We start from the raw sequence: 266215 nt of genomic DNA on the forward strand, positions 1-266215 counted from the left end.
TGTTTTAAAGACCTATTTGGACCTCAGCCCAGACAAGGCTCTCTACACTGCTCTTAGCCTCACTCCAGCCTATGTCAAGTGACTGTGGAGTGTCGCAACAGCATCTCTGAGATATGGTCTTTCCTATCTCCTAGTTAACTTTGTTGTCCACACCGAATACTTGCCTGGTGTGCCATTGCTTTGCAGCAACATTTAGGACAGTCTACTTGACCAGGGCTTTGCTTATCAATTTGCTCCTCCTGGTGCATCATAAGACCACAGAAACTACTGTGTGAGACGTAGGGGTCAAACCAGCACAGGATCCTGGCCATGAAGGTGGCCAGTGGGGTGTGCTTACAGCAGATTGAAGACCAGTGTAGGCATAATGCTATGCTGCCTCTGCTACATGTCTCAAGCAATATTCACTTTAATCTTATTCTGACCAAAATGTCCTTCTGTCTAGCGAGCCTTGCTAGGTTGCTCTTCCATAAAAGCATCTGATTGCTTTTGATCCATTCTAGATTATTTTACCTCAATAGCAACTCTAGGCAATTAATTCCTCAGACTTAAGATGCATAATGAAGAAGTACTGATGTGTCATTATTTAATCACTATGCCCTTCTTTCTATACTATAAAACATCACAAGTAATCGTTTCTAAAACACCTCAGTCACTGCACATGATTTTATATACATCAATTGCTCTCAAAGCACCACAGCATCACCAGGGTTGGAAGGCACCTCTGGAGATCATCTAGCCCAGCCCCCTGCTAAAGCAGGATCTCATAGCGCAGGTTGCACAGAGTCGCATCCAGGCGGGTTTCGAATGTCTCCAGAGCAGGAGATGCCACAACCTCTCTGGGCAGCGTGTTCCAGGGCTCTGTCACCCTCAAGGTGAAGAAGTTCTTCCCCAGATTCAGATGGAGCTTCCTGTGCTGCAGTTTGTGCCCAATGCCCCTTGTCCTGTCGCTGGGCACCACTGAGAAGAGCCTGGCCCCGTCCTCTGGACATTTGTCCTTAAGATACTTGTAGACATTGGTAAGATCCCCTCTCAGCCTTCCCAGGCTAAAGAGGCCCAGCTCCCTCAGCCTTTCCTCACCAGGCAGATGCTCCAGTCCCCTGATGGTCTTTGCAGCCCCCACCGGACCCTCCCCAGCAGTTCCCAGTCCCCCCTGAACTGGGGAGCCCAGCACTGGGCACAGCACTGCAGGTGGGACCTCACCAGGGCAGAGCAGAGGGGGAGGATCCCCCCTCGACCTGCTGGCCCCGCTCCTCCTCATGCCCCCCAGGGTCCCACTGGCCTGCTTGGCCACCGGGGCACACAGCTGGCCCACGGGCAACTGGCTGCCCACCGGGGCACACAGCTGGCCCACGGGCAACTGGCTGCCCAGCAGCACTCCCAGGTCCTTCTCCGCAGAGCTGCCCCCCAGCAGGTCACCCCAGCCTGTGCTGGTGCCTGGGGCTGTCCCTCCCCAGGGGCAGGACCCTCCACTTGCCCCTGTTGAACTTCATGAGGTTCCTCTGCCCGACTCTCCAGCCCGTCCAGGTCTCTCTGAACGGCAGCGCAGCCTCCTGGTGTGTCAGCCGCTCCTCCCAGTTCTGCATCATCAGCAAACTTGCTGAGGGTGCGCTCAGTCCCTTCGTCCAGGTCAATGGTGAATGAGTTGAATGGGACCGGACCCAGCACCGACCCCTGGGAGCACCGCGAGCTACAGGCCTCCAGCTGGACTCTGCGCCGCTGATCACAACCCCTGAGCCCTGCTGTTCCGCCAGCTCTCGATCCACCTCACTGTCCACTCATCTAGTCCACACTGCCTGAGCTTATGTGTCAGGATCTTACGGGAGACAGTGTCAAAAGCCTTGCTGAGATCAAGGCAGACAACATCCACCACCACTCTCTCCTCATCTACCCAGCCAGTCATTCCATCAGAGAAGGCTATCGGGTTGGTCAGGCATGATTTCCCCGTGGTGGATCTGTGTTGACTTCCTGATGACCCCTTTTCCTGCACAGGCTTTGAGATGACCACCAGGATGAGCTGTTCCATCACCTCTCCAGGGATGGAGGCAAGGATGACCAGCCTGTAGTTTCCTGGATCCTCCTTCTTGCCCTTTTTGAAGGCTGGAGTGGCCCTGGTTTTCCTTCTGTCCTCAGGCACCTCTCCTGTCCTCCATGGCCTTTCAAAGACGATGGGGAGTGGCTTGGCAATAACATCTGCTCCTTCCCTTGGCCCTTGGAGGTGCATCCCATCAGGACCTACAGATCTGTGGGTGTCAAGTTTGCTCAAGTGATCTCTAACGTGATCCTCCTTGACTTTTCTTTCTTCCTTTCTCCAGACTTCTTCTCTTGGGTCGTCCAGGGTCTGGGAAACCGGAGGGCCGGCCTTGGAAGTAAAGACTGAAGGAAAGGCAGCATTCAGTAACTCCGCCTTCTCTGTATCCTTCATCACCAGGACACCCACCTCATTCAGCAGTGGGCCCACATTTTCGCTGGGTCATCCTTCTCCTCCTGATATACTTGAAGAAGTCCTTCTTGTCCTTGGCATCCCTTACCAGGTTAATTCCAAACAGCCCTTAGCCTTCCTCATTGTCTCCCTGCATGTCCTGACAGCATTCCTATATTCCTCCCAAGTGGCCTGTCCCTTTTTCCACATCCCTTAAACTTCCTTCTTCTCTTTGAGTTGTGCCAGAAGCTCCATGCTCTTCCATGCAGGTCTCCTGCCCCCTTTGCTTGTTTCCTTACTCTTGGGGGTGTACTTATGTTGAGCTTGAAGGAAGTGATGTTTGAATATTAGCCAGCTCTCTTGGATCCCTGACCTTCCAGAGCCCTAACCCATGGGATTTCTCCAAGTAGGTCCTTGAAGAAGCCAAGTTAGGTCTCCTGAGGTCCAGGCTTGCAGTCCTAATCGTTGCCCTGCTTCCTCCATGCAGGATCCTGGACTCCACCATCTCATGGTCACTGCAGCCAAGGCTGCCCCCAACCTTCACATCCTTAACTAGTTCTCTGTGTTTGTGGACAATGAGGTTTTGAGATATGACAAAAAATGTGTCATCTCTTCCCCTGTGTCTCATTTATCCTTTTGCATGTTAATTTGGTTCTTCAGAATTTGGAGTTCCTTGAAAACCCACTAGATTAACCACCATTCTATCACTCACAGCCAACTTTACACAAGAGCTTACACAATTCTTAAGTTTTCACCAGTTTCACCTTGAGCTCCTTTAGAGTCACTTTGGACGAAGTCAGGACGTGAAGCATCCAAAGGAGGTGCAGGACTAAAGCCCAGAGCAGCACTGTGGACCTGAGCCCAGCAGCAAAGCTGTGGCCAGTCTTCAGCCCCTTCTACAGTACATTCACACTTGGATGAGGCTCTGGCCAGTTACTGACCCCACTCTTACCGCGTTTTGGCTTGCTGCTGACTACAGGGGCACGTTTGCAGCAGGTTCCCTGGAGGAAGCACAGGGTTTCTGAGGCTCACAGCCACTCTGGGCAGGGCAGGCCAGGCTGGAGGGTTTTCAGCTTGCATTTTGGTCTGTGTATCAAGCTTGTCATTTCTGGGGTCAGCTCTTAACATCACAAATCCTGACAGTTAACAGCCAGGGGAAGCCCTGGTAAAACACAGATTTTGTTCCCAAAGCTGTGCTTGGCTTCCAGTCAAGCAAAAACATTTGGCAAATTAGGATGTTGAACAATTAAGAATTAAAACCACTTCACAGTGTCAGGAGACCTGGGAGAACACTTCAAAGGATCTCTCCTGCAGCTTTTGTGCCTTGGAGGTGTCTGCCAGCAACTGAGCCCTGCTGTGGCTGGTGCAGTGGGCATCAGCACAGCTGCTGGGGCTCTGCCAAAGGCATCATCTCACCCAAATATTGTCTGGACTGGAATGACAGTAACCACACAGCCGCAGCTGTGCCAGCCTCACCCTGCTGCGTACACTGTGCTGGGAGGAGAGCAGGGGGAGAGTGGCAGGTACCACAGGGGCTCTGCACAGCCCAAGGACAGTATGGTGGATGCCTGGAGGAGCTAAGGCCATGACACCACTCAGATCCCATTTAGGAGTAGGCAATTATCACTATTTTAAGGCTGTAAGAGATAATTTATGTATTTGCATGCCTGTGAGTTTGCCATTACACCATACCAAGAGTGAGGGGGAGCAGACTGCGATCCCAGTGCGTTAGGTAATGGCAAGTATGTGCCAGTGCAACGACACAGAAACGCTTCTGCAGAATCCAGACTGCATCCAGCATGGTCATCCCTGACCCAGGTCTACTAGGCCTGACACCAGCTGTTACCTGCAGAGCTGTTTTTATGTGCACACTGCTCTTCCTCATGGCAAAGCCGGCGGCTGGGAGCGGTTAGCATGGCTGCTGCTCCAGCCCCATGCCAGCTCTGCATCATGCTGCCTGCATCAGCCAGGAGCCTGGGGCAGCACATGGCCTCTGCACAGAGCTGCACCAGTGTCTTGGTGCACAATCCAGTCCCCAGTGTTTTGAGATTGAATTACATAGATATTTGCTTCAGCTCCTGTGAAAAAGCGGCTGAGCTTTTTCTAGCCTGGAAAGCAAACTATAAAGGTGTTTACTATGTCTTGGCTAAGGATGGAGCCACCTCTGCATCTTCACAGAATGGTTAATTTACAAACTGTCCTCAAACAAGGGAGAGTTGAGTTTCGGAGGGGACTTTGTATTTGAGATAGTGCTGCAAAACATGACCCTGTGCCATAGCCAACAACACTCAGTAATATTTGCCTTTGGCTTTCAGTTACTGTTCTGTTCTGTTTTCATCCAAACTGAGGTACTTCTGTTCTGGTTTTCAGTATCTAAACGCAGGCCTTTTAGCTCTATTTCCACTTTTCCATAAATCAGTTTTTCATTCCTCTGCAACCTGTACTAGAGAAAGAAGAAAGGAAGCTTCTCTAGGAGCATCTGATTTCTCTGAAGAAGCCTTTCAGGACATGAGGAGTGGCACGTTTGTATCAAGGGCTCCAAAAGAGGTGGCATTTCTTCTCAGTATCGGTGCCATCAGCCGGTCTACTGCATGCACACTCTGGCTTTGTAGTGCCAGTGACCTGCTGCAAACCCAGGCCATTCCCCCGGTTCTGGGGTGAAGGGAACTTGGCCACTTTACAGCCAGATGGCTAACGGCTGGGGCAGGGGACGGCGGCGCTAACCCTGCATGAAAGGCTTAACGAATTCCAAAATCATGTGCTCCACGTGACAGAACTAATGCTCCCCTTCAGCAGCTCATTTGGGATTCAGTTAAAAACACATTTGTCTGACAAGTTCCCAGAGCTCGTTACTGCTCTTTTGATCCTGTTATCCCCTCGTGGTTCTGCGGCAGCAAGAGCGAGAGGCCAGGGCTGGGTCTCCGCTGGGCTGAGCGCTGGATGGGCCCCACGGCTGTCCCCTGGCATTAGCCTGGCAGCGGGCAGCAGAGCAAGGAAAGCAGCACCGCCGGGGCTGCCGGGCTGGCAGGCAGCTCGCCCGGGGCACGGGGCTCCTGACGCTGCGGTGGGGCTTCCTCCTTGTTTGCCTGGGGGTTGCTGACTCCAGGTTTTCTCAGACAGGTTTTTATCCTCTGTAGAAGATACAGTTTAAGAAAGAGGCTGGTCTGCAGTCAGTAGTAAATGGCCTAGGCTTCTCTGCAGTGTGTGCAGATGACTTTGTGGTTACCCAGGTTGTGTACTTAAGACCTGGTGCATGCCACCCACACTGGCCAACCCCAGTTTGATGTATTTTACAGAGCCTTTCTGCTTCCTTTTCTCATATATGTACACATATATGTACATATGTAAAACACTCATGTAGTTCTGTGTTCTTTCAAAGTTTCAGTGACTCACATCTTTTTTCAATTTTACCTTCCCACTGCATTCACAGTGGTTTGTTATACTGTGTACAAGAGCAATGAGCACTTGGATGAGTCCCCCCCTGCCTTTCCCCAGTCCCAAACAGCCCAGTTGCTCTTCCTTTGCCCCCTTTGTGTAAACTGTATCCCTCTCTGCATGGAGTGCCGCCACAGGAGATGGTTGATAGCCGGACTTGAGTAGGAGCAGGGAATCTACTGCTTGCAGAGGGTTTTTCTTTGGCAGCTGGGTTTTTTGCCGTTATGCCATACTGAGAGTGAGAGGGAACAGACTGCGATCCCAGTGTGTTAGGTAATGGCAAGTATGTGCCAGTGCAACAGTACATTTCAGCCCAAGAGACATAAAGAAACTCTTTAGGTTTCAATTTGTAGCATGGGCTTTGGCTTGGCAGAGTCCTACCTCTGCTGTCCTGGTGGGAGCTGAAAGGTCTGGAGCTTCTTGGAAGGGACAATGTCAGTCCAGATCAAATGCAAAGGGTCTTCATTGCTTTCAAGTCTTGGATGCAGGTGTCCACCAGCAACAACGGGTGGGTATAGCACTGAGATGCTCTTCTGTAGGAGGAGCTGGATAAATTAGGGCAGTAAGTCTCAGCTGTGTGATCGCCTGCCTTAATGACGCTTAACTTGTTTTTGGTGTTTTGCTAACTCTTCCTCTCTAAGAAAACGGGATCTGATGTGTCAGACAAATAAAATGCTGGAAGACTCATTGTGGGAGAAGGGAATTACCGGCATTTGCTAGAACTAAACCTGTACTCCCTGCATTCCTGCTGTAATTATACCTGCTAGAGAAGAGTCTCTGCGTAACAAGAAGGTCTATTTAAACTGTCACCAGGACAGGACTTGTCAGTTCATGGTGTATTAATCCCACAAAGGACCACAGGATCACCTGGCCAAACCTCTCAGAAGCCCAGGGGAAGACTTTTGTGCATTCCTCACCACATCAGGCAAGGCGTCCTCCCAGGGCCCGGGAGGACCCAGGGTGCATGCCAGCTTTGCTCTTAACAGGTGGCTGATGCCAGCTCATTTTTTTGTCTTCTCAGACTGCCTACCTGAGGCTTTGGTGGTGCAGCAGCCTATGCCAAGTGCCCTGGGCCACCTCCCCACTGAGGGGCAGTCCCCTGGCTCGGTAGCTCTGGGCTGTTCTGGCATCACTTGTGCAGCAGTGGGAACTGGCTGCTCTTGTCTGCACTCTGCAGAGCTTGTGCCCTACTTCTGCTCCCTGGGCAGCTGTGTTCCTACCAGCTGTGGCTACCAGCTGATGCACTCAGACACCTCTGTCTCCTGGGAGCATATTGCTACAGTGTCTGCACAGACTTGTAGCCTGCCGTTTTGGGCTTTTCCACTTTCCTGGCAGGTCAGGGCAGATGGACACCAGCATTGTGCAGGCTGTGGGTCTTCTCATGCTGCACCTGATTCCCTCCATCTTGCATTCCTGCCTGGGGCAGCAGCATTGGTTACACTTAGCACAGTATGTTGCAGCATGCTGTGGGCCCCAACCCACACCAAGTCCACAGGAGTTCCTGTTGTCCTTGTCTGCAAGGAGATGCAGTCCTTCCAGCACTGACAAAGGATCCCAGAGGAGCCTGGTGCCTTCTGTTAGCATTTGAAGCAAGGGATGCCTGGTCTGTAGCACGTCGGCAACAGAACTGATGTTAAAAAAAGCCACAAGAGGTTATTAAGGGTTTCAGGTAAGAAAGTACTGGGAGAACACTGCGCAGTGAGCTGCATGGAGTCAGGTCCCCAGGTGCTATATGAGCATCCTGGGAGCACTCCTGCTGGATTTTGCCAGCAGCATCAGCTTCCTCAGGCATCGCATGTGCCAGGAGTCAACGTGACTGAAAAGGAAATCCAGGCACAACTGGGTCAGAGATCTGCAAGGGCCAGCTTTGTTGATAATACTGGTTTGGTGAGCTAAAGAGGCTGTAGGAGGATTCGTTAGGGAGTTCTCTGATTCTGCAGGAGGCAGAAATGTTGGCTGGTCTCTAACACCACAGTGGGGTATAGGTAGATGACCCCAAAAGTGAGCTGTGTGGCCCTGGGACACCCCAAAGCCCCTGCACTCTGGCAGTGCTTCCTGCAGCTCAGGGTCAGTGCTGCTGCATAACATCACTTCTGCCTTGCGCTGCTGCCAGCCAAAAGGCACGGATTAGGATAGCAAAGGAACCTGGTGCATGTGATACCAAGGTCCTGCCAAGAAACCTGGGAAACAAAATGATTTTGCCAGAGCACCTTGTTCGGGCAATGCTTCCTGTGTATGCCAGCACTAAATGCAGAGCCTAAGCTCAGCAAAATCAGGAGGAAGGCAGGCAGAGAAGGGCAGACCCAGCTAGGGAAAAGCAGCCATTTACTAATAGATGCTGTTGTGAATTGAGACATCCTCACCTCCTCTTCCCAGTGTCCTCCCAGGAGTCATCAGTGCCATTACTGTCGCATGGCTGTGAGTAGGAGTGACACAAGGCATGGCTAGGTCATGCACGTCACCACTGCCTTGTACCCCATCTCCTGCTCCAGCTGTCATCCAAATTCTGGGTGGCGGGCCCCTCCGCCCTCTTTCAGGAAGGAGCTATTCAGAGGTTATGCAAGGACCAACCCAGGAGCCGCTGCTGCCTTTGCCAGCAGCAGCACATTTCTATAGGCTTCCAGGCTTCCTCCCCTCCTCCCCAGCCTCTTCGCCATGTCAGCTCATACTGTGCTGCTGAGCACGTCCACCCCAACACCCTGCTGGCATAGTTATCTATGGGTTTTATCGCCCAACAATGCATGCAATGTTATTGTGTGAAAAAGAAAACAAAGCCTAATCCATTTTAAATTAAAACAGTGCCCCAGTGTCATGCAACTGATGCAGGCATGGTCTGGCTGTGCACTCCTGCCAGCTTCCCAAGGGTTTCACCCCAGAGGTGCTGGGCTGTCTGCTCTGCTCCCAGCAGACATCAGCCACAGCCTGCAGGCTGCAGGAGCTGGTTTGGGCAGGCCCCTCTGGACCAAAGGCTCTGGGCTCTCCTGTCTCCTAAAGGGCTGCATCACTTCAGGTGAAGGGTGAAGCACTGTCATGTGCCAGCAGTTAGCAGCAGACCAAAATCAGAAAAGAAAAACATCTGGGACCTTTCCATGGTGGTATAAGGCTGCCATAGAGCCTTGGCCAGGTCTGGCCTGGGGTTTATGAAGTCTCAATCCATCTGAAGAGGAGGTGAGCAAGAGCATGGTGTTTGCAGAGCAGGGCACTGGTCTTTTCAGCCCAAGAGACCATATTTTGGCTATACAGCTTGTATTCTAAGAAATTAGTGTCTATGATGGCTCCTTAAGTGACGTTACAGAACCCAACAGGAGGCGAGGCTGGCCCAGGGGGTGCTGCCAGGGAGCTCTTTCCCAGCCCTTTTCCAGGGTGACTCTGTTTCCAGCTGATGTGTGCATGGGCAGTGACCACCGGCGTGCAGGCCAAACCCCTGGTGCCCACACCGGGTTGCACGTAGAAAGTAATGCTTTGTGGTTGTGATGAGCAGGCTTACCTCCCCCTTCTCTCCACCCCCGATTCCAGCAAGATGAATAAAGTTTCATCCCATTGTGACGGGGATCATGCTGTGCCCGGCAGCATCACTGTGCTGGGCAGAGCTGTTTGGCTTGTTTGATCTATAGCTCTTTCATGTTTGCAGTGTTGTGCAGCAGTTGTGGGTGTGTAGCTGCAGTCAGCCTGGCTAGTGGCTGCAGATCCCTTCTGAGGTCCCTGCCTGCCTTCTCTTCTGCTGCTTGCCACCACATGCAGGAGGGCCTATCCCCCAGGCACGGGCTGCAGAGCATCCAGGCTAGCATGTGCTGATGGGACTTAAGACCGTTAGTTTTTTATAAGCCTGACTCAGGAAATTAAGCCAGGTAGCCATGACTAAAATCTCTTTTGTTTGTGTGCTGCATCCCTCTGCATCTGACCCGGTGCCTTTCTGTGAAAGATGCAGCCTCCGTCCTGTGGCTGTGAATCTGCAGCTGGCACTGAGGCATGGGGAGGATGGGTGCTGGCAGGCTGGAGCCCAGCACCCCGGGGGGCAAGCGCTGGGCTGTGCTGGGGTGCACTGCCTTGGGGAAGCCTGTTTGGCATATGCCAGAGCCTCGTGATTTCTGTGTGGCTTCCTGACGGCGCTCTTAGCTCCCCTCTCCTGTGTCACAACTCTGCAGGCGTCATTTGTGAAACTGACTTCCTTTTCTTCAGCTTACTTTGCCAACTCGTTTCTGAAGAGGATGATGATTAAGATCAGGGATGAAAGAGTGCACTGGATCTCCCTTGACCCTGCAGTACCCTGACCTGCTACATGTTAAAGAGACCTTTTATTTTCGGCATGCTAGCTTCCACACAAGCAGCACCAGAGATGCTCAGGGCACCAAAGCTCCAGAGCTCAGCTTCTGGAGATGTCTGAGAGCCAAACAGTTCCCTTCCCTTGTGAAATGTCCTGCTGGGATGGCTGACTATCAGGAGTTCTGCAGAAACTGGGTCTAGGTGGGGGTAATCTCTGTTTTGAGGTTAACACAAGGGCCCTCTGGTAAAACCTCAGCTCCGCTTAGAGGCTGGAAAAGCGAGGATTTACCGTGAGGCCTGAGTGCCCTGGATCTCTTTGAAAGCATGGCCCTTGAAAGCCAAGCATGAGGGCAGGGAGCAGGGCAGGCTTAGGAAATGAAGCTGTTCGTTCTGCCTGGAAATCCATATGCTAGAAAATGGTCTTGAGTCCTAGAGGCAGAATGGCGTGAATTCCTACCCAGATACTGTGCCAGGAGGAACTAATGCTTTTTCAGCCAAGGATCTTGGACCAGCGAGTGAGAAAATTGGAGAGGGCACAGGAAAAAATCACAGATTGCTCTAGGGCTGGGAAAGTGCCCTCCAGAGGGAAACTTAAAGGGCTTCATTTGACTAGTTCTTCAAGGTAGGTATTGGGAGGTTCAAGTAGGATATGGGAAAATACACACGGACTGCTCAGAATCCTGTACTAGCAGCACAGCAGGACGAGAACCAGCATGTGATGTTATGATCAGACTAATGAAAAACTGATACAAAGTGTATCATTTCAACATCCATGGGAGCAGATTCCTAAGGGAAATCCTAAGTGTCCCTAAATTCTTGGAGCTCCATCATTCAAATATTTCAGATCAAACCATGTGTTTCCCAGAAGTGGGGGTTGAATCACAAACAAGCTGCTGGGCTCAGTGCCACGGGTGACTGGATAAGGTGATGCATAGCCAGGCAGAATGGTCTAGTAAGCCTTTTCCCAGCTGCTAAGTCTATAACCACAAACTCCTCTGCGTGTTCTGCCATGGGGGTATCGTACCCCCATCCTCCCTCCCCAATACTTTCCATTTTAACTGCTTTAGGTCAATAAGACACTGTCACAGGAATTCAGAGTGGTCGTTCTGCAGTCTCACAAATTCCCCTTCCTCTAGATATCTGGCTTGTGGTCCTGTGGCCCCAACAGAGGCTTTGTTAGTCCATTTCCCCTTCTGGAGAAGTTCTTAAAGAGAAAGTCACCACACAGTACACCACGCAGTCATTCCTGATGCCAGCAAACTGCCTAAGTAGTTCTAACCAGCACCAAGTATCTTCTAAGTAGTGAAATATGTTTGGTTTCTAGGGTTATGAAGTTTGCAGTTACAGGGCAATTTTCACCAGAAAGCATTTCACAACTTTCTGTAAATTACAGGCAAGATCCTCAACTCTACTCATTTCTTATTCATTGAGACGTCGTTTCTCTTTCCTTAATGCCTCTTCACACTACAGCAACAGATGGGGGAGCAGCTTGGTAGTTTCCTGTGACTGTAACACAATTCAGAGTTTGCTAGTGGCTCCTACCAGAAGCCACTTCCACTAGCCACTGCTTGCTCAATTAGAACACCCAAGGCAGCTAGCCTGAGTTGATGGTCATTAACATCATTTCCTAGATGTGGGGAAATTACTGTATACAAGCTGGTTACAGAAAATAACTTTATATTGCGTGATAAAAGTTTAATTACATGAAGTAGAAGGTTAAAAATCATTACAATCACGATTCTTAATTTCAAGGACAGCAGTTAGAGAAATAAATTACAGAAGCTAGTTAATGATGTCACCTGGATTGGCATGGAACAGAGTGCCATGGAATTTTTTGTTCCCTCAGTAAAAAAGCCGTCTGAAACTTGTGTCCTGAATAATGTGTAAATATTTCAAGAGGCGACTCCAGCTCTCAGTAGTTGTGTAACTATGGTGAATGATAACCAAGAATGAACAAGGAATCTGTTAGCAGCAGTAAAAGCAGCCAATCAGCAAAGGATGCTGTGGCTTGGAGGAGAAGATGCAGAAGGAGAATCAGAGAGTTGTTCCCAGCTGAGACCCTGCAGAGGAAACTCTCATACTCCACAAGAGGGTCTTTAGTAGTATTTGAAGGAGACTGGGAGAACAGAAGGGAAGCAGGGCCCTATGTTGATTAAAAATTAAACATTAGGCGTGACTTCACAACTGAACAAGTATCTGCCTCCATGTTGCTAGATGTGGGAACAGAAGGAGAGGACCCAACAAAAAGCAAGTATTAATGACAGGCCACCCCCTCCAGAGTAAAGCTCAGAGATTAAGGTATTCAAACGGCTTGGACTTCACAGCCTGAGAGCTCCAAGAGACAACAACCAGCTTGCAGGTCTGGTGTCCAGCTGGAGGTGGTACCACACGAGAGACTAGTAAATGTACCTGACTTTCAGTGAAGGAAAGGGATCTGGATATCTTTAGCAGGGAAGTTATAGAATAAGCAGGAAGAAGGATAAAATGGAATATATATTTGCTATGGTGATTTTGTACCAAACTAATCTAGTATCTCTCTGGACAAAATAAATGTTCTGGGTTACTTCACCAGGATTTCAGTAAGTTACTTGAAGTAATGTCAGGTGTGAGTATTAATTGAAGTGAAGAGGATAAGGACTGTAAAGTAAAGATTCAATAAAACAGGGAAAAATAATAGGTCATCTCAGTGAAAGAGGCACTGAGCAGTAAAGATATTACTGAAACCCACTGAAGTGGGTTTTAGGACCCACTTTCATAAATATTGTCATTAGGAACCTTCATAAAGTACAAGAATGTGCCAATTACAGGAAGCTCGGAAACACTGCTGCCGCAGTTGAAAATCAAGCTCTTGCAGCAGGGTTGTGAAGACTGTAGTAGCACAAAACCTTGTATTCCTGAGTGCTGATGAGCTGCTAATGAGAACTCCTGGTACAAACTACTGTAGGAAAATCAAAAAGAAGAGTGGCCAAACCACCTGAATGTGTGCTTGCTATGAGCCATTTCACATGTAGCAGGAAAAGTATTTTCCATATAAGGTCAAAGTATAATTTAGCATGTGTACATTCAGAAAAGGTTAATTAAAAGTTGAAGAGATGCAGAGGGTTAATGCCATCAGTAGAAGAAGAGGCATTTATTTCCTGATAAGCTAAGTTCTTTTGGCCTTCTGTCTAACCTTTCAAAACACAGTCTGAAAAAGGATAGAGTTGCTGCCTATAAATACATCAGGGAACAAATGCTACCAAAAGGGCAGCCTTTGCATAGGAACAAATAAATACATTTTAATGGAAAAATCAAAGAAGATTCATAAACACTGAGATTTTATAATAAACCCAGGGAAGCACAGGACATGAGGAGGACCACTGCTATCCACATATACCTTGATCAAGTCATGTGAGTCCACATAGTTGTTTTTTAACAAAGGGGTATCAGACTCAGTGCCCAGGCAAGTACCGTCAGTCCTAATTTGCACACAGCTACAGATAATATCTTCGTTTGTTTGCTGTAATTAAAAAAATTGACTTATTAACTGCTTGAGAAAGATCGTAGCACAGCTTAGCACTCTTGGAAGTGTTTGCCAGCTCTGCGTCTCCACATTTTTATCCTGCTGGGACAACACTATAGCTGGTATTTGCCAGCAGCTGCTGGGGCGGTTGCTTGACTACCTGGAACCGACTGACACAGGGATCCAGAAGCTCCTATGAACATCTTGCCTGAAGTCAGACTTTCTCATTTCCAGAATTTTTTATATTTTGAAACTGAGCTGTGGACACAAATCTCTTAAAATTAAAATAAAATTCTATTTCTCATTACTCAAGATTTTTTTCTTAAGTTTTTACCAATAGGCAACAATGGATGTGTAAATATTGTACATTATAATTGCATATAGAAACACGAAGGTGTGTATTTTAAAACTACCCCTATCAGAGCTGCTGGAATTCATAGCTCAAAAGCAGCTGCCACACCATAGGGGTGGCCCTGGTCCAGGAGCCACCAGGCCAACTGGCTCCTCTGGCTACCTGCTTCCTACAGTTTGGCTACAGAGGAGGGAAGACCGGGATCTGGCCAGACTGGTTCTAGAGCCCCATAACACAGGTGCTGGGGTTACTCTGAAATTAGGAACTATTATCCTAGAAAATCAAGGGACAACAACAAGCTAGTTAACACTCGCATCAAAATATTCCTTGCCATCCAATCCTTAGGCACTGCAAGCTGGTTATTTGCTGGAGATAAGCTATGCACTTTGGTGGTGGAGGGCTTGGGTGGCTGATAGAACCAGCACAACAAATGTACAGCTATAGAGATAAAAACAAAAGCAATTGGTAGGAGGCATTTTATGCAACCTTTGCCATTGCAAAGCAGAGTCTAGTATCACTGAAGAAATTATATTATTTAGACAATTCTAACCAAATCTCAGTAACAAAATACGAACTGCAGGTGCCAGTGTCTGGGATTCCACTTTGGTGAATGGCATAGATCAGCCTGGTTTCATTTGGAAGTCATCCAGGGAACTTCTAAATTGTGAATAGGCACAACAACAGTACTGACAAACTAATGCCCGCTACTGTAACATTAAAAGTAATGGACAATAAGCCTGCAAAAGAGCTCAGGAATTCATTAGTTTATCCCATGGGAAAGGATTACTGGTACAAATCTGAATCAAGCCTGAAGTTCTTCTAGATGTCCAAGTCTTTCCTCAGCGTGAGTTAATTTTCCTAGGAATGACGTCTTTTTCCTAAGAATAAATCCTTTTACAAGCATTTAGAGGTCATCCCTCCCCACAACACTGAAGCTAAAACAAGACCAGCCAGTGTTTCCAGAAGTACATCCACTCTAGCTCAGCCCAGTGCATCTTACACTGGTACGTTGGTGCTTTGTGCCTCAGGCTGGATCCGAGCTGAGCTGAGCAGAGATTTGATGCTGTGCGTTTCGAGATACCTCATAGCACAGGGCACACAGCTGGGCTGCTTACAGGGGCCTGAATCCAGCTGACCAGATCTCCTCTGACATAAGTCTGCCAGAGAAGCCCAGGGGACACCTTTCAGTGAGGATATTACTTTGGTGTGAACCTTGTACATGAGGACAAATGTGCTCTTCCAGTTGGTCTGCAAGGCTTATGGGATGGGGCTGTGGTCCGCAACCCCTGGCGTTCCCAGAAGGCACATCCAGACAAAATTCCCTCATGATGGAGTCACCCTTCATTCTAGCAGTGCCCCCAGCTGCCAAGTATCATCTCTACAGAAAAGGTGACAAAGCGTAAGAGATCGTAGATGGAAAGAAGACACATGTGATCACAGCTTCTGTGATACGATACACTCAGCCTCCAAGAGCAATGAAGAGGCAGGATGATGAAACCTAAGAAAGACAGGGCAGCAAAGGTGACAGCTCCATGATTACTCCACTTGCACAGAGTCAAAGCAGGCAATGCAGGGTAAACTCTCTGGGGAAGTGAACAGAAGGGACATACTCAGGTGCAAGGTGGGAATCACGTGGGGTTTGTCCTGAAAAAGGGATCGATTGAGCCTGTCCTTTGTCTGCCACATCCAGCTGCCTTCTTCCTTTTCATTCAGGATAAAGACCGTTAATAAGGTAAACCACAGGAACGTGAGAAGGAAAGAGCATTGGAGTTATATTTTGTGATTTGTTTTCCCCCCACAGTCCTGTTTCCTTAAGCCTTGATAAACTAATGTTGTCTTATCTGATGGTTCAGTTTGTCTGGTGTTGGATGGAACAAATCAGGATGAACTCTGTAGTTTGGGAGTGCTTGGATCCTACCTGCAGGACCCCACCGGAGTCAGGGCTCTCCAGAGAGGCCAGGTGTGAAGGAACACCTCTAGCACAATGGAGGGCAGGAGCCCGTGGTGCCAGGTTGCCAAGGGTTAGTGGCTCGTGTTCCCAGCTGTCAACTTTTTGGGAGAGGTTCCTTCTGCTTGGCACAAAATACAGGCCCAGTCCAGCAGGATCTTCTGTACCACTTGATGGGTCTCGAGCCCTCTTGCAGTGATGGCAGGTCTGTGAATGCGGATGTATTCACACTTCACATTCATAAAGGAAGACGCTGGGAGACAAGTCATTTGGGCTAGGAAACAGCTGGGCAAACTGGTTTAGCAGAGGTGTGGAGCCCATATGGCACAGCACAGTGCTGGGACTGTGGCATCGCTGTGGAGCAAGGAGTCTTATTAACTTGTCTGAGATCTTCTGGCATGTGCACAAATTGTATGTTTGGGAAAACGTATTCTGCTGTTCCCTTCTATACCACACGAAAAAATATTTTTCTGTTCCAAGTATTTGGACTCAACTTGAGTTCATTTGACAACATTTGAGGACATCTTAAACTTCCTGCTTGGTGATTTTGGTTGATTGTACTGTAAATCTGCTATCCTGAGAGGGTAAGTACTCATTCCCTGCTCCCTGATCCCGTGTGAGCTGGGACACTATGGGCACAGACTTCAGTCCACCAGGCTGGGCAGCCGTGTTTGCTTTGCTCCTTCCTTGTGTGGAAACCACCCCTACCCCTGAACAGCCCTGGGGCCCCAGGCATGCTGTTTCTGATTCTGATGCTTTTGTGATGGGAGAAACAGAAGTGTGGGCAATAACTGAGAGGAGGTTTCACCCGAGATTTATACCACAGCAGGATGGGGTTTGGATTTTTTTTTCTTTGTTTCTTTCTTGATAATCCCGGATGCTTACTTCACTTTTTTCTTGACAAGCGGTGAGCTGACATCACCACGACTCTCTGATCTCTGCTGCAAGTTGCATTAGCTAATTTAAGTCCACCCTCGTGCCATGCATCCTTGACTACACCACCTGTGCACCACTTTGCATCTGCCAACACGGACTGCAATCTGCTGTTGATGTGCCCAGTCACTCAGCACCATTATTGCCTCCCTGAACTCTTCAAGGCAGCTTCAGTCCTTTACTACCCTAAATTAGCGTTGCAGCTAATTCTGTTCCATCACTGCTCATGTGCTTTTTCAGATGATTTATGAAGATGCTGAAAAGCACAAGCTTTGGTGCAGCTCCCAAGGAAGGCATCTCTGGTACCTCCCTCCCACTAGAAGACTGACATGCCATCCTACCTTCCGTTGCCTGTCTGCTTAACCATGGAGACCAGCATCTTATAGCATGAGATGGACTAAGGACATTTGATGCAGGACCATGTTCAGAGCTTTTTGGGATCCAGGTATATGATGTATGTACACACTGAGCTGCACCCACAAGCCACCTCTGAGGATCAGCAGAAAGGCAAGACTGCTGCCCGGAGCAGAGTTGTGTCATCCTCTAGCCTCAATGGAAAGAAGTGCTTTGCTTAACGGTACATCACTTAGAAGAGGGGATTCCCACCACTGAGGGGTCCCTCACCCACTGCTGAGAGTCCCTCACCCACCACTGAGGGGAAACCCACGGCTGAGGGGGTCCTTCACCCACTGCTGCAGAGAGGGGATACCCACAGCTGAGGGGGTCCCTCACCCCCCACTGAGGGGAAACCCACCACTGAGGGGGTCCCTCACCCACTGCTGCGGAGAGGGGACACCCACTGAGGTGTCCGAGGAACCGACAGGGCTCCCCCGCCCGCCGTGCAGGGGCCCCAGGCTTGTGCCGGCGGGGGGTGGGGTAGGGGGAGCCCCCGGGATGTCACCGGTTCGAGTCCCGGCTCCGGTGGATCACCTGGCCGGGCCGGGCAGCTCGGCGGCAGACTTTGCCTCCAGCCTCTATAAAAGGTAACGGCGGCGTGCGTGAGTCAGAGCCGCCGCCTCCTCCCCGCCCGCTCTCACGTACGCGGGGCCGGGCGGGCAGGCACGGAGCCGCCGCCGGCCGTCCCGCACCCGCGCACTTGCTGGAGATGAGCCGCACCGCGCTGCGGGTCTGCCTCCTGCTCCTGGCCGCCCTGGGCCGCGCCGGCAGCGAGCACGACCAGGACCAGGAGCACGGCGACGAGGACGTTCCGCACTCCTCGGAGAAAGGTGAGCAGGGGGTCCCCCCGTGCGCGCGGCGCCCCGATGCATGGGGCACTCCGCTGCTGGGTTTGGGGTCCCCTGAGCACGGAGCGCCCTGATGCACGGTGCACCCCGGTGCTGGGCTTGGGGTCCCTGGCGCCTGGGCACCCTGATGCATGGAGCACCCCAATACTGAGTTTGGGGTGCCTGATGCGTACGGTGCCCTGATGCGTGGGGTTCCCCCTCGCTGAGTTTGTGATCCTTGATGTGTAAGGCACCCCAGTGTATGGGGTGCTGGATTTGGGATGCCTAATGCTTTGGGGGGGTCCCAATGCTGGGGAACTCGCCCCTGCCTTGCTTTGGGGGGGCTGCTGTACCTCCTGCTGCGCCCCTGTTAGGGGCGCAGGTATACCTCAGCGTGGGGTACCCCTGTGGGGCTGTGCCCCGCCAGCATTGCCCAGCTGCAGGAGCTGCCCCCCCCTCCAACACGTCACTGCCTTTGTCCCTGCTCCCGCCAACTCTAGTGCAGCCCGACCCCTGCCCAGGGGCTGGGGGCTCCCACCTTGTGTGCAGTCTTTTCCTCCCACTAAGTCCTTTTTCCATCAGATTAGGGGGCTCACGGCAGCTAGTATGAAGGCAGCCGGGGCTGTGCAGCAATTAGTGCCTTGCTGGGACTGCACGGAGTGTCCAGTCCCAGACCCTGGCGTGGTGGGATGGTGGCCGGTCCCCTTTGTCCTGCAGCATGGCTTCTCCCCAGCAGGGCCCACTGTGCCTGGCCCTGCATCCACATTGACACACACACCCCCCCCCCCCCGCAGCCCAATGAGGATGGGGTCTGGTCCTGCTTCAGAGTTGGGGAGGGGTGGGGGTTGTCAGGCCCATGGCTGATGACGGGGAATGGGGGAAGTGCCTGAACTCAGGGCTGTGTGGTGGTGTGTGCCGCACCTCCCCCGCTCCCCCCCCCCCCAAGAGCTGTGGGGGCTTTGAGATTTCAGGGTCACTATTTTGGGGTAAAAGTTCTGGGTCTTTGGTGTTGGTCCGTTTTCTGACTGGAGGCTGTGGCACTGCCAGTGCCTAGCAGGGGTGTTGGGGCAGTGCCATGCATTTGCTCGTGTGGGGCTGAGCACTGCGCTGGGTTGTCCCTGTCCCTGGCAATGCTGTTCATCCCAGCTTTGCCCACAGGTTTGTTTCTCGGGCTCCGCATCATAGCATGTCCTTGGTTTTGCGTCTGGTAGGATCTGCCCTGACCTGTGCTAGAACAGCTGCCCTGTGGTACAGACCAGCAATTGTTTGGTGCCAGGAGCCGCTTTTGTTATTGCAATGAATCACATTTCTTACCAGAGCTGCTCTTGCTGGGCTGAGCACTGGACAGAGATGGGGATGTAGATGGTCCTTGCCACAGAGATGAAGTAACCCAGGCCACACGGTGGGAGGGTGTCAGGCATACAGCATACCAGTGTGGTGTGCTGGCAGCAAGCATTTGGGCACTGCGAGGGGTTTGGTGTGAGTGGGTGAGGAGACTGGGATGAAGATGGGAAAAGGAGGTGAGGGGTGGGAGGTGGCAAGGAGGTAGGTAGGGAACGGGCAGTCTGGCCCATGCTGTACTGGTGTTAGAGGCTGAAGATCTGGCTGGAGTCCCATGAGGGAGCATGTCTTGGCTGGCATGCACCAAGGCTTCTGCCAGGCACTTGAAGCTGCGTGTCTCAGCACCGCTGCCGGCTGATGTGCTGGTTACCTTTTCCTCAAGGCTTGCGCATGAGGTAGGGCTGGTGGCCCTCCAGCCCTGGGCACTCAGCACAAGCTGGGGCATTGTCACTGAGGCTTTGCATGGGGTTGCTCTCTGAGGACCCTCTGGCTTGCCCAGAGACCCAATTCCTGTGTTACTTTTTTCCAAGGACAGCCACAACGTTCCCACAACAGCTTGTTTCTTCTCTCCCTCCTATTCAAACCTGTCCTGCTCCCCATGTCCTCTTCTTGTTCATTTCCCAATGCCCTTTTCCTCCAGCTGAGCCCATTTCTCTTGCTTGATACCACCTGTTGCGACGGAGGGAAGACGCAGTCACTCAATATGAGTGATCAGCAGACTTCCTTTATTGTCTCTTACAGTCACCTTTTATGCCTTCTTATAATTAGCTCATAGATATTACAAAAGTTAAGCTCATTATTGGTTAGTTGCCTAAATACCAAGCCCACCCCTAGTTTCTCTTCTGTAGTTATCGGTTCCCACCTGCAACATTATTTTCCCACCAAAATCTTCCTGTTATTGTCTAACAAGAACAGCCAAGGACAGTGTATTTTGCTTTACTTCAGATAAGCTGAGAGCGATGTGCATTTTTGTCCAGCCAGCTGGACTATGTCTATGTGAACTTTTTCAGCTAGCCAGTTATCCACAACCACCAGCTCCAAGCACTGATCTGTCCTCTGGGATTTCCCCATTTTTATCCCTTCTGCTGGGATGGCACTTTCTCTACAGCACTCTGCAACTGTTTCCTCTTTCCCTTAGCACTTGCTTGGGCAGTTCAGTTCACAGAGAGCAGGAATGTGCCCTCGATAAAGCCTGCCTTATGCCTTCCTCTACCCAAACCCTTGCCCCTCTTGGGGGGAGCTGGCCCAGTCTTGGGCCCCACAGCCAGAGCAGTCCTCACCCAGGAGCACAAAGAACAATTCCTGTGGCGACTTGTGTCACCAGTGGCAGATTAAAGGCTGATCCCAAAGGCTTGCAATGGGTCATAGTTTACAAACACAAAGGGGTTTTAATGCAGCTGGGCTTGGGAGGGATCAGTGCCCCTGTGAGCAAAGCATGAGGTGGTTGTCCTGGGCTGAAAGGACATGGGTGCTGCAGAAGGTGTCTGGATGGATCGAGAAACCAGGGCTGTGCTGGAAGAGGTATGGCTGGGATGGCACAGTCTTCCCACAGAGAGGCCCGTCATGAGACTTGGTAGAAAGATGCTTGGGTTGTGCACCCTGCCGCCCAGACTCCACGCCTGTGCTGTGCTTGGCACAGACTGGCCTGGGGAGCAGGCTGTGGGCAGTGTGAGCACAGTGGCACAGCCTGGATACTGTGATGAAGTTATTGCTTTCAAGCAATGTGGTGCTTGGATGTGTTTTGTGGGCTGGGACGTGGCTGCTGTGCCTGGTCCCTGCTTTGGGACCTGTGCTCTGTGCATTTCTGCCTGTGCCGGTAACTCCTGGCTTACTGAGCATCCTGATTTCCCTCTCATCTGGGCTATGAGCTCCACTGGTCCCCACAGCCTGGGACTGGAGCAGACAGGGGCTTCTCCCTTAGGGGCACAGCAAGATGGTCTTGCCCTGGCTTCCAGGCTTGTGAACTGGCCTCATCCCACAGAGCTCTGAGCTGGGTCTGGCCCAGGGCTAGGTCCCAGCAGAGACAGGAGGCTCTGGCAGGATCCCAGTGCTCCCTGTGGCTGAGCCCAGGGCATCGTGTGCCCAACCGATGAGTGACCAGCATGTCCGAGCCCTGCCCACCACATACTAGCCATCCAATTTCTGCTGGAGTTCACAGAATCACATTACTTCCTAGTAGATCAGCAATACATTGTATTCTGCTGTTTGGCCCTATTCTACCCTAAAATTCTCCAGTAAAATACCCATCATTTCAGTTAAATGCACTAAGTTTATATTCACCTGTACCTCCTGATTGCCCTTTGGAACCTACAATATATTGCAACAGTGCTAGATATTCTGAAACATTTTTTGTAAAGATTTCAAGGCAAGCAGGCAGCACCGATGGCCACATTGCTGCCAGGCAGCATCCACATCCACGCTGTAAACAGCACATGTGTTTCAGTGTTGTCAGGTGCCCTGCAGCAGCTTCAGGCTGTGTACTCCCTAAAATGTGAAAAGCTGAGGATGGAGGGGGCAGACACACAGGGCAGATGCTTTGGTCTCCCTCATTGCCTGGTTCTGCTGAGGGGTGCCTCTTGCTCTGTGCAAATGATCCTGAGTCCCTCAGATCCGTGGTCCATCCCTGTGTCCCTGTGGTGAGGTCTCCTGGGAGCAGCTTGCTGTATCGGTATCTTTCCTATGAGGGATTAGCAGCAGCCCACGGTTGTGCTGGCTCCTCACCCTGCCAAGAGCTGCCCCTACCCTTCCTCCCAGGCTGCAGGACATGCCGAGGAGCACGCTGGTAATGGCAGCATCTGCCTGAACTCGGCAGGAAAGTGTTGTTGGATGGTGTTGTATGTCAAGGAGGGAAGGGAGCTGGCGCTTGCGGCAGCGCCAGAATCCCAAAATGGGAGGGCCGAGGAGGGAGCAACAGGGGAAGAAGGCACGAAGGGGGGAGTGAGTCAAAGAGGGAAACTCGGCTGGATCGCAGGCTGCTGGGGGAAGGGGGGCGGCGGCCAGCGCTCGGCTGGACCCGGGGGGCTCTGGTGGCTTGAGCACAGAGACTTTCTTGCCTGCAAGGGCAGGCAGCTCCTGTTGGTTCCCTGCAACATTTTCCTGCTGGGACCCCTGAAACGAGTCCTCTTCTTGCACGTTTTCTCCCAGTGGGCTTATCGCAGCAGCAAGGCTGTTTTCTCCCCATTTTTGGAAGCGCTTTGCAGTCTTTGATGAGGCCGTGGGTGCTCAGAGATATAGGTCAGGGCGTGCAAAGAGCTGTGGCACCCACTGCCGAGGTGCGGCCACCTCTGTTGTGGGGAGCGGCAGGAGTTCAGCAGAGGGGAGACCTGGCACCGCGCTGCTTTCCGAAGGAGAAGACGTGCTCCGGCGGGGAGTGTGGGTGGCAGCCTGAAATTATGCAAATCAACATTTGGGCAAGGCAGCGGGTTAATGGTCGTGGCAGAGGGCTGCGGGATTGCGAATGCCCCCCTGTGGAAGGGAGCGGAGTATCGCAGAGCTCCTGCGAGGCACGCCGAGACGGGGCCGGTGCCGGGAGCCAGACCCAGTGCCGGGGCTGGGCTCGTCGCGATGCTCCCTTACTGAGCCTGGTGCGTTGACAAGGGCGACCAACCCTGGACAGCTGGGCTCGTGAGGTGCCTTGCCCGAGTGGGTGGCCCGGCTGTGCCGTAGCTGCACCCAGATCCACGGGATGGGGAAACACACTCGGGTGGGTTCAGTGCTCGGGGGTCCTCATGGCTTTGCTGCCAAGAGACCCCGGGGAAGCCTGTTCTGTTGGGATGGATAGGACTGATTGCTGGGTGCAGCTGCAGCCCTCGGGGTGTTCAGAGGCGCTGAGCTGAGCTGTCCGGGAGGCTCTGAGGAGGGTCCGGAGCCCCCTTGGCTGTGGGAACGGATGGGCGTGGGGGGACGTGGGAGCCTGGGGTGGGTGGCACAGCGCTGACAAAGCAGGGCAGGTGCCAGCACAGTGCTGTTGCTCAATCTACAACATGATGTTTGAGTTGCTCTCTGTCGAGGCAGAGTCCCTGGAGGTGAGCAGAAAGCAGGGTGCTGGGGTGGGGTGGGGGCATGCCAGTTGAGGCATGCGCAGCAAGCCAAGGCACTGCCTGCCAACCCCGGGCTGCTGTGCTTTACCTGTGCCAGGACCGTCCCAGTGCAAGTGCCCCTTGGGGGATGCTCCCCATGTTGATAAGCTCCCCCCTGCTGCAGGAGGGGAATCCCACCCAGGAGGCAGCAAATGTGGCTTCTGTGTGCAAGCCTTGACCGCCTTATGCAGATAGTGCCAGGCGGGGCAGGAGAAGGGGGAGAGGGTAGGGGGAAGATACGGGATATTTCCAGAAGAGGGTTAGTGTGCTCTGGATTTTGGTGCATAATCAGTGTCGGGAGAGCAGGTAACCTTTGTGTGGGCAGGATGAATCTCAGCTTTCTGCAGCACAGCTGGTTGCATCCCAGGGCAGTGCCATGCAAGCAGGCATGGAGAGGGCACTACAGCCTGTCTCAGGGCACATGTGTTTCTGCCTGATGCAGGCAGCCATAGCTTGCCCAGGCCTCTGCTTGCTGCCCCTTCTTCATGTGCCTTTGGGAGTACCCCATGCCTGGGCAAGTAACTTCAGAGCATCGCTTCAGAGCATCAGCAGTGTTGCAGAGATGAATCACTGGCAATACTGAAGGGAGCCCCAAGGGTTGTCGCCATCTCTTCAGCTCCCAGAGCCCCTAAGCATATTCCAGCCCTTGCCAGCCCTGTTTTGCCATGGCAGTCTGCTCTCCAGGACAGCAGCTGCACCAAAGGCCCCCAGCAGCGCTCATGCCTGGATCCTCACTGAGTGGAGGGCAGGATCCCGCTGGGCTTGGGGCCTTGAACAGGACATCTGGGCCTGGGAAAGTGTGCCTTTTCCTTTCTCACCCCTGAGCTGGAATCTGCTCCTATTAATAGCAAATGGCTGTCAATAGCTGTTGTCAGCGGCAGGGATGGGGACTGGAGCAGCGCCTGCTGAGCCCCTCCTGCGTCCTGGGCAGGCTGGCTGGCAGTTGTTTGGCTCTGCCAAGGGACAGAGGTGGTATTGGGGTGGACTGCACATGCTAAATGCTATTCCATGTCCTTGCACCTTGGGGAGGTAATGGAAGCAGCTGTAGATGCTGCCCCTTGCTGGTGGGTGCATGCACCCCATCACCCCACACCTGTTCCAAGTTGGCATCCTCTGCTCTGTGGGGTTAGATGTGCCAACAGCTTGTCTGTAATGACGAGCATGTGGGTAAGGGCAAGCTAGAGGAAGAGTCCATGAATTGCCATTGTGCCAGTCCTGGCAAGGTCATATCCTTATGGGCCATGTCCCTCTGCTTGGGGCAAATCCAAGCCCCACATCCCTTTGCCTGGAGCTGGTTGCATGCAGAAGGGCTGGTGGCAGCCAAGGTGTTTGGTCGGAGGCATCTGAAGAGAGGCTCTGGGACACCTCTAAGGCCAGCTCCAGTGACATGCCAGGAGCCCAGGCTTTGCTGGCAGCTCTAGAGGACAGTGATGGTGCAAGGGCCAGTATGCAGGATGCTCATACCTTCAGGACCTGCCCCAGGAGGGCTTTGCTCCTTCTGCCTCTGCACACTGGGGATACCCCTAGCTGTGAGAGGCTCAGGACACACCAGGGCACATCCTACCCTGCCATGGCCACTGTGTGCCCCATGGGTGACACAGGACGTGCAGGGGTCCTGGCACAGGCTTCTCCATTCTCCCTCCTGCTTTTCCTAAGGAAAGGCTTTGCACAGGGCAGCACCCTTACACAGCCCTGCATGGGTGGTCGGGTGAGCTGGGGCAGGGGTCTGCCAGGACGGGAGCTGGGTGTTTGGGCTGTCATACTTTCCTGTGGCAGTCTGCCACCATGGTAGCGGCACTTGCTAATGGGGAAGACAAGATTTTTGGTGCTCGTTTGCCTCCTCTGCTGTGAGTCCCAGGACTGCTTTCCCCAATGGGAGGAGGGTGCATGCACAGTGCAATGCAGCTTGCTGCCCAAACTGCTCCTGGTGTGGGAGCTGCTCTTCCCCACATCCCCTCCAGCACTTCAGGATGGTAGGAGGGCCACCAGGACAGGTGCTTCTCTGGCTGCTCTTGCTTACAGAGCCTGAACAGGTAAGCTGCAGGCCTTCCTCGTTATGTGGTTTGTCTTGGGACAGTGGGAAGTCTTGGAGGCTCCAGAGTAGCTGCAAGACCACTGGTACACTGCTCAGTGACAGAAGCCAGTATCTCCGATTTTTCCATTATAAGGATGATAAAGTGTCAAGCCCTGGGGTTTTTGCTTTGGCTAGCAACTGCAGGAGACCTGGTTTTGCTCAGAGGAGGTGGTGCCCTCTGGGAGCATCCCCCTCACTTTGTGGAAGCACAAAGGCAGGGAGGAGGATTGAAGGCAGTGGGAGCCCAGAGACCTGCTGCCAAGACTGGGAGCGCTGCCTTGCAGAGGTGTGTTTGCTGCCAACCTTTCCCTTCCATTCATGTGTTTTTTTCTCTCTCTCTCTTCCCCCTGCTCCTTCTCAAGGTCCTGGCCACAGTCACTGGAGCTATGAAGGTAAATACCCTGCAGTTACTCCTGCTTTTTTCCTACCACCCAGCAGAGCCTGGGCCTGAGCCAGCTGCGGTTAATGATTACAGGGCTCCTGTGCGCACTCCACAGCTCACACTTCCCTCCTGCCTGACCCTAATGCTTCAGCAGTGCCCAAACCTGGGCACGGATGGCCTGAAGAGCCAGGGGTTGCTCTGATTTGAGTAGAAAGCAGTGCCCTGCTGAGGGTGTCCCCAGCCCCCTGGGTGTGGGGGATTGCCCCCTGGGGCAGGGCTCCTCCCTGAGCAGGAGTCCCCTGAACCTGTGCCAAGCAGAGAAGCAGGCTGGGCTTTCCAGGCTGGACTTGCAGCCCGTGCTGGGACTTCGACCTGCCCAGGGATTACCTTATGTCCTCACCTCTGTCCTCTGTCACCCTCCCTCCCCATCCTGCCTGGCCCTGCCCTCCCATCATGGTTTGGGGGGCTTCTCCACAGCACCTGTGATAGGCATCACTGCAGTGCTAGCACAAACGCAGCCCTTCCTGCTGTGGTGCTGGGCCTGGCCCCAGCACCATCACTGCTCAGGACCAGGGGCTGCCTTGGACCTGCTAATTCCCAGTTCCATCTTTATGGGGGTCCTGCAAGGGGCTGGGCTGGGGATGAGCATGGGTTTGCACTGACCCAAGATGTACTAGAAGCAGCCCACAGCAGTAGAAGGGGAGGTTTCTAGGGTGTTATCTCAGCTATGGATCTGGGGAAAGGTGGCGGTTTAAGCAGCCACCCCAGCCATGTGAGCTGTCCCTTTGCAGGGCTGTACTGATGCAATTGGCAGCCAGGAACCCTCCAGACCTGTGGCTGTGGGCTCATGATCCCAGCAGCACCGTGGTCCCTCACCCAAGTACCAAGGCAGGCAGAGTGGTAGGTCAATACCTGCCAGAGGCCAGGCTGTGCAAGTTTATGAAGAGCTGCAGAGCAGCAGCTCCTCAGCTTGCCAACTCCACTTGTAAATGATCTTCTTGCACTCTTCCCAAACACCCCAAAAATAGACCTCCCTGGCAGCTCACCACACTCTAAGACCTTTCCTGATACAGCTGCATGCAGTCACATGGTGACACAGAGCTGCTCCCAAGCTAACTTGATGGAAACTAAACTTACATGTGTGGCTTATTGCCTGTCCAGTGCATGTCCCTTTCCCTACCACCTACCAGACTCCCTTCTGGTGGGCTACTTACCCAGGAGGCCTCACTGGCACTCCCTCCCTTCCTCCTCATACCAGACCCGGAGCACTGGGGTGTGGGCTACCCAGACTGTGCAGGCACCATGCAGTCACCCATCAACATTGACACGGCCAAGACCATCTTCAGCCCTCAGCTGCGGCCAATCCAGCTCTCTGGCTACAGCCTGCCCGCCAGCGAGAAGCTCAAGCTGAGGAACAACGGGCACACAGGTGAGTGCAAAGGCAGAGGTGGTGGCTGGAGCACAAGCAGAGCCTGCCCAGCTTCTCCTGGCAGGACCAAGCTTCTCTGACAGCTTTTCCCTGGGCTCTGGGAAGGGGATTCTCTTGCAGGCTGCCACCACGTTGCCTTCAATGCCAAAATGGAAGCATCAGGCTGCTGAGTCTTTACAGGTCCATGCACTTTCCTGGCTGGAGGGCAGAAACAAGGAGATGGAGAATTCACCACTCACTGCCTTTGGGGCTGGCTCCAGTAATTTGTTAAAACCCGTGTTTCCTTTGAAAATGTGTCTCTGATATTTCTGATGTGGGTTTGCAGCCACTGGTTCCTCCTCTGCATTTCACTTTCAAAGGACTAGTCAGTCTCTGGTGTGACTTAACCTTTAAGGTACCTACCTCTCAGTCTTTTAGGACACAATTTTGGCCAGCTTCTTTAAGTCTGTGCTTTAGGATGCTATCTCAAGATCTTAAGAAATTTTTAGAGGTCTTTTGTTTCTCTTCTCCAATTTTAGAACGTATTTTGGAAAGTCTGGACGCAACATATTCATGTTATTTTAGTTTCGGTCTCACCATGCCAGCTATGGAGGAAAAACACAACTCCTTCCTGCTCATCACCCCACAGCTGGGGATGGTGGGTCCTGGCTGCTACCAGCTTTTTCTGGCAGCAGGCTGAGTTTTTAGTGCATGCTGGTGTCTGCCAGTACCCAACCTAAGAAAAAGAGGCAGAGAAAGGGACTTAAAAACCCACTGATGGTGTGATAAGGCACCTCCTTGCCCTGGTAGCTAGCAAGATGGAGCTGACCTGTGTATACAGCAAACTCAACAGGTCAGACTCGCTGTGCATGGTCAGATCAGCCGCACAGTGCATGCACAGAGCTTTATATTATGGCCTCTTGCCCTAGCATGCCTGCAGAGTTAAACTAGTTGAGCTCAGTAGCTGCTATTTTAGACACCCTGGCATCTGGTGTTGCTTGGTGTTTAGAAAAGCAGTCAGTGCTTTTTCATTTGGGTAGGAGGGGGGAAGCAGTTTCTCACATGCTTGTTAGATGCCTTTTTTTTATTCTGCCAACTACTGGTCTGCTTGATGAAAAGCCATAAATAAATAAAAAGTTGCAAGTCCAGTAAGATATTTGTACAGGTACTCCTTTTTGTAATATGAAGTGTATGCTGTGTAAGCTTTTTCAGGAGCCTGAAAGTGACTCAGGTAGCTGACAGAAGGAATGCAGTGATTTAGATATACAAAAGAAGTGTAAAAGCAGATAAATTCCCAGGGAGCAGTCTCCCACTTCCCTTGTTTGAGTTTTGTATCTCTGAACCCAGTGGCAGGGAACACAGGAGAGGACAAATGACTCATCACAGCCCTGTTATGTGGTTAATCCTGAATCTGTGCCCTAGCTTGGTGATGTGACTATGGGACACTTCACCTATAAAGAAGGAGGAAGAAAAAGAGTCAATATGAAAAATGAGGAAAAGGTGCTCAGAAAGATAGGACAACCTTTCTCAGGGTCCAGGGATGCTCATGATATTTTTGCCACATGTCCAGGTAACTCAGCTTTTAGATTTGTCATACTGCTGCATGAGTCCAAGCTAACTGGCTAAACCATGTTAAACAAGTACGTATTTACCATACCCAAAGAGGCAAAATTTTAGCTGTAAATGCTATCAAAAGATTTAACGCTTCTGTGCCACCAGCTCCAGTGCTCTCAGACACTCACAGGCTGCTTTATTTGAAGGGTCCCAGCTCACCAAGCGCTGTAGCTCTCTCTGTCCAACTGCCTGGCTCTTGTAGGTGTCCTCCACTCTGCCAGTATCTTTCTCCATGAATTTTATCTATGATCACTTTATATTATTGTCACTGAATAAATTGTTGGATAACATTTGGCTTGGAGCTGGCCCCCAGAAGTCTCTGCAGAGGAGCTCTTCACTTTCCGGCATTTTCTTAGTAGCTATTTCTGAAGTTGATGTAGTTACTGGAGTGTCCTACAACCTGAAGTCGAAAGTTGTACCATGCTGCATTGGCACAGCTCTGAGTATTGACTTGTCCCTAGCCTCTTGAAAGACGGAAAGCAAGTTTGTTCATTTTGACCAATGTCCAGAAGCCCAGGGTGACTCTTTCCCTTGAGATGTCTCCTCTGCATACCTGTGGGATGGACTGAGCTTTATGTTTTACCGGGTGACCTTTTCCTTCTGCCACTGCAGTTCTCCTTGAGCTGCCTGAGACACTGGCCATCACTGGTGGCTATGCCCAGCAGTACCGAGCCGTGCAACTGCACCTGCACTGGGGCTCCCCATCAGGACCTGGCTCAGAGCACACCGTCAACGGGCACCGCTTTGCTGCGGAGGTAAGGAGTCCTCATGGCAGTGGATGCATCTTCTCCTGGTACTGTGCAGGGAAGGTGTTGGAGTGCTGTCTTGCTCATAGCCCATGGCCCTGTTGCCACTGGATGAATGCTGTAACCCCTGGCCCAGCTCCCTGCTCTCCGGGCAGCTTTGCAGCTTTGGTGCTGAGGCAGACACACTGCAGCCTGTGGTGCAGAGGCAAGGGGGACGACAACCCCCCATGACACTGTGCCTGCAGGTGGGCTCAGGCTGGCTGCGTGGGGCTTGGGCTGGCTGCGTGCAGGTGGCGCAACCTGTGCCCGTGCTGCAGCCCGATCCTGGGCTGATGGAGCAGGAGCTGTGGCAGACCCTGGGCTGGGGCAGCCAGCTCCCCAGGAGGCAGTGAGCAGCCTGCTTCAGGAGCTGCAGGGACTGTTTACCCTGTACACACTGTCCTCTTGCTCTGCCAGCTCCCATCTGGTTTTACCCCTCCTTCTCTAGCTGCAGTCCTCCAGCTGAGCCTGGCTCTGCAGTATGACCCCCTGGTATCTGGGGCAGGGTGCTGGTTTGCTGTCCCTGACCAGGGAAGTTGCTGTGGGCAGACCTTCACACTTGCTGCTTAGCAGCAGCACATTTTCTCAGTCCCACCAGCACATTCCCCTCCTCAGAGGGGTGGTCATTATGGGTGCGCGTCTCTCCTGGCCCTTGCTCTGGCAGGCTGGAGCCCTGTGGGGGTGAGCACCTCTCGGTGGTGCCCATCCTGCATCAAGATTGCATGTTTCCCTTCCAGATCCATGTGGTCCACTACAACACCAAGTATGACAGCGTTACGGAGGCAATGGTCTACCCAGATGGCCTGGCCGTACTGGGAGCCTTCCTGGAGGCGAGTCACATAGATGAGGCCTGGGCAAGAAGGGGTGGGAGCAGGGGGAGAGTGGGACTGGTGTGGGCAGTCAGGCACAGCTGTGGGGACTAGCAAAGGTGCAAATGCTCCTGGGGAGGGAGAGGGCAGTCCAGAGGGCAGAGCAGCTCTGAGGGGAGGAAGGGGTCACCTGGATACGGTGCTTGTCGCAGGGAGCAATACCTCCTTGCTGGCACTGCCATCACTGGCTGGTCTCCGTTCGGCCCCTGCCCTTGTCATTACTCTGGTGTCTCTGTGTTGCAGGTTGGGCCAAGGGAGAACCCATACTATCAGGAAATACTTCAGCATCTGCACAAAATCCAAACAGAAGGTAAGGCCCTGTCCCACCTAGTACTTGTCTTGGGGGCTGCAGCCCAGCAGAGAAACCCGCCGCGCAGCAGAGAGAGGCTGCAGCAGGCGTTTGCTGTATGTCTGTGAGAAGGGGAGCACTGCGCAGCTTGTACAGAAGCACCTCTCCAAGGTGTCGTCTGCTTGCATGTGCTTTCCCCTGCCTCCAGGGCAAACCCACCACTCTTTCTCCAGTGGCCTGGTGGCAACAGTGTGGACCCTGGCACATGTAGTGCTAGGTTGGCCATGATTTCTATGTTGGTCCTGCCTGTTGTTCTCCAAGGGGTTGCCCTGGTCTCGCTCCAATGGTTTCTTCTCCCAGGCAAGGAAGTCTTGGTGCCCGGATTCAATATTGCAGGTCTGCTGCCTGCCAACATGAAATTCTACTTCCACTACAATGGCTCCCTGACCACCCCTCCCTGCTACCAGACAGTGAAGTGGACAGTCTTCAACCAGACCATGCAGCTCTCTCATAGCCAGGTCTGTCAGTGCGATGAGCTCCATGCTGGGTCTTGCCCAGCCTCTCCCTGCAAACACGCACTGTCCATGCCAGTCCCCTGGGGCTTGCCTGCCTCCTGAAGGTGGGATGCACCCTGCTCCGCTTACACTGTTCTCCTTCCAGATGTCAACGCTGCTGATGAACCTGAGAAATGATGATGGCAAACCTCTGCAGAACAATTACCGGCTGGTGCAGGACCTGCACAGGCGACAGGTGCTGGCGAGTTTCCAGACCACCCTCCTTTCACCAAAGCAGACGCCTTCTGGTAAGGAGCCATGTGAGCATGCTCAGGCTGCACCCAGCCACAGGGATGCAGAGACGGGATGAGGGGCAGGAGTCAGGGCTTTGTGTCTCTTACAAAAATGCAGCATTTGCATGGGTTAGCCTGACCTGGCAGGGGACTTACGCCAGCACTGGTCTTGGGGCCCTGCTGTCCCCCATTTTTGTGCTTGTCACCCTGCCTGGGGAAGACTTTTTAGGAACTATTTTATCCTTGGTCTTGTGGAAATAACAGTAGTGGGACGAGGGGATGCATGGTCAAGGGCAAACAGCCAGGTCCTAACATCCTAGCTAGCCTCTTCATCCCCAAACGTAATAGCTGAATTCAGTAGGAGGTGCAGAGATACGGGCTTGCAGCAAGCACCCCACCACCAAACCCCACCTACGGGCAGGGCAGGAGACCCCTCCTGACTGCTGTGTGCCAGCAGGGCCAGGCAGCCATCCTGGCTGGGCACATGGACCCCTGCCTGCCTGAGGCACTGCTGTCTGCCCATCCTCAACACATCCTTGAGGACCTTTCTTGGATTGGTGGTTTCCAGCTATAAGTAGAAATTCCTGTCAATCCTCCGGTGTGACTATCGCTCTGCATCACTGAATTCTTGCCCATTGCTGCTCTCAGAGGTCACTGGGGGTTTTCTGTCCAACATCCTGTTCCTCTTCTGTTTTGATGGCATTTCCTACACCTTGTGTCAAGGTGACTAATAGAAACAGCACACAGGCTTGGTCCCAAGCCTTTGGGCAATGCCTCGCCTCAGTAACCACACACCGTGGTGCAAGGCACTTCCCTTCACCATCCCACCTTCAGCCAGCTTGCTAACGGCTGCAGGATTTTAATCACTGTGGTCTTCAGCCTGGCTAGCTGTTTCCCATGTGGCACCGCATCAAATGCTTCACTGAAGTCGGCAGAGATAAAATCTACCGCATTTTCTTTGTCTAGAATATCACTTATCAAAGAAGGATATCGGGTTAGGCTGGCATGCTCTATCTTTGGTAAACCTGTTAGGTACTTTATCATATTTTCCATTTACCTCCAAGCCTTTCTTTTACTACTTTCATGCAGAAGCTGTTCCAAAGCCTCCAGCCACCAATGCGGGGGTGAGGGGGGGAGTTGCCCAGCTCACCTTGGGTTTTTTTCCTTTCCTTATTTGCTGTTTCTATCCAACAACCCCCACTTTCACAAAGCCACAAAGCCCTTGTTCCTGGAGTGCCAGGACACTGTTCCAGTACTCCCGGATGAGGTTACTGGTCCCCCGCCTTACGTGCACAGGGTTGTCAGGCTTTTCTCCCCACCTCAGTGCTGATAACTGCCTGCTTTAGCCCTGCGGCCACTGAGCACCAAGATGGAGTGCCATGGGGTCATGCCTCGCTTTGCTTGCAGCCGCACCTCCTGCGCCCACACTTGTTGATCTTTCCCCAGTCACCCCTAGTTCAGGAGAACCGCTCCTGCCCCTGGCTGCTGGGTGAAGATGGGAGCAGCCTCCCTGCAGCAGTCGCGCAGCTGGATATGGCCCGCGATAGTGCCACCCTGCACGCGATACCTGAGCTGTGTACAGACGATAATGCAACTCTTTAAAAGCCATGCTGTCATGCTGAGCAAATATTTGCCTGGCACCGCTCCCACCCAGCACGTAGGGCCACCAAGCCATCTCATGTGGGGTGCCCTGCCAGCAGCAGCCAGCTGCCTCGCCGCAGGGAGCTAGCTGCTCACCATCTTGCTGCAGGCAACTGTCCCCATGGTCACTGCCCACTGGGCTCACCCCATGCCCCTCTCTGGGGTCTCCTGCGGGGTTTGGTGCAGTTGTGGCGTGCTGCAGTGCTCAGCACCCTGCCTGCCTGCTCCTCAGGGGGTGGCAGGAGCCATGGAGTTTCTGGCTGGGCTCAGCAAGGTTTGTGCATGGGCTGTGGTTCAGGGATCCTTCTGTTTTCCTCCTTCCATCAATGATTCTGGTGGGGTGTCAGGGCTAGGCTTCCTGCAGCACGATGCTGTGAGCTGCTGGAGATCCAGCAGACAGCTCTCCCTTGCCTGATCATGGGTGATGGGGAGTCTTGCAAGCAGCCCTGCTTTGGCAGTGCAGCTTGAAGCCCCGCAGCCTTGACACTTGCCTCCCCAAACACCTCGGGCAGCCTCTTGACTGAACTGTCTCTTCCAGGTAGCGACGCCTCAGAAGCAGCAGGTAGGTGAAGGGCTGGTCTGAAGGAGGGGAAGGTGTCTGGGAGGTGTACCTACCTGGGAAAGGGGGGTCCCGGCAGCCATGGTGGGTTTGCAGGGCTGCCCTAGCATCTGTGCAGCCAGCTCTCATCCTCTTGTCTTTGTCGTCTTTGCAGAAGGACACTCTGGCTCTTCATTTCATGCAGGTAAGTGTGTTCAGCTGAGGCTGCTGCCTTTGTGCCCCTTCTGCTTTTGGGCTACCAGCCTTTTCCAGTTTTGCCCCAACTCCCTTGGCCACTAGCTGCAGGGACCATCCCCAGTGTAATGTGCCTGTGCTCGGATTACAGGGGATGTGCTGGCTGTGCTCTTTGGGGTGCTCTTTGCTGTCACGGCACTGGCATTCCTGCTGTACATCTACAAGCACCGCAGCCAGAACACACGGTGAGTGACAGGGAGCTGCAGGAGGTGGGAGCCCGGGGGTAGCATGGGTCTGGGGCATGAGAAGGAGGGGTTAAGGGTGGTCTCCCGTGCCTGCTCTAACACTCCCCACCTTGCTCCCCCACCAGGCTGGATTCGCCCACCAAATCCAAGGTCATCTACACAGCAGCCTCCACTGAGAACACCGCGTGAGCCTCGCACCCCTGTGGTGGTCCCAACCCCACCAGTTCAGCCTGCCACCCCACATCCCCTCACTCTTGCCTGGGTCGAGGGAGGGCCAGCACTCCAGCATCACCTCAGCTGCATCGGCTGCCCACAAGGACTGTCTGGCTGGGGCAGCACCTTGCCCCAGCAGATATTTTTGTTATAAAAAAAGGTAAAAAACATACCAAAAAAAAAAAAAGTAAAAGCCTCCCATGATCCTAGCCCTGTCCACTGTCCTTGTGCGCAGCTGTGGGGCAGAAAAGGACACCAGTGGAGCTGGACCCACAGCAGAGAGGGGTGTGCAGGGACCCCTTCCTGAGCAGCAGAGACAGCATCAGCCTCAGTGCCCCGGGCAGAGCTCCAGAGAAAGCAACACAGGGCTCCTTGCACAGCCTGGCCCTGCCCTCCATCGCTCTGGGACTTCTTCCTCCTCTTATTTGTGCAAAGTATTGGAAAAACATAGCCATGGCTTGGTAGGGCTGGAGAAAGGCAGAGCTGAAGGTGACAGAACCACCACTTCCTCACTGGACAACCCCCACCCAGCACAGCTCCAGCTCTACCACAGCTGGAGTGATCCCAGACCCATGGCTGTCTCCCACCTTTCCTGGTGGCTCCAGTGCAGCTGGAGCCAAGCCTCAGGGAGCTCTACAGCCATGCCAAAATCAAGAGAAACAGGCCAGGTCCAGGGGAGGGGAGGAACCTGCAGGTACCCAGCGCTTAGCAGCCTCTGTCCCAAAGCAGTAAAACTAAAACCCACCCCTGCTAAGATGGACAGAGCAGGAGCAAGACCTCCAGGCAACTGGGGTCTGCAACTGCCAGACTTCCCCCACCCAGTCACACCAGCAGAAGCCACTGCCACCACTGCTGCAGGGTGCTTGCACCCTGCCCACAACGGCAGCACTGCTAGCCACACACAACCCTTGTCTGTGGTATCTTTTTATTGGTATAAAAGCCCACTGTGGACAGAACTGCCTTCTCAGCCCTGAGCCTGATGGCAGTTTCTCCTTCCCAGCCCTGTAGCACAGCATCAGGGCTTATGCTTGCCTGAAAATGCCTCTCCAGGAGCAGGAGAGGGCACTGACCCACTGGAATGGCCCCTTGAACCCCCTCCCCAAGCTGCATGGGCAGCAGCTGCAGGGTTGCATCTCCTCCTCAGCCCTCCACCACCCTCCACAACCACTGGGCTCTTATGGTACTGGCTTTTCCCCATCCTCCTCCCACCCTGGGTGTTGTCTATCCCCTTTCACCCAGCAACATCCTCCCTGCACCAGGATGCTGGCTTACTGCTGCTACTGCAGTCCAGTGCCAGGACCATGACTCCCAGGGCAGTGAGGCTGGGCAGAGGTGGAGAAAGTAGCACCACAGCAATTATCCCCAGCCCAGAGCATAGCAGCACTTTACAAAGCTGTTTCCTCCATCCTGCAGTGAGGAGGTGATGTGGGGCAGCACCCCTTCCTGCCTCGCATCCCCCCTCCCCGCCTCCCCCCAGCACAGGGGATGGCACATCTGCAGAGGGGGGAGAAGCAATGGGTTTCTTTGGGCTCAGGCCTCTCCAGCAGTCCAAGGTAGCATCCCTCCCAGGCAGGCTAACCGGGGCTCTGCTTGTGGCGGGCCAGCAAAGCTGGGTCCCCCAAAACAGCTGTTCTCTGGGGGCTCCCTAAGGTGCATCAGAGCAAGCCAGCCCCAGCCACACCGGTCAGCTGGCTGCCACAGCCAGACCCCAGCACCTGCCTCGCTGGGACTGGCCAGGGTCCCTCAGTCCAGGAGAAAAGATATTGCAGAGAAGGTGACGGCTGCTATTGCTGCCAGAATGGAGGGGAGGGCAGGGGTGGCTGGGGACAGGAATGTCCTGTGGGGCCTCAGGATCCCGGCTGGGGACTGGCTCCACTCTGTAGACCTGCAGGAACCAAGAGGAGAAGGGGTCAGTGTTCAACAGACTCTTTACCCCATCTGCTTCCCCAAGGAGAGGCAACAACACGACCATGGCCCCGAGCCCCAGCTTCTCCTTCAGTCTGCCAGCCAAAGGGACAACACCCTTGTTCCTGCCCCAGGGGACACCCTCTCCCCATCCCAGCACTGGTCCTGGTACCCAGAGGGGCCAATAGCATCCCCCATCCACTTTATGCAGCTGGACTTACAAAGCAGGAAGCGCTGCAGGTTCTGGGCAGATCCCCCCGAAAGTAGGTAAGCCCAGGCAGCAGCAGTGGCCATCAGCAGGTAGGAGGGCACCAGGCTTCCCACGTACAGGGGGTTGCAAAATGTCTGCGGAGAGAGGTAGGAGAGGGGTGAACAGGGACAGGATGGGTGGCAGCATCACTGCCTCAGCAAGTGAAGTGGGACAGCGGACACCAGCTCCAGAATTTGGTTTGTGAAGGGCCAGATGCAAGTCCCCCAAACCCAACTGCTTCACTAGTGTGACAGGCTGTTGCCCCTGCCCTGGCACAGCGACCAGCACATACCGCAGCCACCCCTGAAAACCGGTCTTGGCACAGAGCTCTGCTCCCAGCTACTCACCGACCCCGAAACAGCAAGGTGCATGGCAATGACCGCTGTGATCTCCCACCAGCGCTGATGCTCACAGCCGTGGAAGAAGAGGATCCCCCAGAAGGTGTGAAGGAAAATCAGCACCATGGTCATAAAAGCTGCAAGGAGTGGCAGAGAGGTGTCACCAGGGAACCACCCGCCCTGACGCAGCCTGCAGGCTTGGGGAGGGATGGAGAGGAGCCAGGAAAGGGGAGTAGGGGCACTTCTGGGATGGACTGGGAGGTGCTGTGGCAGATACCAAGTGTGAGAGGGATGGGGGAGAGGAGGAAGGAGGGCCACAGGTGACAGAAAGAAGGGTTTGGCAAGCAGAGATGTAAGAGGGGACAGTAAGGGGTTCAGATGGGTAGAGGATGCAGCGTGGAGGGGACAGGATGGAAGGGAGAATCCAGACCCCCCCATGTTGCTGCCTCTGCGGCGAGGCAGAGACATGAGCAAAGGGTGCTGGTCACTCACCTGAGGTCAGGAAGTAAAGCTGTGAATCCCCATGGATGCCCACTGTGCCGGGCCCTAACGCGTCTGCCAGCAGATTGATCATGGAGAAGGCGCCACTCATGAGCCCGAAGCCCACGCCAGCCACTGCCAGGACAGGACAGGGACACCATCAGGCCTTGAGCCTCCCAGGGCCACCCCAGGCACCTCCCAGACAGTTTCAGTGTGAGAAACCTCCTGTTCCCCCCAGCACCATGTGCAGCCGTGCCAGGGCTCACCCCTGGCTCTGTGGTCTGGGTGCCCCGCTCTGTGCAGCACTCACCATATGCCATTTGCTGGATGGAAATGGGGGAGCAGCCGTCCTCACTGAGGGCCATCAATCCCTCGATGGCCTTCCTGTGGGGTGAGAGCATGCTGGAGCCCGGTACAGCCACCAGGATGGAGCAGATGGGACTGGGGTCTCAATCTGCACTATCCCACGCTCCTGGTAACCTCCCCACCCCCAAACTGCAACACCTACCACGGAAAGCACTCACATGATCACTTTAAACCACCAGACAAATGACGCATGTGAAATCCATGTGAAGCCACATAGAAAGATTTTCCAGAGAGGAATGTGAGTTCCAACCTGCAGGGCTGGGGCGAGCGGGCACTGGGTGCAAAGCAAGCAGCGTCCCCACATGGGAAGCAGCACCAGTGCAGGCGTGGGAGGCACATACCAGGAAGGTGCACCTGATCTCCACATTTATACCCTTAGAAGGCGTGGGGAAAAAATGGAGAGGGTGCAGGGCTCAAAGAGCTAGAAACATTCTTTGGGGAGAGAAACTGGGAGAGTGGGCTTCATAATTTTTATCAGGTAGAGGTGCGGTGGGTGAGGAGAACACCAGACAGCTTCTCAGCCCAGGGAGAACAGCAGTGCTTGCAACCAGAGATCCGCAGGGCAAAGGAAAGGCAGTGCTTGCGTTAGAGGCTGCTCCACTGAGCTCTGCTACCCTCTGCCTGCCCGGCTCCGGCAGCGCCCTGCCACAGGGAGCGGTACAAGCCCCTGTGTCCGGCCCCCTGGCCTTCCCCCAGTCCCTCACCAGTGTCCAGCCAGAAAGGCGGGGGGCTATGAGGGCTGCTGACCCCGGCGTCACGTCCCCTTGTGCAGCCCCAAGCCCTGGGCTGGCAGCACGAGAGGGGCTGGGGGCTCCTGAGATCCTGCGAGACTTTGCCCCAGGCTGGCCAGGGCAGAGAGCACAGGGATGGGGGCAATGTGCTGCCCCACAGATCCCCAAAACCACCTTCAGGCTGTCCCTGCCACACAAAACCGTCCCTAAGAAAGGAACAAGAGCTGTCACGAGATGAGGGCAGATCCCTAACCCTTCTCTGTCTCCCACACAGCAAAGTGGGCATTTCCCAGTGACTGGTGTCCCCCTAAGCCTCAGAAGCACTGCTGGTGCTAGCCACCATGTCCTGTGGCAGCCCAAACCCACAGCCTACCTGTCCCAAATTCAGGGAGACGTTACCAGCCACATCAGCCTAGGGTCCTCCAGGCCCTAGGGCTGCTCTGCTCCACCACCTGAAACCCACTCGAGGTCAACATACCGCCACTGGTGCCACCCATGTGCTGTCAGCGAGGGCTGAGGTGGCTTGGTGCCATGCTTGGCACCCCCCCAGCCCAGGAGCTCCCAGCTGAAACCTGGCACCTGCCAGTGGCTGGGAGGATGGGAGGACCACTGGGCAGCGCTGGAGCAGGGTGGGAGATGCTCTTACCTGAGAAGCTTGTAGTAGAGGAAGCGGAAGGCCTCCTGCAGCAGCACGGAGAACATCACCCCAAATATCAGAAGCCCCTTCTGCAACAGCTCATCCCGGGGGTCGCTGGCTTTAACTGCGATAAACCAGATGAGGGAGGACAGCAGCAGTGACACCAGCCAGAAGAAAGCCCTGCAAGAAAGCGAGCACACCTGCTGGCACCAGTGCTGTGTCAGGACAAGGGCCAGCACTGGTGCCACACCAGTGCCCACTGCCACTATGCCTGCACCCCTCTGTGGCGGTACCGGCACCATGACGGCAGCTGTGTTCCAGCCTCACTCACCCTTCTACCAGTGTCACTGCCATTCTGGTACCAGTGCAGTGCAGGTGGTGTCTGTACTGGTACTGCTGCTGTGCCTACTTTCCTTGTTTGCTGGTAACCAGAACTGGCACCAGCGCCCCCTTTGTGCTCACACCAGTATCAGCTCCAGGCTCACATCCAAGCCCATACCAGTTCCAGTACCAGATTCCACAGCAATACTGGTACAGTGCTCTGGCTGCACGCATGCACCAGCACCACAACCAAACCTGGACTGGTACTGGTACCACCGCTCCACCAATACCATGTCATTACTGATACCAGTGCCCTCCCCATTATGCCCACACCATGTGGTGACCACAATGGTACCAGTACAAGTACCAATAGTGGTGCCCCTGTCACGCCCACAACTGTACCAGCACAAGTACTGGTGCTCCTGCTGTGCCTGCAATGGTAGCAGCACAAGTACGGATACTGGTGCCCCATCACACTCACAAGGGTATGAGCACCAGTACTGGTGCTCCTCTCATGACCACAACCACCAGCATGAGGACTGGTGTCCCTAACATGTCCATGATACCAGTAAGAGAAACAATATTGGTGCCCCTGTCATGCAACCAACAGCACCAGCATGAGTACTGCTACTGGTGCCCTTGCTGTGCCCACAACAGCAGCGGTACTGGTCACCCTGTTGTGCCTCTGCCAGTACCAGTGACATCCCTGTCACACCCATATTGGTACCAGCGCCCCTGTGATGCCCATACTGGTACCAGCACCCCACCGCACCCATACTGGTACCAGAACAAGCACTGGTACCAGCACCCCAAAACACCCATACTGGAACCAGTACCAGCACTGGTAACAGCACCCCAAAATACTCATACTGGTACCGGTACCAGGACCAGCACTGGTAACAGCTCCCCCATGATGCCCATACTGGTACTAATGCCCCATCATACCCATACTAGTAACAGAACCAGCACTGGTAGCAGCACCCCAAAACACCCACACTGGAACCAGTGCCCCAAAACACCCATACTGGAACCAGTACCAGTACCCCAAAATACTCATACTGGTACCAGTACCAGCACCGGCACTGGTACCAGCAGACCAAAACACCCATACTGGAACCAGTACCAGCACTGGTAACAGCACCCCAAAAGACTCACACTGGTACCGGTACCAGGTCCAGCATTGGTACTAGCACCCCAAAACACCCATACTGGTACCAGCACCCCATTGCACCCATACTGGTACCAGCACCAGCACTGGTAGCAGTGCCCTATTGCACCCACACTGATACCAGCACTGGCACTGGTACCAGTGCCCCACAACCCGCATACTGATACCAGCACCCCAAAACATACACAATGCTACCAGCACTGGCTCTGGTACCAGCACCCCATCATACCCATACTGGTACCAGAACCAGCACTGGTGCTAGCGCCTCAAAACACCCACACTGGTACTAGCACCCCAGAACACCCATACTGGAACCAGCCTCCATCGCACCCATACCGGTACCAGAACCAGCGCTGGTACCAGCATCCCATCACACCCATACCGATACCCGCGCCGGCTCTGGTACCAGCACCCCATCACACCCATACCGGTACCCGCGCCGGCACTGGTACCAGCACCCCATCACACCCATACCGGTACCAGCGCCGGCGCTGGTACCAGCACCCCATCACACCCATACCGGTACCAGCGCCGGCGCTGGTACCAGCACCCCATCACACCCATACCGGTACCAGCGCCGGCGCTGGTACCAGCACCCCATCACACCCATACCGGTACCAGCGCCGGCGCTGGTACCAGCACCCCATCACACCCATACCGGTACCAGTACCGGCGCTGGTACCAGCACCCCATCACACCCATACCGGTACCAGTATCAGCGCTGGCACCGGCACCCCAAAACACCCCCCGCGGTACCAGCACTGGCACTGGTATCAGCGCCCCATCACACCCATACTGGTACCAGCACCAGCACTAGTACCAGCACCCCATCGCACCCACACTGGTACTAGCACTGGCACTGGTACCAGTGCCCCCATCACGCCCACACCGGTATGCACGGCGGCACCGGGTGCCCCTCCGGTGACGGTGACGGTGACGGTGACGGTGACGGTGCCGGACTGACCCGGCGATGAGGATGATGATGCGGAGCGGGTCGTGGGCGATGGTGAAGAGGAAGAGGCCGAGCGCCGGCCCGAAGGCGATGAAGGTGCACCCGAAGAACACGGCGAGCGTCATGGCGGCGGGACCCGGGACGCAGGACCGGGCTCAGACCCGAGGTCGGACCGGACCGGAACGGCCCCGCGGCCCCTTCCCCCTCCCCCGCCCTTCCGGGGCCACCTGATGTCACGCGCCGGCTGCGCGCGCCGCCTCCGCCGGAAGTGGCGCGCGGGGCTGGGGCGGGGCCGAGCGGGGGCGGGGCGGGGCCGCGGGCTATGATGGCGGGGCACGGCCGGCCGCGGGCCTGTGACGGGGTGGGCCTGGGCCTGCGGCGGGGGGCACAGGCGGGTGAGCGGGTACAGCCTGACACCAGCGCTCGGTCTTGCGGCGGGGGGGTACGGCCTGCCCCAGGGGAGCAGCCTGCAGGAGGGGGACACCGCCCGGTCGTGGAGTGACACGGCCTGTACCCAAGGGGCCTTGGCCTTGCCACCAGTGCCTTGGCAGGGGGCCCCCAGTGAGGTGACCCCTATGCTGCCCCCCAGCACCTGGGCTGCCAGGTGAGCTGCCTGTCCCCAAAGATCCCTAGCAGCCTGTCATCCTGTTACCAAAATCTCGGAATGAATAACTTATCGACACCAATGTGATGTAGATAAGCAGACACTTCTTTATTAACGGCCGGGTGTGTGAGCGAGTCCTCTCACGATCAACGCACGCCAGGTCTCAAAATCAAACACCATATATAGAACTTATTCATACATATTCATTAAGTATTCATGCATAACCATGATATTTCCCGTAAATCATTAACATATTCTCCTCCTATATCCGATTCTGCGCCGTAGAGCTTAGAAACGTCTAGAAATGGGTCTGGGGTACGATTTGGGTAGGTGGTATATGAGTCGGTGGTCGCGATCTCCCCCTGCCGGAATTACCTTTTACTAAAGTTCACGATTTCTTGGCAGGTAACCACAAGCTGTTCCAGTCGACTCTCCCCGGTTTCCATTAATCTCATATTCTGACATTTCAATACACCTCTGCATACAGAAGACTGGTCAAATACAAAGAAACCTTTCAAACCCTAAAGTTATTACCTAAGTTTTAACAATGGTTCCAGCCCCTTCTTCTAGCCTTGGTACAGGATGTACAGAAGATCTCATAGCAGCTTTTACTGTGCAACTATAAGTTTCATTAAAAATATTTCTTATCCTTCTATTTTTCAATGTTATAAAATGATTTTATAAAATCAATTAATCAGTCAAATAAAGTCGATCAATCTTAACTTATTAACAAATTGATAACATCTCCCCCCTTTGAAAGTGTTGAAAATCATTATTTCAATACTTTCACATTATTCATATACCTTTTGTTTCAACATATTTTGGTGATGGATCAAGTCTTGATAAAATAGTTGGTACTTCTCTCATAATCATACGATTGACTGCAATTCTATTGGTAAATTGTTTTTTCAAACATGCATATACTAGCATGCTCATCAAAAAGACAATTAGTAACAGAAACAGAGTTTTAATTATAGATTGTATCCAAGAGCTCAAATTCCATCCCAGTTTGTTAAAAATTTTCCCAAGCCAATCTTCTGACATATCCTTTTGAATTGTTTCAGTTTCTTTTTCAATTTTTACTAATAAGTCTAGATCATGTTCCACATCCTGAGTGACATTTGGAATGTGGATACAACAGTGGTCCAATTTATCCTTGAGATATCCATATACTCCATGTTCTTTAAGTAGGAGCATATCTAGTGCCATTCTATTTTGTAGAATTGGAAGTCGCCTGAAATTATATATTCAATTCCTTAAACCCCTTTTTGTTAATGTTTGCTAATTTTTCCACTTGACCAGTTAACTGATAGAGCCATGCTCTGTTTCTATATGAAGCTATAGGATTTAAAAGTGATTCAAGTGCCCAACCAGTTTTCACTCCTGTAAATGGTTCGTTCCAAATATCATCATTTATCTCAGATCTCTTTATTCGTTTCAATTCTAAATTCTCTAAGGATCCTTTAAATGGTGATTTCTTCCAAATTGGACACAATGTTGGCATGTCTAAAGTAATTTGTTTCACCTTACCATCTACTGGTAAATGTGTGGTCCAGGTTCCATCACTTAATGCCCAAACTAAATGTCCTGGACTTCAAATAGTAGTGTTACTACAACTAAACAAAGTTCCTTTTCTAACTGTAAAAGTGCCGGTTAAATTGAGAGTGTTCTTAAGACCTCGACAAAAACAACCATATTTTAAAACAGTGGCCTACGGAGGAATTCTTTGGATTACTAAGTCTGCATTACTGCAATCATACACTTTTTCACATTTCCACCACAGCACTATTTTATTTTCCTTCTCTCCCGATGAAATTGATCTATCATTGACCCAGGGTAATACTGAAACAAACTTTTCCATCCCAGGTAAAACACCAGGAAGTTCTTGCCATATACTGAAAATGGGAAAATATGGACATAGACCATATAGAGTCCCATTGTTCTACTAATTGGGTACCTTGGCCAGTTTTGTTACACTTCCATTTCATGATACTTCTGCTCACATTGGTTTTAAGTTGTTCATCATAAGAACACCATCCTAACTGGGGATTTGGACCCCCAGGAAGAAGAACTCAAGCTATGGCACTAGGTCGGGATCCTGTTATAAAATCATAATTCAATAGGGTTTTTTTACAATCTGTTTCTTTACCTGGCGACTTCCACTCTTTTCTAATAAACTTTACCTGTTCATACCGTTGAGTTACTGGCCTTTGTTCACAATAGGTGGTCTCATTTTTATATTCCAGATTGGTCAGATTCATGGTTAAAATTCCTCATGGAATAGATTCACCTGCTGCCCTTGGTATTGGCAAACAAGCAGTGATCTGCGTGACATTTTATAAATTGGCAAATTCTTTAATCAATCCTACCATCAAATTTTCCTCAGCCATTTGTTTGGGAATGTCAATTACTTGTTCTGTTTCTATTTGTCTTTTGTTCCTGTCCACCAAGTCAGCCCATGATCCCACCAACGCTACCGACCAAAATAAAATCCAAAGAACAATCATAACCTGATATGAAAAATTAGACATGTTTCAAAGTCAATTTTAAAGTCTCTGGGTCACGATTCACAATCTTCCACGGAGTAGGTGCTTTCTTCACTCGAGTATAATGTATCCAAGCATCCGATTCTGCAATTTTGATACCTGTAAAAGTGGTTAACAGTATCTGGAAAGGTCCTCTCCAGTGCTCCTGCAAAGGTTCGGAGGTCCAGGTCTTCACATAGACATAGTCTCCTGGTTGGAAATCATGCACTGAATTTTCCTGGAATAAAGGTCTATTCCAAATTACTGCACTCCAAATTGCAGCCAAAGTTTTCCTTAGAAAAAGCAAATAGTTATACACATCTTGTTTTCCTTTTGCATGTATGTTTAGATTTGGTTCTGGAGACTCATATGTTTTTCCATGTAATAATTCATAAGGACTGACTGAGGTTCCACTCTTTGGCTGTACCCTGATTCATAATAATGCCAATGGAAGCGCCTGAGGCCACTTTAGACTGGTTTCTGACAAATTTTACTTATTTGTCGTTTCAAAGTTTGATTCATCCTTTCCACTTTCCCACTAGATTGTGGTCTCCAAGACGCGTGCAAATCCCAATTAATACCCAATACTTTGCTAACAGTTTGGACTACTTCAGCAACAAAGTGTGGACCTCTGTCAGAGGAAATTCCAATAGGAACTCCAAATCTTGGAATTATTTCTTGTAATAACCACTTTACAACATTTTTGCTTGGGTGGTACGACAGGGAAGGGCTTCTGGCCATCCTGTAAAAGTATCAACACCTACCAAGATGTACCAGTACCCATTTTGTCTAGGCAGCTCTGAAAAATCTACTTGCCAATAATCTCCAGGTTCTGTACCAGACTTCAGCCTACCCATTTGAACCTTTTTCTTAATCGTTGGATTATTTTTCAAACATACCTCACATTTTGCAGTTACTATTTTAGCTATTCCCAAAATTTTAACTGATATTACTTGCTTTCGTAAAGATGTTACTAAGGCTTCTGCCCCCCAGTGACTTTCTTGGTGTCTCATTTGAATTATCTCTCTCATTACAAGAGGTGGAATTACTACTTGTCCGTTAGGAGTTACCCACCATCCCGCTAAGTTTTTCTTAGCATTTAATAACTGACCCAATTTGTCATCTTCCTCTGAATATCTCGGGTTTTCCCTAGGAAGGGTTACTGTTTTAGAAGGAATTATTGCCATTTGTAAAGCTTGTTTCTTTGCTACCTCTTTTTGCTGTTCTATCAGGTAAATTATTCCCAGCTATTATTTTTGTATTCCCAATGTGGTGTGCCTTACAGTGCATGATTGCTACTTGATCTGGTTTTTGAACTGCTTGCAATAATCGTAAAATTTCTGTTTGATGCTTAATGTTTGATCCTTGAGAGGACAATAACCCCCTCCCTTTCCACAAAGCTCCATGGACATGCACTACCCCAAAGACATATTTTGAATCAGTCCAGATATTTACTCTCTTGTCTTTGCTTAGTTCTAAGGCTCGAATTAAAGCGATGAGTTCCGCCTTTTGGGCTGATGTGGTACTCACCAATGCTCCTGCTTCTATAACTGTAGTCTCCGTTGTTACCGTATCCGGCATATCAAACTCCTTGTTCCATAAAGCTGCTTCCATCAGTATACAATTCCCAGTCTGGTCGCTCCAATGGCACATCCTTCAGATCTTCACGACTGGAATAAACATACTCGATGGTAGCCAAGCAATCATGTTCCAGTCGTCCTTCTTCCTGTATGGAACTTAAAAACACTGCAGGATTTACCAGGTTAGTTGTCTTTAGAATCACATCATCTTGTTCAGTCAATACCACCTGGTATTTCATCATTCGGCTGGGGGACAGCCAATGTCCCCCCTTCAGTTCTAGGACAGTTATCACCATGTGTGGAACATAGACTGTTATTGTTCTTCCCAAAGTCAATTTCCGAGTTTCTTGTATGAGCATCACTGTTGCGGCCACTGCTCGAAGGCAGTTTGGCCACCCTTTACTCACTGCGTCCAGTTGTTTAGAGAAATATCCAACTGGTCGTTTCCAGCTTCCTATCCTCTGGGTTAACACGCCCAGTGCAAGGTGTTGTCTTTCATGTACAAACAGCTGGAAATCTTTGGTTAGATCCGACAGTCCCAAGGCAGGTGCAGACATTAAGGCACGTTTCAACTCTACGAAAGCCTTTTGTTGTTGTGGGCCCCATACAAAGGGAGAGTTCTTTTGGGCCTCGTACAGCGGTTTAGCTATTAGCCCATAGTTCATGATCCAAAGGCGACACCACCCAGTCATTCCCAAAAATGCTCTGAGCTCATGAATATTTCTCGGCTCAGGTATACCACAAATAGCTTCTTTGCGATTTTTTCCTAATTGTCGTTGTCCTTTTGAAATCTCAAAGCCGAGATATATCACAGTCTGGCAGGCTATTTGGGCTTTCTTCCTGGATACCTTATACCCATTTAGTCCCAGGAAATTCAAAAGGTCAATAGTCGCCTGTATACAAATAAATCTTTCTTCTGTAGCAATCAATATATCATCCACATATTGTAAAAGTAAATGCCCAGGTCTTGATTTATCCTGTTTCCAGATTTCAAGTTCCTTTGCTAACTGATTTCCAAAAATAGTTGGACTGTTTTTAAATCCTTGGGGTAATCTAGTCCATGTCAACTGCTTCTTTCGCCCAGTTTGAGGATTTTCCCATTCAAAAGCAAACAGTTTTCTGCTTTCCTTTTCCAAAGGTATACAAAAGAAAGCATCTTTTAAATCAAGCACTGTAAACCACTGATAATTCTCCCTCAATGCTGTTAACAGTGTGTAAGGGTTTGCTACTACAGGATAAATATCCTTAACTATTTGATTTACTGCTCTCAAGTCTTGTACCAGTCTATGTTCACCCGAAGGTTTTCTGACTGGTAAAATAGGAGTATTATACTCAGATTCACATCCTTCCAAAATTTTATACTCCAAAAATTTATCAATCAATTTCTTCAATACCTGTCTCACTTCCGGTTTGATTGGATATTGTTTAATTCTCACTGTTCCTGCACCTTCCTTCATATCTATTTTAACAGGTTCTGCTAGTTTTGATTTACCAGGAATATTTGTTTCCCATACAGTAGGGATCACTGCCAAATCCACCTCCGGTGGAATTTCTTGTTCCTTTACTTTTTCTTATATCATCAGGATTTCTCCCGTTTTTGACTCAGGTATTTTCAAGAAAAGTTCTCCTTCGTCAAAAACAATTTGTGCATTTAATTTGGATAACAAATCTCTTCCTAAGAAGGGTATCAGACATTCTGGTACATACAAAAATTCATGTGTAAATATCTTATTTCCAAATTTCAATTCCAGGGGTTGCAGGAATGGCCTGTTTTTGTTCCAATTTTTCCTTTACAGGTATTTAATAAAAAAATGTCGCTCCTGTATCCACTCCCAATCTCACAATTTGAACAACATTTTTTTCCACTTTCTTATTATCAGAAGTTATAGCCATTACCAAATTATCTCTAATAGTTAGCTTACATTCATCCTGCCAATCCTTTCTTTGTCTTAAGTAAAAGAACAAATCCACATCTGGCATTTTATTCCATTTCCCTTCTCTTTTACAATACAGCATTAACTGCAAAATAGTGTTATAATTCAGTGTCCCATTCGTGGGCCACTTTTCCTGATCATCCAATATATACAAAGGCCACCAATTATTACAGTACTCAAATGATTACAATACTCAATCATCTGGCTCTTTTGCAGATCATCCTGTAAATTTCCCCAATGCGCCAATAAACATCCCAAGGAAGAATTTTTCGGGATTTTGTCATTTACAGCAAGATTACCCATGCTTTTACTTTTAAACAACCGAGTTAACTTAGTTGCCATGGTGTAATTACTCACAGTACAATACACAATTATTCAACTCTGTCACTCCGATCCGCGGATCCACACTCCACACTCGCTTCCGTTCTCAATTGCACGTCTCACCCTTACAGCCACACTCACACTTTCCCACAGTTACTTTAAACAAACATATAACACAATATTGTACCTCTTAATTTTCTTCTTAATACACAAACTCACAAAAAGAACAAAAAAACCAAAAACATCTTCTAACTTCTTGTTAGAGGCACTACCTTAGAGAACACTATAGCATATAGTTTCTCTTGTCTCCACTTTTGTCCAACCCTGCAATAGCTTTCACTTATGTCTTACGGGCAGACTCCTAGTCCTACCCTGTGCAGCTCTTTCACCGCGTCTGACAGGCAGACTTAGTCAGTGGGACTCCAACCCACTGCTGGGACCCCATCCCACTCCTTACCATACACTTATTATAGTGGGACTCCTACCCACTTCCTCTAGTGCACTTACACACTTACTTTAGTGGGACTCCAACCCACTTCTACAATTAAAAAAAAGAAGTGTCTTACGAAAAATCCAGGGAATGTCGCAAAGAGCCTTACGGATCGGGGATCGATGGGTATCCCCGAGAAATCCTCGGTGCCGGCTGGAACCGATGAGGTCCCCGACTCCTCCGGTCTCCTTCAGTGAGGTCCCATCTGGGTCGCCAAAACTGTTACCAAAATATCGGAATGAATAACTTATCGACACCAATGTGATGTAGATAAGCAGACACTTCTTTATTAACGGCCGGGTGTGTGAGCGAGTCCTCTCACGATCAACGCACGCCAGGTCTCAAAATCAAACACCATATATAGAACTTATTCATACATATTCATTAAGTATTCATGCATAACCATGATATTTCCCGTAAATCATTAACATATTCTCCTCCTATATCCGATTCTGCGCAGTAGAGCTTAGAAACGTCTAGAAATGGGTCTGGGGTACGATTTGGGTAGGTGGTGTATGAGTCGGTGGTCGCGATCTCCCCCTGCCGGAATTACCTTTTACTAAAGTTCACGATTTCTTGGCAGGTAACCACAAGCTGTTCCAGTCGACTCTCCCCGGTTTCCATTAATCTCATATTCTGACATTTCAATACACTTCTACATACAGAAGACTGGCCAAATACAAAGAAACCTTTCAAAACCTAAGTTTTAACAATGGTTCCAGCCCCTTCTTCTAGCCTTGGTACAGGATGTACAGAAGATCTCATAGCAGCTTTTACTGTGCAGCTATGTTTCATTAAAAATATTTCTTATCCTTCTATTTTTCAATGTTATAAAATGATTTTATAAAATCAATTAATCAATCAAATAAAGTCAATCAATCTTAACTTATTAACAAATCGATAACAATCCCACCACAGGCCTGCCTCACTGCAGGGCTCTCCAGGGCTGCTCCTGTACCCCCTGCAGCCTCTGAGTGTGTGGGGCAGGGCCCGTGCGCTCCTCTTGTGCTGCCCGCTGCACGCTCGCAGCTCGGGCAAGCACAGCCACAGTGTAGGGTGCCGCACCAAGCACTGCATATGGTGCGTACCTAACTTGCACAGAGAAGAGATGGCACCATGTGGTTACAGCTGTCTACGTTTTCCTCCAGCTACCTTGTCCTCTTCTGGGATTGACAAATTAATAACACCAGTTTGGAGCCTGGGAGTTTTGTGCCTAAAGCACTTGGTTTTAGGCAGCCTGACCTGTTCCGAAATCACCCAGAGCCCTGCAAAACCCACACAGCTCGGCAACACAGCTCTTTCTGCCCTCACCCAAATGTCTCAGGCTGTAAATGCAGTGAGGGACTGTGAGGTGGCGGTGGTCTGTGTTCAGCTCTGCATGGCCCAGCCTGTGTCATCAAAATGCCTCTGTGATGCTCTTGAACGGGAAAAGTTCAGAGAGAAGATGAGGCACCAGAGCAATGAGAAAACTGGGGAAGGGAGTGGAAGTGAGAGACTGCCAGAGGTTAATGTGGTAGTTAATCAATGGAGTGGCAGCCCACGCCAGGGCTGAAAGTTCTTCAGGGAGATCTTCTCTCTGTCCAGCCAAGATAAACAAATCCAAAGGTTGAAATCCAACGGAAGGGGTGCAAGGGAAGGGAAGGAGGAGGGTACAGGCACTGTGGTCCTCAGTATGGGTCTGAGTGATGCATGTGGGGAGACATGCCTCCAGGTCAAGCTCCGTTGCCAGCAGTTCCCAGAGCTTCCCCTGGCCTGCATCTTTCTGCAGGGCCATGTGGGGAAGGAGATGGGTGGAAAGATGGAGAAAATGCAAAGCTTCACTTGAACCATGGCTCATGGGGCAGAGCATCACATGGGAACACCAGCCAGGATCTCACTGCCAAACCACAGAAAGTCCAGAGGAAAAAAAGACCCTTGCAGCAGGTTATAAACAGTTAAGCTAAATGGACTGTCCAAACCGGGAGGCAACAGCAGCTAACGGGGAAAAACATTGGGTGTGAAAGGGCTCTTTGTCCCAGCAGGAAGGCAAAGGGCACCCAGACACCGGGTGCTGGGGACGCACCCTGATAGGAACGCAGGGCAGGCTTGTTTGCAGTGCAGAGTGCAGGCTTCCAGAGAAGACGTGGTTTTACACTCTTGTTCCTTTCTCAGCCAGACAAGCCCCTGCCTGGAAGATGCTTTGACCAAACAATGGAATGGCTCAGCTGGTGTGCTGCAGAAAAGCACAGCAGACCCAAGAAGAAGCTCCAGCCCTTATGCAGGGCCAGCTTGGTAGGCCAGGAAACCGTACACTGTTCTTCCCTCCAAGTTCAGGTCCAGGGCGGGAGGCTGCAGCTCATGGCAGATCTCGCACCCTGGGAGGACAACCAGAAAATGAGCATCCCATGCAAGGGGAGCCCTTTTCCCTGTAGGAGAAGGTCTGAGAGCCACAAACTAGAGGTACCAGGCTAGGGGGAGGGCAGGAGGCCAGCAGCACCTGGGCAGGAAAGCCATGCGATCTCACCACCCTCCTTTCCTGAGCTGAGAGGCGCAGCAAGTAAAGGAAAGCAGATAATGAAAGCTATCCGATCGGCCACTCACTGGGGCAATGGCCCAGCTCAGCAAGGGGTCAGCATGAATTATGTTTCCTGGCAGCCTGAGGCTGTGCTTTTAGAGGGATATCCGCTGGGTAGCGTGGGACAACAGGGCTCGGTGCATGTCACAGCAGGGCCTGAAGTCGAGGGCAGGACTAGATCATGACTTTGGGCATCCCCAGGAAATCCAGCCCGTTTCGGTCATGGCAATGAGACACATCGTGCTGCTCTTTTCTTTGTGTTGGAGAAAACACAGCAACCCAGGAGGAAACTTCCTGAATGCTTTGGGAAGTAGTTGCCTACTGCATTAATATTTGCTAGTTTATACAGCTGTCCCTCAGGCAGGCATTCAGCAACAGTAATAGAAAATGCAACTAGTACACAGGGTAAACAGCTTAACCTGGAGAAGACCCTGATAACTAATAAAGTGCATGCATGGTCACACGCTTGTATGCATTCTCAGATGGCATCATGAGCATGAACCATGAAGTAGACTCCAGGGAGGGGTCAAAGACCTTGTGGATTCCCCAGGTGCCAAGCAGGTAACATGCTGGCTGTGGAAGGGGACATGCCACTGACATTTGTCTATCACTGTGCACTTGAAGAGGATGGCGAGTTTGAACTGAGCTTGAGACACTGAAGTTTCCTGTGCATCTGAAGGAAGTGATGGAGATGAAGGAACGCAGCCCAAACTATGTGTGTTGCCACTGCCAGCCCTCCAAGGCTACAGAGGACATCCCCAGGCTGGCCATACCCGCCCTGCACCCAAGCCCCTGCAGAGCCACCTTGTGTGAACTGGGCAAGGAGACGCCCACCACCTCTCCCAGTGCCTACACCTGCCCACAAGGACCAAACACACCCATCCATCTTGTCAAACGGCTTTAATATTTGGACATGAAGACAGGACAGAGCCAGTCAGGCTGTGCACAGACAAGATGCCCCCGACACACGGTGTAAGGCTGCAGGGCTTCCCTTCTCAATGGATGTGTGGATTTGGCCAAGAGGAAGTTCAGCTGATGACATCCTGAGCATGCCAGTAGGGTGCATGTGTTGGGTAGGGAAAAGGGATGGGGGCTTCCCAAGGAGGCTTAGAGGTTGTTTAGCTCCAGCAAGGTCTGATCCAGGACCTGGTGGATGCCCACATTCTCCTCTTTGGCACTGGCCAGACTCTCTGTGAATACAAGGGGGACACAGCCACACACACACAGACACAGCCCAAGTATATCCAGGTGCAGCCAGACCCACCCACACCACACCAAGCACAGACACACACACACAAATGGACATTTCAGTACAGCAACAGCCTCCAGCTGAGTGGGGGCCCCCTGTGGAGCAGGGTCCATGCAAGCAGCCCCATCACCAGCAGTGATCAGTCCAGCCACTCCAGGACCTGCTGGGGCGGCCAGACCACCCAGGCTGATCACTAGGGACAGGCAGTCCCCACTCTTCAGCTTTTCCATCCTCCCATGGTGCCCCACTGCCCGTGGCCAGTCCCTCTGCAATGCAGTTGCTGCAGACAGGTACCATTCCTTGGCCAGCCACTAGCGCATCCAGCCCCAGGGCATCACCACTACATGCTGTGTATGCCCTTAGCCAGTGAAAGAGAAGAACCAGCGCCTGCTGCATGATCCAGTGGTGCTCCATGAAGGAGTGAGGCAGCCCCAGAGGGCAGGCAGAGAGAACAGCAGAGAGAGAAGGAGCAGAGCTAACAAGACTTCAGGGAGGAGCTCTGCCAGGCAGCCCACTGCTGAGGCAGCTTCCAGGGTTCACTTTCAAATGGCATCCTCTTTCCCTCTAGAGACAGGGATTGTATAAGAGCTCTGCCCACCCAGCCCCATCTTCCATTACTGGGCTCTTCCCTGTCCCCTGCCCCAGACTTGAGGCAGGAAGTGCTGTCAAGTCCCCAGGTCCTATCCCAGCCCTCCCAGCACCATGCAGGGACCTCACTCCAAGGGGATCCTCCCTGCACAGTTTGGGGTGACCACAGTGAGGAGGAAGAGGCTGCTGGCTCCTGGGACAAGGGGATGAAGGCAGCAACAGAAATCACTGTGTCCCTCCCCCAGCAGGGCCAGCCTGATGATGGGGGACAGCCATCACCACATGAGTGTCCCAGGACATCACAAAAACCCTCATTCCTCTCCCAGGAAAAACCGATCAGCTCCAGAGGGGCTCCCTGTCCCCCTCAAGCAGGGTGGCTACACCCATGGGGACAAGCCAAGGCTCCACATGCCACGTAACCCTGGCAGGGAGCAAGTAAGGGCTCCCAGCCCAGAGCCAGCCTGGCCAGAACAAGGCAGGGAGGCTGGGCTGGGGTCAGGAGTTCTGGGCAGCTCAGTTGTTAAGTTCGGTAAGGATGACCCGCAGCTCATTAGTGAGAACGCGGTTTTTCTCAGCCTCCTGCTGGGACCGGTCTAGAGAACAAAGAGACATCAGCGCAGCAGAGGGAAAAAGAGAGAGAAAGGCAAGTTAGTGAAAAGAGACAGCATTCCCCAAAACCGTTGCTGGAGATCCCACAGCCAGCAGCAGAGACAAGCTGGAGTGGCAGGAGGAGGCAGGCAGTCCTGACACAGGGACAGGGTTGTGGGTCCATCAGTTTGGGAACAGGGTTCTGGGGCAGGGTACGATGCTGAGAAAGGAGGAGGAGGAGGACCAGGGACCCAATTAGGGAATCACTGCTGAAGGGAAGGGTCAGCCCCTTCCTACGGGAAAGGCGATACAGGGGAGATGCCAGGGCTGATGTAGCTGCTTGCAGGCAATGTCTGGGAGTGAGGACAAGGGCTGTTTCAGGCCAAAAGAGTCATAGAGAAGATGGCACAAAATGAGAAAAGATGTGTATGAGAGCCAGGGGATGGCAGAGGTCACTTCCCTGGCTGAGGCATGAAAAGCCCCGTCCCACTCAGCCTGGCAGTGCAGGAACTGCTCAGGGCTTAGCCACAGCCATCCTGGGGGTCCCATGGCCGCGAGCCGTCTGCAGCCACCTGCTACCACCCCACTGCAAGCGGCTGCATGAGACAAACAGGAAATGAGGGACAGAGTAGTATGAAGAAAACAAAGGAGAAACCAAGGAAAGAAAATGCTTTATTGAGACCAACTCGTAATCCAGAAGGACAGAACATAAAAGAAGTCATGAGATGCAAACTGAAGAGTGATGCGCAAAGGACAGAAGGGAGGAGGTCAGGGTTTGAGGACTGCCTGCCCGCCTGCCTGCCTGGGAAATGTCTGCCTCCACAGCTAGACCCAAACTTCCACTCCCCAGCCCTGAGCTTTGGCAGCAGAGGTGGTATCAGAGGTGCTGCTTTCCCCTGTGTCGGTCCTTCCCACCCTGGAACCAGCAAGCAACACTAGGGCCTTTGCTAGGGGTTTGAGGCAAGTGACCCCCCAGCCCTGCAGCTGCAGAGTCTCTGATGCTCCTGCTGCTCAGCAGCCAAGGCAAGGAGCTGTCGGAGCACAGCCCTGTTCCCCACTGCCAACACTGTAGCACAGACCTGTAACCACATGGGCACATGGGGGTCCCAGAGGCTGTTCCCCTCTACTGCAGACATGCCTAAGCACCTAAATTTTGTCTTCCCACAGACGGGGGTATTGCAGCAACACCTCAGACTGGTTCCTGTTCCAAAGGAGCCAATGAACAGGCACAGGCCTGGAAGAACAGAGCAGGACAGAGTGGGCTGGGAGAGCAGTGGGATGGCCAGGCAGGCAAGTGGCTGAGCTGGGAAGGGGACAGACAGTGAGGGGGATGCAGTGCTGGTGCCTGGTGAGGGGCTTAGAGGGAGGTGATGTCATTAAGTGCATTGTCGAGCTCCTCACTGATGGCTTTGTACTTCATCTTCTGCGCATATACTTCATCTGCAGGCAGGGGGCAAGCAGGGGCAGATGGTGGAGCAGGGTCGGCAGTAGGCAGCAGAGAGAGAGAGTGACTGTGAGCAGGGAGCCGAGGCAGCAGGAGTGTGGGTGCACAGGCAGCGTGCATACAGCCCTATTGCCCACCCGAGAGCAGAACCCAGACCCCAGCAGCTCTGCACTCCCACAGCAGACACGATGTCATCCAGCCTCCCCATTGCTGGGATCCCTGCTCACCTCCTCACCTTGCACAAGCCACCCTGCGGCCAGTGCTCCCCAGGAAGGAGGGTCAGGGTCAGCAGGGACATTTTACCTTCTAGATCATCGATGGTTTTCTCCAGCTTCGCAACAGACCTCTCTGCAAACTCTGCCCGTGTCTCAGCCTGGGGGAGCAAAGCAGGTAGAGGGTGAGCTGTGGGGCTCGACAGGGACAGTGTAGGTTGCACCAGACCCCATATCTGCCCCGTGTGCACCTCTGGTACCCTTCTCCATGAGCCCTCCCCTAGGAAAGGCAAGGAACAAGGGCCCCATGAACCCTCACACCCTAAACCAGAGCAGACCGATGGGGGGCATCCTAGACCCAGGCACCCGACATGCTTGCTGCAGGGCTGCAGTTTGGCGAATGATGAGAGGATGCAGGCACAACAGGGTCAAAACCCACATGGGATGGCAAACTTGTGCCAGTGCTGAGGCAGTACCAGCCTCGCATGCCTTACCTCCTTCAGTTTTTCCCCTAGAAGCTTGATTTCCTCCTCGTACTTGTCCTCCTTGGTGGAATACTGCAGAGACAGAGACAGGCACCCATGAGCCCCATGGAATGCCTCTGGCTATACTTCACCCCAGCAGGAGACCCCAGGACCCCCAGACCCCATGCAGTCTGTCCAGCCCCAGCAGCCCTGCCGGGTCCTACCTTGTCAGCCTGGGCCTCCAGGGACTTCAAGTTGTTGGTGACAATTTTCAGCTCCTCCTCCAGGTCACCACATTTACTACATCCCAAGCAGGGTCACCAGGAGGGGAAGCGGGGGCGGGCAGGAGATGGGGGCAGGAGGGGGCAGCAGAAACAGCGGGTGGGGGGAAGAAGGAAAGAAAGAGAGAAAACAAGTTGAGAGAGGAGAAAACTCAGCACATAGGGAGAAGGAGCAGAGCTGCCATGAGCAGGAGCTGCCAGGACACATCCGTTCATCCGTTCCTCACGCTTCCTTGCATGGACATCCCGTGTATCACCACTGGCCAGGCTCCTGCTGGCCCCACTGAGGAGAGCAGGCATGGAGGGATGGAAGAGTGTGCCCAGCCTGCACCTGCCAAAGGGGGAGGTGAGGAAAGGTCGGCGGTGGAGGCAGTGGTGCAGAGAGGAAAGAGGTGGTTTGCACGTTTCGAAAGATAGCGACAGAGAGGGGGGCTACTGCGTGTCACCCCGCGCCCCTGCCCCAGTACCTCTTCCTCTGAGGCAATGAGGGATTTGAGAGTCTGGTCCATGGTCCGCAGCTCTTCTTCCAACTGTCTCACGCGGCTGGGGTGAAAGGGGGGCACCCCGGTGGGGGACAGCAGAGAACAGGGTCAAGGATGTGCTGCTGGAAGGCCAGCATCGCCCTGCCCCAGCCTGCAAGCCCAGGGACCACCCTGATAGCAGACCCTGCCACTCCCAGGGAGGGACATGCCTGTTCCCATGCAGACGTCCCCATCCTCATGGCTGCCATTGATCTGGGGCAAGGGCTGTGGGGGACCCCCGCGCGCTGCCCACCAGGAGCCCTGCTCACCTCTCTGCCACCTCTGCTCTCTCCTCTGAGCGCTCCAGCTCTCCCTCAAGTACAACCAGCTTGCGGGCAACCTGTCAACAGCAACAAGAGGCACACATCAGCCTCATGCCTGCGCCAGCTGGGGGCACAGGGCTGCGAGGAGGTGGCCCTGAGTGCTGCTGGGGGGTCAGGACTTGGGGAAGGGGGCCCACACCTCCTCATATTTGCGGTCAGCCTCCTCTGCAATGTGCTTTGCCTCCTTCAGCTGCATTTCCTGGAGCTCCATCTTCTCTTCATCTTTCATGGCCCTGTTTTCGATGACCTTCATGCCTCTGAGGAAAGCCCAAGCCAGAAGACGTTATTGCCATGAGTAGAGGTGGCACTTGCACCTCCTGCCTGCTGTGCCTGAACCCAGCATCCTCAGCTCTAGAAACATGGGACATCACCCAGGGATGCTGGCACTTGCTGGCCACCTCACACAGCAGCATCACACCAGCAGTACCCCAAAGATGCTCCTGTGCACAATTACAGCAGCAGAGCTGGCCCCTGGGCCATACTACAGAGTGAGGAGATGTGGCTATGGGGCCTCTCAAGCAGGCAGGTCCTGAACCCACCATTTGTGGGGAAAAATGTATGCAGTGCAGGATGAGCCAGCTGCAACCTGCACAAAAGCAGCCTGACAGGCCAGCAGCCTTCAGGAAATGCTAGAAGACATCCCGTGGCAACATCTTTTCTCATTCAGGGGTGATGCGCACCAGCAGAGAATCACCAAACCCCTATGAACCTCCACAGTAGGGAGTCCTGCAGACTCTTCCCCTCTCATTTGGATGCTGTTGTTCAAACTGATCTTTGCCAATGGAGGGAAAAGCTCATGTAACTGTCAGGAATGCTGTGACATGTCCAGGTACTTTCATCAACCTGAGTGTCCTTGCTTGAGTGGTTCCTGCCTGGGAAATCTGCTTGCCACACTTTACAGGACTGGTTTTTTTTGAATGAGAACGGTTTGTTCTCAAAAGCTGACCCTGGTTTCCACACACAGATACCCCTTCCTGGGCTGCTGTTCAGCCTTGGAGCATAGGAAGCTGCTGTCAGGCACAACACAGGCTCCCGTAGCTCTGGCTTCAGTTACAGCCTGATATTTGTATAAACTGCAAATGAAATATTTCAAGGATTTATGAGTTCCCTTGAAATTTCAAAGCCTTTTTAAGAATGCCTGGATACTGGGGACTTCTCCGCATTGTGGCTTCCTTTGGGGTCTTCAGGAAAAACAACACAAACCCCCAAGGTCACTTCAGAGGGACCCCACTGTGAAACAATTAACGGTCACCTGAAGCCACCCCTGCTGTCCCTTCCTATCCCACCTCTCGCTTTCATCAGCTGCCTTCTCAGCCTCCTCCAGCTTCTGCAGGGCAGTGGCCAGGCGCTCCTGGGCTCGGTCCAGCTCCTCCTCCACCAGCTGGATACGGCGGTTCAGAGAAGCCACTTCAGCCTCAGCCTGGGAAAGCAGAAACCCATCAATAACCCCATGTTTCATACATCTATAATTTAAAAAGCATTTTAAGTGGTTACTTCTTCATTTGATATCCCAAACACCCCTTGGCACTGTGCAACAAGCCAGTCAATGCTCACTGGAATGGGATGCCCAACCATGCATCCCTTCATCCTTCTACAAGGACAATGGGGTTTCCTCCATCCCTAGCACCCTGTTTGACACTGACTCCTCCCCGCCACGCACCCCAGCCACACACATGCAGCCCCTTCACTGCATCCTCGCACCTCCAGCTCCCACCCTGGATATAGATGATGTGTGTTCACGGGGGTAGAGTGGCCATAAGCAGCCGTGCTGTAATGAGGATGGTATTTGGGGTTTGCAGAGCAGTGAGTAAAGGGGGAGGAATGCCCTGAAAAGAAGAGTAGAGACGCTTGTGGATTTCCTGTTTACGGAGGCAGTGGAGTGAGCCGGGAGCCTCTCCTGCAGGACATACCCCCCCCCCCCCCCGACCTGCACAATGGGGCAACCTGAAGCCAAATGTAGCCCCCCCTCCAGCTGATGCACAGCACAGCACAGGGGGCAATGGAGCAAGTGGCCCTCCGTGGGCTGGTGCCTGGCCAAGCTGCAGCTGCCAGGGCCCACTAAACTGGGACCCACTGCTTTCCCAGGCTCCCTGCGCACAGGACCAGGAGCTGGGGCTGGCCAGAAGTGGTGGCCCTTGCCCCCCCAGCCAGCCCCTCGATGCCTGGCCTTGCGCTCTTTCCATTTGTGAAGCCCTGCTCCATCACCGCTGCCGGGAAACACTGCCTCAGCAGCTCCCAGCCCCATTCCCCATGGAGCAGGGGCAGGCGGGCTGTGGGGAAGACAAACCCGGGGTGCAAAGGGATGGGTGGCAGTAAGACCTCACCCACAGGGAGCAGCCTAGTGCACCAAGATACAGGGAGGCATGCACCAACCCAGGCTATAATGTCTCCTGTTTATTCACAGGCTGGAGCAGGCTTGGCCAGCTGCAGTGCCCAGCCCAGCCCTGGCCAGCCTTGTGCTCCAGCACTAGGAATGCCCCAGGGGACATTGGCCAAGCAAGGGGACTGTGGGAGCAGTGAGGGGCTGTCACTCTGCATGGCCCCGCTGAGCACCCACAGTCCCCCACGGTGAGCTGGCAGGGTGGGGGCAGGCACAGCCAACACCTTTCTGAGTGGGACAGCCCAGCAGTATGCCGGGAGGGCGGCCAGCCCCACAGCTGGCACAACGGCCACCTCTACCCCACGAACAACCCTTTTTCCAGGCTCACCGAGAGCTCATCCCCAGCCAGACCACCCAATGAGGAGCTGGGACAGGCCCTCGTGAGGAGATGCTCTGCCTGTGGCATCTGCCTCACCTCATCAAGAGCTCTTTTCCCAGGGAATCACCCCCAATATGGGTCAGAGCTGCCCAGATGGATACTTGGGAATGTGAGCTCTCCAGCAGCTCCCAGTGACCGGGGAACCCGATCTGCGGCTGCAGGAAGGGGCCATTTCCTCCGCACACAGCCCAAGTGACAACAGCCCGGTACCGCACCCAGCTCTGCCGTGCCTGATATGGTGAGAATGTTAAAGGAGTGGGCATAGGAAAAAGAAAGAAGAAAACCACCAGTCCCAACAACAATAAAAAAGCCAATCCAGGAACAAGCTGCAGCTTGGAAATGCCCGAGTGGAAATTTTGCTCGGTGGCAGCACGAAGGGGTGGCTTGTCCCCACAAAGGGACACGCCGGAGAGCTGAATCCTCTGTGACTGCTGTGGCCGGGACCGCTGAACCCACTGGAAGCCAGACAAGAGCCTGGGCACGGGATTTTTAGCTGTGTATGCTGCCGGTCTCCAAGTGAGCGGATCCTTTCCCACGATCTGGCTGGCCCCAAGCAGAGCCAAGGCAGAGCTGGCCACTGACTGCTCCCCGCTGCCCCGGGAGCCCCACGGCACGGAGCATCCCTCGCAAGACCCACGGAGGAAGCAGCTGGAGGAGGCAGCCCGGAGGCAGGGATGCTGCCCCGAGCCCCCTGCCCCAGGGGCTCTCGCCAGATGCCACCGCACCCGCGCGGCAGCGCCCTCCAGCTCCCCCGGGACCCCCCGGCTGCCGGGGCGGGGGGCGGGCGGTCGCGGTCACCCTACGGAGAAGGGCACCGGCGGAGGGGCCTCCGCCGGGGGGCCTATCCCGGGAGGCTGCCGGGGCGCCCCACGGCCCCCACCCCCCCCCCCCCCCCCGCCCCGGCGGCCCTTACCCGCTCCCGGGCCTGCCGCTCGGCATCGGCCTCCCGCTGCAGGTGCTCGGCGCGCTCCTCCGCCTCGTCGGCCACCTGCTGCAGGCTCTGGATCTTCTTCTTGACGGCGTCGATGGAGCTGATGCCGGCCATGGCGGGGCTGCCGGCGGTGAGGCCGCGCCGCCGAGCCCTTTGTGGGATCCGCCCGGCTCGGGCAGGAAGCGCTCAGGCAGCGGCCGCTCCCGCCGCCCGCCCTGCCTCCATCCCTTCCTGCTCCTCCTCCCGCTGCTGCTGCTGCCACCGGCCGACCTGGGCCGCCGCTAGCGCACGGAGACCTCCGGGCGGGGTGCACGGCGCCCACCCCCGGCAGGGGACAGCTCCCACATCGGCAGGGATGCGCAGTGCCCCCCCCCCCCCCCCCCAACAGGACATAGGGTGCCCCACTGGGCAGGACACATGGTCCCCCCCAGGCAGGGGTCACTGTCCCTACTCACCCAAGGCAAGGCGCACACTGGCTTCTGGGCTGGGCACACTGTCCCCCCCACCTGCGACAAGGGTGCATGGTGTCACCCCAGGCAAATGCAGAGTCCGCATTGGCAGGGCACATGGTACCCCCAGACAGGGCTCACAGTAAACGCCAAGACGTGGGACACAGCCACTCCAGCCCACCACCAAGGCAGGGCACACAGTTCCCTCCCTGGGCAAGGTGCATAGTGCCCGCCAGCAGGGGTACACAGGCCCAGCGACATCCCCCAGAGCAATGGAAAGGAGCCCAGAGAGTCCCCGCCCTGGGGGGAAAAAGGGGGCCCAGGGTGCCTGGGTGTGCCAGAGCCTGGCCTCTGCAAGCCTCCTTGGGTGCAGGAGCAGTATACCCATGGATGCTCCCCAGGCTCTGCTCTCCACCACCTCTGCTGTAGAGCTGAGGGGAGTCAAGGACTTTTTCCCCCCATAGGGACCATAGGTACATCTATGAGAGGCATGGGGCAAAGCCCACTCCCAGGCATCCTCCCAGGGTACCTGTGGCTGGAGCCTTGGAGCACAGCCAGGTTCAACACCTTGGCTTCTGCTCCCTCCAGTGAGGACCTGGCCGGCATGCCCACAGAGACCCACAGGGTCTACCATGGAGCTACCCCAGGGGCTCTGTCCTATGGGTGAATGCCAGTCCCCCAGCTCCTAGCCTTGCATCCTGGCCAGGGCACATGCCTGGATCCATCAGAAGCTGACACTGGTGGCACTCAATCCTCCTTTAAGGAGCTCTGACAGTTCCCAGGCAGCCCCAGCTGCACTTCACACCTGCCTCCAGGGACTCCAGTTCCCAAGCTGACACCACCTGCTGCCCTCAGGGCCAGGGGTCCTGGGGGGACCCAGCCACACTGCTGGCAGTGCCCTGCAGCCCTGCGGCCCCCGGCCAAGCGGCCATGGAAGAGGCAGAGCTGCAGGTCCCCCGGGGAGGACATAGCCTTGGGCTTGGCCTCAGTCCTGTCCGATCCTGCCCCACTGCCACTCTGACACCTGGGTGGCAACAGTGCCCCCAAGCCGGCACACGGGGCCCAGGGAAGAACCGGGGGTCCCCAGCAGCAATAGGCTGGGGGTGAGCTGGCTGCAGGGAGATGGGGGCATGCTGGGGGGCAGCCACGCTGGTCCTGCAGCGCCAGGCTGGGTGCCTCCTGCGCTGGCCCCACCCAGGGATGCAGTCACTTCCCAGCAGAGCCCCGTTCCCTCCCACCGGCTCGGGGAATGGCCAAATAAGAGCAAAGCCTCGGACAGGGAGAGCAACTGGGGCGGGAACTTGGGTGAAGCTTTTGGGATCATGGCCTGGGAACAGTGGAGTTTCCCCGAGTCCCGCTGAGGTGGCCGGGGATAGGCCACCGGCTGGGGACACCTGGGGCTGGAGGGGTCTGCTCTGGCTAAACCCGCCCTCTGCACTGCGCCATGTCCAGCAGTCCCCACCCGCATCCTGCCCTAGGTACTGCAGGCTGTTCCTCCTGGGTACAGGGGGTGGTGGGGCCACGGTGGCCCCCCAGAGCTGCTGGGAAGAGGCTGCCAGCACCGCGGAGCTGCTGATCAGGGGTCAGGTGCTCCCCGGTCCGCGCCACCATCTGACCCCCCTCCAGGTGCCTGGGGCGGGTTGCACTTCCATCCCTTAGTGCCATCCCCGTGTGCTTCGTGCACTGCTATCCAGTGCAAGAGGCAGGGCACTACCGAAGCAGAGGGAGATTTATTCTTGTGAGCCCTTTGTTGACATTTTTGCCAAGAGCAGGAGCCCACCTGAATCACTGTGGTGGGCTTCGACCTGGCCAAGGGTTGGGGACATTCCGTGCTCACAGGCACATGGTGTCCTGGCAGCCAAGAGGGGCATGAGGATCCCTGGGGAAGTGGGTGGGTGGGCTCTGGGGGTCTACCCTGTGCTTCCTCCACTGGAGCTGTGAGCTGTGCTGCACCTCACTGCAGGGAGGAGATGACAGAGCCCTGGCAGTTAGTGCTGTCAGCACATACAAGTCCCTGGCATGGGAACTTGGTGACTCTCAGAGCCCTACGCATGGTGCAGCCTCTCCAGGCTTTGGGAAGGACCTGAGATAGCCATGCTGGTGGTGGGCACCCAGCCCTGCCCATGCGCTCCACCTGCTGCAGCCAGTCTGCCCTCCCTGAGGCTGCTCCTTCCCCGTGCCTCCTCCACCGGCCCTTCCCTAGAGAGGTCAGCGGCTCTTGCTCACCGTAGCTGCTGCGATGGGACTCCGTGCTGAAGCCCACGGACCTGCCGAGCCACGGTGGACCGAGAGCAGGCCAGCACACTCTGCCTGCTCAGGATGGCATCGCGCAGCCCGCTGCCAGCAGCAAACCACTCTGCACCTCATGGCCGATGTCTGCCCAGTGCTGTCACTAACCCCTTCCTCTGCGCCCCTGACTGGGGACATCTCATCCACGCTCAGCCAGAACCCACACTGAGTTTGCCCTGTCCCACACCAGCATGGATCCAGTCAGGCCAGTGTGAGCCCCACTACACAGAGCAGTGATCCTGCCTAGATTGACGTGCTTGCCCCATGCTGGGATAAATGTGCCCTTCCAGAGGATTTTCAGTATTTTAACTACTTGGTTTAGTATCTAACTAAACTGAGGCAGGTCTATAGGGCCAGCAAACAAGGCTGGGGAGCCACCCCGGCCACTCCCTGGGCTGCCCCAGGTACTTGTGCTGCTACTGCTTGCCCTTGTCTGCTCACCCGTCCTTGGCGGCCACCTCAGAGATTTGACGCATCTCCCCCATTTAGCTCCATAAACCAGCTGAGATTGAATATTCTCAATCCTAAAAAGCCTGGCTGTGCCCTGCTGGCTGTGCTCCAGCCCGCTCCCCTTTAGCTTCTCCTCCAGTTTCCAGGGTTGGTTTTCATGAAAGAAGGACTGGCTATCAAAAGGAGGATTTATTTATAGGGTGTCAAATACCCTGTGTGGCACCACAGGTCGTTATACCCCATCCCTGAGTGGCTCTGTGGCCACACACAGCTGTTCCACCCTTCATCCTGGCTGGGCACCAGCCAATTTCAACACCTTCCTAACATCTCCCCAGTGGTATCCATTTCCCAGGAGAAACATCAGTAATGGCACTAAATAAAACTCTTCCTGGCCTTGCCCTTCCCAGGGTACAGGGTGGCACAGTGGACCCCAAAATGATCGAGTCCCCAACGTGCACCCCGAGCATCCTTCTTTGCAGCCAGCACTCAGCAGCAGGCCATGGGCAAGAGCTTTTTCCATTGCTCTACTCTTTTTGTTTTCCTGCCACATTTTAGTGCGTGCCAGAGATTTTTTCCTACAAGCATTGCTGAGGTGCGTGCCTGGGGACCAGTGACACAGCTTGGGACACTCGTCGCCATTAGGGCTGGGGAGCTGGACATGTGGATGCCCACAAAGCTCCAAGCAGGACCTGAGTGGTGCCCGCCACAGTTGGCGTGGTGCCCCCGCACCCCAAGTAGGATCCGTCCGATTCCCTGCCCTGCATCTCAGCCTGGTTTAGAGTCAACGTCGCAGGAATGGGATCCTGACAGTCTTCCCCACAGATGCTTTCCATATAAGGCCCCCCTCTTCCTTCACAACTGCACGCCCCCCCCCTCCCCATGGTCAAGGTCCAGCACCCGTGTAGGGGAGGGGCTGCTGTCATGCCTACATACGTCTGTAGCTTTCTTCTCCGCCTGCTCCAGCTTCTCCTGGGCCTCCTTGACTGACTCAGAATACTTCTCCACTTCATCCTCTGTGCCCTTCAGTTTCTTCTGCAGACCCTGCTGTTCCTCCTCCAACTGGGGAATGGACAGAGAGCAGAGGTCAGGGGTGATGGTGGTGCCAACAAGGCTAAGGGGGAAAGCGGGGTGGCAATCCTTCTCCTGGGGACACCCAGGTTGGGGACACTGCAGAAGCACCAGGACACACTCCTTCTGTCAGTTTTGAGTCTACATGTCCTCAGGGAGCCCTTGCTCCCCAGGACCAGAGTAGTCCCCAGGATCCCTGAGCCTGGCAGGGGTAAGGGAGGGTGGGGTCCCTCCTTGTGTAGGGGACTGGAGTGGTCCAGACTGGGAGACATAGCTCTGGGGGGCACCAAGTAGGTCCCCATCAATATGTGGCTGGGGTAGGAGTATGCTGTTCCCACAGTCTCCCTGGCAGAGGCATAAGCAGGTGGCACCGGAGTGTCCCACGGAGATAAGGCATGTTTGAGAAAACCAGTGCGAGTGGTGAAGGGTAACAGGCTGGTCCCCTGGGACAGGCACTCAGTGGGGCAGGGTCTCGAGGGCTGGGCATCCCTACACCTTAGATCCACAGGCAGGACACCCAGTGGGGCAAGGTCCCCAGGGCTGGGCACCCCTAGGACAGGGTGTCCCATGGGTGGAAGCTCAGCAAGGGAAGGTCACCAGACTGCACACCCCTAGGACGGGTCCCAGGCTGGAAACTCAGTGTGGGGAGTCTGCTGGGGCTGGGCATCCCTAGGACAGGGGTCTCTGAGGCTGGAAACCGCATGGGAAGGTCCCCAGGGCTGAGCACCCCTAGGACAGGAGTTGCTGGGCCTGAAACTCAGTGAGAATAGATGTCTGGGGCTGGGTACCCCCAGGACAGGAGTCTCCAAGGCTGGTCACCTGGGTCCTCGGTCCCCAGGGATAGGGGTCCCCGGACTTGAAACTCAGTGAGGGGAGGTCTCTGGGGCTGGGCACCCCTAGGACAGGGGACCCCGGGCTGGAAACAGAATGGGAAGGTCTCCGGCACTGGGCACCCACTGGGACAGGGTCCCCAGGGCTACACTTCCGGAGGGTGTCCCAGCTGGACACCCAGCAGGACAGAGTCCCTGGGGCTCAAGATTTCTAAGGCAGCAGTTACCGGGCAATGCCACTGGAATCGGTGGGACACTCACCTGCTTGCAGCGGTCCTCCGCCTGCTTCTTGTCGGCCTCCGCTTGCTCGGCGCGGTCGATGGCGTTCTCCTTGTCCAGTTTCAGCATCTGCATCTTCTTCTTGATGGCTTCCATGGTTGCGGCGGGGCGGCGGCGGGGCGCGGACCGGCGGGAGCACGGGGCGTGGAGGGCCGAGGGGCAAGCGGGAGCAGCGGGGCACGGAGGCCGGGGAGGGAGCTCGGGGGAGGCGGTGGGAGCACTGGTACTACGCTCACGCCCCTCGCGCTGCTTAAGAGCCGGGGAGGACCGGGCCGGGCAGGCCCCGCCCCCTCGCCGGGCAGACCCCGCCCCGGTCACGCCCCCTCGCCCGCCAGCACCTTTTAGGGACTGGTCGCCACTGGCCCCCTCACCGAGCGGGACGCGGGGGGGGGTGTCCCCGCCCGGCGCCGGGGCCGTGGCGCTGTGAGAGGGACACTGCAGAGCACAGCACCAAGGGTACCCCGGTGGCACTGGGGATACCCTGGTGGCAGCGGGAGAGGGACACCCTTGTGTGAGGGGCGCCCCAGGCACTGCAGTAGGGGTATCCCAGTGGCACTGGGTGAGTGACACCCCAGTGTACCCATGGCACAGTTCCAGGGACACCTCGGTGGCACCAGTCAAGGGACACCCCAGGCCAATGTGCTAGGGGCCTGGGGGGCACTGTGCTATGGTCACCCCAGGTCACTTTGGTAGGGCCATTTCTGGTGGCACTTCCTCGGTGGCACTGGGTTGGGGGGAACCCCATACGGCCTCTCACCATGGTGGGGAACATGCCACGTCTGCCCCAGCACCTTGGGGACTGCATGGGCTGGCATTGTGCTATTACTGAGTTCCAGAAACACCACCAGCCAGCCCCCCCGGGGCTTGGGACCTGCTTCTGCTCTAGCCAGAGCTGTCCCCATGCTAAAGGACATTGCAGGGCTGGCACTGTCCTCGACAAACCCCATTCCCCTGTGACTGCACCTTGAGGCCTGAGGGACCCTGTTTGCTGGCACTGGCTTAGGGGGCATCTCAGGGGCTGGCATGGCACTTGGGCATACCCACAGGCTGGCAGTGAAGTCTTGGGGGGACACTCTCAGGCTGTGATTGCACTCAGGGACATCCATCGGCTGTGACTGCACTTGGGGACACTGTGAGATGGCACTGCCCACATGGGGAAAAAAAAAACAGGAGAGAAGCAAGTGGAGCCCCTGACCTTCCCGTCACTGTGTCACGATGGGGCAGGAGGGCCCCAGCTCTGTGCAGGCTCCCTGGCATCCACGTCCCTGCTGTCTTGCACCCAGGTGCCAACATCTCCTGTACCCACAGGGACACCTGGCATGTGCACAGCCCGTAGGGTGGCATTTCATGGAAACACAGGGCACACAGACAACTCGTCACCCTTCTCCGTCTTTCTGCTCTAAGTAAACTGTGTTCCACAGGCAAAAAAATGCAAACCCTTCAGATCCTGGCTCCTCCAAAAATAACCCATGCTTTAATAACACTTGTAAATGCTTCTGGTGCATTCCCAGCTGCAGGGTGGGCTCTTGGCTGGGGGGGCTGAGAGAAGCTGGCAGAGGGGCCGCAGGAGCCGTGCAACATGTGGGGACACTGGGATGGGACAAGAACAGGGGGGGTGTATGGGCTCCCCCAGCCCATTGCCCCAGGGCTGCATCCAGTCCTTGCCTGCCGCAACTTTTCAGCACCAGTTCTCCAAGGTGAGAGGAGCAAAAAGTTTTTGAGAGCTGGAGAGAGTGGCTTTCTAGGACCCCCTCGGCCCTGGGCCGTTGGGGACATAGGAGGGATGGGAGCAGCCAAGGACTGAGGGGCTGCTGGCACCATGGGGAAAGCAGGCAGAAAGAGTTGCCGCTGGACTCTGGAGAGCAGCTATTAATACTGACAAATTAGGCACATATTTGGACAAGGAGAGTCAGTAACCGCCAGCACGCAGCTTCCAAGGGGAGGGGGAAGATCTATATTCCACCATTCCTGGGTGAGGATGGATGATTTTCTGTGGGATGCTTTGGCCCAGAGCAACTTCATAGGCTCTGCACACAGGGGAAAGATTATGATGTGTATGGTGTGAGCAGCCAGGCAATTGCTCTGGATCTAGGCAGGGCTTCAGCCTGCAGGTGTCCCCGCAAAGGATGCAGCTTTCCCTTGCTGCCCGCTCCCCTTTGCTCCAAGCATCATGACCACATCTGACTGGCACAGCTGGGGCCATCCAAGTGCCCAGGCCCACGAGTCTACCCTCAAGGCCATACTCTGGGGTGACCTCTGAGACATGGGGGTGCACAGGCATGTTGGGTGTGCATCCCTCCCATTGCTGCCCCATCCTGGGCTAAGGTCTCCAAGGATGGGGACCCCCTTCTGTGCCCCATTCGAGGGTCTGACTGCACCCCCAGGGAAAAGCTTGTCTTGCCGTCTAATGGGAACTTTCAGGATGCAAGCCATGCCACAGCCTCTTGTGCTGTCCCTGGGCTGCCCCAGAAGCTGGGCTGTGGCTGCACTGCCTGCCTCCCACATACCCAGATTTGGGTCCCTGCAGAGGCACAGGCACAGGCACCTCATGACTGTGGTGTCCCAGCTCCAAGCCTCTGTGTGTGCTTGCACAAACCTGCCTACTGAAGCAACACCTTGCTCCAGTGGGCAACATTTAGAGGACCATTTGCACCCCATGTCCCTCCCCTGGTGTTTGGACCACCACCCCTTGCAGCTTTTGAAGTTCATTTATTCCCCTTCCCAGCTCATGCCCTGCCCGCTAACGCCCAGCTCTTGCTGGGGTCCCTTGTACCCCAGCCCAGAGGACACAGCAGCAGATGTGCTTGCAGCCCTCTGCTGGGGGTGTTGGAGCTCCTTTGGCCCCAGGATGCCAGAATGAGGCCCGGGCCGCTGCCACACTGTGCCCAGTCACTGTCCTTGCTGGTGACTCAAAGGGGACTCCATGCACCGCTGGTACCTGGGTGACAGCCTGGTGCCGGGTCAGGTCAGCGCAGATTGTCAGGAGACAGCTGGGAGGACTGGGATGCCTGCGAGAGCCACAAATCCACCCTGGAGCCTGGCCACAGGCAAACGTCCCAGGGGGGACAGCCCCTCCGCACCCCCAGTGACATGCCCGCAAGGTGACAGGGGTCGCAGACTGGGATGCAGTGGGATGCTGCCCTCACCACGATGCTTGTAGCTCACGTTGACAGGTATGGGTCCTGGAGGCAGAGGACACGTCCCCCGCTCCACCCTGCAGCATCCCTGCCTGTCCCCCTGCCACTTGGTCCCCCCGAATCCCCACTGAGTGACAGGGTGGGAACAGGTGGGGACACGCTCAGGGCAGCTGCTGCCCGCGCAGGTCAGCCCCAGGGGGCTATTTCGGGGCGTGAGCTCAGCACAGGGAGCCAGGAGGGCTCAAGCCACATTCCCGGACCCACAGCAATCCAAGGGCTGCTGCTTTCACACCAGTGGGCCACCAGGTGGTCCCCTACCTGCACCCCTGTAGCACCCTACCCAGGGATATCTTCAGCTGGCAGCAGGAACGTCGCCAGGAGCCCAGCTGCCCCTCTCCTCCCCAAAGCCCCCAGCAACAAAACCCCCAGGCCCCCCTCCCGTGGTGGTGGCCCCCCAGCAGCACCTGCGAGGGATAGCACATGGCTGGCAGCAGGGGTCCAGCCTGCTGGGTGCCTGGGGCTGGACATGCCTCAAATATTTTCCATGCTGTATAAGCACCCTTGCTACACATCCCCCTGCCTCTGCCAGGAGAGCAGGCGCCCGTGTCCCCCCTGCCCATCAGCCCTCCCTTTCTGCTGGGGGGGTCGAGCTGATACACAGGTGGCGAGAAAGCAGGAAAACCAGATTTTATTGATGAGCATGTCTTTCCAAGGAGACATTGGCATCCCCTACTCCACTCCAAGCTGGTTTCCTTCAATTTTTAATATGGGATGCTTGAAGTATCAAAATAGTGAGAGAAGCCTCAGCAAGTGCAAAGGGGGAGGGGGAGGGGGGGGTCCCAGAGCCAAGGAGGGGTGGGATGCTGGGCTGCAGGACCCCAGCAAGAGCTGGGTGTTAGTGGGCAGGGCATGAGCTGGGAAGGGGAATAAATGAACTTCGAAAGCTGCAGGCTCAATACTAGAGAAATTGAAAAGTTACAAAAATACTGCAGATCTTGGAAAACAATGCAGGCACTTGGAAAGGAGGAGGAAGGCAGAGCTGGCTGGGGCTGTGGGCAAGGGGAAGGCAAAGAGCAGCTCTGGGGATGAACCCATCACATCCCCCCAGTCCTGAGCGGAGGCACTGTGGCTTCCAGTCCTGCTCGAGAGGCCCAGGCTGAGGGGGGGGGGAGGGGGGGGGGGGCGGCGCTCAGTGCCTCCCAGGGAAGCTACGGAGCAAAAGGAAGAGGAGGAGGAGGAAGAAGATTCAGCCAGCAATAAGGCATTGGAGGTAAAAGGCAGCTCCGTGTGACAGCTCAGCAGAAGACCATGCTGCTCCCTGTGCACCATTGCACAGGAGAGGGCAAGCCGCCCGCCTCTTCCCCCTCCTGCACGGAGAAGCGGGAAGAAAGGAGCACGAGTAGGAATAAAGAAGGCACACGGAAAAATCCCCTGTAATGGAGGGCTCTCTGGCCCCGCACCCTGAGGCTGGGGGGTGAGCCCTGAGCCGGTGCAGCACCAGCTCCCACCCCAGCCAGGTCCCTCCGGACGCTCTGGCCGTGCCCTGGGTGTGCGTGGGAAGGTGGGCTGGGCAGCGAAGCGGAGTTGCTGGTGCGGCACCGGCTTGGAGCAGTGGCTGGGTTAGTCCCGGTGCTCTGGGTGCGGGCAGAGCTCTGGTCTAGCCCAGGCAGCCCTTCGCTTGAGGCTGATCGTCTTAAATAGGAGCTGGCAGGCGGCAGTCTGTGCGGCGCATAGTGGGAGGGCGTGGGGCTCAGTTCTGCTCCTCGTCCCGCAGCTCTGAGGGCAGGAACTTGTACTGCTGCTGCCGGATCATGGCCAGCTTCTTCCGTGCCTCCTCCAGCTCCCGCTCCTTGCGCAGCATCTCCTCCTGGGCGGCGATGATCTGCCAGTAGAGAGCCCTAGAGTCACAGCTGTCTCTGACAGGGATGGCTGAAGCCTCTGCTGTGGTCAATGCCGACCCCAGAGCCCGGCTCTCTGGCTGCTGCTTCCTCCCCCCGTCACAGCCACAGCCTCCCTGCACTGGCGCGGCCCCAGGCACGAGGGCTGTTGTCCTTGTGGTGGGACCAGAGTCCTCTGGACACAATGGGGAGCAGCACAGCTCCCGGGTCTCAGCCCCACGGGCCCCGTAGAGGCTCTCAGCTGCGAGCCTGTAGCTGGGGGGCAGCGCTGGGACCAGTGACACCCCATGCCAAGCAGCTCTTACCCCTTACCCAACACTGTGCCCTTCATACACACGTCATGGACACCGGGATGGTGTGGGCACTGCACCAAGGAGAAGCTAGGGCGTTAACACTCCTGGGAGCATGCACCACCACCAGCTACACCACTGCTACATGTCACAGGATGAGGGTGAACACACTGGGTGGGATGGGTGCACCTGCAGCATGTTGTTGATGCTCTCCAAAGACATGCCCCATGCTAGTGGGTGGTTGGACGTGCTCCTGAGACAGGCACACACTGGTTGTGGTGGCAGCCAGAGCTGCCCCTGACCCATGAGAGCAGCCTCGCTACTCACCTGTGCAATTCCCCCAACCATCTTCTCCTTCACCACCACCGTTTCATCATGGTCCTGGAAAGCAGCTGCCTTCTGCGCTGCCTTCACCAGATTGTCTGAGGCTCTCTTTACTGCATTGCCAGCAGCCTGCAGCGGAGAAGAGGGGGAGTGGAAACGTAAGTCATAACCCCGGGGTACAACTGCTGCCGGGGGTGGTGAACGAACCCCTGCCCCAGGCCAGGCTGGCAGGCAGGGCAGGCAGCCGGGTGTGCGAGGGATTCCTTTACATGGCTTTGCTGCCCGCTCATGACCATTTCAGGCGCTGCTGCTCCTCTCAGCTGGGCTCTGGCTTCTGTCTGAGCTGTGGGGCAGGGACTGGGGGCTAGCCCTGCTGACCCTCCCCAGCCCTTGGCCCCGAGGGACCAGCGCTGGGACCCCACGTTAACCCCCCAGTGCAAGGACATTAACCCCTCGTGCGCCATGGCCTCTGAGGATTAAGGGTGCTACAAAACATGCCCCCCAAACATTAACTTCTCGAATGCCAGCGATGCAGTGCATGCCTTTCAGGCATTCCTGTGCCAGTTCAACATCGTTGAACGCCACCCAGCTCAGCAGCCCAGCATCACACACCTAGCACACAGAGAGCAGTGAAGTCCAAGCAACCTGGAGCCTGTGCTCCAGTGAGCTCCCTGCTGATGGGACACAGGCAGGGAGCGTGATCCCTGGAGAGCACCCATATGCTTACCCCATTCCCACAGACCCCTTGGGCAGGAGGAAGCTGGGGCTGGAGGGGCAGCCTGGGACTCACCTGGAGCCGCTTCATGGCCTCTGAGTCGTGGTCAGCCTTCACCTTGCATGCCACCAGGAGCTGTGCTGTGGAGGCAGCCACTTGCTTGGCAGAAGAGATGAGCTTCTCTTCACTGGCGTGGCCCTGCACTGCTGCATTGGCGGCTTCACATAGGTTGTTGGTGGCAGCAGCCACCATGCGTGCCTATGGCAAGACAAGCTGTCAGGAGGGGTACAAGAGCCTCCCCTGGGGAGGGTATGCCCTGCCTGGCACCAAGAAGGTTGCAGGACATGGGATGGAGCCAACCCCATCCACATGTGGTGGGAGAGGGAACAAGAAGCATGGCTGCTTCTTCCACCAAGAAGTGCAACGGCAGAACATCCTCATCTTTGCAGCAGGGGCCAAGAGGAGGGTGCCCCCTGTCCCCTGAGCATGACTTTGATACTCACGGCTGAAATGAGTCCCTGGGACCACTGTCCATCATCTACTGCGTTCGCAGGGATGGCGCCCACCTACAAGGAAGAAAAGGAAGAGTGAGGTTCACTGGCCCATGCACCTGTTGCCATGGGGCGTGAGGGTTACAAGCAGCCCCACAAGGGAGAACCTATCACAGTCCTACATTTTTTCTTTCCCTCTTCCAACCCTACCTTTCCTTGGGCCACTAATTCTCGTTGGGCCGCTGAGGCTGCCTTCACCAGGGCACTCGTGGCTGCAGCAATGGATTTGGCAGCTTCCAGGATCTGCTCCTCAAAGTTTAGGCTCTCGTCTGCTTGCTGCAGGCAAAAACAGGGTGTGAGTCCAGGCAGGGGTGCTGGGACAGACGGAGAAGAGCAGGATGATGGCTGCAGGGGGCTGAGGGGGCACATATAAAGCTGGATTATGGGCTGTGGGGTGCAGGAGGGAGCAGGCTGCCCGAGGAAAGTCAAGCTGGGGATGTGGAAGGCAGCAGGAACGCAGGAAGAGGGATGAGCTGTCAGATGGGTCTTCACACCTGACTGAAGCACAAGCAGGGAAGCCCCAGCCCAGCCCCACTACCTTGGGCTTGGCTCTTGGTTTCAGCTGCTCCAGTTTCTTGGCTGCAGCCTCAATGGCAGCTGCTGCCCCCAGCAGCTCATTCTCAGCGATGACAGTGGGGTCTTCTGGGTCAACCCACTCTGTCCCTAGAAAACAGGAAACAAGGCATGTTACACCTGTGTGCGGCCTCATTTCTGATTCACCCTACATCTCTATCAGCTGCTAAACCCTCCACCCTAATCCCAGCCCTTGGTGCTGCCCCTTTGAGCAGGACATTTCCTTACCTTTCATGGCCTCAGCTGCCTGGATGAGCTCAGTGACAGAGCTGGCCACTCGCTTGGAATACCCTGCCAGCTGCTGCTTCAGCTCGTGAGTGGGCTTCTGCAGGATCTGTGGGGAAGGAGCACATGTAAGCACCTGGAAAAGGGGAGCCTCACAGGTCTGTTCTGGGTGCACTCCCCAAGGAAGGAAGGTGGGAACTCCCAGCTCCCCCTCACATGTGTACACTCAGGCACTGTCTGTGATGCTTTCTTGAGTGACTCTGGCTGGTCTTGTGCCCGAGGAGGGGATGAGCTTCCCCTTAACCCTTCTGCAGCCTCAGTGCAAGCCTTCCTGCACTCGGCAGCTACCGCCTCCAAGACTTTTTCCCCCTCTCAAAGCATTTCAAGCTCCTGAAAGATTTCCCCCTTGCTGTCCCCATTTCAAAGATTCGTCTGCAAACTCAAGCTGGGCAAAGGCAGGGGGCACTCTGGAGCCATGTACCAGCCCAGGAGGGCTGGCCCTGCTGGGACAAGATAGAAGGCAGAGCCATGAGCGTCCTTTACTGGAGTGGGGGAACAACACATGCACACACCACAGCACACGTGTGCATACACATAGGGTCCATATGCACAAGCAGAGCTCACTGCCGGCCTGACTCGCACCGCACAGGATGCAGCTGTCCCTCAGCTACAGTGGGTGTGAGTATGCACACAAACACATGGCCCTGGGGTCCTGCAGACACACGCAAGTGCCACCCCAGCACTGGGCTGGGCACACAGACACGCCGTGAGCAAGGCTCATGCTGAGGTTAGACACAGCAGGCACCCCAATGTCGCCTTACTCACCGGCTGACAGGAAGGGAGGGAGAAGAGAGAGAAGAAAGCAGTGAATGCCCCAGCCGGGACACAGAGGTATTGGGGATGGGGTGCATGGGGAGGGTAAGGGAAGGTGGGTGCTCTCTGGTGAGGGATGAAGGGCAGCCAAGAGGTGCGAATGAAGGATAAGCAGTCCCAGGTTGGGAGCTGTGCTGCCATCATTAGCTTATTTCAGCATCACAGGGCCAGGTGAGCCAGGGCACCTGGACAAGGCTCCCATGGCCAGAGGAGCCATCTACATCCAGAGCAGCCATGCAGCTGCTATCCTCCTCACACCTTACTTCTCCACACCCTGAATTGCTTCACTGCTTTCAGTCACCAGATCTCTCTGCTTTTGGAGGGAAGAGACCCACTGTTACCAAATACCAAGTCCCTGTGCAGGCTGAAATTCCATCCCCTTCCCAGTGAAATATGCAGGCTTTCCTGCTCCTTTGCTGGGAGCCATGTTTTCCAGCCCCAGTCAAAAAACCCTCTGTCTTGAACCCTAACCATGCTTGTTCACACTTCATGCAAGACACTGGTTCTCATGGGGACCCAGCGTACAGCAATGGACTTGCTGCTGCCAGGGAGTGAGGCAGTACAACACCCACCATGTCCCCTTCCATTCCCCTACATCCTTCCTGCTCACGGCTTTCCAGGAACCTGCTGCCCTCTGATAAATGGGACCCATGAGCTTCACTCCTGCCTTCACAGACCAGAGGGCTGCAGAGGCTGGGGAAGGTCATGGCTTTATCCTGGACTTCTGTGGGGCCATCACAGCAATGCCACTGGAGCTGCATGTGGCTCAGCGTCCCCAAGCTGAAGACACACAGCAACGGCTGGCTTGCCCTCATAAGCGCATCCAAACTGGATGCCACATGAGTAAGTCTGCTCTCTGCTCTGACAACGTGATCAAAACTGCTAAATGGTCTCTTGTCTGGAGCTGAAGGCACCCTGGGGGCTATGAGCTTACTAAGATGCATCTCCAGAGAACATATCATGCCATGTACCAATGTATGATATTCAAGAGACGCTGCATGGCAGCTGGATGATTTCACCCAAAATACAGCAGAATAGCATGTTCCTGCATGCAGGCTGACTTTGGGTACTGCCACACTAAGTCATTAGCCCAATCATCTGTTAACAACAGGTCAGCCAGATAATTTCTCCTCAGCATGCCAGCCTTGGGTGCCACAGTTTACATGTAGCTAAAGCATCATCCAGACAGATACTTGATCTAGATGTAGAGGACTGAAAACTCACTGCTTCCCTTGGAACTGTATCCCAGTGGTTACCTCCTTCAGATGAAACCACCCTTCAACTTCCCCTATGCCCAGCTTCAACTTCTAGCCACTGATTCTGATTCCTGCCCAGCTCCTCTTTGTGCTGCTAGTGCTGGTTACCTTTTGCCTAAAGGGTCTTTCCCTGCAGGAAACCACTGGCTGAGCTCCAGTGCCCTCTCTCTGACCTGAACAGACTCTCACCAAGCCCTTCTAACCAGCTTAGTGAAACCCTGCCACAGAGCCGACTTGCTCTCAGTCTTTGTCTTGACCCTGGTTTGAGAGTCCTTGCAGCTCTCAAAGTGCCCTTGATTCCATCTCTGTGATCTTGCCAAGGCACAAACAACTGAAAGGACATCACTGGATGCTTTCCACTGCTTTCCACTCCGAATTTGCTTTTGTAAACTATACTTATCTTCTAGGACAGAAAATTAAAGCAGTCCCCTGAAGCCTCTGGGAGTAACTCACGGGAGGAAGGTCAGATCAAAAGGGTGCAGTGGGTGCTTGATGTCATCACTTCTGCTATCAAGAGTACTGCCTGTCTCCCATTTATTTGTGAGCTTAACAAGGTCTGTTTTCACACTGCCTGAAATTTTTTTACTCCCCTCACTCTTACTGGAAGCTGCTTTAGGATTTTTCTCCCATGTTGTTGAATTTCCAGCCTCCATCTGTTTATGGCTAGTTAACCTCCATTGTTGTTAGACAAATAACTTTCTTCAGGGCCTGTTTGTCTCTCCAACATCTGCTCCCGTGGCAGAGGCTCAGCTGTGTGCTGTGCCAGCACGGGCAGTGAAGAGGGCCATGCAAAGACCTCAGTGGAAGGAGGTGCAGAGCTCAGAGGACCTCAGGGATTTGGGGAGCGCCCCGGCTACCATGGGCAGCCTCTTCCCACCCCGAGAACTGGAGTGGGGACACTCACCACAAGCACGTGCTCCAGCAACTCCAGGTAGCCATCAGCACACTCCTTGCCAAAGCGCAGGGCCCGCTGCCGCACATCACTGCTCACCTCTGGGTGGTAGGCAGCTTCCTGAAACCCAGACAAGGAAATTCACCCACGGGATGATTCACATCCAGCACCATCCCTGCGAGCACAAACAGCCACCCACAAATCCATGCTAGACGCACATCCCCTGCCCACCCACCTTGCAGGCACGAAGCATATCCGCAATGGCACGGCGGCTCAGGTTGGCTGTGGCGATGACATCCTCCTGCCGACATGAATTGCCAGCAGCCACTGCTTTGGCCGTGGCCATCGTGATGCCTTTCGTCATACGGATGAAGTCCTCAGGGGTGGAGACCTTGGCAGGAGGCACAAGGGAGGAGAAGACCTGCGAGGCAAGAGGTAGTGGTGACACACAGGGCCGCTGGCAAGTGGGACAACAGCCACAGCACCGCAGATGTACTCACTGCCAGCTCTTGGCGTATGTGCTCTATTGTGGCCTCCAGTGCCCGTGTCCCCTTCGTGGCCTCGTCCTCAACAGCTTTCACTGTCTTCAGCAAGGAAGTGACGTTTGTCACCATCACCTTAGAAGGGACAAGAGAGCCATGAAGCCCCATGCAAGCTCTGGACTGCTGCTGGTGCCTGTCCCTCCCTTGCGGTTTGGGTCCAAAATGGCCCCACCCCCATATTCCACTCATATCACCTCATCTTATTCTCCCACCAATGCCTCCTCTGCATGCTGTGACCCACCTTTTATGTGGCCCTTCCTCCCCTCTTGCCCTGACTACCCCCCAGTTGTCCTCCTGCCCCCAGACAGGCAAAGAAGCCCCCCTGCTGTTTCTCCAGCCCCCCTCTGCCCCACCACCTCCTTCCCATCACACCTAACTCAGACCTTGGCAGAGTTCTTCAGCTGGTAGACAGCAGGGTCATCTCCAGCTTTTCCAGCAGCTGCCTTGGTGGCACCGATCAGGTCTCCAAGTGCCTTGGCCACATCCTTCACAGCATTGATCAGGACCACCTGGGGAAAGCAAGACCAAGGCAACAGCTTGGCTATGGTCACACTCAGGCTGGGTGTGGTGTGGCCCAACAGTAAGAAATCTGGGCACCCCACAGCATACAGGGAGCCCAGCTCCATCAGCACCAGCCAAAGTCCAACCAACCCTTAACATGCAGAATCCAGCCCAGAGCACCACACAACAGCTGTAACCCTCAACCCCTTCAAGCAAGCTACAAGCAGCCTCTGTTCACCCTACACACCCCATCTCACCTGAGTCTCTGGGTCTTCAGATCCCAGGCTGGCAGCACCCAGCTTCACCACCTCCGCCAGGCGGGTTATGGTGGACACAGAGGACTGGGCAGCCTGGGCTAGCTTTTCCTGACTAGCCGTGGCATTCTGCACTAACACCTTGGTGTCCTCCACCAGTGCCTTAGCTGTCTTCAAGATGCCCTCCCTGGGGAGAAGAAGAGAGTCAGTGAGGACACAGCCCTCTACGTGCACACATGGTCCTCACAGGGTAGAGAGACTGTGGACCGTGCCTTCTGTACACACAAGATGGAGAGGAAGGGAAACAGAGTCAGCATGACCTGAACTTGGCAAGTCTCCCTGGGCTGGTACACAGCTCAAAGACAGGAGACCATGGTCTCCTGGCATTGGACAGAGCCTGACCCTCCACCCCTGGCTGAGCAGAGGCTGGATTAGATGCCTGGGTACCTGTGGTCAGCGAAGGTCTCAGAATTCTCCCGGTTGAGGGTTCCTGCTGTGGCAAACATGATGGTGGTATCCAGGTCAGCAATGATGCCAGAGACAGCACTGGCTGCTGTGATGCAGGCTTGCGTCCCGCGGTTCCCAGCCTGAAGAGCTGCTAGCACATGAGACACCTGTGGGGTATAAGTAGGGTGACCAGGGGAGCAGAGTAGGTTCAGGCCATCCCACCACACACACCTTCTCCAGCACCTCCCAGAACAGAGCCACTCCATACTAAGGAGAGCAACTGGGAATTGTGTGGTCTGGACACCCCTTCTTAGCTTCTGGTTATTTTTACCTTCTCCCTATCCTATTCAGGGGTCCAGAAGATATTGGACTCTGGTAGTTTACAAATTAATAAGGTTTGCAGGATGGGCATCAGACCATCACTTGTTCCTTCTTTAGCTGCTAAACTTCATTTCTGTACTTGGGCAAGCACTCACAGAAGAACAAGTTTTGTGACAGAAAGCAGTCTTGGAAAGGCAGGACCTGCAGGAGGTCCTGAGTATGCAGGCACATGCCAGGCATGATGAACAAGCATTTGTTTTGCTTTTGTGATTTTGCTTACAAGCACTGCTGCTCTACCTCTATCAACTAGAGTTTCCAAGCTGCGTTTTCACCTGTTAGTCAGAAGTGTACTCTTAAGACCGACTGTCCACTATGCCAGCAAAAGGTGAGGGGGAGATCAATCACCCAGCATGAGCTGCAAGCTTGGCTGGAGACACAGCAAATGCTACGCCCACCACTGCAAGACTTGATTTGGAGAGCCCCAGGCTGCCACCAGTGTGTAGATCTGTCCCCCCCGGCAAGCCATCATCAGGACATCAGCAGGCAGCACCTGGACATCACACTCGGCCATCACAGCACCTGCTGCTGTTAGGGTGCCTGGAGGAGGATCCACCCTCCACCCTTTCAGCTGCGCAAGGCGAGTGTAGTTGAGAGAGCCAGCAGAGCCCAACACAAGCAGGGGAGAACCTAGTATCATGGCTCCAAGGGCAGGTACGTGGCACAATCCAGCATCCCATTCACCTTGCCACACCGTCACCCCTCTCTGTGTACAACTTACCTTCTCAGAAACCTTGCGCGCACTCTCTATCAGCTCCTTCTTGGTGTAGGCATCGCTGGGGCTGCACTGCAGGGCTCCAGCCTTGGTGACCAGGGCAGCACAGCCATGACCCAGCTCCTGCACCCGACGCTTGATGTGGGAGCCAATCTGGAGAGGAACACGTGCATGAGAGAGCCAGCAGGGAACTAAGCCCCACATCCACAACACCCGCTGGTGAACACCAGCCACCCCCACCCAGCTACTCTCTCCCAATCTTTCCACTCAGGACAGGGAAAAAAGGAAACATGGCTTTGCACCACCTTTCCACACCGTGTCGCAGGGAAGGTGTGAATGCTTCCTGCCCCCAGTTCCGCTGGGATGTTTGAATGTCCCTGTCCTCTGCTCTCACACCCCAGCAGACCCTGCTCTGCCTCATGGCATGCTCCCGCACTCCCCCATGCTTGCACCTCCTCGTTCTCAGCAGTGAGGGCAGCCGGCTTGGCCTCTTGTGCCAGCTGCCCATAGTCGTTGGTGAGCTGGTTGGCCAGTATGCCCAGTTCATCCGGGTTGGTGGTGGATTTGGTGACCTGCCAATGGAAGAAGAGCAGGAGTTGGAGCAGCCCTACACTGGGACAGACAAGCACAGAGGGTGACCACCTGCCTCGGTGGCAGGCAGTGCTTTCTACAGTGGCAGGCTTGATCGCACCCACCATCTCCTGAACAGTCACTGCGATGGCCTTGGCTGTCTTCACCATCGTGGTCTGGTAGTCCACAAAGGTCCCCTCTGGCTCGCCCATCGGCCCCTCGTCCAGCTGCAAGAGACCATCAGGAAGCTCTGGCTCCAGCTCCAGCCCCAAAGACCTTTTAGCGTTTGACCTTGACTCCTCTCCCACCCCCAGCCCTCACCAGGTCCTCTCCACACTCCCCTCACCTGGTTGATGGCCTGGGTGATGGAGTCCACCATACCGCCCACAACACCTGCAGCACTGGCTGCCTCATTCAGGGTTGTGGTCAGGTCCTCCACTGCTTCCTTCATCATCTGCACGGCCTCCTCCAGGGCCTCCTGAGTGTGGGCAGCTTGCTGCAAGGATGAACCAGAGTGACGGAAGGCAGGCTGTGGCTCCCCTCCTAACAGGGATGCTGCACACTTATCCCAGATTTCCATGTCTGGCACACGCATGTGGCACCATGCAGCACCCACGCACAAAGGGGAGCACACCACTGACACGTGTCCCTCCGGCTCACCTTGGGGTTCCCACCAGCCTCCTTGGCTGTGTACAGCATCTGTAAAGCGGACTCGGCCAGTGTTTTGGTCTGGTCCAGGAGGTTCATCTGCTGCTGGTGGTTGGGTGTTTTGGAGGCAGCACCGACAGCTGCCATAATAAGCGGCTCAAAGTACTGAGCCATCTGGGACACCTAGGGAAGAACATCATCAGCACCAGCAGCTTCCATTCCCAGCTGCCTTGTGCCTCTCCTCCCACCATAAGCTTCTCCACACACAGTGAGGGCCTTGTCAGCAGCTCCCCATCCCCATGTTACCTTGTGCCCCAGCTGTGAGGCCTCGGCCCGTGCTGCGCTGGCTACAGGCTCAATCAGGTTGCTGATCTCCTGGACAGCTGTGATCATCTGGTTGTGCAAAGCCTGTTGCGACGAGAAGGTGTTGCATGAGGCTGCAGCAGGGCTGGAGTCACTGCATGCAGCTGGAGGGAAGGACACCTGTCCCTGTTAGGCTTGCAGCAGCACATCCCTGACCCACCTCCTGGGAGATATCTTCTCGGGGGGCCAGCTGCTGGCTGATGGCAGCAAGGGAGGCCTGGTCCACCTCCCGCATGCATCTGTTCAGGACCTCAATGGCCTCGTCACATTCCCGCTGTCCTGGAGCTTTGTCCCTGTGTGAAGATGGATCAGCCCAGCGCTGGCAAGTGCTATGCCATCCTTTCACCCTCACCCCCACCTGGTGCCAGTGAGGGACAGGAGCCATCTTCCTGGGCTTTGGGACCAACCCAGCATCATAGAGCCCAGGCACACTGGCATGCATTCCCATCAACCCATGCCAGGGCTGGGGGAGCAGCTCTTGCACAGGACAAGAGGGACGGCATCTTCCATCCCATCCCTTGCCTCCCCTCACCGGCAGCAGCCAAGGACATGATGAGCCGAAACGTGCCCAGGGATGCTTGCTCATAGCAAGGGTACCTGCCAGCAGGGCCAGGGCCACAGTCAAGTTGGCAGGACTCTCCTCACCTCATGTTGGTGATCAGCTTCTTGATGGAGTCCGAAACAGTGCGAGAGTGGCCAGCCAGCACTGACCACTGTGGTGGGTCCTTGGGGTTGACAGCCAGAGAGCGGGCAGTCTGGATGAGGCCAGCAGAGCTCTCCAGCATGGTCTTGGCTGAAGAGACAATGGGCTCCATGGCTCTGCGCCCCTGCACAGGGAGACGATGGGCAGGTGAGGTGAGGGACTGTGCATGGGAAATGACTCCCTCTCCTGTGACCCTCACTCTGGAGCAGCCCCTTGAAGCCCAAGGCTTGCTACCATAACCCCATCGCAACCCCACAAGGCACTAGCCCCACAATGGGACTCTATCCCAAGCTCAGGCAGTGGCACAGCTCCTCCCCACCCTGCAGCAGCCCCTGTCACAGCTGGGCCACATCCCCCCTGCCTCTGCAGCATCCCACCTCCGGGCTGATCTGGGCAGGAACGGTGGCAAACTCTGGGTTGGAGGCGAAGGCCGTCAGGTTATCCACAGCCTCTATGAGAGGAGCAGTGGCAGCACGGCACCGCTCCCGGTTCTCCTCGTTGAACTCACCATCCAGGGCCTGATGTGGAGAGACCAGAGCAGTTATCCAACCCCCGTCATGCCCCAAATCCCATCCCTACCACTGTGCCCCAGCAGGCACACCGCACCTTGATGGTTTTCACCAGGTTAGCTGTGCTGTTGGCCACCTCCTTGGCTGACTGGACAAACTGGCGCTTGGCCACAGGGTTGGCGGTGCGGGAGGAGGCCAGGCGGCAAGTGTTGCACAGGGCTGAGGTGTGTTTCGCTACAATGGTGGCTGCTGACAGCACCTGCAGGGAACAGCAGGGTAAGGCAGGATCCACCCTGACTCCCCACCCCTGCAGCTCTCCCTTCCCACCATCCCCACATGAGGCACCAGTGACCACAGCAGTCCCTCCTGGGACCCAAAAAGAATCACCAAAGTCCTGCACGCCCATAGAGCCCCCCATCTGGACTGTCACCATTGCACCAAAGCTGCAAACCGGTTCCTAGTACAGCTGATGGGGCCTGATGAGATACTAGCCATAATCTTGGCCAGCTCGTGGGATGCTGGTCTTCCAACTAGCTTCACACTCCCTTTTGAGCAACAAGATGCCTGTAACAGTGCCCCCACCTCACACTCACCTGGGACTGGGTGCAGGCAGGGTCCACCAAGTTCTGGCAGGCCATCTGGATGGCTTGGTTAGCTCTGGCAAACTGAGTGGGGTCTACCAAGCCCTGCTGTCCAGCCTGGCTGTTGGGGTCCGACACCCCCACAAGGTAGGCAGCCTAGGAGCACAAGAGAGGCAGTGAGAGTCTGCGCACAGTGGTGAGGCTCAGACCAGGCACAGGCTGTGGAGGAGGCTGACAGCGCTGTCCCACACAGCCAGGCTTGGAGGGGCAGGGGAGGGGTGCACACAGCACCTATGCACCAGGAGTGATGCTCAGAGCTGGAGCTGAGTGCATCTCACCTGGGCAGCTGCCTCCGTCAGCCCGCAGAGGGCTTTAGAGGCCGCACTGATGGAGTCACCGAACTCAGGCAGTTTGCTGTTCTTGGCATTCTGGGAGATGCCAGCCATGGATTCGCCCAGCACCTACAGGACATACCATGCACTTGTTAGGAAGATCACTTCCCACTCAGGCAGTGCTCCCAGGCTCAGAGCTCACTGTGTGTCATCAGCAGGGGAGGAACCACCTTTCCCTTTGCTCCTACATCCTTCCCAAACCCTCCCTCTGTCCTTCCTGCCAGCTCAGGACTCACCTTGGAGTTCTCCATGACACTGTCAAGGCAATTGAAGTAGGACATGTCGTTGACCGTCTGGGTGGGATTCTCCAACAGCTCCTTCACAGTCTGCAGGGACACAGGTGTCACATCCAGGCAAAGGGTCTGTGCCCTCCACTTGCACCTCCTCTTTGCTCCCTCCTGCCCCTCGCCATGAGTGCAGCTCCCCACTCCCCACCACCTCAGCCTCTCCACTGCCTCAAGATGGGGCTTCTCACCTCTAGCTCCCGCAGGGCATTGTCACACTCCTTCTGGCCTGGCGCCTGCTGGGTGCACATGGTGATGAGCTGGTTAATGCTGTCAGTCACAGCCCTGCAGGGGACAAGGGAGAAAGAACCACGGCTCAGCGCCAGCCCTGCAACGTGACCCCACTGCTACAGCAATCTCACAGCGTTCCTCATACCGTGCTGCTGCCGCCAGCTGATTCTTGAGGTTGGGAGCTGCAGGGTCAGCAGAGAGCGCCTTTGCAGCCAGCAGCAGCTTGCTGGAGGACATGGAGATGCTCTTCAAGTTCGACACCACCTGTGCCTGGTCTTCCTTACTCTGCAAGAAACCAAGAAGAGTTACCTGCAGCAGATTTCCAAGCTCCACACCCACCCTGGGTCTTCTCCAGTGGTTTTCAGGCTGAACCAGTTCCTTTCATCCAACTCACCTGCCAACAGCAAGGATACGGTGGCAACACTTGCTGAACTAACCCAAGCCACCTTCTCCCTGCTGCTGTGGTTTTGCACAGCTCCAGGACCCCATCTCACCAGCTGCACTGGTCACAGCCACCCTAACCACCCGCTGCCAAGCCACCTTCTCAGGCATCCCAAACCTCTCACAATACCCAGGACCGCCCAATGGGCATCTGCTCTCACCGGGGACTGGCTGGCCATCTCCACTCCCGCTTGGAGGAACTCATTGAAGTCCTGCCCAAATTTGCCGGAGGACTTGGCCAGGTCTTGAGGGGTGCCACGCGATGCCTGCACCAGCTCGTTTGCAGACTGGTTGAGCCCTGCGGCTGCCTGGTTCAGCTGGCTCTGTGCCTCCTGGAAGCTCTTGGTGCTGGGAGGGAACTGGAGGCAGGGAGAGGGGTTAGATGAGGCAGTGAGGAGGATGGGGATGAAGGATGAAGGTCTAGCACATGCTTGTGATATGCTAGAGGAAGCCAGTGCAGACTGACTGGCTTGCATCCCTAGAAGGCTTCCCCCTCCCCCTCCCGCCCCAGCTCAGCTCACCGAATCTGCAAGCAGCCTCTTGCTGGACTCTCCCACCATGCGGATGGCAGCATCCACGTCTCGCTGCCCTGGCAGGCAGTTGACACAGCGGCTCAGGGCCTGCGACACTGCCTTGGCCACCTGCAGAGAAGCAAAGAGCTGTCACCATCCCCCAGCCAACCTCGTGCCCTTCCCGCAGGCAGGCAGGTCACACCGAGGTACCCATTCTCCCCACCTGGGCCAGGCGCTGCTGGCTCTCTGGGTCACCGGGCTTGGCCACCGCTTTCCGCGCCTCCTCGATGAGGTTGTTGGCTTTATCCATGACGTCGCTAGCGCACTCCAGCATGGCGCTCTGTGCCTGTGGGTCAGGGGTGGTGGCCGCCACACCGCGGGCAGCCTGGCTGAGCGAGCGCAGGGCCTGGGCCACCTCCCGGGCAGCAATCCCTGTGGGGGATGGAGAGGTCAGCAGCTGCCAGCATGGCCCCCTCCCCACTCCCAGCCATGGCACAGAGGCGATACCTGTGTAGTTCTCATTGCCCTGGGCTACCTCTCCTAGGAGATGTGCGATGGCAGAGCTGACTGCTTTCGTGCTGTTCCCTAGGTCCTGGGCACACTTCTCCATCTGTGGTGGGATGAATGGGGACATGCTGGTGGGCTGCACTTCCTGGCAGCTCCCTTGCCCCAGCAGCCACGCTGCATTACCCTGTGCCACCCTTCCCCACACGCTCACCGTCTCTCCTGGCAAAGGCTTGAGCTTGCCATCGCGGGCGGCTGCCTTGGCTTCCTGCAAGTCCCTCTCCAGGCTCTGTACCAGACCCAGTGCTGAGTCTATCTCAAGAGGTCCACATGCCTCCTGAGCCTGTGATGGGAAAGAAGGGAAGGTGAGTGGGGTGACCTCTGAGCCCACCCTGCTGTAGCAGAGACCATGACCTGTTACCAGGCTATCCCCACTGTTCCCTCCTGCTCTAACAGCTGGGGTCCAATCCCTCTCACCTTCTGAGCGGCTGTGCGGAGCTCAGCCAGAGCTGCAGCCAAGTTCTTGGCACACTGGCTGAGCTGCATCGCGGAAGCTTGGTCTGTGATGGTAGGGACAGTGGCCTTAGCTGCAGCTACCATCTTCCCACCAGGCTGCCAGGCCAAAAGAAAAAACAGTGAGAAGGGGATGAACACGTAACATCTCTCCGCTGCCCATGTGCAGCAAGTTTCCCAGTATCTTAGTAGGACCACGCACAGCAGGAAGGTTGTTAGTGCCAGAGCTCGTATGGGAGACTCCGGGCAGCACGCGTACCTGCAGGAAGTTCTGGCTGGCAGCAATGAGAGCCAGCTGGGCACTGGGGCTGTCTGGCTGCGACTGGCTTCCTCGCACGCCCTGCACCAGCATTGGGATCTGCTCTGCCACCACCTGCCAGAGAAGAGGGTCACTGGAAAGGCTCAGCCAGGAGATGTACCTAATCCAGGATCAGTGGCTGAAAGATCAGCTCCTGGGGGAGCTGCATGAGGACCCCAAGGTCCTGCCTGCCCACTGCCACTAAGCATGAAGCCCCATGGCTGATGGGAGAAGGGATGGGGAGAGGCAGCACAGGAGATGCCAGGATCAGGCCTGGGCCCTTACCTTGCAGCTCTGCACCAGTTGCTGCTGTGCAGCAGGGTTCTTGTTGGAGGAGGCAGCGTGCTGCGCAGCGGCGATGGTCTGGGTGGCAGAGGCTGCAGCTTGTTTGGCTGCATGCTAGCAGAGGGAGGCACGTGTTAGCACTGGCAGCAGGGCAGCCTGCCACACACCAGCACCCAGCTCCCCCTAAACTTCTCCTGTGCCTCCACCTGTGACACCAGAGCATTCCCAGCACCCTCAGTGCTCAGTGTCCCAAAGCAACATGGTGGACACAAGGAAAGGGAAGAGAGCAGTGGGCAGGTCCCTGCAGGATGCAACACAGACACTATACATGAAAAGGACTTTATCCCTCCAGGAAGTGCATGGATGAGGGGGCTCCTGGTCAGGTCTTGCTCACTGACCACGCCTGCTTGTCCTCCATGGCCCCTTTCCCAGTGTCTCACCTCCAGCTTGTGCACAAGCTTCTTCTTGATGGCATTCTGGGCTGCTGCGTTGGTCGCCATGCGGAGCCCCTCTGCTGCCTCACGCAGCCGCTGCTGCTGCTCCTCACTGTCTGGGTGGGCTGCGGCTCCCTGGAGAAAGCAGGAAACCCATTCAAAGCTTGCAGGGACCACAGGGTCCCTTGTCTTCCTGACACAGCAGCTGTGCTCTGGCCCACAAGGCAGCTCAGCTGCTTAGGAAGTTGGGGAGATGCCCAAAGCCTCTTGGGGAAAGCTCAGCAGCAGAAGAGGCTCCAGGAAAAGCCTCACTCCACTACACCTGGCCTGGTGCAGGACCTTGCTCTGGGAACTGCTCCCCCACCTAGGGGCTGCTTGTCCCCATCCTTGCAGTGAGCCAACCGTGTCAGGCAAGGCTGGAGGCCAAAGCCAGTGTCTATCCTCCCCCATGCCACTGACCTTTGCAGCCTCCACCATCTTGGCAGTGGCATCAGCCAGGATCTTGGCTGCGCTCAGCAGCTTGCGCGAGTTCTCCAGGTCTGTCTCTCCCTCTGCATCAGCTTTGATGGCATTGACGAGGTCAGAGGTGGCCTGGGCCAGAATACGAGCCTGACGCACCATTTCCCCTGGGACAGAAAGGAAGGGTGGCCCATTAGCAAGTCCCATGGGCTTCCTGATATCTCCCCATCCACCAGGTTCTACCCCAGGTGACATAAGCTGCTCTCACCAGCATCGCCCATGGAGCTGAAGATGTTCTCAGTGACATTGAGGATGGTGTCGGTGGCCTGGTCGTAGCGCCCAATGGGCTGCCCACCCAAGGCGTGCTGCTTGATGTGCTGCAGCAGGTCATTCAGGGCCTGGGTGACGGCTGTGGCTGCCACCCCCACCTGCTTCAGGAGCTGGTCATCATTGGTGGCTGCTTTGGAGGCTTCCACACAGCCCTCCGCCGACTTGGCCACCAACTTGCCAGCCTCGATTAGCTGCTCCTGGCAGACTGGGGAGCTGATTGTAGGAGCCACTACCTGGAGGGGAAGAGAAAGCACGGTGGGCTTCTAGCAGGACCTGTACAGGGACAGCTGTCTGCAGTTTCTGCTGCTCCGAAGATAATATTCAGTGCTTGGGCACAGTGGCATGGACCCTAGCCTGAGGCAGCCCACGCTTCTGGTGCCAGACCCCTGATCTCCCACCGGAGGACATGTGGTCCTGACACACCTACGACCCCACCATGGAGCTGCCACCAGCCAGATGATGCTTGCAGCCATGCTGAGGCAAGGGTTAACCTTGCTGCTTACCTTGGTGCAGGCCACCAGCTGGGAAGTGGAGAGGGCACACTGGGTGGCAGCAGCGATCACCTGCGTCTGCAGTGCAGCATCCTCTGTTTTCTGAGCCACGTTCTTGGCTTTGAGCACCAGTGCAGCGGCAGCGCTGGCCACTGCCTTTGCCAGATGCATAAGCATGTCCTGGGGAGGACACAGAGGGTCAGTTTGTGGAGGCACAACAGCAGGAGCACCGGCAGCCACCAGAAGGGCTCTCATGAAATATTCAGTAGGGAAACATGAGCTCTCGGGGCCTTTCATCCACTCTGTCCCAACACCAGCAGCACTGAACACCTGGAGTGGCTGGCAACACCTTGACCCCATGTCTATTGTGTGCCTCAGCCAGTGGTGAGGCTGTAACCTGCCCTTGAGCTGCAGCCTGCACCATGGCACCACCACAAACACCATCCAAAGCAGCTTGGGCAACACTCACCATCACCGCAACACCCATGACCTGCTCTATGCCCACTCTCCAGGCAACAACCTGTGCCAAGTCCCTGATTGTAATATAGCAACAACCTTCTGCAAGGCACTGCCAGCACTGCTTGGCAAATGGCAAAACAATGATGGACTGCTCCGTGAAAATGGCAGGCACAAGCTGGCTGCAGTACAGCCACACCAGTGTAGCTGCCTGTCCACAGGCTCACCCTACCAGCAAGAGGCAACTGGGGATGCTGCCCACACTGGTCACCTGTACTGCAGGCATACCAGCTGTTTTCTAGCTCATTAGCAACCGACTACGTCTCTGCTGTCATTCCCAGGGCTAAGGGAGAGGTATGACCCAGCAGCCAGCCTCCTCTCCCCAGGGGTGGCACGGAAGGCATTGGGCCACCTTGGCAGCATGTAACAGGCAGCAACCAGCCCATGGCAAACTGCTTTCCTGCAGGGCATCAGGCAGAAAAGCACACTGCAGCCTTCAGGATTAGCTCCCATGGCACACTGCTGGTGAAAACTGACAGCACCAGTACTAGACAGCAAACACTTGGGGCAAAGACCTTGGTATGCAGGGCAGCGCTCTCTGCCTGCTGCGCCTGCAGTCCTCCTGCCATGTGTGTGCTCACAGCAAGCGGCCCCACACCCCATGACAGCTAAGCCTCTGGCCACCAAGCCAGAAGTATCACAGCATCCCCTCACCCCCTGCAAGCCAAAACTACTCCTGCTGCAATCCGCCACCTTTCCAGACAGGAAGAGAGACCGCAGAGCACATGCACCCAGCTCCAAAGTCCCCAGACCACCGCATCCAAGCCCAAATGAGGGAAGCAGATACACTCGGGTCTGGCAGCTGCAAGGCAGAGCATCCCACTGCACGTGTGCAAATCATCTTCCAGGTTCTAAGGCTGCCCCTTGGGGCTGCCCTGTCCTAGCACTGCCACCCGGCTAAGCATGGCTTCCTGTCCCGGCGCTAGCTTTTCTACTCCCCTTGGCTATCTGTCAAGGCTTTTCTGCTCATGTTGAGGCTGTGTGGCTGCCACAAACAGAAAATCCTTTCCGGAGTCTGTTTTGTCTATACTACAGCTGGATCCTCCCTGCAGCACGGTGTACTCTTCTCCCTTGTGCTGGAAGGAACAGTTGTGGGAAAGTAAGCCAGCTAAGAGTCAGCTCAGCCAAAACAAACCACCCCGCCAGGCTCCAGCTGCCCTGGGTATCTGATGGGAGCAGGCAAACAACTCCCATTGGCAAGGAGTGGCAGGCAGCAGCTGAGGCAGCTACAAGGATGGACTCCCAGGGCAGCGCCTGCCCAAGCAGTGACCCGAGTGCATGGACTTCTGAGAGCCAACCACCAGAAAAGCAGATTTTTATAAGAGCCCTTCTCCCAAGAGTTCAGCTGATAGTCCCCAGAGGAGCACCCCTCACAGTGGAGGGGGCAGGGTCCACCAGGCCATCCATGCCTACAGCCCCCCCTTTTACCGTCTTTGGGTCAGAGGCAGGTAGGATCCAAGCACGCCGGCTTTCTGGGATCTACATGGGAATCCACAAGATAAGATGCGTTACATCACAGCGGCTCTAGGGACAGAGGTGGGCAATGGCCTGTCCCCTCCCTCAGCAAAGTCACTGCTGGGCACCAGCCACACTTCAGTTTGGAGCCCCTCCTGCCATGTCCTGTGCAAAGGCTGATAGTTTTAAGGAGTGGGTGTCCCTGGTTGCCACCGAGTGTGCTCACCTGGAACCGGGGGTCGGTGTCACTCTCCCCAATCTGCTGCAGCAGCTCCCCACTGGTCTGGCCCACAAGGCCAGCAGCCTGCAGGAGATTCTGGCGGGGCTGCAAGGAACAAGGTAAAATCAACAGCAGGCTCATGAGCCAGCCCTGAAACCTCATCACCTGATACTACCTGAACCACTCTCGGCTTCCACCCTCCTCAGCCCCACAGCCCCTCTGGCCCCCCACCTCAGCGCTGGCAGGCTGTGCTGTTTTCAGCAGGTCTGACACTGCGCTCGCCAGGTTCTTGGCTGCCTGCAGAAGCTGCCGCCCGTTCCCTCCCTCATCCTCCATCAGTGCAGCCAGCAGCTTCACGCCCTTGGACATCTCCGTCAAGTTGGAAGAGATGGTGGTGACGGCACAGCCCACAGCAGTGTAGTCCGTGTCCGCTGGATCCCCTGCACAGGGAGAAGACGAGTCACGATGAGATACACTTCAAGTGATGCTCCAAGAGTATCCCTGTGCCCGTCACTGATATGGTTCTCATTCCTGGGAGCCTGGGGAAAGACTCTCTGGCTCCTAAGCCTGGAAGGTTGTCACATCAAGTGAGTTTGGGCAGGAGGGCCTGGGGAAAGAGAGCTGCACTGTGTCATGGCTGTGCCTGGAGCTATGGCAGGGGACTGGACAACATGCTCCTGGTCCAGAGGATGGCTGGTCAGCCAAGGACTGGGAGGAAAGGTCTGGGCTGGATACAGGCAGGGATCTAAAGGCAGGGTGAGCCCATGGGGGCATGGCCAGCTCTACAGGCATGTTAGCAGCAGTCGGGGTTGATTTAGCTCTAGCTGGGGCAGGCTGGCTCCTTCAGTCTTTTAATGGAGGGCAGAAGCCATGACCGTCAGCCAGACAAGAGACCAAGCCTTCCCCAGAGATGGGGCACCCCTCTTCTCCAACCCTTCATATACCTGCAGTGAGGTTGACCACTGAGGCTGTGCCAGCAGTGATAGCATCCACTTGGGAGTGGATCTCATGCTTCGACTCATCCATCTTGTTTTTGCGCCAAGCTTTGGATGCCTGAAATGGGGAGAACAGAGTCGGGAGATGGTGGTGGAGGTAGTGTGTAGCTGCACCCATGCTCACACAGAGAGATGCAAGGAAGAAGAGACAAAAAGGGAAGGAAGAGCTGTGACCACCCAAAACTCCCCAGCCCAACCTGACCGCGCAAGTCCCCTCCACTCCTGCCCCCAGAGTCAGATACAGCCCCACTCTTTGCAGGCAGATCTTCCCAGGAGCTGCTGACAGCTCTCCTAGGAAAGAGGCCAGCCTCACCCAGCCCAGCCAACAACCTCCAACAAGGTCCCCCCCTCAGCATCCTGCCTTCAGCCAGCACTCACAGCATCCTGCCCAAGGGGCGGCAAGGTCTCGAAGTCGTCCAGTGTGGCCTGGGCTGCATGCACAGCCTGCATGCTGGAGTTGATGGTGCCAGTCAGGGCTTGCTGGGCTGAAGTCTGCAACACAGAGACAGACTGAGGTACAAGGGAGGCTCAAAATCTAGGCTTAAATATGTGGTTCACATGCCCCTCTGCAACGTGGTGTAATGTGCTGTTGATGACAGTGCTCTAGGTAGGCGTCTCCACAAAGGGGGTGCACCTAGCAAAAAGGGGATCTTCCTCTCTGCCCCTCCCACTAGGAAACGGTCCATCCCACCATGGGTACAAGTAAGATCTCGCAGTTAACCAGCTCTCAGGGAGTGGGGAGCAGTGCAGTGGGACCCCACAATGCTTTTACAGCAAGGCCCATAGCAGGCTAAGTGAGGCCAAAGAAAACAGCTTCCTTGTGACCTTTTCCAAGCACTTCTCCAGCTGCAGAGAACATGGAGGGCACCAAAGCCAGGCAGAGGGCTCTGCTGCAAAACACAGCACTGGTGGGGCTGGCCAAACACTGCAGCCTGGGGCAGCTTAACCTGAAGGAGAGGCTGTGGCCACCAGCCAGGGGAAAATGCCAGGGCGTCGCTCAAGTTTGCAGAGCAGGAGTGGGAGGACACCAGCTCAGCCAGCCAGCAGCACAGAGGCCCTGCTCTTCACAGCAAGCCAACACCGGGCCACGGATGCAGATGGATGGGTCTAAATGAGCCCGATGGGCACCTTTCGGAGTTTGCGTGCTATGGTGGGCACAGGGAGTGCTTACCAGAGGAGGCATGTGCCCTCGGTGCATCTGGCCACTGGTGATTTGCAGTTGAGGCTGCGGCATCGTGCCCACCTGGAAGTTTTCTGGCCCTCCAGCTCCGGTTCGCATGATGGCTGGCAGGGCCACTGAGCCCAGCTCTGCCTTGCCTACACGGTTGAACTGCTGCTGCAAGACAGTGGACCTGAAACAGGGAGAAATACCAGGTCAAGGGATGCCCACAGTCCCAGCAAGAGGCTCTGCACGAGTGCCAGTAGCACTTCCTCCAGACGCGCTGTGTTGCAAACTTGGCTGGAGCCCACTTTCCTTTCAAATTCCACTTGGCAGCTAACTTGCTCCTGGAGGACTTACTTCTTTGGAGACACGGAGTCTTCCAGCATGGTGGACTCCTCATCCCCCTCCAGTCCAAAGTGGTCTTTGCTCTTTTTCTGCAGAGGGAAAGAGAAAACATGTCAGCCAGCAAATTCCTCCCAGCCTTCCCCTCCCTCTGCAGCTCAGGCACTGTACTGGAGCCACAGAATCCCCCTGCCCTGTCTCCAGTTTCCCCAGTGGCACAGTGTGCCAACAGCTGTCTGGAGGCAGCTGCAAGAGGCACCCTGCATCCCTCTCCAGAGACAAGTCTGTTATTGGTGCCCTCCCCAGCACAGCCTCACCTTTTTGAGGATGATATCGATGTAGCCAGCAATCAGCTGGGCGATTTGCTCCCCCTCCGTCGTCTGCACTGAGTAGTAACCGTCCTGGTAATCTCCAAAATCCTGCAATGGCAGGGCACAGGGTAGCACTGGAGCAGGGCACTGGCAGCCATCCTGAGCCCCTCTGGTATGTACTAAGCACCCAAGCACCAGCCTCCAAAACATGAGCCGGGACAGAAACCAGAGGAGGGCAAGGCTATCCTACCATGGGGCAATACCCAAGAGAGGCGCTGGCATGACAGCAGCACCCCACAGGGGCACCACCAGAGAGGGGAGGTGGGGGACAAGGGCTGGTCCCTACCAGGGTGAAGCTCTTGGGCGACGCTGCCCAACGCTTGATGTTGGTCAGGCTCCACTCCTGAATTACTTCCTTGGTCTTCTCGTCCACACGCATCACACACTCCTTGGTGATACCCAGCAGCCGTGGCACCAGCTTGTTCTTCCCCTTCATCTTCTCCTGTGGGCCACAACAGAATGGTTGTGAGCTGTCCCCAGGACAGATCCACCCAGGCATAGACCTTAGAGGCCTGCTGGATACCAAACACCCCCAAGGCCACACTTTCTGGTGGTGACAACCATGGCATGGGGCTTGAAGATGAGAAAAGGTATGAACCATGTGGTGGGAAGTGGGAAGGGTGTGAAGGCAGTGCACGGGGAGAGGCAAGAAGGAGAGGTGGCGAGTGGAGACCCAGGAAAAACTGGAGTAATGTGGTTGGAGGGGTAGCAGCTGGAGGCATGACAGACAGGGGGATGCTGGCATAATTTTTGTCAGTCAGAGGTGGGACCAGAGGGCCTGCTGCTCTACCTTGACCAAGAAGAAGGAGACCCCATAGGTCTTGAGGGAACGGGCAAGTTTCACGTAGCGAACTTTGGCCTCGATCTCACTCATGTTCCCGCAGTTCTTGTGGGCCTGCAACAGCAAAGACAGTACATCGTGCTAGCTCCACAGTCTCCTGGTTGTGCCACCATCACCCTGTCAGTCTTTCCAGGCTCTCCATGCCCCACCGGCATCCTCTACCCCTGCTACAGCATCCTTCTGACCTCTGGGACTTCAGGAGCTGCTTTGTCTGTCCACCTACAGCTTCCTGCTCCTGTTTCTCACCCACCAAACTGCTATGTGTTGCCTCCAGAAAAAAGCAGCCTCAGCCTTTGGAGAGGAGGAACAAGAAGCCCAGGTCTCAACACTCCCCCTGCACGTACCATGAAGATCTTGCGCTCCCCTTTCTGCTTGATGTACTCCTTGGGCAGGAAATCCTTGAGTCTGCCAAGAGACAGCCAAGCCAGCTGTTAGCAGCAAAGCCTGAAGCCAGTGTTTGTCTTCAACTACAAAGAGGCCCAACCCAGAGCCTCGGACACATCCCTGCCAGGGCACAGGCTGGGACTTTCTGGGAGCAGGAAGGATGTGGGAGAGGTTGCTGCAGTAATGAAAGCTCCTCCAGGAGCTGCCCTGCTGAGAGTGAGGTGGAGGTGCTGAGGATGCAGCCCCTCATGCAGTGTCAGGGGAGGCCAAACAGTGGGCTGGGGCTCCCACCATCAGACCTGGCTGCATGTCCCTGGGGGGTGCCAGAAGGAATATAAGGGGGAGCTGGCACTCCTTACAGCTGGTGTGGACCACCATGCTTGGGCACTGCAGGGAGGAGAGCGGTTGCATCAGAGGCAACTGCATCCCCAGAATCCCATGCGCTGGCACGGTGCTGGGGGCTGCCAAGCTCCTTGAGCCACCTCAAGACAAGCCCAGGGGGTTCCATGGGACACTCACTCCAGAAAGCCTGGCTTGTGCTTCTGCTCATTGTGTGGACCAAACTGGATCTGGCACTGGTAGCCAGCAAACTCGCAGGCTTTGTCAAAGGAGACAGGGTGGGAACCGTTCAGGATGTCGTCACGAGCCTGCATGGGAAAGGAAGACATCACCGTGGGTTGGGCAGCCATGCAGCCCTGCCACTGCTCCCCTCCACACCAAGCCAGAGCTATTTTCCAGTCTTAAAAAAAAGCAGCCCTGAAAAAGAGGATCTAGGGCCCAGCTGTCCCCCACAGGGACCATCACCAAGCCTGGGAGAGGAACAGCAGCAGGACTTCAGGACGGTTCCTACCAGACAGAGGAGACATGGGATCCCCTGGGGAGCTTAGGAGTACACAGAGGGCAGGACTGAGATTGCCACTGTTGGCTCTTACCCGAGAGATCACTGGGCATCCCTGAAGAGCCCACAGTGGCTCCTGGCCAAAACCCTCAGCCAACACCCCTGGCAGGGGGCTGGCATGAGGCAGTGGAGCCAGGCACTCCAGAAAGCTGTAGTACCTGCACATAGAGCAAGTTGAGCTGCACAGGATCTCGTGAGTCCACGTTCTGGTCAGAGTAGAAGAACTTGCGCCGCAGCAGCAGCGTTTCATTGTCATCGATGCCTTGCTCACGCAGGGTCCGGCCATGGTCCAGCCAATTCACTGCAGGCAACACCAACACATGAGCAGGGACAGGCACCAAGGCAGGGCCAGTCCCCAACCCGGGGCTGCTCACAGAGCAAGAAAGGGATGTCTGTTTGGTGCATCCCGGCTCTCACCCCTCTGCCCTGGGCTTCCTGGCAGGAATGCTCCAGGGAGTGTGAGCACATGTTCCCTCACCACAGTCCCTTCCACTCCCCTGTACTGGCTCTTCCCCTTGCAGGAGTCCCTGCTCCCCTCCCTGGCGCCCTCAGCAGTGGCTGACCCCGTCCCCAGCATGTGCAGGCACCTACACTCGTCATCCGTGTGCAACTTCTGCTTGAGCTTCTCCATCTTCTTCTCATCTCGCAGCAGGGTCTTGTCCTTCTTAAGCGTACCAGTAACCTCCTCCTTCTTCTCTTCCATAATCTCCCGAACAAGTGAGTACTCATCGTAGTTGGTGATGCCTGCAGGAAAGCAGAGGACCGGGCTCAGCATGACTTTGCTGCAAAATACAGAGCCTGCAGCAATGCAGGGGTGCAGAGCAATGTACCCTCTTCAGCATCACACTGTCCACCCTTTGGACATCCCTGCTGCCAGGTCATCCACCACAGAGCTGCTCCTGCTCCTCCAGCACCCCCAACAGACACTGCCATCTCTTCACACCTCCCTTCCGCCCCACTGTTGCTGTCCCCTCCTCTCACCAATCCGGGCACAGATTGTCATGAGCATGTCCGTGACTGTTTTGGAGTCATCCACCATCACTGTTTTCACTGTCCCATCCAGCATACGGATCTTCAAGGGCCGCTGCTTCTTCTTGTACTCCATGGTGTCCTGTGGGCAGAGTGGTGCACAGTTCCTAGCAGTGGCACTGGCACAGTGTGCCCACATCCCACCATCACACCAACAGCTCCCATCTACCTGGTGCAACTGGAGGGGGTCATAGTGTGCTGCAAGGCACGATGCAAGGCAGCAGGGCAGGCACCCACACCACCTTCACAGTGCAGGCACATCCAACCATGGAGCCAAGGTGGGTAACCAGCTGGAAGGATGTGGGATGGATGCTTATGCTTACCCCATTGCGAAGCATGTAGTAGTCCAGAGCCTTCCCAGCCTCCAGCCAGATCCCTTTCTTTGGGTCTTCATCCGAGAGGAACAGCCCAAAATCATTGGCTGAAAAACAGGTAAAGCCTCTGCCAGGGTAATCCTGAGCAGGAGAGGGCCACCAAGATGCCAGCCTGTGCCCAGGGATGTGCGTTGGGGCAGCCCAGCACGTGAAGCAGTGTCAATGCTGGAGCCTAAACCTAATGAGTGGGCAACAAAGCTGGCAAGCAAGCTTCAAGGTACATGTTTTACCATAGTTATCTATGGAAAATATCATCTGAAGCATGCCTATGCAATGCTGAACTTGGAACTGATAGTCACAACAGAATGAAGAGCTTGGAGATGTGGTTGACAGCTCTCTGAAATCTTGGGTGCACCATGCACCAGCAGTAAAAGCAAGGTAATAAAATGCTGAGGATCATCAGGAAGGGTGTTGGGAACTGGTCTGTAAAACCTAGGCACACCATGTTTTCAGTACTCTGTGGTGGCATGGCCTGAGCCTTGTCCAGGACACAGCAGAGTCTGAAAACAGAGATAATTTAAACAATGCAGCCTTGGTTTGAAGGACAGAGGAGCCAAGACTCTTCTGTTTGGGGCATAGGCTGAAGGACAGGATAAAGGCTTAGAAGGTCTCAGATATAGTTAAGTGCTGTTCACCAAACCGTGCTCCCTCGGGGCTGGGATACCTGGTGAAAGTGCTGCTGCCAGAGCCTGGGCCGTGGCACCCCAGCTCAGACCCACAGACCCCATTTTCATGCTGCAAGAGGCCAGGGCCACGCCTGGCTTTGCCCTGGGAAAGGTCCTTCTCCACCTCTGCAACAACCCTGAGCTGCAGGCTATCTTGGCTTGCTACGTTCATAACGCGTCATCTTGTTGGCAGCTCTCTGCGGGGAGGGACAAATTCCTGAGCTGCCCCACGCCTGCCTGGCTAACGCTGCTGTTAGGATCCTGCTGAACAGGGAGCAGAAAAATCACAGAGGCTTGCCATTTTATTTTTAAATATTTTTTAAAAAAGCTATTTTCAAAGCAAATTCCAAGAGGATGATTCTAAAGCACTGAAAACTGAGCAGCTTGCCCCAGTTCCATATCTTGCGCAGGGAGAGGCACTTCCCGAGACAAAGCAAGAGCAGAGCAGGAAACCTTCACCTAAGCTCCCTCCGTCCAAAGGTGTCAAAAAACCAGGGCAGCTCAGAAAGGGACCCTCGAGTGCCACTGGCTAAGGAGAGCAAAAAGAAACAAAAGCTGCAAGGAACTGATAGGAAAAGAAAAGCTGTGAGCAATTGAAAAGGAACTCGGGAATAAGCAGTTCCCTTTAAGGCTTTCCCCTTGCCTGCCTTTTTTTTTTTTTTTTTTATAAGCAGGCTGGCCCACACCCAGGAGCAGGAAATGTGGTGCTCCTTCCAACACCACTACAGCCCTGCATCCACACAAACATCCAGACCCTCTCCAAAACTGAAAGCTGTGGTCCGCTGGACTGCTGGCCAGCTGGGCACGACTTGAGAAGGCATTTCCTTCCATCCTCAAGGAATTTGCTGCTCCCAGATGTCACTGCACTCCCTCTCCTCTTCCCACGACTCCTGACCTCCTGTTTGCTGCCTCTGCCCCGTGCCACAGCCGCTTTCAGGGGCAGCAGAGACCCAGGAGAGACCCCAAAATCATGTCCCAGAGCTCCAGCCCCCGCATCCACAACGGCCACAAGCTATGTCCGCGTGGGCGTGAGTCACATCATGAGCTCATCAGCCGTAAGCTTAATTTTGAGCCTAGCGGTAGCAGGAAAGTATTAGAGTTGAGAAGGCTTAGCAAGGTAATGGAGCACCAGCACAGGTCTAGCAGAGAGCTGCTGGTGGGGGACAGACCCAGTGGAGGACTACATATCCCCAAAGAAAGGGAAAATTAACTTCTGTGATCTACTAAAGCTCACTACGATCCCTACAATGGTTTAAACTTACCTAGTCCTGGCTTGTGGTGATAGATGCAAGTAGGAGAGAGGAACAGAGACAGAAAGGGTTCAAATTGCTCAACGAGTATTTCACTTCCAAATGTGGTTTCCTACCTTCCAAACCCACAAATTGCTTCTGGGGTGTTGAGAAGGGAGCCCAAGGAGCTCAGCCCTTTGCCTCAAGTGGGCAGGAGGACTTAGAACCTTGCTTCCCTCACCCCCTCACTACCCTGGGAAAGCCCAGAGGGGCAGAGAGACAGGAGAGGAAAGGGAGACCAGCAAAACGCCAGGAGGTAAGCTGGTGTGGCCCTGGCAGAGCAGCCAGCCCCACCGTGGACTTACGCTGTCCCATCTGAGCCTCGGGCACCCGCTCACGGATCATCCGGCAGGCATCGTACACCATGGTGGAGGGCTCGAACTGCATTGTCTTCACCACGTTGCCAATGCTGATCTTCAGTGAGAGGGCAACCATGGTGGCGGCTGGGCTGTCCCCACTCCTGCGTCACCTGCCGGAGGAAACAAATGGGTTAGCTCTGACTGCTGGCCCCTCTGGTGTGCAGGGTCCTTCCTCCTCCTCCCCTCTGGCAGCACTGATGCTCCCCAAAAGCCAGGACCCTGCTTCTACTAGCAAGCAAGGGCTGTACCCTACTCTGGTGAGCCTGCGAGGGGGTCCCACTTCCCAGCCTCGTGCTGACTCTGGGGTCTCCACCCAGTGTTGGGACCCTTGTCTCCTCATCCCAGGCTCCCAAAAACGATTTTACTTGCCTGTGGGAGTGAGAGCAGCTGGTACCCAGCAGAGATGCTGCCAGTGAAGAGGAAGCAAGCACATGGGAACATGCAAGATAAGTCCGGAGAGTGAAACGCAACAGGTTATAATTAAACTTGCCATGACACAGAAGCCACAAGAGGAAAACCAAGCTTTGACCCGGAGATGGCAGGGCCCTGCCCCAGCTATCAGGGCCCTCCACATCGCCAGTGGATGGTGCTGAGTTGGCAGCCTAAGCACAGAGGGAACCAGAGGGATGGAAAAGCCCAGAGACGCTCGGAGAGGCAAGATAAGGGCACCAGACACTGAACTTGCCTGTTAAAAATATTCACCTGGGGAAAGCACCACTCACACCAAGTGAAGCGCTCAGAGACTGGGGTCTATGGCAGCAGCTACTGCACAAACCCACAAAGGAACCTGTGCACAAGATGATGAGCCGAAGGGCAAGGGAACAGCCTCTGCAGGTCTCACTGAGAGGGCACCAGAGCCACATGATACCACCTGGACCAGACCCCAAGCTGGGTCCAGCTTGAAGGACTGCGTAGAGCAGCTTCAGAATAAGCATCCCTCAACTGGGCTCCAAAACACCAGGTTTACTAACACCTAATTAGAACTCCAATATTCTTACAGCACAGTAAAATTGGAAAGAAATAGCAGAAGTAAAAGGAGGCTGTAAATAAGCCCCCACTTGCCTGATGCAGCTTGTAGGGCTTGTAAGAGCCATTTCCTTTGGGTTTAACTGCTGTGCAGGAATTTTCAGTGCTTTCCCAGGTTGCCACGTACCTCTGGGTTCCCTGCGCCAGGTCCTTTGCCCTGCCCCACTGCTCCCTGCCCTTCTCAGCATTCCCAGTCCCTAGCCAGCCCCAACCCAATGCTCTCCAGCAATAACATGCCTTTTCCCCTCCCTGAGAGCGTGTTCATAGGGAAAAAGTCCCCTGCTCTGACGACTAAGGCTGCCTTATCCTCAAACCCCAGCTGGTGGGAAGATGCAAGAGCACTGGTGGGACGCACCACATCTGCTTCTTCTCTTTTAGACTGATCTCATACCAGGCTTCCTATTATGGCTGTCAGGGAAAGGTTACCAGCCACATGCATCCTCAGCCTGGCCCAGGAAGGTTCTTGGGCAAGACTCGCTGGCAGCCTCCCTCGCAACCCAGCGGCATGTAGTGAGCCTGTGCATCCCTGCCTGGTGCTGCCAGCTCCAGTCCCCCACGGAATGGAGTGCACTGGTGCAGGCTGCTCCCAGCCACAGACCCAAGTGGGCTACGGGCTGGATCGGCTATAGATAAAAAGCTCCTGCATCCAATTTTGGCCCGGACTGAATGAGAGGGCAGGGGTCCTGCTGCTGCAAAGCCATAAAGCCATGCTGGCGATGCCGGGTGGGAGGCAGGGACAGAGGAGCGTGCCGCCTCCACCAGCACATGGAGCAGCTCCAGCTCCGCATTCCTGAGCTGTTCAGCAATGTTTCTGTGGAGGCCCGCAGCCCCCACAGGCTCCGCTGATGAGGAATGAAATGCATTTTGGGTCCAAAGTGAGGGAGCCTGGTGGCAGCGGGAAAGAGGCAGCAGTGGCACCCGCCTGTGCCATTGCCATCTATCCGGAAGCACCAGCAAAGCTGCAGAGCCAAAGGGACGAGGAACACCCTACCCTAGAAATGGCTTTCCAAATATTTCCTATTCAAGGCAGGCTGCTGTGATCACAAGCCATATTCTCTATATCTAAAAATATTCTTGGGTTGAGCATAAAGCTGCTTTCCATCCCTCTGCAGGAAAAGGAGAACATGCCACTTCCAGGACAAGGTCAGAAACCATGGGGGAAGGGGAGGGGAGGACGCTAGACAGCAGAGAGGAACTGGGAGCCAGGCCATTTCTACAGCCTCCTCTTGCCTGCCCAAAGCCACTCAAAATCAGGTGCTGTGCCAGAGGCAGCCCTCAGCACACCCCACATGGGGGCCATCGGGCTTTCCAAGACCCTGCAGGAACATGACTGATCAAGCCTTCTGGCTCCTGAGCTCTTAGGAATTGACAGAGCTCAGCAGGGAAGGTGCTCACGACACCAAGGAAACCCTCAGAGGAAAGGGAGATGGTTCGTTTTAATTCTCATATTCTACACAAACAGCTCAGGCTCCAACAGCTGAACTCTGCTGACATCGATGTCTAAAGCAGAAATGTTTTCTGCTGCATAAGACGTATACCTCTTCAAATCCTGGAGAGATTTGTCAGCAAACAGGGCAATTAATCACGCAGGGTTTGCAAATCTGCTGCCTCCTGTAAGGGCACCAACATAGGGCCTGGCAAAACTCTCCCCTCCGGGTGTCACTTGGGAAAGGAAAAGCCAGACTAGACACAACAAATAAGACAATGTGGGAGCCTGGCACTGCAAACCATAAAAATAAAGCAGCGGGACAGTGAAATTCAAACTGTCCTGGAAAGAACAAAACCCCCAAACTGAAAGTCTCAATAAACATACACCAAATTTCTGTGCTGGCTCACCTCCAGAGGAAGCAAACCCATTCTCAATCGGTTATCAGTATGCAAAGGCGGATAAGGCACCAGAGCTGCAAGTCACCAGGCTGTCCGCGAGCCAGCCACATTAACACACTTCTGCATTTTATAGCAAGCTGCGTGCAACCCTCTGCATCACGAGTGTGCTCCTGAGCTGACCCCAGAATGTGGTGGGGTGGCGGTGGTTCTTGATGGGGTCCCACCCCGGCAGAAGCCATCCCAGCTGCCTCCATCTCACCCCATACTAGGTGAGCAAAACCATGCTAGTGGAGATTCCCGGGCTCTGCTTAAAGGCAGGGGCAGTGCAGGCAGGGACAGCTGTGGGCAAGAAACTACCACATCATTGCCAGGACCACTGACAGCGAGTTTTCCATCACGTGACGTAACTGCTATATTTGCATCGGCTGAGTTTAGTGCTGCAACAATGGTTACAGAGAAGGAGTTGTATCTTTAAAAAAAAACCCACACAACCAAAATTCAATAGCAGCCTGCTGGCACACTTACAGCAAGCTTCCAGAACAAGCTGCAAATCTTCAAACACAACAATTTTGCCATTTTAACATGGTCTTTCTACAGGAGACTCCGGATGAGGTTTGGGTTTGCAGTTTGTTGGTTTTTTTCCTAATGGCAGTGCCAAATTTCACTTGGGAAAGGCCCCACTCTGGACCACCCCCAGACGGGAAGATAGCTGCAGGAAGCTCTAGACCAGCTGCGAACCACCCCACTGCTGGGGTTTTCTACAGGCACAGGGCTGCTGGCCTGGCCAGTGCAGCTGCTGGTACAGCCAGGCTGGTACCAGGCCACTGCGATGCCTGCCAGCAGTGGCTTTGCTGGCACATCGGTGTCTGCACAACGGCACAATGAACCAGGTCAAAAATTAACCTGATAAAAAGCCAGACCAGGCTGTGGCTGGGTTCTGCAGTATGGGGCCAGTATATGCAGGCACGGCAGGCACTGGGGCTTGGATTGCTTAGCCCCGTGCTGATGGGAAAGCTGAGCTGGCAGCTCTGCCTGGTGACCGCGCTGCATGCTGCTGAGCCCCTTCAGGCCAGTTCCTCTTTCCCAGCTGCACGTCCACACTGGACAGGAAAATGGTTTCTTCCAGCTGAGGTTCAGCTTACTCCCGGGGACTGTGAGCAGCCTGCAAGACCAGACCCAACCCCACAGCACCCCAGTGACCACTCAGCTACTGCCCATGGCTGAGGCAGGAGCATCCTCTCACCCCTGCAGGGAGGACAGCCCTGTTTCCCCTGGGAAATGGGCAGGGGAAGAGCAGCAAGGCCGGAGGATCACGGCCTCAGCCTGCCTGCCTGCACGCTCACCAGCACTGAGGTGAAGCGGCTTTGGCCAATAACTGCCAGTGCTTCCTACCATCCCCTACCCTCCAAAGGCAGAGGGCACAAATGGTGGCAGCCCCCGGCTGCCCACCACCGAGGCAGGCACAAGGCTGAGCAAGGGCAGGACCTCACCCACAACCCCCCTGCGTCCTCACCAAGCCAGTTCTCAGGCACAGCACCACAAATGCAGCGCTTGGGCTGCAGAGAGCACTCTCACAGCACCTAAAGACCACCAGGTGCCCCGATCCAGGCATCCACGCTTGCTAGGGCAAGTGACTCGCCCATCACTGTGCCACTGGCCAGGCAGAAAGGGAAAAGAAGAGGGGAGTGTGGCTGCATTTTGGGGGGCATTTCTCCACCCAGCAGCCAGCAGAGCTCAGCTCTAGAAAGGAGGGTGCTCCACAGGTCCCTGCTCCCTTTTCCTCATGCTTCCTGCTCCCCATCCCCAAATCTGCTGGGACGTGCCACTTCAGGATGCACCGAACTCCTGCCACTGCCCCTTGGCGAACAAACTGCAGGCTTGGCTGGTACTCACTGCACACCATCACCTGCTCATTTAGCACCGGGCGGGTTTCACCCCATGGTTGGGGCAGGGGGGCTGGGGTGGCAGTATCAGACCCTTTACCAGGCGACTCGCAGCCTCTGGCAAAGCTAAAGATCCCAAAAATATTTCCCCTCCCCTTCTCAGCAGTGAGGCTCGGGGAGAGAGAAGAAGGGAGTAAACAATTATTGCTACCAAATATGGGTCTAACAGCCAGCGATGAAGCCAGAGCAGAAGCATGTAGACATCCTGCCGGCACATTCAAAGGGCCGGGCAGCTCGCAGGGGCGCGGGCAGGATCCGGAGCGAGTGGGGCCGAGCAGGGAGGAGGCAGAATGGGGCAGGGTTTCCCCTGCCTGGCTAGCCGCTCCAGCGGGGCACGGCGGGACCCAGGCTTCTCCCCGGCGGCCGCCAGCCCTGCCCCGCAGCACCCCCGCCAGCGGCCTGTCGCGGGGGCCAAGGCCAGCTCCGTGTCCCGGGAGGCTCGGCAGGGGCGGCCGGGCGCCCCCCCGCTGCGGGGGGCCCGTCCGCCGGCGTCCCCACCCAGAGCCGCGCCGCAGGCCGGAGACACCCTTCCCGGCTGGCTTCCCCCGCGCACCGGCAGGGTGGGCAGGAAAGGCGAGGCCACAGCTCGCCGACGTACCCCGGCGGCACCGAAGCCGCCTCCCCGGTTCGGGGGCCGCGACCGCGGGCAGGCTTCGGCCGTCTGGTGCCCAGAGACCCCCGAGGCAGGGTGCCGGGCCGGGCCTGGCTCAGGCCGCGGCCTGCAGCGGCGGCCGCCGTTCTGGGGCAGGGCAAAGGCAGAGCCGGGATTAACGGAGCCGGGCCCAGCCCGCTCGTCTCGCCGGTGCTGTCCCGGGACGCCGGCGGGCGCCGGTGCCGGGGTGCCGCCAGCCCCGGGGCGGCGGGGCGCACCCCAACGACAGGCCAAGGCGTGACCAACCCCCGGAAGCCCCTGGGTCACCGCACCCGGGGGAGAAGCCTCGGTGGAAGCAGGGCCCCCGGTAACCGGGACGCTACTTCCCCCCCCCGCCCCGGTATGCGGGGGGGGGGGGGGGGGAGGGGTGTGTGTGTGTGCTCCCCAGAGGACATCCGTTTCCGGCAACCCCCCGTGAGGCAAAGTGCTGCTGGTCACCGGGACCCCTCCCCCGTTACTGTGACCCCACGTCTCCCTCGTCCCCGTACCTGTGTGCGGCCAGGAACAGCGCAGCGGCCCCGCCGAGGCTGTGCGGAGCGGGGCGGCACCGCCCGCTTCCCGCCCCACCGCCCCCCGCCACGCATGCGCCGAGGCACGACGCGCCGCCGAGCGGCTCGGCACGGCACGGCCCCGCGGGGCTGCGCTCCGCCCGGTGCCCCCCGGCATCCCGGCCGCACGGCCGGGGCTGCGCGCTGCTCCGTACCCGCGCGCCTAGGCCCTGCGCCCCGCGGCTGGGCACGGCCCAGCGCCCGCGCCCCGGGGCCGCACTCCGCCGCCCGATCGCAGCCCAGGGCCTGCGCCCAGGCCCGCCGCACCCCCGGGGCCCGCGCACCCCTGTCACCCCGCGGGCGCCCACGGACGCGCCCAGCCCCCCCCCCCTCCCCCCCGCCGCCGCTGCCGCCACCGCCGCCACCGCGCGCTCCCGTGGCCCACGTGTCACTGGCCAATGGGCGCCCGCGCCGCCGCGCATGGGGCCTGCTGGGAGGCGGTCGGCGGCCGCCGGGGCGCTGGAGGCCGGGGGGGGGGGGGGGCACCGGTCCCTCCCCTCAACCCGGCCGCCCCACACCTACACCCCCGCCGGCCTCTCCACCCCGGCCCACGCCGGCGGCCTTCGGCAGGACACGGCCCACGGCAAGGCCGCAGCCCCCGCCAGGGAGGCCGGAAGGTCTGGCGCGGCGCTGTCAGCCCGGCTGTGCCCTCCCGCGGCTGCGGCGCTGTCGGGATGCGCCCCCCTTGGCCGCGGTGCTGTGAGCCCGGCGCTGTCAGCCCGACCCCAGCACGCCGTGCTGGCCCGGGGGCCGGCCCCACCGCTGCGGCCGCGGAAGGCTGCCTGGCTCCCCTCGGAGCGATGGGCACGGTCCCTGCCCCAGGCGGCTCCAGCGTACCCCACTTCTGCCTATGCTTTCGCCCACCCCTTGCTGCCCACCCAGCACAACCTTTTCCGGGCAGCCAGCCCTCGGTGTCCAGCAGCCAGGGCCCAGCGCTCCCAGTGCTGCCCAGTGCCCCCGACCCGCTGGCCAGACCCCACTGGCCATGCAGGGCTGCCCCACACACCAGCAGTCTGCTCCCCGGCAGCCCGTGGCTGGGGTCTGCCCTGGTCTTCTGGTTTGGGATGGGATTTTTTTGCCGTTTGATGGTTTTGCTGGGTTTTCTGTTTCTGTTTTTGGTTTGGTTGTGGGTGGTTTTTTTTTTACTGTGACACCTGCCAGCTATATACAGATGTTTCTCTAATAGGGAGGTATTATTGCTGCCCTCCTATTCTGACTGCATGAGCCATGCTTTGGTTCAAGCATCACCAACAAGCAGGCCTTGTTGATTACAGCCCTGCTGTGTAAACCATGAGAACCACACGAGGCCACATCATCTCAGGGACCGAAGAGTCTAGGGTACATCTTATCAGGAGATAACGGCTCCAGCCTGAGCTGGGACAAGACAAAACTAAAACTGCTGCAGCTGCAGAAACACCAAGGGGGGTTTGACTACCAGTCTATCGCTTCACATATAAATGCCTGTAGCCTCCACCACCAGCCCATTGAGCTCTGCAGCACAGCAGCGGGCGGCACTGCAGTGAGCTCCCACTCGAGCCGGGACACCTCTCAGAGCTGGTCCTCAAGGCTGAAAGACTCTTCACCCAGCATCTGATACCTACAGCAAGGTAAGTGGCATCTTACATTCAGCCTGAATCTATGTTGTATGCTGGTGACACAGATATATACATATATAGAGAGATATATTTCTAGCTATAGCTTAATTATTAGAAGTGTAATAAGTGTACAGTGTTTGACTGCTGTCTAAATTGTTGTTTAAATCATCAAGTCATTGCCAAATAACTGTTTTAATTACCATTCAATGACTGGTTAATCACCATTTGATTACTATTTTGTTTCCATTCAATTGTTGATTAATTCTCGTTTAGTCATTACTAGAACTCTTTTAGTTAACCCCACAATGATGACTTCTCTTAGTAATTTGCCTGCAACAGGAGGCTGGCCCTGCTGGCTGCATACCAGTGGTGTGCACCTTCAGGCTTCAGTGGAACAGCTGGATCATACACAATTTCTGCAGCAGAAAGTCTGTCGCCCTTCCAAGTAGCCTTTGCTTCCAGAGGCTTTTACATTCTGGCCAGATTATGGCTGCTGTGGGTGGATCACAGTTGTCTGGTGGGGAAACTGGTGTGGTGGGGCCACCACTGCTGGTCTAATAGCCTTGTTGGGAAGTACTCATGGGCTGGTCATTACTGCAGGGCTGTTGCTGTTGCACGGGGAGACTTTGTTTGTAGGGTCTGAGGGACATCTCAAAGGACTGCTGCTGTCCCTCCCTGTGCCTGTGCTCACTTTGGATGTCCTGCTCAGATGTGGCCAGAGGAACTGCCTCTCCTGACAGATGAGGATCTGCTTGACTTCCTCCTGAAAGATGATGGTCCCTACGCTGAAATCCCAGGGGAGGAGAAAGGTCTCCTGCCTGGGGAGGAGAAAGATCTCCTGGAAGGCTGTAACCTGCTAGACTCTGAGGTGAGTTCTTTGGGAGGAATTGATGCTGTGTTGTAATTCAGGAGCTTTGGCTCCCTCTTGAGTTAAAGCTTTTTTTCTGCAGCTTCGGGACAAGGAATTTGATGACTTTGTCAACTCCCTGCTGAGGACCTTCGAGGATGGACCAGACTTGCTGCAGGGTTGTTCACCTAGCAGCAGTGACAGCAGCATTTCTGAAGATCAGCATCTGTCCCATAGCCTTGACAGCAATTTGGCCGGCATTTCTCAGAACTTGTACACTGCGCACAATGATCACAACTATTCCTTCCATCAGGACTGGTCTATGCCGGAAAGCGTGATGTCTGACATAGCAGAAAGAGATGTTTCCATTGACCTTGGTAAGTTGTTTTGCATGGGCTTTTTCTGTCCTGGCTACGGGCAGAAAAGCAGTCCCACATTGGGGCTTTTTGAGTGGGTGCCAGGCAGCAATGGAGGTAAGTTTAGTGGCTTTCTGTTGCCATAAAATTGTGTTTTCACATTACTCAAAGCTGGTTGATCAGGTGCTGCCTCACTGAGGCCCAGTGCTTGACTCTTACTCCCTTCTCCAGGGACACAGAGGGGTTTGACGGGCAGAAGGCGGGCACGGAAACGGAAGTCCAGTTTCCCCACTGCTGTTGCTGTAGGTGCCGGACAGCAGCCTGGATGTGGAGTCATCACGCAGGTACTGACTATCATGTGTGTGGGCCCCAGCCTTTGCTTCTGCTTACATCTCCCCTTCTCTCATGGCTTGGCTCCTGTGAGCAGTATCTCTGAGGAAATCATGATGCTGCTTTAAGAGAGCTGATCCTGGTTCTGTGTGATTTCTGCATGCCCTCTCTGCCCTGATATGGTCGCCTTTTATTTTGCATTCTCAGCGGGTGTATTTTTGCTGTTTTCCAGTCTGACTTCCCAGAGCTGGTCCTGACAGTGGAGGAGAGTCAGCTACTGAAGAAAGAAGGTGTTTCATTACCACTCCGTCTGCCCCTGACTAAAGTGAGTCCTTGCTACATACAGCCTGTCACTCCCAAACAAACTTGGACCACTTGAATGCTTCAGCCAGAGTAGGGGTTTGAAAATGCAGGATGACACCTTGGCAAGAGCACTGGTGCCCAGGCGCTGTGTTCAGGGCAGCATGCAGCAGCAGGGCTTTGTGTCCTTTTCCTCCTTTTGAGGACTGGGGGCTGTCCACATGCACAGAAGCCTCTGCTTTGCTAATCAGGCAGATACAAAAAGCAATGAGACCTGGCCACTGTCAGACTTCCCACGTATGACTGCTTGCAGGAGGGAGTTACGCCTCCAGCCTATTTTTTCCTGCTTGCCTAGTGCCTTGTGAGCTTTGTGCTTTTCATCGCCTTTAGGTATGCCTCACTTTTGCTCTACTGGAAGCTGGTGGCCTCATCAGCAGGCCAGAGTTTGCCTTGCAGCTCATTCAGTGGCGTGGGGGGGACAGAGGACAAAAGCATGGAGCTGTGCACTGAGATGTATGCGGGGTTTGTGAGGGTTGGATTGCCAGTGCCCTGGGGTTGCTGCTAACAAGAAATTACCCCGTAGGCTGAAGAGCAGGTTCTGAAGAAAGTGCGTCGGAAGATCCGGAACAAGCAGTTAGCCCGGGATAGTCGTCACAGAAGGAAGATCTACATAGATGTCCTGGAACGGAGGTATGGGCACACAGCAGTGTCACCTGACACTGAGGGGACAGACAGTTCTTTTAGAGATCCTTGGCAGAATGATGATGGCACTACATCGTAGTTTCAATTAAACCTTTGTTTTCTTAACATATTGTGATTAGTATAGCACAGAATTTATAATTAGAATAGCACAGGATTTCTACAAGCAGAATCAATGTAGTACAACCTATAAGCAGCATAATACAGAATTTATAATAAAACTTTACTTAAAATGTGAAGTTGCCGAGATCCTAATACAGCTTAACTTATGATTTCTAATCACCTGAACTCTCTGCAGATCAGGTCAGCTCTTAATACATGGTTTGCTGTATCAATATAATGATCATAATCTAGACTCAAAAAATGATACAAAGGAATACAAATTACTTCCCCAGGCATGGGAGAAAGCAAATGATGGTGGGTGTCCCTGGTCTGAGGTGGTCCTGGCTCTCACTGTCCAGTGGCAGCTCCAGTCCAAGTTCCTCCTTAGGACTTAACTGCTTGATTTTTATGCATAGTTCTCTGTGTGCTGTTACGATTCCCTGCTCTGTGACAGGGTCATCAACAGCTCTGGGCTGGCCGGGTGCCCGAGACCTTCAAGACCAGTAGAGAAGGGAGTAACCAGCCTGGTGCCCAGGGACCTTGAGGCCACTAAGGGGGGGAGAAAAAATCAGTTTGGCTTGTCTGTTTGGTACACAAGACCTTCAGGGCCTGATAGCGAGGAGACTGAAACAACTATGTCACCTACAGTCACAGAGAATGGCTGCCCAGCTCATAAAATGGAATTAATTGTGCTAACAACATTGCCAAGGACATGGAGCAGGGGGCACCAGTCACAAGCAGCTGTGCTGTGCCACTGCTGGGGTCTTGCTACCCTAGGCAGAAAGTGAGGCTGACCCTGTGGAACAGCAGCTCCTCAGGGGGCTCAGAAGCTTGGGGCATACTGTTCCCTGCTCTCTTACACTTGAAGATGGCCCAGACCTTGCTTTGTTCAAGCCAGGTGCTGGCCTGCCAGATCCAGCACGTTTCCCAGGTCAGGCTAGTTTGCCATACAGCCTGACATCACAGATCTGCAGGGCTGCTGTTCTGCTAGGAGCAAGCATCCTTAGGGATTAGTCTGGTCTTCTCTGCAGGACTGGCCAGGGCTCACCTCTCCCCAAATGTGGCAAGGGGACTCTCTGGGCTTTGCTCTGGAACACGCCAAGAGCAATTTTATCTGCCCCAGCCACTCAGAGGTGATGGCTGCTTACCTGAGGAGAGACTCTGGTGAAGTTCCTGCTGTCAACTAAAAAAAACCTCTCTGTTTTTCCCCTGTACTGCTTATCTTTCCTGGGAAGGGTGGCAGCCCACACAGCTCAGAAGAAGGAGCTGGAGAGGAAGGTGGAGGTGCTGCAGAAGGAGAACATGTGAGTCCTTGTTGGTCATGGCAGGAGATGTGGAGGGAAGGCTTTTCCTCTTGGGACTGTGGCCTCCATGGCTGCAAAGAGGGGAGACAGGAGTGTGCAGCTCTTAGTTCAGCCACTGTATTAACCTACGCTGCTGGCTCTCCTGCAGGTCACTGCTCGAGCAGTTGCAGAAACTGCAGGCCTTGGTTGCAATGTCTACCACCAAAAGTACCATCAGAAGAACCTGCACCATGGTGAGTGGCTTCAGCCCTGGTGTTTCTGAAGGGTTGTCTGCTATCCCTGTGAGTTTGGGAGAGGCATTTTTTGCAGCCATGTTGCCTATTCATGTCCTTTGCCGAGGTCTGTGCTGTTCTTTGTTTCCAGGTCATCATTTTGTCTTGCCTTATTATCTCCCCTAACATCTGCTGGATTCAAAGCAGAGACCCAGAGCTGAAGCTCAGAGGTGAGTGCCCAGGGGCTGAGGCTTGTCTCCCAGTGGAGCACTGCCTCCCATGGCATAGCACCTTCCTCAGAGACAGCCTGAACTTCGGGGTGCCACCAACGCAGCAGCCTCTTTCCAGGGGTGACTGCTAGGTTTGGCTTTGCTGACTCTCCTCAACTCCATTGCAGCCAGGGGCAGTACAAGAGCTGGAGGAATCCAGTCCCTCTTGGAGCACAAGCTTCGCAGCTGTGCTGCATCCTCTCCCCATCTCCCCTGGGAGAAGGCAGCTCTAGTTGAACAGTTTGTTCCTCTCTTGTGGACTCTGTGGTGGCTTGTGCTCAGAGCAGGACAGTAGAGAGGCTGGGAATGACAGGGCTGGCTCTCCCTCTCTTGCAGTGCTGTCCCAGAAGATCGAGCAGTTCCCAAACGAGGTAGAAACTGTTGTGTGTGAGGATGCTATGCTGGAGGATTTCAGCCCGGAGCCCGAGGACCCCTTGCTATCTGGCAGCCTCAGTCAATCACGAGAAGAAGGGTATTACCCACCCAGCACTGACCCTGCATGTTCATGCAGCAGCAGCACATTTTCTGATCCTCCAGCAGCAGCAGGCTTTGAGCTGGGCTTTCTCCACCAGCTTCAGGAGCCGGACTTCCAGTGCGACCCTTCGCAGGCAGCGGTGCTGGCGGTGTTAAAAGGCAAGAGGCAGGAACGGGTGGAATATGCTGCTGGAATTGTCGTTGTTTAGCAGCACTTGCCAATGAGATGTGACCACTGCTGCTTCATGCTTCTTGGGGTGATGCAGGGTACCCTGCTGGGCAGGGACAAGCAGCTGCATTAACATGTAATCTGTCAAAACAGATTATTTGGAATACCGTCCTGAGTCCTGGCAGCTCAGAGGTTTTACCAGGGAGTCATTCTGATGCTCTACTCCATATATCTATAGGAGCCCTCTATCTGATGGGGTGGGAAACTCTGGGAAATCTGCTATAGCTGCTGATGTGACCTGCAGCCCTGGCTGTGTCCCATGGCTCGCAGGGATGGGCTGTGGCAGGGAGGGTGAAGGTGGTTGGGTCTGAGGTGCCCATACTTGGTCCGACTGGGTGCAGTTGGTGATGGAGGCTGCTGCTCTGTTTTTCCCTGCCCAGGCAGAGGTGAATAGGCCGAGTCCTGTACTTCTTACTGTATCTAGTGGCATCTGTTTCTTGTCCCTTCCCCTTAATCATGTCGTTTTGCCTGATTTCTAGCTGTGAGAGAGTTAGTTGACCTTCAATGTCCTCTGAGGGAGTGGTGCTACCATTGCAACAGACCTTGCATGTTGCCTGTTCCTGCTAGCTTTTGAGCCACAGGCGCAGCTGCTGTCCTGGATAGAGAAGGTAATATGAAGTCCCTCACAAGCCATGTGTGCTGTTTCCCTTCCACAGAGGCTGAGCCTTTTATCTGTAGCTGTTCGAGTGGAGATCCCGAGCCTCAGGGAGAAGACACATCTCGAACCTGAGGAATGGAGGTGCATAGAGCAGAGAGCAACAGCGCTGCTTGCTGTTCTGAAGGCTTTCCTCACCACAGGATGGTTTCAGAGCTATGTCCTGGTGTGAGAGCTTTGCTGTGCTGGCTGATGATGTAGTTTCCCAATTCTGGTTGCTCATCAGGGCTGAGTAGAAATCCTTTTAGCTGATGAGTAGTGTCTTTTCTGGAGTGCAACTTAGTGGTACCTCCTGAGCATCTCTCCTTATTCTGCTTCATAGAATCATATCAGATGGTTTGGGCTGGAAGGGGCCTTTAAATGTCATCTAGGTCAACAGCTCTACAACAATAGATTTAGGAATATCTTCAAGTAGATTAGAATAATAATAATTCTCTTACTAACAACACGTAAATAAATACTAATGATGCATGACTGTGTCTTCTATGGTCATTTTGGTGAGGGGCTGGGCTGCACAGTGGAGGCTAGAGGCTGTGCCAGAGGCTGGGAGCCTCGTGGGGGGGTAGGAACCCGAGGAAGGCTGAGGGATGATGGCTCTTGCAGCCTAATGAAAGGGAATGTGGGCTGCCATCCTTTCCCAAGGCTGCAGCCGTGTGGAGGGGCTTGTTGCAAACTTGCAGCATGCTTCAGGGTGGTTGCTCTGCTCTCACCCCCCTTCAAGGGTGCCAAAACCACTCTTGAACCACTTTTGGAGACAAGTGGCTGTTGTGAGCACCCAACACCCACGTGTGACCAAGCAGATAACGGAAGCAAGAGGCTTCCCCAGAAGGAAGTGTGAGGGGCTGGTGTCTGCCCCCATCGCTGCCGTTGTAACGGGGAGCTGCACAATTGCAGGAAGCAGAGCAGAGCCAGTGTAGTGCAACAGCCCCCTCGGCCGGGAGCCACGGGGGGGCCCTGGGTGCTGGGGGGCTGCTAAATCAGGGCTGGGCCCTGGGTTTGGTTGTGGTCACTGGGTCCCCTAGGGAGGCACTAGCAGACCCTGAGCTCAGCCTGCGGAGCCCAGCATGGGGTTTGGGGACCTTCAGCGAGGTGATAGGTGCAGGCAGCAGGTGCAGGCAGATAGGTGCAACCCACCCTGGAAGCAAAAGGTGCTTCTGCAGGTGAACAAGATATAAAATTGAACATTGTGTCTCTGCACCAGGAGGAGAGACAGCCAAGGGGTGGCTCACCCACAGCCCCTGTCTCAGGACAGGCAGCAGCATGCTTTTAACAGGATCAAGTCACAGCTCTGCCCTGGCCAGGGCAGGCAGCCCACTGGCATCCCCAGAGAACCTCTGGGCCTTTTTCCCCAGGAGGTGCGTGCAGTGGCAAGAAGGTCTATGACCCCGTCTTGATTTTCGGGGGGGTTTGTGCAATTCAGGGCTAGGGTGTGTCATTCCACTGATGTCACCTGGCATCCCTGGCCCAGCACTAATCAATACTATACCAGTCATCCAAAATAAGACATGGTGGTGTTACCAGTAAAGCAGGGAGCAGCCACTGGAGCTGGTGTTTGGCTGGGGGTGATGGGCTCAGCACTGTGCTCTGCAGCGGTCTGGCTTGCTTGGCCAAAGGTCAGGAGTGGAGACAGCTCAGACAGAGCAGGCAGGGAGCCAGGCAAACACAGTGGGATCCTCATCAAACGCAGCTGAACATGCTCCAGCTGCCAGATGCTGCGGGCACCAGCCAGCTCAGCCTTTCCACACAGAAAACTTGTGGCAGAGGCTGGGATATGACAGAGCCCAGAGCTGGTGCTGGTACCACCCTGCGGACCTGTCTGCACTGGGAGCTTTAGGGTTGGTTGCTCCATGGTCTCAGCCCATGCTGGCCCAAGGCTGCTATTTTTCATGGCTTTCTGTGCTCTCATGCTGGTCCCACAGAAGGTGGCTCTAAGCCAGTGCAAGGAAGGAAGCCCAGCCTGGGCCTCACGCCTTGGGTTAAAGGGCAGTGATGATAAAAATGCCTGGAATGAGTCCTTCTGCCAAGGAGGCTCACACCTTGTTTCCATCAAGCAGAGGAGCAGGAGGTGCCTGGTATTTCTGCTACCCTCCTACCTCTCCTTGCTGCAGACTCTCCATGACATCTTTTTCCCTTGGATGCCACAGGCATCAGAGCACAGGCTGTGTGAGCACTGGCGCTGCTTGCATGCATGCACAACCCTGCACTCTGGTTAGCTTGATGTTACAGCTTGACTTGGGGGTCAGTGTTATGGTCTGACTTAACAGTCAGTGTATGGTCCAGTTACAGCTTGCCCTCCCGGCTGTGTTCACTTTGTTATCCCCAAGGTCAGCCTGTCCTGCACTGATGTCCCCAGAGGAGTCTGTATCAGCAGCACAGGAGCATGCCAATAGACCAGAAATATGAGCCTTTCAGGGCAAAACATTCTGCTCAGTCCTTGGCAAGTCCCATATGGGTGTTGCCGAATGGAAACCCTCTCATTTTTTTGCTTAGTGACTCCTCAAGGGTTGGTGGTGCCATCTCCTTTCCAGAATAATGACACACTGAAAGTTACAAAATTATGAAACGAAATTTGCCTCCTATTGCCATGGAGGGCCTGGGCTGTATGGCCAGTACAAAACACTTCCTGATTACAGCTTTAAAGGAATCAGGTTTTCCCTTTTTTTTATAGGAGTCAGGGGTTTCTTGGAGACATGGGAATTTCAGTCGGTAAAAGTAAAGCATCTCCTCCTTTTCAAGGGAAAACTAAAACGCCATGTTAGGATCCATCCTATTTTATCCACTAGCACCAGCTGCTGGATATCAGTGGAAACAGAAAAACTAGCAGAAACCTGAGCGCCGGGTTAAAAATGCAACTGGGAACACCGCAATGGAACCACTGCCTCACCCCAGCTCCAGGAACCGGGCACCTCAGCTCCGTGGCTGCTGAGCCCCCATGGGAGCTGGTTGTGTCAGCACCACTTTGGCAAGTTGTCTGAGGCAGAAAGCGGAGAGGTTGGGCTGGGATGCCTGGAAAGAAAACCAAGCAGTGCCAGATGCGTCCTTCCCCTCTTCATACTCCCTGGCCATGCAGGGTGCAGAAGGGGCTTGGCCAAAGTCCCCCTCGTGTGCGTTGCTCAGGGACGTGGCTGTGCTGAGGGCTTTCTCTGTGAATGGGCTGTGTGGGAGCTTTCCCCACCCATGGGGCAGGAGGGCAGCTGGCAGCCAGCCACTGCAGTGCATCCGCTGGGGCTGGGAACGGGAAGCTGCTGGCTCTGCAAAAGCCATTTGTGGCCGCCCCGTGCATTTGGGCGCCCAAGAAACTTCCTTTGCTCTGCTCACACATGGAAGGCTCTGCCTGGAGCCTGGCCTGCCTGCAACCCTGGGATATGCTGCTCACAGCATCCCACCGAGGCTGTGCCTCATCCCGCTGCCTGGTTTGCCCCACACCCCTGGGGACATTTGGGAGGGAAGCCACGGGACAAGTCAACCACAGCACAGCAACAGGTTTGCAGATGCAATGCTGCTGTACACTGCCAAGGAGGGGACACGGGCAGCCCCCATCCCCAGGGACCCTGCTGTCTTCAGTGGTGCTGCAGGAAGCTCCCACAGGAGGGTGGCTGCAGGGCAAAACGAAGCCTGTGGGTTTGAGGCAGGACAGAAACGAGAGCCAAGCCCTGCATCCCCACAGAAACCCTTTATTTTGCACCTGGTGCCCAGCCTTCTCGCCAGACTGAACTTGCCTGGGAAAGCATGAACCTGTGGGCTGAGAGCTGCTGAGATGCAGCACGTCAGTGCAGGCAGAGCCTGGCTGGTGGAAGCGCAGTCTTCTTGTCGTCCTGAGCCTCCTGGATTTCTCCGCTTGCTGTTATTTTATCCGGGTGAAAACGCTGGTGCCAATCCTGCAGAAAACCCCAGATCACTGTGGTTCACCCACCCAAGGTCACCTATGCTGTGGTGGAACGTACAGAGGGGAAACCCACGAGGTGACACTGTGTTCCGCACTGGGTGCTGCGCGGGATGCCCCCGGCTCCGACACCCTCTAGTGGAGGCTGCACCGGGTGTGGGCATCGTGTTCTGCTCTCTCCCTGCTGGGAAGAGTGCAGGGGGAGTCCTGGGAGGGTTCGGCTGGGGCCAGACCCCATCCTCAGGTCACCCAGCCTGGGGCACATCACAGAGATGCTTCTCAGCCCCTGTTCATCACTGGTGACAAACATATTTCACCCTCCTGGCCCTGCCATGCCTCATTCCATGGGATTTCTCCCTTCTGCAGCCTGGGGTGTAGGAAAGCTTGACACGGAGTGGCTGGGAGCCAGTGCTCACCGGGTGGCTTTCCAGTCCTCGGCAGGGTTGTCAGCTGCCTCTCGCAGGAGCCACAGGGCATGGAGGGTCTCCTCCCCGTTGGTGCCCACGTAGCACTGGCCCAGGAAGACGGTTGTCTGTGCTGTATCTGAGTCTGGAAGGAACCGAGGTGTCACGAATCAGGGTGGAGAGGCATGATGCCTGCATCCCGCTGGCATCCCTGCTGCAGGGTGATGGCCCCCTCCTGCCTACCTTGGAGCTGCCAGTGCACAGTGAAGGAGAAGATGGGCTGCGAGATCTGCCCTGTGTCCTGCTGGGACCCCTTCAGTGGTGAGGTGAGGATTTCGGAGTTGTCAGCAACAGGCCCCGGCAAGTAGGAACCAGAGAAGCTGCCATCCTTGCTGAGGACGGATACAACCATCCGGCAGCCACCGTCACTCCGCCATGACCCAGACAGAAGGCACTGCAAGGCGAACGCTGTGGCTTGGGGTGCTCTGCCAGGCAGAGGGGACATCCTGCTCCCGTCCCACCACCCTGGCTCTACCTGGGGATGCCTGCAGCGGTGATGGATGTGCCACAGATCCTGTGTGAAGCTGGTGCCACCTTGGCACAAGCATTACACCTGTGGCACTGATTGCCTTCAGCCCAGCTGCTGCTCTGGGCTGTAGCTGGTGACACCCAGGGGAGAGCGGGTCCTCCCCATGCTAAAGCAGAGGGTGCACGCTTGGTGGGAAAGCAGGGTTTCTCTGGGGCATGGCTCCGTTTGCCTGTCTCTGGATGGATTCCCACAGCGAGGAAGATCATTGCAGGAGCAGTCCCTCCCTCCCAGCCTCTTCACAGCTTCCCTCAGCACTGCATAGCGCTGGTCCCATCAGCTGGTCCAGGCGCCCGGCTGAGCACCGAAGCCTCAGCAGCGGCCTTTCAGGTCTAGCAGGGTGCCAGTGCCACGCCCCCATTGTCACCCACCCCCATACCTTCCTCTCCGCAGGGGTGACACACGCCACCAGGGCCAGGGCAAGGACCAGGGTGAGGGCACTGCTCCCCATGGCTGCGGGGCTGCACAGCGCCCAGCACGGCTCGCTCCCGGCCCTGCGCCCTGGCCCCCTTTATAGGGCTGTAACCGGAGCCCCACAGGCACCCGGCTGGCAGCAGCAGCAGCAGAGTCGGTGGCCTGGTGGCAGGGTGCCCAGGACAGGCGAGGTGAGGAGGTCTCTGTGACCTGGGCAGTGCCGGAGGAACGCGGAGCCGAGCACGGCTGTGCAGAGGGGTGGAAGCGCAGGCTTTTTTAAAAGCCCTTATAGCAGCCTGGAAAGCATTAACTGCTTTCCTTTGGAATCCACCTCCTGTGCATGCAAGGCTGGAATTTATTACCTGTTTAAATGTTTAATCATATCCTGCTTTGCTGATGCCACTGCCTGACCAGGGTGTCACCCAGGTGGTGCCAGGAGGTTCCTGACAGAGGCAAGCTGCAGTGCTGCACCAGAGGGAAGGCTGGCCCTGCCTTCTTCTTTAGCAGGGACAACATTTTCCCAGCATCTTCTCGATATCAGCTGCTGATTTTGCTGCTTTTGCTTTTACAAGAGTTAGAGGAAGGAGTAACCACAGAGGGGCACTGGAGTCCAAGTGGTCGTGTTTGCCAAACACACCCAACATGCTAACGAGCCTTGTACTTGCACCTCTTCCTCGTATTTCCTGCACTTAGGGGCTTTGGATGTACAAAGCACAGCATGTACTGTCCCAGCGTTCCTCAGCTGCTTCTCTGCTCCCTGAGCGCCTGGAGCAGGGATGGGGCTGTGTGCAACCGAAAATTAAGGTAGGATTCAGCTGCATAAACACATGCTGTTTCCAGGACAGCAGCGTTGGGTCACTGGATGGCAGCAGGGCTGAGATGTGTGTACTGGGAGTGGGGGAGTCCCACCCTGCCGTGGCACTGCCCAGCTCCCACCATGAGTCCTAGCACACTCAGGGACCCCACTGCTGCTGCTGCTGCTCACCGCCTCTTCCTCCGGTCTGCATGGCCCCAGAGGCTGGGGTGAGTGGAGAGGCAACAACCCCTCTCCTGACACTTCATTTCCCCTTGTTGTCTTTTGAGTCCCAGACTCACAGGCTAATCATAGGGGTCTGATAAATACCCCCCGGGGGATCTCTTGCTCTTGCTCTGGATGCCGTGCTCCATTTCAGCCTGACACCAGCCCCTGCCTTTCTGCATTGTTTGGCAGGGACAAGCCGCCCTGTTTGAGGTGCCAGGGAGGTAGCAGTCACCACTCCACGTCACAGCACTGTGCACCCTCCTCACTGCAGCTGGGCCAGGCTTAATGAACTACATGGCTAGTGTGCTGGCATCCCCAGAGCTGGGTTATATTTGTAACAGTTCTGCAAGAGGCTTCATCTTCACCCATGGACCTGCCAAAAACTTTGTGGTGCAAGAGCTGACTAAGCTTGGCAGGTATCCACAGAGGCAAATAGAGTAGCCCTGCTGAAATGCAGTGGCAAAGAAGAATAAAATTCCTGGTTGTAACCCAGGAGGATGTGATGGGGTGGGATGGGATGGGATGGGGTGGGGTGGGGTGGGATGGGATGGGGTACAATGGGATATGATAGGATGGGGACTTTAACTGTTCACATTTTACTTCAGGTGCCATGCAGTGCAAGGGAAGTGCTTTACCAACGTCTCGCATCTACTGATGCTGTTAGCTTCATCACACAACCTGCAAAGCACAGAGCCCTGGGACTGGAAAGGTATCTGGTGGGAGTGAATATGAAGGCACTGCAAGGAAGGTAGCTAGATTTGGGATGCTGATGCCACCTATGCCACCAGCAGGCAAGTGGGGATTGATGGTGCAGGGTAGAAGACTGAGTTAGGCTGAGGTGAGAAATGGGCCCATGGAGCTGGGTGGGCAGAATCAGGGAGGGATGCAGATGTCCCTGAGGAAGGGCCGTGGTGAGTCCTCACCTCTGCAGGGGTACCTATGGGGACTGAAGCTGCCTCAGGGAGCAAGGGCAGTTTTTTAGAAAAGAAGACCACAGCTGATGTGATTTTTAAGTTTTATTTTTATGTGAGAGGCTGGTTTTTCTTGCCTTGTGGGGCCCAGGCTGCAGCTGGAGCAAGATGTCATTTGGTGGGCAAACACACATCCTCACAGGGTGGGAAGAAGCTCTGCAGGAGCTTTCCTTTCGGAGTGCGTTTGCGTGTAAAGATGTTTCTGCCCACCCTGTAGGAAACAGAGAGTTCTTGTGGGACAACCTGTAGACATTGCCCACTGAATGTGTCAGTGCCAGCAGGTGACAGGGATGTCCCTAAATACCCCCCAACTTGTCTCAGGCAGCTGCTGGATGCCTCTGGCCAGGGCAAGCCCCTTGCCAGGAGACATTAGCATCCCCACTGCAAACCCATGCTGGGGTGTTCCCACAGGTGGACCCCTCACCCAGGGGAATGCTTGTCCTTAGGGGTCCTGAGGAGGGCCTCTCTGTGGGGCCACTGCCCCCCACATCCCCCTACTACCTTGTGGCTTTCCAGTCCTCCTCGAGGGACCCAACAGCTTCACGCAGCAGCCACATGGTGGTCAGCGTCTCCTTCCCACCTGTGTCCACGAAGCACTGCCCAGCGAAGGCGGTGGTGGCATCTGGGGGAAGCATTTGGTGGGCGGGTGGTGGGAATGGCACCCACACTCACTGGCTGCTTCCCTCTCCCTGGGGTCCTCCTGGCTGCAGCTGTGTTCATGCTCCAATGGCCGCATGCCCACCCAGCCCATGCCAGGAGGATCCACCACCCACCCTGCCCATGCCCAGTGGCTCCCTCGAGTGAGACAGGCTCTGTGGCACCACATCCCCCATGCCTTCATGGGGTCCAGACCCACTGCAGTCACCTTGGGCTGCCCAGTTGGGATGGGTGCAAAGACACTGAGCAAGAAGGGGCTGCCCTATGCAAGCCCAGGATTGCCCATTAGCCCCAGACTGGGCAGGTGCCGCTGCCACCCTCTGCTTAGCTGCACCAAAGCATCACCCAGCAGACCTCCCAGAGGAGGAAAAATCCTGCTGGTCGCCTGCACAGCTCCCAGTGCCCCCAAAATGCCATCCCCAGTTGTCCCAGTACTTACTGGAGAACTTGTCCCAGCGCACAGTGAAGGCAAAGGTGGGCCAGCCCCCTTCGCTAGGCTGCTGCTGGGCACCCTTCAGGGGGGAGGCGCAGGCACAGCCACCAGCGAGGGTGACCCGTGTGAGGTATCTCCCCTGGAAGTCCCCGTTGTCCCTCAAGACTGAAATCTCCATCAGTGAGTCCTGCTCATTCCTCCACAGCCCGCTGAGGTGACACTGAAGGGACACAGCCATGAGCCCTCTGACCCCACACACAGTGCAGAGGGGACCCCATCCTCCCACTGCCCCACAGCTGAAGCCACAAGCCCTGCTGTGAGCACAATTGTGGGGCAAGGCTCTCCTTGTCCCCGGTTTGGGGAGATGCTCCCCCAGGTGCTGCACGCTGCTGAGCGGGCAGTGCAACAAGAACAGCACATCCCAGCCCATCAGTGTGCGTGGTACACCCAGACGCAGACCCCATGGGAGGGGATGCCCTGCACACTGTTCCCTTCGGCATAGACCCTGTGGGAAGGGATGTCCCATGAATCATACCCCTGAGCCCAGGCTCCATGGGAGGGAATGACCTGTGCATGGTGCCCCTGTGGAAACAAAGCTTTGTGGAGGTGGTACCAGCTGGCTGGGGGTGACCCGGAGATATCCTGCCTGTTGCCTGGACCAGGTGCTTGGAAAGTTCTGCTTCTCCCAGCCTAAAATAGCATTTAAGAGAGAACCTCTGGCTGCCCACGCTGCCTCCCAGTGCCATATCTGCCACATCCCCATCATCACCTGTCCCCGTACCTTCCTCTCCGCAGGGGTGACACACGCCACCAGGGCCAGGGCAAGGACCAGGGTGAGGGCACTGCTCCCCATGGCTGCGGGGCTGCGCAGCGCCCAGCACGGCTCGCTCCCGGCCCTGCGCCCTGGCCCCCTTTATAGGGCTGTAACCGGAGCCCCACAGGCACCCGGCTGGCAGCAGCAGCAGCAGAGTCGGTGGCCTGGTGGCAGGGTGCCCAGGACAGGCGAGGTGAGGAGGTCTCTGTGACCTGGGCAGTGCCGGAGGAACGCAGGGCTGAGCACGGCTGTGCAGAGGATGGAGGCGCACATCCACTGCCCAAGAGGGTTCTGTGTCTGCCCACAGGAGTTCATCATCATGGCAGCCCCCTCCAGCATGACAAGCTTCTGCTGCTGTTTCTAAATTGTTTTTTCTCCTGACTGTGCTAGGCTTTCCCTGGGTCTGGGAGCCGCGGCTATCACTGCAGTGGGACCTCTGGGGCACCCTTGAATTAATCCCTCTTGTAAGTGAAGAAGAGCTTTTCTGGAAGATATATAGATATTAAAATTTACTTGCCTCCATGGGAGGGAATGCTCTGTGGATGGTGCCCCTGTGCACAGACCCCATGAGAGACAACGCCACATGCATGGTGCTTTGAGGCCAGGCAGGGTACAGCTCCACAAGAGAGCCTTCTCTGAGCCCTCCCAAGGAGTCCCTAATGGTACAAGGGACTGTACTGAAGATGTGGAGGTGGCTTGGTGTCCTCGGAGTGCCTGGCTCTTGCCCAGGGACACAGCACAGCCACCTCCTATAAGATATCTATCCAACCTGGTGAACATATCACTGCCAATGCTGCAGGGCACCTGGCTGTGTCCCGGTCAGGAGGGACCTCTCTGGCCTCTGCTCAGCACAGGGGATGAGCTTGTCTTTGAGAGTCCTTCAGAGGCACGTCTGCCCTGGCCTTGAAGACACCAGAAGGGCCATACTCCTCCTCCTTGGGGAGCAGGTTCTGGTGATGCTCATGTGCAAATTGCACTTCATTTTTAATTAAAAAATTACAGTAGCTGCCTTCGACTCCCATCGCAGGAACTTGCTCCAAAAGCCCTTGGGATCCTGGCACCACTCTCACTTTCTTGCTGCCAAGCTGGTTCCCAGCACCAGCATCCACCCTCAGGGCTCGGTGCTTCCTTGGGGTCTCCATACTGCAACCCATGGGTGCAGCCTTAGCACAGAACAGGGATGGAAAAGTGTCCTGCAGCCCTGCTCAGCCTGGGGCTCACCTGGTGGCTTTCCAGTCATCCTTGAAGCTGTCAGCCTCACCTTCCATGATCCACGTGGTCCTCAGTATTTCCTTCCTGTCGTCGTCCATGAAGCACTGGTCTGTAGAGGGATTTTTAAAGGATTGAGGGCATCTGTTACCATCGTCCAGGCTGGACAACCCAGGCCTGTTATTTGAAGCTGCAGAGCAACTTTAAATTGTCCTTGGAACAAGCAGGGTGAGACAGAAAACAAGCTACGCACAAAGAAGAAGCCAGGTGCAGACCAAGTCCTGGGAACCCCAAAACCAACACACTCTGCTCGGCACACTCTGATCAGGCGCCTGCAGCATGCTCACTGATCAGCGACACGGACGCCCGCGTGACCAGAGACTTTTATCCAATCCCCTGGGTGTAGAGCCGTGTGAGCGGTCGGTTTAAGTTATAAATATGATCTGTTTGTTTAATAAAGTGAGCATGGCATGCAGCCTTATCGGTGTGATTGTCGTGACTTGGCCGACTCTCCTCGGGAGACCCTCTTCGCTGGTCCATGGAGACAGTGGTGGAGTTTGCAGCCCATGAAGGGGTGGGAGGTGGGAGAGGGCACTGGTGGGATGGGGCTTTTCTTCTTAGGCAGACAGCTTGCTAGTTTATGAGTGGGAAAGGCTGTTTGCAGGTGGGTGATGTTTCTCTCCCCTAGTACTGGGTACATGTCACTGGAAAGGTGTGGGATACACAGGACATGGGGGAATGAGCCCAACTGAGCCTGCATCTAGCTCTGCCCCACCTCATTCTGGGCGGGACCTGCTGGGACAAGAGCCAAAGATGGAGAACAGGAGACTGCATCAGCCATGCAGCTCTGGTGTTGGGGCTGAGGGAGCACCGGTGACACCACAGGAGGGCAGGGGACCATCAAGGACACCACAAGAAGGGCTGGGAAGCCCTGAGGACACTGTGGAGATGGGGAACCATTTGGGTCATCACAGGGGAAGGGAGGGGATCATCAAGGATACTGCAATGAAGAGCAGAACATCAGGAACACCACAGAGTGGGCAGGGGAGGTCTGAGGACACCGCAGGGAAGCTGGGAAAGAAGCACCTGAAAAGCTCCAGTTTATGGTGAAGCCAAAGGGACACAGCACAGAATAAACCAGAGCTGGCTCTTCTGGTTTGAGCGGTGCTGGGACCCCTGCTGCGGTGACACCTGGATCTCATTTGTGGTGGCTGTCACAGCTGTGTGGTAGGAGCTGCTGAAGTCACCTCTTCCATTCACGGCCAGGATGGTCATGATGGAGCCCAGGTCATTGATCCAGTGCCTGGTCTCAGCACCAGTGCTGCAGCACAGCCTGGGTGTGTGCAGGATGGCAGGAGCGGGCACCACCAGGAGCTGCAGTGGTGAAGGTAGGCAAGCCACAGGTCCCCCGTTCACCCAGGGCTATGTACTGCCAAATGTGATGAGCTTGGCCATGTGCTGGGGAGGCAGATTGCATCTGGGAAGCTGCCTTGGCTCCCAGTCAGCGCCAGGAGAGGCTGGGGACTTGGCCAAGGCACTCCTCCATCCTCAGGCTGCAGCCAGACATGAACCAAGGAGAGAAACAGAGGAGCAGAGGAGGGTGTGTGGTCCCTACCAAGGGGTTGGCACAACCACATGAACACAGTGGAGGGCCAAGAGCTATTAGACTTCATTTATAAGTCAAGTTAAAGGCTTGAAAATCAAATTTATTCGTTTGTCATCACTGCAGCATGGCTGCATACCAGGTTTGCCTGTGCACACACCCAAACTGACCAGCCATGGAGTCCCTGAGTGATCTGGGAACTCCGCAGCTCCATCTGTTTAGGTGGGACAACAGCCGGGCTGAAAGGGATGTTGGGCACTAAGATGTTCAGTGTTGAGACATAGAACAGTCCCTGCAGAAATGGAAGAGTAAAACGTTCTCCCACATGTAGGTAAGACATGTAAGTGCTGGAGAAGGGGTCTCCTCCATTCTAACAGTGACCAATTGTTTGAGGCATTTGGTCCCCTAGGTGAGCATTATCCCATGCCAAGATCCCAACAAATTAGGTTTTTTAACCAATATATTATGTGTGAGCACCTGTGCAACACAGACGCAGCAGCAGCTATATGGTGTGCATGATTGCAAGGTGCCTCCTGCCTCCTCCAGCTCCCCATGCCCTTGAAGGCACGCACTGTGCATGAATGAGCATGACCAAGCCTTGCCATGCAGCAGCAACAGCTGGTTTTCCTCCAAGCGGGAGGTCTGCAGTGAGGCTGAAGGGGACCCACTGCTCACCTTTGCCTTGCTGATGAGCCTGAGCTGGAAGGAGTCAATAGTGCCACATTTGTGGCTCAGAGAGGCAGCGCAGACACAAGCAGTGTGCAAACCACTGCGATCAGGTCTTGGAGCTGGGTAAAACCCAGTGCTGATGAATGCTCAACACGCACAGGGGCGCATCCTCAGCCACAGCCTCCCCCAGATGCCTGCAGGCACCCTGGCACACCATGTACTATCACCTGCTACTCCAAAACCATGATACTGGATGCATCACAGCCTTGCTGAGTGCCCTTGTGCAGGGATTAGCCTTGCAAACAGCTCTGTCAGCCCATGCCTATTGCATTTCTCACTGGCACCAGGGCTACCTAGAGGGGGTTGCAGACTTCTCAAACCATGGTTAGCAATGCTGCCTTGCTGGAGCACCTTAAGGATGGCTGTACAGCCTCCTGGGAGCCCTGCCCTGGAGAAATGTTGACATGAAGGCAATAATAAAATCAGGAGGATGCATGCAGTAAGGTTGCGGGCTTAGCGGGATGCCCCACTGCTGAGCTGGACACACTTCAGGGTAAGAGCAGAGTCTTGTGGTCCTTCTGTCACCCTCTTTCCTAATTCTTTGGTTCCTGTGAAGCGGATAAAAGCCTGCACAGACCAAATGACACCATAGAAGGGGGGTGGTATAAAAGCATTCTGCTCAGAAAGGCTGTAAGAGAATCAAAAAAGCTGGAGAAATTCAAGGGAGGCACCGACAAGGAAATGGCAACATCAGTCCAGAAGCAGAAGATGGACCCAAGGGAGAAAAAAGTGAAAAGCAAACCACATGCAAGTCTGCAACAAGGTGGGCTAAGGCAGAGCAGGTGGAAAACTTGCTAAAGCCATGAATGCTGTTAGCACGAGATTTGCTAAACCAGGTGAGCCACAGAAGGTAGCAGCCCCACCAGCCAACTCCTGCCTTTATCCTGCTCACATCCCAGGCAGGGCACCAGTGCAGGGCGTGCAGCACCATCTGGGGTTATTTGGGGACTGAACCCCTTGAGGACCAAGTTTCAGATTCAGACCCTGTCACATCATGGATGTGAGTCTGATGCGTGGCCAGGGGACAAAAAAGCTCACCTGTTGAGTCGTGAGCTTTCTAAACTCCTTCTCAGAGGGGAATCTAAGTGTGGATAGATCTAATCCTAGTCTCAGACTTGGTCAACAGTGTAGGTCTAAAGGGTTACATGTACAACCACTTATCAGTGTCAACATTTGGCTATCAGAGCCCTTTCAAGACCTTTCACTGAAACAGTTTCACAAGGTTGAAAAGATAGATGATCTGTTATGGTGACAGACAAATTCAGAATTGCCTTTGATAAATGCACTTACTGCAAAAATTGAACTAGGGTTGAGAGTTCAGTGCTTGTGTTAACAATACTTTCCTGGGTAACATCCAACATAGCCAGAGGCACAAGTTTTGCCAAAGAGGCATCCCTGCCTGGGGGGGGAGAAATCCAGGCTCATCGACCTGTCCAGTAGTTGGAGTTCTCGTCCTCAAAACAGAGGATTCTAAATGCCAGATTGATACTCATGGTGAGGTGGGACTGAGTTAATCATTGCGTGCCGACTGGCCCTCAGCAAGGATTGTCAGCTCTGGAAAACCAGTGGAGCCCGGTGGTTCAGCACAGAGTTGGGGATTTAGTACAGATATACAGGTGTTTGTCTTTACTGAAGCAACTCAAGACTGTGAACACCCCTCCTCACCCCAGGCATCGCTCAGTGGATTTGAGTGTTAGGCAGCACCTGTCACTTTTGGTTTTGTGCATAAACATGTTCATCAAGTCAAACCACACTACTCCCTGCATACTCACAGGAACTTCTGTACAACAGCTGTGGTGTCCCACATACTCAAGCTGGATTTCCTGGAAATCATTTGGTTTGGCTGAGTGGTGTGACTGAGGCAGCACCATCCCTGCTCATCACAGTAAGTCACAAAGCCAGAATTGCAGAGGGTTGGGCTGGAATTGCAGGACGTCTGATTTCCAGTAAATCACACACATTTCCCTAAGAAGAGTTTTGGGGCAGGATGTGCTGCAGCTACCAGTGCTGTCCTGCCAGTATGGAGCAGCCCTGGCTGCTTGCCAGGAATACGGACACAGCCGAGACTCTGCATCTGCCTGCCTTGGAGCTGGGGAGCTTTTTTGGGTACAGAAGGGCTCCCCAGCTTACCCTCCATCACATTGTGCAGCATTGAGCAGGGAAGAGCCAGTGCTGGCCCATGCTTGGTGTCAGAGGGTCACTTTGGGGACACACCATCCCATTTGGGCTGGAAAAGATGCTTTCCAGGGGCCAGACTCTTCCTGGAATAATGGGGTTAGAGCTTCAGCCCGTACCCACTGCAGTGCTTTACCCAGCTTCCCCAGGACATATCCACAGACTGCACAAGGTTGGGTTTAGAGGAAAAAAAATAATTTTATTTGGGTTTTGGGGACATCATTCAGAGCTGATAACAATCCCAAATGCTGATTAACACTGATGTTACTAAGTGATTTCCTGGTCTCCCAAGCCCAGCTGACTGGAGGTGGTTCTCTCTTCTCCTTTCAGCCCACGCGAGTGAAGGTGTTGTATCCAGTCCTGTAGGGAAGCAGAAGCCCCTTAGTGTCCAGCCAGCAGAGCGGCAGGATCCCAGTCAGGCTGGGTTTCCCTTGGCTCACCTGGTGGCTTTCCAGTTGCTGGGCAGGGAGTCAACCTTCTCCCGCAGCAGCCAGGAGGTCTGCAGGAGCTCTTCTCTACCATCTACAGCAAAGCACTGGCCCACAAAGACAGCTGTGGAGTCTGGGGGACCAGTAACTTAGCATCACAGTGGGACCCCAGCTGCTTTTGGGGCTTCAAAAGCACCGGTGGGTTTAATGTTCACAGAGCCCGTGTGGATCCCAATGTTTGCAGGGAAATGCTCTGTGGCAGGGATGCTACCAAAGCAACTCTTAATGTTGCCTAGCCCGACCAGTGTTTCAGGAGGTATCCTGCTGTCTGCAGAAACCATCCAGAGTGGGGAGAGATCAGGGAAGGACAGACTGGGGACAGGAGAGGGCACAGAGGGACTGGGGTGGGTGCTGGGACCTGCCTGAGCTCCCCTCCCCGTTCCAGAACCCTATCCAGGCACAGCAGCTACCAACCAGAAAACTTCTTCCAGTTGACAGTGAAGCCAAAGGTGCACTGCCCGTCCTCGTCCAAGTGCTGGGATCCAACAAGGGGGGACGGCTTGATGGGTTTCTGGGTGTTCGACACAGCGGTGTAGTACTCGCCGGAGAAGTTGCCCTGGTTGTCAACTGTGGACACATGCATCTTGGAGCCTAGGTCATTCTCCCACCAGCCGGTCAGGTTGCACTGCCAGGGGACAATCAGATGTGTCCCTGGGGGTTGCCTGCACACAGGCACTGCACTGCCCTGCAGGCTGAGCCCCCTGCTCACACCCCTCCTAATGACCACAGTGCTGGGACCCACCTTGCCATTCTTTGCGGGGTGTTTCTGCTTACGGTCCAGCCACCAGCTGGTGTTTGTTGCCTTTTCCTCATTCACATCAACCTTTCCCTCCTTGGGGATCTCAGCTGCCTGGCAGAGAAGCTTGGAAAAGAAGGAAAATAGGGGCAAGCTGTAGGTGATGGCAAGTGAAGTGTCTCTGGAGCCCCACAAGTGTTCACACACTCAGTTTTAAGAGACATGGTTTATAAAGTTGCTGCCATCTCAGCCATGGCAGGAGGGCCAAAAGCTGGAGTAAGCTGAGCAGAAGGGGAGAGGTGAAGAGCTAAAGGCAGGAGCCCCAGGCAGGCAGTAATACAGGCAGGACCCCTGCTCCAGCGCTGCCAGGTGAACCGTGCAACACCAGGACATGCCTACCCATGCCTGTGGGGACGTGTGCTGCGCTTGGCACCACTGTGTGGCACGAGTGGGGAGCCCACGGGGATGGGCAGGGCCCTCAGGTTCATCGTGAGCTCCTGCACAGCCAAGGAGGTGGCACAGCCAGAGCCCTGGAGCATCCCACCTGCAAGGCTCTGGCTCCAGCTCCAAGCACTGCCTGTCCCCTCCCACGCTGCACCTCCCCCTGCAGGGGCAAGCCACCACCCTGGGGCAGGGTTTCGAGGTTATCCCTGCCCCAATACCCCTGCATGTCCCCAGGGATAGGGGTCCCCATACGCGCCCCTGCACCAGGGAAGAGATCCTCATGCACATCCCTGCCGGGGCACGCACAACCCGGAGCATCCCCGCCCCCCCGCCGACCACCCCCCTCGGCAGGAGCTCCCATCAGTGTACCCCCTGGAGCAAGGTGTCTTCATGCTGTCGGGGATTCCTCCCGCGGGTGCGCCTCCCGAGCGTGCCCCTCCCCGGACCCCGGGACCCCCACGCGTGCCCATGCCGATTCTCCCGGGGAGCGAGTGTCCCACGCGTGTCCCCCCGCAGAAGCCCCCACGCACGGCCCCGCTGTCACCTGCTGCGGCCAGGGCCGCCCCGACGGGCAGGGCGAGGGTACGGAGAGCGCGGCGGCGCATCGGGCTGCGGCGGTGAAACCGAATGTGGCCCTGGCAGGGGCTCCTTTATAGCCCGGCCCGGCCCCGCCGCGGCCTCCTGGAAACTCCTGGGCGGCACCGGCGAGAGAGACCGGCAGCGGGGCGAGGACGGGGAGGGGGATGGTGATGGGGAAGGGGCGAGGACAGGGAGGGGGATGGAGATGGGGAAGGGGAGAGGACGGGGAGGGGGATGGAGATGGAGGGAGGATGGGGAGGGGGATGGAGATGAGGAAGGGGGGAGGACGGTGAGGGGGATGGAGATGGGGAAGGGGGAGGATGGGGATGGAGATGAGGAAGGGGGAGGATGGGGAGGGGGATGGAGATGGGGAAGGGGGAGGATGGGGAGGGGGATGGAGATGGGGAAGGGGAGAGAACGGGGAGAGGGATGGAGACGAGGAAGAGGCAAGGACAGGGAGGGGGATGGAGATGGGGAAGGGGGGAGGACGGGGAGGGGGATGGAGATGGAAGGAGGACAGGGAGGGGGATGGAGATGGGGAAGGGGGGACGATGGGGAGGGGGATGGAGATGGAGGGAGGACGGGGAGGGGGATGGAGATGGGGAAGGGGGGAGGATGGGGAGGGGGATGGAGATGGGGAAGGGGGGAGAACGGGGAGAGGGATGGAGACGAGGAAGAGGCAAGGACAGGGAGGGGGATGGAGATGGGGAAGGGGGGAGGACGGGGAGGGGGATGGAGATGGGGAAGGGGGAGGATGGGGAGGGGGATGGAGGTGGAGGGAGGACGGGGAGGGGGATGGAGATGGGGAAGGGGGGACGATGGGGAGGGGGATGGAGATGGAGGGAGGACGGGGAGGGGGATGGAGATGGGGAAGGGGGGAGAACGGGGAGAGGGATGGAGACGGGGAAGAGGCAAGGACAGGGAGGGGGATGGAGATGGGGAAGGGGGGAGGACGGGGAGGGGGATGGAGATGGAAGGAGGACAGGGAGGGGGATGGAGATGGGGAAGGGGGGACGATGGGCAGGGAGGTAGACATGGGGGTGAGGTTGCAGATAGGGTAGGGGAATGGGAACTTGGAGATGTGGACAGGCATGGGCATGGGGATGGGAACTGGAACGGGGATGGAGACAGGGACAAGGATGTAGGAGGGGTTTCAGGCAAACCTGAAACCTGACCACTGACATGGCTCATCCTGAGGGTCCCTGCCCCAGGTCTGTTGGCTGAGGGCTGTGCCTGGGCTTTACTCCTGCCCTACAGGAACCCCTGCACCACAAACCACATCCCGGTCATTGCAGGGTATGGCCAGAAGGATGAGGAGTCATGAGGGCAGGGCACAGGTATAGGTGCAGGGGTGGGTGGTGATCTGCAGTGGCTTTAGGGGTCTGGCAGATGAAGGAAGTGAACCTGCCCCAACAGCCACCGGAAAACCCCAGGGCCCTGCAGGTGGGAGGTGGGCAGCCGTGGTCAGATGTACCAGATGAGATCAAAAAGCCAGTGAACATCGGGGCAGGATCGGGCCGGGATGGGCACTTGCAGCAGGGCAGCAGGACAGCTGCTGAAGCACCAAAGACAGGACATGGGAAGTGGGGGTGGGGTGGAGGAAGTTTGGGGCAGCTGAGAATCATGGTTTAGGCAAGGTGGTGGTGGCAGTGACACTGTCACTGCTGGCTTCCTGGAAACCCTGTTGTTTTGGTTTCTGTTTCACTGCTCAGCTAGCAGGCTGCTTATGTCATCTGTCCCCTGGCTGCTCTCTTAGTAAACTACAAGAGCTGCTTGCTTAAGGCAAACAGCAAGAGACAGAATTCACAGCTGAGGGGCTGGTGAAAGGACAGAAATTAAGCCTTACTCTCGGCCCTGGATGCGGTCGGGACCTTCTCGGGCTCCTACCACACTGCTGTGGCAGCTACCGACAAGCAGATCCTGGTGTCACCCCTGCAAGGCTCCCAGCAGCACACGAGTGCCAAGGGGCATCCCACCTTCGGCTTTACCGTGCAGTGGCAGTTCGCAGGTACAGCAATACCCGGGGCAGGCAGCCGTCCCCAGCCCATGCTGGGAGTGGGGTGCCCGTGGCCCATCCCCCATACCCTCTGGGGCACCCAGAGAAGCCCTGGCTGCGGCCACAGACCAGCTGCACGCACTCGCCCCTGCCGTGGGATGTGGTGGGGCAGGACCGGCTGGGTGTCTGTCCCTCTGGGACAGGTCGGGGTGCGTCTGTCTGTCTGCCCAAGGGACATGGCAGGGGCGATGCCCATCTGTCTGTCCAGGTGATGTGGAAGCAACCTATCTGGGCAGTGTGGCAGGGAGGGCTGTCGGGCGGGCTGTCTGTCTGTCTCTCTGTCTCTCTGTCTGTCCAGGGCATGTGGTGGAGGGTGGCTGTTTGTCTGTCTGCCTGGATCAGGTGGCCCAGGTTCCCCTGCCTGGAGGCGCAGAATGAACTGCAAGAGCCACTGTCTTAGAAAACTGCAAGAGACCGGGAATTTGCAGCTGGGGGGGTGGGTGATGAAAGGACAGAAATGAAGCCTTATCCCCATTCCTATGTGGTTCTTGGTGGCCTCGAGTCGTCCCCCCCACCCGCCGTGGGCTCTGCCTGCCAGGGCTCCCAGCCTCATTCTCCCACTCCCACTGAGGTTCTGAGGCTTTAACCTCGTAGACCATTTGGAGAAGCATTTGGGGACCCACTCACAGTGCTGGTGACAGCCACAGCTGGCATTTTGGGAGAGTGAGCATGAGAATGAGCCCAGCGTGGTCTGGGCACTGCCAACAATGCCAGTGTGCAACAGGGCTGAACTGAGAGGCTGGGTGTGGAAGGCAGGGATGAGGATGAGGGTGCAGCAGTAAAGATGACGGTGTAGGGGTAAGGATGATGATGCAGGGCTGAATGTGAGGATGCAGGCATAAAGCCAAGAATGCAGGGGTGAGGATGAGGATGCAGGGGTGGCTTTTGATCAAAAGCTGGACTGCCAGGTACATCAACCAGTTGGGCTTGGCCAGTAAGGGCGTAGCCTGGGCAGGCTCTGGTCTGTGCAGCCTCTGGGAGCCAGGGAGGCATGGGCTGAGAGTAGCCCCAGAGCCCAGCAGGGAAGGAGAGAGGGGAGCAGAGGCTGAGGAAGAATGGGGAAGGGCAGACACACTGTGAGAGGAAGAGGATGGTGTACACGCTCTGACACTTTCCCAGAGCACTGTGTGCTTGCTGTCCCAAAGTCCCTGCTCTATCTGACAGTGCCTTCCCCCAGCAACCCTGCAGCCCCCAGGCAGCCCCCTCCCTTGAGCCCTTCACACCTCTCCCTGCTCATGTGGCTTCTCCCCAGGGGTGCTCAGGGGAACCTGAGTTGGTAACTGTGCATTAAGATTAGGGAACTTGTGAGTTAGAAACTTCATGAATTGCTGAAGTGGCGAATTAGTGAGTTAGGGGGTTAGATGTGCAAATGACATTGTGCCCTTGTTTGATGTGCACGTTTTCTTTTGCTGCTGAGTTGGTAAAATAAAGTTTAGTGTACAGGCAATGTTGTTCTGTGAATTTGAGCACTGGATAGGAAACTTACCCTGTTCCACCCTCTGGCTAGTTGGGTGACAGACAGTTAGTGGGAAATACATGCACATGTGCATATATACAGTGCAAATCTACATATATATACATATATACAGATACAGTATCTGGCCTTAGCTACTCAGTCTGCCCAGTAGCTGCCCCTAGAGCCCCAGGTGCCTCCCCTGGTCCGTCCAGTATCCAACCTAGACTTTGGACCACCCCAACACCCCAGGCTCCCAGCTCGTGACCGTGGTCCCCTCTGGGGGGGATGGCACCCAGTCCTCTCCCTAGGACTGAGCACCCCCCACAAAGCAGTGGCTGGAAATTGAGTTTAATGGGAAGACAGGGTGGACTGGGGTGCAGAGATGCAGGATGAGGCAAGGTGAGCGTGCTGGCTTGCCTGCACGCAGCCTTCATTCACTCTGACCCCTGACCATGGGGCATCCTGCTGCTCCACACCAGAGATGCTGCCTGGGGTCACCCACCACAGAGCCCCTGTGGATGCCCCAAACAGGTGCCTAGGCAAGAAGGTACCTGGCAAGGCCTGAAGCCATGGTCAGAAAACAGCATTACCCAGCTGCTCTCCTTCTCTTGTCCCCCATCCTTCTCAGACCCCCAAAACACCACCTTGCCCTCCCCCAGCCACAACACATACCCACCTTGCTCTGACCAAAGCCACAGAGGGGCTTCTTGCACCCCAGGGACACATGGGGCACAGCTCTCTGCCAGGCAGAGGAAGGTTTATTCAGATCCATGTGGAGGGGCAACAAGCTTTAGGAAGGGGGGCTCTGCCAGCAGTCTGCTGGGAGGCACTGGGAGGAAGCAGGGCAAGGCGAGACTGTGTTTCCCAGTCACGCTGCTAGGAACAGGTGGGAGCCCAGCCTGGGACATGGGCAGGAGAGAGCCTCGGAGATGCAGATGGGACATCAGGGTGCAGGCAGCTCGGGTCTCTGTTCCCATCACTTGATGCGGGTGAAGATGGAGGTGCCGACCCTGCGAGGAATCCATGTCAGCGGGAGGGGAGGGAGGGCTGCAGGGTGCTGTGGCAGGGGCAGGGCTCACCTGGTGGCTTTCCAGGCATCCTTGCGGGATGGGACCTCTTCCTGCAGGAGCCACGTGGTCTCCAGTGTCTCCTTCCCACGGCGGTCCACAAAGCACTGACCGACAAAGACGGTGGTGGAGTCTGGTAGGGTTCAGAGTGAAGGGGGCTCAGAGCCTGCGCCTCCAGGCAGGGGAATCTGGGCCTGGGCCACCTGATCCAGGCAGACAGACAAACAGCCACCCTCCACCACATGCCCTGGACAGACAGAGAGACAGAGAGACAGACAGACAGCCCGCCCGACAGCCCTCCCTGCCACACTGCCCAGATAGGTTGCTTCCACATCACCTGGACAGACAGATGGGCATCGCCCCTGCCATGTCCCTTGGGCAGACAGACAGACGCACCCCGACCTGTCCCAGAGGGACAGACACCCAGCCGGTCCTGCCCCACCACATCCCACGGCAGGGGCGAGTGCGTGCAGCTGGTCTGTGGCCGCAGCCAGGGCTTCTCTGGGTGCCCCAGAGGGTATGGGGGATGGGCCACGGGCACCCCACTCCCAGCATGGGCTGGGGACGGCTGCCTGCCCCGGGTATTGCTGTACCTGCGAACTGCCACTGCACGGTAAAGCCGAAGGTGGGATGCCCCTTGGCACTCGTGTGCTGCTGGGAGCCTTGCAGGGGTGACACCAGGATCTGCTTGTCGGTAGCTGCCACAGCAGTGTGGTAGGAGCCCGAGAAGGTCCCAACCGCATCCAGGGCTGAGAGGGTCATGTTGGAGCCCAGCTCATTCCTCCACAGGCCCTGCAGGTTGCACTGGGGACAGGGGGCTTGTGTCGGTGTCTTGGGCAGCGCCAAGCCACAGCCCCCCTCCAGCTTGCCTACACAGTGAGATGCATGCCCTGTATGTCTGAGGCTGGCATGGCCCCTCTGTATGGCAGCTGGGACGAGTGGCATGGGCATCGGCTTCGCCAGCACCTCTCCCTCCTGTGGTAGGGCAAAGCAGGGCAGTGCAAAGCTGGGAGTTTTGCACCCACCCCCTGGCTGCCCTTACCTTTCTGGTGGCAGCGGCGCAGGAGCTAAGCAGGACCAGGGTGAGCAGGAGGCAGCAGCTGGGGCTCCCCATGGTGGCAGCGAGGGCGGCGGTGGCTGTGCCCGGTGCCCCGGCTCCGGCTGCACTGCTGCCCTGCACCTGCTCGGCCTCTTTTATAGCAGAGGGGGCTGCAGCCAGGCAGCGGCCGCCCATGCTGGGCCTCTTGCCAAGGGTCACCCCAGTGGGAGACGGGCCACCGGCCACCATGCCAGACTGAGCAGGGTCCTGTTTTCCTGGGCAAGGTGGGGGGCCTGAGGGAGCGCAGCTGGGGCCGGGGGGGGACACAACACGACAAGAGACATGTTTGGACGTTTGCAGCAAAGCTTTATTGAGAGAAGTGGGAGTGTGTGGGTGGGAGTGTGGGGGTGGGTGGGAGCATCCCTCGGCGCTGCCACTGGCCTGGGACCCCTCACACTGCCACCCTCACTCCTTCTGGGACTGCAGGCGGGTGAAGACATTGATGCCGACCCTGCAGGGACAGGGAAGGAGGAGATGTAAGGGTGGGAAATGCAGCCCTGCACGAGACAAACGCACCTTCCCAGTGCCAAATACCCACCCAGCCCCGTCCCTCTCCCCACCCCCCAACATTTGCACCTTGGTGGGACCCCCAGGGAGGCCATGCACCCCCTCCTCAGTCCCACACTGGCAGCAGCTCTGCCAAGCACGGAGCACCACGGGCTGGGAGAGCCCTGGCCTCCCCAGGGAAGTGCAGGGGACCTGGGCAGGGCAAGGGGCAAGTGGGCCCACCTGGTGGCTTTCCAGTCATCATTGATGTTGTCCACACGTGACCGCAGGAGCCACATGGTCTTCAGAGTCTCCTTTCCCTCCTTGTCCACAAAGCACTGGCCCGTGAAGACACTGACAGAGTCTGTGGGGAGCAGGCAGGAGGTGGAGGGGAGCATGGCCAGGGTGGCAGGTCAGCACTAAGCTGTGGCCCTGCAGCCTGTCCCAGCACAGGGGACAGTAGACCTGGGCTGTGCTTGTCCTCTGGGGACAGTGGTGATGGGGAAAGCAGGCAGGAGGGATTAGAGAGCTTGGGGTCTCGCATGGAGATGGGCAGACAGCAGCAGGCTCCAGCTCCTGGTGCATCCTGTGTGCCCTGGGACTGGGAGGGGACACCAGCCAAAGACCTCCAGGGTCAAAGATGGGGGAGCATCAGAGACACCACAGGGGAAGGCAGGGGATCATCAAGGACACTGCAGGGGAGGGCAGGGGAAATCTGGGGACACCACAGGGAAGCTGAGAAAGGAGAACCTGAAAAGCTCCAGTTGACGGTGAAGCCGAAGGTGGGCTGGCTCTTCTGGTTTGAGCGGTGCTGGGACCCCTGCAGCGGTGACACCTGGATCTCATTTGTGGTGGCTGTCACAGCTGTGTGGTAGGAGCCACTGAAGTCACCTCTTCCATTCACGGCCAGGATGGTCATGTTGGAGCCCAGGTCATTGATCCAGTGTCCAGTCAGCACACACTGGAGCAGAGGGGACTCAGTATCGGTGCCACAGCACCCCTGCCCTGTGAATCCCAGCCCTGCACTTACCTTTTCTGCAGACAGACTGGGAGCCACCAGTGCCAGGCTGAAGAGCAAGAGGAAGGCTGTTGCTTGCAGCATCCCTGCAGCAGACAGACAGCTGGCGTACCCAGGGATGTGGTCCTTTCAGGTCTCTGCTGATGTGCCTGCTCCCTTGCCTTTTTATTAGTCAGGTCTGTGGGTGGCAGCCGTGGCAAGGGTGTTGTGCAATCTGGGTGTTTCTGAATTGGCAGCTCCCAGCAATAGGAGAGGTTGGTTGCAGGCCGATATTCCTAGAAGCGTCTGCTAAAATAGTCCCTGCTCACACTTCCATAGCACCTCACAGGGAGCCCCTGTCTCCTGCAAGTCAATGACTTCCAGGACAGATGCCCAGCTGGGGAAAACCCCTCTCAGAAGCTGTTTTCCCTTCTGTTACCCATTTGCCATCCCATGGTTGTGCCCAGGGTGTATAGGGTTGCCAAAGACCCTTAATTCCAATGCACTCCAGGATCGGCTACAGGACATGGCCTCACCCTGCTTCTCCTCACGAAGCATCTTCATGCAAACCCCACCACCACTGGGCTCCCTTCGAGGCTTTGCTTTGTCCCCCTCCACAGTTCTGAAGCAGCTACAGATCAGGCTACAAAGCACCTGATCTTCTTGTGAACAGGGCTGGCGTGAAGGTTTGCTGCTGTTTTTACAAACTGGCTTTTGTTGGAAGGAAATTGTTTTATGAAAAACCAAACATTCTCCAAATACCTTGGATGTTACATTTTGGTGCTGACAAAAACTGTATTTACACAGGGATTCTTAAATAACTCTTAAGTACATATTTATATAATTCTCCTTACGTTATAGTTGCTGGCTGGGGAAGCTGAAGTGGCTCATTTCACACTGGACTTTCTCACCCATTCCTCAATGATTTTCAAGGCAGTTACCTAAAATATGTGCGTCTTAATTCCCCCAGTCACGACGGCAAGAGCTGATGGAGGCCTATTCACCAACAAAAGCGCCTTTTCTTGAAAAGGAGACAACTCTCTGTACCACCTCAGAAATACTTCCCAAATTTTGCTTTCCCTTTGATCTCACATTTGAGCTCCTTTTTCTCTCCCATGGTAAAATTCATCACTACCCAGGCTGGGGAGCATTGCGTTTCTGCTGCCAGCATCTCAACACCACCCTCCCCTCTCTGCAGGAGCCCCACGGCCCTCTTGCGCCCCTGCCCACATGAGCTCCCTGGCCAGAGAGCTGGCTGCCTGTGGGAAATTTCTGCCCCAGTATTTGCTTCCCTCTGTTTTATAAATTAACTGCATGACAAGGTAGGTTGTCCCACAGAGCTGCTGGGTTTTTTGGCTGTTTTTTCAGCAAGCAGGTGCTGCCTGGAGCATGGCTGAAGTTTGTGATAATGAGCACAGTTCTTCTGGGAAGGTTGCAGGGGGCAGGAGGGGCAGCCACCACCCCCCTTGCCATCACCCTCTGTCCATCACCCCTTTTCTATCACTGCCTTGCCACCGTCCCCTTGCCATCCCCTTGGTCTGCCGAGCTCCTGCACGGACTCCGTGGCCATAGGGATGGGCAACACAAGGTCTCCATGCTGGCACTGCTGCTGATCGCAGCCCACAACATATTTACAGCCATAGGCTTATTTTAGCATCACAAAAAAATATTGGTGCTGTCTGGAGCTGAGGTATCTCTGTGGGGTTTGCATCCTCCAAAGGGCAATGAGTGAAGTGGCTCAGGGCTGGCAATCATTACCATGGCTAAATCTTGCAATGCTGTTCTTGAGCCCTAGCGCAGCAGGGAGTGGGCAAGGGCAAAGGGGCAGGCAGGGAAGAAGTCCAAATAATTTATTACTGAATAATAAAACTGAAAAAAGAAAAGGGATGGAGATGGGGAAGGGGGGAGGACAGGGAGGGGGATGGAGATGAGGAAGAGGCAAGGACAGGGAGGGGGATGGAGATGGGGAAGGGGGGAGGACGGGGAGGGGGATGGAGATGGGGAAGGGGGAGGATGGGGAGGGGGATGGAGGTGGAGGGAGGACGGGGAGGGGGATGGAGATGAGGAAGGGGGGACGATGGGGAGGGGGATGGAGATGGGGAAGGGGGGAGAACGGGGAGGGGGATGGAGACGGGGAAGAGGCAAGGACAGGGAGGGGGATGGAGATGGAGGGAGGACAGGGAGGGAGGATGGAGATGAGGAAGGGGGGAGGACGGTGAGGGGGATGGAGATGGGGAAGGGGGAGGATGGGGAGGGGGATGGAGATGGGGAAGGGGGGAGAACGGGGAGAGGGATGGAGACGGGGAAGAGGCAAGGACAGGGAGGGGGATGGAGATGGAGGGAGGACAGGGAGGGGGATGGAGACGAGGAAGAGGCAAGGACAGGGAGGGGGATGGAGATGGGGAAGGGGGGAGGACGGGGAGGGGGATGGAGATGGAAGGAGGACAGGGAGGGGGATGGAGATGGGGAAGGGGGGACGATGGGGAGGGGGATGGAGATGGAGGGAGGACGGGGAGGGGGATGGAGATGGGGAAGGGGGGAGGATGGGGAGGGGGATGGAGATGGGGAAGGGGGGAGAACGGGGAGAGGGATGGAGACGAGGAAGAGGCAAGGACAGGGAGGGGGATGGAGATGGGGAAGGGGGGAGGACGGGGAGGGGGATGGAGATGGGGAAGGGGGAGGATGGGGAGGGGGATGGAGGTGGAGGGAGGATGGGGAGGGGGATGGAGATGGGGAAGGGGGGACGATGGGGAGGGGGATGGAGATGGAGGGAGGACGGGGAGGGGGATGGAGATGGGGAAGGGGGGAGAACGGGGAGAGGGATGGAGACGGGGAAGAGGCAAGGACAGGGAGGGGGATGGAGATGGGGAAGGGAGGAGGACGGGGAGGGGGATGGAGATGGAAGGAGGACAGGGAGGGGGATGGAGATGGGGAAGGGGGGACGATGGGCAGGGAGGTAGACATGGGGGTGAGGTTGCAGATAGGGTAGGGGAATGGGAACTTGGAGATGTGGACAGGCATGGGCATGGGGATGGGAACTGGAACGGGGATGGAGACAGGGACAAGGATGTAGGAGGGGTTTCAGGCAAACCTGAAACCTGACCACTGACATGGCTCATCCTGAGGGTCCCTGCCCCAGGTCTGTTGGCTGAGGGCTGTGCCTGGGCTTTACTCCTGCCCTACAGGAACCCCTGCACCACAAACCACATCCCGGTCATTGCAGGGTATGGCCAGAAGGATGAGGAGTCATGAGGGCAGGGCACAGGTATAGGTGCAGGGGTGGGTGGTGATCTGCAGTGGCTTTAGGGGTCTGGCAGATGAAGGAAGTGAACCTGCCCCAACAGCCACCGGAAAACCCCAGGGCCCTGCAGGTGGGAGGTGGGCAGCCGTGGTCAGATGTACCAGATGAGATCAAAAAGCCAGTGAACATCGGGGCAGGATCGGGCCGGGATGGGCACTTGCAGCAGGGCAGCAGGACAGCTGCTGAAGCACCAAAGACAGGACATGGGAAGTGGGGGTGGGGTGGAGGAAGTTTGGGGCAGCTGAGAATCATGGTTTAGGCAAGGTGGTGGTGGCAGTGACACTGTCACTGCTGGCTTCCTGGAAACCCTGTTGTTTTGGTTTCTGTTTCACTGCTCAGCTAGCAGGCTGCTTATGTCATCTGTCCCCTGGCTGCTCTCTTAGTAAACTACAAGAGCTGCTTGCTTAAGGCAAACAGCAAGAGACAGAATTCACAGCTGAGGGGCTGGTGAAAGGACAGAAATTAAGCCTTACTCTCGGCCCTGGATGCGGTCGGGACCTTCTCGGGCTCCTACCACACTGCTGTGGCAGCTACCGACAAGCAGATCCTGGTGTCACCCCTGCAAGGCTCCCAGCAGCACACGAGTGCCAAGGGGCATCCCACCTTCGGCTTTACCGTGCAGTGGCAGTTCGCAGGTACAGCAATACCCGGGGCAGGCAGCCGTCCCCAGCCCATGCTGGGAGTGGGGTGCCCGTGGCCCATCCCCCATACCCTCTGGGGCACCCAGAGAAGCCCTGGCTGCGGCCACAGACCAGCTGCACGCACTCGCCCCTGCCGTGGGATGTGGTGGGGCAGGACCGGCTGGGTGTCTGTCCCTCTGGGACAGGTCGGGGTGCGTCTGTCTGTCTGCCCAAGGGACATGGCAGGGGCGATGCCCATCTGTCTGTCCAGGTGATGTGGAAGCAACCTATCTGGGCAGTGTGGCAGGGAGGGCTGTCGGGCGGGCTGTCTGTCTGTCTCTCTGTCTCTCTGTCTGTCCAGGGCATGTGGTGGAGGGTGGCTGTTTGTCTGTCTGCCTGGATCAGGTGGCCCAGGTTCCCCTGCCTGGAGGCGCAGAATGAACTGCAAGAGCCACTGTCTTAGAAAACTGCAAGAGACCGGGAATTTGCAGCTGGGGGGGTGGGTGATGAAAGGACAGAAATGAAGCCTTATCCCCATTCCTATGTGGTTCTTGGTGGCCTCGAGTCGTCCCCCCCACCCGCCGTGGGCTCTGCCTGCCAGGGCTCCCAGCCTCATTCTCCCACTCCCACTGAGGTTCTGAGGCTTTAACCTCGTAGACCATTTGGAGAAGCATTTGGGGACCCACTCACAGTGCTGGTGACAGCCACAGCTGGCATTTTGGGAGAGTGAGCATGAGAATGAGCCCAGCGTGGTCTGGGCACTGCCAACAATGCCAGTGTGCAACAGGGCTGAACTGAGAGGCTGGGTGTGGAAGGCAGGGATGAGGATGAGGGTGCAGCAGTAAAGATGACGGTGTAGGGGTAAGGATGATGATGCAGGGCTGAATGTGAGGATGCAGGCATAAAGCCAAGAATGCAGGGGTGAGGATGAGGATGCAGGGGTGGCTTTTGATCAAAAGCTGGACTGCCAGGTACATCAACCAGTTGGGCTTGGCCAGTAAGGGCGTAGCCTGGGCAGGCTCTGGTCTGTGCAGCCTCTGGGAGCCAGGGAGGCATGGGCTGAGAGTAGCCCCAGAGCCCAGCAGGGAAGGAGAGAGGGGAGCAGAGGCTGAGGAAGAATGGGGAAGGGCAGACACACTGTGAGAGGAAGAGGATGGTGTACACGCTCTGACACTTTCCCAGAGCACTGTGTGCTTGCTGTCCCAAAGTCCCTGCTCTATCTGACAGTGCCTTCCCCCAGCAACCCTGCAGCCCCCAGGCAGCCCCCTCCCTTGAGCCCTTCACACCTCTCCCTGCTCATGTGGCTTCTCCCCAGGGGTGCTCAGGGGAACCTGAGTTGGTAACTGTGCATTAAGATTAGGGAACTTGTGAGTTAGAAACTTCATGAATTGCTGAAGTGGCGAATTAGTGAGTTAGGGGGTTAGATGTGCAAATGACATTGTGCCCTTGTTTGATGTGCACGTTTTCTTTTGCTGCTGAGTTGGTAAAATAAAGTTTAGTGTACAGGCAATGTTGTTCTGTGAATTTGAGCACTGGATAGGAAACTTACCCTGTTCCACCCTCTGGCTAGTTGGGTGACAGACAGTTAGTGGGAAATACATGCACATGTGCATATATACAGTGCAAATCTACATATATATACATATATACAGATACAGTATCTGGCCTTAGCTACTCAGTCTGCCCAGTAGCTGCCCCTAGAGCCCCAGGTGCCTCCCCTGGTCCCTCCAGTATCCAACCTAGACTTTGGACCACCCCAACACCCCAGGCTCCCAGCTCGTGACCGTGGTCCCCTCTGGGGGGGATGGCACCCAGTCCTCTCCCTAGGACTGAGCACCCCCCACAAAGCAGTGGCTGGAAATTGAGTTTAATGGGAAGACAGGGTGGACTGGGGTGCAGAGATGCAGGATGAGGCAAGGTGAGCGTGCTGGCTTGCCTGCACGCAGCCTTCATTCACTCTGACCCCTGACCATGGGGCATCCTGCTGCTCCACACCAGAGATGCTGCCTGGGGTCACCCACCACAGAGCCCCTGTGGATGCCCCAAACAGGTGCCTAGGCAAGAAGGTACCTGGCAAGGCCTGAAGCCATGGTCAGAAAACAGCATTACCCAGCTGCTCTCCTTCTCTTGTCCCCCATCCTTCTCAGACCCCCAAAACACCACCTTGCCCTCCCCCAGCCACAACACATACCCACCTTGCTCTGACCAAAGCCACAGAGGGGCTTCTTGCACCCCAGGGACACATGGGGCACAGCTCTCTGCCAGGCAGAGGAAGGTTTATTCAGATCCATGTGGAGGGGCAACAAGCTTTAGGAAGGGGGGCTCTGCCAGCAGTCTGCTGGGAGGCACTGGGAGGAAGCAGGGCAAGGCGAGACTGTGTTTCCCAGTCACGCTGCTAGGAACAGGTGGGAGCCCAGCCTGGGACATGGGCAGGAGAGAGCCTCGGAGATGCAGATGGGACATCAGGGTGCAGGCAGCTCGGGTCTCTGTTCCCATCACTTGATGCGGGTGAAGATGGAGGTGCCGACCCTGCGAGGAATCCATGTCAGCGGGAGGGGAGGGAGGGCTGCAGGGTGCTGTGGCAGGGGCAGGGCTCACCTGGTGGCTTTCCAGGCATCCTTGCGGGATGGGACCTCTTCCTGCAGGAGCCACGTGGTCTCCAGTGTCTCCTTCCCACGGCGGTCCACAAAGCACTGACCGACAAAGACGGTGGTGGAGTCTGGTAGGGTTCAGAGTGAAGGGGGCTCAGAGCCTGCGCCTCCAGGCAGGGGAATCTGGGCCTGGGCCACCTGATCCAGGCAGACAGACAAACAGCCACCCTCCACCACATGCCCTGGACAGACAGAGAGACAGAGAGACAGACAGACAGCCCGCCCGACAGCCCTCCCTGCCACACTGCCCAGATAGGTTGCTTCCACATCACCTGGACAGACAGATGGGCATCGCCCCTGCCATGTCCCTTGGGCAGACAGACAGACGCACCCCGACCTGTCCCAGAGGGACAGACACCCAGCCGGTCCTGCCCCACCACATCCCACGGCAGGGGCGAGTGCGTGCAGCTGGTCTGTGGCCGCAGCCAGGGCTTCTCTGGGTGCCCCAGAGGGTATGGGGGATGGGCCACGGGCACCCCACTCCCAGCATGGGCTGGGGACGGCTGCCTGCCCCGGGTATTGCTGTACCTGCGAACTGCCACTGCACGGTAAAGCCGAAGGTGGGATGCCCCTTGGCACTCGTGTGCTGCTGGGAGCCTTGCAGGGGTGACACCAGGATCTGCTTGTCGGTAGCTGCCACAGCAGTGTGGTAGGAGCCCGAGAAGGTCCCAACCGCATCCAGGGCTGAGAGGGTCATGTTGGAGCCCAGCTCATTCCTCCACAGGCCCTGCAGGTTGCACTGGGGACAGGGGGCTTGTGTCGGTGTCTTGGGCAGCGCCAAGCCACAGCCCCCCTCCAGCTTGCCTACACAGTGAGATGCATGCCCTGTATGTCTGAGGCTGGCATGGCCCCTCTGTATGGCAGCTGGGACGAGTGGCATGGGCATCGGCTTCGCCAGCACCTCTCCCTCCTGTGGTAGGGCAAAGCAGGGCAGTGCAAAGCTGGGAGTTTTGCACCCACCCCCTGGCTGCCCTTACCTTTCTGGTGGCAGCGGCGCAGGAGCTAAGCAGGACCAGGGTGAGCAGGAGGCAGCAGCTGGGGCTCCCCATGGTGGCAGCGAGGGCGGCGGTGGCTGTGCCCGGTGCCCCGGCTCCGGCTGCACTGCTGCCCTGCACCTGCTCGGCCTCTTTTATAGCAGAGGGGGCTGCAGCCAGGCAGCGGCCGCCCATGCTGGGCCTCTTGCCAAGGGTCACCCCAGTGGGAGACGGGCCACCGGCCACCATGCCAGACTGAGCAGGGTCCTGTTTTCCTGGGCAAGGTGGGGGGCCTGAGGGAGCGCAGCTGGGGCCGGGGGGGGACACAACACGACAAGAGACATGTTTGGACGTTTGCAGCAAAGCTTTATTGAGAGAAGTGGGAGTGTGTGGGTGGGAGTGTGGGGGTGGGTGGGAGCATCCCTCGGCGCTGCCACTGGCCTGGGACCCCTCACACTGCCACCCTCACTCCTTCTGGGACTGCAGGCGGGTGAAGACATTGATGCCGACCCTGCAGGGACAGGGAAGGAGGAGATGTAAGGGTGGGAAATGCAGCCCTGCACGAGACAAACGCACCTTCCCAGTGCCAAATACCCACCCAGCCCCGTCCCTCTCCCCACCCCCCAACATTTGCACCTTGGTGGGACCCCCAGGGAGGCCATGCACCCCCTCCTCAGTCCCACACTGGCAGCAGCTCTGCCAAGCACGGAGCACCACGGGCTGGGAGAGCCCTGGCCTCCCCAGGGAAGTGCAGGGGACCTGGGCAGGGCAAGGGGCAAGTGGGCCCACCTGGTGGCTTTCCAGTCATCATTGATGTTGTCCACACGTGACCGCAGGAGCCACATGGTCTTCAGAGTCTCCTTTCCCTCCTTGTCCACAAAGCACTGGCCCGTGAAGACAGTGACAGAGTCTGTGGGGAGCAGGCAGGAGATGGAGGGGAGCATGGCCAGGGTGGCAGGTCAGCACTAAGCTGTGGCCCTGCAGCCTGTCCCAGCACAGGGGACAGTAGACCTGGGCTGTGCTTGTCCTCTGGGGACAGTGGTGATGGGGAAAGCAGGCAGGAGGGATTAGAGAGCTTGGGGTCTCGCATGGAGATGGGCAGACAGCAGCAGGCTCCAGCTCCTGGTGCATCCTGTGTGCCCTGGGACTGGGAGGGGACACCAGCCAAAGACCTCCAGGGTCAAAGATGGGGGAGCATCAGAGACACCACAGGGGAAGGCAGGGGATCATCAAGGACACTGCAGGGGAGGGCAGGGGAAATCTGGGGACACCACAGGGAAGCTGAGAAAGGAGAACCTGAAAAGCTCCAGTTGACGGTGAAGCCGAAGGTGGGCTGGCTCTTCTGGTTTGAGCGGTGCTGGGACCCCTGCAGCGGTGACACCTGGATCTCATTTGTGGTGGCTGTCACAGCTGTGTGGTAGGAGCCACTGAAGTCACCTCTTCCATTCACGGCCAGGATGGTCATGTTGGAGCCCAGGTCATTGATCCAGTGTCCAGTCAGCACACACTGGAGCAGAGGGGACTCAGTATCGGTGCCACAGCACCCCTGCCCTGTGAATCCCAGCCCTGCACTTACCTTTTTTGCAGACAGACTGGGAGCCACCAGTGCCAGGCTGAAGAGCAAGAGGAAGGCTGTTGCTTGCAGCATCCCTGCAGCAGACAGACAGCTGGCGTACCCAGGGATGTGGTCCTTTCAGGTCTCTGCTGATGTGCCTGCTCCCTTGCCTTTTTATTAGTCAGGTCTGTGGGTGGCAGCCGTGGCCAGGGTGTTGTGCAATCTGGGTGTTTCTGAATTGGCAGTTCCCAGCAATAGGAGAGGTTGGTTGCAGGCAGATATTCCTAGAAGCGTCTGCTGAAATAGTCCCTGCTCACACTTCCATAGCACCTCACAGGGAGCCCCTGTCTCCTGCAAGTCAATGACTTCCAGGACAGATGCCCAGCTGGGGAAAACCCCTCTCAGAAGCTGTTTTCCCTTCTGTTACCCATTTGCCATCCATGGTTGTGCCCAGGGTGTATAGGGTTGCCAAAGACCCTTAATTCCAATGCACTCCAGGATCGGCTACAGCACATGGCCTCACCCTGCTTCTCCTCACGAAGCATCTTCATGCAAACCCCACCACCACTGGGCTCCCTTCGAGGCTTTGCTTTGTCCCCCTCCACAGTTCTGAAGCAGCTACAGATCAGGCTACAAAGCACCTGATCTTCTTGTGAACAGGGCTGGCGTGAAGGTTTGCTGCTGTTTTTACAAACTGGCTTTTGTTGGAAGGAAATTGTTTTATGAAAAACCAAACATTCTCCAAATACCTTGGATGTTACATTTTGGTGCTGACAAAAACTGTATTTACACAGGGATTCTTAAATAACTCTTAAGTACATATTTATATAATTCTCCTTACGTTATAGTTGCTGGCTGGGGAAGCTGAAGTGGCTCATTTCACACTGGATTTTCTCACCCATTCCTCAATGATTTTCAAGGCAGTTACCTAAAATATGTGCGTCTTAATTCCCCCAGTCACGACAGCAAGAGCTGATGGAGGCCTATTCACCAACAAAAGCGCCTTTTCTTGAAAAGGAGACAACTCTCTGTACCACCTCAGAAATACTTCCCAAATTTTGCTTTCCCTTTGATCTCACATTTGAGCTCCTTTTTCTCTCCCATGGTAAAATTCATCACTACCCAGGCTGGGGAGCATTGCGTTTCTGCTGCCAGCATCTCAACACCACCCTCCCCTCTCTGCAGGAGCCCCACGGCCCTCTTGCGCCCCTGCCCACATGAGCTCCCTGGCCAGAGAGCTGGCTGCCTGTGGGAAATTTCTGCCCCAGTATTTGCTTCCCTCTGTTTTATAAATTAACTGCATGACAAGGTAGGTTGTCCCACAGAGCTGCTGGGTTTTTTGGCTGTTTTTTCAGCAAGCAGGTGCTGCCTGGAGCATGGCTGAAGTTTGTGATAATGAGCACAGTTCTTCTGGGAAGGTTGCAGGGGGCAGGAGGGGCAGCCACCACCCCCCTTGCCATCACCCTCTGTCCATCACCCCTTTTCTATCACTGCCTTGCCACCGTCCCCTTGCCATCCCCTTGGTCTGCCGAGCTCCTGCACGGACTCCGTGGCCATAGGGATGGGCAACACAAGGTCTCCATGCTGGCACTGCTGCTGATCGCAGCCCACAACATATTTACAGCCATAGGCTTATTTTAGCATCACAAAAAAATATTGGTGCTGTCTGGAGCTGAGGTATCTCTGTGGGGTTTGCATCCTCCAAAGGGCAATGAGTGAAGTGGCTCAGGGCTGGCAATCATTACCATGGCTAAATCTTGCAATGCTGTTCTTGAGCCCTAGCGCAGCAGGGAGTGGGCAAGGGCAAATGGGCAGGCAGGGAAGAAGTCCAAAGCAGAAAGTGCTGAAGAAGTTCAAAGTCAGCAGGGCTACGGTTGAAATTCACGTATGTCTGTTAATGAATAAGAAGAAAGGGTTACTGAATAATAAAACTTGCTGCTTACACTGGGATTGAGTCAGCCCTAGAAAAACAGTAGTACAGGCAAATGTTAGAGAAAAGCATATCTCTAACCATGGCCTGTCTTCCCAGCCTGCAGCCATACTCCCACACAGAAGTTCTGAAAGCAGAGCCTATTAGATACAGGAGTTAGTGAGGTGATACAGTCAAAAGAAAAGAGCAGGAATATCCCCTTGATACAGACAGAGCACCCCAACCTTTGAAAGTCTGCAGGCAGCCTGTTGCCTGGGGTTAAGAAGTGATGCGGAGGAGTCACAGCAATAAAACCTATATCCTGTTCAGAAGCTGTGCTGGCTTCACCACCTGCTTTTGTCCCTTGCCAGCTGGATTCAGAAGTCACCATCCCTGGTGGCTGAGAACACAAGACAAATGGAGGCAGGCAGCCCAGGTGAGCCGCACTGGTGCCCTGGCAGCCCCATCCCCCTCCAGCCTCCCCACCGTGATCTTAAGGGAGAGCATCTTGGTCCCCCTTCCATGGCTGTGGGCTCTGCCATGGGAGGACACCACCGGCTGGTCCAGGGGGGCTGCATCCGGGACAACCTGCCCTTCCCAGGTAACATGATTCTTCTGCCAGGCGGATGCAGGAATGCTCTCCCAGGGAGCAAAGAAAAGGCCATTAATCAACTCCTGGCAGCACCAGGCCACCACAGCCATGCCCTGCCTTTGCCAGCTCCCACGACAGCCAAGGGCTAGGGCAGGGGGAGTGGAACATGGTCACAGCAGGGAAAACAGGCTACTTCCCACCCAGCCCTGACAGCACTTTGGGATTAGGGTAGGGTTTTAGAGCAAAAAGCTCTAAATCAGGTAGAGACAATTCTGGGGGCATGGCCCCCTCCCACCCTCAAACTAGGCAGGTGCAGCCTTTGACTGCTGTGCTGGCAGAGAAAGGTGGAAAAGGAAGCGAGGCATGCAGCCCCAGGCAGTCGGGGACACTATCTGGCCGAGAGCCAGCCACAGAGGCCCTTTCAGGAGGAATGCTAGGCTCCTTGCCTTCCCCTGCCTCACTGGCAGCAGGGGACAGCAAGGGCTATGTCTCATCTGCCATCATATCTAGGGTAGGTGAAGCAACATCTTGCTCCAGTTAGCAAGACCCCCATGAGAACAAGCCTGTAATTAGGGCTTAACCTTCCCTACATGCCCAGCTCAGGAGGAATATGGGAAGTAACAAGGGCTCCCTGCTCCAGCTTGTCCCCATGGCGGAGAAAACACACAAGAAGGACAGACAGCTGCACAAATTTATTTAGAACTTCAAATGATTTGTCTTCTGAAACACACTCCACTGCCCACCCCTGGCACCAGCAGGGAGGGGTGCCACGGTACCAGACCAGGACCTGCTGCTTGCGCTCCGATTGTCACTGGCTGGGGAGCCAGGGCTCCCTGGACGATTGTATCTGCCACAGGCTCTGCTGGGGCTGCTGCCTTGGGGCAGAGCCAGTCTGTATTTGCAGTGTTGCAAAAAATGGAGGGACTACTACAGCATCCACGTGCCTGCGTGCACCAGTCCAGTATCCTCAAACACACATACATCCACACGTTTTTTTGCCCTACAGGCCAGCTCCCACTTTATCCAGCCCACTGACTGCAGGAGAGGTCTCCTGTGCTTGTGGGTAAGGGACCAGCTCTGGTTGAGGATGGCTGGGGGGCCTGCAGGTGGTTGGAGTCCTGAGCAATGGGGAGGGGGAGGCACAGGCTCCAGCAGCACCTCCTTATCCCACCCCTCTCCTCTCCGAGGAGACATCACCTGCACCACTGGTCCTGCCTCGTGCTCAGTATCAGTGGCTGGAAGCCCCCTGAGGTGAAGGGCATGTAGTGGAGGTAGGGAAGGAAAACAGCAATGCGAGTATTATCAAAGAGGGGGAGAGAGGTGTTCCTGTCCAGAAGCTGAGGCCCCCCCAGCCCCCTGGTGCACCTGCTGCCCTGCTCAGTGGCACCAGGCTCAAGGGTGGATGGGGACCTGGGGGCGCTGCACAGGTGCTGGTGCCCAGCCAGCTCTGCGCTCCAGGGCCAGCTGCATGCTCCAGATGCTAAGCGGTCGCATGTAAGCCAGCGAGCGGTAGACTTTCTTCTCCCGATAGGCCTCTGGTGTCTGGAAAGCCATCCCCAGCCGCTCCCAAACTGTCCGGTAACAGCCCTCTGCTGTACGAAAGCCTTCCTCCACCAGCCCCTGCAGCAGATGGAAGATGACCTTCAACATGTCCACGGAGCACAAGGAGATGGCATGTGCCAAGGGGCACAGCATCACCACTCACCTCCTGGATCATGGTGGCAGCCAAGGCGTAGACCACACCAATCCACACCTCGTCAGACTGCACGCTAGAGGTGTCAGGCACCCCGTCAGGTCTCATGCCATTCACTGCTCCCATGGTGCCACCAGCAAAGCTCATGACATTCTTCTCAAAGATGGTCTTCAGTGCACTGATGACATGACTCCTGGGGAAGACCTGCATGGAGAGAGTAAGAGGAAGGAGGTTTTGGGCTCAGTGCTCATGCAGACCCCTCAGGCTGGGTGCCCAGCAAGCAGAGTTAAGCTTTCCATGAGAAAGAGGTCAATGCTGCTTGATGGGTAAATAGCCACCTTGGAAAAAAACAGGAGGAAGTAAAAGCACTTCTTTCCCACAAAGACTGAAGAAAAAAAAAAAAAAAAAAAAAAAAAGGCAGTTGCTCAACAGAAGACATGATGAACTGCATTTCACCTTCCTCCTGGGGAGGCCAATAGCTCGTTTTGAGGCCCAGACTTTCTCATGCCAAGACCACTATACTTTTCCCTCAGCCCATCTGCACCAGCTACAAGGGGCACTGCAATGCCTTCAAGAGATGGGACACTGGCCAGAGATGGCCAAAAGATGCTCTGGGATCAGTGACACTGGAGGTATCTTCCTGCCAAAGGGAAAGATTATGGCAAAGCCAGTCTGATGACATCAGAATGCATATTGCAGTTGCAAAATGAATGTTGTGGATACTGGTTGGTTTGTTTGGGTAGCTGCTGGGAATCTTGGTAGGGGGCAGGGAGGTGGGGAATTCAGCTCAGGGGAAAAACAGAAACAGGGCTTAGTTTTAAGTGATTTCAAAAGGACTTTAATCCTTCCAATTTTGTAATCTGGCAGTAATCCAAGAGTTTGTGGCCGGACCAAGGGGAGCTTGAGGTGAGACAAGGGGCAGCGCAGGGATGAAGAGGTCAAACTGAGATGTGTGCAGGGTGCTTGATGGTTATCTGTGTCTGGTAGGCGAGATTTGAAACTTTTACCCCAAATGAAAGCTAAAAACTTACGCAAAACCAATAGTGCCCAATGCATAAACATTTCAGGAGATTACAGGGAGGAATTAGACACCTTCCCCTTCCAATAAGGGAAGAGATTGTTCAACAAACCACAGCTAAGAGCTCAAAAACAAGAGCGTAAGACCAAAACAAACTCAAGACAAAGAACTCAAAACAGTTACAAGAACAGACTGAAGTATCATGCTGAATAAGCTCTTGCTGAAAAAGAAAAAAAAAAACCCACCCAAAACTCACAAACAAAACATAACCAAAATGAACCAACCCCACCTGAGCACGAAAACACCTGCCAGCCAAACAAAAAGCAGTGGAGCAGCAATGCAGTGAGGACTGCATTAAGATGAAAAGCCTCTGGGCACAGGTGAAAGTAAATAAAGCTTTTGTGTCACTTTCATTATTGGCAATAGAACTAGGAAGTGTCAGTGCAGCAGAAGTTACTGCCTTGGAAAGAAAAGCAAAGCTCAGGACTCAATGATGTTGCAAGTGGAGGGCTGGCTCCTCTCCAGCCCACCACCTAACAGCAAGTAAGTCATAACAAGAACTTTGCAGAGTGACCACGATCAGGAGCAATGCCATGGAGCAACGACGACACCTACTTGCAAGAAAGAGAAGAGCCAGATGGCTCCCAGCTCATCAGCACAGACCAGGGACACGCCAGACCTTTCTTGCCAGTCTGGTGCCATCAGAGCCAGGGGAAGCAGAAGGTGTGATGACACCAGGCAGGAGCTTGTCAAGGGAACCTGGGCAGTCCAACCAGACAGCTCCGACAGACTCAAAGGAAAGGCAGATTCCTTTAATCTACACTGAAGCCAAGCATCTGACACACTCATGTTTCCTGGTGTGGCTCTGGAGATAAGCCCACGGGCTGTTAGGAAGCAGGAGTCAGCAGAGGGGTAGTGTGAAGCAGTCATCTCTGGCAGGTTTCAGGGCAGTTTCTTCAGGACTGGAGTCACAGGCTTCTCCTACTTTGTATTTCATTACTGACCTGTGCATGCAGCAAGAGTGCATTAATGAGGTTACAAACAGGAGGGCTGCCAGCCAGGCAAGGGACCAAAATACACGGGGGTGGGGGGCATAGGGGCAGCGGGTATGGACACACACCACCAAAAAAACCTTGATGGTCATAGTAACAGAAGAAAGAAGTTCACCAGTCCCACTTTCAGGGGGAGCTCAAAGCTCACCAGACCGTTTCCCCCCCCCCCCCCAGAAGGGATATCAGGGTGTTACAGCATGAGGTCTGGGCCAGATCCTGCCCAAGTCCCGGTCCCTGAGCCCCAAACCCCAAGCTCTAGCAACCCACACTGGGATAAATACAGGAGGGCATGACCAGGCACCCGTTTCTCATTAAATCCCACAGCATACAGCACAAACTGCTCCCTTCAGGTCACTTGAAACTCCCCTCTGATACCAACAGACAGTAAAATGGTCCATCACCCTCACACAGACAAAATTCATTCCTTCCTTCAGTCAGCCAAAGCGTTTGCCTGTTCATCACCATCACAGAGATCTTTGGTCTCACAACTGTCCACACGGCTCTTTGCTTCCCAGCCCTGTTCCAGGTATTGCACCACCAGCAGCTGCTCCTAACATCCCATCAGACAAGAGGAGTCTTCAGCCAATTCTTCTCTTGCATATGAGGAGCAAGAGACTTTAGGGCCCCAAATGAGCCTCAGTTCCTTCAGGTATTCATTTAGGACTTTAAACTGGGCAGCAAATAACACGTGGAAAGTTTTATACACCTTCTTCTCCTATTTTTAAACAAGTAGCATCTTGCAGAGAACAAACCCCAGTTTGTTTCCAGTGGGATCTTCCTCCAAGCGTGCCAGAGTTGACTGCAATTACACACCCCTGCTGCATGGCTTCTCCATGAAATTTTGGTTTAAGGCAGGTTGCACTGATATGCAGCCAAACAGCCTCCATCCAAGCATGCACCACTGTGGGGGAGCAGGCTGGAGCTCCCCACACCAGCCCCCAGTGTATAACCTACACCATGTACCAGCCCTGCTTCTGCTGTCCTCCTGCTGCAGGTCCTGTCTCACCCCCACCCGCATCAGGATACCCCTTCTCTTACCTCAAACTCCCCTTGGTCCAGGCCACAAGCACCAAGAAACCACTGCCCAGCACACTGGTCTGACATGATGCTGCTGGAAGTGTCACTCCCACTGCTGTCATAGTTGTAGTATTTCCCTGCAAAAGGCAGGAAACAAGTTTAAAATTGATAGTTTAGGACCCTGGCTCATGTGTGCTGTTCCTATAGTCCTTCCCACGAGGCAGAGGCACATCAGCTCTTTTCAGAAGACTTCATTCTCCTTCCTTTCCCAGATCATTACACCCTTTCTGTTCCCTCCCTGGTACCTGCTCTTTCCCCTCCACTTGCAGGTATAGCATCTCCCCTCCTTCCCCCATCTCCTACAAAGCTTGGGTGGCCCTAGGAGGAGCCATCCCCTTCCCAAGGGACACACAGCTAGCTGAGTGTGGTTCCCCACTAGGGAGCACTCACCATTCCAGAGCATCCTCTCAAATGCTTTCTTGCCCTTGGACAGGATGTCTGTGTATTTCTGCTGGATCTCAGCATCCCCAAGCACCTTTGCCATCTTGCACATCATGCAGACAGCTGCCAGCCACAGCCCACCGCAGTAGGCGCTGCAGGAACCAAAGGAGAGAAGCATCAGCAATGCAGGACACCTCACAGGTTGCACAGAGCTCCCACAACAGACAGGGATCAGAGTTCCAGCTCTGAGCCTCCTCCCCACCCCATGTCCCCCATCTTCAACCCCCACCTGCCTCCCTTGCTCACCTGGCTCCATTTACCACCCAAGCGTCATATGTCTGGTCAGCAAAGCCACCGTTTTCGATGAGCCCATCATTATCTGTGTCAAACTTCAGCTCTGACTCCATCACAGCCTGGAGAGGCAGGACATGGTCACACAGCCCCTGCATCCTGGCAGTCCCTCACACTGCTCAGGAGCATCCATCCTCTTGGGATGTTGCACAGCTCCCAAAGGAAGTGGGGAAGAGGGATGCCCCATGGTCTGATCCCCTCCTAGTACCTACCTGGCAGACTGGCCACATGTCCTGCAAGTACAAGGAGTCATGTGTCAGGTAGTAGTCACGGTACACCTGCAGCACAAACTTCAGGTTGAGGTCCTTCCAGTTGGCAGTGTCATGCATCAGATAGGCATTGACACGCTGCCACGGCTCATCACCTAAGCAAGAACAGCATGGATACAGCAGGGCAGCAAGCAAAAAATGTCCCCTCTCCTACCCAGAAGCAAGGTCCCAAGGGTGCTGTGATCAAAACAGCACTAAAGTAATACATTGCACCCTGTGCCACGTCTATCCAGAGCAGCCTTCCCAGCACTGCTGAGCTTCCCTCCATCTCCACTGTACAGCTTCCATGCAGCATGGTCTTCATTACCACCCCAAACCATCGAAGACTGCTATTCCCAGCTAAGAAAACAGTGCATTCCATGCTCCATACCTCTTTCCCACAGCCTGGGAAGTAACTACCCTCAGAAAGTTGCATGAGCAGCCCTGCACCTCCTCTGCCCCTGAGAAGACCCAGCCAGACCCCTCACCTGGGTCCCCAATGTCATGCGGCACCACATTTTTCAGCTTCACCTGGGCTGTCTGACCACACATCAAGTACTGCCGGGGCTGGATGTCCTCATTCACCACTGTGACAGCTGGAGAGAACACAGAGCAAGAGACATTAGAAAGGCCGCAGGCACTGCAGTAGCAAGCTCCAAGAACAACCACAGGCAGGGCCACCAGCACCAGCACACCTGGCTGCCCTTCGGGACTCTGGCTGCAAGACCATAGTCCTCTGCAAAGGGCTGAGAGGACAGGAGGCTGCTCCCAGCCTCCCCTCAGCAGGGGACACGCAGCTGTCACCACCCCCTTGTTCAAGGTAGTGGCAACACCCAGGGCCAGGCTGGAACCCTCGTGGGCTTAGCCCTCCAGCAGCCCAGCAAAGGGCCACCACCGAGGAGCCTCCAAGCCCACCCCAAAGCATTAGGGTCTGCAAACAGCTCCATGCTTCTCCTGTGCAAGGGGCAGAGAGAACTGGTAAGACCAGGGACTTGCTCAAGGCAGGCAGAGCCAGCACCCCCAGTGTGGCAAGAAGGCACCCCAGTACTGGGTAGAGAGATGGTGACTGGCAGCAAGATTGGGCATTTGGAAATCCTGGGCCCAGCAGAGGGGCTAGAGGGGGATGCTGGCTCTACAGCACAGATTTCTGTGGCAGACGCTGTTCCCAAATCCCGTCTCTTTCCTAGCTGAAGACATCAGCAGGCATCAAGGCAGAATCTCCTGGGTCACTCACCAATGTCATACTGCAGGCTGATCTGCAGCTTGGGCCACAGCATGACAAGAGCAAAGGAGGCGTAGAAGTGGACATCATAGGTGTTGTACATCCGGTACTCCTGGCCTGGAAGGACCAGGGAGACAGTGAGGGATGGGAGACCTGCCAAAGCGAAGGGAAAGGAGGGGCAGGTCCTCTCTCCCACATGGCCCAGGAGGGTGGGCTCTTTCACAGCACAGGCAGGGGCTCCCGTTAAAAGCGGGTTTTACTCCCTACATATAGCACCCAGGGGTCTGGAGAAGACCTCATGCCATGTCCTACAGGGCTTGGTCCTGCAAGGGGTTTTGCTGGGAACAGTGCTGCTCCCTACTCAGGGTGTGAAAAGCACCCCAAAGGCAGGATAGAAACACCTCATGACAACAACAGGGAGGGGGTGAGTTGGGACCATCCATCACGTCCCTGCAAGTTACCTTCCAAATAAGCAAACCTTCCATACTCCCGCAGGACAGGGAGCAGGTGGGAGAGGCCAGCCCCCGCCGGCCCCTGCAGGTCCTTGGCACAGCAGTCTGGGGGCAGCTCCACCCAGATGGTCCCCCCGTCCGTCATGAAGTACAGCTCATTGAAGAGTGCTGACTTGTACCAGGAAGGCAGCTGGCTGTGGGCAAGAGGGAAACTCAACCACAGTGGCTGAGGCAGTAATGCTCCTGCTCTGGTCAGCCCAACGAGGCCATCAGGAAGGTGCTCTCATCTACCCTACCTGTTCTCCAGGATGGGCTTCTGCCATGCCTCGATCTTCCTCTCCCACTCCTCATAGTGTGTCAGGGCATGATGCGACAGGGCAGGAGCAGCATCACCTCTGCTGCCAAAGAAACGGGTGTACCGCCTGCCAAGCGGGGGTTTGGTGAGTATGCTGTGAGCCCAGGCTGGGAAGCCCACCCAGTCTTGGGAGAGGGGCTGGACTATACTGAACACCGGAGTAATACGACTGCTAGTAGAGGGGCACTGAGGAGCAGGCACTGGGGAGAGGGTCCCCTCTGAGCTAGCAGGGCTATGGCTGCAGGGAGCAGGTGGCACAAGGCTCCCCAGACAGTACTCAAGCCTGGATGCAGGGAGAAGGGGGCTTTGGGCACGAGCCAAGCCCCACTGGAGACAACCCACCCACCTGAGATGCAGCTTCTCCCTGGAGCCAAAGTGAACACAGGGCATGTCCCAAGCCAGGGCCAGCTCCAGAGTCCTGTGCCCCTGGGCAGGCACCCTGCAGCTGGCACACACTGCTGCTGCTGTCACCTCCCCCTTCTCTGTCACGCTACTTTTACCTGCCAGGAGGGAAAAAAAAAAAGAAATAAAAATCACAAGTGACCAAGGAAGCCCTGTGGGAGGGTAACTGATGCTCTCACACACCCTGAGGGGGGTGAGACAAGGCATGCACCAGCCCCTTTGCAACCTGGAGGGCACAGCCCCAGGGTTTGAAGGGAAGACATTACCACACGTGAGTTAACCGCTTTTTGCAAGCAGGAAAAAATACCTGTAATGGGCGGAGGGGTTAAAAAAGCAAGCCATCAAAGCAGAGGAACAAATCTGGCAGGAAAAGCCACCAGGCATGTGTGGGAGGGACAGAACATCCCATGACTTTGTATCTGCAATGTACGCAGAGACACTGTGACTTTCTAGTGACAGTCATCGTTTCCAGCTTTCTGCAGGGTGCTTGAACTGTGCCCGGATTTAAGAAAAGCCCTGAGGCAGCTGGATAATTATATGCTGGTTCTGACATGTGCATCAGGTAAACTCATTAAAGCAACAACTTCAACAGAAGTACAGATCCTGACTATGATAATGCCTTGCATGTATGAAGGAAAACCACATCCCAATAGCCTGGAGAGCTGAGCACATCTAGGCAGGAAACTCAGTTTTCCGGAAATATTTCTGTAAACACTTTGCATAATTTAAGCTTCAAGAAATGTCGCTGACACACCAGGAGGCTGCACTGCCATTCAGCAAGACCTGGACAGGCTGGAGAGTCAGGCAGAGGAACCTCATGAAGTTCAACAGGGGCACGTGTAGGGTCCTGCCCCTGGGGAGGGACAGCCCCAGGCACCAGCACAGGCTGGGGTGACCTGCTGGGGGGCAGCTCTGCGGAGAAGGACCTGGGAGTGCTGCTGGGCAGCCAGTTGCCCGTGGGCCAGCTGTGTGCCCCGGTGGGCAGCCAGTTGCCCGTGGGCCAGCTGTGTGCCCCGGTGGCCAAGCAGGCCAGTGGGACCCTGGGGGGCATGAGGAGGAGCGGGGCCAGCAGGTCGAGGGGGGATCCTCCCCCTCTGCTCTGCCCTGGTGAGGTCCCACCTGCAGTGCTGTGCCCAGTGCTGGGCTCCCCAGTTCAGGGGGGACTGGGAACTGCTGGGGAGGGTCCGGTGGGGGCTGCAAAGACCATCAGGGGACTGGAGCATCTGCCTGGTGAGGAAAGGCTGAGGGAGCTGCGCCTCTTTAGCCTGGGAAGGCTGAGAGGGGATCTTACCAATGTCTACAAGTATCTTAAGGACAAATGTCCAGAGGACGGGGCCAGGCTCTTCTCAGTGGTGCCCAGCGACAGGACAAGGGGCATTGGGCACAAACTGCAGCACAGGAAGCTCCATCTGAATCTGGGGAGGAACTTCTTCACCTTGAGGGTGACAGAGCCCTGGAACAGGCTGCCCAGAGAGGTTGTGGCATCTCCTGCTCTGGAGACAATCAAAACCTGCCTGGATGCAACTCAGCAGTCTGCTCTATTTCAGCAGGGGGTTGGTCTGGATGAACTCCAGAGGTGCCCTCCAACCCTGACCTTGCTGTGAATTCTTGAAGACTCAGTGCCAGTACCGCTAGTTTGTCAGCATCATTCTTGTTCAAAAGTTGGCAGAGATGTCACCTTTTATTGCAGTAACAGGTCAGCAGCAAGGGCTGGGAGGCCACACTGCTACGAGGCTTCTACCAAGGGAGTGAGCAGACAACTGAGGATGATGCAGAAGCGCTAAGGTATTACCACAGACTTTCAGGGAACTGACATATTAATAAAGGACAGCAAGTGATGGCAGCACCAAACTCCAAAGACTGCTAAATGCCCACTAGAACAAACATGATGGGTCCCAGCTTGCAGATCTGGCAATGGGAACTCAGGGAAGATGGCTGGGCATCACCCTAGCTACTCAGGAAAAATCTCAAACTCAGAGTGCAGCCCTACACAGACTAACAAGATACTGGCATGTACCATTAACATAGCCAAGAACAGCCCCAAAGTGGTGCAAGGCAGCTTTTGGAAAACCACAACAAGGACAGCGTGACAAGCAATAGGAAATCTGGATACAGCCCAAAGCTGGGAACAAGCCACAGCATCACTGGTAGTTTTTTTGCAATGGCACCAACGTGGCCAGAAGAAAGGAAATCCATCCTTGCTTGCATGCCTGGTGCTCCACAATCAGTGTGGCCACCCATTCCCCCTGCTCCCCCTCCACCCATCCCATGGAGGATGGAGCGACTCACCGGCAGGTGAATCCAGCCTGCCATCCTGCAGGAGGTCCTGCCACACCTCTCTACCCGATGCCACAGGATTAAATGCTGTGAGGTGGGTGACTCCCGTGTCAGCCTAAGGAAGGGAAGAGCATCATCAGGGGCTGGTACTTTTGAGGGGCAGATGCAGCTGCTCCCCCCACTCCCAACAACTCTGGGACCCCACACTCACTCCCTGCATGCTGTCCAGCAATGCTAATTCCAAACCTACTTACTGCTGTCCTGCAAGCTTCACCCACAACTTCTCTCCTGACAAACACCCCCAAAGAGGGTGTCCTCAGAAAAGTCATGTCACCGCTCCTGCTCCAGCGGTCAGACAAGTGCTGAGGACCAGTGTCAACCCCGACCCACTGCACACCCATCCTTTACTAGCTGCCTGGAAGCAGCCCCTCTACATTCAGCAGGGCTGTACAACACCCCCAGCTGGAGCCACACCAGTGCCAGCCCTTTACCTTCTCCCTGGCAGAAATGGCGAGGGTGAAGGGGTTCACATGTGTGCAATGGTGCAGCAGGACTCCTGCAACCCGCTCGCCCTCCTTCTCGAAGGCAAAAGGCTCGTTCCAGTGCCCTCCGCTCCTGTCCTCCTTTGTTCCCGTGCCATTCTGCAGGCTGAACATGATGGAGACTTCCACATCCTCATTCCTCCCATTCTCCACCTCCCAGATGAACACTCCCACCGGCAGGCTGGAGTCCTGGTAGAGACAGACAACACTGCATATAGGGCTGGTGCTCCACAGTTAGCCATTGGAGCATCACCGCTCCCACTGGCGGACCAACTGGGCAGGATGCAACGGAGTAAGTGCACTAATAACTTGATCTAAGAGCCCGTTGCCAAGCTGGGGAGTAGCAGTGGGAGCAGAGGAATTTTGGGGGCAGGGAATACAAAATTAGATCACAAGCCCTGGGCTAGCAAACCCCCCACTGGACAAGACACAGATGGAAAAGCAGCATTTAAGGCTCAGACGGGTGTCTCACCACCCTCTACTCAACAGGCTGATACAGGCTCACATGCTTCACTGGGGTAAGCAGAAGGTCAGGCATGTCAGCAGCACAGCCTGCCGCCCTTGCCCAGGGCTGGGAGTGAGCAGAGGCAGCATGTGGGAGCAGTGAGGCATCCCCTGCTGCGAGTTTCCGCATTGCTGTGGAGGTTCCTCTTGCCTGGGAGCATCACTAAGCAGAGACAGGGGGAAATGCTGGGAAAGCCCAGCTAGTAAGCAGCTCTTCCTTTGGAGATGGCAGGCAAAAGCCAGCTAAAACGCTCTCAGGAACACCCAGCTGACAAACCAACCCACAAGTACAGGCTGAGCGTTTCCCAAAATGCTACCACTGGATCCTCTGGGCAGCAAGGCGACAGCTCTGGACCTGCTGTTCCGGGTGGACAGGAGCTCAGGTGGCCATGGGACAAAACCAAAGGCAGGGAACAACCAGTACAAAGAGTCAAAGCAAAGGTCAGAGGGGAAAAGAGCAGCTGCCAGAGAGAAGCACAAGAAGGAAAAAAAAACCACCCACAAAATAACCCACCAAAGAGATAATCCTTCCAGCACCAACTGCTGCAGGAGGGGCAAAGCCTTCCAGGGTCCTGCTGCTCCACACCTGGCAGCTGGCACTAGGGACAGGGTCTTACAACAAGAGACCAAGCTGGGAAAAGAACAAGGTGGCAAGCCTGGTTGTCTTCAGGCAATGCTGACAAGAGGGACAAGGAACTCCTCTACTGCAGCCTCCCTGGATGCCACAGGAAATGCTCAGGGATCAAAAACTCACCAGCTCCAAGCCTCTGCTGCCAGAACAGGGCACACCAAGCATCACACAGTACATTCCGGTCTCTGCTGTGCCAATCCTTCCCCCCTTCCCATGCAGGCAGCTCTGCCATATCCCTGCCAACCTGCTCCACGTCAGCTGTGCTGGCAGAGCACAGTACAGCCCGGTGTTCCCATGGGACAGGCTGCAACCAGCATGGAGCCATCACCTTCTCACCTTATAGTCGTGGGGGATGACAGGAGAGACCTGGCGGCAAGTAAGCACCACATTCTGCCCCGGAAGCTCATAGACCATCCACGCACGGGGGTAGAGGGCATGGTAGAAGGCATAGCGGCCACAGTAGCCCCAGTTCCAGCCCTGCAGGGTGCTGGGTCTCTCCACAGACAAGACCTGCTGGTAAACCGTCTGCCCTTTGCAACGCAAGCACACCGTGAACTAGGTAAGAGAGAAGCACATGGAGGGGATGAGATAAGCCCAAGAGCAGATGACTCAACCACCCAGGCTGCTCGCACCCCTTGCAGACCCTATGGCACTTACCTGGTTGGCGATGACCGTTTCATAGTGATAAATGCCAGGGTTCAGCTGCCAGCGGCAGAAGTCACCCCGCCAGCCACGGGTGATGGTGCCTCCCCCGATCCCGCCCAGCGGGCACCCTGGCAAAGACACCAGAAATTAGCACCCCTGTTCCCCCACATCATAGGATCTGGCTCAGTGACCCTCCACACAGCTCCAGGGGCCCCTCTGCACTGCCCGCACAGCAGAAGCTCCTTGACCTAGCCACCCCCCAGCATCATGATGGCCCCACGTGAATCCCCACCCACACAGCACACTGGGCATTGCACCACCCCAGTGCCCAAACTGGAGGCTGACCATAGATCTGCTGCAGAGGAACAGCACACAAGAGGTCAATAAAGGCAGATTTCTTCTCTATGCGTGTCTTCTTGTACCACCACCTGAAGTATCTGCAAAGGAAAGAGAGGTATGAAAGACAGGAGCAGGCGTCACTGTCACTGGGCAGGACGTAACCACCACCCGTTGCAGCTGCCCCTCTTGTAGAGATGTACTATGGCAACCTGTGCCCCAGGGCGCGTGGGGTGGCAGCCCCTGCCATCTATCTGCAGCACGTCTCAGCCAGGGGACACAAGCAGGCAGAACTCAGGCTGCTCAGGGCTGCCTGCAAGGGTACAGCGTGAAAACACAGTGCTCCGATACCTGAGAGCAGGGCTCCCAGCTCATGTAGGAGCAGGAGGCTTTCCCAGTCACCCGTGAAGTGGGAATGCACACAGGGACCATTGCTGCCACCACTACCTCCATGCCTGGTAGGGCATGACCTGCTAAGGAAGGTCTCAGAGGGGAGGCACAAGCCCAGACAAGCCACATGCTGCTCCAGGGACACGAGCCTTGCTCTTCCACCCCCGTGTCACCACTTGCACACACAAGCTTGCTACATCCCAGTGCCACATCCCCAGGGGCAGATGGCACAGGGCAGCCTTGCCGTGGAGGAGGTGACACCTGCTGTCTGCAGCTGGCAAGATCCTGAGGACTCACCTTTGCACACCAGCTGCACAGCCAGGCAGTGCCTATCAGATAATTTCTCACCCAAAGGCCCAGTAATAGAGACGCCCAAACAGGGGCACACCTGCAGCCGGGTGTGCCAGCACCACTCCAGGCAAGAGGTGCAGGGCTGGGCTCAGAGTCAGCGCTTGTAAAGGACTGGTTTTTGCTAATGAACAGCCCCAAGTTAAATTTTCCATACAGAGACAATTAGCTTATGGAAACCAGTCACCAAACCAGAAGAAGCTGCTGAACTTCCCCCAGCGAACAAACAGGCAAGACCCAAACGGTGGCTCCACAGCCCCAGGTGCCAGGTGGGTGACAGGGGCACTGGAGCCCCCATGGTGTGCAATGTCCCTCAGCCACCTGCAGCCACCAATGCCATACTGCCAAGAGGAGAAAGCCACCCTGCTGGGAGCACACAGCCTGTCCCACTCCAATGGCTCAGAGGATGGAGAGTCCAGGAGATGGGCCACCACAGGTAAACACGAACCCCCTGGGACATGTACGCCCAGAAGCAAGAGGGAGAGGCTCTTCCACGACACCCCCTGCTCCTACACACTCCTTCCCAACAAGGACAATGCACACTTGCCTTTTTGGCTGCATGGTCAATGGACATTCATTTTTATTCACCAACATCTAAGGTTCTCAAATCCCTCTCAGGGCGATATTTTCTGGGTTGCAGTCTCACAGGACCTGAAAGCAGCTCACTCTCCACTCCTACATACGCACCTTGACATCTGACTGTTTAATGACATTTTGCCTGCAGACGTCCGGGGCACCACAAGAACCAGCCTGTCCTGCACAACTACCCTGAATTCCCAAATCACAGCTTGCTGTGTTATCTCTGAGCTACATCTGCTGCAACTGCTCTTCTCCCAGCTGAGACAGCCCTGGCTTTATGCTGCTGAGGTGAGGTTTTGGCAGTGTGCGCACTCTCAAGGAAATTATTTTATTTTAACCCAGCATCGGGGAACCAACCCAGCTGCTTCCCCGGCAGGTTTCTGCTGATGGGAAATAAGGTGCCCAGGTGGAGCAGCCACAGCACAGCACAGCAGGGCATCCCAGCTCCTTGGAAAGGAGGTAATGGAGGGATTTCAAAAAGCAGTTTTTCCAGGAGCACACAGCAGGAAAGGTTTGGGATTTACAGCCAGCCACTGCCTGAGCTGTTCTGCCATCTCAAGAGCAAACCCCTCCCCTGCCAGCTTCTCCCAAAAATCACTCAAGCCAAGAGAAGGTCGTCGATGCCTAATTGCTGGCTACTAACAGCTCTGCCAGGGCTGCAGAAAAATCAGGAGAAAGTCTTCATATTCTGCAGCACCAAAAGCCCTGCCAGGCCCTGAGGGCGTATTTTTCCCTTCAAACTGGCAGTAGGATTAAAACCTGTCCAGACATTACCCTGCTATTCAGATCCATGCCATGACCCTCTCCCAGGGCACACAAGCCACCTCTGCGGAAACCTGCCTGCACCTCCTCCTGCCCCAGCATCTGCTGCAGCCCAAACATCTGGATGACCTTTTCTTTCCAGATGTGCAGCTGTGGGTGTTGCCATGAAGGAGTTACCCAAAGAGCCCCAATTAACAGAAATCCAACCCCAGGGCTATTAAAATGCCCAGCCACACCACTTGCAGCAGGGCTGCAGGAGAGGACACCAATCCGCCAGAGGTTTAACTCAACACACCACCATGTCAACACAGGACATGGTGGCTCCTCTCTGCAGGTCCTAAGCTTCCTCAGCTGAGGACATACAGCAATCCCAGGGTCCTCCCAGCCACCTCAGGAGGTACAAGCACCTGCAGGTGACTTGCTCTTGATGCACTAAGCCATACCTAGTTCTGAGAGCATCCCTGGCACGGGTGCTCCCAAGAGTGGGGTGCTGCTCATCATGGGTCACTTGGGAGAGGGCATGGCAACCTACAGAGCTACAGAGGTTCAGATCCACATGCCATGCTGCAGGACTGAGCCCACAGGCTCCTCTTGCAGCACCAGCACCCAGATTTCCATCAGCTAGCTGCCTCTGCCGGGCAGACGTATGGGTGCCCACCAATGCCAGGAGCATACAGCCTTCACACATCCTCACATCCCTGCATTAGCTGCACTTCATCAGCCAACACCACTGCCCTCAGGTTTTAATTCAGACTCATGCAGGTACTTCTCACCATCCTGGCACTTACTCCACTCAGCTTTCTAGGCTGGAGTCTTCCTGCAAGAAAGCTTTGCCCTGCACGAGTATTTTGAGATGACAGCTAAATTACCTCCTAAATTTGTACAGGGGAAGAGGCAGTGGTTTGGCTTTTAGCTACCTGCATTTTAACCTTAAAACCTTTTTCTATGGCTGACACAAACCACTTCCATTTTGAGACCCCAGACTCCCCAGGCTGGCACAGAGGCCATCACCTCTCCTCCCCACTCACCCCACCAGAATTTCACCCTTTCCCACACACTCAGCTTATCCCCAACCTGCTACAGCAGCTTTTCCAGCAGCTTTTATCTGGGGCGTGCAGAACCCACACGCTCCCCTCCCTGATGCCCAGGCTCACACCGGGATGTCTCAGGTCAGACCAGCATGCCGCACACCCCGAAGCTGTCAGCTATCTACCCTCTTCATCAGGCTTTGCCGGAACCAGCCCTGCAAGCAGCAACCTCCAAGCACACAGAGCAGGAAAAAAGCTCAGAAAATGGAGGCAGGAGATACAAAGCAAGCAGAGGGACCCAAATCACACTGCCACTGGTTCAAGCGTTCAGCCTGACGGGTACGCAAACACCACCCGGGCACAGTGTTGAAGGCTGAAATAACAGCGTTGCTTCCCACACGCGTTTCTCCTGCTACTTGCAGCTCACCCCAAGGCAAAGTCAGAAGTCCCCATTCCCAAACCCGCTGTGGCACTGCGAAATGCTCCCGGTTAACTCCCGGTTTCACCCGCGCCTGCCGACGCCGCCTTACGCGGGGCCCGAGCGCCCGGCGCCAGCCGGGGAGGATGCGGCGGCACCGGGCACCGGCAGCCAGCCTCGGGGGCGGGCGGGGGTCCCCCGCTCCCCCCAGCAGCGGCGGCCCAAGCCCTCCCGGCTCCGGCTCAGCTTTGGGGAACCCCAGCGGCGGGTACTACCCCTAAGCCAGTTTCGCCCAGTCCGCACCTGCGCTCCCAGTGCTGGCGCCAGACAGGCCGCCAGCAGCCGGCGGCTCGGAGCGGGCAGCGGCGCCCTACGGCCCGCGGCCTTCCGTGACCCGCCGTACTCTGCCCTCCGCGCACGGGGAGGGGACACCGTCGGTGCTCCCCCGCGCCCAGCCGCCTGCAGCGCCGACGGCCTGGCGTGCGGCGCGGTGCTCCCCCGCCTCCGCGCCCAGGACAACCCCCGCGTCTCCCCCCTCCCGGGATGCTCCCGGCCGCCGTTCCCCCCCGCCCCCATCACCCCGCGTACCGCAAGGCGAGGCCGACGTGCCGCAGGACGTCGCGGAGCGGCACGTCGGCGGCGCCGTAGGGCTGCCGCGGCTCCTCGAAGCGGTGCGCCAGGCAGACGCGCCAGCCGGCCGCCGCCACGCCGCGGCCCCGCGCCGCCCCCTCGTACCGCTGCATCAGCGGCCCCCGCCGCCTCCGCCGCCGCCATCGCCACCCCCCGCCCCGCGCGCGCCCTCTTCACTGTGCACGCCGTCCCGCCCCGCCCGGCCCCGCCCCCGGGGCTCGGCGCCACGCGCGCCGCCGAGCGCGTCCGAACACCCGGGCCCGCCCCGCCACCGACGCGACCTGCGATCCCCTGGCCGCCCGACAGAGCGTTGCCGAGTGGGTCCCGAGCGTCGTACGAGGGTTGCCGAGCGCTGCCCGAGCATCCCCGAGAATTCCCGAGCGCCGCCCGAGCGTTCCCGAGCACTGTCCGAGCATGCCCGAGCGCCGCCCGAGTGTTGCCCGAGCATTACCGAGAGCTGGCCGAGCGTTGCCCGAGCGCTCCCGAGCGCTGCCCGAGCTTTGCCGAAGTAGGTCGGGAGGGCCCCTGCGCGGCCGAGGGGAAGCCAGGCCGGGAGCGGCGAGTAGTGCGGAGCGGTGAGTGGGGCTGGGGCGGCCAGGGATGGTGGCTGTGCGGGGCGCGCTGCCCGGTGTCCCTGGCCGTCCTGTGGGCGTTTGCGCTTGTGTGTTTGCGGTCGAGGCCACCCTGAGGCCCCCGGGCAGGTGTTGGTGGGGCTGTCCTTCACCCCCCGCAGTATGTGCTGACCCCCCCTTACGTCTGTGTGGAGCTGGGGGGGGCGGGGGGTGTTTGTGTGTGGCCGGGGCTGTGCGTGTGTCCCCTGCACGCCTGGGTGGGTGGGTGGGTGTGGGTGGGACTGTGTGTCTGTGCCTCGTGTGTGCAGAGCCAGGCTGGCCGTAACCCATTTACACGCCCGTGTGCTGTGTCTAGACCCTTGGCTGGGTCTAGACCTCCCTGACTGCCCCACATGCCTGTGCCCGGCCTGGCTGTCGCCATTCTTGCTCTGTTACAGCACCCAGCCCTCTCTCCGTGCCCACTGTTGGGTTTTTCTTGGCAGGTGTGCAGCAGGGCTGTCCAAGCCATGATTGAGGTCTTGGCCAAGCTGGGCCGTGGGCCTGTCTTCCTGGCAGGAGAGGTGCTGGAGTGCGTGATCACTTTCACCAACCCATTATCAGCCTCATCGACGTCCGCCAGCAGGTACAGCAGCCCACGCCAGTGGGCCCTTCTGTGCATGAAGCCTTGAAGTGGCAGAGCTGTCTGGGTCCCTCAAGAGGGAACGGACCTCCCTCCCTCCTGAGCAGCCAGATGTAGTCATGGCTGGGTTGTGGGGCAATGGTGCCAGCTCAGCCCCTGGTGACTCCCCTGACCGAGGTACTCTTTTAAGGGTGCTTTGTGCCATCACTGTTTCAGAGCTGCAACTGACATAATTGTTCTGGTTTTCTGCCCCCAAGAAAGAGACAAAGAAAAAAGTATGCAGTTAGAGATGCTCTTAACTTCCCCTCAGGTGAGCCCTCAGTGACGGGATTACTGGCAGAAAATGAAGCCAAACTGGCTGTCAAAGCAGGATATCTAGTTACACCAGGGTGACAGTCTCACAGGGCAACATCCAGACAATGTCATTATTTCCTGCGTTTATGGAAGGACCTCTCTTTGTCAAGCCGCACACTGAGGTATTGGTGTAACCTCTGCCTCCAGAGCTGGCAGGCAGAGAGATGAGCGCTGCCAGGCGTGAGAAAGAGGCAGCCTTCTGTGGCAGCATTTTCTGTGGCCCAGCCTCCGAGTGCTGCATCTCCCCTGATCATTACTGTGTCTGAAATGGGTGTTGAGGAAATGCGAGAAGATGGGAGCTTCCTATATTGGCTCACGGGGGTGACTCCACATCATAATTAGTCGCCCAAAGTTTCCATGCCTGCTGAGTGTATGGCCTTGTCTGATTCTCCAGCGGGTGGAGAGTGCTTTCTCAATTTGAGCCCTTCTTGGGAAGTGTCCATTTCCAGCCCTGTCAGGTTCAGCATCTCTTCATCACCAGCATGCATTTCACACGTGATTGTTTTGGTGAGCCCACCTTCAGTGCTTGCAATCTCAGCAGCAGCAAAGCAGTCTTCTGTATTACCACTGTAGGGCTTTATTGCCTTCCTTAACTTTCCATCTTGTCTTCCTGGTTCATCTTCCTTACTGCATTCAGCTTTTGAATTCAGCTCTGGCATAAGCAGCTAGCTTTCCAGAATTTTGTCTTGTGCAGTGGCAGTGCGTTTTCCTGGTTCCAAAACATGTGGAACTGCAAAGGTGGCAGGTGGAACAGTTTTGGAGGTTCACAGCAGAGCTACAGGAGATTCATTTAGGAGTTTCATGTGTGTTGTGGTCCTTAAAGAAAATACCTCTTGAAAAAAGGAAATTTTTTAGAATAAAAGGCAGGTGACCAAACTGATGAGACTCAGCTAAGACAGTGGTGACACCACATACATTGGTGGCTTGGAAATTGAAGCTGTGAGGTGCTTAAAGGCAGGAGCCAGATCAAAGCACAGTCACTGCAACAGGGAGGTAGGCCCGTCAGGCACTAGAAGCTTTCGGGGCTGGAAGAAGCTGCAGTGCAGGTGGGGGAACCAAGAAGCACTCATTTCAGGCTTAGAGACAGAATGGAAGGATAGTAAGTAAATGGAAGATGGTGAATTTGATTGTGGTGTACAAGGCATACAAGAAACAAAGCTTTTCTGCCCAAAGCGTGACCCTTGTGAGCTACAGGAGTTGTAGGGGGAGGTGAGAGAGGAGGGAGATGACCTCACAACAGCACGGGATCCTTCTGCACCCTGCCAGCTGGACAAGCCAGGTCTATCAGCAGGAAGGCAGATAAAAGAAAGAAGGAAAAAAAAAAAGATTCAAAATACAGTGTTTGAAAGTACTGTAATTATACTAAGCTTATATAAAGTTCATTGTCTCTCAAGCAAGACCATTTTTCTATTTCTATATAGCAGATATGTTACAACAGAAAACCTTTTGGCAGCCCTTGTGGAAAAGCCATGCTGGTACTTTTGAAGATACAGGATTACAGTTGTGGAGCTAGAAGTAACTGGGTAGAGTAACCAACACATGTTTGGGTAAGGGCAACCAGCACATACAAAAGATCAAATAGGGCGTTGTTAGTCAGCGGAAACAAATGCAGCACGCCCTTTTTTCTCTGATTCGTCTAGACGTTTAACTGCTCTGATGTGTCACATCAAGAGATACCTGCATGTCACAAAAAATCCCTGTGCCACCTAGAACTCTGGTGTCAGTGGTTACTAATCAGATCATGACGTTAGAAAACATACACTAGCTAAATTAACACCACTACTATTGAAATAAAGATAAGATGAGTGTTTTGGAAACTGAGAGGTGTCAGTAGCACCATGGGAGATGCCGTGTGGAATGGCTGAGGTCATAGCGGTGTTCAAAACATAAGACTGTTTTTCATGCTAGATGCAACCAATTCTTGTGGCTGTAGAGGCAGAGCAAAATGACCTCCTCTATAACTGTCAGTGAATCCTTTGCATCCTGAGGAGAAAATAGGTCCTTATTAAGGACCTGGAAGCATTATTCTCTGATGGTCTTATACAACCAAAAGTTGATGTTCTTGAGGGGGACAGTGCTGTGGGGAAGGAGCACCTCTGTGCCCCACCTGCCCTGAGGAGTGTCGAGCTTGGGGCAGCCGGGGTGCTGAGGGCAGGGGCAGCTGAACCCAGGTTGCAGGTGTTTGTTACTTTTGAATTTTCCCACTTCCCTGATGGTTGTGTTGTTACTGGTGGCACCTTGGAGTGCTGCTCTGCATGTCACTTCTGGCTTGGGATTTAGGTCTTCATGGCTAAAAGTCCTCTGCTGGGCCTGGCCCATGTGCAGCAGCTGGAGGTGCCCTCTCAAAGGTGCAGTCTGTGACCAGCTCCAAGCTGTGGCTGATGAGAAAGGTGACCAAGTTAGTAGGTCTTTGGAACAAATCTTGGGACGCTTGACCTCAGCATATTTGCTGGAAGATCCCTATAAGATTCTGCACAGGCTACCTGGTCTCTGTCCTTGTAGATGGGGTGGCTTCTGACTGCGCTGCTTGCGGTCTTCTGGCATGTGTGTACAGTGGGCTTCTTGGGGCAGGGGTGTTTCCTCGCTCAGTGTCAGTTCTGTGCCCAAGGTCTTGTGGTTTAGGCTACAAATATTGCTGCTGAATAAGATCCCTCAGGCCACAGAGTCAGGCCTTGGGTGAAACTGCTGTCAGCATCTGGGGTGGAAGTGGATTTGGGTCAGCACTCCAGCCCCAGCTTGCTCCGAATGCTTGTTTGGAGCAGGGCATCAGTGACAGTAAAGCAAGGCCTTCTTCCTTCCAGACAAGCAGTCCCACATGGAGCTGAGCAGCAAGAGCTGCTCTTCTCCCAATTCATGCTTGCTGTAATCCAAGTTTAAAGCGCAGACACGACTATTGCTCTTCTTTGCTCTCAGTGAGATGCTGGCGTGGGCCAGCGCTCAGATCCACTGCCAGTTTCATGCCAGCGAGAACCGGGTAGCGCTCCCTCCTTCTGATGGCAGCAAGCACGATGTGCAGGCAGAGAATGAGACAGTCTTCGTCCCCAACAGAGGTGAGTGCCATTCTTATAACCCCGGGCAGGGACAGCAAGAGCACAACGAGCAGGAATCATGCAGACTATAATGTGTGTCTTGAGGGCAGCATGTGTAGAAGTGAGTGGAAAGTCCATGTTGCTTTCCTTGTGTAATTCCCTGGTGATGGCTACTGCAGGACCTGGTTAATACTGGGATCAAAGTGGCACTAGTTTAGAGTGAAACATGAGGGTTGTCTGTCCAGCTGTTCTGGGAATGTCTCATGATCTGACCAGGGCATGAGATGTTTCCTCCTCAGCCCACTCCTCCCCGTTCCTCCCCAAGAGGATAAGGCCCAGCTGGCCTGGGCACAGCCCAAGTCTGGGCCGCATTCATGTGGTTCTTCTCTTCCAGGAGAGCGTGGTCAGTGTATCCTGTCCACCCCACCAAAGATTCTCTTCTGTGACTTGCGACTGGATCCTGGGGAGTCAAAGTCCTGTGAGTCCTGTCTTCTTTTCCCCTGCTCAGAGAGCTCACCTCTGGGGAGCCCTGCTCTCAAAGCTGGCTTTGCAGAACTAAGTGCTGCAAGTGGGAGACCCTGGTGCTTGTGGAAGGCAAGATGCTGTGGTGGGAGTGTGAGTGCTAAGGAACTGTGTCCAGATTCTGTTCTCCACCGTATGAGGGCTGCATACTGCAATGTGTCCCTCAGTCCTGCCCCTGGCCTGCAGCCTTTGCTGTGTAGCTACAAGGCATGAAAAGTTTTGAAATACCTGGCTGCAGCTGAAGGAACAGTTATGCACACCTGCATTACCCTGCCTTTATTTCTTCAGCTGCACCAGAGTATTCTTGGGATTTAGGCTGGCATCCTTCTAAGGTCTGTGCTTCCTCTTCACGTTGTGGCTGTCCTGGAGATCACAGTCTTCTGCCTGTTCTGTTTTTCCTGCTGTAGAAGTGAACAACTTCTCATCTTCTCTGCTCAAAGCTCTTCATGTCTCCAAAGCCCTCAGACAGTGTCATTCCAATGGGTCCCCTTTAAGCTCTCCTTCATCACTACTTTCCCTTCTGCTTTAGAGAAATGTTTTTCCTTTTCACAAGGAAGTTGCAGCAACTCGGTTTTGTTGTACCAGGCAGCTTTCTCTACCTGAGTAGACAGCTGTGAAAATACAAGTATGTGCTGTTGCCTCGTTCAGTGGCTGCATGACCCTGTCTGTCAGTTCGTGTTGGACCTCCTTTGCATTCTGGCAGCCCGTGGTCTAGCAGCAACATAACGTTAAGTGTTGCAGGCTGCGTGTGGAGAGCTTCTTTGGGTTGTCCTAGGGATCTTCTGGGAATGGTTCGCAGAGACCTCTCAAGTCACAGAGCAAAGGAAGCAGAGAGGCAGTGCCTGTGGTGGAGGGGGCTCTGCTGGAGTATTGAGCTCTGGGAGGTGAGAGCAGAGGTGCAAGTGAGACCAGCAAGTTGCAGGCTGTGAAACTGGAACTGTGAAACTTTTGAAACTGCGGTCTCCTGCCTTTCTAGGCTTGGAGGAGCCTGACTGGAGGGAAAGGCGGACAGGGTAAAACCAACCTGGCTTTGGCTAGGTGCTTTGCAGGGTGGGGCAGTGCTGTTGGGAGCTGTGCCTCCTAAATTGGAAAGCCTACTGTCTGAGTATGTATTCTACAGCACCATGTGGGGGAAAGGAGCTGGCCCTGCCACATTGGAGCCAAGGACCACTGTACTTTCTGAAAGTGGCTGTGCCAGGGAGGAGGAAGTGGTAGAAGTCTCAGCTGGCCTGAGGCTCATCTGGATTCTCCTGTGCTCTGTGCTGCTGGCAGGTGTGGGGCTGGAGCATCCAGTCCCTGGGATCAGGGGAAAGACCCTTTCCCAGCACATCTCAGGCAGGCTTGGCAGTTGCTGGGAGAGCAGATTGGTGACTACAGTCCAACCTCCAGGTGGCTGGGATGAATTGAGAAGATTTCCTTGTGTGCAGGCTTTGTGGGTGGAAGCTGTTCAGCTCCCAGCTAATCTAGCGATAGCCTGTCCTTCCCAGTGATGCTGCACTGTGTGTATCCATCTGCTGGGCCACTGAGTGACACTGGCACAAGCAGCTGCACCTGCCTTTCACTTGGATGCAGCCCCATAGCAAGAACACAAGCTCTTCCACATTTTGAGGATCCTTTGCTGTGTGTTACAGCCTTTCCTCTTGGTTGTGTGATGCGCGCATCTATAGCATGTGTCGTGTGTGATGCTGCTGTGTGTGGCATTGGGCTTTTTAGAACTGAAACCCCTGTATCACAGCCCCAGCTCTGCCAGGCTGCTCACATCGATCCCATCGGCTTGCTGTACCGCTCGTCTCACACAAGACTGCAGCTGGCATGCTTGCAGATCATTCCTGGGGGCTCCTGCCAGCTCTGTGGAGGCAGAGTTAAGGCTGTGTGGGTGTGTATCTTAATTCTTCATTTCCTGTTTTTCAGAAGTTTTGAGTTTTCCTGCACAGTTTGGAAAGGCAAAAAAACCTCCACCCAGAAATCTTAATTCTGCTTTAGCAAAGTACTATGTTATTAAACTGTAGCCAGAGCTGGCACACATAGCTGAGGTTGTGTCAGGCTGTCTCTTGATAAAGGCCTTGTTTTCAGTTGCTGACCAGCTTATTCCCCAGTATCTTCCCCTGGTTATGGTGCCTATATGTTGAAGTTGACTCACCTCCTAGCCCTTTGACACACTGCCCAGACTGAGCTCTTTAAATTTGTCACCATAAAATATTTTCTCAAAGCCCTCAAGTAATTTCTGTGGCTGTTTTTGCCTCCTCTCCAGTTTTGTAATACCTTTAAATATTTGGTAGATCACAGAGAGGGGAGGAAATAGAAGCAGCCCAGACACAGGCCGGCAGCCCAGCCAGAGGGTGCAGTGGGTGGGTAAGGAAGGCATCCATAACACCAGGAATGTACTTCCTTCTGGGGTATGCATGGAAGTTGGACTTCCGAAGCCTCAGCATTCCTGTGCCAGGTAGCAAACTGCCCGTCCTCCTCAGACAGTGGTGGTCCCTGCTCAGAGAATCCTCATTGGGCATGAAGGTCTTTGTGAGCACTCTTTTTAAGCCTGGTACAGGGGGGTACAGCAGTCTTCTTCCTTCCTTGGAAATACCTGATTTTCCTCCCTGTCAGGACAGTTCTCAGCTTTATACGCACCCTGGTCCAGCAGAACAGCCCTGTGTTTTAAGGTGTGACAACCTGTGGATGCTGTGCACTAGCATAGGCTTTTTTCTTCCTTCCAGTCCCGTTATTTCAAATCTAGAAGTTATATTTCAAATGTAACACTAGCTTCTAATCTAAGCCTCGATGTTTAGGATGTACCAAACTTGGGGAAGGATCTGTAGTTTCACAGCAGGATGCTGCCATTCCTCTGGCAGGGTATGCCTGCATTATGGTGGGGAAGTCAGAGAGGCGGAGTCTTTCCACAGTTCACTGTTTGCGCCTTTCTTATTATACAGCATGCGGTTTGGGAAAACTGTAGAAGTGTTCACACTGCGTCAAGAAGGGTTGTGGTTTGTGTGGTGTCCAAGGGGCTTTGGGAAGGCTGAATGTGGTATAAAGCCAGGCCCCAGCATCTCAGAAGTCTCAGTCAGAGGCTTTGCAGTCTAAGTCATCAGTCTGTCAAGGGGCATACGCCACAGGTTGTTGTGAAGGTCTCTTAATTGTTTCTTGGCCATTTAGACCAGTACTTCAGAGAAGAACACAGGAAGAACCTAATTTTTGCTGCTGAGTTTGGGTTTTGGCAAATATCAAGAGGGGCACATTGGCACCTCTCTGCCATGTGGGGCAGAGCCCTGAGGAAACCTCAGGGTGTCACTGCATCGTGAAAGCGATGTGCAAAGGAAGTGCGCAGAGGCAAATCCAGGTTGAACTCGTGATGAGTAAGTTTAGCTCTCATGTGTTTGTGTTCCTGGATTTTACATCTTTCACATTCTTTTGAGGCAGAGTTGAGTGTGTGTGGTTGTATGTGCTGGAAGCAATGTCTGGATGACAGTGCATGTGATGTGAGGAGCAGTGCGCTGGTGCAAGGAAGCCGGGGATGTGCTTGGCCTGCTGTGGAGAAGAGGAGACAGCAGAAAGCACCGGCCACTGTCCCTAACTCAGCACCATGGCCCATCCTAACCCTTGCTGCAGGGAGCCTGTGAGCAACAGCTCCCGGAGCTTCTTTTGGCCTTCAAAGACAATCTTCTCTGTGCTCCTTGCAGATTCATACTGTGAGACGCTGCCCATAGACGGCCCTCCCTCTTTCCGGGGACAGTCGGTGAAGTACGTGTACAAGTTGACCATCGGCTGCCAGCGTGTCAACTCCCCCATCAAGCTCCTGCGCGTACCCTTCCGTGTTCTCGTGCTGCATGGTAAGGCCACGTGCTGCCTTTCCTGCAGACATGGGCCTGGCTGCACCCTGCCCTGCTGACACTCTCACTTCCTCCCCCAGGGCTCAAGGATTACCAGTTCCCACAGGATGAGGCTGTTGCACCCTCAAACCCCTTCCTGGAGGAGGAGGAGGGCTTGAAGAAAGACTCTCGCCTGGCAGACCTGGCAACAGAACTGCTCATGGTGGCCACTTCCCGACGCAGTCTGCGTAGGTCATATCCCTTGCTTGAACCTGCTGTTCTCACCTGAGTATGAAGCACAGCTCAGGGCTCACTATAAGAGTTTCTTGCTGGCAGAATGAAGCTCCAAGTGGGGCTGTGGAGGAGCTCCATCAGAGCCTGCTTGGGTCAGAGTTTCCCAGGGTCTCCTCCCAACCAGTCTCAGGCTCTTCCTACTGCAGTGAGAGAGACCCTCTCCCCAGCATACTGCAGCCAGCCTGTGGTGTACTTGCGCTCACTGCAGGCATTTCTCAAAAGGAATGCCACCTCCAGGGGCTGTCCTTCACACCTAAGCAGCAGACGTGGGGTCATGTCTGCTGGGCTCTGTGATTAAGCCAGAGTGCTGTATGGAGCAGAGCCTCTTCTTGCTGCGACCCTTTCCCCACTTCTTATTGCTGCAACCCTTTCCCCGACTCTTACTGCTCCACAGACCTGTATAACATCAGCAACACTCGTGGGAAGGTGGGGACGTTCTGCATCTTTAAGACTGTGTATAAGATCGGAGAGGATGTCATTGGGACCTTCAACTTCTCAGAAGGGGACATCCCATGTCTGCAGGTTACTGCTCGCTGTGGGGAGAGGCAGGGTTTCAGGTGGGGGAGAGGGAGTGGGGATTGGGGTGGTATTGGGCTGCTGTGGTGTTTCTACTGAGGGTTTCTAGTGGGACCCAGCTGAGACTCCTTAGGGTGTGGGATGGGGAAGGGCTCCAGTTCTGAGCTCGTTTTGGAAATGGAGGCCCCAGGGCTTTGCATCAGGACCCTGTGAGATTGTGTGACCAAGCACCTTGCCAATTGCCCTGCAGTTCTCTGTGAGCCTGCAGACGGAGGAGAGCATCCAGGAGGAGTTCCAGCGCCGGCGGGGACAGCCGGTCTCCTTCAGTACGCATGCCCGCCATCAGGAGGCCTGCCTGCACACCGCCCAGAGCAGCTTCAGCCTGCCCATCCCACTCAGCTCTACCCCAGGATTCACCACCAATATCGGTTAGTGGCCACCAGGGAAGGGACCCACCCGTGCTTCTCTCCTGTGATATCCCCAGCCCAGCCCTTGCTCAGCAGAGGGCTGTGTCCTGTGGGAGGGAGCTGGCCTGCATGAGTGGGCTTATTTGCATGCCCCCTTGCCTGGACAGCCAGTGCTGAGGCAGCTCTTGTCCCCATCCATTGTGGTGTTGGCTGCTGACCCCTCTTCTTCCCCACAGTTTCCCTGAAGTGGAGGCTGCACTTTGAATTTGTGACCTCTGGGGAGTCGGCGGGGACTTGCTTGGTTCGTGGGAGCCAGTCGGAGGCCGTCACCTGGACTGGGGTGGAGCAGATGGAAGTGGACACTTTCAGCTGGGACTTGCCCATCAAAGTCCTTCCCACCAACCCCATCCTGGCTTCCTATGTATCTCAGTTCTCCAACACTAACTCCATCACCATCTGAAGTGGGGACAGCTGGTAGGGGCTTGTGGTGCCACAACCGTGTGCTGTGGTGGGAGTGGTGGGCAGGACTGTCACTGGCATGCATCCCCTTGGGTTCATCTGGGACACCCAGGTGAGCATCAGGCAAGTGTCCCATCTGCAGCTGAAGGAGCACTGTGCTTGTTGCCATGTCGTGTGCTGCAGCCCTTGGCTGGGAGCTGGACCCTTCCTGCTTGGGTGAAGGTGCAAGTCCCAGGACTCATCAAAAAGAAATCTGCCTCCCAGGGAATGGCCTGATGTGCCTTTACCCCATGAGGGAACTTCCAACAGGGAAAGGCCCAGCCCAGGGAAAGGAGAGGGGACCTCTTCCAGTGAAATGCCTGTACCAGCCTTTGGTAAAGGCTGTGCTCCTGCAGGGAGACCCCGCAAGCAGAGATCTGGTGTCCAGGTGAGGCACAGTGGCCACCTGGGCTGGGTGGGAGCCTGCGCTCCTGCCCTGGCACACGCTCTGTCTCTTGTGAGGGGTGTCTCACACGCACAGCTTGGTGCCCCCACCACCCTCACCCAGAGCAGCCAGGTTCTGGCAGGCCAGCCCTGTGCTGCTGGCATGTGCTGGTGTCCTGGATGCAGCCACATCCTGTGGCAACACGATAGTGGTCATCGGAAACTGAGAAGTACTTGGTGCCTGAGCTGTGCTTCTGGGCACGAAGGCATCCTGCTACTCTCAGGATCCTTGGGGAGCTGGAGTGAATGTGTGATGTGCATTCAGGAGCTGGGATGGAGGACTCCCTGCTCAACAGCCAGCTCCCCATTTCTACCAAACCTTCCAGAGATTTCTTCTTTGTATGGAAAACTAATAAATGTCTGATTGTACAAAACAGCCTTCCTAAGAGCCTTATTCCTCCACTGTTCCCATTGGTGGAAAGAGTCCACCTTGTGCGACAGTCACAGGCTGGAGACCTCCTCTTTCTAATACCTTTATTGCAAGAACAGAAACATCTACACAAGGCTCTGCACAACACAGGCATGGCACCAGCTGGCTCAGGCTGCCAGAGCGGCCAGCTCCACCCTGGCACATGCAGATTGCTTCAGCTCCCTGAACCCTAGCGGGGCACCCGGCTCAGTGTCCTGCTCTGCTGCTGGGGATGGGGGCCTCCCCTGGGGACATAATCTTCTAGTGGTTTCCCCCACTCTGCCACCCGCCCCGGGCTGGCTCTGTTGCAGTATTGCCCAGGGCTGGTGTGCAGTGCTGGAGACCCCCTGCCGTCCCAGGAGCCGCAGGAGCAGGGGTGTTAGTGGTTCCAGAGGTGGGTTGTGCCCCTCGCACTCTAGGGCAGAGAAGGAGCTGGCCAGGGTGCGTGGGTCCTGCACCAAGGGCCGTGGTGCTCCCCAGCGAGCTCCCAGCAGCTGCTGTGTGGGGGTGGGGGGGTCTGGGAGGGAGGAGGGACTGCTTAGCTTAAAGCTTGAGGCGGGATGACAAGAATGCTGGGATGCAGGCTAATCTGGTCCTGTAGCCCTTTCTTTAGTAGCTGGAGGTTTCCTGCCCACCTGGGAGGAGATCCCGTAGGATCTGCATTCCTGTAGTGTGCAGGGTGTCGGGTGGGGTGGGGGCCCTGGTTCAGTTCAGGAAGCTGAAGGCAGAAGCAAAGCCGTACTGTGGCAGCGCTAGGGTGTAAATGTTAACTCAGTACCATAGTGTGTGGATAGTGGTTTCCCTTGAAGGTGGCGGCAGTGATGTCTCTACGGGATGCGGCAGGTCTGGAGCATGCGGGGGGTGTGCTCTGGAGGAGGGAGGATGATGCTGAGGGGTCGCAGCGCTCTGCCAAGCCTCTATCTGGTCAGCCCCGCGCCCAGCAACTTGTTGCTCAGAGGCTCAGGGGTGCCAGCTGAGCCCCACTCGTGCTCCATGCTCTCCACGCAGGGCAAGCTGGGGTTGGCCTTCTGCACCACCGAGATCTGGCAGGTCTGCGAGTCGTAGTGAGCCTCACACCAGTCAGGGAAGTCAATGGGGTGCTGGGTGCTGTGGAAGAGGGCACGGTGCCATCAGCTTCCCCTGGTTTGTGCCAGGGGGCTGCTGGCAGGGCTGTGTGGCTTCCTGTGCTGCCAGCCCCCCTGCCTGGGGCATCTCCCAGGTCAGCTTGGGCAAGCTGGGCCACATCTGGGCATCTCGCTGTGCTGAGACGTTCCCGACCCCCCTGCTTTGTCTCCCCAACTCACCCCACCACCCTCAACATGCCGGTGGGCTCCTGCGCACCTCTGCCCCTTGCTCCCCACAGTCTGGTGCCCTGCAGCCCCTTGGGGCTCTGACATTTGCTTGGCTGCAGGTAGACCCACACAACCTCCTCCCTGCGGCAGGCACAGAGGTGCCACAGCAGGGCAGCAGCACTGGCAGTAGCCCACCCCCAGTGCCCCTCAGCCCCTCGCTTACGTCTCACAGCAGCCCACGCCGATGGGGTGCAGGCAGGTGCAGAGCAGGCAGTTGGTGCTCAGCCACGACTCCCCAAGGGAGAACTGCTTCCCCTCGTACTCACAGGGAGCTGCAAAGGAAGTGAAGGGCACACATGAGCCTCCACTGGGGTACATGGGAGCCTCCGTGGCACCCCTGTGCCATGAAAGAGGAGACGGGAGACATCATGACCACCCACCCACCCTATGCTACAGACGATAGTTGGTGGCCTTTCCACCACCCTGCAGGTATGGGATGCGCAGGCATCTGCTGAGGGTGATGCTCCTGCCCATCCTCTCCTAGCCATGCCCTGCAGCTCTCCCCACTACCCCAGGGGCCTAGGGCAGAGGCAAGTGGCTCTTGCATCCATGGAGAGGGCTTATCCCGTGACCCTTGGAGTCTGAGCATCTCTGCAGCCCTGGAAAGAGGCAGCAGGGGAAAGACAGGCAGCCCTCCTCCCTTCGCTGCTCGTCCTGCACGCTCAGCCCCAGCCGGGCTCCTGCCAGGAGCTCGTCATGGCCCAGCGAGCTGTTTCTCAGCCAGAGCCCTGGGGAGCTGTTCTGTGGTTTATAGACTGCTCCTTCCACTCATCACTAGCCCACGATCACGCTCCTGAGCTCAGCACAGTCCCTCCTGCGCTTCGCAGGCATGCAGTGCAGAGCCCTGCCACCCTGGGGAAAGCTGAGGCCTCCTCTTCCCATCCAGCCTCTTCCCACCTCACCTCCCTGCTTACCTTTAGCCTGGAAGTAGCATTTAGCCTGGGAGGCTGGCAGCTGGAGGAGGAGGGAGAGCAGCAGGCAAAGCCTGCCCCAAGCACACCCCATCTTCTGCGCTCTCATGGCCACGGCCGGTGTTGAGCTGGTCTTCTTCACCGAGGTTGCCTTGCTTCTCTATTGCCCTTGCTCTTTCCCTTCTCTCTCTCTCTCTCTGCGCCTTTTTAATGCTCTTCCCCTGATCCCAACAAGAGATATTTATAAAGTTCAGCTTTACGACCCTGGCCACCAGCTGTGCCCCACTGGAAAAGTTGTAAAACTCATTTCCTGATTTGAAAGGCATGAAAACAAGAGGTAGGATCAAGATTTTTAACAAGCTGTGAAAAGCTGATTCATGCCCTCCAGAAATGTCTCCAGTTGGAAGCCCCTGTGGGTGCAAGGCTCTGCAGCAAGGGGAGATCCAAGGGACCCCAGCGGGGTTGCCCTCAGCCATGCAGTGAGCATGCAAGTGGTGAGCGTGGGAGACCCTGGACCCCGACCAGGAGAGCTCCAGGCTCCCCTCTGGTTACACTAAGCCATTTCTGATCCTCCACAGTGGCCAAGGTCTCAGGAGCATCCCATTTCACAGAGCCTGGAGCAGCACAGGTGTCCCATCAACAATCAGCATAGGATGCAATGGCACCATCCCCTGTGGGTTGGAGATGCTTGCACCCAGCTCCCAGGTACTACAGTATGGCAGTGTCACCCCAGGCTGGGCTGTGGGCCATGCCGGGCTTGTAGCCACGCATGGGTTGGGGGTGACAGCTGGTTTTTTTTGGCAGGCAGTACAGCGATTGCCACTGATGCAGGGCAGGTGAGGAGGGGTCTGCACAAGGCATGACCCAGGGCTCATGTGAGCAGCGTGTGCGGCACCCACAAGATGCTGGAGCTGAGCAGCCCCTTCCAGAGGCTAGAGACTGGCCCCAGCAGAGACAGAGAACAGGAGGGATGAAATCAGGAGGCAAAGGTGCATTTGGGCAACAAGGGACCTGAGAGCAAAATGAGGGGCTTGGCTGGAAGCAAGAAGCTGTGGGAAGATGCCACGCCACCCAGGGATGTGCCGGTGGTCTGCACAGACCCTCAGCCAGAAGGTCTGCCTATGGTTTGAACTGATGAGGCTGTTATCAGCTGGCAAAGTGAGGGAATGGGCAAGATGGAGGAGGTCAGAGCCCTGGGAGCCACACGGCCCCGAAGAGCTACAAGCAAAGGGCTGAATTGCCAAGAGAAATTTGCAGCCCTTGTCAGAGGCTCTGCCGGCAGCAGGAAACAGGGCTCCGGGGACGGTCCAGCCGGTGGCTCAGCCAGCACCGCGCCATGCCGGCAGCGAGGCAGCAGCAGTAGCGGTAGCATATGTGGGTCATCTGCCCCTGCATTAAGCTCCCTGCTTTCTGAAAGTTTGGGACAGGTTTACACCCTGACGCGTGAGGCTTAATATCCCTTCCAGAATTTGTGTTGGCATCCATTATTATAGCTGGATATTTTTGTTATCCCCATAAATGCCCAATCCCTCCTTGAATCCTGCTAAATTTTGGCCTGAGCATTTTCCTGTGGCAGCCTAATTAAGCACAGAGTGAAAAAAAAAAATGCTTCCTTTTATCCGCTTTGGATTCGCCACCTTCAGATTTGAAGGCATAGTCCCTTCATGCTGGTGCTCTGGGCCCCCTTGCTGTCCTGATGCATCCCTGTCCTGCATCTTGTGCTCTTGCTCCCAAGGGATCAGCCCTGGCTCTGCATCCTCTCTTCCCTCAAACAGTTATCCTAGTCATCTCATAGTGCCCTGGATGATGCTGTGCCTCCCTGGCAGGGTGGCTGGTGGATGGCAGTGAGGGTGGGATCAGTTGCGAAAGGTGTTTAATAAATCTGAGAAGTTCAGAGTACCTGTGAATAACTTGCTGACCACGGGGACGTGAGCCGAGATGAAGTGTATCAGTAACAAAGGAAACTGGCCCTTCGGTGCAGAGTTCTTACTATATAAGGGAGATGAAAGCATTCGTCAGAGCAGTAAATTAATAGTCCTATTGTGTGTTTGGAAAAAGAAGTCTGGCACACTAGCAACCACAATTAAATAATCCATCATTGTTTCATCACCGAGTACAGCAAATGTTAAACAAAAGCAGTGAGCTTCATTTGGAGGCAGGCATGATTTAGCCAGGCTTCCAGAAGAGCACTGAAAATCTGGGATGAGAGCATCTCTTGCCTGTGTGGAGGGGCACTGCCCCTGCTCCACTGGGGACACGGGGAGGCATTCCCAGGATTTCTGTAGCCACTCTGGTTTCCCAAATAGAGGGTTAAGGCTACCAGCCCACTAGTGGCCTTTGGGTATTTCATCAAAGCAGCTTGCTGGGTAAATGCAAAGGAGGAAGGAAAAGGGGGTCAAGACATCCCTTGGAACGTTACAGAGGGACCTGGGCAGTGAAGTGCCCTCCATGCTGTGGCTGTGTGTCAGGGGACAGGGCAGATGTTCCCCCCACAGGCCCTGCTCTTCCCTCTCCTGGTCACTCTTCTTCCCACACTTTGCACTCCTGGCACCCACCTGGCACCAGCAACCCACTCCAGAGCATTTTGTTCTGGCTCATACGGGAGGGGGCTTGCAGCTTTGGAAAGCAGCAGCTGGAGTTGGACTTGATGCTCCAGAGCTTCAGCTTGGTACCCGAGGGATGCAGTAGCTGGAGGAGCTGACACCCTCTCTGGCTGTGCTAGCTGGTGCATCCTGCAGGAGGTTTCGCTCTGAAAAGTGAAAGGGGGCAGCCGGTTTTGGTGCTCACATCTCAAGGGGACAACTGAGACCTGGGGAAGAGCCACAGAAGGGGTGCAGGAGCTGGAAGAAGTGCCTTGCTTTAAGTTCAGTCACTTTATCAGGCAGAGGCCAACTGTAGGGACTGACTACATGTCCTGGCATGCCGGTGAGGAGCAGTCAGCACCCTTGAGCATCCCAGGTCTCTACAGAAGGTCAGATCCGTGCCTCAGCATCCCCCTGGCAGGACCCAGCTGCGCCTGCCTGGCTCAGCTCTTGTGCTGCAGTTGTGCCCAAGAAGGGCTGGGTGCTGCACCCCACAGCATTGCTGGCTTCCTCTCCAACAAAGGTTGGGAGCCCCTCTGCAGAGCTGCTGTTCAAGCCCCTGGTGCCAGAGGATGGGACCCTGTGGACAGGCAGGCACGAGCACCCGAGCCAGTGGGTGCTTGGATGGGGTGAGCTCTTGTCAGCAAGAGGCATGGGGGTAATAAACGATGCTGGACAAGTTGCCATCAGCAGGATCCAGGAGTGTTATAAAACCTGAATCTCCTGAGCCTTCAGCTGGGACTGCAGCTGCAGAGCAGGAAGCAAACAGGATCCCGGCTGGCATTGTGAAAGCAAACACCATAAATCCGAGGAAGTGCTGCGATTGCTGTTTTAGGCACTGGGGAGCTTGGCTTCTGCTCCCCACAAGTGCTTTATTTTCTCTCTAAACAGAAAAAAAGAAAAGAACCCAACCCCAACTTATCACTGGGCTGAGCTGTCCCAGTGCTGCCTTGGGTCCTGGGGAGGCTGTGGGATATGGGCACTTCTCACCCAGCACCTTGAAGATGCTTCAGGCCCCAGGGCAGCAGGGAAGGGTGCAGGCAGCACACAGGTAGATGCCAGCTCTGAGTTATGTCCGCTCACCTGAACACTCACCACTCCTCGGAATGGCCAGATCCCAGGGAGAGGTGATCGGGGGGTCAGAGAGAACTAGGCAACCAGGAACCTGGAAGGGGGACAGGAGGGGACAAAGAGTTACCCAGGGAATGACAGACAGCTTACTCCATCCTTCCTCCTGCAGCTGGTAAGCCAGATGGGATAGACTGGAAGTACAGGTGGGATCAGAGCCAGCCCCACCAGACTTGCTCCAAAAAGGGTACAAAGCAGAGGGGACATGATGAAAACCTTCATGTCACCTTACTCTGTAGGTTGGCTACATGCTGCATGGAGTTCCATGTCACTAGAGGAGCATGGGTGGGAGGCTTGCTGGTATGCCCTGTGTCTCCCACGGGTGTCCTTGGCCTTAGCACCCACACTCTGACCCTACTCGCAGGGTAGAGACATTCCCACCCCATGGGTTGGGTGCAGTGATTTACAGGGGCTCTACAAACCCGGGGTGGATGGTGTCTGTGGGGTGGGGTCTGCTGTGGGCTGGTGTTGGTGGGTCCTCAGCTGTGGGATGGGGTCTGTTGTGGGATGTGTCCATGGGTCCCAAGCCATGGGGTGAGGTCTGCTGTGGGCTGGTGTTGGTGGGTCCCCAGCTGTGGGATGGGCTTTGGCCACCCCAGGCTGTGTACCTTCTCCCTGCAGCTGGTGGCAGGCTCTGTGGTCTGGGCAGCCCCATGCCAGGGCTCCCTCAGGCTCCCTTGCCCTCTTGCCCTCTCTCACATGGTCTCATACTCCCTTGCTCACCCCCATGCTCCATCCCTCTCCATCATCCTTTGGCACTCTCCCGGGCCATTTATCCCAGCTGTGGCTGCTCTGTGCCAGGCCAGATTTTGGCACCAGTGGGTTAGCCATGCATCCCTGCTGCCTTCAGCCCTGGCAGGGTGCTGGCACCCACCCTGGCACCCCAGGTACCCCAGTACCCTAGGTGTGCTGCAGCCTGTGGCTCTGCCCAGGCTCCCCTCAAGGAAACGTGCCGGGAGGGTGAGAGGTGTTTAGGAAAACAGGTCTTGGCACTTGCTGGCCATCCCGGGAAAATAAAAACATCCGGGCGGGCAGCCGCATAGTGAGTGCGAGAGGCCGGCACTCCATAAATCCCCTGGAGCAGGTGCTTTGTAGTCGGCACAAGGAAATGAGCACATTATTCAGCTCAGCTTAAACCCCGAAACGTTTCCTGTCCTGTGAGTCAGAAATATCCCTGGGAGATCATTCCTGGGCCACGCAGGAGCCACACCAGCCAAAAAAGTGCCATGTGCCTGTTGGGCCTGGGGAACTGCTGGGGAGGTCAGGGGTCTGGGCACCCCATAATGGAGGGAGTTTTGTCATGGTAGTGCCATGCCACTGGCACTGACCCTGCCTATGTAACTGCTCTGGGATGTGCTGGGGAGCCCCTGGGGACTCCCAGACCTGTCCTGGGCACCATGTTCCGGTAGGTTGCAGTGACAGGGAGAGCCCCAGGGACACTGGGGCTTTCTGAGTCCTGGATGGATCCCGCAGATCTTCTCCGACCTCTCTCTGGGATCAGAAACACAGATCCCCCTGCACTCTGTATCACCCCAGTGTATCATGGGCTGCTGATTGGCACCCATGGGAGCACCTCAGAGTGCCACCCTGTTTTAGAGACATCCTACAAGAAAAGTCAAAGATGGCCAGTGGCTTCATGGCGGAAGAGACCACCTGGGCATGGGCCTGGGAGTCCCAGAGCAGATGGAGGGCAAAGCAATGCAGCAGGTGCCCCCAGCTTGGCACAGTCAGTGCTTGTAGGGTGTCACTGTGGGTCTGAGGCATGGAAAGGTGTGGGTGCTGGGTGCTGTCCCTATGAACACTCAGGGTAGGGGTAGATGATACAGCTGCTGCATTATCCATATTTTTTCCCTTTAAAATATTTGCTTCTATTCAATTTTTTCCACTAATTGGCACACAAACCCCAAACGCAAACTGCTCCCATCCCTGTGTGTTTCACGCCCACCTGGCCATAGCTGCCCTGACCTTCTGGAGGTGTTCCTCTCCCATTTGGGATGGAGTGGCTCCTACAGCACTGGGAATGGAAACCCTAGTAGGACTCTGGCTCCCACTTGGATGGAGATGGGGACCCTCAGTGGTGCCTTCTCCGTCCCTGCCCTCTTCCTATGTCTCTCCTTTGCAACCCTGTTTACAGACCCCAGCCTCCAGCAGGAGGCTGCTGCTGCCCATTCATGCTAGACCTTGCTGTGACCCAGAGCCATACATGCCCTGGCACAGCAGTAGCTGCATGACTCCTTCACCTGGCCCTGGTGCAGCCAACTGTGCCGCATGTGGTGCCTGCCATGTTCTTTACATCCACCTCCTGAGGATGACAGGTTTCTGGCCTCACTCTTGGTGCAGAGGTGAAGGCGCTTGGCAGGGCCCTGCAGCCTGCTAGCTTGCATTACTGTGCCCCAGGAGTTGGAAAAACACTTTTCAGCAATTAAACAATCATCAGCATTGGGGACCTGGGGCTTAGTTATGCTTGCTGGGAACGTGGAAAGCAAGATGGGAATTTTGTGGGCATAAGCTCCCCGGGGTGGGTGGGCATGGCTGTGCCCTTGGTGCCCACCATGCTCTGGTGCAATGTGAATACCACCATGTGCCACGATGGACTGCCGCAGACCACCACGGACCACCATGGAACTCTGTGGACTGCCATGGACCACCATGGATGACCATAGTCTGCCATGGACCATCATGGACTTCTGTGGACTGCCATGGATCACCGTAGTCCACCACGGACTACCACAGACCACCATGGACTATCATGGACCTCCATGGACTGCTATGGACCACCATAAACTGTCACAGACCACCAGAGGACAACCAGAGGTGTCATGGACCACCAGGGACTGTCATGGACCACCACGGACAGCCATGGACTACCATGAGCCACCACGGATTACCATGGACCACCACTGTTCACCATAGACCATCATGGACCTCCATGGACTGCCACAGGCCACCAGAGACCACCACAGACTTCCCCTGACCACCACAGACTGCCACAGATTGCCATGGACCACTGCAGACCACCGGGACCAAGGTGCTGGGCACAGCCCCATGGAAAGAAAACCTGTCAGCTCCAAGATGTGGGAAACCAAGTGCAGGAAGACTGAAACTCAGCACGAGAGCAAAGGGTGTTACAAAAACCCTAAAGCATGGTGACACCCAGCCCCACACACCCCAGGGAGCAGGCAGGGGGAGCAGCGAGCACACCGAGCCCCATGAGACCCCATCCCCACCTCAGCTCCTCGGCCACCACGCGCGCTTGTGGGGGGGCCCTGGTCCCACAAGGGACGCAGAGGTGTGGCAGCCCCTGTGCCCTCCGGGTGTCCGAGCGGCGGCGGGCACGGCGGGGCACGGTGCAGCCGGTGACCCCAGCCGTCGGGGTGCGCGGTGCCCGGTGTACAGCGCACCGGCGGCGGTGACCGGGCCCCCTCTACTGGCATGTACGCGCAAAGACGGGGTGCCCTGGCACCCACGGCCCCTCCCCCGCCCAGGGCATCCCATGCACCCATCCTGCCTGCAGCGAGTCCCCCCGGGGGCTGCCTCCACGCTCCTCTGCCTTTTTTTCCCCCCTTAATCTTTTTTGTTGGTGGTGGTTTTTTTAACTTGCCAGGGTTGTTGCCTCCACTGGCTGCATCCTGCCTGCCAGCAGGTCCTGAGAGAGCTTCAGCACCTCCTAGACAAGTGACTCGCTGCCTGCTCCCTGCCCGCTGCAGGCAGGGAGGGGACAGGCTGCAGGCTTTTCCCACACAGGCTGCTGCCAGCCCCATTGCCCGCTGCTGCACCCTGCCCTGTGCCACCAAGTGAGCCCAGCTCAAGGCTTGGAAATGCCACCGTGGCTCAGGACACGAGCCCTGTGGCTGGGCTGCCTGGCCTGGGGGCATGTGAGGGGCACAGAACCTGGCACCGTGGGCGCCCTGGCAGCCCCCAGCAGCAGGGCAATTTTACAGAGGCTGTGGTCGCTGGTGGGATTGTCACCAATCCACCATGCCTAGCCCCACACCCCATGGGGGAGCACGGCCAGACCCTTCCAGGTTCTCCTATATTTGTTGCCGGCTGGGTTTCACCGTCCTGCGGCAGCGCTGTCCTTCATCTCAGGCACTGCTGCCGGCTCCGTGCCGTGGCTGGACGTGGGTATTTATAGCTGGCAAACCAATCTGCCCGGCTCGGGTTGTGCCGGCCTGGATGAGCTGAGCTCCGTGACCCTGCAACGGGAAGGACCTGCCACTCATGGTGGGGACACCTGCAGTGGCACCAGCAGGGACAGCAAGAGGGGCCGTGATTCCTGGCAGCCCCAGCCGCTGAGGGACCCATGCTGGGTCACCCCAAGGGTACCACACGCCTGTGACTCTGTTCTGCTCTGGTGTCCTGCCCCAAATCCCAGGAAGGGACAGGGACTCCCTGCCCACCGCTCAGCACAGCATCCCTCACACATCCCACACCCGACGGGACCTTGCAGGGACAGCGGTACCAGCAAGACCAGCGGGGTCCCTGTGCAGCCACTGGACTCTGGCTGCAGTCCTCTCTGTGCCCCACACACGCATGTTGCCCCCCCCCCCAGCTCTGAGCCATGGGGCAGGGGCTGTCAGCGCGAGCACACACCCCGCCATGGGAGCAGGCAGCAGGCTGGGAATGAGAGGAATGCACCGCAGGCATGCTGCGCCCGCCGAGCCCCCCCTGCCCCAGTGAGGCCCCCCCCCTGCAAACGCAGGGCCCGTCTGTGTCCCCCGAGGCTGTGGCAGGCCCCCAGGCAGCCGGGGCTGGCAACGCCTCGGGTCCTTCCCCAAATCCCTGGGGAGGACCGGCACTGCCCTGCCCGGGTAATCCCAGCTCCCACAGCGTCCCTGGGGGTTGCGCAGGGCTCCCTGCACCACAGCTAGCCCTTGTCCCCAGAGCGCTCCCCTGTGCTCCACGGACTGTCCTTCGGAGCCTCTGCTCCCCACACAGTCCCCCACCCTCCTACCCCACCACCCCACAGCCCTGTGTCCCATTGCACAGGGGTTGGAGCCCTAAAACCCACCGTGGTGACATGCCCACTGCCTCCAGCCCCCCCCCGGCATCCCCTGCCCTCAGCCCCCCCTAGCTCGACCGCCCCGGCCAGGCCATGTATCAAGCAGGGACAGGCAGCGGGGACACCAGATCCCTGTGGCGTGGCCCCCACTTGCACCCTCCGCTGCTGGGAGGACATCCTGGGTGTCAGCGTTGTCTGGATGCCCAGGGCATCGCACTTCTCAGAGCCTGATTCCCCGGTCGCCCCCCTGCATCCCAAATCCCCCGACCTCCCCAACCCCCTCCCCTGCCCCCAGTAGGGATACCCACACCCAAGGCACCGGATGTTCCCTGAAAGGGAGGGCCCCCTCCCCAGAGCCCAGCTCGCCCTGCACCCCACAGCCCAAGACCTCCCTGAAATCCCTGGTGGGGTGCCCTCCCCTACAGCACACCCAGAGCCGTGTACCCCCTCACACCCCACAGCGGGGGCACCCCTCTCCAGAGCACCCCTCGGCAAGGCCCCGTTGCGCACAATCCCTGCACCCCATCGCCCAGGGCATTCCCCAGCTCCAGGGGGGACCCCCAGAATGGGGCATCCCCTCCCCAACCCGCAGCCAGTGGGGCTACCTGCAACCCGGACGCCCCCCTCCCACCCACCCTCCTAGACCCCCTAGAGCCCAGCCACCCCCTCCTCAACCTCTGCCAACTGCGGGCCGCCCGACACGGAAAGCCCCCTCCCCAACCCCTCCACCGGCGACCCACAGAAGGCGAGCACCCCGCCACCCCTCCAACCCTGCCCTCCCGGAGCCAGTGCGCGCCTCCCCCGCCCCCCGCCCCACTAGCCCCCCGCCCCGGCCCCCCTCTCCGGGGACACCGCCCCCCGCCCCCGCCGCGGTGCCGCCCACCCCCGTGCCGCCCGTCCGGGCGGGGAGCGGCGGCAGAGGGCGCTGGCCGGCCCGGGGCGGTGCCGCCCGGGGGAGGGCGCAGGCGGCGGGGCGGGGGCGCGGCGGGGCGCAGGAGCCGCGGGCGGCGGCCGGGGCGGAGGAGCCAGCGCGGCCCATGGCTCCGCGGCTGCCGCTGCCGCTGCTGCTGCTGCTGCTGCCGGCGGCGCTGCTGGTGCCGGCGGCGGCGGGAGCGGGCCGGCGGGCGGCGACCCCCGACGGGGCGGCCGCCAACTTGACGGTGGCGGTGGTGCTGCCCGAACGCAACGTGAGCTACGCGTGGGCTTGGCCGCGCGTGGGGCCGGCGCTCAGCCTGGCGCTGGAAGCGCTGGAGCGGGGCGACCCGCCGCTCCTGCCGCGGCCCTTCTCGGTGCGCGTCGAGTTCATGAGCTCGGAGCTGGAGGGCGCTTGCTCCGAGTACGTGGCACCGCTCAACGCCGTGGACCTGAAGCTCTACCACGACCCCGACGTCCTCTTCGGGCCGGGCTGCGTCTACCCCGCTGCTTCCGTGGGGCGCTTCGCCTCGCACTGGCGGCTGCCGCTGATCACCGGCGGGGCGGTGGCGGCCGGCTTCAGCCGCAAGCGGGAGCATTACAGCACGACGGTGCGTACCGGGCCCTCGGCCCCGAAGCTGGGTGCCTTCGTCTCCCACCTCCACGCCCACTTCAACTGGAGCGCCCGCGCCGTCCTCCTCTACGTGGACCGCAAGACTGACGACCGACCCTACTACTTCACCGTCGAGGGGGTCTACCAGGAGCTGCAGGACGGCAGCAACCTCACCGTGCGCCACCACATCTACTCTCCCGACGAGGGCGGCCCCGACACCGCCGTGCACTTCATCAAGGCCAACGGGCGCGGTGCGTGGGGAGGGGGCGGGGGGGGGGCTCCGCGGGACAGGGCTGAGCACTCGGGGCGGGGGAGGGGGGGGGGGAGGGGGGCGGGGAGCGGAGCGGCCGGGGCTCCCCGCGGGGGAACCGCACGGGGCTCGGAGAGACGGCAAAATCTTCCGTGGGGCGCAGCGAGGGGCTGCAGATGTGGTGGGATCCGTGAGGGGACAGGGGTAGGGTGGAACCTGTCTGGGGCACAGTGGGGGGACAGGGGTGCTGTGGAGCACACACGGGGCACAGCAAGGGCTTGAGGGTGCAGTGGGACCTGTCTGGGGCGCAGCAAGGGGACAGAGACGAAGTGGGACCCGGGTAGGACACAGTGAGGGACCGGGCACACGGTGGAACCCGTGTGGGGCACAGCAAGGGCTTTGGGGGCCACTGGGATCAGTGTAGGGCACAGCAAGGGGCTAAGAGGGCAGTGAAATCCCTGTGGGGCACAGTAAGGGGACACAGTGGGATGCATGTCGGGCACAGGGAGGGGCTGGGAGCACAGTGGGGACCCATGTGAGGCATGGGGAGGGCTGGGCAAAGCGGGTTGTGTATGCTGTGCAGCAGGGGGTGGGCACGTTTTGTCACGGTGGGGCTGGGGGAGCAGCGGGACCTGCACAGGGAGGTGGGTGCACAGGGGACCAGGCAGGACCTGAGACCCCCAGGTCACCCTGGTGCCAGTGAAGGGGGTCCAGAGCAGGGTGAGGAGTCACAGGGTCCCCTTCCCTGCCCCCCAGCCCGGTCACCCTGTGCTGGGGGACAGCTGGGGTGGACCCTCACCTTGGTGGGATGTGTGGTGTGAGGGGCACTGGGGCCACCCTATGCTCTGTGTTGGCATGATCAGGGTGTCCGTGGGGGCAGGCAGGACCCAGCCACCTCCTTGGAGGCTGAAGGTGATGGTGTGGACGTGGCCGCCTGAAGGGCAGCGCCGGCTGTTGTTACATGCCTAGAGCAGCCTGGTGCCGACACATGGAGGTGGCTGTGCCATGCTTGGGCAGCGCCCCCCAGCCTGGCACCTGAGTGCCCTGAGCTGTCAGTGTCCCCGTTGTGCCCCAGGGAGGGGGCTGGGGATGGCCCCACCCTGATGATGGAGGGATAAATCAATGTTGTGCCTTTGGAGTGCCCCAGGAGAGCGGCTATACTGGGAGCAGGAGGAAATGGAGGGGCTTACGGAGGCAGCCAGAGAGCAAGGGCAGCCTGATGCGCTTTCATTATTGATGAGCAGGGTTTATTGATCCCGGAGCCAGCCGCTCCGTGATGCTTCTTAATGGATCCTGAGATGCTGTGTCATTAAGAAGGACATCGAGCCGCGACGATTGGAGCCAGATGGGCCAGCGGGAGATGTGGCCAAGGCTGTGTGGGATGAGGCTGGAGGCGTGTGGCTGGGGTGCTTTGGGGTGCTGGACCAGGTTCGCCCAGGGTTGAGGCTGGTGGGGCTGGGCATCCCATGGTAGGCTGCAGGACCTGAGCAGCTTCTGGCTACCTCTCTCGTTTGCTTGGCCAAGAGGCTGGGATGAAAGCTCCCTGTGTGCACCGTCACCAGCCGTGGAGTGTGGAGCTTTGTGTGGGATGGGGGCAAAGCACCCCGCAGTGAAAAAGGTTAAAATCAGCGATTTCTGTCAACGTTTCCGGTTTGGTGCCGTAAATCACCCTGGTGGGAATAGATCTCTCCTGGTGCAGGCAGGGGGTCGTGGCTGCTGGGGGAGGATGCCAGGCGTGGGCAGAGACCTGGGGGCCTTCTGAGCTGGGATGTGGGAGGGTCTGGGCCCCTATGGCCGCAGCCCGGAGCGGGGCGCAGAATGTGAGGCTGAGTGCTTGGCCCCGCAGGGGTGGGTGCTTAGGGCTGTGATGCTGATGTTAGTTACATGCTTTCCTAACCTCGGGCTGTGGGGGACTGAGTAGGGACCCTGCAAGTCTGTCCTGGGGGTGCCCATCCCTGCATGGTGGGGCACGGAGAAGGAAGCAGGAGCTTTGGTCAGAGCTACATCTGTGTCCATGCCCTGCAGCGATACCGCGTCATCCCTCTTGGTGTCACCTTCCTTCTCCCAGGTGACCAGCAGGATTTTGGTAAACATTTCCAGGGGAAAGCTGCTTCTGTGTCCCACCATGTGTCCCCAGTGCTGCCTAACCCTGACATTTGTGGCTCTGAAGAGCAGGCATGGCGGGATGTAGGTGCATCACCCTGTCCCATGCATGGCCCCCTCACACTTCCCATTGCCCCTCTTACTGGTGTCTGGGTGACGTGCAGGGGCCCACGTCTCTCCTGCCACTTGCAAAAGCGCTGATATAATTAGAGCTGTGGTTGAGGGAATTACCGGAGCATCTGCCCACAAAGCCCAGGTCTCCTGCCTGGGGAGATGGCTGGGTGCTGCTGGCAGGAGGGGAGTGCATTTGGTCCTCATCCCTGCAGTTCCCCTGGGTGTGGGATGGCCACTTGACTGGGGTGAGGGTCTCTGCGCTGCAGTGCCCTGTGCTGATGACGCTGCTCAAAACAGATTTGCAGGGATTTGCTTCCCCAAACCAGGATTCGCCCTCACTTCAAGGTTATCTTCCATCATGCAGGGGTCGGGCAGCATCCTGCCACCCTGTCTGCATGCTCGTGGTCCTGCCTGTCCCTTGGGGCCATGCACCCTGCCTCCTGCATCACGGGCACACACTAAAGAAATGCCTGGGGGCTGCATGCACCCCAGCCTCGCAGGACCTCATTCCCCTTGTCCTCAGTGATGATAAAGTTGCCTTTGACCATTCGCAGACCCCTGGGGGGTTCTGTGAGCAGGCAGGGGTGCTGCTGGCTGGGCGGGAGGCTGCCAGCTGGAGACAGCTGCCAGTGTCATGAAAAGCCCCAAGCGTTGACCCTTCCCTTCTGCACAGCTCCTGCAAGCTGTCCCCAGGGAGCCATCCAGGCGCCATTGATCCCCATGCTCGGCGGCCTTTGACCAGGCAGGCTTTTGCTGCCGCCACCGCAGGGGCTGGCTGCCCATGGTGTCCCACCATCTGCTACCAGCTGTTGCAGCTCCCCAGCCTGTGTGGTGCTGTGGGCCGCCTTTTCCTGGCGCCTGTGATGGGATGGGGAAAGCTCCATGCTGTGTCCCCATGGCGGGGGACCCTCAGCCTCTGCGTGCTGGAAAGATGCTGCGCTGTCCATCCTGGCTGAGAAATTTGGGTACAGCACATTTCTGGGTGCGGGACTAGTGAAGTGGGGAAGCCAGGAGTGTTTATTTGAGGTTTTGCAGCACTCAGAGGGAAACCATTTCAGACCATGAAACGGGCTTTTGCTCATGCACAGCCCAAGCTACTGCAACTCCCCTCTCTCCCGTGCCCAGGACCAGCTCCCCACATCGCTGTGGGTTTCCTGTGCCCAGGGTGGCTCTGCTGGGTTTCTTCCCCCACCCATGGGCTGCCTCGCTGCCTCCATGGGCGACCCTGTCAGCCCTGCTGCCTGCACGGCCGGGTGTCCTCCAGCAGCTGGGACACTGTCCCAGGGCATGGGGCTTCCTTGCTGTCCCCAGCACTCCCCACGCTCCAGATCCAGCTGGGGCGCCGGGCCCCATGCAGAAGGGCTGCGTGCTGGGGCCAGTGCCCGAGCGTGACATTCCTACAGCACCCGCCGCCTCCTCTGTTGCTCAATCCCGGGTTCCCAGCCAGGCTGGCTGGAGCAGGGGCCCTGGTTTTCCGGGGGGAGGGAAGAGGCAGTGGCAGGATCCTCAGCAAGGGCAAGGAGGGCCCCTGCTCGGGGGGGTTTCAGACACTCTTGGGCACCCATCCCCATGGCCCACGGTGCCCTGTGCCAGCCCCATGCTGCCCCGACGCAGCACCTGGGTGAGCATCCCAACAGGGCTGGCTGAGCCCCCAGCAGCGGGTGGGGGCACGTGGGGTGGCCAGCCGGGCCCCAGACACCCCCTTGCCGCGTGGGTCGCACTAGCGAGATGCTCTGTTTCCAATTAGCGCCGGCGGCCGCAGAAGGTGCTGGAATCCGGGAACCTGCGCATTCCTGCCGCACGGCTGGCCAGCCACAAACCCAAACATGGGTTTGTCCCATTCCTCAGCCCGGGTTCCCCAGGGGCCTCCGGCGCACGGCCCCAGTGCCTCTCCTGGCCCCCAGGTCCCCTGTCTGGGGCTGGTGGGGAGCAGCTGGGGATCTGGTGCCAGAGGAGACAGCCCCTGGGTGGCTTTTGCTGGAGCAGGATGCATGTGGGTGCTGGAGCAGAGCGTGTGGGGTCTGTGCATAGGGTTGCATATTTTGGAGCAAGGGTTCCCCTGTTCTCCTTTCCCCCTTCAGCCCAAGGTAGCTGGTGGGGCAAGGGTGGGTCAGGGCCAGTGAGGGTGGTGGGGCTGAGTGGGCTCTGTGGCCATGGGTCACGTAGCATGAGAAGGTGGTCAGCCATGCACTCCCCCATCTGCCTGCTCCGTCCTCCCCACAGCCGTTGAGTGCGCCCCTGGGGCTGTTCTGCCCGTTGCCCCAAGGGAAAGCATCCCACCCCACACCTGTTGTGCGCTGGGTAGGGGGAGTGTGGCATTGCCCCCCTGACATGCCATGTCTGGCCAGCAGTGGTGTATCTCTGTGGGCCACCGGAGATGCTGCGGCAGATCATGCAGCTGGCTCAGCAGGAGAACCTCACCAATGGTGACTACGTCTTCTTCTACCTGGATGTCTTCGGGGAGAGCCTGCGGGGTGACTCTGCCCGCGACCCCTTCAAGCCCTGGCAGCAGAGCCCAGGCCAGGACTCGGGGCTCCGTGAGGCTTTCCAGGTGAGCTGCACCCGCCTGCCTGAGGACAGGGACCTCCTCAGCCTGGCCTCAGTGTGTGAATGGGGTGCTGTGCTCGGTTGCAGATGGTGCTGGTGATCACCTACTATGAGCCCCAAAACCCCGAGTACCAGCACTTCCAAACCCAGCTCATCCTTCGAGCTAAGCAGAAATTTGGGGTGCAGCTCAACTACTCCCTGGTGAGTGAGCCCCCCTGCATGATGGGGCAGTGGGGACCCTCTGCATGGGGCTGTGGCACCTCACCAGGATGCAGGGGGTGGGACACAGCCACAGGCAATGCCCAAGGGGCCATTCCTGGTCTGAGCAGCCATGGGCACTGCCATTCCCCCGGGGTGCATGTTGGCTCCCATGTGAGGTTATGGGGTTGTGGGTGGGTACATGACCCTGGTGTGGGGCTCCTGGGGTGCTCCCATGCATGTGGCCACAGGTGTGCTGAAGTTCCCTCTGACAGATGAACCTGGTGGCGGGGTGTTTCTATGATGGGATGCTGCTGTATGCCATGGTGCTGAACGAGACCCTGCAGGAGGGTGGCTCCAAGAAAAATGCCACCCACATCATTGAGAAGATGCGAGATCGCAAGTTCCAGGGTAACGGTGGGACAGGGGCAGCTGGACTGAGGGTGCCACGGGGGCGGTGGAACCCGGTCCCTGTCCCACCTGGGTCTTGCTTCTCCCACAGGAGTGACGGGACTGGTGAGCATGGATAGCAACAATGACCGGGACACCGACTTCAACCTATGGGCCATGGGCGATCCCGAGAGCGGGCAGTACGAGGTGGGGGCTGGCACTGGGATCCTGCCAGCAGCTGGGGCTGGGGGGCTGGGATGCTGGGGGCGGCCTCAGCTCTCTCTGCCATAGGTGGTGGGACACTACTCGGGTGTGGAGAAGCAGATCCACTGGCTGGGACGACCCATTCCCTGGGTGAAGGGGGCCCCCCCCTTGGACAACCCACCCTGTGTCTTCGACGTGGACGACCCCTCCTGCGATAAAAGTGGGTGTACTCGGTCTCCATGTCCCTTGGTCCCCAGCACCTTTCCCTGAGGGTGCATGATAGCCTGGCACCTGTGGCCAGGTGGGCCACACTAACATCTCCTCTTGCCCACAGCCCCCCTCTCCATGCTGGCCATCGTGGCTTTGGGCACTGGCCTCACCTTCGTCATGTTTGGCATCTCCAGCTTCCTCATCTTCAGGTCAGTCGGGGCTGGTGGAGCCTCTGGGTACTGGTACCCATCAGCCTGGTTTGGGGCAGGGGGGCAGGCAGGGCAGAAGAGTATGGGGGCCTGACCCCTGTGTGCCCCCCAGGAAGCTGATGCTAGAGAAGGAGCTTGCCAGCATGCTCTGGAGGATCCGCTGGGATGAGCTGCAATTTGGGAGCCCTGAGCGGTACCACAAGGCAGCAGGCAGCCGGCTCACCCTATCCCTGGTGAGACCTTCCTGCCCTGGGGCACCACCCTCTTCCTGCCCCTGCCCCGTCCTCCCTCCCTGCATGACAGCTCTTCCCTGTTGATCCCCTCCACAGCCCTCCATCCCCTACAGAGCCACAGCCCCGCTGTGTCCATCCCTTACACAGCCCTGCATCCTCTACAGAGCACCATACCTCATCAGGCCCCTGTGTGGCCTTCCGTCCCCTACACGGCCACATGTTACCCATACCCTACACACCTTACACCCCCTGTAGTGCACCATACCTCATCCTGTAGCCCTTGCCTTCCCTACAGAGCATGCAGGGAAGCCCTTCCCTTCGGAGCTTGTCCTGCCACCATCCCTTGCACACCCCTGGGGGTGCCTGCCATGCTGCACTCCAGGGTCCCCATCCCTAACCCCCTCCTTCCCTGCAGCGTGGCTCCAGCTACGGCTCCCTGATGACCACCCATGGCAAGTACCAGATCTTTGCCAACACCGGCCACTTTAAGGTCAGTGCAGCAGACGGGGAGCTGAGCTCTCCCCTGAGAACCCCCCAGCCCTGTTGGGGTGCTTCCCTTCAGCTGTAACCCCACCCTGCGGCATGCTGGCACCTTCTTCCCCTCCCCAAATCTGCCCAATGGGCACTGACCTCTTCCACCCTCCCTGGCACCGCAGGGCAACGTGGTGGCCATCAAGCACATCAACAAGAAGCGCATCGAGCTGACACGGCAGGTGCTCTTCGAGCTGAAACATGTAGGTTTGGGGTCTGGGCTGCAGTGGGTTCCCTGCTTGGGGGTGCAAGGGCTGGTCCTGGCACAGTGGGTGCTGGTGGGAGCAGCAGCCCATCCCATCTGACCTTAAGCCTGTCTTGGCTCTGCTTCCACCTCCAGATGCGGGACATCCAGTTCAACCACTTGACTCGCTTCATCGGGGCATGCATTGACCCCCCCAACATCTGCATTGTTACTGAGTACTGCCCACGGGGCAGCCTGCAGGTAGGGGGGCTTGGGGGCACTGGGGGTGACCTGGCTGGGCTGGGCCTTGAGGACAGGGCTATAGATGCTGGTGGCCACCCAAGCCCCACAAGACCTGCAGCAGAGCTGCACAAGCAGGTGTCAGATGCCAGTGGAGGGGAGGAGGTGGGTTCCTCAGAGTCCCCCCACAGCTGGGTGCTTGGTGAGGCTGGTGCTGGCATCACCACCCCTTGGGTGGAGTCCACTCAATGTGCTGCCCCAGGATGTCCTGGAGAATGAGAGCATCAACCTGGACTGGATGTTTCGCTACTCCCTCATCAACGACATTGTCAAGGTACTCAAGTGAGGGGCACAAGGGTCTGGGGGAGGTGCCTGAGGGATGCCAGCTTCCCCGTGTCTTATCTGTCCCAGGGAATGGCTTTCCTGCACAATAGCATCATTGGCCACCACGGCAGCCTCAAGTCATCCAACTGTGTGGTGGACAGCCGCTTCGTGCTGAAGATCACCGACTACGGGCTGGCCAGCTTCCGCACACCCTGCGACAGCGAGGACACGCATGCCCTTTATGCCAGTGAGTGCCTGCTCAGGAGGACCAGGGGGATGGGGTGACCCTGCCTCACCACTCTGTGTCTGTGTCCCACCAGAGAAGCTGTGGACAGCTCCAGAGCTGCTGCAGAAGGGGCGTCTGCCCACACCAGGCATGCAGAAAGCCGATGTCTACAGCTTTGGTATCATCATGCAGGAGGTTGCCCTACGCAATGGCCCCTTCTACATCGAGGGCATGGACCTGAGCCCCAAAGGTGAGGGTAGGGGGCAAGCGTGGGGTAGTCCTGTCCCCGACGGGGGCGGTCCAAGTGCTCACCATCGGCCACCCCCTGACAGAGATTGTGCAGAAGGTGCGTAACAGCCAGAAGCCCTTCTTTCGCCCCTCCATTGACATCGGGGTGCACAGCGAGGAGCTGGCAGTGCTGATGGAGCGCTGCTGGGCGCAGGAGCCGGCTGAGCGCCCTGACTTCGGCCAGATCAAGATCTTCATCCGTAGATTCAACAAGTGGGTGGCTGGCGAGTGGGGTGGGGGTGGCCCTGGGCAGCAGCAGGGACTGCTGTGGGGGCAGTGGTTGGGGGGACACCTCTTCCTGACGGCGCCAGCTGCCTGCACCCCGGCAGGGAGGGCAGCACCAGCATCCTGGACAACCTGCTGTCGCGCATGGAGCAGTACGCCAACAACCTGGAGAAACTTGTGGAGGAGCGGACGCAGGCCTACCTGGAGGAGAAGCGGAAGGCTGAGAACCTCCTCTACCAGATTCTGCCCCAGTGAGAGAGGGAGAGATGGGAGCATGTGGGTCTGGATGTTGGCATGGGGTTAGCATGCACCCACTGCTGTGCAAGCATGGGGTCCCTTGCCAGCTCTCCATGCTGGTGAAGGGCAAGGGACACAGGAAGAACGAGTTTTTGGGGTGGGAGCCCACTACCATCCTCCCTGTCATCACCAGCTCTGTTGCGGAGCAGCTGAAGCGTGGGGAGACAGTGCGGGCCGAGGCTTTTGACAGTGTCACCATCTACTTCAGCGACATTGTGGGCTTCACTGCCCTCTCGGCCGAGAGCACCCCAATGCAGGTGAGAGCAGGGCTTGGGGGGTGGCCCCCCTGCAGGAGTGGCAGGGGCAATTCATACCCTGGCAGTGCCATCCGTGGTGCTAGGGGGGACATGCCCGCTACCAGCCCTGCATGCACCCTTCTTCCATCCAGGTTGTGACGCTGCTGAATGATCTCTACACTTGCTTCGACGCCATCATCGACAATTTTGATGTCTACAAGGTGAGGGGGTGGCAAGCCGTGAGGTGGGCAGTGAGGAGCCCAGGTTATACCCACTGTCCCTGACTCCACAGGTGGAGACCATCGGGGACGCCTACATGGTGGTGTCAGGGCTGCCAGTGCGCAATGGGAAGCTCCATGCCCGTGAGATTGTCCGCATGGCCCTGGCCCTGCTTGATGCTGTCAAAACCTTCAAGATCCGGCACCGGCCCAATGACCAGCTCCACCTGCGCATCGGCGTACACACCGGTGAGCCCCCACATTGGCTAGCACCAGCTGGGGGATGCTCGCTCACCTGCCCTGCAGTAGCTCCAGACATCTCTGTCCCCATAGGTCCTGTGTGTGCTGGAGTCGTGGGTCTGAAGATGCCGCGGTACTGCCTCTTTGGGGACACGGTGAACACTGCATCCCGCATGGAGTCCAATGGCCAGGGTGAGCCGTGGGGCTGGCAGCTGGGGTCTGGTGCTACAGGTCGTGCCCTGCTCCCAGACCCATCCATGTTCCCTTTTGCCCCTCTGTGCCACCCAGCCCTGAAGATCCATGTCTCGTCCACCACCAAGGAAGTCCTGGATGAGTTTGGCTGCTTTGAGCTGGAGCTGCGTGGGGATGTGGAAATGAAGGTGAGAGCGCAAGGACGCCGGTGGGGTGCCCACCCTTCCTGGCACAGGGGCATGTGATGCGTGGGTGGGTCAAGGCTGGGACCTTTTGTCCTCCTCTGTGCTGGGGATGGCACCCAAGGAGCAGCAGTGGCTGGAGGGAGGGTCTCACTACTCCCCTCCCCTGCCCAGGGCAAGGGGAAGATGCGGACCTACTGGCTGCTGGGTGAGAGGAAAGACCCCAAAGTCGTCTGAGCCCCATGGCAGTGGCGCAGGCCCCCAGCCCCGATGGGACTGCCAGCACTTCCCACTGCCTGGACTTCCACGACACACTGGCATCCCCCCATCACTGCAGCCCACCACCACCACCACTGCAGCCCCCCTGCTTCAGCAGGGCCCAGGCGTGGGGGGCTAGCAGCCACGGCACCGCAGGCCCCCCCTCCATCGGCACCAGCAAAGCCCACTTCCCCCTGCAGCCTCTGCTGGAGGGGGGGCTGGCCCCAATCCAGCCCTGGGGACCCCGTATCCCCCCATCCTCCGAGGTCCTACTGCCCCTGCCCTCTCCCTTGTGGCTCAGCTGGCTCTGAGCCGCTCCTGGGGCCTGGCTGCCCCACAGGGCACTTTGCCGTCTCTTTTCAGTACCTCGTCCCCAGCAGAAGTTGTGCCCACATCACCCCCTTCCTGGGGGGGGGGCGCGGAAATGGGGGGGTCCTGCCAAGACTGACCTCGTGGTGAGGGCAGGGTTCAATGCCGCACCTCTCCCCCCTCCTCAAGTCTTCCCCTCCCCTGTATATAGCCCCACCGGGTCATGTAAATACCCCCCTCCCCCAGGTGTAAATATAGGAGTCACTGCAAACTATTTTGTTGAAATACAAACTTCCCCAAATCCTTCCATCCCCTGACCTCTGCTTCACTCTGCCCTGGAGTGCCAAGTGGGTGGGTGGGGGGAGGAGGGGCGCAACACTGAGCTCAGCCTGTGCTGGGGATGGCTGCCTGGAGCATCCCAGAGCATCGTAGCCCAGGGGTCCGGCTGCAGCATGGGGTGGGTAGTCTGGGCGCAGGGAGCTGGTGCGGGTGGCTGCAGGGCTGGCGAGGGCTCAGGGTGTCGCTGGGAAGGCAGAGCCACCGCGGCCGGCGGGGTTTGCTTTGGCGCCAGGGCAGCAGTGCGTTCCTCTGAGCTCATGCTCTGGCCGTGCCACCGCCACCTCTTGCTGGAACCCACCTGTGCCTGGGGACGGGGGCCGCGTGTCATCTGCTGTGGCCGCTGGGAGAGGGCACATCCCAGGGGATGGGGCTGTGTCAGGGGCTCTCCCTCCGTGCCCAAGGAGCAAGGCTTGGGGTAGTAGCATGTTTTGGGGCAGCAGTGACTTGCAGAGGGGCTGGAGGGTGTCCCCATGCCCGTGCTGCATGGTCCCACAGGGATCAGGACATGGTGCTCTGCCTCCAGATGCCCAGCCTGAGGACAGCCCTGGGGCAGCAAGGACCCTGGGACCACCTTGCTTTTTATTGCTTGTAGGGCTGGAGCCGGCTCCTCAGAGGGGCACAGGGCAGGGGCTGCTTTAGGTCCTTGGTGATGGGAGTGGAGAAGACTGCGTTCCTCCGAAAGGGACTGTCCCTGCTGTGGATGCTGGTGACACCCTGGAGGGAAGTGGAGAGGTCCCTGTCAGCAGCTGAGTCCCCCAGGTGCTGGCAGGGCAGGGTGCTGGGGGGCTTACAGGCAGGCTGTGGGCTTGCTCCAGCCAGAAGCTGCAAGGCTGCTCCGTGTAGTAGTTGTGGGGCTGCAGATGGAAGCAATGTGACACGGGGCGGGGGGAACAGCATGCCTGGGGGGACACGGGAGCCTTGCAGGCTCCCTGAGGGATGCCGCAAGGGAGGGGTGGGGGACCGTTCCCTGCCTGTACCTGGGTGGTGGGCAGTGGTGTGAACTGGCAGCCCCTGGCACAGTAGTCCCGGTGCGTAGTAGAGACTGACTCCATGGGCATCCTTGGGGGACAGATCTCCTGCAGCATCTCCTTCCTGGTGGCAGAGCAGAGCCCACACCCCTCAGCTCTGGGGTCATTTCTCCCACCCCAGGCAGGCACCTGCAGCAGGGTCCCCTCCTCCGGGGCATGGCTCCAGGGGTGGGTGGCATGTGGGGACGCAGGCTTGCCTGTATTTCTGGTAGAGCTGGGACTCCAGCATGACCTCCCGCTGCCCTGCCAGGAGGTAAGGTGCCATCAGCCCTGCAGCAAAGGTCCCCTTGCTGCCTTTTGGTGGGGCACACAGCTTGGTGGGAGGGGCTCAGCCTCACCTCGTCCCAGCAGCCGGGCCCTGTGTGGCGAGCGGTAGGTGTCCTTCATGGTGGTGCTGTCAGTGGACCGGGAGGACTGGTGGACCAGCAGCCCATGGTGGCCATGCCAGTGGGTGGAGGCTTCACTGCCTGGCTGCTGCCCTGGCGTGAGGTCCAGGTGGTTTGTGGCTTTCTGGGAACACAGAGTTGGGGCTGCAGGAAGGTGCAGGAGCCCACCCTGCAGTGCCCCATGCCCACCTCTGGTTTTTAGGCTTTTGATAGTCCCATGGGTCTCTGGGGAAGACTGGGAGGTAAGCTTAAGTCACCCCTCCTGCTGTTGGCAAGCAGGGGGTCACTGCCCCATACCTGAGGCCATGCTGTGCAGTCAGGTGGCTGATGTGAGCACTGGGAGCAGCCCTGGGGGCACAAGCTGCAAAAGGGGGGACAGTCCTTCCAGCCAGCTCCCTGGGAAGGTCGGTGTGGGGACAGCTGCAACCTGGGCAGAGTTGACCTCTTCTGCTTGCCAGGGGTCAGCTGGCCTTGTACAGCCACCCCAACCTCCTGAGTGCCCAGGCTGCCCCTATGGCTGGGCAAGCGTCTTACAGCACTTGCACAAACCTTGGGGTCCCCAGGCTGTGGCATGGCTTGGCCCATGTGCCCCCCAAAGCCTGGCTTGTCCAGGCAGCCATCTTTGTGATGGGCTGTGACACCCAGCTCTTGCTGCCCTTGCAGCAAGCTCCTGGCTCTTCTCCCAGAGCCTCACCATCGCTCCCCACATGCCTGCCCATCCCAGAGCCTTTCCATCGCTCCCCACATGCCTGCCCATGCCTTTTGTGCTATTGAATTTCATCCCCTTTCCATCCTGCTGGGCTCAAGGTCATTCAGGGAGCTCTACCTTGGCCAAGGGCAGCTATTTAAAGAGAGGGGGCTGCCCAGGAGCAGGAAGCTTCACAGGATCAGCATGTGGGACAACACAGTGGAGAAGGTTTTGAAGAGAATGTCCCTTTATGGCTCCCCAGGCAGTGATGGGGACTTACCTCCTCCTGCCAGTTGCGGATCAGGCAGCTCCCACGGGACACCAACTGGCTGGGCTGCCCTGCTGGCATCTGCAGGAAGGGGGGCAGCACCAGCCCCACGATGGGGGACACCTTGCCAGGACGAGTTCCCTGCTTTCCATGGCAGGGCGGCAGCTCAGCTCCACTGGGATCCTTCCCAGCTTCAGCAGGTGTCACCGCACTGGGCACAGCTGGCAGGGCCATGGCGGGCAGCTCAGCCGGGGCCCACAGCATCCCCTGGGGCACCTCAGCTGTGACCATTGGTGTCTCCCTGTGGCACTGGGGCTTCTCCATGGGCACCTCAGGCAGGAGGACGTGGCTCTGGGCCCTGACTGGACGCAGTGGCCTCTTTGCAGGGTACACAGGAGGCATGTGGCCCATCGGACCCAACCTGCAGGTGGGGACGGTCCCTGAGGAAAGGCGGTGGGGTGCATCCCTCAGCCTCCCCCTTGCCCACCATGTCCCCAGCCCCTACCAGTGTGGGCTGGGCCCTGAGGCCAGGGGTCCCGGGACCCTCGTCGTGTTACCCCCACCCCAGGGTGAGGGACAAGGATCAGCTGTCCCTTTAGGGGGCAGAAGCAGTGCCTGCTGCTGGGTCAGTGCTCTGCAGGGATCACCCTGTCCATGGCTCCTTTCCCCCTCCTTGGCCCCCACCCCCACTTGCAGCTACGTCCCCCCCGGTGTCCCCAGCTCAAGCTCTGCCCCCCAACGCCCCCTGTGCCCCGTCCCGCGGCTCCACAACACCCCAGCACCCCATGCGTGAGCTCCGGCCCCTACCTCCTCCCCAGGTGCCACCCCACCCAGGCAGTGCCCCGGACCCCCCCATCTTCTGTCCCCTGCCCCCTTAATGCTTACCCCCAGGCCCCTGCCCCCCAGATGTCTCCCTCGGGGGTCACCCTAACGCCCTACACGCCCCCGCCCCGGTGCCCCGGCCCGACCCCACCCTCGGGGAGCCCCGGCCCGCCGCCGCCGTGCTCCCGTCTCCATGGCGCCTGCGCGGGGTGCAGCCGCTCGGTGCCCATGGAGACGGCAAACACCGGCCGCGCCGCGCCGCGCCCGCAAGCTCGATCGTGGCGCCGGGTGCGTGCGCACCTCCCATTGGCGGAGAGTCTGGAGGGGGCGGGGCCCATCCGGGGCGGGGCCAAGGGGCAGGAGTAGAAAGCAGAGGGGCAAGAGGGCGGGGCCGGGGGGCGGGGCCGGGGCAAGTGGGCGTGGCTGGGGCAGGAAGGCATGAAGGCACATGGCCCGGCCCAGGACTGTGGCACCCCCCAGCCGGGGATTCGTGTCACCCTGCCCCGGGCTGCCCTGGTGCCTTGGCCAGGGAGGAGGCCTGGGCCCAGACAGTGCTCACTGGGTGTGGCCTTGTGACAGGGGTGGCCCCAGAGGCTCGCGGGGGACAGGGCAGGTGGGCACTGTGCCCGGGTCAGGGCAGCTGGGCCCCACCGGGGTGGCAGGAGGGACGTGCCTGGCACCGGGCTCCTGGGGACACACTGCTCCCCATGAGTTGACCCAAGTGACCCTCCCCTGCTATTTGGGCCTGGCCCTTGGGTGCGCCTGTCAGGGACCCATGGCTGGCCCCGGGTGACAGGGCAGGATGGGCCCAGCTGGTCCCCCACAGGCACGGAGCAGCCCCCCTTGCCGCCAGCCCTCACTGGGCCCCCGTCCCCGCCGAGGCCGGGCAGAAGAAGGGCCCTTTGATAGCGCGCAGCAGGCTCCGTCGCGAGGGCTGTTATTCCAGCGTTCTGCGGTGTGTGCTGCCGGGGCCACCACGTGCTCGGCGCTGGGGCCTCTGTTTTTCCTGGCTGGGGATGTGCCTGGCCCCTCTGGCCTCGGCCGGCCGGGGCCCCCAGCGGGGACAGCTTTCCCCTCCGGGTGCTAGGCCCTGTGCCAAACAAGGGCTTCTCCAAGCCCATCTGCTAAGCAGCTGCAGGGAGGAGGGAGAGACATGCCCCAGAGCTCAGGCTCAGCAAAGGCCCCCCCCCCCCCTTCAATGCTTGGACTGCACCAGAACTGCTGCGGCTGGGGGTGGGTGCCTGTATGTGCCAAGGGCTGGGTGCTCGCTGCAAAGGTGTTGGGGTGCATCCTGTTGGTCGTGCCCCCATGCTTGGCCCTGGGCCTAGGGCTGGCCCCTGAGCTGCACCCATAGGTCAGCTCATGCACCCCAGGGTGCTCTTCCCAGGAGGGTCCCTGGCTTCCCCACCAGACACAGGTGGGCTTGTCCCCAGAGCAGCCAAAAGCCTGGCCAGGCAGCATGGGTGCCTGGGGAAGCCAAGGGACACTGAAGACACCACAGTAGTGTGATACAAGGACCCTGGCGATGCCAGCCCAAGGGTGTGCACTCACTGTGGGGCAAGCTGCTCCGGGGTGGCACATGGGGCACTGCTGTGGGGCAGCAGCCCTGACGCTGCTGGAGCACATCTGGCTGCCTCTCGCTGGCTGACACATCCCCCACCACTCCCCGCCCTGCTCTTTTGGGAACTTGCGTCATTTGTGATAGTCTTTGGCTGAGAAAACAGCCATCACCCCCCCACCTCACCCCTCCCAGGCCCAGCACTATGGGGCTGTGCTGCCCTGGGGATGCTTCAGGACTGAAAAAATAAACCTGGTGCAGAAGCAAACACAATTGCAGGCGTCTGTCCTCTGATCTCCTGTGCCAGCACTCACCCTCTGCCAGGCTCGGCATTCCTGGGGACTGCTCCAGGTGAGCTCTGGGGGATGATGCACTGGGGATCCTTGGCCCCTCCTTGGGGTCCCTGGGGAGATGGGGACCCCCGCCCCTCTCTGGGGTCCCCCGCCACGAGACAGGGCTGTCCCACGTCCAGGAGTGGCCCCAGCCCGTGATGAGGCTTGAGCAGGTCTCGGAGGTGGGAAGCATCATCATCCAACATTTTTAAGGTTCGTTTACACCCCAGAAACACTCCCCACACTACACTGGGTGGGGAGGCAGGGAGCGGGGGTGAAGTGACTGGACTCTGCCACGGCCCTGTGCCGCTCCCGGGCGGCCCCCCGCCACCAGCGCCACCGAGCCGGAGGCTGAACAGAGCGGCCATTCTCCCCGGCAGGCTGTGGTCCCCTGTGCGGCTGGCAGGGGCCCAGGTGGCCCCGCCGGCGGTGCCAGGTGGGCCCGTGCGCTGCGCCAGCACCGGCCCCCGCCACTAAATATAGCCCACGGCGCCCAGCGGTGGCCAGCACGGCGCGGGAGAAGGAGGCGCGGGAGAAGGAGGCGCGGGGCAGCGAGCACGCAGCTGCACACGTGCCAGCCCCCCAGCATGCGCAGCCCCCCCAGAGTTGGCCGCGGCCGCAGGCAGGCACGTGCGTGCAAGCTCAGCGTGCACACACACACGTGCTGTGTGCGTGGGGTGCTGCTGTGTTTGCCATTCAGGAGGTGGGGTCTGCGGCTTGCAACGCCATGTGTTCCACATGGTGGTGCGTGCGCAAGGGGCCTGGGGTGCACAAGGGGTCTGTGAGTGGCCTGTGTGCACCCGCCTTCACCACCGCGTGAACCCCCATCACCCCCACACGTGTCACCCCCGCGTGCATCCCCCCTGCCACCCACCCACTGCTTTGTGCCTGCGCTGTGCGATGGGGGTCTGGGGTGCATGACACTGTTTTGCATGGTGGTACACGCACAGAGGGTGTGTGGTGCGAGGTGTTCTGCACAGCGGTGCACATGTTGCGGGGGCGGGGGCACACAGGAGTGCTGGGGCTCTATCATGGCAGTGGGGCTGGGTGGGTGGCCCAGGGTATGTGGGTGCTGCTGGCACTGCTCTGGGATGTTCCCCAGCTCGGGGACACCTTCATGACACCCAGCCTGCTCCCCGCTTGCCCAGCACCAGCATGGGCCTTCTGCCTGTGGGATGTGGGCACCCCTTAAAAACCTCCTCCAGCAGGGGGGCTCCAGAGAATCTCCAGCACGACCAGTTGGGATGTGGGGAGCCCAGGCCCCCACTCCAAGAAGCAGGGCACCAAGTCCCACCCGTGTCCACGCCCTGGGTCCCACTGGCATGTCTTCACTGCTCTGCAGCACCCAGGGCCACCCCTGCCCAGGCTAGCCACCCCCACCCCCACGAGGGCCACCCGGACACAAAACCACCCAAGCCTCTGCCAAGGAGATGCTTTATTGGGGGGCAGTGGGTGGGCGGTGGGCTTAGCCAGGGGGCCAGCCCATCTGCCGCCCCCCCAGCACATGGAGGTGCAGGTGGTACACGGACTGGGCACCATGTTTCCCGTCGTTGATCACTGCCAGGAGAGGGACAGGCGGTCAGGCCACCCCTCCTGCACACCCCCAGCCACCCGGGACCACCGGCAAGGGTCCTCCTACCCCGTGGCACAGCACGGGACGACAACTCACCGAGGCGGTAGCCCTCCACCAGCCCCTCCGCCTGCGCCGTGCGTGCTGCCACCACCAGCAAGTGCCCCAGGAGCTGCAGGGGGAGAACGGGACGGTCGGTACCGGGCATGTGTCACTCCCCCACCCCCAAATATCCCGGAGACCCCCCTGGACTCACCTCTGTGTCCTGGGGACCCACACTGCTGATGCGGGGGATGGGGCGCTTGGGGATCACCAGGAAGTGAACGGGGGCTTGGGGGGCCACATCGCGGAAGACCAGACACTGGCGGCAGGGTGGGAGCAGGGTGAGCCCCGCACCCATGGGTGCTGCCCTCCTCCCCCTCCCATGGGACACGTGCCCTGCTGTCCCCCTACCTTGTCATCTTCGTAGAGGATGGTGGCCGGCACGCTGCGGGCGATGATCTTGCTGAAGATGGTGGGCTGCCCGCCCGCCCTCTCGCTAGCCGCCGCTGCCCGCCGCGCCTTGCCCACCTCCCCGTCCTGCCCGCCGGGCGCTGCCGCCGCCGCCCGCCGCTGGGCCGGGGGACACAGGGGCCTTAGGGGCTGCCCACGCGGGCCGCGGGGACACCGCGTGCAAGGGGGAGGGGGTGCGTGGGGGACGCGATTGGGAGTGGCGAGGTGTGTGTGTACATGGGGGGGGGCTCTGCACATGGGGGCACACGGGGGCCGTGTCCCACGGGGAGGGTGCACCCGGGGGTCACGGGATGGGGATGACGCACGGGTGCAGGCTGGGGTAAGGGGGGATGGGCGTGGGGGTGACCGCGTGCGACGGGATTCACTGGGGGTGCACGCAGGGGGTGCACGCGGGGCTGATACCCGTGGGCGTGGCAGGGAGGATGCACGCGCGGGCGACACGCACGGGAGCGACGAGGGGGGGTTCACGCGGGTGCACACTGGTGCTCCGAGGCCCCGTTGTCGCCGGAGCGTTGGGGGCCGGTGCCCACGGCGGGACTCACGCCGCCCACAGACATTGCCCGCGGGTGGGAGCAGCAGCGAGCCTGGCGCAGGGACGAGGCCCACCCCTCCCCCCACCCCCCTCCGCGCCCACCTGCCCCGCGCACAGCGCGCCCCGCGCAGCCCAGCCGCGCGCCAAGCCCCTCGCCAGCACCGCCGCCATCACCGTCGCGCCGGCCCCGCCCCCTCCGCCCCATTGGCTCCCGCTCCTGCCACTCCCACCCCTGCCCCCACCTCCCCACCGGCGCCTTAAAGTGCCCGCCCGCGCCTGCGCCCACGCGTGACTCCCCCGTCCCCGCGCGCGTCCCCCTTGTGTTGCAACACAACTTGTTGCAACAACAACTTGTGTTGCAGTGCTGGGGGACTGCGTGCATGAGGACCTGCTGCTACAGTGGGCCGGCCTCCTCTTCGATGACGGCCCTACAGGGGGGGCACTGGCCTGGCTGCCCCCCAGAGATGGGGGGGCACACAGAGGCTGCCTGGTGTACCCCGGAGGGAAGGCCATGAACCACCTCTGTATCCTTACCCACGGGGTGTCCCCAGGGAGGGAAGTGGGGATTGTGTTGCACTGCCCTTAGCTGGCACCCCAGATTTCCAGGACGTGGTGCTGAAGGAGCTGCCCCGCAACACAAGCAACGACTTGTTGAAGGAGTGCAACACAAGCGCGACTCCCGCTGCCCCTCCGCACCGCACCGACGGGTACCGTGACCCCGCGTGGCGGCGCAGCAACCCCCCGCAACCCCCCCCCCCCCCAGTGACGGCCCGGGGCGGGGGACTGGCCAGGCGGCGTTTATTGGTGCTCAGAAGCCCATGCGCGGCCGCTTGCGGCGGGGCTGGGAGGCGGAGGAGAGCTGGCTCTGGGAGGAGAGCTGGCTCTGGGAGGAGGGGATGCACTGCTGGCTGGCCTGGCTGCCGGGGGGCTCCGGCGGCTCGGGGGGCACCTCGGCCCACACCGCCAGGTAGTCCCGCAGCGTCTTGCGCCGCTCCTTCGGGATGCCGCGGCTGCGCAGGCTCTGGGAGGACAGGAGCTCGTCGTCGTGCAGCGGCGATGCCGGGAGGGGGCTGCCACCCGGCGGAGAGCCCTGCTTTGGGGGGCTCCCCTTTGGGGGGCGCGGGTCGGGGGCCCCATCGCTGGGCTGCGACAGTTCGGACTGGTAGGTGAGGGAGGAGGTGAAGCTGGCCGAAAGGCTGCGACGGCCCCGGGATCGCTTCTGCCGCTGCCGCCGCTCCCGCAACGCCTGCTGCCTCTGCGCCATGTTGAAGCTCATCCTCTCCTCCCACGACTGCTCCCAGTCCCGGGACCAGGCCTTCGTCAGGCGGGTGCTCAGGGCGTCCAGACCCTCTGCCGGCTGCAGGAGGGCAGGGGCCTGGGGGCCTGGGGGGTCCCAGCGCCGGATGCATCCCCCTTCCCGCATGGCCTGGCGCAGCTGTTGGCGCACCTGCCTGTGCAGGGCACTGGGGCCAGGTGGCCACTCCAGCTCTTTACGGGTGAAGAGGCGCTTCTGGCTGAAGGTGTCGGGACTAGCCTGCCTGGGGTGCTCCCTGCAGCCCTTGGAAAGGGCCTTCAGCCACCGGCGGTACCGTATGGCCGTAGCTGGGCTGGGCTCCGCCCGGGAGGGCTGGGGGCTAGCACAGGGCTCCTGGGGGAGCTCAGCTTCCTCCAGGGCCGCTGATGTGTCTGCATCCTCTTCCTCCTCCTCCTCATTGAAAATCACCTCCAGGTTGGACAAATAGAAGGTCTGCTCTTCCTCCACCTCGTCTTTGTCCTCTCTGCCCAAGCCTGGTGGGCTGCTGGCTGGAATCTCAAATAGAGGGGAAGAGCCAGGCCCTGCCGTGGCCTCAGTCCTGGAGATGACTGCAGGGGGCTTCACTGCCTCATGGGTCAGCCTCTGGCAGAAGACATCCCCAGCCTCAGAGAGCTGGAAAACCAGCAGGGACTCATGTGGTCCGTCCTTCTGCAGTGCAGCAGCCAGCCCTGCTGGGACAGGAAAGTCATTGACACAGGTGTTCCAGCCCTAGGGCCCCTCCTGGGGCCTGACCAGCAGTGGGGGCTGCCATCACCCTCAGCCTATCACCCCCAGCCCTGGCATGTGCACAATCACTGCTGGCTCCTGTCCCCCATATCCTCTTCTAGGTCACTGATCTCTTGCCCAGGGCTGTTCAGGGCTTTGCTTTTGCTTTTTCAGCCACTGCCCCGCAGGGCACAGCAAGGGCTACACTCCCCACTCCAGCCCACTTTCTCTTCTCCAGGACCTGCACACCCAGGCGGCGTGGGACACCCACCAGTAGCTGGGGCACTGAGGCGCTGCTGAAGCAGGTGGTGGCGGTGCGGGAGCTGGGTGGGAAAGTGCTGCAGGCAGCCGGCGATGCTGTGCAGCTTCTGTGGAGGTCCCACCAGCCGGCAGGCCGACTGCCTGCCCCCTGTGGAAGAACACACCAAAAACTAGCCAGTGAGCACCAATGCCAGGATAACAGCTGGTGCCAGCAGTGAGGAGGCTGGGATGCAGGCACAGAGGAGACCCAGCCCCACAGCACCACTGAAACCCCATCTCACCCTGGTATTGCAGCATCAACAGCTCCTGGGTGCGAGATGCACCAAGCAGCACCTTATGGCTCCTCCCGGGGCCTCCTGGCGTCAGATGGGCAAAGAGAGGGGGATCCTTCATCATGTGCGTCCACTTCAGCACAGGCACCAGCGGCAACCGCTCATCCAGCACATACACAGAGAACTGGGAGGGCAGGCACAGCTCGGGGGTCTCAACACAACACACCGTGGCAGCCCCCCTCAGCTGGGCAATCCCCCAGCCCCATGGGCACTGGCAGCCAGGGCTGTGCCACAGTGTCCCGTTCCCCCCCCCCAGCCCATGGCTGTCCCTCCCAGGTGTGGTGGGACTCACCTGGGAAGCAATGAGGTGCTGGAAGGGGTGAGCCCTGCCCAGGTACATGGGCAGCACCACGCGCTCACCCTGTTGGCAACCATTTGCCTCACCTGCCTTGAACAAGTTGAAGTAGCATCTCTCGGGGGCCTGCAGCAGCAGAGTGGGGCACTGTCAGCACTCGGGGCCAAGGAACACACTCCCCCAGCCAGCACGAGCCCCGTGCCCACCCTCCCGGGCTCACCCGGGTGTCCAGGCACTGCACGCCAGTGCGGTCAGCACAGCTCAGCACCCGCGGGTGGGCTGTGAATTCGCTCCAGCGCCAGGGTGAATGGTCACAAAAAAACATAGTCTGGGGGTCATGTCGGAGCTTCTGCAGCCTGTGGGGAGAAAACAATGCCAGCACAGGGCTGAGCTGCTGCTCTCACTTGAGCCCCTCCATACCACTGAGATCTAGGGGTCTGTACAAGCCCGGTCCAGCCCTGAGTGCCCCATCTCACCCTGTCTCAACGCTCCAGAGGTAGACGGCTCCACTCTGGGTGCAGACAGCCAGTTCCCCAGGTAGGTGAGGGCTGCAGGATGTGGGCATGGCATCAGCACAGAGGTGAGATCACCCACCACAGAGGGGAGGGCTGCAGAAGAAGCAGCCTCCCACTCCTTGCAAAGCTCTGTTCCCCCAGTGCCTACCTGACAGTGAGGCAGGAGGCAGGCACGCTGGTACGGATGACCTGCAGTGGGGTGGGGGTTGCCCCTGTCCTGCCTGGCACCCTCCAAACACCGCAGTGATAGTCTGAGCGGATACCAACAAAATCTGACAAGGGGACAGCAGGCAGCACGTGAGAAGGCATGGTTTTGAGGGTTCCCTGCCACCTCTCCACCCCACACCCTGCCCAGCCCGAGGTACAGATCCTGGGTATGGATCCTGGGGCTGGCTCACCTTCCCTATCCACCCGAGTGGCAGCCACTTGCCGGATGCGCCCATTGAGCTCAAATTGGGCTGGGGAGCCCCGGGTGCGGGGCAGCTCCTTCAGCACCACGTCCTGGAAATCTGGGGTGCCAGCTAAGGGCAGTGCAACACAATCCCCACTTCCCTCCCTGGGGACACCCCGTGGGTAAGGATACAGAGGTGGTTCATGGCCTTCCCTCCGGGGTACACCAGGCAGCCTCTGTGTGCCCCCCCATCTCTGGGGGGCAGCCAGGCCAGTGCCCCCCCTGTAGGGCCGTCATCGAAGAGGAGGCCGGCCCACTGTAGCAGCAGGTCCTCATGCACGCAGTCCCCCAGCAGCCCCAGCGGCACCTCAAAGAGCCAGTCGCGGCTGAGGTGGGAGAACCAGCGCAGACGGGAGGTGAGGTACTGCTGGGGGCAGCCTCTGCAAGGGTACAGATGGCGTCAGGCAGGGGGAGAGAGCAGGAGTACCCTCAGGCCTCTCCAGGGCAGGGGCCATGGGGACACTTACCGCCTGGCCTCCAGACGGGCAATTTCCTCCATCAGGGCCGTCATCCGGATAGTACTGCTCCGAGCCCGTCTCTGCAGGGAAGACAAGGAGGCAGAGGTTGAGGCTGGCAGTTGCAAGGGGAGGAGTCCGGGATGGCGTTGTCACACCTGGATGGACACTGACCGTCACCTTGGAGTTGCCCAGGTAGAAGTTCTTGTGCAGCAGCTGTCCAAGGGAGCCAAATGCATCTTCTGGGTGATCCACAAAGAAATGGCCCAGCTGTGTGGGAAGGACAGAGAGGGGCTGGGAAATGCAGAGATTCCATGCCACCTCCCAGGGCCTCGGTGGGACATGGTGCCCCAGATCCTACCTGCTTGGTGAAGTTCAAGGTGGCTCCAGACTTGTCTGTCCGGAGCTTCCTGCGCAGGAAGCCACGGTAGAGAATGTCCTGAGGTGTGAGCGAGGGGATGCAGCAGCCTGCGGGGAGACGGCAGCAGCTGGTTGGTACCGCATAAGCACCAGGACCCCGTTGCAGCACTGCAGGGCAATGGCTCACCCATCCCCACTCCCTCCTGTGCCAGTATCCCTGGGAGAGCTGCAAAAGCTCCCCATGTGAGTGTGGCAGAACCAGCAGGGACCTTGAGGTGCAGGGCAGCTTGGCAGGTGGGTGCAGAGGTGGCATGGGATGTCTGTCCCGTGTGTCATCATCGTGTCCCCCCCCACCCCGCACCACGCAACATACCCCTTCCCGCCCCCCGCGACCCTCACTCTCGTTGGGAAGCAGAAAAGGCACCGCAGCGGCGTCGGCAGGTTCCCAGCTCTCGCCCGTCTGGCCGCGGTGGGGCACGAACGCCGTCTCGGCCTGCAGGGCGCGGAGGCAAGAGGTGAAAGCTGCTCCCGCCCGCCCCTCGCCGGGCTCCCCCGGCCCGGCCCGAACCCCGGGGCAGGGCGGAGCGGGCTGCGCCGCGGCCTCACCTGGCGGCTGGAACGGCCAGCCCCCAGCACCTGCCCGTGCTCGCCCCAGCCAGCAGCCGGAGCGGGGCCCCCCTCCTCCCGGGGCGGGCCAGCGCCGAAGTAGCAGGGGAAGAGAGCGTCCGGGAACTCCATAGCCCCAGGGGGTGCCGGTGCCGGGCGGGGCGGGGCGAGGCGGGGCCGGGCCTGGGCCTGGGCCTGGGCTGGGCCGGAGGGTCCCGGGGTCCGAAACCAGCAGCACTCCGTGCCCGCGCGGGAACGGCGCCGGAAGTGGCGTCACCACAGCGTCGCGCTACTGGCGCCACTCACCAATCAGTGCCCCCTGGCGGCAGGAGGAGCAAACGCCTCTCCGCCGCCGGTACTGGCACAAGGCGCGGGGACCGGGACCGGCACCGAGCGGGGGGAAGCGGGGGCAACCCGGCCGGACCAGGCCGGCACTGGGAGAGCCCATCGGGACCGGAACAAACCGGGAGACGGGCCGGGGGCGGGCACAGTCCTCCCCTGCTAGCCCCCAGGCGGCAGCGGGGAGCCCCCGGGGGTCCTGCCGCGGGCGCGCCGCGTCCTTCGTGGCCGGCCTGGCCCCGGTGCTGCGTTGCAACACCGAACACCCTGGGGACGAGGGGCTAAAGGGCACCTCCTGGAGGGATGGGGGGGTGTAGGGCTGCTGCAGCCCACCCTGCCCTTCCCCTGCCACCCGCCGGCTGCCTGGCTCCGGGAACCCCGCTCCTGCCCCGGCTCCGGTGCTCTCCCCTCGCCCAGGGCGGCGGCGGGCTCCCCATGGAGGACCCGCCTGGCTCAGCACCCCCACGGGTACCCACGCCCACCGGTGCTGCTCACCGCGGACGGGTCTGTCCCATGGAGCTCTGGCGGGACCCGGGGGCCTTTGGGGAGTATCTGGGACAGGGACACGCACACACCAGACTCCCCCGTCCCCTTCCCAAGGAGAGAGGGTCCAGGCTGCTCCCGGAGGGACCGCGGGCCTCGTTCATCCCTCTTGTGCCAGGGGCCACCGGCCTGGAGCCGTGCCCCGGGGGGTCTGAGCCGGGAGGCGGCGCTCAGTCATGCCTGGAGGGGGGCTGCGCTTGGCGGGGGGGGGCCGCTGGGCAGCCAGGCCGGACCACCGGGGGGCGGCTGCTCCCCCCGCAGCTCCACGGTGCTCCGTTATGGGGGAATGGGGTGGGAGCGGGGCTGGCACAGGGCAGAGCGCTCCCAGGAGCAGAGCTGTGGCCACGGATACCCCCCACCCCCGCCTTCACCGCGGTCAGGGAGGATGGTGATGTCAGGGGAGTTTGGGGATGATGTCAGGGGAGTTTGGGGAAGCATGGTGAGATCATTTCCAGTCGGGATGCCCTCATCCCCTCAGGCAGTGCCCAGACCCTCTGTCACAGACACCTCCTCTATGTAAGATAAATAATTTATTACAACAAGACGGTGGCTGCTGTTGGCAAAATACCTGATCCCCATCAGACAGCCCCGATAGGTAGCGCCCCCCAGCCCTCATAAGTAGCCCTTGCTATTTCACATCCCCCCTCCACAGGATCCCTGTTTGCCCCTGGCATTGTAGCCCCCTTGTCCTCCTACACAACATCCCCACAGCCCATTTCACCTAAGTCCTGTGTCCCTCTTGTAGCTTAGCCCCATGGCCACCTGCATCCCAGCTTCATGTCCCCTGTCTCCCAGCCCCGTGTCCCTAACCCCAGCTTATGCCCCTGTGCCCCAAACCTTATCCCTGTCCCCAGACTGCATCTTTGCCCTCAGCCTTAGGTCCCTGTCCCCAGCTTATATGCTTGTGACCAGCCCCAGTGCCAGCCCCCAGCCCCATGTTCCTCTCCTTCAGCCCCATATCTCTGTCCCCCGGCCATATCCCTGTCCCGAGCCCCAAGCCCCTGGCCCCAGCCTGTGTCCCTGTCCCCCCAGCCCCGTATCACTGTCCCCAGCCATTGTCTCTGTCCCCAGCCTATGTCCCCGACCTCAGCCCCATGACCCTGTCCCCAGCCTGTGTTCCTGTTCCAACCCCTGTGTCTCCATTCCCGGCCCGTGTCTCTGTTGCCAGCCCCATGGTTCTGCCCCTAGGCCATATTCCTGACCCCAGCCCCGTGTCCCTGTCCCCAGCCCCGTCTCCCCGTTCCCACCCATCTCGGTGCCCCGAGCAGCGGCGGGACCACCCCGGGGGAATCGAGTCGCTCAGGGGGGCGGGGGGCTGCCGCCGGCGAGTGACACGCGTGGGGGCCAATGGTCGCGCGGGGGCGGCCCCGGGGGGCGGGGCGGGTGACGTCATGGGCGCCGGTGCGCGGCGGGGCTGCTGGCGGCGCGCGCCCCACGGCAGCCGGCGCGGCGGGATGGGCCGGCGGGGCGGCGGGGGCGGCGGGCAGCGGCGGCCGCTCGCCCCCCGCCTCGGCCTCCCGCTGCTGCTCCTGCCGCTCCTCCTCCCGCCGCCGCCCGCCGGTGAGTGCCGCGGGGCCGGGGGCGCGGGCCGGGGGGGGGGGCGTGCGACGCGTGTGGGGCACAAGCGCGACGGGGCACAGGGACGAGCCCACGGGATGGGGCGCAGGGTGCGCACATGCGTGGAGGGCGCGTGCCGTGGGGCGGGGGGATGCACAAGCACGGGGGCGCGTGGAGCCGGGAATGGGGTGCATACGCCATGGGGCGCGGAGTGCGCGTGCCGTGAGGCGGGTGTGTGCAGTGGGTGGGAGGTCTGCGCGCTGTGGGGCGAGGGGCTGCGTGTGCGGTGGGGGGAAGGGTGGCCGCGTTGTGGGGCAGGGGGACGAGCTTGCGACAGGTATGAGGTACATGAGCTATGGGATGTGGGGCGTGCACGCAGTGGGGCGGGGGTGGGTGAGGATGGGGCACAGGGGTGCAAGCAGCGGCGCGCAGCATCCGCTTGCTGTGAGATGCAGGATACACGTGCAGTGGGACAGGTGAGTCTGTGCAAGGCGGGACGGGGGGCACACGCAGTGGGATTTGGGGCACGTGTGCAACAGGGCACGGAGGTAGGCCCGGCTGGGTTCGGGGTGTGCGGGCAATGGGGCAGGAGGTGCTCCTGCAACAGGGCACGAGGTGGGTGCGACGGGACAGAGGATGCGTGTGCCGTGGGGTGTTTGCGTAACGGGGCACGGGGCTGCACGTGCAGAGGGTGCCAGATGCCTGTGCAATGGGGCGCCAGGATGTGCGTGCGGTGGGGCATGACGATAAGCCCGCCGTGGGGCGCGGGGTACCCGTGCGGTGGGCCACGGAGATCAATGTGCAGTGGGTCACGGAGGTGTGGGTGCCAGGGGGACGCAGGCGGTGCAAGTGCAGTGGAACCCCCTGGTGGGGGGGGCGGTGGCATGTGCACGGGCCGCGGGCCTGGGGGGCTACCGATGCAGGGCAGAGGGCTGTGCGCGTGCAGCGGGGCAGCGGGGATGGACAGCCCGCGGGGAGAGGGGGATGTGCGCGCAGGAGGCGTCGGGATGCGACGGGGGGGACATCGGCGGGACTGTGAGAGGCGATGAGTGTGCCATGGGGCACAGGGAGCGGGCTTGGTGACGGGGGTGCGGAAGGGGACCCAGGGACTTGGAGGGGGCACCCCTAAGGGAGCGGGGCAGCTGGCCGGGGGCTGCCTGTCCCGCGGGGCCGGGCCGCGGCGCGAGGGTCGCCGTGGGGCAGCGGTGGGGCTGTGGCGGGAGCTGTCCGCGGTGCTGAGCGACGGCGGGAGCTGTCCGCGGTGCTGACGGCCGGCCGCGGCGTGGGGCTGTGGTCCGGGGGTGGAAGATCCTGCGGCGCCGGCCGCTGGCCTGAGGCAAAGGGGCACTTGCTTTCCTCCTTCTCCACCCACCTTCCATGGGTTGGAAATCTCGTTCCGTCCTCCAGCAGCTCTCCCGTGCTCTGGCCACACCGACACAGGGCTTTCAGACTGACCCTCTGCCTGCAGTCGGCTCCTCCTGCCTTGCCCTGGGCGAGTGGGCATGGGGAGAAGCGTGCTGGGACTGGGAAGCTCTGAGTGCTTCTGCCATGCCACTTCCTAGAGCTGCATTCGACATCCCCTCCTTTCTGGGGTCTCCTGCTAGGTCACTATCCCCAGCTGGGGAGGGGAGCTCTAGAGTGGCTTGGTGGTTCATGGTGGGGAGATTGGGATCAGGTGCTCTTGCATTGAGACAGGTATTTAATGTCTGGCTTGTTTCGCCTGGAAGTGAAGGGGAGGGGGAGCTGCCTTTGTTCCAGGCAAGGGAGCAGAAGCGTGTCAGTGTACAGCTGGCTGGGGCTGCACATAGGCAGCACAAACACATGTGCACACAAGCACATGCACGCACTTCCAGCCAGGTGCATGCTGTGCAAAGCAGCCCTTCTTCTCAGCTATCCCACTCGCCAGTGGATGAGTCCTCCTGGACACAGCCCTGCTCCCAGCCCATTCTCTGCTGGTGTCCCACTTGCTGGCAGCTTGTCAGGAGGTGCATCTCATCCTTGGTGCATCTCTGGGGAGTAATGGATGGGTCTGCCGGGCTGGCACTGTAGAATTGTGGCAATGGTAGGGTGAAGTTAAAGCCGCTGTGTGGAGACCAGGTCTCCTTTGTCTCTACTGTGCTGAGGAAGTGGCTGCCCCTCTGGTACTGCGGCTCCTAGAAATCCCTGGAAATCAAACTGTCAGACAGTTGGGCAAGGGGAAGTGGCCCCAGTGTGTGCTGCGGACTTGAAGGGGGTATCTTGCAGACATGGGGGTGTGCACAGCATGCACACCCATCCATGTGGGTGTGCACACCTCCACTTTGTTGTGCATGCAGACAGCACCCACGTGTGCATATGTGCACACATATGTGCACCATTCCTCCTCCGCAAACCATGGGAGAGCTGGGAGGCTGTCCAGGCAGTGCACTGCTTGCTGCTTCTCCTGGCTCTAGGGTGGGACTCTGTGGTTTATGATGGGCTCTGTGCTGAGCCTCCTTGGCAGGCAGAGAAGGGGACATCTATGTCCCTGTGGGAGCTGACCTGTTGGGGCAGGGCTGGAGCCATAAGGAATGGCCCTTTATTAGAGGTAAATGCAGGGAGCAGGTCCTCACTGAAGAGGATGATGAGTTGAAAGAGGTGAGCTGGCTCCAGAGGGTGAGTGCCCACAGCTTGGGGAACTGGGCTTGAGGCAATGCTGAACCAGGCATGATGCAGACTGTGCCAGGGCTGGGAGGCACAGCTGAGCACAGCTGACATCAGCCCTAGGGACTCACTGAAATGGCACAGTACCAGCCCTTCCTGCCTCCAGGCTGCTGATTTTGGGACATGTTCAGAGCCTGGATGGGTCGGCCTGGTCTGGGAGGGGTGCTGCAACCCACCTAGTCCTTCACCCTGCTGAGAGCCCCTTGGGTGTCCTCTACAGATGGACTCTTTGTGACTGACTACTTCACCCGCACACCACGCAAGCTCAGCCCCTTCCGCTCCTTTGCCAGCATTGAGCTCTTCCACTTCCACATCCCTGAGGACACAGTCATCGCTGTCTGGAACCTCATCACCTTCAAGGAGCAGGGTGGCACTTTCGGGGACCAATGCCCAGATCGTAGCATCACCGTGTAAGTAAGCAGCCTGCCCTGTCTGTTTCCTTCTTGCCTGCCCCTGCTGCTCCCTGCCTGAACTTGCCCTGGAGCCTGGCTGCTCCTGTCTGCTTCTTGCTTGCACGTGCACATGTATGTACACGTATGCACATGCACACATACAGAGGAGCGCTCAAGCACACACATGCATATGCAGGTATGCACTTGTGCACAGATGCACACAGATGCACACACATACACATGCATGCTCGCTCCCCATGATTCATCTTCCCCAGGACCATTGCAGGCTCTGATCTTTTGTGCTTTTCATACATGAACGGTTTTGCTTGAACACCCACCCTGGGAGGCTCACAGTCTCCAGCAAGGTCCCAGCTTACAAATGGCTTCCCATAAAGTCTTTGAGCTTCCTAATAGCATGGAGGACAGAATCCCATGTGTAGGGCATGCTGGCCCTGCTATGATACCTAGCCTGCATCCTGTTAATTGCTGTGTTGCCTGCAGGTATTTCCGCTCAGGGGCTCCCTCCGTCATTAACCCGTTGCACACGCACTTCCCCAGGGACACAGCTGTCCCTGGCTCCTTCGCACTGACCCTCACCTGGACCCTGCCCAACCGCACCACAGGAGTGTTCAATGTCACCAGCCCACTGCCTGGGGACTGGTTCCTGGCTGCCCACCTACCCAAAGATGAAGGCAAGATCTCCGTCAAGGTGAAGGGCTTGTGGGGACTGTGGGGTGGCAGGGCTCACTGCACTGCTCTCCTGGGGTGTGACTGTTCTGGGCTGGCAGTGCCTGGGGCTGGTGTTCCAAGTGGGGATAGTGCCCTGTGCCCCCTGCCCTGAGCTGACTGTTCTGCTGGTGCAGGGGCTCTATGAGGAGTGCCAGTATCTCTTCCAGCCACAGCTTATTGTGCAGCGCCTGGTGAACATTGCTGTGCTGTACCCTGGCTTCATCACTGAGCAGAGCATGGCCCCCCACAACCGCTCCTACCTTTACAAGTGAGTGTGAGAGGGTCTTCTAAGGAGGAGGCATCCCCAGGGTGAGGAGCTGAGGGTGCTCCATCCCTCTGGCTTGCCTCCCCAGCCTCGTTGGTCCATGCTGAGAGGCAGGACATGACACCGCTGTCCTGCAGGGTGTTTGTGCCCAGCTACACATCGCGGGTGCTGGTGGAGGTGCTGCGATGCCGCGGGGTTGAGGGCTGCCCGCTCTGGCTGCGTGTGAGGGCCAAGGCTCCCCCCCTGCACAACTCCACGGCTCTGGACTGCCGGGAACATGCTCCCTGCCAGCTGACACTGGACCTGCCCTTCTGGCAGCACTGGTACTATGTGCTGGTGGAGAAACACCCTGGGGTGCCAGGCACTGTCTCCTTTCAGGTCAACGTGCAGCTCACAGGTGAGGGTGCACAGGGAGGTATGGGGGGGCAGGGGCGAGGGGGCCATGGTCTTGCCTCTGCTTGGGTGACTGCTGGGTGATAAAGGATGCCCCCAGGATCTGGCCTCAGCTGGGCACAGGGTTCTACCCAGCTCTGCTGGGATGGGGACACTGGGAGGTGTTGGGCATGGGTTGCAGATGGAGGTAAGCAGTGAGCAAGAAAGGGATGCGGGAACTAAGAGGGGGCTGAGAAATCTGTGTGTGCCCTTGCTGATGGCTCTGTCCCCCAGACTGCTCCCGACCCAGCCTGGCCCGGCCACCCTTCCTGCCCTCCAGTGCCTCCATGAACATGCCCCACTCCTTTGGCTCTGCGGGTGGGCTGGCGCTGGGGGACAGCCCTCCACCGACCAGCCCCAACAGCACAAAGCACCCGGTCCCCATCCCCATCACCTCGCCTGCTGGTGAACGGTGCTGGCCGGTCCGCCCCACGCTGCGCAATGAGCTGGACACCTTCTCCGTCCACTTCTACATCTTCTTTGGGCCCAATGTGTCAGTACCACCCGACCGCCCTGCTGTCTTCGTCATCAACCTGCTACCAGTGCTGGACAGTGGTGGAGTGCTCAACCTGGAGCTGCGGCTCAACGTGGTGAGATGGCGACATTGCATCCTGGATGGGGCAGGGCAGCCCAGGGGGAATGGGCTGGGAGATGGGTCATGTCAAAGCTGCAACAGGGGAAGGGACAGGATTTGGGGGACTCTTGGGTCATGGGCCATAGTTTGGAAGCTCAAGGGTAATGGAGCACAGATTAGGGTGCTCCAAGGGCAGGATGATGGCCTGGATTTGGGGTTGTTCTTGGGTGATGGGCAGTGGGTTAGGGCACTGCTAGGTATTGTGATGTAATCTGGGTGCTGTCAGAGCAGGGGACATCCTTAGCTTAGGGCCATCTCCTCCTCTGCTGTCAGAGCTCTCTGTGTGGTGAGAACGTGACGGTGTTTGGGTGTCTGAACCATGAAGTCCCGCTGACGTCTGGTGACAACTCCTCGGTCACCTGTGAGACAGGTAGGCTGGGCTGTGCATGTCCAGCTTGCCATGGCTGTGGGAGTCACACCCCTGCATGTGTCTGGCAAGAGGCTGGGTAGGAGATGGCAGAGACCATGGGGGCATCTGGCCCTGGAACCTGGCATGGGGTGCTCTGTCCCTGTCCCAGCTCTGCCCAGGGGAAGCAGTGGCCTCCTCCGCTGCTCACCTGGACTTGTCCCGGCCCGCAGAGTCCCTGGCAGGCTTCCTGCTCTCCGTCAACGCCACAGCCAGCCTCAGCCGCCTGCGGATCCCCTACCCCCAGACGGGCAGCTGGTACCTGAGCCTGCGCTCGCTCTGTGCCACAGAGCACGGGTAAGAGACTCTGTCTGGCCCCTCCCTGCGTGCCCAGAAGGGATGTCCCCACCATGGCCTGCATCCATGTGCACTGTGGGTCCGTGGGTGTGCCTGGCCCCTGAGCTGCATGTCAGTGCTCACGTGTGTGCACGTGGCTTCACGAGCTGTGTCTCACCGCGTGAGTGCCTGCGTGGGCATGGATGGTTCTATCCTGTGCCTGCCTGACCATCTGTGGGTCCCTGCGGCTTTTCCCTCTGTCTTGTGTTTAGGAAGTGCCTGTCAGCTTGTGAACGCCATGCATCTGTTGGTGCCTGCCCATCTCCGCAGCAGTGTCCATCTGTACCCATGCCTGGGAGGGAGCTGGGCTGTCACTGCGAGGACAGGGCTTGGCTCTCTGGTCAGGCTGCTGTGCCCTTGCTCTGCTCAGCCTCTCTAGGGACTGGTCATGTGTCTGTGGCTCTGCTCCTGGCCTGTGTGTCTGCCTGAGAGCCCCGTGGAGAAGAGGGACTGTGGTGTATGTGTGTGTGTGTGTGTCTGTAGATGTGAGTGCATGTGGGGCTCTGTGCTGAGGAGATGGTGCTGTGTGCATGTTCAGTGCATGCATGTAGGCAGCACTCGGTGTTTGGTGAATGTATGCAGACAGCACTGCATGCATGTTTGGGTGCACACATGTAGATGGCTCTGTGTGCATGTTTGCGTTTGTGCAAGCAGACAGGGTTGTGTGTGTTCTGTGTGCACATGTGCAGATTTGACTGTGTCAGCACACATAGGGACAGAAGATGTGCAGACGTGCGCTGTGCATGTGTGCAGACAGCACTGTGTGCAAGTTCACGCACGTCAGGGTGCCTGTGTTTGCACAGGCAGCAGTAGGTGCATGCTGTTGGGGCATGGGCTCATCTGTGCTCCTGCGTGCTGGAGCTGCTGAGGTGCTGGGTGTGCCCAGAGCTGTGTACATTGGAGGTGCAGGGCAGCCGGGATGCTGTGCCTGCTCTGACTTCACTGCGTTTCTAGTTCACACTGTGTTGCCAGTTGCAGTCAGTCCTTCCATGACACAGTCACATGAAGGCATTGCAGGGCATGGTGTTAGCACAGCAAAATCCAAACGAAATAAGAGCCAGCTGATTGAGTTGCAAAAGGCAAAGAGGGTCTAAGCGCAGCCACATTCCTCCTGCCTGCCCAGCCTGGCCCAGACAATTGCAGCACACAAGATCCTGGGGGACTAGCTCTCAGCTGCCATATGTAGCACCGAAGCAGCCTATTTCTGCGTTCACCCAGTCTTCCATCACCTGCCAAGTGTGGGTGTGACAGGTGCCTCTGGTGGAGGCAGGAGATGCTCAAGGGGCACAAGGCAGGGGCTGATCCCCTTCTCCTGTACCACAGGTTCGAGCCCTGCACCAATGTGACGGCCGAGGTGTACCTGCGTGCCTATCTCTCACCCTGCATCAATGACTGTGGCATCTATGGCCAGTGCAAGCTGCTGCGCACCAACAACTACCTGTATGCCGCCTGCGAGTGCAAAGCTGGTGAGAGCTGCCCCAGGCACCCATGGTGTCCTCTGCACCCAGGAGCCCCACTGGCGTCCTCCCTGGGGATTGCGCACCCTATCAGTCCCCCCGCTATAAGTCTCCATAGGGCACTGGAAAGGGGCTTCCCTGCTCCCTCCGCAGCCCCTGTGAGTGCTGCGGGGGTGATGGTGGCTCTCCCTGACCACAGGCTGGAATGGCTGGGGCTGCACGGACAATGCCGAAGCTTTCTCCTATGGCTTCCAGCTCCTCTCCACACTGCTGCTGTGCCTCAGCAATGTCATGTTCGTGCCTCCCGTGGCCATTGCTGTCCGCAGCCACTACCTCCTGGAAGCTGCTGTCTACATCTTCACCATGTTCTTCTCCACTGTGAGCATGGCGTGGGGGTGGCTGTCAGGGGGAGGCGAGGGGCCAGGGCTGTGCAGGGCTGGTCTCACACCCTTTCCCTGTTACCCCAGTTTTACCATGCTTGTGACCAGCCGGGCATCGTGGTGTTCTGCATCATGGAGTATGATGTGCTGCAGTTCTGTGACTTCCTGGGCTCCCTCATGTCTGTTTGGGTCACCGTCATCGCCATGGCCCGGCTCCAGCCCATGGTCAAGCAGGCAAGTGTGGGAACATGGCACGAGGGGGGGGCACAGAGAGGACCTATCCTGATGAGTGCCCTGCTGCCCCACAGGTGCTGTACCTGCTGGGGGCAATGCTGCTCTCCATGGCTCTGCAGATGGACCGCCATGGGCTCTGGAACCTGCTGGGGCCCAGCCTATTCGCCTTAGGGATCATGGCCATCGCTTGGGTAAGGAGATATTGTCCCTGTTCTCTTAGGTCCCCATCCTGGCTGCACTCAGCATCCTGCCCAGCTGTCTAGCACCACTGTCCCACCAACATCTCCCCTCTGCTACCCTCACCTTTCCCCATGAATGCCCCTCTCTGGCTCCTGGAGATGCGGCATTGTGGCACAGGGGCTGTGCCTGTCCCTGCTGGGGCTGCCTCTTCCAGCCCTCCTTTTACCTACTGCAGACGGCTCGCACCATCCGGCGCCGCCACTGCTACCCACCAACCTGGAAGCGCTGGGCTTTCTACCTGTGCCCGGGAGCACTGATTGCTGCGGCTGCCGTGCTGCTCTACGCCTTCGTGGAGACGGAGGAGAACTACTTCTACATCCACAGCATCTGGCACCTGCTCATCGCTGGCAGCGTCGGCTTCCTGCTGCCACCCCGCGCCAAGTCCAGCAGGCGCATGGGGCCGCTGCCCCGGCGCAAGGGCTGCGGGTACCAGCTCTGCGTCAATGAACAGGAGGAGCTGGGGCTTGTTGACCCAGCTGTGGCCTCCATCAACAGCATTTGTACCAGCTGATGCCAACGGCAGCCCGGACTCCTCTGGCACGGACAGCAACCCCGTGGGGCCTGGTATCTGCTCTCTCTGCCAGCCACCCATCGCCAGGAGCGCCAGGACTCCTCTGGGTGGGCTCACAGCCACGCGTGCCACCTTGTTCTTGCAATTACAGCCTGGCTGAACTTGTCTCCGGGAGTTGCTGTGACTCGGTATGGTGCAGAGCTGGGGGGGCTCAAGGCTGAGCTGGGGCCGTGCTCCTTTCTTTGCTGGGCCGTGCAGGTGCCTGGGGGACATAGCCAGTCTAAAGGGGTGAATGGCAATGGTCTCTCGCTCTTGCTCAGGGGTCCATAGCAAGAGATGCCACTCTGCAGTGGGCTGCTCTGGGGCTGACCCAGGTCCGGCATCAAGCAAGAGGTGGGGGGCCAGGGACTGCAGTCTTTTGGCTCGCTGCAGGGCAGGCTGTGGAGCTGGAATAACTTTGTAATGGCATTGTGCTCCACAGGACAGCTGTATTACCTGACCCATGGGTAGCTATGCTGCGCCAGGGCAGCCAGGGTCCACCCCAAGCTGGCAGGACTGTGGGGAGCCCATAACCCTGGGGGTAGTTGCCACTGGGGATTGGTGGTGATGCTGCCTGCCGTGGTGATGCATCGGTCTGAGAGTGCACTGCCTGCAAGGGCCACATCCACAGAAGCACACAGCCCTGTGGTGTCACCTGCTGCCCAGAGCAACCTCCCTCAGTGCTTCACATGTGGGTGCATCACCCAGGAGCAGTGATGCTGTGTCCCTGTTATTGCCACCAACCATGACCAACTGTCCTGTCTGCAGGACAGGGCATCAGTGGGAGGGGCCATTGCATCTGGGGATATACACTGGGGACTGTACCCACCCCATCTGGTACCTGGGAGAAAGGGTTAGGACAACCCTTTCTCAGCCCCTGTTCCTCATCCTGCCCTGTGGTCAGACCCATGGGCTCAGCACCCACTGGACCCAGTCATGACTGTGGTAAGGTGGCAAACATCTGGGCTTTGTGTTTGTGGCTCATGGACAGGGCATTTCTACCCTGCTTCTGCATCTCACAGGGGGCAGGATGGACCAGAGGAGAGGGCAAACCCTCTCTGGGGACTGCTCCAACCCCCTGGGCTCTTCCCAGCGTTGCAGGGGTTGTCAGGGGTGAGTCCCCAGGAAAAGCTCTGCACCCCAGTGGTCACATCCTGGCTCTGCAGAACCCTCCTGCCAGCAGCCCCCTCCTTGTACCCTGGGGACAGAGCCCAGCTACAGGGAGATTTACTGGATGCCTAACAGGATTAGCAACTGCGGGTGGGCAGGCAGCTATGTAATAGGATTGCAATCTAATTAAAACTGCTGCCTGGGAGCTGAGCCCCAGCTGGCCTGAGTGGGTGGGCATGGGTGGGGGTGCTGCGGGGGCTGCTGGAGAGGATAGCAGGGATGAGGTGGGCAGAGCAGAAGGAAGGGTGAGCTGATGGGGGCCACGGTGGCATTTGTGGATTCAGGGCTTTCCTGCTTGCACCTCAGGCCTTGCCAGGGGTGATGGCTGTGGGGAGCCAGCCTGGGGTGGAGGTGTGTTGGGCAGCCCAGGGTGGCTGGGCAGGAGCCCTGGTTACTGTGCAAAGGGGCCGGGGGATCTGTACCGGCTGCCCTACTTCCCCTGAGAGCTCACTCTCCAGCCTTTTCTCTGTCACACAAAATGCCTTGTCTGGTCCAGCCAGGCGGCTGATTAAGGATTAATTTTTTAATTTAAAACATTACTCACTTCACCAAGTCCAATCACATCCCCCTGGCAGTAGCAGCCCCCAGAGAATGAGGAGCTCAGCTTTAGCTTTCACATCAGCAACACACTGGAGTATGGTGCACACTGAGCACACCACGCCAGCAGGTGCACAAGCCTGGTGGGTGGTCCTGCACAAATGCACCCCAATGTCATGGAGATATCCATGCAGTGTCCTTAGGGCTCCCTCATCCCCTGCCTCACTGCTGTAGGGCTGAAGTGAAAACCTGCTGCTTGCCAAGCCTGATGAGCGTGTGGTAGCATGCACATTCCCCTTGCAAGCAGCTGCACAGCCCCTGGCCTGTCCCACAGCAGACACTGTGGGGGTGGGAGGTGCAGGTCTGGACCCCTGAGTGGTCCTGGCAGTGGCAGGCAGGGGTTTTAGCCAGCAGAGCTACCCAGGGAAGCCTGGAGGAGCCATGCACTGGCTCTGCTGGACTGCGCTTCTCCAGGCTTCTGGGACAGCTCAGCACTCCCTCTCGTTTTAATTAAACCTGCGATGGCATTTTTCATCTCAAGGACAGGCCAAGTGGCTGACCGTACTGTCAGGGAGGGAGCTTAGCCAAGCAGTGCTGGAGGGGATCCTGATACTCTGCCAGCCCAGCTCATCCCCCGGGGATCATAGGCTGCCCACTGAGAGGTGGTAAACTCCTCCCCACTTCATCCCCCAGCCCCAGTGGGGCAGGAACATATCCCCCTGCCCAGGAGGCTGGCACAGCTCAGGGAGCATTGTGGTGCCGTGCAAGTACAGGACATACAGTCTTACAGGACTGAAAGGTTTTTGCACAGTGCTCCTGGCATGAAACATGGTGAAGACACTCTTTCCCTGGGACATCCAGTACAGGGTGTGCGGCACTGTCTTTCCCACCAAGCCTGGCTGGGAGCTTGCTGGGACACTCCATGGGAGTCTCCGCATCCCCTCAGCCTCCCCGCCACTGCAGGGCTGGGACCACTGGCCTGTCAGTCCCTACTGGATTAGATGAGCTTTACCAGTACGCTCTCCATGGTGTTCAGCCTTCACTCCATTAGGATGTGCTTGGTGTGAAGGCTGGACCCTGCCTTTCCACCCCTGCTCAGAGAGTTGGGGTCTCTGTGACTGCTGTCACCACCCCCAGTGTAAACAGCCTTCCTGATGCTCCATCCTTGCCTCTGCCAGGCACAGTAACCACATAACCATGGCAACAGTGTCCCTATAACAACCAGGTACATCTGACATCCCCATGGCAACCGACTCCCTGAACAGCTGGTGAAGAGCTTTGCTTCCTCAGTGCTGGAGAGGGATGGAGGGGTTCGAGCTCCACCAAGGCAAGTGGCTGCCAGGATGTGGGGACAGACACAGCTAGGAAGGGCTTTGGCCTGGTGCCTGGGCTAGCACAAACCTTTGTGGCCTTTATCCTGCCAGGGAGGCTGCGGGGGACACAGGTGATGCAGGAAAAGGGGGTGGCCCTGGGGACAGCATCACCTCTGCTCAGATTCCTGCATTGCAGCCCTGTCCTGCCTGCTGGCTGTCAGTGCCATCACAGTAGCATTCCCTGCTCTGACACACACTCCTTGGAAATGTGTATCCCAAAGGCCGGGACCATGCTTCCTCCCATAACCTCCTCCTGCCCCTAACTCCCACAGCAGGGATGCTCTGCCTATTGCCCACAGACTGCCCTTCCCACAGGGCTGCTGGGCCCTCCCGCCACTGTCTGCCCATGCCTGCTGGGCCAGACTCACCAGACAGCAGACCTGACGCAGTCTGTCATTGCAGACAGCAATTGCACGCCATGCAACTTTAATGTGTCAGGCCTGAATTACTGAGCCCTGCAGCGGGCTGCTTGCGTGCAGGCAGGACCCATCATCCCTCCTCCTCTCCCTGCCTGAGCATGCCCGAGCAGGCAGCAGCGTGTGGGGGCTGGTGAGAGGTCCCAGGTTTTAGGGTCTCTCCAGGTGCAGGGGGGTGCCATGCCCCTTGCTAGCCCCAGGAGCTGTGAGGTGCAAGTGGCAGGGTGGCTGCTGGTGCCACCAGCTTGGTCTCCTTGGGGTTGGTTTTCCCCAAACATGGCATTATCTCCACAGGGTGCAGGAACAGGTGTGTAGGGAGGGATGTGCAACCCTGCTCTGTCTCCACCTCAGCATTTACTCCCTGCATCTTCATGAAACCCCACGGCCAGAGGCAGCAGAACCTCCACTGCTGCCCTGGGAGGTCCTCGCCCCTCCTGCTCACTGTGCTGCCAGACCGGAGCAAGATGAAGCCTTTCCACCACAGTCAACGTGAATTCCACTGTCCATGCCACCAGAGCTTGCTCCCTGGCCAGGCATGCCTGTCACAATGCTGCTCTGGGGATGATGAAAGTCTGGGAGAATGGTCCGACTGCTCTCTTCTTAGCAATTTGCCCGGTGCACCCTGCAGCCACTCGACGATTTTCTCTTCAGAGTAGCAAGCTTCGACTGCCCTCCCTGTGCAGACCCATCCATCACCCAAGGTTGGCACCACCATGCAGATCACAGACACTGGAGCCACCTGCTGTGCTTTGTCCCTGGCCATCACTCAGTCCAGCAGACAGTGGCCGCACCATGGCCAGCCCAAGGGGAGCAGCTCTGGGCATGCAAAGGGACCCCATTTCCCCTGGAGCAACCCACAGAGAGCCTGCTTGCTAACCCCTCTTTCTTCCCCATCCCCTAGCGCTGTGTCTCACCTTCCTCACTGCCATGCCCAGCCTCCATGGCATGTCAGGGACCCCTCAAAGCTTCAGCCCCAGCCTGCAGCATGTGGGGTGAGGGCCAGCTGGGAGCCAGGCACCCACAAATGGGAGATACAACTACAGGTGGAAGCAAGCCCAGCTCCAGTGCATGATGCTGCATTGCTCCTGCCGTGGGGCATCTCTCCAGGTCCCTGCCCCAGGGCAGCACCACAACGTATGGGATAGAGCTGAGCATGATATAGCCAGCCCAGAGCAGGGGCAAGGTGCTCAGAGTTGGACCTGGGGCATTGGAAACCAGCATTACGGCAGCAGCACCCTCTGCCATGACACCTGGGGGGGTGAGAAAGCAGCAGCATAGGAGGGCATGCCAGGTTTTGCATGAGGGTATGGGTGCAGGGGCCATGGAAGGAAGGAACAAATGGCTTAGGTGTACCCACGGGGACTGGAGCATCTCATGGGGACTCTGCCAAAGGACAAACAGCAGTTGCCACAGTCGCATGGCTGGAGAGGAGCTGTAGACAGGGAAGGGGGACAATGTGACATGGGAGCCCAGGCAAATGTGGCGGTGATGCATTGTGATTTTCAGTCACTGCTAATTAAGTTTCTTGGAGAGGCTGTTGGGGGAACCTGGTGGGGGGTGTGGGGGGTGTGGGGCTGGGCTCAGAGCTTTATCCCTTGCAATTTAATAAAGGGCAGATGAAGAGCTGCTCTGCCAAGCAGAAAAGCCACTTGCGTCGTCCTTAACTTCATCAAGGGAACTGCATAGGAATCAGGAAGCTTGCTGAAAGAAATTAACAGAGCAGCCAGGAGGGCAGAGCGCCGGCAGACAGCATGAGAATTGCTCAGAGCAGCATGCTGGAGACTTAAGTAAATGAACAGGTCCTTCAACGAGATTTGCAGGGCCAGTGTGGCTGAGGAGCAGAGTGGGTAAACGAGTGAGAAAGGTTATCCCTTTAAGGAGGGGAGCTGTGTCAAAATGGGAAGCCTGTGAAAGGGGATGAAGTTACCTGAAAAAACGGGGAAAAAAAGACCCCCCAAAAAGGCTTTGAGGAAGATCTTGGCAACGGTATAAAACTGCAAATAATTTTGCAATGCGAACTTCAAGGTGTAGCTGTAGCAATGAGACTTTGGAGATGTCCAGGGGTGCCCCAGAGTGCTGCAACCCGGACCTACCTCCTTCGGATGAATCTTGGGGTAGGACTTGTGTGTCCTGCAAGGCTTTTGTATTAGGACAAGAAAGTCAAGTGTTTCTAGCCCCAGAGCAGACATCCAGGGCCCATATATCAACAGAGAGGGATGCTGCTGAAAAAGCAGCCTTGTTGCATCACAGACGGTGAGTAAGGGAAGGGTCTCCTGCAGGCTGTGACTACACAAGAGCAAAGTCTACAAGTGTGAAGTGCAGCTGTGCTCACTGTCAACTTGTAGGAAATTAAGGCAGTTACTCTCATGAGAAATCAGCCCCACACCAACAGAAATCAAACTGTTACAGCAATACAATCCTGGATAAATTTATCTTAAGAAGCAAGCCTGCAGAGGAAGATAAAACCATGTTAGCAGAGGCTGAGAACATTTTCCATGGGATGCAAAGCCACTGTTCCCTTTATGCCTTGCAGATTAAAGTTTTCTCATAAAATCCATTTCCCCCCACTCAAGTACCACCACTAAAATTTCCCTTGAGAGAACCAAGTGCTAAGTATTATGTTGTTATGTATGAACGGTGCTCTCAGCAGAAGCTATATTAAAGAAATCACATTGAATTTCCCTGTTGAAGTGTGAGTGGTGCCTACACCAAGGGGAATATTACAGTTGCTTCTTACTTTATATAAAGACGCTTCACTACCTCCAGGGCTAAACCCACGGGCTGCGCATTTTGAGGAGGAGTATTTTGGCTAAAATTAAATAGACTTGGAACAAGTGCAATCCAGAGGCTCCTGGCTCAGCAGGAGGGGAGGTAAGTCCCAGTGGGCTCCGGGCTCCACATCCTCCCAAAGAGCTTTGCCCCAGGGCTGGCCTGCAGTCAGCAAATCTCCTGCCAGCATAGCTATAAATCCCAGACAAGCTCATGAGGGTTGTTGTTCTAATCAACTAATGAAGACGTCTCCTGCAGGGAAGATGGATAATCTGAGCTGGAGGCTTCTTCCCTGTTTGGGGGGGCAGACGTGGAGCAACACCCAGCTCCTCATGAGGGACCCCATAAACATTAGTACACCTTGAGGATCAGGGTGCAGTCCCTGCTGCAGAGAGGTGCCAAGTGCTCCCAGGCACTGAGCGTCTCCCTGCACCCTGCCTTCAACTGAAATTCATTCTCAGACCCTGAGTGTGCTGTGGTTCCGGGCTGCCTTCAAAAACCCACTTGACCCCATCCTCTGCCTGCTGGGTCTGCAAGCAGCTTGCCTGCTCTCATCCCTGAGTCTTCACTTCTGTCTAACCCTGTCTGCTGCAACACAGACTGTTTTTCACGCAAATCACATGAGAAAAATCAAGGTCTGATGAGAGTGAAGTCTGTGCAGGATCTCCCTGAGCCACAGCTAGGCACAGTGCAAGGAGGATCCACTTCAAAGCAGGGAGCCGCTTCATTAAAAAAGTGAACTAGGGCTTTTGACATCGAGATAAACATCCTGATACACTTCAAAGAAGCTTCCTCTCCTTGTCCTTAGACACCCTCTGCCGCTTCACTCAGTTCTGGATTTTGGAGTTAACGCTTCTGCCTAATCCATCCTGCGCCATACCCTAGCAGTGGTTGCGTGGCAGGGGAGATGCTGGATGCTGCTTTGCTGCATGAGACCTTCAGGGCATGACCACACACCCAAATACTCCGTCATTGCCTTCTGACCCACCTATGAATAGATAAGAGTTGCTGGTGAAAGTGGTGCCATTTTCGTTGAAAAACATCATGGTTCTAAAAGAAAGTACAATAGGGAAGTGCCTGAGGGCCGACAGGGGTGACTTCATGCCCGGAGAGGTCCAACCCTCTGGACACCCCACTGGCAGAGGCTGCAGACCTATCTTTGGCAGCAGGTCAGGCATTCAGCAGCCTGGGAGGTGTTAATGCTGACCATTTGTGCAGAGAGAAGTGTGAGCAGGTAGGAGCAGTGTGTGCACAGGGTGCCTGCCGTAGTCATGCTGCACCGTGATTTACCCCATGGTAAACTTCTCCATCAGCATTTGGAGCTGATGAGCAGGATTCTGCAAGGCTTGAGAGCCAGGGGACTGTTCCTAATGCCATCACCCAGTGCTTTTGCTGTGGCCAGGGGCTTTAGCAGGGTGGCCATGGGTAAGCCATGGCCAGGAGGTCTGTGTGTGACCTCACCAAGTCATCCCAGGACTTGGGGCACCCTTTGGTTCAGGAAAGGGAAGAGGAGGAGCTGGTGTAGTGGAGAACCCTCAGGGCTGAGTGCTACGAACAGGTAACCACAGGGCACAACCCAAAGCTGCTCTCAGGGCAGTTATTTGGGTCACTGTATCTATGCTTCTGATTTGTGGGCTGGGGCCAGGCTCCAGCAGGCACACAGCATTGCCTCCAGGGCACGGCATGCCAGCGGTGGCTGGGAGTGGCATACGGGACAAAGGGGTTGCTGCCTGCTCCACTGGGAGGTAGAAACATTTTATTATTTCAGTTCCTCTAGACTATATACAGACTCTGGGCTGGGGCAGACCGGGCAGGATGGAGACAATCAGGAGAGTGGTGCAGCTTTGACTTGTTCCAGAGTGGGATAAACCCAGGGATAAATTGTCCCCCAGGCCTCCACTACCCCAGGGATCTGCCGTAGCTGCCTTGGGGGGGGTCACATGGCTGTTGGGGTCTAGAGGGCTGCTTGGTGTGCTGCAGCTTCCTTGTTGCCAGCTGTTGTCTGGGATGGAGCAGGAAGGAGCTGTATGTCCTGGCTGCCCAGAGCAGGACCCTCACAGACCCTGGGCCACCAGAGAGTGGCTTTGAAACCCTGCTGAGATCTGCTGCTAATTTCACCTCTGTTTCCAGCCTGGAGAAGGCCTTGCATGCCCCAAAAGGACACTTCCTCTCCCCAGGCTTTCTCCGTCTTCTCCCAGCTGTGCCCTGCAAGCACGAGGCCATTGCCTGTGTCTGGAGCAGGATGGAGCTCAGCAGGAACAGGGCTTGTCTCAAATGGACACCCCCAGGAACCAGCGATAGTCTGCCAGTCTCAGAGCCTTCCCCACCTGCAGCCCCTCTGTGCCAGCCCGGGTTCCCCTTGCTGAAACCGCCCGGTGCCTGCCTCCCAGGGCTGGGGGCTCGCTGGAATGGGGCTGGGGTCCAGCCCTGCTCCACTGCCCCTCTAACCGCGCCCCGTGCCCAGGCTGTGGGTGCCGGGGCAAGGGGCACCCCACGCTGCGCTGTAAGGGGTGCTGGGAGCAGAGGGTACCGCAGGACACCCCCTGCCCGGCTGCCCCAGGTGGGTGGCGATGCCCCCGCCCGGGACCAGGCGGGACCAGGCTGGGTACCAGCCCCCCAGCAGGAGCCCCGGGGGCTGCCCCGCCCCGCTGGGGGATCCCCCTCCCGTGACGTCGCGGGGGAGCCCGCACGCCCTCGCCCCGCCCTTCCCCGCTGCATGATTGGCTGCGCCGCCCGTGCTCCGCCACAGCCTCTGCGATTGGGTAGAGTGCTCCTCGGCCCCGCCCCTGACGGTCAGGCGGGCCTTGGACTGACCCCGCCCCAACCTCCCCTCCCTGCTCTCCTATTGGCTGCCGAGATGTCACTCCAGCCCGGCCGTGCTCGCCCGGGCAGCGTACGGCGCTGCGGGCGGGTGCCGCGGGGCCCGGGCTGTGCGCTACTGCACCCCACTGCCGCCCCTGTACCCTCTCGGCAGCCCCACCGCCGCCCTACTGCACCCCAGTGCACCCCCAGTGCACCCCACTGCCGCCCCTGTATGCCCACCACTGCCCTACTGCACCCCAGTGCACCCCACTGCTCTCTACTGCACCCCACTGCCGCCCCTGTACCCTGCTGCCTGCTCAGTCTAACCCTCCCAGTTCCTGGCACTGCACGCTGCTGCCACCCCACACTCCCCCAAATCTGCAACCCTCAGAGCACCCCACTGCAGGCCCTGATTCAATCCCATCCCCTCTGCAGCCAGCCCCCTACTACACCCCATCCCAGGTCACCCCTCATTGCACCACCTCCTGCCAGTGGCCTGCCCCCTCTGTGTGGGGAAGCGTCCTGCCCCACTGCCCCAGCACCCCCAGGGTTCAGTAAGAGGGTGCCATGGTGTCTCAGGCCTGGAGAGAGGAGGCTGCAGCCTCTGGTGGGAAGCGTGGCAGGATGGCAGGGAGCAAGGCAGGGTGGTGGGGAGTGTAGTACAATGATAAGGGATCACAGCAGGGTGGCGGGGAGCTCAGAGGGATGACAGGTAGCACAGCAGGATAGTGGGGAGCACAGCAGGGTTAGTGGGGTGCATCAGCAACCACAACCCAAAGGTGCCCTCCCATTGCAGCCTCACTGGTTTCAAGCAGCAGGGCTCAGGGAGATCCCACCCTTCTCCTGCCTTCACCCACCCTGATCAGCTCCCAAGGGGGAAAAGCCAGGTCAGAGCTGTGTGCAAGCCCCACCGCTATGAGACCTGGGGCCAGAGCTGCTGGTCAGCAGCCAGCTGCTTTCTGCTCTCTGCTTGGGAGCGTAGAGCAAGGTTCGTACACGGTCATGGGACCATCGTCCCCACCGGCCCTGCTCCTAGCAGCACCTGCAGGCCCTGACTCCCTGCCCACTGAGTCATGGGGACAGTGGGTCTCCACAGCATGGCCAGAGGCACAACCCAGGGTGCGTAGCTGGTGTGGGATGAGGGACAGTGCTGCAACAGGTAATGGGCTTTCCCAGCACTGCTCACCCACGCTTCCCCCCTGCCAGATGCTGTCTGTCTGGGTTGCGATGTTGCTGCTCATTGGTGTCATAGCACCTGCCTGTCTCCTGGCTATCTCACTAGTGGCCCCTGTTGGCCATATCCCTGGCCCCTCTCCATGACCTGGCCACACATGAGGTGCTCCAGCTGGCTGGCATGTGCATCTGAAGGACATGGCATGCCCTGGCAAGCCCCTGGCAGGCAATTTTTCTGGTGGGGCAGGCACCTGAGGCAGCAGTAGGCTGGGGCATTCTGCAGAGAGGGCAGGAGTTCAGAGACATCTTGCTGGAGATCTACAGGGACATGTACTGCAACTTCACCCTGAAGGTCATGCACAGCATCTGAGTAGTGCCAGCCCTGCTACATCCTCAAGATGGATGACAACTGCTTCAACATGGACCACTTGCCCACCTTCCCGGCTAGGCTTGACCTGGCACAGACCAGCCTCTAGGTGGCGTCTCTCTTCTGGGAGAAGCGGCCGGTCACCTGCACATCACCCACCAGCACTCCAGCAATCGCAGTGGCATGGCAGGGCTACTGTCCTGATGTCTAACCACCCTATGCCAGCAGCATTGGCTACATCCTCTCCCTGGATGTGGCCAAGAAGATTCTGAAGGCAGCTGGCATGTCCACCCCATCCCCATGTGGGATCCATGCATCCTGGCGGAGGTGGTGGTTGTCTGAGCAAGAGCCAATGACCACTTTGCCAAGCACAATGTGCCATGGCACGTCCGCAACTTATGCTACCTGACAGTGATCCACGTCCTGAGCCCTGGCAGCAGGAGGGGGCTCACCGCAGCATGCTGCAAGTCCATAGCACTGCTTGTGACAGCCCCAGCTCACCTGCTGGAAGTGACCCGCCAAAGACTTGGTGACCAAGGGACCATGGCTGCAGCATGTGCTGTCCCCTCAGCCGCAGTGCTGCCCAGGATGCAGTTTGTGCCTCCTCCCTGCCCTTCCCAGCCCCAGCAGCAGCCTTTCTCCCCTCCCCAGCCCATAAGGCCATTCTCCAGGCTGGGGTCCTGCCCACTCCAGCCAGAGCTGGAAGCTGTCAGGGAGCAGGCAGGGGCACAGAAGGTGTTATCTGCCCCGCAGTGTGCAGCCTGGATGCTTCTTGGAGGCTGTAAATAGCTGAGTTCCCCTTCTGCTCATTTCGGAAGTGAGAAAAGGAACGTCCCTCAGACAGGTGGAAAGAATCAGTCAATTTTCATCGCTGGTAAAAAAGCTATTTTTAATTTTATTAAAATGTCTCTCTTCTATAAACTTTCGAAAATATCTGGCACCTCTGCTATAAAGACTTGTGCCGCGGCTGTGTAGCGATGTCATTGCCCCTGGGATGGGGGATAGTGGTACTCTCCACTCATGGAGGGGTGCAGCCAGCAGCAGGGGATGCCCGAGGCTCCTCTTTGTGATCTGAGGAGGTGTGGGGAGTGCTGGCAGAGCAAGGCTCCCCAGGGCCACCCTCGAAAAGGGGCACATGAGGGACGTAGTGGCCAAGGGGGCTGGGGTGGGTCTGTGGACGGAGCAGGAGCTGGTGCAAGGTCTCACCCACCCGCACCAGGCTGTGGGAGAGGAGATGGAGATGGGAGACGGTGTCGCTGGCCAGGCTCTCCAGCAGCGCCTGCTGCTGACGTGACGTCTGCAGGATCTGCACCAGCAGCTGCTGGACACTCTGGAGCAAGCCTGCCACGTTGGAACCTGCAGTGAGAGGGGAGTCAGTGGCAGCAAACCCTCACCACAGCTCCGAGAGCCCCCTGTGAGGCTGTCAGGATGCTGCAGGGAGGACCCACCGTGCAGGCTCGTGTCCGATGCCTCCTCACCCTCTGCCAGCTGCTCGCTTATGGCAGCCATCCTGGGGGTGCCCAGGGCAGTGGCAGCCACTGGCAGCACTTGGTTTCCTCTTCCCATACCCAGGGACATCTCACCAGGAAACCCTGCCACAATGGTTTGGCATGGAGGGAGCAACCAGAGTGCTGGAGCCACCCAAGCCCCATGCTCAGCCTGATCCTGCTGCAGAGCTCTGGGACAGCACTGCCTGCAGGAGCCCCTGCCCTCTGTTCCCACAGGCAGGACAGAACAGAGTTGCCCCCTGAAGCAGGAGGACTTGCTCTAAGCCACAGACACTTACCAGGCTTTTGCTCAGCTCCTTCCTGCTTCAGGGCAGTGTGACAGCCTGGAAGGAGAGCAGACAGAGCCTGTGAGCTGCAGCTGCCTCTTGCCCTGGGGCCCACAAACACGGTGGCCTGGGCATGGTACTTACCCAGGAGGGGAAGCAGAGGGAAACAGTGACTGGCATCTGCAATGAGAACCATATTAGACCCTGCTTGCAGGACTGAGGGAGTTTACTGGGCTGAGCGGGGCAAGGAAAGCCTTACGTGGCATGGCAGGGGGAGCAGGCGGCATTCCAGCGATGTGGTCCCCACTGGCTGCTGGGAGAGAGCAGAGGGGAATGATGCACCGTCTGACAGGACCTGTCAGGGGATCACCACCAGCCCCAGGTCTGCCCAGCTTGCCCCGGCCAGCCCCGCAGCCCGACATGCCCTAGCCACAGCTCCACAGCGCCCTGCAGGGCCCCAAAGTGTTTTATGAGCTAGATACAAAAGCAGGAGTCACTCACCCACCACTGCAATGCAGCCACCTCTGGGCTGGAAGGCAGCAGCGGCGTAGCAGCACGCAGCAACGCTACACAACAGATTAGGACTGGAAGTGAAGGAGAATCCCACATCCACTTGAAACTGCAGGGGGAATTTAGGGAGACAGAAGGTAACTACCCAGTGTGGGATGCTGGCCAGGGCGCCCATGCAAACCAGACCCAGGGACATATCCCGCATCACCTCAGTGCCAAAACCCCAGGAAGTGTGCACATTGAGGGGGTACAGGATCTGCCCTGGGTGGGCTGCAGGGCAGCGGAGCTGCAGGCATCTCTGGCCCTCACACCCAGTCCTAACTCATCCGAAGCTTTATGGTGTTACTAGGGAAGGGGGGAGCCAGGACCTGCCAAAGTAAGGGGAGTCATGCCCTGCAGTGCTGCACAGCTGAGGAGCTCCCTGGGTTGGATTGGGGCCACCGTCCCTTAAAGACCTGGAGCCCCGCAACCTGCCATGGGGCAGCCAGCAGCCTTGCCATGTCCTCACAGAGCTGGGGAGCCCCTCCTGCCCTGTCTCAGCCATCCCCATCCCCTCCATGCTCTGGGGCTGATTTGGAGCCAAAGCCTTGAGAAGGAAGTCCCAACACCCCCATTCAAGAGCATCTTTCCTGAGGCACTTGTGATGGACCCCCGAATCCCCTAAGATCATGCTGGCATGGGCTTGGGCTGGAGCCGTGGCCGTGCAGCCTGGTGCAGCGGGGCAGCCTGGTACTTACCGTTCTCTGTCTTGGCCTTCACACACTGCAGCAGCGGGGACAGCAGTATGCCCGCAGCATCCTCGCCAACATCTTGCTCTGCAGAAGGAGAGTGAGGGGATGCAGAAAAAAGTTTCAATAACTAGGAGACAAGGGATGCCTGCCACCCCACAGCTGGGACAAGCCCCACTCTGGCTGCCTGAGCCCATGGATACCTGGTGATTTGGGTGAGGATGGAGAGCAGGTAGCATGGGCTGACCTGTGCTTCCTGGGGGGCTGCTTCACCAGGTCTAGAGGAAAAGAAAGAGATCAACAGACCCTGGGTGGCCGCCCAGCACGTTTTCCCCCAGTATCCCACATGCCACTGCCCTGCCAAGCCCATCTGCCCATCCCCAGCACTCACCTGGCATCCTCCGCTCCCCGAAGACGGGCTGCCCGGCTGCCTTCCAGATGCTCTTCATGGCTCGGTAGTGTGGGGGCAGACGGGGCGAGTGGTGTCCTGCCCTCCGGCGCTTCTCCCGCTCGGAGTGGAAAGCCTGCTTGAGTGCCTTCCACTTGGACCGGCACTGGGCCACGCTGCGCCTGTATCCGGCTGCCGTCAGCTCCCGGGAGATCTCCCGCCACAGAGCCTCGTTGGGTCGCGACGTGGAGGCCATGAGCAGGGCGGCCTCCCCCGAGCCCCCCACCAGCGCCAGGAGGCTGCTGACCTCCGCCTGCGTCCAGGCTCGCCCGCGGGGCATGCTGCCGGGGCCGAGGCGGGGAGCTCGGGGGAAGCCCGGCCCTGCGCGGGTGGCGAGGCTGGGATGGGCAGGGCTCGGCCGTACGCTCCCGAGGACGCACCGGACCGGGAGTCAGCCGCGCCGGGAGCCGCACCGGCAGCTGCACAGGGAGCCGCCGGGAGATGCACCGGGAGCTACACTGGAAGCCGCGGGCCGTAAGGGGAGCCGCGGCGGGGACCGCCGGGAGCCGCACCGGCGGTCGCACCGTCAGCCGCACGGAGTGTTTCTACGCTGCGCCGGGCGCCGCGCCCGGAGCTGCCGGGAGTCGCCGGGAGCAGCAACGAGCATGTGCAGGCCAAGGAGGCGCCGCTGGGAAACGTAGTCCTGGCCGCGCCACCCGCCACGGTCCCGATCACCCGCCGGATCACCCTCAGGCATCGCCGCCCCTGCCCGCCCAGCCCCGCCGCAGCGGTGCGGTACGCGGTGCGGCGGGGAGCCCGGGCCAGGGCTACCCCGGGGGTGCTGGGCACTCACCCACCACTGCCCAGGGCACGGCAGGGGTGGCTGTCCTGGCAGCCCCCACGGCTCGAGGAGGGGAAGAAGCAGCCCAGCCCCCTCGCGCCCACGGCGCTTTCCAGGGCTGAGATGCAGCTGCAGCCCCATGCAAAAAAGGCAGCAGAAACCACACCGGGGCAAGCCCCCACACGGTGCCCTGTGCCCTGCTCCCCCAGGATGCCCGGGTCCCCCCCACAGTCCCTAGGGCAGCTCTGCTGAGCACCAAGGGGTCGGGGCAGCCTCGACGTTGCAGAGGGGGTTGGACTAGATGACTTCTAAAGGTCCTTTCCAACCCAAACCATTCTGTGACTGTGACACGGCCACCCGGGCCAGCCCTGGCCTCACGGCTCGCTGCCCCGAAGCCGGGGGCAGGGGGCTCCCTCGTGCCAGGAATGCCTGGGCGGCAGCCTCACCGGGGCTCCCCCTTGCCCCACCACTGCTGTGAGTGCTGTGACGCCCCCAGGGTTCTGGCCCAGGTGGTGCCTCTGGGGACCCTACCGGGAAGTGACACTTTCCATTTCGTATCATACCCGGCTGCCTAAGGGAGCTAGGAGGGTGTTGCTGCTTCCCTGTGGGACGAAGAGCGAGACACTGAGGAGGGGATGGAAGAGAGGGTCATGTACGCTGATCTGCGCTTGCCCCCCCCACCAGGTAATTATACGCTGCTCCCTGCCCCTGGCACCCCAGCACTCCTGGCCCCTGGCACCCCATCTCTCCCAGCCGGTTTCCTGCGCTCCTGCAGCCCCTTGCCCTCCACAGGGCCATGGCCCCAGCCCTGCTCCCCACCTCCCTTCTTTTGGGTATCCTCTCCCAGACAGGTCCTCTCCACTCCTGTTGCAGACTGCCTGCTCTCAGGGTGTGGGGCAGTAGGGGCTCAAGGGCAGGGGATGCTCACTGCACCCCAGTGCCACAGTGCGCACAGGGACCCCCTGCTCTGCTTCCCCCACCTGGTGCTAAGCACAGTTTGCAGGAAGACAACTTCTAGGAGGGTCAGGGTGCTGCAAAGAGGCTCTCCCTGAGTTTTCCTGGGCTCCCCCTCTGTCTTCTGGGATCCTTCCTGGGGCTCACAGACCTTTCTTGGCTGGGGAGTCCCCACTGCTCCACCAAGCCCCCAGGGCCCGTGTTAACTCCCTCTCTCAGCTCCTCAGCAGCCGGTGCGGCTGCCCTGGTGCTGGGCAGCCCTCAGCCTGGCTCTCCTCTCGCTGCTGCTCCTGCTGGCACAAGTCATCGTCACCAGTCTGAGCTTCCACAGTGAGTACCTGCTTATGCCTGGACCTCTCCGGCTGGGGTCTTGGCGTCAGGGTTGGCATGATGGGGCCTGTGTACCAACAGAGCTGCAGCTTGCCTGTGGAGCTGGGCCCTCCTTCCTGGGGCTGAGGGCATTGCGGGTTCTGGGGCAAGCAGGAAAACTAGTGAGGCAAGACCTCATCTGGCTGGCTGGGAGAGGAAGCGTGGGTTTGGAGACAGTGCCGGGGCATCCCACTCCATCACATGGCAATGAAATGAAGACAGGTGGGAGAGCACTGACACTGAAATCAAAACTGAAAGGCAGAAACACTTTCCCCGGCAGCTTGTTGTATGATGGGCTCCCAAGCACAACAAAAGCCACAAGGACCTTGGTGGGCTTGGCTGGCAGGTCACCTAAAGGGGAGGATGCCCTCAGCTGCAGGGGCCCAGGGTTAGCAGGGACACTCCTGTGCTCCTCTTTGTAGATTTACAGCAGGCAAGCTGCACCCATGGTCCCTGGAGCATGGACAAGAGTCCCAGCTACGGGCAACAGATGCTGCAAGGTAGGAGGCTTCTGGATGAGTTTGGAGACAGGATGTCTGCTCCTTTCAAGAGGCAGGATCTGTCCCTGCTCTAGAATGTGCCCCCCTTCAAGTCTTCCTTCACCCTTGCTGCCTGTCCTCTGGCCCACAGCATGGAGAGCTGCCCCAGTGCTGCTGAACAGCTACACCCTGGTGTGGTTCAGCATCACCTGGGCATGGCACCAGCACCAGGCTTATGGCTACCATGAGCATCAGTGTGCCAGACGGCATCAGGCACTCTCTTTTGAACAGTCTCTGGTGAAGTTGAAATTTTAACTGCATTCCCACTGTTTTGCAAATGGTGTTTGTATCACATCCCCAAACATGGATGGTTGACTCACCTGCCAGATGCCAGCACCTTCATGTAACCAGCCCATCTCCCCTGGGGCTCCTGCTGGGGAGCTGGGGCTGGGATGTGGGAGCTGGGCTCCAGAGAAAAGGCAAGCGGAGGGCCCTTTCCGCAGTAACCATAGGAGTACACTGGGTTGGTTGGTACCCTGGCTGCCCCTTGTCACCCTCCTGTCCCTTGGGCTGAGGGCTGGTGGCAGCCCCTGCTGGCTGCCCCATCCTGGCTGCTCTTGCAGACTGTGTTTCTGATGTGCAGGGCGATGCCAGTTCTGCCCAGCTGGCTGGCTCTGGGATGCAGGGCAGTGCTACTACTTCTCCTCTGCCAAAAAGAGCTGGGAGCAGAGCAGAGAGGAATGCTGCTCCAGAGGGGCACAGCTGGTCATCATCCGAGCCAACACCACCCTGGTGAGTGCACCCAGTTTGGCCTGTCCAGCTCCCTGCAGGCATTGGGCTCTGCTGGTGACCACTTCAAGGTCCTTGAGCAGTTATTCAGCCATCGCCAGCCCCATCTCAGCTCCCTGACTCTGAGCCATGTGTCCAAAGACCAGCCAAGCCTCCAGGCAGGGAGCTGGCGATGCTGTGCCCATACTGTGCAGACCCCATCATGTAGTTGCAGACGGACATCCCCCCAAAGGAGCTCATGCATGCCCTCTCCTCTGCTAGGCTTTCCTGGTGCGCACAGCCAACATGGAGGTCTTCCACGTGGGGCTGAAACGGGATGGCTCCAGGTCTGACTGGAAGTGGCTGGATGGCACCCCACTGAAAGGGTGAGGCTGTCAACTTCTCCCCAGCCAGGGATGCTGAGGGTCCAGCATCAGGGCTCGGGGAGATGACAGGGGAACAGGCAGCCCACTGGCATGCAGGGATGTGCTCCACGTTTTGCCCACGTCTCATTTTTCCAGGGCTGCACTGGGGCATTTTAGGGAAGGGGAGAGAAGACTGCAGGGGCCTGACCCTGGTGCCCACACCCTGCCTGGGTGAGGTGCTGGGGTGGTCCCCCAAAAGCAGGTTTGCAGAAAGGGACTTTGCTTGGTGCAGCTGGAGCTGACCCCTGCTAGGAGGGACCTGGGGGTGCTGTGTGCGTGATGAGGCTGGGGGCTGCATGTCAAACAGGCAGGGGTAGGGTGGGGGGCAATTAGAGCATATATCCTAATTAGGAGGGGGGTGGCAGGGAACAGTGGTCCATGGAGAGGGTGAACTTTGCCCTCACAGCATCTCTGCGCAGCCTCTGGTCCCTGGCTGGAGGAGCTGCTGATGTGATGACTCCAGCCTTTCCTGCCCAGCTCACTCTCTCCCTTCAGGCTCTTCCCAATCCGGCGTTCCACCAGCTCCTTCCTGGCCTGCGGCAGAGTGTCAGGCTTGGGGCTGTCGGGTGGTCTGTGTGGGGAAGCCCTCGGCTGGGTCTGTGCGAGGAGTGCAGCCACCCTGCAGTGGCTCCGGTCCTCGCCCCCTGCCTTCTTCTGGGGAAACACCACCTACATCTGTGCAGGGCTCTGATGACCGTGAGGACCTCCAGTGTGTCCCTCCACCCTGTTTCCTGCCTAGCCTCAGTGCATGGGCATCCCTGGGCACCACTGCTTCCTCAGTCAGACCTCTTTATCCCACTGGATCTATGCCAATAAACTCTGGCGCCTGGATGCTGTGATTGGTTTTGGGGGATGAGGGTGGTGGGATGGAGGTGCATCTTCCCGCTCACTGGGGGGGTCATGTTGCTGCCTAGTGGGAAACTGCAGCTGCTGCGGCACTGAAGGAAGTGGCCAGAAGCCAGCATCTACCCAAGCGACCTCACGGCCTCATGGCAGTGTGGAGCAGCTCCTGTGTAGGCTGGAGCAGGTCCCCCACAAAGCTCTGGGTTTTCTGATCATGGTGGATGCCTGGGGTTTATGCTTCTCAGGAAAGGCAGCTGAGAGGTGATCCTTTATCTCCCTGGTCCCACAGAGGGCTTGGGCTAGGTGGCAGCTTTTGTCCTGGTGCCTGCCGAGTCTGAGGAAGTCACCAAAAGTGCCCTCATTTTGTTTTGAGGCTGGGTGATTTGCCAGAGCCTAAAAGGCCTGCTCAGGCTTGGCTTGGGAGGGTTTGGTTCTGGGGGCTGTTACGGTTTCATTATAGACCACCTGGGTCGTGCCAGCAGCAGGCAGCTCTGCATGGATGAACCTGGAAGTCCTTCCTGGCATGAGTGGAGGACCAAGCACCTACTGTGACAGCATCCTGTCTCCCGAGCAGGGGATGGGATGGGGAAGGTGATGCATGGGGCAGCATGGCCCTGCTGTGGGCGGTACATGGGGTTTCTTGGGGCTCATTGCAGCCTGGGGAGGTGGGTGTGGAGTGTGCTGCCCAGGATGGAGTTCATTCACCCACCACCCCCACAAAGCACAGTGGCCTCAGAAATAAACCCACGTTTTACAAATAAAGCAACTACTTCTGCTTTTCTGCATGCAAAGGAGTGGCTCCACCCCATGGAGTCTTGGCCACAGCCTGCGCCATCAGACTACTGCTGCTGCCTGGGGCAGCACCCACCCGCATGGCCCAGAGCGTGGTCTACGCTGACCTGAAGTTTGCCATGGCCCCCCCACTCACCTCCCCCACCTGCCACGCAGCCCCCGATGAGGATGACAGCCCCTATGAGAACGTGCCGCCGGCACCGGTGCCCGTGGCACCCAGCCCAGGTGAGGCCCCGGCCGCGGCCACCACTGCGGGGGTGCCCTGGTGCAGAGTGGGCACCGGGTGGCGGCTGTGGCACCGTGCGGTGATGCCCATGGGCGCGCATCTCTTGCAGGGCGCCGGCCCCGGCATTGGCGTGTCGCTGTGAGGCTGCTGGCAGCCAGCCTGCTGCTGCTGGTGGCCACCGTGGTGGCCCTGGGGACTTGCTGTGAGTCAGGGCGAGGGCCGCGGGGTGGGGGGGTGGCCAGGGAGGGGGGCACTGGGAGTGGGTTGGGCAAGGGCCAGGCTGCTGGGGGGTTGTCTAGCCTGGGGGTGCTGGAGCTGGTGGTCGAGGGGCAGCACCGCTGCTTGCTTGGCTGCCCGGAGCTGCCCTCCAATTGCCTGCACTGCTTCCCACTGCTTCCCACTGCTTCCCACTGCTTCCCACTGCTTCCCACTACCTCCCACTGCTTCCCACTGCTTCCCACTGTGTCCCATTGCCCCCCACTGCTTCCCACTGGCTTCCACTGCTTCCCACTGCTTCCCACTGCCTCTCACTGCTTCCCACTGGCTCCCACTGCCTGCCACTGGCTCCCACTGCTTTCCACTGCTTCCCACTGCTTCCCATTGCCTTCCCACTGCCTCCCATTCCTTCCCACTGCTTCCCACTGCCTCCCACTGCCTCCCACTGCCTCCCACTGCTTCCCACTGCTTCCCACTGCTTCCCACGGCCTCACATTCCTTCCCACTGCTTCCCACTGCCTCCCACTGCTTCCCACTGTGTCCCATTGCCCCCCACTGCTTCCCATTGCTTCCCACTGCCTCCCATTGCTTCCCACTGCCTCCCACTGCTTCCCACTGCCTCCCACTGCTTCCCACTGCCTCACATTTCCTCCCTTCCTGTTGCCACCGCTGGGACTACCTTTCCCATCCCACTGGCACCCCCAGGACAGTCTCTGCCCACAGGCTGAACACTCTTATCCCACTCTCCCTTGCAAGGGCCATGCCTTGAGCAGGGTCAGCCCACGTGGCCCTGCCTGGGCTGTCCCATCGCTGTGCCCCAGCTCACCCCCGCTGTCCCCAGACTGGCAGGTCACCCACAGCCTGCAGGATGCCTCCCGGGAGCACGCGGCTGAGCGGGGCCGCCTCTCGCAGGAGGTGAGGGCACAGGAGCAGAGCCTGGAGCAGATGCGGCTGGAGCTGGCGTGGGCCATGGCAGAGCTGCAGCGAGCGTGGCGGGAGGGCAACAGCAGCCGGCAGGAGCTGGGCAACCTGAACGTCAAGCTGGGGCACACCAGGCAGGAGCTGGCTGTGCTGCAGGAGGAGATGCAGGAGGTGCAGGGGGAGCTCAGGGCCAGCAAGAGTACTGTGAGCAGCCTGCGTGCCTGCGTGAATACAGGTAGGGCCATGGTGGGGTTGGGGGGACAGGCAGTGATGCTGCCGGGGGGATGTGGGGGCTGGTCACAGCCAGGCTGGCCTCCTGAGCACCTGTGGGAGGGCGAGTGCCTGAGCTGTGCCCCTGCCCCCAGATTGCTGCCCCTCAGGCTGGGTGCTCTACAGGGGCAAGTGCCTCTTCATCTCGATGAGCAGGAAGACGTGGTGGGAAAGCCGTCATGACTGCAGAATGAAATCCGCTCAGCTGCTGGTCCAAGGCAACTGGCCAACCTGGACACTGCCGGTACAGAGCCGGGGGGCTGCAGCACCCCAGGGGGCTGTGGGCAATGGTGGGGCTGGGCAGAACCCTGTGGCGCCAGCGGCATGGCAGCTGTGGACATGCTGAGGTGGCAGCGCAAGCCCTGGGTGCCCGTCCCAGCAGCCTGCGGGGAGGAGCATAGTAGCCCCGTGGCTCCTGGGAACCAGGTGGGCACTGGCCATGGGGCAGGTGCTTGACAGCTTCTCTTGTCCCCAGCAATTTTTGGTGATGAGTGATAACACATACTGGATTGCAGAGAGAGATCAAAATCCTCATAATAAACATGAGGGGTGGGATACAGATCTGTATAAAGGGTAAGTTGTTCCATCTTGGCCACCTGCACCTCTCCCATCTTCACCAGCCAGGCATAGCGGTGCTGGGCAGAGCCCGACTCTCTGTCCCAGATATGGGGCTGATGCTTGGTCATGGGCAGTGCTCTGGCCTTCCTGCCCAGGCTAAGGGGCCCTGGGACTACAGCTATGTGGCAGATACCACAGGCTGGCATCATGCTGGGAGCATAGTGGTGGCATGTCTCACATGCTCCTTCCCTTCTAGGAGAAGTTGGCCCAAGACTTGTGCAAGAATATTGTTTAACAGGATGAGCTACTCCAACTGCTTAAACAATTTTTCATGGATCTGTGAAAAGCCCCCAGATCTGAGCAGCCCATTGGAGACCCTCTAGCCTATCCCAGCCAAGCGGATAACTGAGACCCCCTTTCCACTGCAGAACTGAGGGACAGGAGCTGGGGGTGCACAGCAAAGTCACCCTTTCCTTCCTACACAGCTGCTTACGTGTGCACCATTGCCTCAACCGCATTGCAGAGCTCTGGGGATACAGGTTGTGAAATAAGGTGCCTGCCTTTCAAAACAAGAATTATTGAAAAAAGACTGTGTTTCTGTGTTCCACATTCATGCCCATGCTTACATCCCCATCCCCTGCCCTCCAGCCCCAGCTCCCATAACCCAAGAAGGGGACACCAGTACCCAACCCTGATTACCTCTGCTGCCTTCCACTGAGGCTGGTTTGGGAGGTGTCTTTTGCATGCTGTGAAGCTGGGTATGATAGTACCACTAGTGTCCCCCTCAGGGAGTCCTTTGTTTTTACTGGCTGTCCCTTGCCTCTGTCACTGGCTGCTGCTGGCCTCTGTCCTTCCCTTTTTTTCCTCCCTCCATGACCTGCCAGCGGCCACAGCCTGTCCCAGAGCTGAGCTTTGTTCTTCCAGACAAAGAAGAACCTTGATCCCAGGAAGAAGCAGCAGCATGTCGTCCTTAGCATGTGATGGTCCAGGCTTGGGAAGGACATGCTGGTTGTCATGAATGAGTGGTTTAGCTTGCTTAAAGAATCACCATCCAAGGTGTTAGCAAACACAGTTTTAACATGAATTTGTAGGAGTGCAACTTCACAAAGTTTGATGTCAAGGTTCACTCTATTACTCATTACATGGATGAAACAGACAATGGAAAATTGAGTTAGAATCAAGCTAGAATGATTTACACGGAGACAGGAGACACGAAAGAATAAAGGAGACCCTGCCACTGCATCTTGCTTTCTAAACTCCCGACAGAGTTTAGGTGTGGCTAGGTCTAATCTTAGTCTCAGGCTTGGTCAACAGGTTGTGTCTAATGGAAGAAATATGAAGAGTAAGAAAATCTTTCTAGAGTCATGAGGTTCAGTGAGGAGCCCCTTGTTTTCTAAACTCCTGACAGAGTTTAGGTGTGGGTAGGTCTAGTCTTCGTCTCAGACTTGGACAATGGTTTATATCTAAAGGATGTCTAAGGTTTTATCACAGTTTTGTGGTGGATCATAAGATTTTTAGCAGCACTTAATCATCAACTGATTTAACATATACAAAGTGAGATCAGTAATATTTACTTCAATATACAACAGTGACTTAATTATGGATCCATGACGGTAATATTTATATTATATTTGCTATGAGGTATCTGAATCAATTCACACACAAAGACACAAAGGAATAGATGTATAGGTTTATATATGTAAATGTACAAAGGTATACCTGTTAAGAGTTCCCCCGGAGTTCAGCGATACACATTGAAACTTGGCGTTTCTCAGTGGGCAAAGGGCTGAGCCTCGAGGAGCGGGGCTTTCAGCTCAGGCCCTGCCACCAGCTTTCGACAACGGTGCTCCAAATTTCACAGACTTGGGAGTTTGCGAGCTCCGAGAGGCGTCCCACTCGGAGGGGGACGCTGGTCACAGCCCACTGCAGTGCAGGAGAGTTCAAAGGGCCTTACTTAGCACCACTGTTTATAGCGTCGCAAGACGATTGGCTTTAGTCATCTGTAAATTTCCATTCTGGCCACCACCAGGCTGGTAATTTTTCAAAATTCCAGTAACAATGGTACCATTCCGCTCAGCCTACAATTCAGGTAAGGACAGTTCCAAGGCCATTAGGGGATGATCGATTACCCCTGCTCTTGTTTCCCACCTTGGCCAGACAACAGGAGTTCCTGATAGTCAGGGCCACTCCCCATCTCAGCCATGCAAGAATTGCTGATACCATCATGGGATGCTCAACTGCCTGACTCATTACACAAAGGCCAAGGCATAATGGGGGTTCCTGAGAGCAGCCCAGGGGAGTGAGAGGAAATGCATCGCCACATAGTGCATGAGGAAAGCCAGACAGGATTTACCAAGGGCAAATGATGCCTGTCTGACCTGCCTGCTGCTGTGGGAACACTGGGCTATGGATGAGGGGAGAGTAATGGGGGCTGTTTATCATGGGCCTTTGAGGTCTGGGATATGGTTTCCCATGGTCTCCTTGCTGGCAGAGCAGGGACATGTGCCCAGGAGAAGAGGAGAAGAAGGTGGGTGGAAACCTGGGTAGTGGGAGGGCTGCAGGAGGGTGTCAGTGACATCCTTGTCCAGCTGGTAACATCCCAGCAGGGTTGATCCTGGGGCTGATGCTTCTTGGATCCTTCACCAGCGCCCTGGATGATGGGATGGGGATGGCCTCAGTCAGCTGCTGGGCATACAAAACTGGGCAGTAGTGGGTATACTGGAGGGACTGTCTGGTGTCCAGAGAGGCCTGGAGATACTGGGTGATGGAAGCCTGCTGATATTGGATGAAGGAAAGGACAATTCCTGCAGCTGGGAAGGAAGAAGGAACCCGATGTGTCAAGATGGGCAAGCAAGCAGCTGTGCTGAAGAGGCCTGGGGAACCCAGAAAACAGAGGCTGGGCAGGAATTAGCAGTGTCCTTGTGGTGGCAGAGCCCAATGACACAGTGGGCAGTGGTGGCTGGAGCTCAGGGTTCCAGAGACAGGGAGCCTACTTCTCTGCAGGCACCAGGGAGACCATGTCTGGGGTCCCCAGGACCAGCCAAATGTAGCAAATTCTTATTTCACATGGTATCTGAGCTTACAGGGGACCTCCTGCGATTCTGTCCCAGCCTTGCCATGCCATGGGCTGACCCCACCACCCTCCTTATGACCTTCTCTCCCAGAAGCTGCCCACATCCAGCTTAGCAAAGTAGTCCCCACTTCATCCCCCTCTCTGCAGAAACACTGAAATGCTGCCCCTGGACCTCCCCCGCCCCCAGAGAGGTCGGGGACAGGGCCCTCTCCTTGCTCACCTGGCATTTCGGGTCCCACCACGGTCTTAGCGATCAGGGGTCATGGCTTTTGTTTGTGTTCCTAAGCCTCCGCAGTGCTCACCCCTCTCTCCCACTGTCTTAAGGCTCATCACTGAACCCCCATTTCCAACTGTGGCCTAAGGGCTCCCTCATTTGACTTCTATGATCTCAGGGATCTTCATTGCACCCCCATTTCCCCCACTGGGGGAATAAGGTCTCCCTTATTCACCCCCAATGGTCTCAGGGTTCTTCATTGCACCCCCTTTCCCTCATGGCCTAAGGGGTCCCTCATTCACCCCTGTGATGGGTTGACTGTGGCTGGATGTCATTTGCCCACCAAGCTGCTCTATCACTCCCCTCCTCAGCAGAATGGCGTGAGGGAGAAAATAAGGTGAAAAAACCCCAAATTGTGGGTCAAGGTAAAGGCAGTTTAATGAAAGCAAAAGCAAACGTTATGCAAGATCCTGCCCACCCCCAGCCTGCTGGTGAGGGGGGAATGTTGGAGGGACAGCCCAGATGCTGTGTGAGTGCTGCTCAGCAGTAGCCCAAACACCGGTGTGTTGTCACCACCTTTCTCACTACCAACACAAGCACAGCACTATGAGGGCTGCTGGGGGGCTCAGCCAGACTCAGTACAATCTCCACCCCTTATTCCATACCGTTTGTGTCATGCTTAGGTCTCACATAACTTAGTACATATATGTATGTATCTTTTAATCATTCCATTGTATTTAATTCTCATTACTGCAACTCCTTACCAACAGTTACAACTTAAACTACATACCTAAACTATCTTTATACCCAACATACAGATTTATACATTCTCACTACTATCCCTTGTCCTTTAACAGATAGATATTACCCTTCTGTTCCATGATCTTCCCCTACTCCTTCAGGTGTGCACAAGAGGCTATGGCTTGAGCCCCATCTGTCAAGGTGGGCACTCAGGACAGCAGAAGCAGTATGTTTGATTGCTGGGCACCAGTACCAGCTTGGTTTGGGTCATTATTGCACTCGTCTGGTTCCTTGTGAATCTCAGTCTTTGTTGGTTCAGGTCATTCCTGCTACATTACTTCCTATAACATGCAGCTCACACCACAGATTATTTCCCCTCCCCCCCCCCAAGGTTAAATCTCCTTGAAGCACACAACAGGTCTGCCAATCCTTCCTCATTACCCACCAAGCACACCCAGGTCCTTGAGTGAAGACAATCCCATAAATGGGTTTGCCTTTTCCCATGGGAGAAGCAGCTCACACGACCTTCCCCAGCCACTTCCCTGTGTGCACTACGGGGACCTTATCACCTCCCATGGTATGTAGGGGTTTTGCCTGGGCAGGACAGTTAGCAAATCCTCTGGTGCTAATCAGCCAAGCGGCTTCTGCTAAATTTATATCCCAGTGCTTCCATGCCGCATTGTCCAATGCTCTCAGCATAGTCTTCAGCAGTCCATTACATCTCTCAGACTTTCCAGAGGCTTGTGGGTGACAGGGAAGTGACACACCTGCTCAATGCCATGTTTCTTTGACCATGAGTTTATATGGTTATTTTGTAAATGAGGCCCATTATCTGTTACAACTTTTTCTGGGCTACCATGTTGCCACAAAATTTGTCTTTCAGGGCCTAAGATGGTGTTTCAGGCAGTGGCATGGTTACAGGGCATGTTTGTAGTGACCCAGTAGTTGCTTCCACCATGGTGACTATGCAGTGGTTGCCTTGGTGTGTCCGTGGCAGTACCCTATCCTAAGGCAGCCTGTGCCAAGGATGCAAGGGCCCTCTGGGCCGGTCACAGCAGAGCGCTTTTCCCTCTTGTCCCCTGTCATGCTCTCCTCAGCCTCCAATGAAGGCAATACTTGGCACCCCCGTCACTCTAGAGATCCAGATGGGTTTTGTGCACCAGCATACACTGCGCACCAGTGGCTACCAAAGCCTTATACTTCTGTGGCTCTGATGTGCCAGGCCATCGAATCCACATGGCCCAGTATACCCGGTCACCCCTTTCCTCCACCTGCCTGAAGGCAGGGACCCTCCATTCCTGTTCCTGCTCAGAGTACTCACTGTCTGACCCTTGCAGTGCCGGACCAGAAGTCCCCTCACCAGGATCAGGAGAGCTGACCTCAGTTCTTCTGTGTCTGGCAGACCGTTGATTGCCTTCTTGTGTCTCTGCAGCCACTGTGCCGACAGCTCTCGTGGGTGACCCCTTCTTAACAGCCGTCTTCCCTCTCGGTTCATTAACACAGGCTTCCCGCTTAAAGGTGGGTTCACCATCCCACCTCCTCATGTCCTCTCCTGCTCACGCAGGCAGAACCACAGTGCACCGTGCGGCACGTGCCTGGGGCTCCCTTTCCCTCTGGTTGGGGCAGCAGAGCACGCGTTTCTTGGGGCGCCCCTGACAGCCAAGGTGCTGGCCCGTAGGGATGAGGGAGCGCAGAGATGTTCTTCCAAGTTTTGGAGCCAAGAAGACAGTTTCTCCACAGCTGGTGTACCCATATCCAGGCAATACATCGCTGCCAAGCTGTTAGAATGTGATATCGGGGCACTTTGAATCACCTTCCTCACATGGCCCGTGTGCACAGGACATCCTCTGGATCTTTGGAGACCTCCTCATCGTCTAGATCGTTGTAGATGGCTGCTAGTACTGCTAGTTCCCTCAGGTACTGGATGCCTTCATGTGCAGTAGTCCACTTTCCTGGGGAGTTCGTGAGAGCTTCCTTGAATGGATCTCTCGCCCTCACACCTGAAAGGAGCTGTCTCCAGAGACTGCAGATTGCTGCCTCTTTTCCAATGCTTCTCCCGGATCCTCAGGTTCTAGCAAGGGATCCCAGCTGTTGGGCTTCTTTGCCTCACAGTTGCTGATCATTGGCCCCATTAGCCCAGCACCGGAGCCTTAGCCCAGCCCCCTGCCCGTCTCTGGACACGCTGCAGCCCCTCTGCGTCCCCCTGGCAGTGAGGGGCCCAACCTGAACACAGGAGTCGAGGGGCGGCCTCGCCAGTGCCCAGTGCAGGGGGACAGCACTGCCCTGGCCCTGCTGGCCACGCTGTTCCCGGCACCAGCCAGGATGCTGCTGGCCTCCTTGGCCACCTGGGCACACGGGGGGCTCATGCCCAGCCGGCTGCCGACCAGCCCCCCCAGGCCCTTTCCCCCCAGGCAGTTCCCAGCCTCCTGCCCCCAGCCCGCAGCGCTGCGGGGGCTGGTGTGACCCACGGGCAGGACCCGGCACTGAGCCTGGTTGACCCTCACACAACTGGCCTGGGCCCATCGCTCCAGCCTGCCCAGACCCCCCTGCAGAGCCTCCTGCCCTCCCGCAGATCAACGCTCCCCCCAGCTGGGGGTCACCTGTGAACTTGGTGAGGGTGTGCTAGATCCCCTCGTCCAGATCACTGATAAAGATACGGAACAGGACTGGCCCCAGCACCGAGCCCTGGGGAACACCACCTGTGACCGGCCACCAGCTGGATGTAGCTCCATTCCCCACCACTCTCTGGGCTCAGCCACCCAGCCAGCTGGTTACCCAGCACAGAGTGCATCCATCAGGTGCAAAGCCCCTGGCTATGGGAAGTGATGCCCATCCTAGGAATCTGCCTAAATCTTTCCACACACATTGCCACCCCGGGACCGCCGTCTCAGGGCACATTTCTGTATTGCCTCACACAGAAGTTGTCTCCTCTTACACCGGGGTGAGACCAAATTCCACAAAACCCATAATATGCCAACAGTATTTAGTAACAGTATTGAACAGCTCACATAAGGGTGAGCCAGGACCTCAGGACCCCGCATAACAAAACCATCCACATCAGTCCTGGGCACGGAGAGGCAGGTGTATTCCCTCATCTTCTCCACAAGATAGCTACCCTAGGACAGCAAAGGCATCAATGCCAGGGCAAAGCACATTGTCATTGTTTGTGCTAGCTCAGCCCCAAGTTCCTTCACCCCCCCCACAAAATCACTCCCACAGCGCAGAAAGGCCATCTATGTCAGAGCAAAGCACACAGCCGTTGTTTCCCTTAACTTGTTCCCAAACTTCGCAAAATAGAGATAAGCCGTCCACCTAGCAGACTCCGTGACCCACACAGGAGCTTGCACTTGATCCACTTGATAACTACCACAGCTATGGCTTACTTTGTATACAACTGCCGCTGTCTCAAGCTTGACATTGGGTGCCAGAAAGGACCTTGGCTGGATGCCATCTGCCCACCAAGCAGCTCTATCTCTACCCTGCTCAGCAGAAAATAAGAAAATAATATGAAGAAACCTTGTGGGTCAAGATAAAGGCAGTTTAATGAAAGCAAAAGCAAAAGTCACGCACATGGAAGCAAAGCAAAACAAAAGATTTTCTTTTTTAATTCCCATCGGCAGGCGAAGTTCAGCCACTCTCCGGAAAGCTGGGCTTCAGTACGTGTAGCAGTCGCTCTAGACAGCAATACTGTAAGTAACAAATTCCCCTCCTTCCTCCTCCTTTCTCTGGCTTTTATATCTGAGCAGATTTCATATGGTATGGAATATCCCTTCGGTCAGTTTGGGCCAGCTGTCCTGGCCATGTCCCCTCCCCAGATCCTGCCCACCCCCAGCCTACTGGTGAGGGGGGAATGTTGGAGGGACAGCCCAGATGCTGTGTGAGTGCTGCTCAGCAGTAGCTGAAACACCGGTGTGTTATCACCGCCTTTCTTGCTATCAGCACAAAGCACAGCACTATGAGGGCTGCTGGGGGGCTCAGCCAGACCCAACACAGCACCCCCTGGTCAGGGTTCCCCAGTGCTCCCCCATCTCCCACTCGGTTTCAGGGCTTTCCAGAAGTTTTGCGTCTGGTGGCACCACTCTTGCACCCTTCCCAGGTTGGGGCCAGCCCAAAGCCCTGGGCAGATTATGGAGGCAGGAGAAATGGCAGGATGGGAGCTGTCAGTGCTGTGGGAAGGGACAGGTTGGGGATGCCAATGGCACTGTTACCCCCCAGCCCTGAAAAGATGCAGATGGCACATTCTGCAGCAGTGCTAGTGCAGCACCATCAGCCCTGGGGGGGCACAGCTGGGGGGGGCTGGACTCCACACTGGGGTTTTGGGTCACTGTGAGCTGTACTGGCTAATGCAGGCACACAGGGATACGCAGAAGGCTGGTGCAAGGTGATATAAGTGTATGCATGAGTGTGAAAGAGGGGAGTAAAATCTGCTTTCCGTGAGCCTTGCTTTATAATACAGACACTGTCCCCCAGTGCTTTGTTGTGGTTGAGACATCGTGTGCACAGTGGAGAGGGTCTTGGGGTGTACCCCCAGCTCCTGCCCCTGAGTCCTGTGACAGAGGTGGGTGGCAGCACAGTCAGTCCTTGTCCAGGAAAGAAAGGGAGGTCTTGGATGGGCTGCTCAGCATCGGGGGCTGCTCGCAGATCCACTGGTACTTTCTCACACATTTTGAACTTTCTATATTCCCGTTAGCTGACATGCCACACTCTGCAGAATGGTTGGGCCTAGGAGACAGAGCATGTTTCAGAGGGGCAGTGACAGCACCCTCACTGTGGACATCCCTTCTCACAGGCCCCACTGCTGCTGTGGCAGGTGGGACACCTGGCACTAGGACAAGTCCGAGGAAGGGCCACATTCCTCCCCCCAGCCTCCTGCTCTGCCAGTTGGAGATCTGGCAGTGAACCCTGCAGCTGGGCTCTGCCCAGGACCCCTTCCTCAGGATGCTGATCATTTGAGCATCACTCCCTTGGCCAGGGGGGACTCACAGGATGGAAACAGCATGTCCTTGGCATGGCTAAAGGGCTGGTGCTTTGTGTCAAGGACCACTGCACTTACGGGTAGAACTGCTTGCTGTCCTGCCATACAACAGTCCTCTTAGAGTCAGAAGAAAATTGTGCTCCAATCCAGTACGCTTCATCACTCATCACCAAAAATTGCTGGGGACAAGAGAAGCTGTCAAGCACCTGCCCCATGGCCAGTGCCCACCTGGTTCCCAGGAGCCACGGGGCCAGCTATGCCCTCCCCGCAGGCTGCTGGGACGGGCACCCAGGGCTTGCGCTGCCACCTCAGCATGTCCACAGCTGCCATGCCGCTGGCGCCACGGGGTTCTGCCCAGCCCCACCATTGCCCACAGCCCCCTGGGGTGCTGCAGCCCCCCGGCTCTGTACCGGCAGTGTCCAGGTTGGCCAGTTGCCTTGGACCAGCAGCTGAGCGGATTTCATTCTGCAGTCATGACGGCTTTCCCACCACGTCTTCCTGCTCATCGAGATGAAGAGGCACTTGCCCCTGTAGAGCACCCAGCCTGAGGGGCAGCAATCTGGGGGCAGGGGCACAGCTCAGGCACTCGCCCTCCCACGGGTGCTCAGGAGGCCAGCCTGGCTGTGACCAGCCCCCACATCCCCCCGGCAGCATCACTGCCTGTCCCCCCAACCCCACCATGGCCCTACCTGTATTCACGCAGGCACGCAGGCTGCTCACAGTACTCTTGCTGGCCCTGAGCTCCCCCTGCACCTCCTGCATCTCCTCCTGCAGCACAGCCAGCTCCTGCCTGGTGTGCCCCAGCTTGACGTTCAGGTTGCCCAGCTCCTGCCGGCTGCTGTTGCCCTCCCGCCACGCTCGCTGCAGCTCTGCCATGGCCCACACCAGCTCCAGCCGCATCTGCTCCAGGCTCTGCTCCCGTGCCCTCACCTCCTGCGAGAGGCGGCCCCGCTCAGCCGCATGCTCCCGGGAGGCGTCCTGCAGGCTGTGGGTGACCTGCCAGTCTGGGGACAGCGGGGGTGAGCTGGGGCACAGCGATGGGACAGCCTGGGCAGGGCCATGTGGGCTGACCCTGCTCAAGGCATGGCCCTTGCAAGGGAGAGTGGGATAAGAGTGTTCAGCCTGTGGGCAGAGACTGTCCTGGGGGTGCCAGTGGGATGGGAAAGGTAGTCCCAGCGGTGGCAACAGGAAGGGAGGAAATGTGAGGCAGTGGGAAGCAGTGGGAGGCAGTGGGAAGCAGTGGGAGGCAGTGGGAAGCAATGGGAGGCAGTGGGAAGCAATGGGAAGCAGTGGGGGGCAATGGGACACAGTGGGAAGCAGTGGGAGGCAGTGGGAGGCCGTGGGAAGCAATGGGAAGCACTGTGAGGCAGTGGGAAGCAGTGGGAAGCAGTGGGAAGCAGTGGGTAGTAGTAGGAAGCAGTGGGAGGCAGTGGGATGCAGTGGGAAGCAGTGGGATGCAGTGAGAGGAAGTGGGAGGCAGTGGGTGGCAGTGGAAAGCAGTGGGAAGCAGTGGGAAGCAGTGGGAGGAAGTGGGAAGCAGTTGGAGGCAGCGGAAAGCAGTGGGAAGCAGTGGGGGGCAGTGGGAAGCAGTGGGAGGCAATGGGAAGCACTGGGGGGCAGTGGGTAGCAGTGGGAGGCACTGGGAACTAGCGGAAGGACGTGGGAAGCAGTGGGAAGCAGTGGGAGGCAGTGGGAAGCAGTGGGAGGCAGTGGGAAGCAGTGGGAGGCAGTGAGAAACAGTGGAAGGAAGTGGGAAGCACTGGGAGGCAGGGGAAGGCAGTGGGAAGCAGTGGGAAGCACTGGGAGGCAGTGGGATGCAGTGGGAAGCACTGGGAAGCAGTGGCAAGCAATGGGAAGCAGTGGGAAGCTGTCAGAAGGAAGTGGGAAGCAGTGAGTGGAAGTGGGAAGGAATGGGAGGAAGTGGGAAGCAGTGGGAGGCAGTGGGAGGCAGTGGGAAGCAGTGGGAAGCAGTGGGTGGCAGTGGGAAGCAGTGAGAGGCAGTGGGGAACAGTGGGAGGAAGTGGGAAGCAGTGGGAAGCAGTGGGAAGGAATGGGAAGTAATGGGATGCAGTGGGAAGCAGCGAGTGGTAGTGGGAAGCAGTGGGAGGCAGTGGGGAGCAGTGGGAGGCAGTGAGATGCAATGGGAAGAAGTGGGATGGAATGGGAAGTAACGGGATGCAGTGGGAAGCAACGAGTGGTAGTGGGAAGCAGTGCGAGGCAGTGGGAAGCAATGGGAAGCAGTGGGTGGCAGTGGGAAGCAGTGGAGCGCAGTGGGAAGCAATGGGAAGAAGTAGGAGTCAGGGGGATGCAGTCGGAAGCACTGGGAGGTAGTGGAAAGCTGTGGGTGGTAGTGGGAAGCACTGGGAGGCAGTGTGAGGCAGTGAGAAGCAGTGGGAAGCAGTGGATGGCAGTGGGAGGCAGTGGATTGCGGTGGGAACCAGTGGGAAGAAGTGGGAAGCAATGGGAAGCAGTGGGATGCAGTGGGAGGCAGTGGGAAGCAGTGGGAAGCAATGGGAAGCAGTGGGAAGCAGTGGGTGGCCGTGGGAAGCACTGGTTAGCAGTAGGAAGCAGTGGGAGACAGTGGATTGCGCTGGGAAGCAGTGGGAGACAGTGGGAAGCAGTGGGCGGAACTGGGAAGCACTGGGAGCCAGTGGGAGGCAGTGGGAAGCAGTGGGAGGCAGTGGGAAGCAGGGGGAGTCAGTGGGAAGCAGTGGAAGGACGTGGGAAGCAGTGGGAAGTAGTGGGAAGCAGTGGGATGCAGTGGGAAGCAGTGGGGGGCAATGGGAAGTAGTGGGTGGAAGTGGAAAGCACTGGGAGGCAGTGGGAGGCAGCCGAGGCAGTGGGAAAGAAGTGGAAAGCAATGGGATGCATTGAGGAGCAGTGGGAGGCAGTGGGAAGCAGAGGGTGGTAGTGGGAAGCAGTGGGTGGCAGTGGGAAGAAGTGGGAAGCAGTGGGAAGCAGTGGGGTGACAGTACGAAGGAGTGGGAAGCAGAGAGAAGCAATGGGAGGCAGTGGGAAGCAGTGGGAGGCAGTGGGATGCAGTGGGAAGCAGTGGGAGGCAGTGGGAAGCAGTGGGTGGTATTGGGAGGCAGTGGGAAGCAGTGGGAGGCAGTGGGAGGCAGTGGGAACAGTGGGAGTCAGTGGGAGGCAGGGAGCAGTGGGAAGCAGTGGGAGGCAGTGGGAACGCAATGGGGAGCAGTGGGATGCAGAGGGATGGCAATGGGAGGCAGTGGGAAGCAGTGGGTGGTATTGGGAGGCAGTGGGAAGCAGTGGGAAGTAGTGGAAAGCAGTGGGAGGCAGTGGGAGGCAGTGGAAGGCAGTGGGAAGCATGGGAAGCAGTGGGAAGCAGTGGGAGGCAGTGGGAAGCAGTGGGAAGCAGAGGGAGGCAGTGAGAAGCAGTGGGAAGCAGTGGGATGCAGTGAGAAGCAATGCGAGGCAGTGGGAAGCAGTGGGAGGCAGTGGGAGGCAATGGGAAGCCGTGGGAGGCAGTGGGAGGCAGTGGGAACAGTGGGAGTCAGTGGGAGGCAGGGGTAGCAGGGGGAAGCAGTGGGAGGCAGTGGGAAGGCAGTGGGAAGCAGTGGGATGCAGTGGGATGGCAATAGGAGGCAGTGGGAAGCAGCGGGAAGCAGTGGGAGGCAGTGGGAAGCAGTGGGAGGCAGTGGGAAGCAGTGGGAAGCAGTGGGAAGCAGTGGGTGGCAGTGGGAAGAAGTGGGAAGCAGTGGGATGCAGTGGGAAGCAGTGGGAGGCAGTGGGAGGCAGTGGGAGGCAGTGGGAAGCATGGGAAGCAGTGGGAAGCAGTGGGAGGCAGTGGGAAGCAGTGGGAAGCAGAGGGAGGCAGTGGGAACAGTGGGAGTCAGTGGGAAGCAGAGGGAGGCAGTGGGAAGCAGTGGGAAGCAGTGGGAGGCAGTGGGAAGCAGTGGGGGGCAGTGGGAAGCAGTGGGAAGCAGTGGGAAGCAGTGGGAAGCAGTGGGAGGCAGTGGGTGGCAGTGGGATGCAGTGCGAGGCAGTGGGAAGCAATAGGAAGCAGTGGGAAGCAGAGGGAAGCAGTGGTAGGCAGTGGGAAGCACTGGGAGGCAGTGGGTAGCAGTGGCAGGCCCTGGGAAGCAGTGGAAGGACGTGGGAAGCAGTGGGAAGTAGTGGGAAGCAGTGGGAGGCAGTGGGATGCAGTGGAAAGCAGTGGGGGGCAATGGGAAGTAGTGGCTGGAAGTGGAAAGCACTGGGAGGCAGTGGGAGGCAGCCGAGGCAGTGGGAAAGAAGTGGAAAGCAATGGGATGCATTGAGGAGCAGTGGGAGGCAGTGGGAAGCAGAGGGTGGTAGTGGGAAGCAGTGGGAAGAAGTGAGAAGCATTGGGAGGCAGTGGGAAGCACTGGGAAGCAGTGGGAAGCAGTGGGTGGCAGTGGGAAGAAGTGGGAAGCAGTGGGATGCAGTGGGAAGCAGTGGGTGACAGTACGAAGGAGTGGGAAGCAGTGGGAAGCAGTGGGAAGCAGTGGAAGGCAGTGGGAAGCAGTGAGAAGCAGTGGGATGCAGTGAGAATCAATGGGAGGCAGTGGGAAGCAGTGGGTGGTATTGGGAGGCAATGGGAAGCAGTGGGAGGCAGTGGGAGGCTGTGGGAACAGTGGGAGTCAGTGGGAGGCAGGGGAAGCAGGGGGAAGCAGTGGGAGGCAGTGGGAAGGCAGTGGGAAGCAGTGGGATGCAGTGGGATGGCAATGGGAGGCAGTGGGAAGCAGCGGGAAGCAGTGGGAGGCAGTGGGAAGCAGTGGGAGGCAGTGGGAAGCATGGGAAGCAGCGGGAAGCAGTGGGAGGCAGTGGGAAGCAGTGGAAGGCAGTGGGAGGCAGTGGGAGGCAGTGGGAAGCATGGGAAGCAGTGGGAAGCAGTGGGAGGCAGTGGGAAGCAGTGGGAAGCAGAGGGAGGCAGTGAGAAGCAGTGGGAAGCAGTGGGAGGCAGTGGATTGCGGTGGGAAGCAATGGGAGGCAGTGGGAAGCAGTGGGCAGAAGTGAGAAACACTGGCAGCCAGTGGGTGGCAGTGGGATGCAGTGCGAGGCAGTGGGAAGCAATGGGAAGCAGTGGGAAGCAGAGGGAAGCAGTGGTAGGCAGTGGGAAGCACTGGGAGGCAGTGGGTAGCAGTGGTAGGCACTGGGAAGCAGTGGAAGGACGTGGGATGCAGTGGGAAGTAGTGGGAAGCAGTGGGAGGCAGTGGGATGCAGTGGAAATCAGTGGGGGGCAATGGGAAGTAGTGGGTAGAAGTGGAAAGCACTGGGAGGCAGTGGGAGGCAGCCGAGGCAGTGGGAAAGAAGTGGAAAGCAATGGGATGCATTGAGGAGCAGTGGGAGGCAGTGGGAAGCAGAGGGTGGTAGTGGGAGGTAACGGGAAGAAGTAAGAGCAGAGGGAGGCAGTGGGAAGCAGTGGGAAGCAGTGGGAAGCAGTGGGAAGCAGTGGGAAGCAGTGGGATGAAGTGGGAAGCAGTGGGATGCAGTGGGAAGCGATGGGTGACAGTACGAAGGAGTGGGAAGCAGTGAGATGCAGTGGGAAGCAGTGGGAGGCAGTGGGAAGCAGTGGGATGCAGTGAGAAGCAATGGGAGGCAGTGGGAAGCAGAGGGTGGTATTGGGAGGCAGTGTGAAGCAGTGTGAAGCAGTGGGAGGCAGTGGGAGGCAGTGGGAGGCAGTGGGAAGCAGTGGGAAGCAGTGGGATGGAATGGGAAGTTACGGGATGCAGTGGGAAGCAGCGAGTGGTAGTGGGAAGCAGTGGGAGGCAGTGGGAAGCAGTGGATGGCAGTGGGAAGCAGTGGGAGGAAGCAGGAAGCAATGGGAGGTAGTGGGAAGAATGGGAAGCAGTGGGTATCAGTGGGATGATGTGGGAAGCACTGGGAGGCAGTGGAAAGCTGTGGGTGGTAGTGGGAGGCAGTGGGATCAGTGGGAGTCAGTGGGAAGCAGTGGGAGGCAGTGGGAGGCAGTGGGAGGCAGTGGGATGCAGTGGAAAGCAGTGGGAGGCAGTGGGAAGCAGTAAGAGCAGAGGGAGGAAGTGGGAGGTAGTGGGAAGAAGTGGGAGGCAGTGGGAGGCAGTGGAAGGCAGTGGGATGCAGTGGAAAGCAGTGGGAGGCAGTGGGAGTCAGTGGGGGGCAGTGGGAAGCAGTAAGAGCAGAGGGAGGAAGTGGGAGGTAGTGGGAAGCAGTGGGAGGCAGTGGGAAGCAGTGGGAGGCAGTGGAAAGCAGTGTGAGGAAGTGGGAAGCAGTGGGAGGTAATGGAAGGCAGTGGGAGGCAGTGGGAAGCAGTGGGAAGCAGTGGGAGGCAGTGAGAAGCAGTGGGAAGCAGTGTAAAGCAGTGGGAAGCAGTGGGAAGAACTGGGAAGCAATGGGAGGCTGTGGGAAGGGAATGGGAAGCAGTGGGAAGTAGTGGGAAACAGTGGGAGTCAGTGGGAGGCAGTGGGTGACAGTACGAAGGAGTGGGAAGCAGTGGGAAGCATGGGAAGCAGTGGGAGGCAGTGGGAAGCAGTGAGAAGCAGTGGGATGCAGTGAGAAGCAATGGGAGGCAGTGGGAAGCAGTGGGTGGTATTGGGAGGCAATGGGAAGCAGTGGGAGGCAGTGGGAGGCTGTGGGAACAGTGGGAGTCAGTGGGAGGCAGGGGAAGCAGGGAGAAGCAGTGGGAGGCAGTGGGAAGGCAGTGGGAAGCAGTGGGATGCAGTGGGATGGCAATGGGAGGCAGTGGGAAGCAGCGGGAAGCAGTGGGAGGCAGTGGGAGGCAGTGGGAGGCAGTGGGAAGCATGGGAAGCAGCGGGAAGCAGTGGGAGGCAGTGGGAAGCAGTGGAAGGCAGTGGGAGGCAGTGGAGGCAGTGGGAAGCATGGGAAGCAGTGGGAAGCAGTGGGAGGCAGTGGGAAGCAGTGGGAAGCAGACGCAGGCAGTGAGAAGCAGTGGGAAGCAGTGGGAGGCAGTGGATTGCGGTGGGAAGCAATGGGAGGCAGTGGGAAGCAGTGGGCAGAAGTGAGAAACACTGGCAGCCAGTGGGTGGCAGTGGGATGCAGTGCGAGGCAGTGGGAAGCAATGGGAAGCAGTGGGAAGCAGAGGGAAGCAGTGGTAGGCAGTGGGAAGCACTGGGAGGCAGTGGGTAGCAGTGGTAGGCACTGGGAAGCAGTGGAAGGACGTGGGAAGCAGTGGGAAGTAGTGGGAAGCAGTGGGAGGCAGTGGGATGCAGTGGAAATCAGTGGGGGGCAATGGGAAGTAGTGGGTAGAAGTGGAAAGCACTGGGAGGCAGTGGTAGGCAGCCGAGGCAGTGGGAAAGAAGTGGAAAGCAATGGGATGCATTGAGGAGCAGTGGGAGGCAGTGGGAAGCAGAGGGTGGTAGTGGGAGGCAGTGGGAAGAAGTGATAAGCATTGGGAGGCAGTGCGAACAGTGGGAAGCAGTGGGAAGCAGTGGGAAGAAGTGGGAAGCAGTGGGATGCAGTGGGAAGCAGTGGGATGAAGTGGGAAGCGATGGGTGACAGTACGAAGGAGTGGGAAGCAGTAAGATGCAGTGGGAAGCAGTGGAAGGGAGTGGGAAGCAGTGAGAAGCAGTGGGAAGCAGTGGGATGCAGTGAGAAGCAATGGGAGGCAGTGGGAAGCAGTGGGTGGTATTGGGAGGCAGTGGGAGGCAGTGGGAAGCAGTGGGAAGCAGTGGGATGGAATGGGAAGTTACGGGATGCAGTGGGAAGCAGCGAGTGGTAGTGGGAAGCAGTGGGAGGCAGTGGGAAGCAGTGGATGGCAGTGGGAAGCAGTAAGCAATGGGAGGTAGTGGGAAGAATGGGAAGCAGTGGGTATCAGTGGGATGATGTGGGAAGCACTGGGAGGCAGTGGAAAGCTGTGGGTGGTAGTGGGAGGCAGTGGGATCAGTGGGAGGCAGTGGGAAGCAGTGGGAGGCAGTGGGAGGCAGTGGGAGGCAGTGGGATGCAGTGGAAAGCAGTGGGAGGCAGTGGGAAGCAGTAAGAGCAGAGGGAGGAAGTGGGAGGTAGTGGGAAGCAGTGGGAGGCAGTGGGAGGCAGTGGGAGGCAGTGGGATGCAGTGGAAAGCAGTGGGAGGCAGTGGGAAGCAGTAAGAGCAGAGGGAGGAAGTGGGAGGTAGTGGGAAGCAGTGGGAGGCAGTGGGAGGCAGTGGAAAGCAGTGTGAGGAAGTGGGAAGCAGTGGGAGGTAATGGAAGGCAGTGGGAGGCAGTGGGAAGCAGTGGGAAGCAGTGGGAAGCAGTGGGAGGCAGTGAGAAGCAGTGGGAAGTAGTGTAAAGCAGTGGGAAGCAGTGGGAAGTAGTGGGAAGCAATGGGAGGCTGTGGGAAGGGAATGGGGAGCAGTGGGAAGTAGTGGGAAGTAGTGGGAGGCAGTGGGAGGCAGTGGGAAGCAGTGGGAAGCAGTGGGATGCAGTGAGAGGCAGTGGGAGGCACTGGGAGGCAGTGGGAAGCAGTGGGAGGTAGTGGGAAGCACTGGGAAGCACTGGGAGGAAGTGGGAGGCAGTGGGAGTCAGTGGGAGGCAGTGGGAAGCAGTGGGAAGCAGTGGGAAGGAATGGGAAGTTACGGGATGCAGTGGGAAGCAGCGAGTGGTAGTGGGAAGCAGTGCGAGGCAGTTCGAAGCAGTGCGAGGCAGTGGGAAGCAATGGGAAGCAGTGGGAAGCAATGGGAGGCACTGGAAAGCAGTGGATGGCAGTGGAAAGCAGTGGGAGGAAGCAGGAAGCAATGGGTGGTAGTGGGAAGAATGGGAAGCAGTGGGTATTAGTGGCATGTAGTGGGAAGCATTGGGAGGTAGTGGAAAGCTGTGTGTGGTAGTGGGAGGCAGTGGGATCAGTGGGAGGCAGTGGGAAGCAGTGGGAGGCAGTGGGAGGCAGTGGGAGGCAGTGGGATGCAGTGGAAAGCAGTGGGAGGCAGTGGGAAGCAGTAAGAGCAGAGGGAGGAAGTGGGAGGTAGTGGGAAGCAGTGGGAGGCAGTGGGAGGCAGTGGGAGGCAGTGGAAAGCAGTGTGAGGAAGTGGGAAGCAGTGGGAGGTAATGGAAGGCAGTGGGAGGCAGTGGGAAGCAGTGGGAAGCAGTGGGAGGCAGTGAGAAGCAGTGGGAAGCAGTGTAAAGCAGTGGGAAGCAGTGGGAAGAACTGGGAAGCAATGGGAGGCTGTGGGAAGGGAATGGGAAGCAGTGGGAAGTAGTGGGAAGCAGTGGGAGGCAGTGGGAAGCAGTGGGAAGCAGTGGGATGCAGTGAGAGGCAGTGGGAGGCACTGGGGGGCAGTTCGAAGCAGTGGGTGGTAGTGGGAGGCAATGGGAAGTTACGGGATGCAGTAGGAAGCAGCGAGTGGTAGTGGGAAGCAGTGGGAGGCAGTGGGAAGCAATGGGAAGCACTGGGAAGCAGTGGATGGGCAGTGGGAAGCAGTGGGAGGAAGCAGGAAGCAATGGGAGGTAGTGGGAAGAATGGGAAGCAGTGGGTATTTGTGGGATGCAGTGGGAAGCACTGGGAGGTAGTGGAAAGCTGTGTGTGGTAGTGGGAGGCAGTGGGATCAGTGGGAGGCAGTGGGAAGCAGTGGGAGGCAGTGGGAGGCGGTGGGAGGCAGTGGGATGCAGTGGGAGGCAGTGGGAGGCAGTGGGAGGCAGTGGGAAGCAGTGGGAGGTAGTGGGAAGCACTGGGAAGCACTGGGAGGAAGTGGGAGGCAGTGGGAGTCAGTGGGAGGCAGTGGGAAGCAGTGGGAAGCAGTGGGATGGAATGGGAAGTTACGGGATGCAGTGGGAAGCAGCGAGTGGTAGTGGGAAGCAGTGCGAGGCAGTTCGAAGCAGTGGGAAGCAGTGGGATGGAATGGGAAGTTACGGGATGCAGTGGGAAGCAGCGAGTGGTAGTGGGAAGCAGTGGGAGGCAGTGGGAAGCAGTGGGAGGCAGTGGGAAGTAATGGGAAGCAGTGGGAGGCAGTGGGAAGCAATGGGAGGCACTGGGAAGCAGTGGATGGCAGTGGGAAGCAGTGGGAGGAAGTGGGAGGAAGCAATGGGCGGTAGTGGGAAGAATGGGAAGCAGTGGGTATTAGTGGGATGCAGTGGGAAGCACTGGGAGGTAGTGGAAAGCTGTGTGTGGTAGTGGGAGGCAGTGGGATCAGTGGGAGGCAGTGGGAAGCAGTGGGAGGCAGTGGGAGGCAGTGGGAGGCAGTGGAAAGTAGTGGGAGGCACCGGGAAGCAGTAAGAGCAGAGGGAGGAAGTGGGAGGTAGTGGGAAGCAGTGGGAGGCAGTGGGAGGCAGTGGAAAGCAGTGGAAAGCAGTGGGAGGAAGTGGAAAGCAGTGGGAGGTAATGGAAGGCAGTGGGAGGCAGTGGGAAGCATTGGGAAGCAGTGGGAGGCAGTGAGAAGCAGTGGGAAGCAGTGTAAACAGTGGGAAGCAGTGGGAAGAACTGGGAAGCAATGGGAGGCTGTGGGAAGGGAATGGGAAGCAGTGGGGAGTAGTGGGAAGCAGTGGGAGGCAGTTGGAAGCAGTGGGAAGCAGTGGGATGCAGTGAGAGGCAGTGGGAGGCACTGGGGGGCAGTGGGAAGCAGTGGGAGGTAGTGGGAGGCAATGGGAAGTTACGGGATGCAGTGGGAAGCAGCGAGTGGTAGTGGGAAGCAGTGGGAGGCAGTGGGAAGCAATGGGAAGCACT

The 266215-nt window shown here is 57.4% G+C and overlaps 23 protein-coding genes and 1 long non-coding RNA gene across 47 annotated transcripts in view; 7 read left to right on the forward strand and 17 right to left on the reverse strand.

The window, feature by feature from the left end:
- The first annotated feature begins 17856 nt into the window (after nt 1-17856).
- Nucleotides 17857-34744, forward strand: LOC130143032 (carbonic anhydrase 9-like). Of its 3 annotated transcripts, none has more exons than XM_056325576.1 (12): nt 17857-18078; nt 25932-25961; nt 27210-27380; nt 29586-29728; nt 30496-30588; nt 30871-30937; nt 31277-31434; nt 31577-31718; nt 33883-33906; nt 34058-34087; nt 34229-34322; nt 34448-34744. In XM_056325576.1, the coding sequence occupies exons 1-12, from the start codon at nt 17958-17960 to the stop codon at nt 34509-34511; spliced, it is 1137 nt and encodes a 378-aa protein (XP_056181551.1). In that variant the 5' UTR covers nt 17857-17957; the 3' UTR covers nt 34512-34744. The 3 variants fall into 3 exon arrangements, with proteins under 3 accessions (XP_056181551.1, XP_056181549.1, XP_056181550.1); XM_056325574.1 differs by lacking the exon at nt 17857-18078 and adding an exon at nt 22837-23000; XM_056325575.1 differs by lacking the exons at nt 17857-18078; nt 33883-33906 and adding an exon at nt 22837-23000.
- A 699-nt stretch (nt 34745-35443) lies between these two features.
- On the reverse strand, nt 35444-41912 carry LOC130143000 (gamma-secretase subunit Aph-1b-like). The gene is made up of 7 exons (XM_056325525.1): nt 41696-41912; nt 39252-39422; nt 37819-37892; nt 37521-37643; nt 37038-37165; nt 36662-36785; nt 35444-36420 (listed from the first exon to the last, which is right to left on the reverse strand). Exons 1-7 carry the CDS (start codon nt 41806-41808, stop codon nt 36383-36385), a joined length of 771 nt encoding a protein of 256 aa, XP_056181500.1. The 5' UTR covers nt 41809-41912; the 3' UTR covers nt 35444-36382.
- Nucleotides 41913-52576: 10664 nt separating this feature from the next.
- TPM2 (tropomyosin 2) lies at nt 52577-66635 on the reverse strand. 12 transcript variants are annotated; one of them, XM_056325015.1, is made up of 9 exons: nt 66399-66635; nt 65173-65298; nt 58648-58781; nt 57501-57618; nt 57308-57378; nt 56461-56536; nt 56267-56329; nt 55864-55933; nt 52577-52881 (listed from the first exon to the last, which is right to left on the reverse strand). In XM_056325015.1, exons 1-9 carry the CDS (start codon nt 66510-66512, stop codon nt 52799-52801), a joined length of 855 nt encoding a protein of 284 aa, XP_056180990.1. In that variant the 5' UTR covers nt 66513-66635; the 3' UTR covers nt 52577-52798. The 12 variants fall into 12 exon arrangements, with proteins under 12 accessions (XP_056180990.1, XP_056180987.1, XP_056180996.1 ...); XM_056325012.1 differs by lacking the exon at nt 56461-56536 and adding an exon at nt 56985-57060; XM_056325018.1 differs by lacking the exon at nt 52577-52881 and adding an exon at nt 52888-54121.
- A 3593-nt stretch (nt 66636-70228) lies between these two features.
- TLN1 (talin 1) lies at nt 70229-105698 on the reverse strand. 3 transcript variants are annotated; one of them, XM_056324348.1, is made up of 58 exons: nt 105372-105698; nt 99382-99545; nt 97072-97169; nt 96701-96830; nt 96311-96463; nt 95878-96020; nt 95341-95468; nt 94782-94842; nt 94387-94491; nt 93883-94038; nt 93543-93644; nt 93241-93317; nt 92893-93073; nt 92100-92213; nt 91671-91779; nt 90958-91166; nt 90733-90831; nt 90480-90530; nt 88548-88715; nt 87983-88277; nt 87715-87881; nt 87262-87390; nt 86822-86935; nt 86498-86611; nt 86203-86337; nt 85940-86068; nt 85729-85831; nt 85445-85653; nt 85231-85350; nt 84871-85068; nt 84414-84553; nt 84229-84322; nt 83990-84079; nt 83700-83822; nt 83374-83517; nt 82878-83039; nt 82649-82789; nt 82214-82395; nt 81729-81861; nt 81512-81613; nt 81218-81388; nt 80904-81053; nt 80683-80784; nt 80440-80559; nt 79994-80140; nt 78895-79061; nt 78451-78634; nt 78076-78201; nt 77651-77767; nt 77386-77571; nt 77163-77270; nt 74133-74238; nt 73870-73994; nt 73482-73607; nt 73284-73346; nt 72856-73038; nt 72069-72194; nt 70229-71435 (listed from the first exon to the last, which is right to left on the reverse strand). In XM_056324348.1, the coding sequence occupies exons 2-58, from the start codon at nt 99509-99511 to the stop codon at nt 71304-71306; spliced, it is 7677 nt and encodes a 2558-aa protein (XP_056180323.1). In that variant the 5' UTR covers nt 99512-99545; nt 105372-105698; the 3' UTR covers nt 70229-71303. The 3 variants fall into 3 exon arrangements, with proteins under 3 accessions (XP_056180323.1, XP_056180324.1, XP_056180325.1); XM_056324349.1 differs by lacking the exon at nt 105372-105698 and adding an exon at nt 99805-101299; XM_056324350.1 differs by lacking the exon at nt 90480-90530.
- Nucleotides 105699-107843: 2145 nt separating this feature from the next.
- CREB3 (cAMP responsive element binding protein 3) lies at nt 107844-113241 on the forward strand (the record flags this gene model as incomplete). The annotated part of the gene is made up of 9 exons (XM_056323694.1): nt 107844-107894; nt 107977-108250; nt 108461-108573; nt 108792-108884; nt 109443-109549; nt 110896-110964; nt 111113-111197; nt 111328-111406; nt 111782-113241. Coding segments are annotated over 9 exons (1218 nt in total), but the record flags the coding sequence as incomplete, so codon positions are not given.
- A 3146-nt stretch (nt 113242-116387) lies between these two features.
- LOC130142430 (avidin-like) lies at nt 116388-118127 on the reverse strand. The gene is made up of 4 exons (XM_056324354.1): nt 118056-118127; nt 117334-117544; nt 117103-117235; nt 116388-116681 (listed from the first exon to the last, which is right to left on the reverse strand). The coding sequence occupies exons 1-4, from the start codon at nt 118125-118127 to the stop codon at nt 116648-116650; spliced, it is 450 nt and encodes a 149-aa protein (XP_056180329.1). The 3' UTR covers nt 116388-116647.
- A 1597-nt stretch (nt 118128-119724) lies between these two features.
- Nucleotides 119725-122205, reverse strand: LOC130142432 (avidin-like). Its single transcript, XM_056324356.1, has 4 exons — nt 121954-122205; nt 121179-121392; nt 120584-120704; nt 119725-120293 (listed from the first exon to the last, which is right to left on the reverse strand). Exons 1-4 carry the CDS (start codon nt 122023-122025, stop codon nt 120194-120196), a joined length of 507 nt encoding a protein of 168 aa, XP_056180331.1. The 5' UTR covers nt 122026-122205; the 3' UTR covers nt 119725-120193.
- Nucleotides 122206-127885: 5680 nt separating this feature from the next.
- Nucleotides 127886-130039, reverse strand: LOC130142428 (avidin-like). The gene is made up of 5 exons (XM_056324351.1): nt 129901-130039; nt 128933-129052; nt 128605-128815; nt 128143-128263; nt 127886-128062 (listed from the first exon to the last, which is right to left on the reverse strand). The coding sequence occupies exons 1-5, from the start codon at nt 129973-129975 to the stop codon at nt 128029-128031; spliced, it is 561 nt and encodes a 186-aa protein (XP_056180326.1). The 5' UTR covers nt 129976-130039; the 3' UTR covers nt 127886-128028.
- A 3735-nt stretch (nt 130040-133774) lies between these two features.
- LOC130142431 (avidin-like) lies at nt 133775-135843 on the reverse strand. Its single transcript, XM_056324355.1, has 4 exons — nt 135571-135843; nt 135122-135332; nt 134541-134661; nt 133775-134471 (listed from the first exon to the last, which is right to left on the reverse strand). Exons 1-4 carry the CDS (start codon nt 135814-135816, stop codon nt 134438-134440), a joined length of 612 nt encoding a protein of 203 aa, XP_056180330.1. The 5' UTR covers nt 135817-135843; the 3' UTR covers nt 133775-134437.
- Nucleotides 135844-135912: 69 nt separating this feature from the next.
- LOC130142429 (avidin-like) lies at nt 135913-137284 on the reverse strand. Its single transcript, XM_056324353.1, has 4 exons — nt 137144-137284; nt 136864-137074; nt 136357-136477; nt 135913-136078 (listed from the first exon to the last, which is right to left on the reverse strand). The coding sequence occupies exons 1-4, from the start codon at nt 137213-137215 to the stop codon at nt 136033-136035; spliced, it is 450 nt and encodes a 149-aa protein (XP_056180328.1). The 5' UTR covers nt 137216-137284; the 3' UTR covers nt 135913-136032.
- A 5078-nt stretch (nt 137285-142362) lies between these two features.
- LOC130143086 (avidin-like) lies at nt 142363-144932 on the reverse strand. Its single transcript, XM_056325696.1, has 4 exons — nt 144660-144932; nt 144211-144421; nt 143630-143750; nt 142363-143560 (listed from the first exon to the last, which is right to left on the reverse strand). Exons 1-4 carry the CDS (start codon nt 144903-144905, stop codon nt 143527-143529), a joined length of 612 nt encoding a protein of 203 aa, XP_056181671.1. The 5' UTR covers nt 144906-144932; the 3' UTR covers nt 142363-143526.
- A 69-nt stretch (nt 144933-145001) lies between these two features.
- On the reverse strand, nt 145002-146389 carry LOC130143085 (avidin-like). The gene is made up of 4 exons (XM_056325695.1): nt 146233-146389; nt 145953-146163; nt 145446-145566; nt 145002-145167 (listed from the first exon to the last, which is right to left on the reverse strand). Exons 1-4 carry the CDS (start codon nt 146302-146304, stop codon nt 145122-145124), a joined length of 450 nt encoding a protein of 149 aa, XP_056181670.1. The 5' UTR covers nt 146305-146389; the 3' UTR covers nt 145002-145121.
- A 3000-nt stretch (nt 146390-149389) lies between these two features.
- GBA2 (glucosylceramidase beta 2) lies at nt 149390-166501 on the reverse strand. The gene is made up of 18 exons (XM_056323695.1): nt 166335-166501; nt 166012-166224; nt 161908-161999; nt 161575-161690; nt 161254-161472; nt 159732-159971; nt 159253-159355; nt 156908-157061; nt 156503-156628; nt 156216-156400; nt 155767-155871; nt 155021-155128; nt 154497-154648; nt 154240-154346; nt 153943-154085; nt 153514-153629; nt 150418-150609; nt 149390-150332 (listed from the first exon to the last, which is right to left on the reverse strand). The coding sequence occupies exons 1-18, from the start codon at nt 166499-166501 to the stop codon at nt 150105-150107; spliced, it is 2766 nt and encodes a 921-aa protein (XP_056179670.1). The 3' UTR covers nt 149390-150104.
- On the forward strand, nt 166496-177485 carry RGP1 (RGP1 homolog, RAB6A GEF complex partner 1). The gene is made up of 9 exons (XM_056324655.1): nt 166496-166628; nt 167108-167247; nt 170512-170648; nt 171022-171105; nt 174824-174973; nt 175054-175200; nt 175641-175768; nt 176013-176190; nt 176406-177485. Exons 2-9 carry the CDS (start codon nt 167132-167134, stop codon nt 176627-176629), a joined length of 1164 nt encoding a protein of 387 aa, XP_056180630.1. The 5' UTR covers nt 166496-166628; nt 167108-167131; the 3' UTR covers nt 176630-177485.
- Nucleotides 177486-177625: 140 nt separating this feature from the next.
- On the reverse strand, nt 177626-181498 carry MSMP (microseminoprotein, prostate associated). The gene is made up of 4 exons (XM_056323696.1): nt 181421-181498; nt 179787-179943; nt 179036-179144; nt 177626-178627 (listed from the first exon to the last, which is right to left on the reverse strand). The coding sequence occupies exons 1-4, from the start codon at nt 181496-181498 to the stop codon at nt 178438-178440; spliced, it is 534 nt and encodes a 177-aa protein (XP_056179671.1). The 3' UTR covers nt 177626-178437.
- Nucleotides 181499-181622: 124 nt separating this feature from the next.
- On the reverse strand, nt 181623-188069 carry LOC130142690 (uncharacterized). Its single transcript, XR_008819481.1, has 3 exons — nt 183449-188069; nt 182339-182532; nt 181623-181772 (listed from the first exon to the last, which is right to left on the reverse strand). It is a non-coding gene; the product is annotated as an uncharacterized LOC130142690 (long non-coding RNA).
- Nucleotides 188070-189485: 1416 nt separating this feature from the next.
- On the forward strand, nt 189486-200737 carry NPR2 (natriuretic peptide receptor 2). Its single transcript, XM_056325481.1, has 22 exons — nt 189486-190271; nt 194839-195038; nt 195122-195235; nt 195508-195643; nt 195735-195829; nt 195914-196046; nt 196161-196245; nt 196358-196478; nt 196894-196968; nt 197135-197212; nt 197350-197454; nt 197696-197767; nt 197845-198004; nt 198078-198233; nt 198316-198484; nt 198601-198747; nt 198927-199050; nt 199182-199250; nt 199322-199496; nt 199581-199679; nt 199776-199867; nt 200036-200737. Exons 1-22 carry the CDS (start codon nt 189533-189535, stop codon nt 200096-200098), a joined length of 3207 nt encoding a protein of 1068 aa, XP_056181456.1. The 5' UTR covers nt 189486-189532; the 3' UTR covers nt 200099-200737.
- Nucleotides 200738-207266: 6529 nt separating this feature from the next.
- On the reverse strand, nt 207267-208651 carry HINT2 (histidine triad nucleotide binding protein 2). Of its 3 annotated transcripts, XM_056324753.1 has the most exons (5): nt 208567-208651; nt 207873-208031; nt 207676-207780; nt 207519-207591; nt 207267-207406 (listed from the first exon to the last, which is right to left on the reverse strand). In XM_056324753.1, exons 1-5 carry the CDS (start codon nt 208633-208635, stop codon nt 207315-207317), a joined length of 498 nt encoding a protein of 165 aa, XP_056180728.1. In that variant the 5' UTR covers nt 208636-208651; the 3' UTR covers nt 207267-207314. The 3 variants fall into 3 exon arrangements, with proteins under 3 accessions (XP_056180728.1, XP_056180727.1, XP_056180729.1); XM_056324752.1 differs by lacking the exon at nt 208567-208651 and having other exon boundaries at nt 207873-208541; XM_056324754.1 differs by lacking the exons at nt 207676-207780; nt 208567-208651 and having other exon boundaries at nt 207873-208550.
- A 594-nt stretch (nt 208652-209245) lies between these two features.
- Nucleotides 209246-214006, reverse strand: TAF1C (TATA-box binding protein associated factor, RNA polymerase I subunit C). Of its 5 annotated transcripts, none has more exons than XM_056325588.1 (14): nt 213760-214006; nt 213553-213646; nt 213155-213261; nt 212974-213063; nt 212806-212876; nt 212471-212664; nt 212286-212396; nt 212036-212159; nt 211849-211920; nt 211593-211728; nt 211370-211498; nt 211027-211201; nt 210756-210893; nt 209246-210447 (listed from the first exon to the last, which is right to left on the reverse strand). In XM_056325588.1, exons 1-14 carry the CDS (start codon nt 213889-213891, stop codon nt 209273-209275), a joined length of 2748 nt encoding a protein of 915 aa, XP_056181563.1. In that variant the 5' UTR covers nt 213892-214006; the 3' UTR covers nt 209246-209272. The 5 variants fall into 5 exon arrangements, with proteins under 5 accessions (XP_056181563.1, XP_056181561.1, XP_056181562.1 ...); XM_056325586.1 differs by having other exon boundaries at nt 212471-212718; XM_056325587.1 differs by having other exon boundaries at nt 212968-213063.
- Nucleotides 214007-216066: 2060 nt separating this feature from the next.
- On the forward strand, nt 216067-225062 carry TMEM8B (transmembrane protein 8B). Its single transcript, XM_056325811.1, has 13 exons — nt 216067-216201; nt 219101-219290; nt 219774-219981; nt 220136-220269; nt 220404-220663; nt 220933-221288; nt 221606-221702; nt 221912-222035; nt 223398-223540; nt 223731-223909; nt 223999-224145; nt 224220-224336; nt 224561-225062. Exons 1-13 carry the CDS (start codon nt 216096-216098, stop codon nt 224894-224896), a joined length of 2397 nt encoding a protein of 798 aa, XP_056181786.1. The 5' UTR covers nt 216067-216095; the 3' UTR covers nt 224897-225062.
- Nucleotides 225063-236418: 11356 nt separating this feature from the next.
- Nucleotides 236419-240196, reverse strand: LOC130143126 (uncharacterized). 3 transcript variants are annotated; one of them, XM_056325754.1, is made up of 8 exons: nt 238946-240196; nt 238758-238832; nt 238564-238641; nt 237576-237626; nt 237461-237496; nt 237329-237373; nt 236991-237134; nt 236419-236898 (listed from the first exon to the last, which is right to left on the reverse strand). In XM_056325754.1, the coding sequence occupies exons 1-8, from the start codon at nt 239280-239282 to the stop codon at nt 236561-236563; spliced, it is 1104 nt and encodes a 367-aa protein (XP_056181729.1). In that variant the 5' UTR covers nt 239283-240196; the 3' UTR covers nt 236419-236560. The 3 variants fall into 3 exon arrangements, with proteins under 3 accessions (XP_056181729.1, XP_056181728.1, XP_056181730.1); XM_056325753.1 differs by having other exon boundaries at nt 237576-237629; nt 238946-240195; XM_056325755.1 differs by lacking the exon at nt 236991-237134 and having other exon boundaries at nt 237576-237629; nt 238946-240195.
- A 753-nt stretch (nt 240197-240949) lies between these two features.
- LOC130142206 (killer cell lectin-like receptor subfamily G member 1) lies at nt 240950-243593 on the forward strand (the record flags this gene model as incomplete). Its single annotated transcript, XM_056323697.1, has 5 exons — nt 240950-241067; nt 241529-241606; nt 242229-242377; nt 242636-242739; nt 243274-243593. Coding segments are annotated over 5 exons (645 nt in total), but the record flags the coding sequence as incomplete, so codon positions are not given.
- An 823-nt stretch (nt 243594-244416) lies between these two features.
- LOC130142330 (B-cell differentiation antigen CD72-like) lies at nt 244417-247866 on the forward strand. Its single transcript, XM_056324025.1, has 6 exons — nt 244417-244638; nt 244749-244841; nt 245697-246011; nt 246142-246290; nt 246522-246619; nt 246864-247866. The coding sequence occupies exons 1-6, from the start codon at nt 244494-244496 to the stop codon at nt 246985-246987; spliced, it is 924 nt and encodes a 307-aa protein (XP_056180000.1). The 5' UTR covers nt 244417-244493; the 3' UTR covers nt 246988-247866.
- Nucleotides 247867-254675: 6809 nt separating this feature from the next.
- The window catches only part of LOC130142329 (B-cell differentiation antigen CD72-like), a 27201-nt gene continuing 15661 nt past the window's right edge, over nt 254676-266215 (reverse strand). The window contains exons 3-6 of the mRNA XM_056324024.1: nt 256297-256611; nt 256018-256166; nt 255686-255786; nt 254676-255354 (exon numbers count right to left, since the gene is read on the reverse strand). Of these exons, the coding sequence (XP_056179999.1) occupies nt 255207-255354; nt 255686-255786; nt 256018-256166; nt 256297-256611 (713 nt within the window). The 3' untranslated portion in view covers nt 254676-255206. The remainder of the gene's footprint in view (nt 255355-255685; nt 255787-256017; nt 256167-256296; nt 256612-266215) is intronic.

This window comes from Falco biarmicus, chromosome Z (assembly GCF_023638135.1).
Source record: "Falco biarmicus isolate bFalBia1 chromosome Z, bFalBia1.pri, whole genome shotgun sequence".
In the NCBI taxonomy this organism is placed as follows: Eukaryota; Metazoa; Chordata; class Aves; order Falconiformes; family Falconidae; genus Falco; species Falco biarmicus.

Bases quoted from the DNA above. Each gene is read 5' to 3' on its own strand.
- TAF1C (XM_056325585.1), bottom strand. From the start codon at position 213,891: ATGGAGTTCCCGGACGCTCTCTTCCCCTGCTACTTCGGCGCTGGCCCG. The intron at 212,719-212,805 runs GTAAGTGTCCCC...GTACCCTTGCAG, and splicing joins GCCCGTCTGGAGGCCAGGCG to AGGCTGCCCCCAGCAGTACC. The intron at 211,729-211,848 runs GTGAGATGGGGC...TTCTCCCCACAG, and splicing joins CTCTGGAGCGTTGAGACAGG to GCTGCAGAAGCTCCGACATG.
- LOC130142428 (XM_056324351.1), bottom strand. From the start codon at position 129,975: ATGCGCCGCCGCGCTCTCCGTACCCTCGCCCTGCCCGTCGGGGCGGCC. The intron at 129,053-129,900 runs GTGCGTGGGGGC...TTCTTTTCCAAG, and splicing joins CAGCAGGTGACAGCGGGGCC to CTTCTCTGCCAGGCAGCTGA. The intron at 128,816-128,932 runs GTGGGTCCCAGC...GTCCCCTGGCAG, and splicing joins ACCCCGCAAAGAATGGCAAG to TGCAACCTGACCGGCTGGTG.
- LOC130142330 (XM_056324025.1), top strand. From the start codon at position 244,494: ATGGCCCAGAGCGTGGTCTACGCTGACCTGAAGTTTGCCATGGCCCCC. The intron at 244,842-245,696 runs GTGAGTCAGGGC...CGCTGTCCCCAG, and splicing joins GGTGGCCCTGGGGACTTGCT to ACTGGCAGGTCACCCACAGC. The intron at 246,620-246,863 runs GTAAGTTGTTCC...CCCTTCTAGGAG, and splicing joins GATACAGATCTGTATAAAGG to AAGTTGGCCCAAGACTTGTG.
- RGP1 (XM_056324655.1), top strand. From the start codon at position 167,132: ATGATTGAGGTCTTGGCCAAGCTGGGCCGTGGGCCTGTCTTCCTGGCA. The intron at 167,248-170,511 runs GTACAGCAGCCC...CTTTGCTCTCAG, and splicing joins TCATCGACGTCCGCCAGCAG to TGAGATGCTGGCGTGGGCCA. The intron at 171,106-174,823 runs GTGAGTCCTGTC...TGCTCCTTGCAG, and splicing joins TCCTGGGGAGTCAAAGTCCT to ATTCATACTGTGAGACGCTG.
- LOC130142430 (XM_056324354.1), bottom strand. From the start codon at position 118,127: ATGGGGAGCAGTGCCCTCACCCTGGTCCTTGCCCTGGCCCTGGTGGCG. The intron at 117,236-117,333 runs GTAGGCAGGAGG...GGTTCCTTCCAG, and splicing joins TGTGCACTGGCAGCTCCAAG to ACTCAGATACAGCACAGACA. The intron at 116,682-117,102 runs GTGAGCACTGGC...GGTTTTCTGCAG, and splicing joins GAGGACTGGAAAGCCACCCG to GATTGGCACCAGCGTTTTCA.
- LOC130143032 (XM_056325574.1), top strand. From the start codon at position 22,874: ATGCCCCCCTGTGGAAGGGAGCGGAGTATCGCAGAGCTCCTGCGAGGC. The intron at 25,962-27,209 runs GTAAATACCCTG...TCCTCATACCAG, and splicing joins CAGTCACTGGAGCTATGAAG to ACCCGGAGCACTGGGGTGTG. The intron at 27,381-29,585 runs GTGAGTGCAAAG...CTGCCACTGCAG, and splicing joins GAGGAACAACGGGCACACAG to TTCTCCTTGAGCTGCCTGAG.
- LOC130143085 (XM_056325695.1), bottom strand. From the start codon at position 146,304: ATGCTGCAAGCAACAGCCTTCCTCTTGCTCTTCAGCCTGGCACTGGTG. The intron at 146,164-146,232 runs GTAAGTGCAGGG...CCTCTGCTCCAG, and splicing joins CCAGTCTGTCTGCAAAAAAG to TGTGTGCTGACTGGACACTG. The intron at 145,168-145,445 runs GTGGGCCCACTT...CTGTCCCTGCAG, and splicing joins GATGACTGGAAAGCCACCAG to GGTCGGCATCAATGTCTTCA.
- GBA2 (XM_056323695.1), bottom strand. From the start codon at position 166,501: ATGCTCGGGCAACACTCGGGCGGCGCTCGGGCATGCTCGGACAGTGCT. The intron at 157,062-159,252 runs GTGAGTCGCTCC...CCCTCCTGGCAG, and splicing joins CAGGCTGGATTCACCTGCCG to GTAAAAGTAGCGTGACAGAG. The intron at 156,629-156,907 runs GTGGGTGGGTTG...CCCGCTTGGCAG, and splicing joins AGGGAGAAGCTGCATCTCAG to GCGGTACACCCGTTTCTTTG.
- TPM2 (XM_056325015.1), bottom strand. From the start codon at position 66,512: ATGGAAGCCATCAAGAAGAAGATGCAGATGCTGAAACTGGACAAGGAG. The intron at 58,782-65,172 runs GTATGTAGGCAT...CTGCTTTCCCAG, and splicing joins CGGAGAAGAAAGCTACAGAC to GCTGAGGCTGAAGTGGCTTC. The intron at 56,330-56,460 runs GTAGGACCCGGC...CTGTCTCTGCAG, and splicing joins TGGAGGCCCAGGCTGACAAG to TATTCCACCAAGGAGGACAA.
- NPR2 (XM_056325481.1), top strand. From the start codon at position 189,533: ATGGCTCCGCGGCTGCCGCTGCCGCTGCTGCTGCTGCTGCTGCCGGCG. The intron at 197,213-197,349 runs GTAGGTTTGGGG...TTCCACCTCCAG, and splicing joins TGCTCTTCGAGCTGAAACAT to ATGCGGGACATCCAGTTCAA. The intron at 199,251-199,321 runs GTGAGGGGGTGG...CTGACTCCACAG, and splicing joins ACAATTTTGATGTCTACAAG to GTGGAGACCATCGGGGACGC.
- LOC130143126 (XM_056325753.1), bottom strand. From the start codon at position 239,282: ATGCCCCGCGGGCGAGCCTGGACGCAGGCGGAGGTCAGCAGCCTCCTG. The intron at 237,497-237,575 runs GTAAGGCTTTCC...TTCTCATTGCAG, and splicing joins TGCTCCCCCTGCCATGCCAC to ATGCCAGTCACTGTTTCCCT. The intron at 237,374-237,460 runs GTAAGTACCATG...CTCTCCTTCCAG, and splicing joins CCCTCTGCTTCCCCTCCTGG to GCTGTCACACTGCCCTGAAG.
- TMEM8B (XM_056325811.1), top strand. From the start codon at position 216,096: ATGGGCCGGCGGGGCGGCGGGGGCGGCGGGCAGCGGCGGCCGCTCGCC. The intron at 220,270-220,403 runs GTGAGTGTGAGA...GCTGTCCTGCAG, and splicing joins AACCGCTCCTACCTTTACAA to GGTGTTTGTGCCCAGCTACA. The intron at 223,541-223,730 runs GTGAGAGCTGCC...CCCTGACCACAG, and splicing joins CGCCTGCGAGTGCAAAGCTG to GCTGGAATGGCTGGGGCTGC.
- MSMP (XM_056323696.1), bottom strand. From the start codon at position 181,498: ATGCAGGACAGGGATGCATCAGGACAGCAAGGGGGCCCAGAGCACCAG. The intron at 179,944-181,420 runs GTGGCGAATCCA...CAAGGGCAATAG, and splicing joins CTATGCCTTCAAATCTGAAG to AGAAGCAAGGCAACCTCGGT. The intron at 178,628-179,035 runs GTAAGCGAGGGG...CCTCTTCCACAG, and splicing joins GGCGTGGGCTGCTGTGAGAC to CACCCAGCACCCCATTGACT.
- TLN1 (XM_056324348.1), bottom strand. From the start codon at position 99,511: ATGGTTGCCCTCTCACTGAAGATCAGCATTGGCAACGTGGTGAAGACA. The intron at 83,518-83,699 runs GTGAGATGCACT...TTGTGCTCCTAG, and splicing joins TGACGGAGGCAGCTGCCCAG to GCTGCCTACCTTGTGGGGGT. The intron at 81,862-82,213 runs GTGAGGAGAGTC...ATCTTCACACAG, and splicing joins AAGCTGATCACCAACATGAG to GGACAAAGCTCCAGGACAGC.
- LOC130142431 (XM_056324355.1), bottom strand. From the start codon at position 135,816: ATGGTGGCCGGTGGCCCGTCTCCCACTGGGGTGACCCTTGGCAAGAGG. The intron at 134,662-135,121 runs GTACAGCAATAC...GAACCCTACCAG, and splicing joins CGTGCAGTGGCAGTTCGCAG to ACTCCACCACCGTCTTTGTC. The intron at 134,472-134,540 runs GTGAGCCCTGCC...GATTCCTCGCAG, and splicing joins GATGCCTGGAAAGCCACCAG to GGTCGGCACCTCCATCTTCA.
- LOC130142432 (XM_056324356.1), bottom strand. From the start codon at position 122,025: ATGGGGAGCAGTGCCCTCACCCTGGTCCTTGCCCTGGCCCTGGTGGCG. The intron at 121,393-121,953 runs GTACGGGGACAG...GTGTCCCTTCAG, and splicing joins TCACCCCTGCGGAGAGGAAG to TGTCACCTCAGCGGGCTGTG. The intron at 120,705-121,178 runs GTAAGTACTGGG...TGCTTCCCCCAG, and splicing joins GCGCTGGGACAAGTTCTCCA to ATGCCACCACCGCCTTCGCT.
- LOC130143086 (XM_056325696.1), bottom strand. From the start codon at position 144,905: ATGGTGGCCGGTGGCCCGTCTCCCACTGGGGTGACCCTTGGCAAGAGG. The intron at 144,422-144,659 runs GTAAGGGCAGCC...CCCTGTCCCCAG, and splicing joins GCGCCGCTGCCACCAGAAAG to TGCAACCTGCAGGGCCTGTG. The intron at 143,751-144,210 runs GTACAGCAATAC...GAACCCTACCAG, and splicing joins CGTGCAGTGGCAGTTCGCAG to ACTCCACCACCGTCTTTGTC.
- HINT2 (XM_056324752.1), bottom strand. From the start codon at position 208,169: ATGTGCAGAGCCCCCCCCCATGTACACACACACCTCGCCACTCCCAAT. The intron at 207,781-207,872 runs GTAGGGGGACAG...CCCTGCCGCCAG, and splicing joins TCCTCTACGAAGATGACAAG to TGTCTGGTCTTCCGCGATGT. The intron at 207,407-207,518 runs GTGAGTTGTCGT...CTCTCCTGGCAG, and splicing joins GGTGGAGGGCTACCGCCTCG to TGATCAACGACGGGAAACAT.
- LOC130143000 (XM_056325525.1), bottom strand. From the start codon at position 41,808: ATGACGCTCGCCGTGTTCTTCGGGTGCACCTTCATCGCCTTCGGGCCG. The intron at 39,423-41,695 runs GTCAGTCCGGCA...GCTTTCTTGCAG, and splicing joins ATCATCATCCTCATCGCCGG to GGCTTTCTTCTGGCTGGTGT. The intron at 37,644-37,818 runs GTGAGTGCTGCA...CTGTCCTGGCAG, and splicing joins CATCCAGCAAATGGCATATG to TGGCTGGCGTGGGCTTCGGG.
- LOC130142429 (XM_056324353.1), bottom strand. From the start codon at position 137,215: ATGCTGCAAGCAACAGCCTTCCTCTTGCTCTTCAGCCTGGCACTGGTG. The intron at 137,075-137,143 runs GTAAGTGCAGGG...CCTCTGCTCCAG, and splicing joins CCAGTCTGTCTGCAGAAAAG to TGTGTGCTGACTGGACACTG. The intron at 136,079-136,356 runs GTGGGCCCACTT...CTGTCCCTGCAG, and splicing joins GATGACTGGAAAGCCACCAG to GGTCGGCATCAATGTCTTCA.